At 39.2% G+C, this 288,358-nt stretch overlaps 4 protein-coding genes across 34 annotated transcripts; 1 reads left to right on the top strand and 3 right to left on the bottom strand.

The window, feature by feature from the left end:
* Nucleotides 1-92,125: 92,125 nt before the first annotated feature.
* On the bottom strand, nucleotides 92,126-168,069 carry Gipc2 (GIPC PDZ domain containing family member 2). Its single transcript, XM_070007371.1, has 6 exons — nucleotides 167,739-168,069; nucleotides 134,767-134,952; nucleotides 125,002-125,182; nucleotides 103,636-103,742; nucleotides 98,275-98,356; nucleotides 92,126-92,995 (listed from the first exon to the last, which is right to left on the bottom strand). The coding sequence occupies exons 1-6, from the start codon at nucleotides 167,979-167,981 to the stop codon at nucleotides 92,841-92,843; spliced, it is 954 nt and encodes a 317-aa protein (XP_069863472.1). The 5' UTR covers nucleotides 167,982-168,069; the 3' UTR covers nucleotides 92,126-92,840.
* A 16,513-nt stretch (nucleotides 168,070-184,582) lies between these two features.
* On the bottom strand, nucleotides 184,583-222,445 carry Dnajb4 (DnaJ heat shock protein family (Hsp40) member B4). 7 transcript variants are annotated; one of them, XM_070007367.1, is made up of 4 exons: nucleotides 222,364-222,445; nucleotides 196,976-197,217; nucleotides 187,237-187,808; nucleotides 184,583-185,857 (listed from the first exon to the last, which is right to left on the bottom strand). In XM_070007367.1, the coding sequence occupies exons 2-4, from the start codon at nucleotides 197,184-197,186 to the stop codon at nucleotides 185,624-185,626; spliced, it is 1,017 nt and encodes a 338-aa protein (XP_069863468.1). In that variant the 5' UTR covers nucleotides 197,187-197,217; nucleotides 222,364-222,445; the 3' UTR covers nucleotides 184,583-185,623. The 7 variants fall into 7 exon arrangements, with proteins under 7 accessions (XP_069863468.1, XP_069863464.1, XP_069863465.1 ...); XM_070007363.1 differs by lacking the exon at nucleotides 222,364-222,445 and adding an exon at nucleotides 221,840-222,086 and having other exon boundaries at nucleotides 196,976-197,263; XM_070007364.1 differs by lacking the exon at nucleotides 222,364-222,445 and adding an exon at nucleotides 221,840-222,086.
* An 87-nt stretch (nucleotides 222,446-222,532) lies between these two features.
* On the top strand, nucleotides 222,533-253,883 carry Fubp1 (far upstream element binding protein 1). Of its 22 annotated transcripts, XR_011368750.1 has the most exons (24): nucleotides 222,533-222,652; nucleotides 226,097-226,187; nucleotides 226,910-226,972; nucleotides 227,933-227,971; nucleotides 228,380-228,419; nucleotides 229,374-229,426; nucleotides 229,515-229,586; nucleotides 229,802-229,859; nucleotides 231,556-231,718; nucleotides 231,815-231,913; nucleotides 232,026-232,127; nucleotides 232,360-232,462; nucleotides 232,566-232,666; nucleotides 233,223-233,364; nucleotides 234,164-234,324; nucleotides 239,208-239,359; nucleotides 239,444-239,523; nucleotides 242,342-242,479; nucleotides 244,781-244,855; nucleotides 248,580-248,639; nucleotides 248,718-248,863; nucleotides 251,424-251,470; nucleotides 252,399-252,535; nucleotides 253,668-253,883. XR_011368750.1 is itself a non-coding variant. In XM_070007342.1 (23 exons), the coding sequence occupies exons 1-23, from the start codon at nucleotides 222,533-222,535 to the stop codon at nucleotides 252,427-252,429; spliced, it is 2,133 nt and encodes a 710-aa protein (XP_069863443.1). In that variant the 3' UTR covers nucleotides 252,430-253,883. The 22 variants fall into 22 exon arrangements, 21 of the variants coding, with proteins under 21 accessions (XP_069863443.1, XP_069863444.1, XP_069863442.1 ...); XM_070007342.1 differs by having other exon boundaries at nucleotides 229,377-229,426; nucleotides 252,399-253,883; XM_070007343.1 differs by having other exon boundaries at nucleotides 242,342-242,470; nucleotides 252,399-253,883.
* A 177-nt stretch (nucleotides 253,884-254,060) lies between these two features.
* Nexn (nexilin F-actin binding protein) lies at nucleotides 254,061-288,086 on the bottom strand. Of its 4 annotated transcripts, none has more exons than XM_070007337.1 (14): nucleotides 287,937-288,086; nucleotides 275,359-275,434; nucleotides 273,277-273,468; nucleotides 272,490-272,568; nucleotides 272,252-272,400; nucleotides 265,677-265,718; nucleotides 264,083-264,244; nucleotides 263,803-263,979; nucleotides 261,256-261,444; nucleotides 260,638-260,835; nucleotides 257,271-257,492; nucleotides 255,585-255,770; nucleotides 255,021-255,375; nucleotides 254,061-254,925 (listed from the first exon to the last, which is right to left on the bottom strand). In XM_070007337.1, exons 2-14 carry the CDS (start codon nucleotides 275,383-275,385, stop codon nucleotides 254,912-254,914), a joined length of 1,992 nt encoding a protein of 663 aa, XP_069863438.1. In that variant the 5' UTR covers nucleotides 275,386-275,434; nucleotides 287,937-288,086; the 3' UTR covers nucleotides 254,061-254,911. The 4 variants fall into 4 exon arrangements, with proteins under 4 accessions (XP_069863438.1, XP_069863439.1, XP_069863440.1 ...); XM_070007338.1 differs by lacking the exon at nucleotides 287,937-288,086 and adding an exon at nucleotides 284,607-284,684; XM_070007339.1 differs by lacking the exon at nucleotides 265,677-265,718.
* Between the last annotated feature and the right edge of the window lie 272 nt (nucleotides 288,087-288,358).

Below are 288,358 nucleotides of genomic sequence, written 5' to 3'. Positions count from 1 at the left end.
GCAGATTATACAGAAGGCTACATAGGGCTCTGGCAAAGAAGACCTGGATTCTGGTCCTAACTTCTACCATTGACCCAAGATGACAATTCCTCCAAGCCCTACCTAAAGAACTAAAGAACTAACTAAACTAAAGAACAACTGTAACTAAAGAACAACTGACTTGTCTTTATCAGAAAATTGAAAAAGTATACATCAATGTGTTTTTACCAACTCTGACATGCTGTGTGCAAACTATTACTGTAATTTGTTCACACACAACAAAGCCAATAAGTTTTTAGGTTATGAGTGCTCAGCAAGCTAACAGTTGGCTTGTTGTGTTTGGTTCTTTACTTCTAAAATGACCTTGATCCTGCTATACCTGAGTGCCTAAAACAGAGAGTTAGTGATTGTAACTCTCACAGGCCACTGAGTTGACCCTGTGCTTAGTAAGTTTCCATTGTGCTCCTGATCTCATAATGAGTACAAACTATGCTGTGGGCAGGATAAACAGGGCAAAGCCTTGTAACTTGTGATCTTTTGCATTCCCTCTTTCAGTAATACTGTAATGCCCCCAGCACTTGCGATCTGCATACACATGGGATCTCAGGCTACTCAGAGAGCCACACAAGCAGAACATTTCAGCCTGGCATCATGAAGCCCTCTTTTGGTTCTCAATCCTCCCTTCTTCAAGGTATATCATTCTTTTTTTGTCAGTTGTGGGTCTTGAACTCTGGGCCTGGATGTTGTCCCTGAGCTCTTCAACTCAAGGCTAGAGTTCTACCCCTTGAGCCACAGTGCCACTTCTGGTTTTCTGGTGGTTAATTGAAGATAAGAGTCTCACCAACTTTCCTGCTCGGGCTGACTTTGAACTGTGATTCTCAGATCTCATCGCAGCCTCCTGAGTAGCTAGGATTACAGGTGTGAGCTACTGGTGCCCAGCTTACATCATATTTTATAAGACATTCCCTCTGCTAATGAAAGATAGCTTTGTCTCCTCCAGGTAAAGAATTTTTATTAGGATATTTTTTCCATTTCCTTCTTCTTTAAGATAGAATGCCACTATGTTGCTAAGAATGGCCTTAAACTTCTGGCTCAAGGCATCCTCCTGTCTCAGCCTCCTGATTAGCTGAGACTACAAGCATGTACAACTGAGTTTCCTTTGAATCTTTTTAGTAAATGCCTAAATCCAAAAAAAAAAAAAAGATTATAATGGCTGGATATTATGAGAAAACCGTATAAGAGGTGTTTAAGAGGCACGCGCGCACACACACACACACACACACACACACACACACACACACCTCCTCAAGCATGTATTCAGTGCTCACAGTGGGTGATGAGGGAGTGGAATAATCAGCTAGGTACACAAACCTATATCTAGGTCAAACAACACCTGCTGCATTATGCTATCAACAACAGAGTCCAGCTGCAATAAAATAGTTCATGTTGCACTTCAAGATTAATTGGAAAGAAAAAAATAATTAATTGGAAGTTGCCGAAGATATTTTGGCCCCCAGAAGATCACCCAATTATATGAAAATACAAACAAGGCATATCAGATAAATATCAGAAACTAAAATAATTGTATCCTCTACTAAGACAAAGCAGTCAGCATGAAACACTAATCACCAACATAATAGAAACTGGAATAGCTTGTGCTTTTCAGAAGCAAGCAGCTAAGGATGTTCTTAAGCTGAAAACTAATGGCCAACTCCTACTCCTGAGTGCAAATGCTACATTTAGAACAGAGCTTTGCTGAATTTTCTTCAACAAGGCAGTAGTATATTGGCTTAGCAGTAGTTCAGTTTACAAGATCAGCTTAATTCAAATGATTGTTTTATTTTAAAAATATCCTGAAATTGTCACTTTAAGGAAGTCATTCCTACTGACACAAACAAAACAAGATACAAGCAGGTGATGCTAAGTATTACAGAGGAACCAAATAAGTAGCTAAGGTAAAAAAAAAAATTAAGGAATAGACTCATGCACTCGTGTACACCTAAGTGGGACTGGAAAATAAACTCAGACATGAAAGACACAAGTCACCTAGTAAGCAAATGGGTGAGGGTGGGAGATTAATGAAGGAGCAGTCACATCAGGCATGTAGAACAATGACTACAAACACCAAAGCATTGAAAAGTCTGTTATCGGGGAATTTAGTAAATATAATGATGGATGGCTACAATTTAAAGAGCAAGGGAGAAACAAGATCTAATCACAGGGCTTTAATTTATAAAGCATAGTAGAAAGTTTTCTTTTCCTTATAGTATTAGTTTTTTTATTTTCTATTTTATTGTCTCATGAAATACAGGACTGGTTTCTTCAGAAGCCTCTCTCTTTGGCTTACAGCAGACATCTTTTCCCTCAGTCTGTACCATCTTTCCTCTGCTCATCTGTTTTATTTTCCTCTTCTTCTCATATGGCAGCACTTACAGTGAGTTAGGCTCTGCTTAGTTTAGCTTATTACCTCTATAAAGGTCCTCTCCCCACGTATAATCTGAAGTAGTTAGATTTGGTATGAGTTAGGAGAGAAATCAGAAAGTCATTAGAGAGATTTAAGAAAAAAAATGACATATTGACATAATCTGATTTGCATTTTAGGATGACTTTGGTTACATTATGCAAAATGAAAATAAATGGAGTTCCCCAAAGGGGAATGCTACTACACTGTTGGTGGGAATGTACGTTTGTTCAATCACTCTAGAAAGCAGTATGGAGGTTCCTCAAAAGACTAAATATAAAACTATCCTCTGACACAGCAATTCTACTCTTGGACATTTATTCAATAGAACACAAACAAGACCACACTAAAGTTACCAGCACAACCATGTTCATCTCAGCATTGTTTATCATAGCCAAGATATGAATCAACCCATATGCCCCTCAGTGGATGATGGATCAAGAAAATATGGAATATATTCTACTCATCCGTCAAAAGAAAGATATTGTACCATTCATAAGGAAATGGAAAGACTTAGGAAAATGATTTTATTCAAAGTAAACCAGACCCAAAGAACCATAGGTTGCATGTAAGTAGAATGTGCCTATAAATCTACAGGTAAACACACTGGATAGGGGAAAAAACACTGAGACATGATAAATTATATAGGTCTTGAGGCATTCACACAGAGTGAGACCAAAAGAAGATATTTTAAGAGAGGATCTCAAAAGGTCAATAGCTATGTGCATATGATAACATAAACTAATATTTACCTAAATGAACTCCAAGAAATTGAAACAACAGGGCTTTTTTTTTCTTTTTTGCTGTTTTTGTTTTCTTTGCTTTTGTATTGTTTGTTTATCCAACTTTGGAAGGGTAAGGGCAAAGAGTGAACAAATGCAGAAGCAATATTCATTAGACACTATGTTGAAAATGAACTCTACAACTTGTGGGTGGGAATGGGAGGAAAAAACAGAGAGCAAGGAAAGGGGTGATACTGTTTAAAGAAATATTATCTGATTTATGTAACTGTAACCCCTCTGTATATCACCTTTACAAAAATAATAAAATTTAGTGCTTAAAATAAATAATAACAATTAAAAATGGAGCCAAAGAGAATTGGTAATAACGGGAGGGGTTTGATAACAGTGGGCACTAGTGGCTCACACATAAAATCTAGCTACTCAGGAAGTTAAGATCTGAGGATCATGGTTTGAAGGCAGCTTAAGTAGACAAAACTATAATATTGTTTTCTTCAATTAGAAAAAAATCAGAAGTAGCACTACAGCTCAGCTAGTAGAGCACTAGCTGTAGCTAAGCAAGAGGAGAAAGCCATAAGTTTAAGCCTCAGTATGGGCAAAAGAAAAACTTCAATAAGCCAGACCCCAAAACAGAAACTCTTTCTTAAATGTTTCAAATTGACATCGTAGTTGTACATATTTTTGAGATGCAGCATGACATTTCAGTACATGTTTACAATGTGTAATTTTAGATCAAGGTAATTATCATATCTATTACTTCAATCATTTATCGTTTCTTGGTGTTGGGAAAACTCAAAATCTCTCTACAAGCTATTTGGAAATAAGCATTTAGCTGCTGTCATCATAATAATTTTACAGTGCTGAAACAAGAGGATCAGGGTTCAATTTTTTAATGCAAAAAACAACAAGAGTTCAAAGCCATTCTGAGCTACATAGCAAGACTGTTTCCAAAAGGAAGGAAGGAAGGAAGGAAGGAAGGAAGGAAGGAAGGAAGGAAGGAAGGAAGGAAGGAAGGAAGGAAGGAAGGATAAGATGGAAGAAGAGAGAGAAAAAGAAAGAACAGTATGGGGAAGTGAGGGAGATATGATTGTTCAGATTAGCAAGGTCATCTAACCACTTTAAGCATCAGACTGTTCACAAATAAGTCTTCCCCCATGGGTGGTTATCCACTCTGTCCATATTGCATCCCAAAACAACCAACTATATACCACAAAAACTTCAAACAAAGCTAATAAAATGCCTCAAAGGACAATAACTTGTAAATGAAGGTATTCTGCTTTGAACATGACCCAGTGAAAGATCCTGAGTGAACTTTTAATTTAGGTCATCTAATCCAGCACTAAGTGATATTTTCATTCCAATCAAATAGACATCTAAACAGTGATTCTATCCAACCACTGACCTGTTGATTACCATTCAGAGTCACTACGGTGAGGCACAAAAGAAAATAATCACCTGTCATAGGTGAGAAGTAAAATGTGGGGGAAAAAAATGTGCTCTAATCTCACTTTCCTTTCCAGGCTAATTTCTTCACAACCTCCAAGCTCCAAATTAAAGCTAATCTCTCTTGTACCTTCACTCCAGGCTTTGACTAAAGGTGTTACCTCTTGGTCCTACAGCCTCTTGTGACTTCGTACATCATTTTACTTACCACTCTGTTATTAAGGCTATCTGTCTTGCCTAATAGATTGTGAATGTTTATGAAATAAGGATAAAACTTTTTTTAAGAAATGTACTCTTTATCTGACTTATATAACTGTAACTCCTCTGTACATTACCTTCTATTACAATTTAAAAATGGATTTAAAAAGATGTTTTTATTTTCTTTCTGAGTACCTTGAAATTCAGTTAAAAGCCTGGCTTCATATTTATGGTATCTCAACAGTAAAGGTCTGCATCCTGAAATAAAAAGATCTAAGTGATTTGCCTATTACTTAGATCCTGAGGAATATTGTAAAGAAATTAAATCAAACAGGAATTGGAGGCATCCTCGGCCTAAATTTCTGCCTGCATATTAAGTAGCTCCATGTCCTTGGAAAGCAGGAGGGATGAGCAGTAGTATAGGAAGTTGCTCCAATCTGGTGGAGAAATTAAGGAAAGAAAGCTTTGCCTACTTTTTCAGCCATTTTCAGAAACATGTTCTCATTTTACTCAACCTTTTGGAAGGGAACTTCCCAAACTGCTTCTGTCCATGTCCCATCTAAACTTTACCTCTGAGTCATTGAAAAGCCCTGTAGATTTTGAGTCATACCAGAGCCATGTAGATGTGGGCAAAACAATTGCAGCCATGTTTTTCTAAAGTATCATAAATGTTACAACATCTCACTTGGCTATTCATGATTGAGTTCCTGAATGGTAATACATCCAAGTCCAACATCTGAGGCCCATCTAGTGAAACAAGACGATTGGCCCCAGCTATGAATGCCTCTGTGTTGGTCTTCCACATTATGTTATGAATGCCCTCATCTAAAGGCATTCTGTGATCTAAGGATCACAGTTCAGAGAATGTAGACCCATGCCTTACTTGTCTGTGTATCTCTAATTTCTGTCCTAGATGTTGGTACAGAGTAGCAGTTCAACAAATTGCTGTTTGAAGTATGGATGGACAGATGAGCACACAAAGCCAGACACAGGCACAAACATAAAGCAAAGCAAGAATATGTGCAGCTGAACCCTGGTAGTTAACTGGAGATAAGATCTCACATACTTTCTTGCTCAGGCTGGATTCAAACCAAAATCCTCAGACCTAGGATACTCATATCCTCCGATCTACCTCTCAGAGTATCTACGATTATAGTCATGAGCCACTTTGCCTAACTACACTGTATTTTTTACTAAGAGCCCAATGTTCTCATTTCCTACTGCTGCTTTAACAGACTACGGCAAAATTAATGGCTTGAGGCATCACAAACATATTATCATGTAGTTCCAGATAAACAGGATTTAGAGGCCTAAAGTCAAGGTTTCAGGGGGGCTGTGATCCTGTTGCAGAACACAGTGAAGTGTCTGCCTTTGATTCCTTGGCTTTTAGAGGCTGCCCATATCCTTTGGCTCATGGCTTCATCATACAATGGCCTGGCTCCTAATTGTATTTCCATTATACAATTTTTTGTCTGACTCTCTCACTTTCTGTATGTGCGTGTGCGTGTGCGTGTGCGTGTGTGTGTGTGTGTGTGTGTGTGTGTGTGTGTGTGTGTGTGTGTGTTTGGATGTACTGATCCTGAGGTTTGAACTAAGGGTCTGGGCACTGTCTCTGAGCTTTTCTGCTCAAAACTAGAGCCCTACTATTTGAGTTGCAGCTCTACTTCCAACTTTTTTGGAAGCCCATTGAGTTAAGCGTCTCATGGACTTTCCTGCCTAGGCTGGCTTCAAACTGCCATCATCAGATCCCAGCCTCCTGAATAGCAAAGATTACAAGTGTGAGCCAACAGCACCAGTCCTGACTCTCTCACTTTTATCAATTGTCTTTAGCCTTTAAGCACCTTTATAGCTAATTTGGGCCCATTCAAATTATTCAAGATAATTTTCCCTCTAAGATCTTTTCTATTTGCTTAAATTTCACCCTAGAGATGATGTACAGAGGGGTTACATTGACATAAGTCAGGTAATGAGTACATTTCTTTCTGAACAGTGTCACCCCCCCCCATTTTCTCCCAGTTTCTCCTCTCCTGATTCCCTTCCCCCAAATTGTATGGTTCATTTCAAAATAGTGTCTAGAGAATATCACTGCTGAATTGGTTCATCCTTCCCTCACCTTTCTGTACTTCCCCTTCCCCTCCCCAAAGCAGATAAACTTACAAGCACGTTTTTTGTTTGCCATGGGGCTTGAACTCTGGGCCTGGGTGCTGTCCCTCAGCTCTTCACCTCAAGGCTAGCACTCTACCACTTGAGCCACAGTCCCACTTCCAAATCAGATAAACTTATATGCAAGACAAATAGTACAGAAATCAAAAACAGTGACAGAAGGGAATAAACCAAAAGATCAAAGAAAAATAATAACTGCAAATAGTACAATAAAAAAACTTCACACTAATCTAATCACATTAGCAAAGTACCTTTGGCCATGTAAGGCAACATATTCACAGGTTTCTGGAATAAGGTAATATATTCATGGGTTCTTTGGAGGACATTATTCTGCCTAGAATCAAGTTGTGCATGATGGTTCATGCCTGTAATCCTAGTTACTCAGGAGGCTGAGATCTAAGGATCACAGTTCAGAGACAGTCAAGGGAGGAAACAGAGACTCTTACCTCCAATTCCCCACCAAAAAAACAAGAGGTAGAGAGGTGGCTCAAGTGGTTAAAGTGTCTGCCTGGGTGAAAAAGCTAAGGAACAGTATAAGGCCCTGAGCCTCAAGCCCTAGTACTGGCACCAAAAATAAATAAATAACATAAACACCTGAGACAAGTATATTATACTAATTTGTGATCAAAATGAGAAAAGTGGCACCAAAATGTGAAAAACAAGGAGTAGGAAAAGGAGAAATTAAAATTGTATCATAATTTAGCTTTAGTTTTATTATATCGTAGTTTTAGTTTTCCTCTGTTAAAAATCCAAGTGTAAGACAGGTGCTCACACCCACAATCCTTAATTACTCAAGAGGCAAAGATCTGAGGATCACAATTCAAAGCCAGCCTGGGCAGAAAATTCCATGAGATTCTTATCAATAATTAACCCAGAAGTGGAGGCATGGTTGTTCAAATGCTAAAACATCACCCTGAAGTACAAGGTCCTGATTTCAAGCCTCAGTACTGGAAAAAAAAAAAAAGTTCAAGTACAAATGTGATATTGTCATTAGTAATAATACTATATGATAATGATAGAAAAATGCTTCCTTCATTTTCACTGGTTATATGTGTCTTCCCTCCAGTTCCCCCTTGGTAAGCAAAGACACATACATGCACATATCAAAACTGCAAGTAATAACCACTGGATTGCATCTGTTTCCAACAGAGAGATGTGAAAAACATAACATAAGGCACTCTTTTAAGAATTTTAGAAAACACTTAAAAAGCATCACTGAATTTTATTAAAATTATGAGCCATTTTTTATTTTTTTAATTAATTAATTATTTATTTTTTGTGAACATACTGTACAGAGGGGTTACAATTACATGGGCAAGATAATGAGTACATTTCTTATCAAGCATTGCAGCCTCCTCCTTTGTTTACCCTTCACATCCCTTCCCAGCTTCCCCCACCCCCCCCACCCACTCCTCCCCCCCACCACCAAAGTTTTAAAGTTCGTTTTCGACATTACAACTTGTACTTCTTATTGTTGCAACGGGTCCTCCTGTATCCTTAAACGACTTGTTTTTCCCCATCTCCTCCACAAATTATACCGACATCAAATATAGTGAAAGCAGGGGTTATACTGTGGGGGAGGGACATACAAAGCAACAAAGAAATAATCTTAAAATGCGTTAGAAACACATGCATGAAAGAAAAAAAAGCATTTAAATACATATCTAAGGGTTCATTTTCCTAACATCACATTATCTGCCCTTTTCTGCTTGACTCATACATATACTAGATATTGCAAATAAGGGAAACCATGGGACCTAAGTTTCTTTGGGCCTGGCTTACTTCACTTAATATAATTTTTTCCAAACCTTTCCATTTCCTAACAAATGGGGCAATGTCATTCTTTCTGATGGAGGCATAGAATTCCATTGTGTATATATACCACATTTTCTTGATCCATTCATCTACTGAGGGGCATCTGGGTTGGTTCCATATCTTAGCTATGGTAAATAATGCTGCAATAAGCATAGTTGTGCTGGTAGCTTTAGTGTGGTCTTGTTTGTAAACATTTGGGTAAATGCCCAAAAGTGGGATTGCTGGGTCATAGGGGAGCTCTATGTGGAGTCTTTTGAGGAACCTCCATACTGCTTTCCAAAGTGGTTGAACAAGTTTACATTCCCACCAACAATGAAGTAAGGTTCCATTCTGTCCACATCCCCTCCAGCATCTGTTGTTGTTAGAGTTCTTGATTTTTGCCATTCTAACTGGGGTGAGGTGTTATCTCAATGCTTTGATTTGCATTTTTTTATGGCTAGGGAGGTTGAGCATTTCTTCATGTGTCTATTGGCCATCCTTTCTTCTTCAGAGAAGTTTCTCTTTAAGTCTTTAGCCCACTTATTTATTGGGCAGTTGTTTCTTTGAGGATTTGTTGTTGGGGGATTTAATTTTTTGAGTTCCAGGTATATTTTAGATATGAGACCCTGTCTGTTGTATGGCTAGTGAAGATCTTCTCCCAATCTGTGGGCTTTCTATTGATCTTGCTAGCTATGTCCTTTGCCATACAGAAGCTCTGCAACTTCATTGAGCCATTTTTTTAAGAAAAAAAAACAGAAATTATTTTAAGGGCCACAGTCTTGATGAGCATCTACATATTTTCTGGCCAGCCTACACAGAGACAAGTAAGGACGTGTGAGTACACAGCAGTGGATGAGGCAGTAGAGACCATTGCAGAACAAAGCAGGATTGCAGGGGCAGGACTATCCCTGAAAGCAGCACAGTTTACCCTCTCCACCAGCCAGAGAGAGAGAAAAAAATCACAAATAGAAAACAAATCACAAAAAGAAACAAATAGCTGATAAACATTACAGCATGTTTCTTTAATTTGTCTATTTTTCTCCTTATTTACAATGGAAGGAGGGAGGGGGAAAAAAACTTCAGGTCTCTTTTCACAGCCTTGATTGAGGATCTTTTTTTTTCTTTTAAGACACCTTAGTTGGTCTCTATAAAACTGTCCCTGTGTTATTACAGGAATTTGGTTTTACTTTAAATGAGAGAGAGAGAGAGAGAGAGAGAGAGAGAGAGAGAGAGAGAGAGAGAGAGAGAGAGAGAGAGAGAGAGAGAGAAAGCACTATGTCAGCACATTTATCAGCACTAGGGAATGAGTCCATAGAAAGAGCTAAAAATATAGAACAAGAAATGATTGCTTAAATTGTAGAAGCAGTTAAAGAAAGAGTTAATGTCTCAGAAAAAATGAGAGATTGTGTCTTTCCCAAAAAGAAAGAAAACTGAAATGAGGCTATGAAACCAGTTTGGATGAGGACAGGAAGCTAAATGTTTTTATCCCTCAGCACCTAGAAGTTTCTTTCATGAAGGATAGGACAACCCTATCAGCACAAAACAAGGACAAAGAGCTTCAGGACAAATAATTAAGATTTAAAAATAGTCACTGACAACAATTAGGAGAGGGGACAATCAGGTTTTTCAACAGCTTTGAAGGCACCTCTGAGATTGAGAACCACAAACATATACATCTACACAATAGCCTAAGATTTCCCAATAGCCTGAATGTATAGTAGAGAAAGTGGATCCACATTGGAGGGTCTAGAGGACTAAAGAGTAGAAAAACAGAGAGAGGACAGGTGCACAGAGATGCAGGCTGAACAAGTACTGAAGCTACAAGAGAAGTCTGTGGTACAGGAAAGAAAATTAGACACATTTAAACCTAGAGGGGATAGAGTTAATTGGAATTCTAATGAGAACTACTCTGGATATAGAGTAGAAAATGCAAGGCAAAAAAAAAAGCCCGTTAGGAAACTTTCTCACTAATGAAATAAAGATACAAATAGCAAGGATCTCCTCTGGCAAAGATATTTTTTTTTATTTTTATGTTTTATTGTGAGAATACTGTACAGAGGGGTTACAATTACATGGACAAGATAATGAGTACATTTCTTATCAAGCATTGTAGTCTCCTCCCTTGTTTCCCCTTCCCATCCCTTCCCATCCTCCCCCCATCCCCCTCACCCAACCCTCCTCCCCCCTCCCCCCACCCCCCACCCCCTCACCCCCACCACCAAAGTTGTAGAGTTCGTTTTTCCACATAACGACTTGTACATCTCATTGTTGCAATGGATCCACCTGTATCCCTATTTAAACGATTTGTTTTTTCCCTTCCCCTCCACAAATTATACCAACATCAGATACAGTGAAAACAGGAGTTATGTCATGGGGGAGGGACATACAAAGCAACAAAGAAATCATCTTATAAATATGTTAAAAACAATCACCTGAAGGAAAAACATTTGAATACATATCTTAGGGTTCATTTCCCTAACATCAACTTATCTGACCTTTTCTGCTTGACTCAGACATATACTAGTTATTGCAAATAAGGGAAACCATGGGACCTAAGTTTCTTTGGGCCTGGCTTACTTCACTTAATATAATTTTTTCCAAGCCTTTCCATTTCCTAACAAATGGGGCAATGTCATTCTTTCTGATGGAGGCATAGAATTCCATTGTGTATATATACCACATTTTCTTGATCCATTCATCTACTGAGGGGCATCTGGGTTGGTTCCATATCTTAGCTATGGTAAATAAGGCTGCGATAGCTGGTAGCTTTAGTATGGTCTTGTTTGTGATCATTTAGGTAAATGCCCAAAAGTGGGATTGCTAGGTCATAGGGGAGCTCTAATGTGGAGTCTTTTGAGGAACCTCCATACTACTTTCCAAAGTGGTTGAACAAGTTTACACTCCCATCAACAATGCAGTCCACATCCCCTCCAGCATCTGTTGTTATTAGAGTTCTTGACTATAGCCATTCTAACTGTTATCTCAATGTTGTTTTGATTTGCATTTCTTTTATGACTAGGGAGGTTTAACATTTCTTCATGTGTCTATTGGCCATCCTTCTTTCCTCTTCAGAGAAGTTTCTTTAGCCCACTTATTTATTGGGCAGTTGTTTCTTTGAAGATTTGTTGTTGGGGGATTTAATTTTTTGAGTTCCAGGTATATTTTAGATATGAGACCCTTGTCTGTTGTATGGCTAGTGAAGATCTTCTCCCAATCCATGGGCTTTCTATTAATCTTGATATTGTAATAAGCTTCTGTGTCTGCTGTTACAAACTACCACAAATTGAGTAGCGTAAAACAAGAGAAATTCATTCTCTCACATTCTCACTTTTCTAGAAACCAGAAATCAAAACTCAAAGTAGTGGCAGGGAACTGACTGTGGATGTGGACAGGAGAATCCTTCCTTGTCCCTTCCAGTTTTTGGTGCCTGTCAACATTGCTTGACTTCCTGGCCTTGTAGCCATATCACTCTAATCTCTTCTTCTTCATCTTCACATTACTTTCTCTTTTTTAAAATTTTATTGTAAAGGTGACATACAGAGGAGTTAGAGTTACATGATTCAAGTAATGAGTACATTTCCTTTTGAACAGTGTCACCTCTTCCCCCGGATTTCCCCTCCCAACTATCCCCCCCCCCCAAAGTTGTATAGTTCATTTCCAATGTAGTATCTGCTGAATTGGTTTACCCTTTGACCCACCACTTCTGTGCTTCCGCTTCCATTCCCAAAGCAGATAAACTTATATACAAGACAACTGGTAAAGAAATCAAAAACAAGAAGGGAAGGAGAAACAAAGGAGGAGGCTACAATGCTTGATAAGAAGTGCATTCATTACCTTGCCCATGTAATTGTAACCCCTCTGTACGGTATTTTCACAATAAAAAAAAAAAGAAATCAAAACAACAGAAGGGAATAAATCAAAGAAAAAGGATAAGAAGAAAAGCAAAAAGGGGCTAGGGGGTTTTAGCCCAGTGGAAGGGCGCCCGCCCGGTGCATGCAAGGCCCTGGGTTCGGTCCTCAGCCCTGGAAAAAAAAAAAAAGAAAGAAAGAAAAAGAAAAGAACTGAAAAGAGTATAATTTTTTTTAATTCTTACTTCCATTTCTTGGAGTTCATTTCAGTATCATTTTATTTCTTTTTTTGGGGGGGGAGTGTGGTCCAGTCGTGGGGCCTGAACTCTGGGCCTGGGTGCTGTCCCTCAGCTCTTCAGCTCAAGGCGAGTACTCTACCACTTGAGCCACAGCACCACTTCTGGCTTTTTCTGCTTATGTGATGCTGAGGAATCGAACCCAGGGCCTCATGCATGCAAGGCAAATGCTCTACCACTGAGCCACCTTCCCAGCCCCTTCAGTATTCATTTTATATGATCTTATGTACATAGCTGTTGAGCCCTTGAGATCCTCTTCTAAGAATATCCTCCTTTATTCTCACTGTCTTCACATTACTTTCTTTTTTTTCAAATTCTTTATTGTGATTAAGTGGTTACTTAATTTCCCAAATGTCACAGTATTATGGGATAGTGATACTTAGTCAAAGTCACAAACACATTCTAACTTTCATGGGACAAATTGTCTATAATGGTCTATAACATTTATGAGTTCTAGGAGCTTTGCAATACAGTTATTTCTTCCACATTGGGTGATACGTACATTTCTTTTGTTTTGCATAGCATCAGCTGTTCCCTCTTTCCCACTTGTTCCCTCCCTCCCATTACTGCCATTGAGTTGCTTAGTTCATTTTGGTCAATGTCCAGTGCAGCTGATGGGTCCTGCTGTTGTATGTTTTTCCCTGCTTCCCTCTAGTTCTGTGTCATCTTCCTGGTTCCCCTCTGGTGTGCACATATATACCATAATGTGATCAACAGCATGGGTTATTTAGTAGTGATTCGACCACATGAGTGGAAGTCCTTTGCTTCTTAAGTCTTGTTAATTTTCTCATATCACCTTACATTTTGGATTTAACATCCACTTAGGGAGACCATGTGTCATTTGTCTCTTTGTTCTTGGCTTACCTTGCTCAGCATGATTTCTTCTAGCTCCATCCATTTCCCTGCAAATGCCATTATTTTGTCCTTTCTAATGGCTGCATAATATTCCATTGTGTATAGATACCACAATTTTTGGATCATTCATCTGTGGTGGGACATTTGGGTTGTTTCCATATCCTAGCTATTGTGAACAGTGCTGCAATAAACATGGAGGTGCATGTGTCCTTGCATACTGGTTCCTGTTGTTCAGGATAGATGCCTAGAAGTGGTATGACTGGGTCATAAGGGAGGTCAACATTTAGCTTTCTGAGGACCCTCCAGACTGCTATGGAAGTGAAGGGGGGAAGGAGTCAAAAATGACTCCTAGATGGTATTGCCAATTTACAGCATGGCAGATGAACCCATTTAATGATGAAGAAGATGACTTCCTTTTTAACATATCAGTTTTAAAGCGCCCATAGACATCTAGATAGATATATTAAGTTGATAACAGAATCTGCATATGAACATATAAATGGTCACTATAAAAAGGTTAACACTCCTACCTGTAATCTAACTACTTATAAGACTGAGATCTGAGGATCGTGGTTCAAAGCCCGCCCAGGCAGAAAAGTCTATGAGACTCTTTTTTCCAACTAGTCACAAAAATCAAAAATTGTTGTTCAAGTGGTAGAGCAATAACTTTGAAGAGAAAAATCTCAGAGAAATTTCAAACTCTACTACAAAGCCATAGTAATCAAAACAGCTCAGTACTGGCACAAGAACAGACCTCAGGACCAATGGAATAGAACTGAAAACCCAGAAATGAACCTACAGACCTATAGCCATCTAATCTTTGATAAGGGAGCTAAAAAAAAATAGAATAGAAGAAAGACAGCCTCTTCAGTAAGTGGGGCTGGCAAAATTGGGTAACTACTTGTAAAAAGTAAAGCTAGATCCTTATATCATCCTGCACAGAATCAACTCCAAATGGATCAAAGACCGCGGAGTCAAAGCAGACACCCTGAAAACATTACAGGATGGAATAGGAGAAACCCTAGGCCTCCTTGGCACAGGCCGAAATTTTCTTAATAGAGACCCAGAAACACAACAAATCAAAGAAAGGTTAGACAAATGGGATTGCATGAAGTTGCAGAGCTTCTGCATGGCAAAGGACATAGCTAGCAAGATCAATAGAAAGCCCACGGATTGGGAGCAGATCTTCACTAGCCATACAATGGACAAGGGTCTCATATCTAAAATATACCTGGAACTCAAAAAATTAAATCCCCCAACAACAAATCTTCAAAGAAATAACTGTCCAATAAATAAGTGGGCTAAAGATTTAAAGAGAAACTTCTCTGAAGAGGAAAGAAGGATGGCCAATAGACACATGAAGAAATGCTCAACCTCCCTAGTCATAAGATGCAAATCAAAACAACATTGAGATACCACCTCACTCCAGTTAGAATGGCTAAAATGAAGAACTCTAATAACAACAGATGCTGGAGGGGAACCTTACCACATTCTTGGTGGAAGTGTAAACTTGTTCAACCACTTTGGAAAGTAGTATGGAGGTTCCTCAAAAGACTCCACATACAGCTCCCCTATGACCCAGCCATCCACTTTCGGGCATTTACCCAAATGATCACAAACAAGACGTGCTAAAGCTACTATGTTTATTGCAGCATTATTTACCATAGCTAAGATATGGAACCAACCCAGATGCCCCTCAGTAGATGAATGGATCAAGAAAATGTGGTATATATACACATTGGAATTCTATGCCTCCATCAGAAAGAATGACATTGCCCTATTTGTTAGGAAATGGAAAGACTTGGAAAAAATTATATTAAGTGAAGTAAGCCAGGCCCAAAGAAACATGGGTCCCATGGTTTCCTTTATTTGCAATAACTAGTATATGCCTAAGACAAGCAGAAAAGGTCAGCTAAGTTGATGTTAGATGAAATGAACCCCAAGATAAGTATTCAAATGTTTTTTCTTTCATATGATTGTTTCTAACATATTTATAAGACGATTTCTTTGTTGCTTTGTATGTCCCTCCCCCATGGTATAACCCCTGCTTTCACTGTATTTGATGTTGGTATAATTTGTGGAGGGGAAGGGAAAAAACAAATCGTTTAAATAGGGATACAGATGGACCCATTGCAACAATGAGATGTACAAGTCGTTATGTCAAAAAAACGAACTTTGCAACTTTGGCTTGGGGTGGGGAGGATGGGAAGGGGAAACAAAGGAGGAATCAACAATGCTTGATAAGAAATGTACTCATTATCTTGCCCATGTAATTGTAACCCCTCTGTACAGTATTTTCACAATTAAAAAAAAAAGCTCAGAGAAAGCACCCAAGCCAGAACATCAACAAAAAAGAAAAAGCTAACACTGCTCAAGAAAATAACACATATCTAGAATTACAAAGGATGGCAAATGGACAGTCATTAAGGGAGACATAGACAGGGAGCTCATGAAAGAATGAACATTCAACAAGCTACAAATAGCTCCAAGATGATGTGTCTAAAAGCCAAGAGAATATAATCTCTAGATACAAGGAGCTATGGACAGGGTTACAGAGAGCAAAGAGAGCAGGGGAGATGAGGAAACTGTTGAAACAGATACTGGAAGCAGAGATGTATAAAGTGGGTAGCCAGAGGAAAAGCAGTCCAAGTTTAAGGAAAGCCCATGCAAAGCCATGAATCTTTCAAGCATGTTCAAAAAACAATAAGAAGATAGGCTCTTATCTGTAATCCTAGCTATGCAAAAGACAGAGTTCTGATGGTCACAGTAAAAAGTCAGCCCAGGCAGGAAAGGCCTTGAAATTCTTATCTCCAATACACTATCAAAAAAGATGAAGTAAAGCTATAGCTCAAGTGGGAGAGCACTAGCTTTGAGCAAAAGAAGCTTAGAGACAACAGCCAGGCCCTGAGTTCAAACCCCAGGACCTGTACAAAGAAATAATAATAAAGAGACTCACATGGTTAGAACGAGTAAGCAAGAGAAGAAATGAGGGCTATCAAAAGTCTTGATAGTATAGGACCGTTACATTCATTTTAAGGATGGGGCTTTTATTCAGAGTGAAATGAGAAGCTCTCTGAGAGTTTTCTTCAGTGATGGCATAATTTTTCTTTTTCTTTTTCTTTTTTTTTTTTTTTGTCCAGTTGTGGGGCCAGGGCCTGGGCACTGTCCCTCAGCTCTTCAGCTCAAGGCTAGCACTCTACCGCTTTAGCCACAGCGCCACTTCCAGCTTTTTTCATTTTGCTTATGTGGTGCTGAGGAATCAAACCCAGGGCCTCAGGCATGCAAGGCAAGCGCTCTACCACTGAGCCATTTTCCCAGCCCAATTTTTCTTCAACTTTTACAGCTTTACTGGGACAACTATGAGGCAAGAGACAGGGCTCAAGAGTATATTTAAGACAAATCAGAAGGGGGATTGACTAGATTGTGGCAACCGTCCCACTAGGAGATGATAACAGCCAGGAGCCAGGAGCTCAGACCTGTAATCCTAGCTACTCAGGAGGCTGAGATATAGGTATAAAGGTTCTGAGCCAATCTACACAATCTAGACAGAAAAGTCTAAGAGACTCTATCTCCAGATAACCAGGTAGATTGGACACAGGCTCAAGTGGTCGAGCAAAATAAAAGGCTGAGCCAGAGCTCAAGGCTGTGAATTCATGCACCGGTATCAGCATCAAAGGATGGGAGGAGTTCGGGGAGATGAAGAGATGATGACAGCTTGAATCACAGTGGAAGCTATGAAGTGAGAGAAAGAGATACGGGAGTAGTTAATAAATAAAAGCTAAACATAGTCTGAGAGGTGACTCAGTGATATTTCCAGTGATCTTGACCAAAGCTACCACAAGGTTAATGGCACCATAAACAAGCAGCTTACTTTCTGTATATAAATCATAGGCTTGGCATACAAATGGAGGTTTAGCCCTTTATTACAAATAGACTCACTACCCAATATTACTTCTATAGAATAACTTTGGTGTTTGGTGTTATATATATGATATATAAGGACATGTCAAGAACACTGAAAAACCCAAAGTGCAGAAGCAGAAAACAAAAGGCAAGTTTTCACAATAGACATTAAAGACAAATAGTAAAGACCTATAAACTATCACAGCCTTTTGACTGTACACTAGAAACTTGAAAATACAGATGCTCTTCCCATCATCTACCATGAAACCTTGTGAATCACTCCTCAAGAGGCAGCCTGGGAAACGTGAACTCAGTTGCACTCATCTGTGCTACATCATTGCCAAAATCTTCACACTTGGGGAGAAGAAACTAAGGGTGTCCTTTATGAGAAATATAAACCAGCTGCATAATCCCAATATCCTGCTCCCGCTCACACTTTGGAGAATCACTATTCATATTGTGAAAGGATTCTACTAGCAAATGGGATAGGTTTCCTTCCCAAACTCCTTGGGTATCACTTGAGACATTTAAAGAATCAGGACTTGGCAATGGCTCAGTCCTGTGTGGAAATGACTGGGGATTGTGCTCTACCTTTGGAGCCTTACAGTCAGTCAGGAAACTCCAAATTATGGGAATAAGCTATTTCACATGCAAATTGAACTCACTGTGAAATTTACTAGTGCTGTTCCAACATTTATTCAAAAGCAGCCAAAATGTTCTCCCATGGGCATAAGACTTCCACCAAACCTAAGAGGAATTATGCCAACCTGACTACAGAACAACAAATCTTTAAGAATTTGGAAACAGCCTGAATACTTCATAGCTGAAAGTAAACATGAGTATCCCGGAATCCTTCCCCCCCCCCCAAGTAGGTTGCACCTGGGGGTCTAGGCTCCCAAGTCAGTCCACAAAGCTTTGTTTCATCCACAAACGAATACATTCTATAGTCCTAAATATTCTACAAACAGTGCTCTGCTGCCTATCAACATGAAAACTTTGTTTTGTTGACTTAATATGTTCTTCGGAAGCACTGCTTGTGTGCCAGTCACTGTGGTTGTACTGAGGTTACAGAGTTACAGAACACAAGCGACATGGTCCTATGCCTCCAGGAACTCACAGGAAGGAGCACAGACAGGGAAATAATCAATTCCAGTAGAGAATAGTCAGTAAGATGTTGAGGAAGCTTTGGGTGGGGCTGGGAGAATGGGACAAGAGGCCTGACCCCTGGGGAAGAAAGCAGATGCACAGCTGCAACACAGCCTCAAGTTAGCACTCAGGTCACAGCTTTCTCTCCTGCATTACTGCTGTCACTTCCTCAAACAGCCAGTAGCCCAGCAAGATGAGGGCTCGCTAGGATAAGGCAAGACTTCTGGCAAAAAGAAGCACTAAAGAGGGTGAAGAGCCAGAGAAAATGGCAAGGTCATGGAACAAGCAGAGGAAATGGGAAAGGGAAAGTAGTATCTCCAGAAAACAGAAATAAACACTTTGGGGAAAGGGGTGTCATACATGAACCACTATCTTAGTGTAAATTCTAGGAATACAATGCTCCATAAGATACGTTCCCCAAGGGGAAAACAAAATGTTGAAGTATATGAAGGGACCAAGGTCCTATGTAAAATGGTTAATAGGAAAGCATCTACCTCAGATATTTATGATAAGGATTACAAAACATGAGATAAACATCAGTATCTTTAATCTACTAGAGATTTTGCTTTTATCCTTTATTAGTTCCCTTTCATCAAATTGAACATCCATTCTGCATTTTATAGTAATTTTAGAAAGCTAAAACAAAGACTATCCTTTCCAAGACAAGAAGCAGAGCCTACCAGAAAATAGAGCCAATTGCATGATAATGAGTAGTAAGATATCTGTCATTGTTATTCATGTTTAATTTAAAAAATAAAAAATAAGAGATAACTAATGGAAATGTAGGTATAAAATAATATTGTGCAACCGGGCACCAGTGGCTCACTCCTGTAATCCTAGCTACTCAGGAGGCAGAGATCTGAGGATTGCAGTTCAAAGCCAGCCCAGGCAGGAAAGTCTGTGAGACTCTTATCTCCAATAAAACCACTAAAAAACCAGAAGTGGCATTGTGGCTCAAGCGCTAGGGCACTTGCCTTGAGCTGAAGAGTGCAGGGACAGCATCCAAGCCCAGAGTTCAAGCCCCACAACCCACAAATAATAATAATAATAATAATAATAATAATAATAATAATAATAATAATAATAATGTGCCAAATGATTTTATATCAGAAAATCAAATCTGGTTGTTTATCTGAAAAAATTAGACCATCATAACAATCCTTTTATTCCCAATCAGAGGAAAATATAGGTAAATATTTAATGATTTTTGGAGTGAAGAGTTCTTTAAAGGCAGACATAAAGTATTTTTTAATTAGAAGAAAGTATGACTTGATATCAATGAAAAAAACTGATATTATACTGGGGGTGAGGTGAAGGTTGCCAGAAAAAAATATTTCCAGATTTCCAGATAAGCCAGGAACAATGCCACATACTACAGTTCAGCATTCAGGAAATGCAGACAAAACTCTATGGAAGAAAATGAAAGGAAAGAAAAGAGAAGAAAAGGGAGGGGAGGGGAGGGAAGGGGAGAAGCCGGGTGGGACTGGGCAAATAGAAGGGAATGGACAGGAAAAAGGAAAAAGAAGAGAAAAGAACTAAACTTTTGTCTGGACTTTTTTCTTTTTTTGAGACAGCATCTACCTATGTAGCATGGCTGATCTCAAACTAATGATCCTCATGCCTTAGTCTCCTAAGTGATTTTTTTAAAAGTCCATATTTCTAAGAAAGAAAAGTGACTAGGCACCAGTGTATCATGACTGTAATCCTAGCTATTCAGGAGGCTAGATTTGAGAATCTCGGTTCAAAGCCAGCCCAAGCGGAAAGTCCATGAGACTTATTTCCAATAAACCACCAGAAAACCAGAAGCAATGCTGTGGCTCAAACAGTAGAGCACTTGGCTTGAGCAGAAGAACTCAGGGACAGCACCCAGGCCCAGAGTTCAGGCCCCAAGACTAATCAAAAGAAAAGAGTCTTCTGAACAGTATACCATCAGAAATATGAAGGACATACACACACAAATCAAAAACAGAAAAACAATGGGAAAGATCCATATATAAAATTTAATTTCATTAGTAACTTACAAATATGAAGTCAAATATTATTCTACTTTGCCTGTCAAACAAAGGTTCAAAAAGGTAAAGGAAAATGTCTACTCCCATATACTCATGGAGAAATTTGACAATGTACCTAAGCAAATTCCATCAAATATCTTTTAAAGAACACATATTTTATGTAGTGACTCCATTTCTAGAAATCTATTCTAGGTGAATAACTTCACATATACAAAAATGTATATACAAGGACATTTATAATGATAAAAATATATACAAACACAATATTCATTAAACTATGATGCAGTCATATAATAGACACCATGCAGTCATTGAAAGTGATTTATTCAAATATTTAATGATTAGAAGATCTATACTAATGTAAATGGTATAAGTGAAGGTATAAGTTGAGAAAATACTATACACTATAAGATTAATAAGGTTGGGATTATGAACTGTTCTATTAACTTTTTTGTCTGTTCTCAAACTTTTCTCTAAGAATGTTCTACTTTTGAACAAACTATCTACTGAAAAGTTATAATCATGTGTTAAGACTTGAATAGACTAGCTCAAATCATCACTATAGTCTAACAAAGTAGCTATTATCTCCACACCTTCAGTGAGGAGGTACAAAGCAGTAGTAACTTCACCAAAGTCATTCAGACATGAAAGAGAAAAGCCAGGTTCTGACAGAAGCCAGCACTTCCTGACATCTAAATCCATCTACCTTTGAGATTACTGAATTCCTGATCAGCCAACAACCTATCTACAGCTATGATAGCTCAGACTTCTAACCATGTTTGCTGTCATAAATCTCAAACTTGCTGAAGCAAGGCAAGAAACAAAATTTTAGAAATGTTTGTATCAAAAATAAGTTTTCCATTACAGGATGGAATAGGAGAAACCCTAGGTCTTGTTGGCACAGGCCAAAATTTTCTTAATAGAGACCCAGAAACACAACAAATCAAAAAAACGTTGGACAAATGGGATTGCATGAAATTGCAGAGCTTCTACATGGCAAAGGACATAACTAGCAAGATCAATAGAAAGCCCACAGATTGGGAGAAGATCTTCACTAGTCATACAATGGACAAGGGTCGGATTGGGATTGGGGGGGAGGGGGGAGGCTGGGAAGGGATGTGAAGGGTAAACCAAAGGAGGAGGCTGCAATGCTTGGTAAGAAATGTACGCATTATCCTGCCCATGTAATTGCAACCCCTCTGTACAGTATGTTCACAAATAAAATAAAATAAAATTTAAAAAAATGGACAAGGGTCTCATATCTAAAATATACTGAGAACTCAAAAAATTAAATCCCCCAACAACAAATCTTCAAAGAAACAACTGCCCAATAAATAAGTGGGCTAAAGACTTAAAGAGAAACTTCTCTGAAGAGGAAAGAAGGATGGCCAATAGACACATGAAGAAATGCTCAACCTCTCTAGCCATAAAAGAAATGCAACTCAAAACAACATTGAGATACCACCTCACTCCAATTAGAATGGCTAAAATCAAGAATTCTAATAACAGCAGATGCTGAAGGGGATGTGGACAGAAGGGAACCTTACTGCATTGTTGGTGGGAATGTAAACTTGTTCAACCACTTTGGAAAGCAGTATGGAGGTTCCTCAAAAGACTCCACATAGAGCTCCCCTATGACCCAGCAATCCCACTTTTGGGCATTTACCCAAAGGTTTACAAACAAGACCACACTAAAGCTACCAGCACGACTATGTTTATTGCAGCACTATTTACTATAGCTAAGATATGGAACCAACCCAGATGCCCCTCAGTAGATGAATGGATCAAGAAAATGTGGTATATATACACAATGGAATTCTATGCCTCCATCAGAAAGAATGACATTGCCCCATTTGTTAGGAAATGGAAAGACTTGGAAAAAATTATAGTAAGTGAAGTAAGCCAGGCCCAAAGAAACATAGGTCCCATGGTTTCCCTTATTTGCAATATCTAGTGTATATCTGAGTCAAGCAAAAAAAGTCAGATAAGGTGATGTTAGGGAAATGAACCCTAAGATATGTATTCAAATGTTTTTTTTTCTTTCATGCGATTGTTTCTAACACATTTATAGGATTATTTCTTTGTTGCTTTGTATGTCCCTCCCCCATGGTATAACCCCTGCTTTCACTGCATTTGATGTTGGTATAATTTGTGGAGGGGAAGGGGAAAAACAAATTGTTTAACTAGGGATACAGGTGGACCCATTGCAACAATGAGATGTACAAGTCGTTATGTCGAAACAAACTTTACAACTTTGGTGTGGGGAGGGAAAGGGAGGAGGGGGTCCAGGGAGGATTGGGTGGATTGGGTGGATTGGGTGGGGGGGAGGGTGGGAAGGGATGGGAAGGGGGAAAAAATAAGTTTTCATTGAGCACTGATAGTTCACACCTATAATTCTAGTTACTTGAGAGGCTGAGATTTGAGGATTGCAATTCAAAGCCAGTCCTGACAAGTTTGTGAGACTATTATTTCCAATTAACTACCCAAAAAGCCAGAAATTGAGCTGTGGCTCAAGTGGTAGTGCATTACCCTTGAGGAAAAAAAAAAAGCTCAGTGTCCAGGCCCTGAGTTTAAGCCTTAACCTTTGGAACTTCACAAAAATCAATAAAGAAATAAGCTTTTTATCAGATAGTCTGTATATGGTATAAAACAAAGAAGCTGAAAACTGCATTAATACAATTAAGGGATGTCCAGACAAAATTCCTCCACATCTCAATATGTCAAGGTCACATTCTGTAGTTCAAAAATACTAACATAATTACTGTTCTCATTTTCTATATACACTTAGAGGCACAGGACCATTATGTGTAAGATTGCCAGCTCATATGGAAGATCATGAGTTCATGGCTAGGCTGAGCTACACAGCAAGATCTGTCCCAATAATGGAAGGAAGGAAATGAAAAAGGAAAGGAAGAGAATGGGAGAGAGGGTGGGAGAGAGGGGATAATTTTTGCTGCAAAAATATGAATTTTAGCACTAAATGAAGATATTTGCTTTTCTTCTAACTTGATGCAAAGAGAACAGAGAAATTAGAAAGATATCTACAGACTATCTTATGATTCTATATTCCGTTGAGTCAAATGTTTTAGTACTGATTATTAGGATGTTGAATTTACTTCAATTACTTTAGTGCTTAGAAAATTTTACAGCCTAAAGAGTACAATTTTCTTATTTATTGTATTTTATTCTTATTTATTACAGAATAAGGATATTAACATGGTTATCTGAGAGATGAAAAAACAAATCGGTAGACCAACTCATTTCTCTCTGTTGTAAATAAAAATGACATGTTATTATTTAAATTTCCTCCTCATTTTACCATGGCAGTACCTAATCTATAAAAGCAATGTCACCTATACTAGTGTTGTATCTAGTCTCTCTTCTTACCCCTCAGCTTATAAAAGTTAAACTGATTCTTTTCAAAGAGAAAAGGCTTTAACACTAAAACAAAATATCAAAATCCCTGCAAGCTTACACCACCATAATAAATTATAATCAAAAAATACTTGCCAAAAAACACCACGAGCAGCTGCTCAATTGCACAAGATAATGTTCTTGTGAAAAACTTGAGTGAAAGTCCAGAAGGTATCTAGAATGATTATCTTTCTGAAGTAAACATATGTGTTGATGGGAAACTAAGAAGAAGAAAAAACACAGCTGTACTCAGATGTGTTCAAACGTAATTCCCAAGTGAAACATCAGAATTTCATTGGTTTTTCTGGGGGGGAAATAGTTATCGTAAGGTTTGTAAAATTTTGGCATACCAGCAGCCAAATTCAATCACACAAAACTGGCTAACATCTACATGTTTTGGGAAAGAATTAGGAAACTTAAATTGATTATTTTGTTGTTGCTTTAAAGAAAATTGAACGTCTTCTATGGCTCCTACATCAAACTCAGCATTCTGCCATGCAAGAGACAGAAGCTGTGGCATTTGTGCTCAACGATGGGCTTTTCCCAGGCCAGTCACTGATTTTTCCATTCTACAAAGCAGACATGTATGTTGTGTTTATAGACTCTATTATAGAAACATTCCCAGACACCACAAGTAACAAGGGCTGTCACTCATGTGCCCTTAACTAGAAAAAAAAATATGTATTCCTCTTCTCATTCCTATTGTCCCCTTGGAGGATCAGTCACAGTGGAAAGATTCCTTCACTGGTTTTATAAAAATCCACTAGCATGATTACCACTTCCTAAAGGAGCCACACCCTGGTAATCAGCAAAAGAGAATACTGGTGACACACAAAAATAAAGAAAACTTGTCCTGATTTCTTTTCTAATGTCATCTCCTTAGAGCAGAAAATAGTCCTTGCTGTTTCTTACAGTTGTACAGTAGTGAGTGATCGCTTCAAGGACAGGTAAATCCACAAAAGAAACCAGTGGTGAAACCGAACAGGCTTTTCTACTCAGCTCCTCATTCACAACAGCCACTTCAAAGGCTCTTAACTCTCCAGTATACTGCTACTGACATTCCCTGTGAGTGGCTCACAAAGCCACAGAGGGGAAGTTCTGTGAGCTGGGAACAGATATTTGCCTTCAAGTCTCCTACTGGTTTTCACTTTACCTCTTTTCATCTGTGACTGAGCAAAGCCCAAGGGAAATAACAACCACAACTGAAGGTCACATCTAGGGCAAAGGACACTGAGTGTCTCACCACAAAGAGCCTAAAGATGGACTGAGATCCGCAAGAAGATAGCTCTGCTTGATGGTCAGCAACCATCAAGTAACCTCAAGATTCAGAGGATTTCACACTTCCCTGGGTTTCCCTCTCCCTTCTCTCACAGTGACAAAAATCCATCTTTCTATCTGGGACTCCTCCAGAAACTCTCAACTGGGTGTCAGTGGCTCATACCTGTAATCCTAACTACTCAGGAGGCTGAGATCTGAAGACCACAGTTCAAAGCCAGCCTGGGCAGGAAAGTCCGTGAGACTCTTATCTCAAATTAACCACCAGAAAACTGGAAGTGGTGCTGTGGCTTGAGCTGAAGAGCTCAGGGACAGCACCCAGGCCCAGAGTTCAAGCCCCATGATTAACCAAAAAAAAAAAAGCTGTCTCAGAGGGACTCATTCTAAGTTCTTCAAAATAGTTTGACAATCTTTTTTTTAGTTTGACAATCTTATAGGCAACATAATCAACACAAAAATCACTACAAGAAAATTAATCACCCCTCAGTATCTATGGAAGATTGGTTCCAAGACCTTTACCTATCATGCTACCTCTCAGATGCCAAAATCCACAGGTGCTAAAGTTCCTGAATAATGTAGTATTTGCGCATAATATAGACAGCCCTCCTTTGTGTGTGAAAGCATTTCAAGATTATGTATAATGCCTAATACAATGTCAGTGCATAGAAGTTATTCAATATTGTTTGGAAAGGGACAAAAAAGAATCTATCTATACATGTTTAGCAAGACATCTTGTCCAATTTGTAAGCATGTTTGAACTTGGGTTTCATGTTTATTAAGCCGATTTTCTAATGCTTGAACACAGAAGTGCCCTCAGGGTAGACAGGAGAATTGACAAATAGTGGGAGAGACTGAGAGGATGATGACCTGGGAAGACAAGATCCATGCACTCCTGTGACAGTCTTTCATGCAGCCATGCTGTCTTTTATCATTTCTGGCTGCTGGCTTCTTGTTCAGAAAGCATCCTACTTTCCCAAGCCTTGAATCTGCTGCTAGCATTGTAGTATAGTATAGTGGTATAGTATAAGCATAGTATACGTGGTTCATTTTGAATTATCCATGAACACTAAAATACGGATAAATCAATCAGAGGAGAGTTTGCCTTCTTTCCAAATCAGACCCTGCCTCAGTTGAGGAAGGGTATAATACAAGGAGTCTGGACATTTTTTTTCAACAAAACACTTGGGTTATATTTTTCAAAGAAATATCATTTTAACATGAACAGTCTGTAGGCTGTCATTTTATAAGTTGTTCAAGTGTACAGTAACCAGAGATGATGCCCTTGTGAAGATGAGAATTCTAAGGTGTCCTAAACTAAGTGATAAGCCTGAGAATCAAAAAGGAAAGATATAAGAAAAAGTCATTTGCCAGACTTACATCTATAATCCTAGCAACTCAGGCAGCTGGGATCTGAGGATCACAGTTCAAAGCCAGCCCAGACAGGAATGTCCATGAGACTCTTACCTTCCAATTAGCTACTAAAAAGCAAGCAGAGGAGTTGTGGCTCAAGTGGTAGAGTACTATCCTTAAGTACAAAGAGGCTCAGGGAGAGCACTCAGGCCTTGATTTCAACCCCAGGACCAGAAAAAAAATGAAAAGATAAGAAAAGTCCATTATGAACTTATAGTTGCAAGCTAAATAATAGCAAGTATAAAATTTTTAAAAAATCTCCTTATTCTTTTCCTGATAAAGCTCAAAATCAAGTTTGTGTTCCGCTTTTCAAACCAACCAACCAAAAACTAGCCAGTGTTGATGGCTCCCATTTGTAATCCTAGCTATTCAAGAGACAGATTTGAGATCATGGCTTAAAGCCAGACCAGGCAGGAAAGGCCATTAGTTCTTATTTCCAATAAACTACTTCAAAAAAGCCAAAAGAAGGGCTGTTGTTCAAATGCTAACCTTGAGCAAAAAGAAGCTCAAGAACAATGCCCAGGCCCTGGGTTCAAGCCCCAGGACTGGAAAAAAAAAACAAAACTTTGCTTTATGAACTTCCTATCCCAGGACTTTGCCAATTTCTCATCCTATTCCCCTATCTATGGTCAATACTAGGTTCCATATAAAAGACTTCTCTTTGTGCTTCCAACATTTTTACTGTAAAACACCCTTGCTAGTTAGGTTCAGTGGACATTTTTCTGGTACCTGGTCATGCTTCTGTTTTGTGGAATATGTCCCAGACTTGATCCTTCACCTTCTGGCTAGCATATGTACAGCTCTATTAACCTTATATTGCAGATAACTCTTAGTAACAAAGGTGTAATTTAACACACTTGTACTACGATAACCATAACTCTCACTCATTACACAAGTTGACATAGCTGGAATAGCTTCTATGGGTCTTCCATAAACAGGAATGTTCAAGATTTATTTTCTAAGTAGATATTCATAGTAATCTCCTCTTATCCTACCAGGTAAGCATAGCACATGCTTGAAAATTAGCTGGATAGTGTCACAGCTGCATATTTGGGACAAGGAAAGGAAAGTTGTACGAAGGCACATGAGGAAAACTGTATAGTAGAGGAAGTAGGCACATTGACTCTGAAGCTGATTGCCTGTGTTCAACGATTTAATTTTGAAATAATGAACACAAAGGACATAGCTAAGGACTCTATATATAGTTAAGTAATCTATGATTATGGTTTAACAGGACTCAACGCCATCACCAAAGAACCCACTAAGAGACAAGCCTTCTTCCTATCAAAGTGAATCATCCTCTCCACTACCAACCAGCCCATGCAGATGCTGCCCTGTCTCTCTAGATAAGCAATCCCAAGACCTTAAATACACTTTACCACTTCCCTCTCTAGACTCTTAACGTTGTCCTGCCAGTGTCTTGCTTGACCCTGTTCCTCTCACAAATGGCAGGGAAGAATCTCTTTTCATCATTTCTGTTTCTCTCATTTATCAGAAAGCTAAATACAATCTTGACCTTCCATTTTTAATATGTCTGCCATCAAAGGTAGCTTTAACCTTTCAGTTTGCTACAGGGCAGATTTCTAAATAACTTGAGAACATCTTCCCCATAGGCTAAGCCAGAAAATATGTAGCAACTCACATAGCCTGTTCAAAGATTACATCCTGATTAAAAATTAATGTTCATAGTTGCTACATCATCTTGAGCTCTACCTATAGCCCAGACTCATTATACTTTTAAGTAGATCTACCCTCATCCCAGACACACAGTACATACATATACATGCATACACACATTGACACACACACACACATATGAGTGAGAGAGAGAGAGAAAGCACCATCTAAAACACTTTACTAGAGAGTTCATCTTGAGGACTAGTCAGTAATTTCAGATTCTCTTTGGCATAGTTTCAGGGCATATATCAAGTTCTCCTTTAAAAAAATATAGAACTTTGAAGCCTGTTGAAGATAGGCTTTTGAGGCTGGTATATAAAGTAACACTTCTCTCTGGGTACATAAAAGATTTCTTTGATTTGCTTTCTCCTGATGTTTCCTTGCTCATCTTTGCTATGGTTTAGATATGGCTTATCCCGTACAGATTCCTGTGTTAGAAGTTTGATCCCCAAGGTAGCAGTGATGAGAAGTTTTGCAGGTCTAGTGAGTGGTATTTGGAATATTGGCATCTCTGTCCTCAAAAGTAATTAAGGTACTTCTCATGAGACCCTGAGTTACCAATATGATATGTGACCTTGGACTTTCAGCTCCCAAAAGTGTGAATTAAGCTAGCTTGCCTGAGATATTTCATTATAGTCACCAAAAACAACACAGTATTTCATAAAGCTCAAGAACCGTCTATATCAAAATCACTTCTTAGCCTGGCTGGTTCAGAATCTCTAGGATTAAGATGACTTTCTGAGCAGGATTATTTTTAGCTTACCATCACTCCAAAAAAATAGCTGAGATAAATGAAGAAAAAGTTTATTTTTGGCCCATGGCTGCCAAGAAATCAGTCCTTAGTAGATTAGCTCCATTGCTTTAGGACTGTGACAAGGCCTAAACTAAAGCTCCTTATCTCATGAGGCCTGGAAACAGACATACAGGAATCTGTGGGGATCCCAATAGCTTCTTCAAGGGCATACCTTCCATGACTTAGGTCCTAACTTCAACTAGGCCTTAACTTTTTTTTTTTTTTGGTTGGTCGTGGGGCTTGAACTGGGTGCTGTCCCTCAGTTCTTCAGCTCAAGGCTAGTGCTCTTCCACTTGAGCCACAGCACCATTTCCGATTTTCTGAGTGGTTTATTAGAGATAAGAATCTCACAGACTTTCCTGCTCAGGCTGGCTTTGAACCTTGATCCTCAGATCTCAGCCTCCTGAGTAGCTAGGATTACAGGCATGAGCCACCTGGCACCTGGTTAGGCCCTAACTTTAAAACATGCTATGTTTTCCCACTAGGGTAATTGGCTAGAGACCAAGTTTCCCATACATGAGATCTTAAGGGACTGTTAAGATCCATAATACTCTGTCTTTTCTGCACACTAACATTTAAAATACTGTTCTAGAGTTGCAGGCATGGCTCAAATGATGCAGTACCAGTAGAGTACCCTGAGTTTAAACCCCACTATTAAAGAACTATTGCCCTAGCTCTTTTAAAATGGACATTGTTTTGAAATACACATCACGTGTTCACAAACATTATGTGTCTATCTGACTAATTAAATTGTTGAAAGCTATCCAATAGATCTTTGACTTGTGCACGCTATCCTTTATTTTTTTAATTCATTCTTATTATCATTAAACTGTGTGATAGCCCTGAAGAAAGAATACGTACAAGTCAAGACAACTTTTGCTCTTAGGAGTCCATGAGAACAAATAGTTGTTAAATACATCAATGGATCAGTGAATAAGTGAAAGGATTATAGCTTTTAGGGAAGAGCAATGTTAGCTCCATCCACAGAGCCAAGCATTTCTATAAGAATAGCTGCTCTACATATCTGATTGCTGTACACACACACACACACACACACACACACACACACACACACACACACACACACACACACACACACACACACACACACACACACACACACACACACACACACACACCTGGCATTCTCCTATACAATTCACAGGGACTACCTCATTTAAACCCTTCAACAATAGTGCAGACTCAGGGAGAAGTCTCCCCAGTAAAGTACTATGGAAGCCTTCTTTGTTGGTAAGTATTTTCTTGTCAGTCAACAAATTCAGTCAAAATCAACCCCAAAACAATGAGTCTGATAATCATGCATGTGCTCTTCAAACCATCAGATAGGATATTTATGTCCTTCCATCCAAACACTAGAATCTTCTCAGAAAAATAATGTATTTCTTGACCTTCTAGCCCAGACTCAGAACTTTTTGATCTCTCTCCATTCATTCAATCTGGTGTTGTTCAGCATACATTATATCCAGAGCTATCTATGTGAAAACTCCTCTAGGAGTTTACAATTAAGCACAGAAGGAGGGTTAAAGCCTATAGATTGAAAGAAAGAGAATATGCTTGCTCTGGAGTACAAACAACAGAGCAAGAGGAGATTAAGAATTTCAATTTATACCTCATGGGACTACTATTGACTTCTAATATGGAGAACCCTTGGGAGAAGTGACAACCAACCAATCTCTGCACATGAGAATGGGCAGCTTTTCTCCACTAGGACTACGTGCTGCATGGGAATATGAGCTCTGGCTTCCCAAAGAAATGCCCCAATAAAAGCAGTAGGGTGAGGCACCACACAGATGATTTCCACAAAGAAGTCAGTCACAGATAAGTCTGGTGGAGCTCACATTGCTCTTCTGGATCACATTTTGAAGATTTAAGAGCTGGTAGAAAATCAGTGGTAATTGCAGAAACTCAAAGCTACCAAAAACCCAACCCATAATTAGGAAAGAGAGGATTTGCTTTACCAGGAAAAACAAATTGCTACAAAGGTAGGGTTGCAACCAGTCTGGGAACAAGCAGTGCCTATTTCATGCTTTTTCCCCCTAGGGTAGTGGTGTTTTGAAAGCAACAAAGCTTGAGCCAGAGCTTGACCAGAACAGACAAAGTAATGGGACAGGTTCTAATGACCTTGAGGACACACATAGTCCAGTTCAACTTCTCTCAGGCCTTCACAGTTGCCCCACTCCCTGCGGCCATTAGCTTATTATGGTTTTCCTCATGTTCCTTATGCTTCCACTCTCCCATCTCTATCAATAGTGTCATCATTATTGTCTGCCAATCTCCTTGCTAAATAATCATGCTAATGAAGGCCGAAGCTTTTGTATGTATTGACACCTGCTAAATTAATCAGCATATTGAATCATGGTTGTTTTATTTTGTGATCCTGAGCCCTCTTTCTCCCTGAACTCTAAACTGAAAGGAGAAAATTAGGCAAGGCCTTGAAGGGAAAAAGAGAGAATATTTGTGGTTGGCAGTGGCTCAGCAGTTTAGGCCCCATCCCATATCTCTTCTCATTAACAAGTCCCCCAGAATTGAATCTAATGACTGTCTTCTTTCCCTAGGGGAAGATTGTCATTTCCCTCATGAATTTATTCTCTTTCATTTAGCATTTATAGAGCACGTTCTGTATGTTAGGGCTCTTTTTTTTTATTTTCAACATTTTGTGGTTGATAACTTAGAAGCTGATTATGATTTTTTTAATTTTATTATTACTATAGAGCTGATGCACAAAGGGATTACAATTACATAAGTCAGATAATGAGTATATTTTTTGGACAATGTGACCCTTTATTATAATATTTAAATGAATAAGCAAGATATTAATTGCATGCAGATAAAAGATTAATAGAAATATATTGAATGATACCTCAAAAAAAAAGAAATCTTTGAGTTATAGCTGCCAACAAAAGCCAATTCAAATTGACTTAAACCTACAAATCTACAGCTTCATGGGTTCACTAGCTTTTCAAGGCCAGAGGTTGCTTCAGGCATGATTTGTCCCAGTACCTTCAGGGAGTTGCCTTTTATGAGATTGTCTGGGCTTTACCCTCTCATTGACAGCTTTCTCTTCTCAGCTTCCTTCATGGTAGCCATTATTCCAAGTCTCACTGCCTTCCTTCTTTCTTCTTCACGCAGAAGAGAAGCTCTTCAGCCAGCTCAGTCAAAAGAAGCCTCTTGCTGGGCACTGATGGCTCACACCTGTAATCCTAGCTACTCAGAAGGCTAAGATCTGAGGATCGCGGTTCAAAGCCAGCCAGGCAAGAAAGTCTGTGAGACTCTTATCTCCAATTAACTAATTAACCAGAAAACCGGAAGTGGTGCTATGGCTCAAGTGGTAGAGCACTTGCCTTGAGCCAGAGAGCTCAGGGACAGCGCCCAGGCCCAGAGTTCAAGCATATATCTGACCAAAAAAAAAAAAAGAGGAGGAGGAGGAAGAAGCTTCTTCGCAAGATCCCACCAACCCCCAACAAAGGAATTCCTCTTCTTTCAGTGGCCTGAAATATAGCAGGCCAATACTCATCCAGGAAGCAGTTGACTCTCTCAGGGAACAGGATACTGTGGTTGGTGTAAGCCAGTCAGGATCTACCTCTGGAACCAGATGTGGTATCAATTCTACACCAGCTGATGACTGAGCACAGTAGAACATAACATTAAAGACAAAAAACAGACACTTAGAGAAGAGGGGGGAGGGACATAAAAACTAGTAACCAACAAGCTTCCTTTATACACATGAAAATCATACAAAGTTTTTCTGCCTCACATGGAAAGCTATGTCATCACAGTTACATAACTTCTTTTCTCATGTTACAGCAACTAAGGCACAGAAAAGTGATTTACATCAGTGATTTACATCTATCAAATTAGTACCTTTGAAGGGGAAAAAAATTACTCAGAAGCTGTGCACCAGTGGCTCACATCTATAATGCTAGCCACTTAGGAAATTTCATAATGGGAGAATGCCACTCTCCCAGACCAGTCCAGGCAGAAAGTTCTCAAGACTCCTTATCAACCAATAGCTGAGTACCACAGCACAACTCCATTATCCTACACTACTTAGGAAGTTGGAATTAGGAGAACCATGGCTTCATGGCAGTCTGAGTGGAAAATATCTGTGATATACCATCTCAAGAGGAAGAAGCTGGGTGCATTGTCATATGTTGTTGATCCAGTAAGGATGGAAAGCCTCAAGTCAGACTCTGTTTCAAAATAACAAATGGAGATGTGGCTCAGCAAGGAGTGTCTGAATAGCCAGGACCTGAGTTTAAACCTAGAATGACATCATCCCATTTGTTAGGAAATGAAAAGACTTGGAAAAAATTATATTAAGTGAAGTAAGCCAGGTGCAAAAAAACATAGGTCCCATGGTTTCCCTTATTTGCAATAAGTAGTATATGTCTCAGACAAGCAGAAATGGTAAGATAAGTTGATGTTAGGGAAAATGAACCCCAAGATAAGTATTCAAATGTTTTTTCTTTCAAGTGACTGTTTCTAACATTTTTTTTTTGGGTCCAGTCATGGGGCCTGAACTCTGGGCCTGGGCGCTGTCCCTCAGCTCCTCAGCTCAAGGCTAGCGCTCTACCACTTGAGCCACAGCACCACTTCCGGCTTTTTTCTTTTTGCTTATGTGGTGCTGAGAAATCAAACCCAGGGCCTCGGGCATGCAAAGCAAGCGCTCTGCCACTGAGCCACCTTCCCAGCCCATCTAACATATTTATAAGATTATTTCTTTGTTGCTTTGTATGTCCCTCCCCCATGACATAACTCCTGTTTTCACTGTATCTGATGTTGGTATAATTTGTGGAGGGGAAGGGCAAAAACAAATCATTTAAATAGGGATACAGGTGGACCCATTGCAACAATGAGATGTACAAGTCGTTATGTTGAAAAATGAACTTTACAACTTTGGCAGGTGGGAGGGGGTAGGAGATGGGAAGGGAAAGGAAGGGGAAACAAAGGAGGAGGCAACAATGCTTGATAAAAAATGTACTCATTACCTTGCCCATGTAATTGTAACCCCTCTGTATGGTATTTTCACAATTAAAAGAAAACCTCAGTACTGGCAAAAGGAAGAAAAAATAAATAAATCTCTTCATTTCTGCTTTAACCCCTTTTTCTTACATGTTATTAATACACAATGATGGCCACAAAACTTGTTATTTCTGTCAGTATATAAAAAAATTATTGGCAGAGAAAGTATCTTTTCTAGTTTTGTGAAGAAGGAAATAAGCAGGAAAGAGTGAAAGGTGGAAAAAAGAGAGTAGTAGCTTTTTTGTTTTTTGTTTTTACATTGCTGAAGTTCAGGCTCAGGGCCTTGTACATACTCTACCAAGTGAGCTACAAACCCAGCCTTTAATTTTGTTTAAAGCCACAGAACTTTTACATACACACACACACACACACACACACACACACACACACACACACACACACACACACACACACACACACACACACACACACACTAAAAGTACCATTTTTTTCCCAGAAGTAACAAAATGTGACACAATGAGAAATAGTAACAGCAATCAAGCTCCTAAACCATGGTTCCAAGAACGAACATCATTTGGATGAACAGTCATTTCCTCTTCCTTGACAACCTGAGTACAACACTGTCACTCTGCTATAGAGTGCTCCTTAGACATGGCTTTGCTTTCAGACCACAATTTTCTTGAGAAAGAGCTCATTCTGCTCAGTTTTGTTATTGTTGCTGTTATCTGGTCCTGGGGCTTGAACTCTGGGCCTAGGCACTGTCTCTGCACTTCTTTTGCTCAAGGCTAACACTCTAACACTTGAGCCATAGAGCCACTTTAGCTTTTTCTGACTGGTTTATAGGAGATAAGAGTCCAATGGACTTTCCTGAATGGGCTGGCTTCAAACCATGATCCTGAATTCTCAGCCTCATGAGTATCTAGGATTACAGTTATGAGCTACCAATGCCTGGCTTCAGTTAATTATTTAAGATCACAGAACATGGTATGGTCACTGTGTATTCATGCTGTGACATATGGCAAGATTTCCTTCTCTTATAAGGCTAAATAATATTCCACCACATGTGTGGTATACATTTGTTTTCCTGGCTTTGGTTTTGTTTTGTTTAGTTCTTTGGTGCCAGTCCTGAAGCTTGAACTCGTGCCTGGGAACTTTCCCTTAGCTTTTTGCTCAAGGTTAGTTCTCTGACACTTATGCCACTGCTCTACTTACTGTCTTTTTACTGGTTAATTGAAGATAAGAGTCTCATAGACTTTCCTGCTTATGCTGGCTTTGAACCATGATCCTCAGATCTCAGCCTCCTGAATAGCTAGGATTAGAGTCATGAGCCATGAGTGCCCAGCTCCACATTTGCTTTTATCCATTTATATGTTGGTGGATATCAAGTGTTTATCACTTCATATTTTGTGAAAAATGTTGTAAGAAACATAAAAGTACAAATATGCAAATATTTCTTATAAATCCTGATTTTAATTCTTTTTGATAACACCCAGAAGTGGGATTTTTTGATCATATGATAATTCTATTTCAGGGCAAATACTATACAATTTTACTGCCCAAATGTCTAGCATAGTAAGCAGGCAATCGAATGGTGGGTTTTCAGGGGCTAGACAGAAGGGAAAGAAGGGGAGTTGGTATTCAACATAAGTTTCAGTATGAAAGATGAAGATGTCTAGAAATTTTCTGTGTAATATTATGTCTACAGTTAAAAATACTGTAGTGTGCAATTAAAGTTGTTAAGAAAGCAAATCTCATTTTAAGAGCTCTTACCACAAAAAAATCAAAATAAATTCTAATTTTTTCAATCATGGAGCAACCAGGCTCTGGGGCAAGGTCAGAATTGCATTTTATTTTCAAAGAATTTGTAGAGTTGGAGTCATTATGTCGAAAACAAACTTTACAACTTTGGTGCAGGGAGCAGGGAGGGAGCGGGGAGGATTGGGTGGGGAGGTGGGGGGAGGGATGGGAAGAGATAGGAAGGGGAAACAAAGGAGGAGGCTACAATGCTTGATAAGAAATGTACTCATTATCTTGCCCATGTAATTGTAACCCCTCTGTACAGTATTTTCACAATAAACAAAAATAAAAATAAAATAAAAAATAAAAAGAATTTGTAGAGTTGGCAACAGCCAGTTATGGGAATAGGAAAAAATGGATATTCTTCCCTCAAAGATCTAAAAGTCATAAAGACCTAAAATTCCACTGAAAATCATACTTGCTGGACACTGCTGTCTCATGACTATAATCATATCTACTCAGGAGGCTGAGATCTGAGGATTATGGTTGGAAGCCATGAGACTCTTATCTTCAATTAAATACCCAAAAAAAAAAAAGCCAGAGTGGAGCTGTGGCCCAAATGGTAGGTGCTAGCCTTGAGCAAAAAAGAAAAGCTCAAAAACAGCAGACAGCATCCAGGCCCTGAGTTCAAGTTCTAGTACTGGGAGAGAGAGAGAAAGAGAAAGAGAGAGAGAGAGACAGAGAGAGAGAGAGTTTTACAGTGATTGCTTCTCTTCTAGAATCTAACTTTCAGAAGAACAAAGTTTATCCCAATATTTTTCACCATTGTCTTGGCATATCTACCACAGTGTTAGGTACTTTACTAGAGCTCAGTATGTATGTGCAAGCTGAGTGAATAGAAATATGAGTGGAGTTCTATGCAGCATCAATTTTCTTGGGGTTGGAAGCATGACTCAGTTGATAGAGAACTAGCCAAAGAGCCAAAGCATCAGGTACCAAGTTGAAATCCCATTCTAGCATATAATAAAAAAGAAAAGTAATAACCATTTCTTTGGTAATAATCTCATGCTATGATAAAACAAATAACATGTTTGCTTCTTTGTCTCAAGAGATCTCAGTTATTGGCAAATTTGTTTCACCATATAACTTAACAACATGTGTCAGATATGACTATAGTCCTCAAGAAATAGATAATCCAAGAGGAACAATACGTGTAAATTTAAAAATTAAATAACAATAATACACAGTAAATCTCATTTCTAACAAGTTTCTCTCTCTTTTTTTCAACTTCTTTAAAGAATTAACATCTGGGATAATTCCCACTATTCTAAAACCAAAAATGTCTATACTTGTAGATCATGGACTTCTTAGTACGACCACATAGATTTTTATAACATATAATTTCAATCATGGAGAAATCTCAGACTTTTCTTTGCTGAGGAATGACTTTTTTCCAGTTTGGAAGGCCAGTAATAGAGAGTATTGTGGGAAGATGAAGGAGAAGGCAGAAGTATACACAAGATACTGCTATGAAATATTTTGCAGAAATAAGATCCAAAGTCAAAACTTACTGGAAGGTTTTCTCACTTAATAAAGCTGTATGCTATGAGAACAAATTAAGAAACAGATACACACACACACACACACACACACACACACACACACACACACATCTCAAAGTTTTTATGCATCAATGATTTCAGATTTTTAGCACCTTAAAAATAGTCTCGAATCTGCTTTTATATACAGACCTAACAACTTGATCAAACCACCAGAAGTTTCTTCTAAGTATTTTGTTTTAGTTTCAAGAGGTATTGAAGATTGAACTCAAGATCTTCTACTTGATAAGCAAACACTCTACCCCTTGAGCCACACTCTCAGCTTCTTTTGCTTTAGTTTGTTTTTCAGATAGGGTCTTAGGATTTTGCTGGAGGTGGCCTTGAACTATAGTCCTTCTATTTCCACCACCTGAGTAGCTAGGATTATAGCTAGGATTGTAGGTATGTTCTAAGCCTGGCTCTGAGAGGTATTTTTCTTTGTTGTCATGAATCTACAGTAGGAAGGGACATTATGGGACAGGGAAGCTTGGGGACAATTCTGGTCAAGAATTTAGTAAAGTCTTACCGTTTTGAAGAAGGTGATCAGGAGAAGTTAACATAATGAAAACAAACTGAAGAGTTTAATTTTTAAAAAGTCTTCCTAAGGGGCTGGGAAGCTAGCTCAGTGGTAGAGCGCTTGCCTTGCATGCCTGAGGCCCTGGGTTCAATTCCTCAGCACCACATAAGAAAAAAGCCGGAAGTGGCGCTGTGGTTCAAGTGGTAGAGTGCTAGCCTTGAGCTGAAGAGCTGAGGGAGAGCGCCCAGGCCCAGAGTTCAGGCCCCACAACCGGATCCAAAAAAGAAAAAAAGAAAGGAAGGAAGGAAGGAAGGAAGGAAGGAAGGAAGGAAGGAGGGAAGGAGGGAAGGAAGGAAGGAAGGAAGGAGGGAAGGAGGGAGGGAGGGAGGGAGGATGGGAGAGAAGGAAGGAAGGAAGGAAGGAAGAAAGGAAGGAAGGAAGGAAGAAATGTTTTCCTAAGAACAAATCAATTTGAAAAGCTTGTAATAGTTATGGCTAAAAAGATATTATAGAGTTCCTTAACCATTTCTAGTACTTCCTTTAAAGACAAATACATGATGTATAAAATTCCCATTGCCTTCCGTGTCCAACAAATAATAAGAGTAAGAATAAATAATAAATAATACTAAGAAGAAAGCTCAGTATTCCTTACCTGCTAAAAGTCAACCTTAAGCATTAACCTGGAATACATGTCATGGGATATGTGTGTGATTGATAATAGAAATTTCTCCCTCACTCCCACCTCCTCATAGCTAAGCACAAGATTACTGCTATGGTTTGGAGCTTCAGAGTTCCCCCAAAGATGCATATGGTAATGGAGCCATTAGGAGTCTGGAAAGAATATAGGTGTCCGGCAGTATGCTCTTGAAGGGAATACTGGATCCTGGATGTTTCATCTTCTTCTCTGCTTCACAGCCTCCATGAGATGAGCAGTTTTGTTCCACTGTGGGCTCACCTCCATGATTGCCTGCCTTGCCACAGGCCCAAAACACTAGACAAACCAATCATAATCTATAACCTCTGAAACCATGAGCTAAAATAAGACTTTCCCTTTTTATAAATAGATTATCTCAAATGTTTTGTCAATGATGAAAAGCTAACATGCTATCACTAAAAATAAAGACTACATTTCCTACGCTTCTTTGAAACTGGGTGTGCACATGTGATTCACCTCTACCAATGGGTATAAATAGAAGCATCACAGCTTCCAAGAAGAGTTGGTACATACTGTTATCCCCCTTATCATAGTCCCTCATAACACAAAAATGTTTCCATTTTGATGATGAGAGCCACACTTAGGATGGAGGAACCGTTGCTAGAAGAGAGCAGAGTCAGCATCTCTGGGGACTTTTAGAGCAATAGTCACTACCCTAGCATTAGCCATTTCTACCAACTGCAGGGTAGATGAGAAACACAGACATGTGTTCTTTAAGAGGGCTTATGTTAAACTACTGACGCTAAGTCTCCCTGATGCAGACAAAGTTCAATATCAAGAGAAATAAACAGTTCTCAACTTCAAGGAGGATCATAAATTTGAGGATATAAGTAACATAAACATAACTCTAAATTCATACAAAGCAGAACATTATGAGTTTCAAAAGAGAAATCTAACAAAATGTTATCTTGAGGATAGAAACAATAAAAGCAAGATAAATAACTTCTTTTAGAAGAAAATTGGGAAGGAATCATGGCTCAGCTGACATTTAACAGCCCTGAAAGAAAAACAGAATTTTGATAGATGAAAATGGAGGAAAAGATGTCAGGCCTTGGTGGTACATACCCAATCATCACAGCATTGGAGTCTGAGATCTGAGGATCACAGCTTGAAGTTTCTGAGACTCTTCTCTCCAATAAACCCTCAAAAAAAAATCTGGAAATGCAGGTGTGGCTCAAGTGACAGTGCACTAGCCTTGATTAAAAATGCTCAGGGATGGTGCCCAAGCCCTTAATGCAAGTCTCAGATAGGCAAAAAAAAAAAAAAAAAAAAGACAGGCTTAAAAAACAGCATTGCAAAAGAATGGATGTGGAAAAGCATGACTTGTGTGATGGTAGGTGATTCAGTTTAACCAGATCACAGTTATAGCCAGTTCATCTATTTCCTTATGTTGATGCGTTGTCCTACATGATCTTGTCACCACCTGGGAGTTTAGTGTAAGTGTGTGTGTGTGTGTGTGTGTGTGTGTGTGTGTGTGTGTGTGTAGTGTAGTGTTATGTTCACTCTATATTTTCTTTTTTTTGAAACATTTTTTATTGTGAAAATACTTATCAAGCATTGTAGCCTCATCCTTTGTTACCCCTTCCCATCCCTTCCCATCCTCCCCCCCACCTCCCACTCAATCCTCCTCCCTCCCTCCTCCCCACCCAATCTTCCTCCCTCCCTTCCACCCAATCCTCCTTCCCCCTCCCCCCCACCAAAGTTGTAAAGTTCAATTTCAACATAACGACTTGTACATCTCATTGTTGCAACGGGTCCACCTGTATCCCTAGTTAAACGATTTGTTTTTGCCCTTCCCCTCCACAAATTATACCAACATCAAATACAGTGAAAGCAGGGGTTATACCATGGGGGAGGTACATACAAAGCAACAAAGAAATAATTTTATAAATGTGTTAGAAACAATCACATGAAAGAAAAAAAACATTTGAATACATATCTTAGGGTTCATTTCCCTAACATCAACTTATCTGACCTTTTCTGCTTGACTCAGACATATACTATATATTGCAAATAAGGGAAACCATGGGACCTATGTTTCTTTGGGCCTGGCTTACTTCACTTAATATAATTTTTTCTGTTCATTTTCTAGAATTACTGAGTCAGAACTTCTTAAATTTTTTTGGTCTCAAGATGACTTTATATTCTCAAAAACTAGTAAGGATACCAATGTGCTCATGTTTATATAAACCATATTCATAAATAGTTACTGTAATAGGCATTTATTTTAAACTAAATCTTTATTATTTTAAGTAGTTATACAAAGGAGTTATAGGTTTGTTTATAAGTATAATGCATCTTGATCAATATTCCATCCCCCAACCCCATTTATTCTCACAATTTTCCTAGTTTTACTAAATATTATAGTTGCATTTTTCCAACCTTCCTCCATCCATTCATCTACCTCCTGACATTTCTGACATTTGTTGTTTAGTTCATGTTTAAATAAGAAAGTAAACTCACTACATATTAATGTAAATAATACGTTATTGGTCAGACTTGTGTAGAGAAACAGAACTAAAAGGAATGGGAAGTGGGATAAAAAGAATCAAGGAGAATCAGTAAAGCTAATTCTGAGTCAAAAGATCTGAGAGAAACATAATAATGCACTCCTATCACCCCAGCTACTTGGTAGGACAAAGCAGGAACCCAGGAGTCTGGGGCCACCCTGGGCAACATAGTAAGAACTCATTAATTAATTTTTAATATAATTTTGTTGTTATTATTCAAGTACAGAGGATTTGCCATTCATAAGTCAGGAAATGTGTACAATTCTGTTTGGACAATATCACTCCTTCCTTTGCTTTCTCCCAGAACTTATTAATTTTTTTTAATTTTATTTTCTTGTAAAGATGCTGTATAGAGAGGTTACAGTTACATGAGTAAGGTAATGAGTACATTTCTTGTCAACCATTGTTACCTCCTCCTTTGTTTTTATCCCATTATTCCTTCCTCCCCTCCCCCACCCCCCCCCCAGCTGTAAGATTCATATCCAACATAGTGTCTTATGAGTATCATTGTTGCAATGGGTCATCCTGTGACCTTGTTTCAGCATTTTGTTATTTTCCTTCCGTACCCCAAATTAGATAAATGTATATACACGATGCAAGGTGCCAAAATCAAATACAGTGACAAGAGGGATATACCATAGGAGGAAGAACATACAAAAGAAAGAAAAAAAATCACATAGTATATTAAAAACAACAACAAAGAAAAATATCTTCTGTCCATATCTTGGGGTTCAATTTTCTTTGCATCACCTTATATGGTCATATGTACATAGCTTTTAAGCTTTTCTGCTCATCTGATAAGATTATCCTAGAAAAATACTAATTATTGCAAATAAGAGAAAGCAAGGGACGTATATTTCCTTGGGTCTGGCTTACTTCATTTAATATGATTTTTTCTACATCTTTCCATTTCCTAACAAATGGGACAGTGTCATTCTTCCCGATGGAAGAATAGAATTCCATTTTCTTGAACCATTCATCTACTGAGGGGCATCTGGGTTGGTCCCCTATCTTAGCTACTGTGAATAATGCTGCAATAAACATAGTTGTGCTGGTAGCTTTAGTATGGCCTTGTTTGGGATCATTTGGGTAAATGCTCAAAAGTGGGATTGCTGGGTCATAAGGGAGCTTTATATGCAATCTTTTTTTTTTTTTTCTGGTCGGTCGTGGGGTTTGAACTCTGGGTCTGGATACTGTCCTTCAGCTCTTCAGCTCAAGCACTCTACCACTTGAGCTACAGTGCCACTTCTGGTTTTCTGGTGGTTTATCGGAGATAAGAGTTTCACGGACTTTCCTGCCCAGGCTGGCTTTGAACCGCGATCCTCAGATCTTAGCCTCCTGAGTAGCTAGAATAACAGGCGTGAATCACCGGCCCCCGGCTATATGTAATCTTTTGAGGAACCTCCATACTGCTTTCCAAAGTGGTAGAACAAGTTTACACTGGCACAACAGTGCAGTAGGGGGGTTGGGAAGGTGGCTCAGTGGTGGAGTGCTTTGCTTTGCATGCTTGAGGCCCTGGGCTTGATTCCTCATCTCCATGTAAGCAGAAAAAGCTGGAAGTAGCGCTATGGCTCAAGTGGCAGAGCACTAGCCTTGAGCTGAAGAGCTCAGGAACAGCACCCAGGCCCAGAGTTCAAGCCCCATGACCAACCAAAAAAAAAACAAAAAAACGTGCAGTGGGGTTCCCTTTTGGCCACCCCCCTCCCCCCGCAGCATCTTAGTAGATTTCTTGATTATATCCATTCTAACTGAGGTGAGATGGAATCGCATTTGTTTTTATTGTAAAGATGCTTTACAGAGAGGTTACAGTTATATAAGTAAGACAGTGAGTACATTGCTTGTTGATCATTGTTACCCCTTCCCTTGTTATTGTCCCACTGTCTCTTCCCTCCCCCACCTCCCACACTCCTCCTCACCCCACCCTACCCATCCACTCCCTTTCTGGAAGTTGTAAAGTTCATTTCCAATATACTGTGCTGTGGGTGTACTTGTTGCAATGGGTCATCCTGTGTCCATGTTTCAGCGTTTTGTTATTCCCCTTCCCATCCCCAGATTAGACATATGTATATACAAGCTGCAGGCTACCAAAATCAAGTACAGTGACAACAGGAGATATGCCATAGGGGAAAAAACAAACAAACGAAACAACAAAAGTAAAATAAAATCACATGGTACATTTAAAACCATAACAATAAAGACAGACCTCTTGTGTCCAAATCTTGGGGTTCATTTCACTTAGCATCATCTTATATAGTCATATATGTGTGACTTTGGAGCTTTCCAGCTCATCTGGTAAGATTATCCTATGTGTGTACTAATTATTGCAAATAAGGGAAAACATGGGACCTAAATTTCTTTGGGACTGGGTTACTTCACTTAATATGATTTTTTTTCCAGGTCTTTCCATTTCCTAACAAATGGGGTAGTGTCATTCTTTCTGATGGAAGCATAGAATTCATATATATATATATATATATATGTATATATATATATATATATATATATATATCACATTTTTTGATCCACTCATCTACTGAGGGGCATCTGGGTTGGTTCCATATCTTAGCTATGGTAGCATCAATGCTGTTTTGATTTGCATTTCTTTTATGGCCAGAGAAGTTGAGCATTTCTTCATGTGTTTTTTGACCATTCTTATTTCCTCTTCAGAAAAGTCTCTTTAAGTTTTTAGCCCACTTATTAATGGGGCAGTTGTTTCTTTGAGGATTTGTTTTTGGAGGATTTAATTTTTTTGAGTTCTAGGTATATTTTAGATATGAGGAGCCTGTTTGTTCTATGGCTAGTGAAGATCTTCTCCCAATCCATGGGCTTTCTATTGATCTTGTTAACTGTGTCTTTTGCCATGCAGAAGCCCTGCAGTTTCATACAATCCCATTTGTTGAAACTTCCTTTGATTTGTTTGTTTCTGGGTCTTTATTAAGAAAACTCCGGCCTGCCAAGGAGCCCTAGAGTTTCTCCTATTCCTTCCTATAATGTTTTCGGGGTGTCTGCTTTTACCTCGGGCTCTTTGATCCATTTGGAGTTGGTTCTGGTGCAGAGTGATATGTAAGGATCTAGCTTTAGTTTCTACAGGTGTTTAACCAGTTTTGCCAGCACCATTTACTGAAGAGTCTGTCTTTCTTCCATTCTTTTTTTTTTTTTTTTTTTTTTTTTTTTGCTCTCTCATCAAAGACTAGGTGGCCATAGGTCTGCGGATTCATTTCTGGGTCTTCAGTTCCATTCCATTGGTCCTCAGGTTTTTTCTTGTGCCAGTACCAAGTTGTTTTGATTACTATGGCTTTGTAGTAAAGTTGAAGTTTGGTATCAATATTCCTCTAGCACTGTTCTTTCTGCTAAGAATTATTTTTTGCTATTCAGGGCCCTTCCTTTATTGTTCCATATAAATTTCTGGATTGCTTCTTCTATTTCATTGAAGAATAAGGTTGGGATATTGGTGTGTATTGCATTGAATTTGTAGATAACCTTTGGCAGTATTGCCATTTTCAGGATGCTAATCCTCCCAATCCAGGAACATGGCAGAACGTCTTAATATTTTAAAGTCCTGAAAACCAGAAGCCAGTTCTAAGTCCCTAAGTCCCAAAGCCTAGTCACCTGGAGTTTTCATGCTCCAAGTATGAGATGATGGGTAATCCAGTTCCAGAAGAGAGAACGAATTCATCTTTCCTCCACTGTTTTGTTCTACATAGCTCTCAGTGAATTGGGTGACGCCTGCCTACATTAAAAGCAGGTTTCCTTATGTAATTTTCTGATTCAAAAACTAGTGTCATTGAAACACTCACAACCACTTGCAGGAATCATGCTCTTCTAGCTGTCTGGGTTGAGACAACAATTAAATTAACTATCACCCATGTTTTCTTAAGGAAACTACCTTTTAAACAAAATAATCAGAGAAGGAGCATTGCTTTTCGTCTTCACAACCCTCCTAATGTCTGGCTTCTTGGAAGACTGCTGGTTTTTCTGCTTCTACATTTAGTCTAGAAGCTTCATCGCACACATACAAAAAAATTAAGATGGCAAATAGTATTAAACTAATTTTGACTTAGCAGAAGTCTAAAACACTCTTGGAGCTTCCTGACATCACTGAACGAGAATACCCACTTCTTGAGGGCAGAGATGAGGTCCACTTCTTTGTTGTAATCCAAGCTTCAGAGACCAATAACTTTTTATAGTAGACAATAAGTACTCATTAATTAATCTACGAACCTAAGGATATTTTGTAAAGGACAATGAGTGCCAGGCTAATGACTTTGGAATGGATTGGATAGACACCAGGCTGACTATCAGTAGAGATCTCAGAGCAAGTAAATATATTATGATTAATCTGACCACAATAAGGAGGATTGGCTAGAAAGAAGAGCAACCTAGTGTTAAATGTGCTTCTTTTTATTTATTTCAGGTGAATGATATACAGCTCTAAAGTAAGAAGAGACACTAAAAAGAAAGAGAGGTGAGGCATAATTGAATACAGTGTTTTATCTGTCAAATAGGAAGTCTAGATAGATTTATGGGTTTCCAGCTGACTGTCAAGTTGATTGATAAGTTAATCAACTCCTGGAGAGTGTTAAATTTTACTATCACTTTCTTTGTAGCTAGTCAATTTCTAGATGATAAGATTGTGTCACAATATATTACTGTTATTGTCACAAATCTTCATTCTTCATTGCTATTCTTTTCTCCATTCACAGAGGTTACTATTGGCCATGAACCAGGCCAATAACATTAGAGAAATGACATTAGAGAAACAATATTCAACTTCAATGATAGCTGAATTCTTGCTCAAGAAAAGAATAATTATCACTTATTTAAAAGGGCCTTTAAACTTATTGAAATCCAAAGCAAGATGAAGTTATTTTCCACATTTACAAATTGGGAGCTGTAAAGAAATACACTCAAGGCTCATCATCTAATCAACAATAACACAATTTCAACAGATATGTCTCATTCTAAAGCCTATTACCTTCCCAGCACACAGCACTATCTCCAAGAAATTGAGATACTGTCTAAGTTTTAATATGTTGTTATCAATCTGGAAGTCTAGATCGTCCAATAATAAAAAATATGTCCCCCCACCTTAATCAGCATGGAAATATGAAAGAAGCTTTGACTCTGTAATATTCAACATGGCAATAAGTAAAATGTATAAGAGTTCGTGGGCAAGGATAAAAGAAAGAACACTTGCATAAATTTGAAGAAAGATAGCACAGATAGAAAAAATACCTCCATCATTACATCTTATTTTCAACCTGAACACAGCACTAAGGAACAAGCTGTAGTCTTCATCATCTCTTTGTTCATTATTGGATGAAGTAACTTAAGGTCCATCCTGGGAATAATTGGGCTGCATCCTGAGGTGGTTACCACATCAGCAGTGGCACAAATAGTACTGATCCCAAGCATTATTCCAATTGTTTGACTCAGAGGGCAGCTCAGATTTCAATTCCCTGGGGTTGTTTCATTGAGGTTTCATAACGACTTTCAAGAAAGCATTAAAGCTGGTGTTTCATTCCCCCCCCCAAAAAAAGATAAAATAAAAGCTACATTTGTCCTGTGCTTTGAATCAAAAATATGTTCCACTCTGTGAAGACTGCCAACGTTGCACTCACCTGCAATCTCAAGCATTGTTCCTCATTTGCATCCCTCTTCCATCCAATTTCCCAGCAATTATCCCAAGACCAACTTGGCAGCCTTTACTTAACCTAATCCTAAGGTAGTATATTCTGAAACTATGACACCAGAGCTTATTATTTTACAGTATGCTGAGATCCAGCAGTAAATACCTATGTATAAGTCATTTATCCAGTAATCTTTGTCTTAGAGCCCACTTGATGCCAGGCAGTTGTAAAGGCACTATGGATGCCAAGATAAATGAGATGCATCCTTACCATCCAAGTAGCCTTTTCTACTGGGGAGAGAGACAAACAGACAGACAGACAGAGACAGAGACAGAGACAGAGACAGAGATAAGTAGATGGATACTTCTTTGATGAGTTCATATTATCAACACATTGTTGAGCAGTGACCATATTCCAAGGGTTCATGTTAAGTGCTGGGGTTACAAACATCTACACACTGACAGATTAAGCAGAAAAAAATTGTGAAGGGAATTTTTTAAAAGTAGCTTAAGTGGCTTGGAGTGTGGCTTAGTGGTAAAGTGCTTGCCTAGCATGCATGAATCCCTGGGTTCAATTCCTCAGTACCACATAAAGAGAAAAGGCTAGAAGTGGCTCTGTGGCTCAAGTGGTAGACGCAAGCCTTGAGCAAAAGAAGTTCAGGGACAGTGCCAGGCCCTGAGTTCACAAGCCCCAGGACTGGCAAAAAAAATTTAAGTAGACTAAAAATGAAAAGACAAAGTTAGGCACCTATGGTTCATGTAGCTGAGATCTGAAGATCAAGACTCAAAGCCAACCCAGACATGAAAGTCTATGAAACTCGTATCTCCAACAAACCACAAAAAGCCAGAAGTAAAGCTGTGGCTCAAGTGGTAGAGTGCTAGCTTTGAACAAGAAAGCTCAGAGACAATACCAAGGCCCTGTGTTCAAACCCTTGGACCAGTGTCCAAAAAAAAAGAAAGAAAGAGAGAAAGAAAGAGAGAAAGAAAGAAGAAAGAAAGAAAGAAAGAAAGAAAGAAAGAAAGAAAGAAAGAAAGAAAGAAAGAAAGAAAGAAAGAAAGAAAGAAAGGAAGGAAGGAAGGAAGGAAGGAAGGAAGGAAGGAAGGAAGGAAGGAAGGAAAAGAAAAGGAAAGAAAAAGTGGAGGTGTGGTTTAAGTTGTAGAGTAACAAACGAGTAAAAAGGCCAAGGGAAAAGTCAAGGCTTTGAGTTCAAACCCCAGCACCAGCACACAAATATTCATCATATATATAAATATTCATTCTATATATTTATTATATTCGATATATTCACTGTATTCATATATGAAAGAAATTCGTATACTGAAATGACCTCTGTGGAAAAAACAGAAAGAAAGAAACTATGGAATTAACCATAGTTTTAGAAATGGGATGAAAGAATGTGAAGGAAGACAGAAAATGGAAAAGGAGAGCATATATCCTAGAAACTGCTGGTGAATTAGCAACCTGAGAATGTCCCCATCTGGCTTTGAGGAAGCCGACCAAACAAGGTTGCAATGTTTTCCTTGGAGATTTTTCCATGAGTTGCATTAATGCCACAGATTAGCAAATTGTTTACGGGACAATCAAGCCTGGGTATTGAGTGTTGGGAATGGAGAGTAATAGTGGTTAGTAGCTGAGGGTAAAGTTACCCTAAAGTAACTATCCTGATGAGAAATAGTAACTGCTTTTTGGACACTTGCTTTGCCATTTTTTTATTCCAACCCATCACCACTCTTTATATTTACTCATTTGGGAGTTTATATTGTCTTTCAATTCTTTCAGTTGAGTAATACTCTTAATTACTACAAGCACAAGGCCTTTATTGTCTCTAAAACACTGCCAACCTTTGCTCTCCCCTAAGTAAAAAGAAACTTAAAATAACATTTGTGCTAACTTCTAGAAGTGTTTCAGTTTACCCTGCTCCTTCATTTCTACCTGTTCTAAGAAGATAAAACTGCTCATACGTAAAGAATACAGTAGATGAGGCATAAAAATTAACATGTAACTAACAAGTGCTTGGAATGGTTCAGGAAATCCATATTCACCAGGTGCTGGTAGCTCATGCCTGTAATCCTAGCTACTCAAGAGGCTGAGATCTGAGGATCATGGTTCAAAGCCAGCAGGGCAGGAAAGTCCACAAAACTCTCATCTCCAATTAACCACCAGAAAACCAGAAGTGGTGCTGTGGCTCAAGTGGCTTACCAGATGAAGATGTCCTGCACTCTCAATCTTCAAGGTTCAAGAGTGGCTCTCAAGAGTGAACATCAATAAGTTTAGGGAGAGAAACTGAGACCAGTTGCCACTTCCCCTTAGCCCCAGATCTTCCCTCTCTGTTGTTGAGCAGGGCAGGGGATCAGTAGGGCTCCCATCAAGACTCACATCGGAGTCTAATAAAATGGTGGCCATACTGGATGTTTTTAATTGGCCAGTAGATATGCATTATGATGACCAAGTAAAAGATGAAACTGATTCTATTTAGTAGATAATGACTTTTTCCCATCCTTTGATTGTTTTTTTAAGGCTTTAAACCATTTTAGAATCCATATTTGCTTCCTTACAACTTGACTTTTTAACATTGTTTCTGGTATATGTTAGTTGTACAAGGGACCCTGGTGGTTTTAAGACACATTTAATAATTCAACTAGTGAGTACCTTCTGCATTACTTTGTAGGTCATTTTCAGGTTTTTACTGAACTGCTTGTATCTACAAACTATAGAAATCAGAAAAGTATTAAAGCTGAGTGTACTTCCTTACTTCTCAAGAAGTATGATACCTGAAAAATTTTGGAATGTAGTAATTCCAAAATCATAATATAAACATGAGTTCATGTTACTGCATATTTGCAAGTGAATTCTAACTAAGAAATCAACTTGACAAACCTTGGTTTCAGAGAAAGATGGTCAGTACTATTACTTGTTCAGCTGTACCTTTTCCCAGACACAGAGCTGAGTCTCCTGAGATAACATTTTAAAGAAAAGCCAAATCGAACGACATTCACCAGAACTGAACTAAGGGCTCTGTGAGGTAGGTTATAAAACCCTTTCTATATCAAGAGCTAGAACATAAATTCATACTTTAGCTGTTCAGCCACACATTGCTGGGCAAGAGAACCGAATTAATGCATTCACTATACCTCTGAGTCCCTATTTCCCCATCCAACAAAGAATCTCTGATGAGATCCCAGTTATGATTTAAAACACTTAGCCAAGTGTTTTTTTTAATGTTCTCAAATACATCTAAAGTATCTAGAATAAAAATAAAGTCAGGCTCATGCCTGACTCAAGAAGTTGAGATGTGAAGACCAAGGTTCAATGCCAGCCTGGACTCTTATCTCCAATTAACCGCAAAAAGCCAGAAGTGGAAGTATGGCTCCACAAAGAGTGTCAGCCTTGAGCACAAAAAGTAAGGGAGACCTCAATATCCTGAGTACAGGCCCCACTTGCCAGCACAAAACTAACTAAATATAAATAAATAAGTAATGTATTCATATTTCTTTCATCCAATAAGATGAGTAGAAAATGTTTTACTCCTGGAGGATTGGGATGGGGGGAGAATGAAAAGGGATGGGAAGGGGAAACAAAGGAGGAGGCTACAATGCTTGATAAGAAATGTACTCATTATCTTGCCCATGTAATTGTAACCCCTCTGTACAGTATTTTCACAATAAAAAAAATAAAAACTAAAAAAAAAAAAAAGAAAAGAAAGAAAATGTTTTACTCCTTGGCAAATCTTATTCAGATCCCAACCACACCCAGCAGAAGTTACGTAAGAAACATTTCCGGTCACCAGTACTGCATCACAGATGCTTCAAGTCGGTGAAGGCAAGGTCAGGTCTTACGTTGTGTTGGCCCAGTGGTGTCACTCTCCTCTTCAAATGTCTGGCCTGCCAGACAGCATCTCACAGGAGCTATCAGACCAGCCTCGTTGCTTTGCTTGCTTTGCCCCTTGCTCTCTTCAGAACCCAGTCTTCACCATGTGACTTGCAATTGACTTTCCTGTTGTTAGTTGTTGAGCTTTTAATTCTTGGCTCGGGTTTAGCTTTCTTGGTATCCTTTGCCTCCTATTCCACTTCCAGATTCTTGAATCCCTTAACCCTTTCTCTTCCCAGTCCCAATGTGAGAGCACTTACCACACTTCGTGTAGTCTCAGCTCCCTAGAGCACTGTGCTCCACTTTGGTGAATATACTGCTTAGTAAGTTGCTTGACACATGGAAGTTTCTCAATCAACATTTCGAAATGAATCTGCTGGTTTTTGTTTTGTTTTTGTCTCTAGTCCCAGATTGTGCTTTATAATTTAGCTTTAACCACATTTCCTTCTCCAAGGTTGGAATCTTTTGTTTAAACACTGGCACGGGTTTCCTTTTGCAGTCTAGCCAAACTGCAAGGCCTTCTGATAAAAAGTAAGGTGAAATTCTGCTGCTCCCTCTTTGCCACAAATAATCTCCTTCTACCTAGGTACCCTTTCATCTAACCCAAGTTAAGAAATAAGTGTCCTTGAACCCAGGGGACATGGTAAAAGAACAGAGAAGAATCCATGCAAGTCTGTTTCTACTATTTGAAATACAGTCCTAAGAATGCTACCTTATCTGCCAAAAGCTATGCTCACAGCAGAGCATCTACCAAGTGGAGGGTACTTGGTTTAGCTTTATATCTAGTATCTCAGTAAATCCTGCCAACACTTTGAAGAAGTGACTATTATTTTCATTTTACAGATGAAGTAACTAAGATTGTAAATGTGTGTAGATAACTAAAGAGGGCAAGGCTAAATAAGTAGTGAGATTGGAATTTATACTGAGCTCTGTCCAATTCTAATACCAATGCTCTTTCCACAATACCACTGGTCCACAGTATGGTGGTATCTAAATGGATTCTAACATGTACATGTAAGTATACAGAAATATGCCAAGCATACCCACTGTAAAGAATGAAAAATGTCTTCAAAATAAAAGTCATCAGCCAGGTACAGGTGGCTTACACCTGTAATCCTATTCAAGAGGCTGAGAATCAGAGGATTGTGGCTCAAAACTAGGAAGGGCAGAAGTCTATGGCACTTTGTTTTGAAAATAACTAAAACAACAACCAAAAACAAAAAGCAGGTCTGGAAGTGTAGCTCATGTGGATAGAGCACCAGCTAAGTAAATTGAACATGCAAAGAAGCCCTGAGTTCAAACTCTGGTACCAAGAAAAAGGAAACAAAGTAATAGAGAAAGGAGAGAGAGACAGAGACAAAGAGACAGAGAGAGAGAAGGAAACAAAGAGAGAGGGAAACAGAAAGAGAGAGGGAGAGAAGGAAGGAGGGAGGGAGAGAGAGGGAGGGAGGGAGGAAGGGAAAGCTTGGGGAAAAAGTTAATCCTCAAAGGAATTTGAAAACAGTTGAGATAGAGCAAAGCAAAATGTCATAACTCTGGCTGGGTAGTGGTATAACATTGTAACAATTCATAGAAAGATGTATAAAATAATTAGAAAAATCGTGAATAATCCAAAATATTTTTAAATGACACTATTTAAGCAAAGGGAACACTGTATGAGAACCACAGTTGATTGTAAAATTCTAACTGCTTTCTCACCTTGCTTTTTCAAGCAAAGAAACTATCCCATTAGTTGTGAATATAAAATAATCCAAGCCTGCAAATAACTGGACAAACCACACAATGTTCTCCTAAACCAGATGACTGAGCCAGATTAACCAGAAAGTACTTTCCCTCTCAGATAATCTTGTCAAGCTTACTTAGAGAAAGTATTCAACTACTTCCTTGATCGAACGGCAGATAAAAGTAAAGACAAAATTCACAGGAGCCAGGTAAGGGATGTTTAAGGAAAAGCCAGTGTTTGAGTCTACGAATCTGTGTTCCTAAATGAGTTCCAGGATAACTATCACTTGTCTATTTTCCTCCAATCAATTCTTTTCCCCAACCATCTAACTGCCTTGATTTATTGCCAGCCATTTAAAAAAAAAATGTCTGTTACTTCAAGCATTCCAGCTACATTGACCTTCTTCCGGTTCACTGACTGCACTAGCTGCTAGCTCGTTCCCATGTCAAACCTTCCCCTCCATTTCAACCTCCCCAGCTTCACCCTGGGATAGCAGCCCCCTCCTCCTCCTGCAGGGCCCAGTCTGGCAAGGTTTCTCCTCCAAGGCCTAGTACTAGAGCTTGAACTCAAAACCTAGGCACTCTCTTGTAGCTTTTCTTTTTTTTTTATTGTAAAGATGCAGTACAGAAGGGTTACAGTTACATGAGTAAGCAATGAGTCCATTTCTTGTAGAGCATTGTTACCCATTCCCTTGTTGTTCTCCCACTATCCCTTCCCTCCCGCACTTCCCTAACAACTCCCTCTCCCCCTGGCCAGAAGTGGTAAAGTTCATTTCTAATATACTGTCTTATGGGTATCATTGTTGCAATGGGTCATCCTGTGTCCTTGTTTCAGCATTTTGAGGTCCCATGGGTTCCCTCATTTGCAATAACTAGTATACATCTAGCATAATCTTATCAGATGAGCAGAAAAGCACAAAAGCTATGTACAGATGACCATGTAAGAGGATGCTAAGTGAAATGAACCCCAAGATGTGGACACAAGAGGTCTTTCTTTGTTGTTGTTGTTTTTAATGTATTATATGATTTTTTTTTTGTTTCCCTTGTATGTTCTTCTCCTTATGGTATATGCCCTGTTGTCACTGTACTTAATTTTGGTACCCTGTATCTCCTGTAGCTTTTTTTACTCACGGCTGGACCCTCTACCACTTGAGCCACAACCCCCACTTGAAACATTTTGGTGGTTCATTGGAGATAAAAGGTTCAGGGACTTTTCTGGCCTGGCTGGCTTCAAACCAGAATTCTCAGCTCTTAACCTCCTGAGTAGCTAGGATTACAGATGTGAGCCACTGGCTAATTTATTTATATCTTTGCTTTTAGTGTGTGGTACTAGAGTTTAAATTTATGGCTTTGCTGTTGCTAGAGAAGTACTCTACCAATATATGCAGCCTTTTTGTTTTAGTTATTTTTCAGATAGGACCTCAGTTTTACCCAGGATAGCCTTAGTCCATGATCCTCCTACCTTTCACCAAGCCAAGATTACAGGTCTGTACCCCTATACCAACCTTATTTTTTAAGGTAGTCTCACAAACTACCTGCCTAAGCTTGACTCAAACCACTATTCCCCCCATCATTAGTCTCCTGTTTAGCTAGGATTATAGGTATAAGCCACCACATTCAGCTAACAAAGCACTGTTGTTTGTTGCAAAGATTTATTAATATGTCAATTTATTTAGGTCTTTTATACCCTCCCCATGATGAAACTTGTTATTTTAGTCATCAGCATATATCAAGATCTAACATAAAGTCTATGAGCTAGATTTAAAATAAGTCAAAATCTATAGTGGCCTTGTATTCTTTGCCACATAACTCCTCTACCAAAAATAAATAAATAAGAACACATTATTCCCAAGCACACTTTCCCTGTTACACTTTCCCTGGGTCAGTGCCCAGGCCCAGAGTTCAGGCCCCATGACCGAACCCAAAAAATAAAAATAGTTCTACAGCCTGGGAACTGGTGGTTCATACCTGTAATCCTAGCTACTCAGGAGGCTGAGATCTGAGGATCAGGGTTCAAAGCCACCAAAGCAGAAAAGTTCTTGAGACTCTCATCTCCAATAAACTACTCAGAAAAAGCTGGAAGTAGCACTGAGACTCAAGTAGTAGAATGCCAGCCTTGAGTACAAAGAGGGTCAGGGACAGTGCCCAGGCCCTGAGTTCAAGCCCCAGGACTGGCCAAAAAAAAAAAAAATAGTTCTACAACCAAAAACATATGTATACATGTTTAAATTCACTTTTTCCAAAATTTCCTTCTTGAAAAGAAAATTTATTTTTAGTCTAGGTTTTACAGCCATGTCAGCCATTTTTGTTACATTATTCTCACAACTATTGATTACTCTCATGACTTCATGAACTATTGCTTCTTATCCCTTTTGTCCAGCCTGTTAATAAGCTTTCTAGATGTTTCCTTCCTAAGTATGTCTTGAATTCATTCACCTCTCTGTTTTCACCATGTCCACCCTACCACCATCTCCTGGCTGCAGAGGACTGCAGGAGTTCTTCATGGTCTCCCTGAAGCACCTTTGGTTCCCTCAGTCCATTCTCAAAGCCATCTATGCTCCCCAGGACAACTGAAGATGTCTGGGTGCACAAAGGCTCTCCCTGCTTTCTGACCACAGTGACCTCAGGGCCTCTGGACACTGCATGCTGCCTGTCAACACAAGTCCTTCACACAGGCTTTTTCCTGAGCTACTGAGCTCTCCACACCTCTTTTGTCTAGCCACTTCTTATCCTTCAGCTTTCATCTCAAGCTTCTCTCTTTCCAGGAAGTAGATCAACTATATCAGTCAAATCTCTCCCCATCAAGCTGAAAGACCTTGTACCCAGCACCTCCCTCTCTACTCTTTCCCTTCTGTGGCCTGCTGCCAGATCACAGGCCTCTAACTAAGATGCTTCTAAGGGGCTTCAGCACAGACATGACTGTGGAATGGGCCACGTATTCTGTATTGCCCAATCCCCTTGATTCTTCACTCTACCTGATAGGTTACTGGCTTTACTATTTGAGATTATCCAGTGGAAATTATAATGTGAGAACAAGTCTCACAGGTTGAATAAGATTGCTATAGAAATTCATCAGAAGGTAGTAAAAGATTGAGCCCCTTCACAATGTGTTTTGTTGTCACCAGATGAGGGACCACAGGGTTCCCTGGCTTTCCAATTTCCATATAAAATCAGAGATATTTGATCTGTGCACATGAACAACAAGGACAATTTCACAAGGTAGGAGTTTCAGCAAGCATTTAGTATGACAAGATAAAGTAGGAAAAAATGGAAGAAGAGAAACATTTCCTGCTCTTTGTGCAAGAAATGGGAGAAAATACTCACATGGCAGCTCTTACCTAAGGTCTTTATTATAAAAATTTTTGAGCTGGGGAAAACATCCCAGATCATGTCACTTAGCAACCCTTCATTATTAGATAATGGTTCTGGCTATCTAAGATGGATGCTGCTTATTATTCAAAACATGGAGACGTTTTCTAGACTTGCTCAAAACAAAGGGACTGTGACTTCAAAAACTTCCCTTTGCCAAATATGTATTCCAATTCCCTCTCTACCCATTAGTAGGACAGCTTCTTAACATCAAAGGAGAGCACAGGTGTTGATAGCACCTCTATGTCTCCCTATCCTTGTAACTTGAAATCTAAAAGATGTTGGGAGGAGGGCTAGCTGTTCTGGCTTTTGGAAGGAGGTTTATTTCCTCATTCGCCTTCTGTTTATTATCCTCATTGTAATGTCTAGTGTGTAATGATTTTGGTACCTTCATTACTTATTAATTCTAAGCTCCCTGTCTCTTTATCTATTTATGCTGCCTCATCTCTCCCCTATATGGCTTTGGTCCCTTTTTATCTTAAAAGAAGTGCAGGGCACCAAAATCAAATACAGTGACAACAGGGGATATGCCATAGCGGGAAAAACAGACCCAAAAAAATCACATAGTACATTAAAAAAAAAAAAAGAAAGAAAGAAAAACTTCTTGTGCCCATGTATTGGAGTTTGCTTAACATCATCTTATATGGTCATATCTACATAGCTATTGAGCTATTCTGCTCATCTGATAAGATTGTCCTATATCTCTACTAATTCCAAATAAGGGAAACCATGGGACCTATGTTTCTTTGGGTCTGGCTTACTTCACTCAATATGATTTTTTCCAAGTTCCATTTTCTTACAAATGAGGTGATGTCATTCTTTCTGATGGAAGCATAGGATTCCTCTGTGTTGTGTGAGACAGACAGACAGACAGACAGACAGAGAAACAGAGACAGAGAGAGAGAGTTTATTTGAATTAGGGAAGGAGAACAACAGAATGGTGAGACAAAGGACAAAGGGGGAACCAATGCAACAGCGATATTCACAAGACAATATGTTAGAAATAATCTGTACAACTTGAGGGGAGGCAGGAGAAAAATGAGGGAGAGGGTAACAATATGGGTTGACAAGAAATGTACTTATTACCTTACTATGTAACTGTAACCCCTCTGTATATCACCTTGACAATAAAAAAAAAAAATGCAGGGGCCAGACACTAGTGGCTCATGCCTATAATCAATCAGGAGACTGACATCTGAGGATTGAGGTTCAAAGCCAACCTAGGCAGAAAAGTCCCTAAGAATGTTATCTCCAATCAACTACCTATAAAACAGAAGTGGAGCTGTGGCTCAAGGTGGTAGAGCACTAGCCTTGAGCAAAAAGGCACCCAGGCCCTGCATTCAAGCCCCACAACCAACAAAAAAAGGAGTGCAGTGTTGAAAGGGGTGACATTGATCAAGATATATTATATTTAAAGTTTGTGAATAGTAACTCCTTTGCAAAACTACATAACAATAATAAAAACATTATTTTTTAAATGGAGTGAAGGGGATCGATAGCTCAATTTTTATGATTACTTCACGCTGAGATTGAACCTATCAAGAAAAGAAAGCAACCCAAATATCATTTCCCTATTTATTAAGAAAAGTGACAAGGGAAATTTATTTGGAAGGAAATTCAATTGACAGACTGTGAGAATCAGGAGCAGAAAACAAGTTATTTTTTCACTAAAAGAGAAAATACTGGGCTGGGAAGGTGGCTCAGTGGTAGAGTGCTTGCCTTGCATGCCTGAGGCCCTGGGTTCGATTCCTCAGCACCACATAAGCAAAAAGAAAAAAGCCAGAAGTGGCACTGTGGCTCAAGTGGTAGAGCGCTAGCCTTGAGCTGAAGAGCTGAGGGACAGCGCCCAGGCCCAGAGTTCAGGACCCATGACTCGACCCCCCAAAAAAAAAAAAAAGAGAAAATATTTAAAACCATCTTTTAAAAACAAACAGTGATTCTTGTATGTGGATAAAACACAATTCTTAAGAAAACTCATAAAAACATTAGAAAATATAAAGTTTAAATTTTTAACGTGGGCTGGGAATGTGGCTCAGTGGTAGAGTGCTTACCTAGCATGCATGAAGCCCCTGGTTTGATTCCTTAGTACCACATATACAGAAAAAAGCCTGAAGAGGTGCTGTGGCTCAAGTGGTAGAACCTTGAATGAAAGAAGCTCAGAGACAGTGCCCATGCCCTGAGTTCAAGCCCCATGACAGACAAAAAAAAAAAGTTCAACAAATTGAGATCACAAAAACAGCATAGTGTATCAATAGCTACTATAAAAATGACATCCTAGATTCATCTGCTTCCTAGTTCCGATGGTCATAATGGAATCATGGTTTTCTTTGGACAATACTTTACTGTAGTTGAATGCTGAATTCCTCCTTGATAGAAGAGACTGATTTGAAATTATTCAGAGGCTGGAGTAGCTTACACTTATAATCCTAGCTATTCAGGAGGCTGAGATCTGAGGATCACAGTTCAAAGCCAGCCTGGGCAGCAAAGTCTATGAGACTCTTTTCTCCAATTAACCACCAAAAAGCCAGAAATGAAGTAACAGAGTGCTAGTCTGGAGTAAAAAAAAAAAAAAAAAAAAAAACATAGGGACAGTGCCCAGATCCAGAGTTCAAGCCCCAATACCGGAATGAAAAAACAAAAATCAAAAGATAAAAAACACCATTTCTTTTCTCAGAAACAAGACTTAGTTCTAGAACCAGAGGGTGGGGAAAGGGGAAAAGAGATGATACTGGGGAATTAATATTATGAAAGTAAATTATATATGTATATAAAGAATAACATAATAAAACCCATCAAATATGTTTTAAAGGAGCATGGAGAATGAGAAAGGAGCTAAGAAAGATAAACATTGAGGCAATGAATTTGATTAAAATATATACATATTGTAAATATCACAATAAGGCCTTTATATAATTTATGCTAATAAAAATCCTTGTTTCCTCAGCCCAGATGCCCTACAACAGATGAGTAGATTAATAAAAAATGTATGTATAAAACAATGGAATTTTACCCTTCTATTAGAATAAAATTATGTCATTTGCAGGCAAATGGATGTATCTAGAACACATTATGCTAAGTGAGGTAAGCCAAGCTCAGAGAGTCAAACAGCACCTGTTTTTTCTCATGCATGGAAGCTAGATTTAAAATATAACTGGACACGATAATCTACATAGGACTGTAGTCATTCATACACAGTCAGACTAAAGGAAGATACCCTTAGTGGAGCAACACAAAGTTGCAACTTCTCTAAACATTTAAAATACTATGTGTTGAAAGGCCAAAAAAAGAGTTTCCTGTAGTTACAATGTGACCTGGTATTTTAACTTTTGTTGGGTGATCTGTGACTTTAGAGAGAGACCTCACATCCTTCAGAACCCAAGATATTAAGAACATCTGGTCATGCTAGAATAAACCTGGAGTTCGAAGGCTCTTAGCCCTCTTGCTAAGGTGTTTTCAGTTGTTAATCTTTTCTCTAAGGTAATAAGTTTAGAATCTGACATATTACACTGAGTTGTACAGAACAAAAAGTTCCATAGACTCCTTGGCTTTCTCAAACTGATACTAGAGATTCAATGTTGTTACCCTCTGCAAAATACTAAGATTCTAATCAATGATTGATATATTGTGATTAGATAGATTGTATAACTAAACAGGTTTATCTAACTAAATTGCCTGTGTGCAATACCCATGTATAAGAAACCATTCTTCCTACCCTCTTGGTTTTAGTTAGTTTAGGCTGGCAGAAGTTACTCAATTTTGTTAGCAGTTTTTATACAGAATCTCATATAATTCAAATTGATCTGTAACTTGCCCTGTAGCCCGGGTTGTGCTCAAACTGATGATTTGCTTTAGCCACCCAAGCACTGAGATTTCAAGTATGTGCCACAATGGATGACTACATTTTTATTCTCACAACTTTCCCCTTGTCTTTGAACAATTTCCTCTAAAAATACCTGAAAACCAATCACTCTGTGATTTTGGGCTTTTAATTGTCCCTATTTCCCAGATGATATGCCCCGGGTGGACTGATGTAGGACATGTGACTCACAGGCTGAGAGTCTGGATCCATTTTTTTTTATTATTGTGAAAATACTGTACAGAAGGGTTACAATTACATAGGCAAGATAATGAGTACATTTCTTATCAAGCATTGTAGCCTCCTCCTTTGTTTCCCCTTCCCATCCCTTCCCATCCTCCTCCCCGGGCCCCCCCCATCCTCCCCGCTCCCCCCGCCCCCCCACCAAAGTTGTAAAGTTCGTTTTCTTTTTTTTAATTATTATTTTTATTTTTTGTGAACATACTGTACAGAGGGGTTACAATTACATGGACAAAATAATGCGTACATTTCTTATCAAGCATTGCAGCTTCCTCCTTTGTTTACCCTTCACATCTCTTCCCAGCCTCCCCCCGCCCCCACCCACCCAATCCGCCCCCCCACCCAATTCTCCCCCCCCCCCCCACTCCCCGGCACCAAAGTTGTAAAGTTCGTTTTCGACATGACAACTTGTACTTCTCATAGCTGCAACGGGTCCACCTGTATCCTTAAACGACTTGTTTTCCCCATCTCCTCCACAAATTATACCATCAAATATAGTGAAAGCAGGGGTTATACTGTGGGGGAGGGACATATAAAGCAACAAAGAAATAATCTTATAAATGTGTTAGAAACAATCGCATGAAAGAAAAAAACATTTAAATACATATCTAAGGGTTCATTTCCCTAACATCACATTATCTGACCTTTTCTGCTTGACTCATACATATACTAGATATTGCAAATAAGGGAAACCATGGGACCTATGTTTCTTTGGGCCTGGCTTACTTCACTTAATAGAATTTTTTCCAAGCTTTTCCATTTCCTAACAAATGGGGAAATGTCATTCTTATAACGACTTGTATATCTCATTGTTGCAATAGGTCCACCTGTATCCCTATTTAAAAGATTTGTTTTTCCCATTTTTGACCAATTCTAAGCCACTAAGAGATTTAGAAGGAATGGTCTTTAGACTTAGCTTACTAGACATCTGTTTTTAAATTTAACTAGCTCTGTTCTGCTCTGATATCACTTTTTTAAAGTGTTGCTCTTTCAAAATCCTTAATTAATTCTTTTTCTTCAAAGTGACTTGTAAACTTCCAGCCTACATCCTTGTATTCTGGAGTCAGTTTTCAAGTTCATCTATTGAATTCAATTTTCTAGCCATTTTCTATACTATGTTTTTTGTTAATGAACTGTAAAACATATTTGTTTCTTTTTTTTAATTTTATTTTATTTTATTTGAGAACATACTGTACAGAGGGGCTACAATTACATGGGCAGGATAATGCATACATTTCTTACCAAGCACTGCAGCCTCCTCCTTTGTTTACCCTTCACCTCCCTTCCCATATTTGTTTCTTATAACACTTCCCTTAGTTTTCCTTTTCACAATTTATTGATTTTTTTTATCTAGCTTCCCAACTGAATTTCTAAACTGTTCTGGGGGTTTCTCAAAAAATACGATTGTTTACTAGAGGTAGAGCTCAGTGGTAGAGCACTTGACTAACATAGTCAAGGTACTGAGTATGTGAGTGAATCTGATGTCTAGCACCAAAAGCAAAAAAAAATTCAATTGTATTTTTTTATTTTTAATATTATTTTCAAGGTGATGTACAGAGAGGTTATAGTTACATAAGCAAGAGAGTTGATTGCATTTCTTGTCTAACTTGTTACCCACCTTATTTTTATTTTTATTATTTATTTTGGTGCTGGTCCTGGGGCTTGAATTCAGGGCCTGGATATTGTCCCTGAGCTGTTTTGCTCAAGGCTAGTTCTCTGCTACTTGAGCCACAATCCCACTTCTAGCTTTTTGGTGGCATTAGCCAGGCAGTGGTGGTTCATGCTTGTAATCCTTAGCTACTCAGGAAGCTGAGATATGAAGATTGTGGTTCAAAACCAGTCCAGGTAGGAAGTCCAATTAACAACCAAATATACCTAAAGTGGAGTTTTGGCTAGAATGGTAGAACACTGGCCTTGAGCAAAAACCTCAGGGACAATGCCCAGAGTCTGAGTGCAAGCCCAGAACCATCACCAAAAGAGAGAGAGAAGGAGGGAAGAAGGCAGAGAGAGAGAGAGAGAGAGAGAGAGAGAGAGAGAGAGAGAGAGAGAGGAAGAAGAGGGAGAGGAGGAGGAGGAGGAGGAGGAGGAGGAGGAGGAGGAGGAGGAGGAGGAGGAGGAAGAAGAAGAAGAAGAAGAAGAAGAAGAAGAAGAAGAAGAAGAAGAAGAAGAAGAAGAAGAAGAAGAAGAAGAAGAAGAAGAAGAAGAAGAAGAAGAAGAGAAGAAAAGAAGGAGGAGGAGGAGGAGGAGGGGGAGGAGGAGAAGGAGGAGGAAGGGGAGGAGGAGAAGGAGGAGGAAGGGGAGGAAAAGGTGAGGAGGAAGGAAGAGGAGGAGGGGAGGAGGAGGGAGGGAGGAAAGGAGGGAAGGAAGGAAGGAAGAAAGGAAGGAAGGAAGGATGAAAGAAAAACAGAAAGAAAGAAAGAAAGAAAGAAAGAAAGAAAGAAAGAAAGAAAGAAAGAAAGAAAGAAAGAAAGAAAGAAAGAAAGAAGATGGAGGAGGAGGCAGAGGAGAAAAGGCAATGCAAGTATAAACTAATTAAGAAATAATTAACTAATAACTAATTAACTAATAAGTGCTTGGGAATCACATAGCTTTAACGTTTTCATTACTCTAGTAAGGGAACAATGTGTAACTTTTTTTATGTGTCTTTTCTCTCTCTCAGAAAAATCACTAATACATTTCATGGAAGTTCTATTTATTCCTTAAAATATTTTTATATTTTTTAGTGTCCATGCATGAGATGTTTTATTTTGTTTTGCATTTTACCTCATGGTTAATGAATATGGCTGCCACACAACTAAAATTTTACTCTAAATTACTTATGCCTGAGTATGCACTAATGTTCTCTGATACAATAATATCACATAGGTCAGCATCTATGCCCTCATGTCTGTCACATCTTACTACATTAGCCATAATTCCAAAATTATTAAATTTTAAAATATTAATTACTATATATGCCTGTTTTGTTATTTTAATACTAATGCCAAGAATTCAGTGTTGCATAAGTATTAGTAAAATAAAGAAGTTTTACTCTGCCAGGTTTTATTTTGTTTGTTTGGCTTGATTTTTGTTTTTTATTGTTGTTGCATTGTGTTTTGAGAAAAGATCTATGCTTTGGCTCAAAGTGGTAGAGCACTAGCCTTGAGCAAGAAGATCCAGGGTCTGTGCCTGGGTCCTGAATTCAAGCCCCATGACCAACAGAGGGAAAAAATGTTTCCATTTCCTGGAGTTTGTTTCAATAAATAGCATTTTAAATGTGCAGAGATGGCTCTAACCTTCACAGCACTCATATCCTAAGTCACAGTTCTCTGCGTACTCCTGAAAATGTATTTGTTCTGAAAAGTTATAGTAGAGTTTCCTTTTTCCTAGGAGAGTAGAAGTAGAAGGATGGGAGAAAATATGTAAGCTTACACTAATTAAAAATCTGCACTAACATCAGCATAGAATTCAGAGCAGAGGATTGTGACAGGTTCAAAGAAGTTTAGTTCATAATCATAAGACAAGTTCCCTAAAAGACGCAATAGCCATCAAAGTTTATGTGCCAAATAGCAGAAAGCAAGTCATTTAAAAACTGGTAGAATGCATTTCTATTGTTTTAAGCCACCCAGTTTGTGGTAATTTGTTTCAGTAGCCTTAGGAAGTTCACAAAACCATTAGCCAATTTGTTCTAACTGGCATTTACACAACACTTCGCCCAATGACAGAAGAAAACTTTCTTTTCCAATAAAAGGTAACTAGATATCGCTTATATTCTAGACAATAAAGCACGCTTCAATAAACTTAAAAGAGTCACATAAATTATGTTCTAACCACGGAGGAATTAAATTATAACAGAATTAAATTAAAACAGAAACATAACTGGGAAGCCTGAAAAGATCTGAAAACTAAATAACACACTTGCAAGTAGCCTACATATCAAAGAAGAATCAGAGGTAACATTTGGAAATCACATAACTGATTGTCTTGCATCTGGAATAGAACTCTCAAAATGCATTAACAAGAAAATAATGTACAAAACTACAGGCAAGAAATACAGACAATAGTTTTAGTAGACACTGTGCCAAAGAAGATATGAAAATAAAATAAAAACACAAAAAAGTTGTTCAGCATTGTTAGTGATAAAAAACAATGTAAATTTAATGACAATACAATCTCATTGCAGTAGAACAGCTAAAAGAAGAAAGCCTGACCACACCAAGGAGAATAAGGATAATAAATAAGTGGAACTTGTGTATATACATGGCTTCCAGCTACCTTCATCTAGTTTGGAAAACAGTCTGGTGGCATTTGCTGTTGTTCTTCTTGTTTCAAACTTTTGTGCCAGTCCTGGGACTTGAACTCAGCGGCTTCAGTGCTGTCTCTGAGTTTTTTTGCTCAAGGCTGGGCTCCATCACTTAAGCCACAGCTCCACTTCTGCTTTTCTGGTGGCTAACTGGAGATAAGAGTCTCACAGACTTCCCTGCCCAGGCTGACTTTGAACTGTGATCCTCAGATCTCAGCTTCCTGCACAGCTACAGGCGTGAGCCACTGGCACTGGCAAATCTGACATTTTCTTATAAAATATACACCTCCTAGACAACCTAACCATCCCCCCATTCCTAGTTACTTCCTCAAAGCAGTCGGAGCCTATGGCCACATGTACAAAGACTTACACACAATACCTTTATTTGTATGCAGCCAAATATAAAAGAATCAAAATGTCCATCACCAGGTAAGCAGACAGACAAAATGTGAAATAACCATGCAATGGAATGCTACTCCGAATAACAAGATTAAAACACACACACACACACACACACACACACACACACACACACACACACACACACACATACACACACAGAGAGGAATAAATATTAAGTAATTATCCTTAGTGATGCACTTCAAAAATATATACTGCATGGCTTCATTTATATAAAAGTCTAGAAAATGAAAAACAATCTGCGGTGGCAGAAGATCAATGATCTCTGATGACAAAGACAGGGATGAAGTTCTTTTTCAAAGCACCTCCCTGGTGAGCGGCTGCATCAAGATGAAGCTATCTTCTTCCCAGCCACAGGCTGTCAGAGGCTCATTGAAGCAGATGATGAACACAAATTTCCTACTTTCTAGGAGAAGCCTACAGCCATAGAAGATGCCACAGACTCTCTGAGTGAAGAATGGAAGGGTGACATGGTCAGAATCAGGGATGGGAACCACAAACAAGATTCTCTCATGAAGTAGGATGTCTTGACTCATGGCAGAGTTTGCTTGCTACAGAGCAAGGGGCATTTCGGTTGCAGACTAAGGAGAACTGGAGAAAGAAAGTCTCTGTGGTTGCATTGCAGATGCCACTCTGAGTATCTTAACTTGGTTATTGTGAAACATACATACATACATACATACATACATACATACATACATACATACATACATACATACATACATACATACATACATAAATGGAAAAGGAGGAGGAAGATGATGAAGAGAAAAAAAGAGGAAAAGGAGGAAGGAGAGGAAGGAGGAGAAAAAAGAGGAAAGAAGAAGGAGAAGAAGAATTATTATTCCTGGACTACTGTAACCCATCTGTATATGTCTACAAGAGTACTGACAGAGAATCATAATAGCTTAATAGCTATGTACATATGACCAAATAAAATGATGCTAATTGAAATGAACTCTGAGACATGGAAACATGTTTTGGTTATTGACCTTGTTGTCACCAACGTACTGTATCTAGTTCTTTCTTCTTATTTTATTTCATTTTTCTTTTTCCATTGGTTTATTCCTGGCATTCACTGTCTTTGATTTTGGTATCCTACATCTTGTATATACTTTTATCTGATTTGGGGAAGGGAAATAACAAAATGCTGAAACAAGGACAAATGACCCATTGCAACAATGATACTCATAAAAGACTATATCAAAAATGAACTTTACAACTTTGGGGGTGGTGGAAGAGGGGAAGGATAGTGGGAGAAAAACAAAGGAGGGGGTAACAATGTTCCACAAGAAATGTACTCATTACCTCATGTAACTGTAACCCCTCTGTACAGCATCTTTACAATAAAATAATTTTTAAAAAGAAAAGGGAAACGAACTTTACAACTTTGGTGGGGGGGGAGGAGGGGAGATGGGAAGGGATGGGAAGGGGAAACAAAGGAGGAGGCTACAATGCTTCATAAGAAATGTACTCATTGATGTACAAGTCGTTATGTCAAAAAACAAACTTTACAATTTGGGTGGAGGGTGGGAGGAGAATCGGATAGGGGGAGGGAGGGTTTGGGAAGGGATGGAAAGGGGAAACAAAGAGGAGGTAACAATGCTTGATAAGAAATGTACTCATTATCTGGTCCATGTAATTGTAACCCCTCTGTACGGTATTTTCAATCTTTTTCAATCTCTCTAAAGACGACGATTTCTGCCAATAGGTTGTCCGAAAACCAATGAACAAGGTTAAAAAATAAAAATAAAACAGACCAAAGTACCCAAGATTCAGCATCTTGTTCCTGCAAGTGTCCTGCAACACAAATGGCACAGTATTGCTCTAAAGAAACAACATGAAGGCTGCAGAATATGCTATGCTTTTGGCCAAGAGAAAGAAGGAAGCCAAAGAAAAACACTGGGAACAGATTGCCAAGAGATGAAGGCTCTTCTGTCAGAGATCTTCTACTTTTGAGTCTGAGTCCAGTCAAAAAAAATAGGAATCGTTAAGAGTAACAAATAAACGATTAGACCTTAAAAAAAAAAAAAGAAAGAAAGAAAGAAAGAAAGGAGGGGGGAAGAAAACACAAGGATTACAAAGGATCATGAAGATACTTTTTTTTTTTTAGTCGGTCGTGGGAATTGAACTCTGGGCTTGGGTGCTGTCCCTTAGCTCTTCAGCTCAGGCTAGCGCACCTCCAGTTTTCTGGTGGTTAATTGAAGATAAGAGTCTCACAGACTTTCCTGCCTGGGCTGGCATTGAACCGTGACCCTCGGATCTCAGCCTCCTAAGTAGCTAGGATTACAGGCGTGAGCCACCAACGCCCAGCTTTTTCTTCTTCTTAAAAGTAAAATAAATTTAGGAAATTAAATTTAGCCCCCATTTTATTTCCATGCCAGATTTGGGAGGTCTCAAGGGAGCCCTCCATCAGAACTGTAGTGCTACCTGTGTGCAATGCCAGCCTGGAAAACTCACAGGCAAGTGACTTGTATCCTCTGAGATGTAAAGCATGAGTTGTGCCCTTCAAAGCCAAGAGAATTGGATGCTCAAGACCTTGAACCCCAACACTGTGTGTCTTGTAGAACATGAAGTCAGAAAGATTATAGTCAAGCCTTAAGATTGAATGTCACTTGAGTCTATTGGGTTTTGAAATTGCCTAAGACCTGTTACTCCTTTTCTATTTCCTTTTTGAAATGAAAATTGTTTATCCTAAATCTGTTCCACTATTGTGCTGTGGGAACTTGTTTGATTCATAGGTTCACAGCAGAATAGTTTGCCTCTATGGTCCCTAAAAGTTGCACCTACAACTGACTTAGATGGTGCTCTAGACTTCAGAATTTTGAGATGGTATTGGAGCAAGTTAAGAATTTGCCAAGGCTATTGGAATGGAATGAACAAATTTTGCATGTGACAAAAACATACGTTTTGAAGACCAAGGAAGGAAAACAATGATATAAATGTATATATTCCAACAGGTATGTTCTTCATTCTTAATCCCAAATGCAACAGTGTTGGAAGATGGGGACTAATGGGAGTGTTTAGATCATGAGGACTCTGCCTTATGAGTCAATTAATGGTGCCATTTTAAAGGGGGGGAGGGGAAGAACTAAAGCCAGGTGCTGGTGGCTCACACCTGTAATCCTAGCTACTCAGGAGGCTGATAGCTAAGGACAGTGGTTCTGCCCAGGCAGAAAAGTCCTCATGAATTTCTTATCTCCAAGTAACAACTCAAAAACAAGACATGGATCCCCAACAGTATAACCTATTTTCACTGTATTTGATGTCGGTATAATTTGGGGAGGGAAAGAGAAAAAACAAAATGTTTAAATAAGGATACAGGCTACCCCATTATAACAATGAGATGTACAAGACTTTATGTTGAAAAACGAACTTTACAATTTAGGCAGAGGGAAGTATAGTTGAGGAAGTGGGAGGGCAGGGATGGTAGGGGAAAAACAAAGGAGGAGGCAACAATGCTTGATAAGAAATGTATTCATTACCTTGCTCATATAACTGTAACCCCTGTGTACAGTATTTTCACAATTAAAAAAACTTATTTAAAAAAAAAACAAGAGGCTGGGAAGGTGGCTCAGTGGTAGAGTGTTTGCCTTGCATGCATGAGGCCCTGGGTTCAATTCCCCAGCACCACATAAGCAAAAAGAAAAAAAGCCGGAAGTGGCGCTGTGGCTCAAGTGGTAGAGCGCTAGCCTTGAGCTGAAGAGCTGAGGGACAGTGCCCATGCCCAGAGTTCAGGTCCCACAACCGGACCCAAAAAAAAAAAAAAAAAAAAAAAAAACAAGAAGTGGAGCTGTGGCTCAAAATGGTCTAGCTTTAGTCTTGATCAAAAGAGCTCAAAGACAGTGCCCAGGCCCTGAGTTCAAGCCCCACAACTGACGGGGGAAAAAGAACTGACAGAGAGTAATAAGGCACAAGAAACAAGTGAAAAAGGATTAAATTAAGGAAGAAAGAAGTCCCATTATCTTTATTTATGGATGTTACGATTCTGTATTTAAAAACTCCAAAGATTCCTCACACAAAAATACATATATCTAATAAGCACTTTTGGAAACATAGCAGGATATAAAATCAGCATATACAAATCTTTAGCTTTTCTGTATACCAAAAAGTGGAGAAAAGAAAATCAAGAAAACATTCTAATTAACAATAACCTCAACAAAATATGGAAACTTAACCAAGGAAGTGAAAGATCTCTATAGGAAAAAGTACAAAACCTTGAATAAAGAAATTGAAGATGTCACTAGATGAAGGAAGGAGCTCCTTTGTGCATGAATTGGTGTAATAAATATTGTGAAAATGGCCATACGACCAAAATCAGTCTATATATTCAATGCAATTCCCATCAAGGTTGCCATGTCATTCTTTACAGAAATAGAAAAGCTAGTACTAAAATGTATATAAAAATATAAGACCTCAAATAGTGAAGTCACCCTGAGTAAAAAGCACAATGATAGAGGTATCGCAAAATCAGACTCCAAATTTTACAACAGAGCCAGGCTAACAAAAAATAGCATGGTAACAACACACACACACAGATTCAAAGACCAATGGAACAGAAGACCTAGAAATAAAACCACCCAGCTACAGCCATTTAATTTTTGACAAAGATGTAAACATACACTTGAGAAAAAATGTTCTCTTCAACAAGTAGTGCTGGGAAAACTGTTTATCTACCTGCAGAAAACAGAAACTAGACCCCTATTTCACACTCGGTACAAAAACCAACTTCAAATGGATCAAAGATCTCAATATAAGACCTAACACTTGAAACAACTAAAGAAAAACATAGGGAATATGCTAGAAGTTGTAAGAACAAGAAATCATTTTCTCAATAGGACAAATAAGACTGTATCCAATTAAAATGTTTCTGCTCAGCAAAAGAAACAATTACCAGAACCAAAAGATAATTCATAGAGTGGGATAAAATAATCGCCAGCTGTTCAACAGATAAAAGATTAATATCTACTATATACAAGTAACTCAAAAAATAAACAGCAAATAAGTCAATAATCCAATTAGTAAATATACAAATGAATTGAATAGACAATTTTCAGACATACAATGAGGAATGGCTAATAGATGTTTTTTGACATTCTCTCTTGTTCACCAGTGTTTGCATAGAGCTCAGCACAAGGCTTGAAATGCTACAGGTGCTCAATAATTTTTTTAATAAATCAAATGAGTGGTTTTAAATGAAGGCAGCCATTTTCTGTTGGTCACTAATTTGTCTCTGCTAAGCTAGATCTACCTGGTATAAAGACTTTGAAAAAAGCAATCTCTAAATATATAACCCATATGGATAACTCCTACTTTGCACTTATTCTTTTTTGTATTATCTGAGATAGAAAAAAGTCAATTGAGTTGAACAAATCTGTAATAAAACACTAACTAGAAAATAGTCAAATAAGATGTTATAGTTAGTTGTGTGGTGGCAAGATTTTATTCCTCCTTGTTTGATACATATATAAATACATTTACTCGTCACAACTAATTCCTGTCTATGGCTGAGGAAATAGAGGCACTGAGAGAGGAAACTGAAAGACTTTGAATCAAATAACTACATCAGAGCCAAAAATGAAATCCAGGCTGGTTTGTGAGACTGGGCTCTTCAACACTACATTAGATTATCTACACTAAGGGGCAGATGTCCTGTCTGAAAGAACCACAGGTACTTTCCAATCTCCCTTTTCCCTCCATCCTAATTGACCCATCAATCATTCAGGCCAGAGACGGCAGAGAGGCAAGCCCCTGGAAGAGTATTAAAGGATACCAAGAGCCACAGGGGAATGAAAGGGAGGTTGGACTCCTACAAAGGGAAGAGGGAAGACTTGTCTCTATTGACTCTCAACTGCAGTCACCACACCGAGTGACCCTGAATGTCTAAAACAAAGGAGAGGGAAAGAAAGAAAGTTACTAAAGTAAAATGTGCTTTAAGAAACTGACAAAGTTTAATCAAGTAGAACATCCTATCCAGAGCTAGACTAACACTCTGGTTGGAAAATCGCTCAACCCCAAAGTTAGTTGCTGGCTTTTGGCCTCCTTTTCAATAATTTCTCATATACAAAAGTAGCATTGTGAAGAATCAGCTGCCATGAACCTTCTACAGAAAAGGCAAAATTCTGGGGTTTGATGAGGAAAGTAGTTCTGCAGAAACCCCTGCAAACCTGTACATCCCAGGCCCTCCTGATTCTGGCTTCCTCATTACAATTAGTAAAGAGACTCTTTGCAGTTTTGATGTGAATGTTTTGGAACAGTTCTCCTTTAACTTGCCAAGGTATATTTTTCCTGAGGGGAGAAAAATAATCTAATTTTCTTTTTTTTTTTCCTTTTTTTTTTTTTTTTTTTTTTTTTGTCTGCCAAGGCTGATCTCTCACATGAAAAGCATGTTTTTTTCAGCCAGGAGAACAAAACATAACTTCAAAAAGAGGCAAGCACCTGAAAAATCTGATTCCTCCAGTAATTAAGCCAGGCACCTTGACTTCTAACACACAGAACACAGTCTCTTGAAAAATTCAATGACTCTTTTATATCAGGCCCAGTTATATGCTCTATCAACAAGCCCATCAGGGAAAGTTAGTCACTTTGGAGTTTTCTGGCAAAGGAAGGAAGGAAGGAAAGAAGGAAGGAAGGAAGGAAGGAAGGAAAGAAGGAAGGAAAGAAGGAAGGAAGGAAGGAAGGAAGGAAGGAAGGAAGGAAGGAAGGAAGGAAGGAAGGAAGGAAGGAAGGAAGGAGGGAGGGAGGGAGGGAGGGAGGGAGGAGGGAAGGAAGGAAGGAAGGAAGGTAGGAAGGAAGGAAGGAAGGAAGGAAGAAAGGAAGGAAGGAAGGAGAAAGAAAGACTCTGCTCTTGCTAAGCTCAGGAAGGTCAAAGAGTTTCAGGCCAGCCAAGGTAACACGAGACCCACTACAAACAAAAAATAGAATTTTACCCTTCCTGATTTCAAATGCTTATGATTTTATCTCAGTGGTCTTCAATCTATGGCACACACACACACACACACAACACACACACACCTTTCTATAGCAAATATTTTTTTGTATTCCTTTCATTGTCCTAAAATGAAATTCCTTTAAAAAAAAAACTTAAACTGCCTACACATAGTATTTCTTTCTGGAACAGGAAAAAGAAAAGGATGATATTTATGTAAAACAATGTGTGTGCCTCTCCACATGGGCTCAGTAGGATTTGACATCTACAAATGCATCTTGATTTAAATGTGTTGTACTGGTGATTTGAATGCTAAAACAGCATGACTACCAAGAACAACTCTTGCTAAAGTTCCAAACAAATAAACCCTCCCATCAATTTATATGCTAGCCAGGGTAAATTCAGTCTATTGTAAAATTATGTAAAAACTATTGTGTTTATATATAAACTGCATCTAGGTTCTATATTCCAAATTATAAGCAAGTTTCCATCTACCCAAGTAAAGACTGTGAAGTATTAAAGTTATGAATATTGACCATCTACACTATTCTCACATTAGTGCTATAAGTGCACTAGTAGATAAAACTCAACAGATAGATCAGCATTATTCAGTGTAGAACACTCAAAGCCAAATGTACAAAAAAAATCAATGTCTATAAAATAGTAATGTTTACCAAATTCATTCACTAAATTTGGAAGATAATAAGGAGAAAAACACAGGCTTGACATTCAATGGGGATGAATTTAAGGTAAGTAAAAATATGCACAAGGCTTTTCTGGCCAGATGCCAGTGGCCCATACCTGTAATCCTAGCTACTTACAAGGCTAAGAGATGATTTCAGTTTGAAGCCAGCCCAAGCAGGAAAGTCCATGAGACTCATCTCTAATTCAATACCAAAAAGCTGTTGTTCAAGTGGTAGAGCACTAGCCTTGAGCAGAATAAGCTCAGGAACAGAACCTAGGCCTTAAGTTCAAACCCCAGAACCAGCACCAAAAATATCTTTTTTCTAACTTGAGTAAACTATAAACAATGTGAATTTGAAAATAAAATTTAACCTCTATAAAGTTTATTAATAGAAATGTTTGCAGAAATGCCAATGAAGTTGTTAGGTTCTAAGACCTAGCAGCCTCAGTAATTGTGAATTTTTCTACCAATATCAGAGCCAGCAAAACAGAATAAAGCTGCTTGGTGGAGAACAGATGCTCTGAGATCATCAGGAAAAAAATTATCATAATCATAGAATTCTGTATATTGATTTTGAAAGATGTGAGGACTTTGGGCAATATCTTAGTTTCTTACATAAAATCACCTTAAAATATTCCTGAATCCTTGGGTGATTTGATTGTTATTAGTCTCTATTCCAAGCTTTACATTTTTATGAATCTTTAGAGCTGGGCACTGATGTTCAATCCTAGCTACTCAAGAGGCTGAGATCTGAGGATCACAGTTCAAAGCCAGCCCAGATAGGAAAGGCTGTGAGATGCTCATCTCCAATTAATCACCTAGAAGCCAGAAGTGGAGTTGTGGCTCAAAGCAGTAGAGTATTAGCCTTGAGCAAAATAAGCTCAGGGACAGCACTCAGGCCCTGAGTTCAAGTCCCACAACTGAAAAAAGAAAAAGGAAAAAGGAATCTTTAGACTGCAAAAGTATCAGTATTTATAGAGCATGAGCCCATTCTGATGGGTGTGAAAAGGAACAGAAAGCTGTCAGCATCATCAGAGAAGGAAGGCTGAGCTGGGTCTGCGGAGGTCAGGCCTCGAGGGAATAGGATGCTGGGCCATAGAAAGGCCCAAACCAGGTGTAAGTGGTCAGAGCTTTCATCCACTCTTCTGCTTCCCTTCCCTTGCTCTACCTTACTTCAACCTCACAACAACCCTATATAGAAGTTAATGTTATTATGTCAGTGGTGAAGATGGAGAAATGTTCTGACAATCACACAACTAGTAAATCAAGACACTATGTACATTTTCAAATGAATGAATCTAAGCCAGGTGTTGTGGGTCATGTTGTAAGCCTAGCATTTGGGAGGCTGGGGGGAAAGGAAAGAGAATTCAAAGCTTAGGCTAAAGAGCAGAGCCCTGTTTCCAAACAGGAAAAGAAAAGAACCTTTCTCCAAACTCTTTTTTATCCTTTAGTAACTTTGCAATTTATATTTTACTGATCTGTAATTTATGGAAGTACTTTTCGCCATTCCCTTTGTAGCAACTAGAATATCAGTTAGATGTATCTTCTATTTTCAAATGTAATCATTGAAAGGAGATGTGGACTACAGGAAAATCTAAAATGTAGATATTATATTTAAATGTAGACTTACAATTACTAATGTCCTCAGGGAACACCTAAACTTACTGAGACATAAAAGTGACATTGGGGATTTTTCAGAGTTTAGATCCTTTCTGATAAAAATTTTACTTATGTATAAATTACTTTTCTCATTTCTGGAACAGGAAAAAGAAAAGGGGGGAAATGTGTGAGTTGAAGAAAAGAAGATGCAAAAAAACAATGTCAATTACAAAAGCAGGTAGTACCTAATGCTGGCGGGGGGTGCTTAAACCCTAGGCCCACTTTGATGTCCAGAGCTGGGGGTTAGAGCTAATGGGTCAGGGCTGGGCTTCCCTGAGAGGGGGAATTACATCTTTATGACCCTCACATGAGGTCTAATGCAAACCTAATAAGAGATGCTCAAAAAATATCTGAAGCTAAAAGATACATTTTTTTTTCCAAGATAATTTTGTGTGTGTGTGAAAATACCGTATAGAAGGGTTACAATTACATGGGCAAGATAATGAGTACATTTCTTATCAAGCATTGTTGCCTCCTCCTTTGTTTCCCCTTCCCATCCCTTCCCATCTCCCACCTCCCTCACCCCCCACCCCCCACCCCCACCCCCACCAAAGTTGTAAAGTTTGTTTTTTGACATAACAACTTGTACATCTCATTGCTGCAATGGGCCCACCTGTATAAAAGATATATTTTTAGAGAATTAATTTAATAGAGGGAACAGAAGAAAAAGGACATTTACAGGGATGCGTAATGTGACTGATTTATTGTGTCCAGAGGCTGAGAATCCAAGACCTTCTCTCTGCTAACATGAAGTTCCCAAAGCCTGAACTGCTTGCTTAGTTCAAGCAATACTTTCCTTTTTCTATGACAATAGAACATCCAAAAATTGGATATTTAAAAACATCCACCCAGCTTTTTCATGTTTCCCAGAGAGCTAGTAAGCAACTTTTTTTAAGTTAACTAGGGAGAAATAATGTTTTTCAAATTATTCTTTTCTAATATTTTCTCTATCGCCTTCAAACATCTGGACTTTGTTTATCAGCTTTGAAAATCATTCTTATATATACACACTGGGATTTATGTCTGATTAGAAACACAAAACTGGCTTTCATTTATGTATAGCGTTATGAGGATTCTGATACAGTCAGAAGTCAGGCATTCCCACACAGCCACAAAAACTTTCACACAGATATATAAATCCAGGAATTGTTTGTCTTTATATAGCACATTTTCTGGAAGAAGGTCAAACATATCTACTATCAAGCCATGTGGAACAGTGATTAATGTTTAGAACAAGACAGAACTCTGGCCTAGAATAGAGTCTACACCTCCTTTGATATCACCTAGTCATTTTTCTAACCATTCTTCCTAATGAAATGATCAAACCAAAGCATTTTAAGACTGCATGAGACATTATTAGCATATCTAGATTCTAGAGACATTATTAGCATATCTAGATTCTAGGGCAAAGCACACCATCAAATGCATGACTATCCATATTTTGTCAATTCATTCTTTGTGAATTGCTACATGAAATGTTTCTGGGAATGAGTGAAGAAAACCTGAATTTTGCTCTTTCTTAAGAGCAACTTTACACATATAAAAATGGGTTGCCAGAAAGTAACAAAGTACATAATGACAGGAAGAGAGATATTTGGGAAAGTCTGATAGTTGCTTTTTTTTTAATATATTTAAACATCTATTTTGCAACTTATATTAGACAAGTTAGAGAAAATGATAAGATTTTTTTTAAAAAGACAGAGGGCCAAAAAATGTCACAGGCACGTCTCTGTTCCAAATTTGTGCCTTGAGAGGGATATTTGTTCCACTGCTGGGAATCAGAGGCTTGCTTATTCCAGTATTGCTAGCGGCAGGTCCTGTGCTAACATTTTTCAGTAGTTTACAGCAGCTAAGTTTCCAAAGTACTGTATCTTTGAGGTCCAAGACCTTGTTTAAGTGATAAGGTTTCTGAAACTTGCTACTACTAGTCAGTCACTTGGTTCATTTATCTAAGGCTTTCAGAAACACAGTTTAGAAATGGCCCTAAGGAGATTTGTAGTGATGATGCCATAGTCCATCTGGAAGGAGCAGCTTTAAGAATTATGTCCTATGTGAACTCATAACTTTCATCTCAGGATAAAGCAAAGCCTAAAGCAAAACACAACTGGCATTTATGCAGCCTTCATTTTCAGCGAATATCAAATTTCCTGTAAGTGTCTAGTAATAGAAGTTGGGTTAAATAAATTGTATTCTGCCATATAATGGGCAACTATGCAGCCATCTCTTAAATGTAGAAAAATATGAAACAAGAAATGTCTATACTGTGTGGTTAGGCTAAAAAACAGGCTGCAAATCACAGCTGAGTAAAAATATAAATAAAATAATCATTGTTAGCTCTATTTAGATAATAAGATGATATGTGATTTTGTTTCTTGAACTTTTTGACAAAAAGTACTATTTTTATTAAATAGATTTAAAATATTTATAGAAAATAAAGTGATTCCACTATTATCCATCCAGCAAAACATACTTTGAAATAAGGTCCTGGTAGTACACACCTGCAATCCCAGTACTTTGGGGAAAGACAAAGGATTATAAGATCAAGGCCAGTCTTAGTTATAAAGAAAGAAAGGGCTGGGAAGTTGGCTCAGTGGTAGAGCACTTGCTTTGCATGCCTGAGGCCCTGGGTTCGATTCCTCAGCACCACATAAGCGAAAAGAAAAAAGCCAGAAGTGGCGCTGTGGCTCAAGTGGTAGAGCGCTAGACTTGAGCTGAAGAGCTGAGGGTCAGCGCCCAGGCCCAGAGTTCAGGCCCCACAACCAGACCCAAAAATAAATAAATAAATAGAAAGAAAGAAAGGGAGGGAGGGAGAGAGAGAGAGAGAAAGGAAGGAAGGAAAGAAAGGAAAGAAAAAGAGAGAGAAGCCGGGCGCTGGTGGCTCACGTCTGTAATCCTAGCTACTCAGGAGGCTGAGATCTGAGGATCACGGTTCAAAGCCAGCCCGGGCAGGAAAGACCGTGAGACTCCTATCTCCAATAAACCACCAGAAAACTGGAAGTGAAGAGCTGAGGGACAGCGCCCAGGCCCAGAGTTCAAGCCCCACGACCGCCAAAGAAAAGAAAAAGAGAGAGAGAGAAAGAAAGAAAGGAAGGAAGAAAGAAGAGTGGGAGAGAGGGAAGGAAGGAGGAAATGGAAGAGAGAAAGGAAAGAAGGGAGGGAGGGAAATAGGAAAGGAAAAGAAAAGAAAGGAAGGAGAGAGGGAGGAAGGGAGAAAAGAACTGAGAAGAAGAGGGAAGAAGAAAGGGAGAGAGTGAGAGAGGGGAAAAATTAAAAAAGTAGAAGCTGAAGTATTTTCTGTAATTTTTAATATAAGCTTCTTTTGCATAGTCTTTAAATTTTTCTTACTCTTCTTTGCAGTCAAATCTGTATTATCTTATATTGCCGTGTAACAGGTGACTCAAAAACTCATCTTAGCACAACACACATTTATTATCTCAGCACTACTGGAAAATGAGTCTCGGCCCATCTTCTGTAGGTCTTCTGCTTCATGATCCATTCTTCCCTCCACACGCTGACCCATAGTCTATATCGTGTAAAAGTGTCACTGGGGAAGGACACACTACTAAATTCACTCACATTGGGCACAACAGGAAGTTGCACTAAGAACCTCAGTTCTTTGCTGGTTGGTGGCCATATGTTGCTCTCATTCCCATGACCTCAGCCACACAAAATCCCAATGCAAATAAGCTGCGAAAATGAAGAGATCTGCTAGCAACCCAGAGATTACAATAACCTAACCCCAGAATAGTCCGTTAACTATGACATATTCTATTGGCTAAAACTGTGTCATTCAGTCCAGTTGACACTCAAGCCTAGAAGAGCACACAGGAGCATGGATTCAAACATAAGGATCATCAGGGATCATGTCAAAGTCTACATTAGCATATCATTCTTTTCCAATTAGCTTTTAACAGTTTCTGCTATCTACCCTAGAATCAATCTCTTCTTTGAGAGTGAAGTATATAAATTCAATATATAAAAAGTACATAAATTCAAAGTGTATAAATGTAAGCAAATAATTTTTCAATCTTCTGTGTTATACTTTACATCTTGGGTAACATAAATAATACATTCTATAACATTTTCTTGCAAACAACAAAACTCTCACCAGAGACTGTTCAGTAATATGTCATGGTAATGGTGTTTTTACTGGCATTGCTACTATGTCTTACAGACAAGAGATTTACAGCAGCATAAATTTCTCGGTGTATGAGATTTGAAAGACCACATTATCTACATTTTCAAAACAAAAGTGAAAGTATCTATTGTGACAATGCTAACCACTGCCTCCACCACCAAATTTTCAGGGATAGAATGATACTAATGAAAAGTCACTGACTAAAATAATTAAAGGACAATAAGCATTTAGTTCTTAGCATAAATAAAGGAAAGCATTACTATGGTACAGTGTAGCTTGTACAATCCAATTTGGAGTATGTATGAAGTTAACTGGAAAATGCTTTAGCATGGCAAAGAGGGAGGCAAAAATAAGCAAGCCATTTGCTCATCTAGATCAGTGAGCAGCATATTAGTTCCTTACAATGATTTATCTATATCCTTCACATTGAGATGCCCTGTAATAATGAAGTTCCCAAATACAATTCTTCCAAGTAAACCACCATTTGTATAAGAAGAAGGATTTTTTTCTTGGTTATTTAGTAAATTGCAACACTTCAATCATCCAAGAAGGCAAGTAAAATAGCACTGCAATTAAAATACAATGATGGTTGACCACTCAGACTCAGACTAAAGTAGCCCTGATACATGCCTCCTCACCCAGAGGAAGGAATATACCAGCAAATTTCTTATAACACACATCTCAACAATTATCTTTGAATGAAATCAGCTAACTTGAGGCAATGGTGGGGATCAGGAGAGATGGGAAGAATCACAGAAGGGGTGACATTAATCATGACGCATTCTACTCATAAATTGACATGTTCAAGTGAAGCCCTTTTGTACAACTACTTAAAGACCATTTTTAAAAAATACATAAAATAATAAAATAAAATAAAAACAAGTATCTTTGAAGTTTTTTTTTTTTGTTTTTGTTTTTTGCCAGTTATAGAGCCTGAACTCTGGGCCTGGGTGCGTGCTGAGCATCAGCTCTTCAGCTCAAGCCTAGTGCTCTACCACTTGAGCCACAGCACCACTTCTGGCTTTTTCTGCTTATGTGGCGCTGAGGAATCAAACCCAGGGCCTCATGCATGCAAGGCAAGAACTCTACCACTGAGCCACCTTCCCAGCCTGAAATTCACCTCTTATTTCAGGCTTCCAGAAATAAAACCTCAGACATAGATGGCTTCATCTGCAGGCACTGATGTCTGCTTAGGAGACATTGTCTTATCCTATATCCAATAGCTATTCTTTCCAACATTCACATAAGTCTCAAAAAAGATGGTAGCCATTTCTTAGTTATGAAAGTACTGATTTTATGTAAAAGTAGAAGTCCAGCAAATGAGCATAAGGGAAAAATAATGTATCAATCTGTATAATTATGTGCTGGTTACCTAGCATGTATCAGGCCAAAAAATGTTGGGTAGATGGATGGATGGAGTTTTATCATTGAAATTTGAATTGACTGAATTTATTACTCAACTTTCTGTCACAGTGACAAAAGTATCTGAGAAAACAATTTAAAACAATGAAAGATTTATTTTGGCTCAGTTTCAGTGTTTAAGCTATTTATTGTTTCTGAGTAGCATAGAACAAAATGTGATAGAGCAAAAGTTACCTGCTTCATGGCATGTGGGAAGCAGAGAGATTAGAGATAGGAAAAGGCAGAGGAAAAAGTGGATGAGGAGCCAGGCACCAGTGGTTCACGCCTTGTAATCCTAGTCAGTCAGGAGGCTAAGACTGAGGATCACGGTTGGAAGCCAGCTGGGGCAGGACAGTCCATGAGACTCTTATCTCCAATTAACCACCTGAAAACCGGAACCTGCGCTATGGCTCAAGTGGTAGAGTGCTAGCCTTGAGCTGAAGAGCTGAGAGACAGCGCCCAGGCCCAAAGTTCACAATGGGAGGGGGAAAAAAGTGGATGAGGAAGTAGAAGAGGAGCTGATAGGAGGAAGAAAAGAAGATAGTGTAAGAAGAGGAGATGGAGGAAGAAGAGAGCTTTTGAGAAGATATACCTTTCCAATGCAGGCCTCAAGAGAAAAGCACCACCTTCTAATAGCTCCTAACCAATGGATTCACCCACTGATAAGGCTAGTGCCCTCATGATCCAATCACCTCTCAATAGCACCAGCACCTGGGGACTAGGCCTTCAACATGACTTTTCTAGGGGGACACTCCATATCCAAATCATAATAGCTGCCTTTCTTATACTATCATAGTCAAAAAGTTCTTCCCCCTGTGGTATATCCCCTTTTGTCACTGTTTTTTTTTTTTTTTTTTTTTGGTACCATGCATCTTGTATATACACTTATCTAATTTGGGGAGAAGGGGAATAACAAAATGCTGAAACAAGGACACAGGATGACCTATTGTGCCAGTAATACTCACAATACATTATGTTGAAAATAAACTTTACAACTTTGGGCAGGGGGAGGAGTGGGAGAGGTGGAGGAAGGAAGAATTGGTAGGAGAAAAACAAAGGAATGGGTAACAATGTTCAACAAGAAATATACTCATTACCTTCCTCATGTAACTGTAACCCCTCTCTCTGTACAGCATCTTTACAATAAAATAATTTTTTTAAATAAAGCTAAACATTACCTTTCCCAGGTTCCCTTGCTACAGGTTCTGGATGTAACTTAAGTTCTGACCATGACAATGCATGGAAGGCCTTAGAGAGGTGGGGCTTGAGGCCCTGCTTCTGCTGGTGCAGTCCCATACATCTAGGGTTGTTACCAAGTTAGCAGAAGCAGCTTCCAAGCCATGGCAGAAATTCCTTCAGTACCTCAGGAATTCATCCTAATAGCTATATCATCTTTAGTCTTCTCTTGAGTCCTTCTAACAACTCTAGGGTCTACTCAATGATCTATATCTACTCCCAAAAAGGGAGCAGACTCTGCTCTCTATAATGGAATGACTAATACGATGAATTATACAGAATTCAGATGAGAGAAGCCCAGGTACAGTGTGAGGCCCTAGGTCTTGGACAGGACAGGTACCATCTTTCAAGAGCAATAAGACTGATGCTCAAAGTGAAGACTACCTTTGAAGAGATATTATTTTCTTTCAGATTCTTAAAAAATAGGGTATAGGGGCAGGTCCCTGACTGTCAATCAGGGACATAGTCTTTCACAAGCTACTAAAATCCTAGTCCAATATCTGGTTGGGTTATTTGGGTTGAATTAGGAGGAACATACCATGCCTCATAAAACCATGTAGACAGAGAAAACAAACAGTGCTGTAAAAATGAGCCACAAATCAGTGATGTGAATAAATCTAACAATAATCTAATGCCTGACATGTATCACCTAATTGTCCATGCTACTCCTGGACTTAATTACTAAATGCTAGAAATTATTAAATCTTTGGGGTTGAAGGCATGGCTCAGTTGGTAGAATGCTTGCCAAGTGAGCTAAGTGTCAGATACTGAGTTTGAGTGCTAATCTCATATCAAAAAAAAGAATTATGAAATTCTTATTATCAAAGTAACACAAAAAATTCATTGAAGTGAGATCAATGCTCACAATAGGGCTTTCCCATAGGTATAGTGAAAGTTTCTAGAAGTTATTTCATCTAACTCTTTTCCAGTTGTCCTTTGTTTTTGTTTCTATGCTATTCCTGTGAGGTTCTATTGCACTGAGGTCAGTTATAAAGCCCAGAGAAAATGTCTTCATTGAAGATGTTGGTTGTTAATTCGACTCTTCTCCCATGGTCAGTTCCCTTCACACAGAAGCCAGAAATCATTCAAAAAGGCCATGGACCATGCACTGGCAAGTATGGTCTAGAAGGAAGCAGTTCTATATTGTTATAATTACAGGAAACCATTACAACCTCAATGTTACTTGTTTCCAGCAAATACCAATTGACTATAGCTAATGATTCTCCCAAGTAGCATCAAGGGATAATAGAACTAATACACAAATACACAAGAGGAAAATCCTATGGTAAATGTACAATGTTATAGCTCAAACTTGTTGGTAAATTGCCTACATGTACAAAATATCCAAAAGAAGATAGTTATTTCAACAGACAGCTGTTGAGATAGTAGTATGCAACTCAATGTCCAGTTAGAATTCTACCTTAATAAATGTAAGTCTTTTTGTAAGGTAAATTATATCCATAATCCTGATAACTAAACTCAAGGAAGTTTGTTTTGTTAATTGGAGGAAAGAATGTAATTCACTACTATATGTAAATGTTATCTAAAAGTTTTAAAGTGATGACTTAAGTTTTAAAGTTTTTAATATATCTGTTTAATTTCATGCTTGGTATGAAGTCATCTCTAACTTTCACAGAATATTAACCATAATTATCTCTGTAGCACTTCAGTGCTCAGTCATTTCTTTGCCTCTGAGGTCTCTAAGAACCTTGGTTGACTTGGTAGAATTAGTCATTTGCCCTTAATACCCTCTGTGATCACATAAAACAATCTCCAAGGTTCAGAAAAGAATGTGAATATCTAAGACAGTCTTAGTTACCAAGAGATTCTCCCTAGTGGGATCACAGATAAATGCAAAACAGAGACTGGACCGATCAGAATGAATATAAAAACACAGTATCTAGTTCAGATTCATAAGAGAGGCAAATAGAAGGTAGCAGCCAGGATATAGTGCCACCTCCTGGTCAGCTAAGGTAAAAAAAAAAAAAAGAACCTTCAAGAAATAAAATCCAAAAACAATAAAAATAAAATAAACTGAGAGAATCATTTAAAGTTCTGCACTAACAGTTCTAAGGTTGTATTGTTTATTGTTGGATTAAAGCTTAGATGTGGTTCTTTAAAAAAAGAAAAAGAAAAGAAATAACCTGGTAGCATTACTGGTACTTCATTGGCTGATTTAGGGTTGTAAGAGTGGAAATTTCTTTCATTCAGTGAAATAAGTATTTGGTTCCCTAGAGAAGTAGTTTGAACTATAGTTCATTTACTTTTTTAAAGTTAGCCCTAAGTGATTGGTGATGCTTATCAAGACACAGGAAAAGGAGAGATATAGTCTATAAAAACTTAGAATGCTCATTCTAAAGCATTGCTAATCTAGTTTCCTTTTTCAGAATTTTCCCACACCTTATTTAAATTGGAATGCAATAAACATCTCCTTTAGATATGAATATTTGATCCACTGGAAAAGAATACAATTGATTACTTTTTTTCAAATCAATACAGCTCCAGTTTTATTTTGGGTTTAATATTGAGAGAAGCCTTTCAAATATTCCTTGTTCATTAACTCACGAGTTATTTTGTTAAATCATCTAATTTGTGTGAGTAGGGAATATGTTCTGAGACCTAATAACCATCACTATATATTCACTTTTTCAGCATACAAATTATAGAGTTTGAGCCCAGAAAGGGTCCTTTGAAAGCAATATAACTTCCCCTTCATTCCTTTTTTTTGTGTGAAAATACTGCACAGAGGAGTTACAATTACATGGGCAAGATAACGAGTTCATTTCTTATCAAGCATTGTTGCCTCCTCCTTTGTTTCCCCTTCCCATCCCTTCCCATATTCCCCCTATCTCCCCCCACCCAGTCCTCCCCCCCCCCACTAAATTTGTAAAGTTTGTTTTTCAACATAACGACTTGTATATCTCATTGTTGCAATGGGTCCACCTGTATCCCTAGTTAAACAATTTGTTTTTGCCCTTCCCCTCCACAAATTATACCGACATCAAATACAGTGAAAGCAGGGGTTATACCATGGGGGAGGGACATACAAAGCAACAAAGAAATCATCTTATAAATATGTTAGAAACAATTACATAAAAGAAAAAAAACATTTGAATACTTATCTTGGGGTTCATTCCCCTAACATCAACTTATCTGAACTTTTCTGCTTGACTCAGACATATACTAGTTATTGCAAATAAGGGAAACCATGGGACCTGTGTTTCTTTGGGCCTGGCTTACTTCACTTAATATAATTTTTTCCAAGTCTTTCCATTTCCTAATAAATGGGGCAATGTCATTCTTTCTGATGGAGGCATAGAATTCCATTGTGTATATATACCACATTTTCCTGATCCTTTCATCTACTGAGGGGCATCTGGGTTGGTTCCATATCTTAGCTATGGTAAATAATGCTGCAATAAACATAGTTGTGCTAGTAGCTTTAGTATGGTCTTGTTTGTGATCATTTGGGTAAATGCCCAAAAGTGGGATTGCTGGGTCATAGGGGAGCTCTATGTGGAGTCTTTTGAGGAACCTCCATACTGCTTTCCAAAGTGGTTAAACAAGTTTACACTCCCAGCAACAATGCAGTAAGATTCCCTTCAGGGAACCACTTCATTCCTTAGAACCCAAGTATCTCAATTTTAAATATGGCAAACGGTCAGATCCCATGGTCTGCTAAGCCTTCAATACCAACCCCATAGTCAAACAGTAAATAACACAAAAATCTGCTACATTTTTATTTTTCTTCACTCTTTCATTACTAACAAACACAGCCATTGTCCTTAAAGAGTTGGGGTTTTTTTTTTGAAGCATAAGCTAAAACAGTAATAAGCCCATCAAGCAAAATACCCACCATCCAAGTCAAATCAATTAAACCATGAAATTGTTTTAACCAGAAGAAGCTTTGAAAGATTTCTAAGGCCAGGCCCATCTCAAAGAAACCGTCAGGACCTTTTCCTGTCTTAATTTTTTTTAAGTTATTCTAGCAAGAATTTATTATACCAGTGACTACACTGTTGAGCAAAAATTCCAGAGTTAATTATTGCTAATGTTAATTCTTCAGCTTACATAATCACTAAAATCCTTTGGCATAGAGTTCCTATCCTAAAACAGTTCACGGAGTCATTTAATGTGTTTCTTGGCAGGCCAAGGCAATGGTGAATCGAATCCATAACCTTGTTCTCCTGCCTTTCACATTCTCCACCATTTCCTCTAGTGACTAGCACATTTTACATTGTTCTGGTGACACATTAACAAAATTAACTTGCTCAGGATTTAAACTCAAAACTGGGTTCAAATCCTCTCTTTGCCACTAACCAAATATGTGCCCTAAAGCAAGTGATTTAATTTCTCAAAACCTGTGGTTTGTTTGTTTGTTTTCCTTTGACTTTAAGGTACAGCATACTCATTACCTACGTCAAGGGGTTGCTAAGCACTAGGAAAGTGATCCATTTTCTGCAACTGGGCATACAGCAAGCAGCAAATATTTGACTTTCTTTGTCCATATATTTTTTTAATTTTTAGTTTTTAATATAGAGCAAGCTCCATGCTAAGTGTTGAAGACATGATGAGATAAAACCAAATTGTAATTCCTTTGTACAACTACTTAGTAACCATTTTTTAAAGGAAATACAACCCCATCTCCCAGAAGTAGAGAATAGGACAGATTAAGGGCACGCTGACAAAAATAATTATGAATAGTGACAAGTTAGAATGGAATGAGGTCTAAGATAAAGACTACAGGAACAAGGAGAGAAAGAAGGTCAAGGAAGGCTTCTTTAAACAAATGGCATTTCAACAGATAAGTAAAGGCTGACACAGATCTGGCCATGTGACAGGAGAGTGTTATGGCAGAGAAAATACCAAGTAAAAACTATCACAGAGTGGATGCATGGAGAAAGATGGCATGGTGGGATGTGGGAAAGCAGTGCACAGACCCCACACCCATCATTAAAGAGATTCAAAACACCCAACTGTGAATAAGAAGAGCCAAATTTGATATCAACCAGGAGAGCAAAGCATTGTGGGAAAAGCAAATATTGGGCTTAATAATGAAAAATAGGGCCTACAAAATGGGCAAAGCTAGATCAGCTCCTCATAAAAACTCTCCTGAAGTATTCATTATATCGGACACTATGTGGGAAATAGAAGAGAAGCAGCTCAAATCTCAGGATTTGGAAGTTATACTAATGAGTTGCAGGATGAGAAAAAGTTCTCTCATTCCTTTTCCTTCACTACCTTCTCCAGATTCAGCCTCAAACAGAAACAAAATAGGAAGAGTACTTGTCTCTGTCCCAAAATAACCTTCAATATTGAATTGTCTCCACTTTGCCTGAAATTCCATCATTAGAATAAAAGCCTAAATTTAAAAAAAAAACACCCCAATTCTGAGTAGGAAGAAGTTTCAGGAATATACCACCCAACTGATCAAACATAGTTTGATCCATGTATACAAAGGGGTGATTTCTATCCAGATTTGAAAGAGCTAATAAGTTTTAAATAAAAATGACAAGAATCGGGCTGGGAATGTGGCTTAGTGGTAGAGTGCTTGCCTGGCATGCATGAAGCTCTGGGTTTGATTCCTCAATATCATATAAACAGAAAAGGCCGGAAGTGGTGCTGTAGCTCAAGGAGTAGAGTGCTAGCCTTGAGCAAAAGCAGCTCAGAAACAGTGCCCAGGGCCTCATTTCAAGCCCCAGGACTGGCAAAAAGAAAAAAGAAAAAAAAGGTGGGGGGGGGGTAGAATACAAGAATTAAGCAACTTGGTAGTCCTTGGGAGAAAAAAATTCCATGGAATGAGAGTTCAGAGCTGGAGAGTATGGCATTGAGATGGAGGGATGAAATGTGATCCCATTAATGCGTAACAGGAGCAAGAACCGCTGGCAAATCCAGCTCGGCTTCCTCCTTCCCAGTATTTCACCAGTATTCAAAGACCACCTCTCCTTTCAACACTTAGACATATTATTACAAAATAAGGGCCTAGGAATGAAGTATCTACAGATATAAGCCAAAAAGACTTAGGCTGATGGACACTTCTTTCAGACAATACTGAAATGGTTTCTAACACTAAGGATAGGAATGAATAGGAGATAGAAAAGTGCTGGTTCTATGAATGCTAAGAGACTCTGGTCAGTGAGTCAAGTTCCTACTTTAGGGTTTATGACAGGTAATTTGTGTGTCTGTGTCTGTGTGCATGCATGTACATGCGCTCACACACACACACACACACACACACACACACACACACACACACACACACACTCACACACCCCAGACCTGAGGCTTGATCTCAGGGCCTGGGCACTGTTGTTGAGCTTATTTGCTGAAGGCTAGTGTTCTACCACTTGAGCCACAGCTCCACTTCCAGCTTTTTGGTTGGTTAAGAGTCTCATCAACTTTACTCCCTGGATTGACTTCAAACCATAGCCCCCAGATTTCAGCCTCCTGAGTAGCTAGGATTATAGGCATGAGCCACCAGTGCCTGGCTTGTTACAGTTAATTTTAGATCATCGATTTTATTGGTTAAGGGATGCCCAGTGGCTACTTGATATTATTTCTGGATGTATCTGAGAAGGTGTTTCCAAAAGAAATCAGCTCTTCAACTAGTGAACTGAGAAAAGCAAGTATTCCCAATGTGGATGACCGTCATCCAATCTGCTGAAGGTCTGGCTAAAAGGTGAGTCTACAATCTCTGCTTGTTGGGAGATTCATTTTTCTCCTGCTCTTGGACACTAACATTGATGCTCTTTGTTTGCTGACATTTAGAAACAGACTAGAGGGCTAGAGGTGTGGCTGGAGTGGTGAAGTTCCAGTCTAGCAAATACGAGGCCCTGAGTTCAGCTCCAAGACTTTGGACTCATAGTATCAGCTTTCCTGGCTCTCAAACTGTAAGGATTTTCAGCCTTCCTAACACATGGGCCAATTCTTATCATTTAGGCAAACACACAGACATACATGCATGTATCCATACATATTTAAGTGTTCCTATACTTATAAAGGAGTTACATCCATCATAAAGAGAAAATATTCTAGGTTGAAAATGCATTTACACTATACATACCTAATATTATTGCTTAGCAGCACAATGCACTGTGAAGGATCTGTCAATTGTTCTCAGGGTTATGTGGCTTGACTAGGAGTTGCTTTGTTGCTACTGACCAGCATCTGGAGAAAGCATCCGACCACATCGTGCCACATCGAGAAGGATCCAAATTCAAAATGCAGAGTCAAAAGCACCATTAAGTCAAACCACAGTAACATAGGCACCCTTTTGTTGTTTGTTTCTCTGAGAATCCCGAGTGATACAGTGACAAGAACACCTCCATGTGGGTCTCACTGTCTCTGACCATGCTGTGTTCCCATTACACCGAATGCTCCATTTTGCACCCAACATACCTGTGGGGAAATAAGGCACAGTCCTGTTTAGGCACCTAAAGTCACCACTCTTCTCTCTTCCCCAACATACGCACTCGCACGCATGCGCATACACACACACACACACACACACACACACACACACACACACACACACAGAGAGAGTTCTTCATAGTCTTTAGTCTACACCTGAAAACATTCTTCCTTTGGCTTTCTCTTTCCAACTGTCTCCCAGTGAACTCTGGGAGCTCTTTAGAAGTAGAACTGAGTCATCCAAAAACTTATCCCCTTTCCCACAAAGGCATAAAGCCTAACAACAAACACTTCCAGGAAAGAAAATAACAAAAAAGAGAAAGAAAAAAGAAAATAACAAGACATTTACATTTTTATTTGTTACAAAGGTATACAAGCCAGATACTGGTGGTTTACTCCTACAATCCCAACTACTCAGAAAGCTGAGATCTGAAGATTGCAAGTTGAAACCAGCCCAGGTAGGAAAGTCGGTGAGACTCTTAATCTCCAATTATGCTAGCAATGGAGGTGCAGTTTAAGTGGTAGAGCACCATCCTTGAGAAAAAAGCTAAAGAGCACTGTCAAGGCCCTGAGTTCAAGCCTCAGTACTGAGACACACACACACACACACACAGTAGTAATAATGACATAGAATGCTTAAAAAATTATTTTCCCCAGCATAACAGCAAAAGAATAGTCCACACCCACAGGGCTGCATTAAAAATAAATACTTCTCCTTTCTTTGTACTGAGTCTTGCAAAAAGGCACAAAGTTCATAAATACATGTATTTTCAAAATGACATAAGAACTAACCTGGTTATCATTTTAGCAACAGAGGTAATAGATAAGAACATTTCAAGGAAAACCCTATTAGTACATAAAGCACCTGGTATCTCTGAAGCCCAAAGCAATGTAAATGGCCTTTTGAACTCTAATCGGCAAAATCAGTTACAGCTGTACATGGATTATTGATTCCTTACACATCAAAGTTCTAGAAAGAGCACTGTGATGATGACATCTCATAAATTAGGGAAACAGCACCAAGTTTCTGTCTTCCTGCATGCTCAGGAGAGATGGGCAAAGGAGCATGCATCAATAGTCCACAATGGATCAGCTAGGCACAATGTTGTGCACCTATAGTGTCAGCTACTCTGAAGGCTGAGCCGGTGGCCAGACAACATAGCAAAACCCCATCTCAACTGATTAAAATAATTATTATTATGAAGCATTCCAAATCTAGCATCTAGTGCCAAAAAATTATATGTTGTTGCTGTTCAAATTATAAATGTTTGTATGGAACTCTTACATCATCTATTCACTTTTTTATGCTTAAAAAACATCCATTGTAGCCAGAAGCTGGTGGTTCTTGCCTATAATCCTAGCTAATCAAGAAGTTGTAATCTGAGGTTCATTTGTCAAAGCTAGCCCTAGGAAGGAAACATATTAAGACACCTATCTCTAATTAACCACCCTTCCCCCCCTCAAAAAAAAGCCAGAAATGGAGTCATGGTTCAAGTGGTAGAGTTGTAGCCTTGAGCAAAACAACTCAAGGATAGAGCCCAGGCTCAAGCCCTAGGATTGGCACACAAAAAAACTGTTTTGTTTTTAATATCTTCTTAAGTGAGGCAAAAAATACACTAACCAAGGACCAACATTACAGCCTGAGCTACCTTTGCAAATGATGGGCAAGAGCAATCAAACAAGCCATATTCTAGGTAGACTTAAGGGAGAGCTCAAATAGTTCAATTCCTTAGAAAGGCAAAGTCAGGGAAGTGGCACTGTGGCTCAAGTGGTAGAGTGCTCACCTTGAGCTGAATTGCTAAGGGACAGCGCCCAGGTCCAGAGTTCAAACCAAGCCCCACCACCGATCCAAAAAAAAAAAAAATTAGAAAGGCAAAGTCAAAGTTCAACAAAATAAACACCAGGAACAGGGTACTTGAAAGGGGTGGGCTGGGGTCAAGGGGAAAGCTGTAAATGAATAAAGAGGAGAAGAAGGGAGAATCAAGAACAGTGAGGGAGGACTGGGAAGGTGGCTCAGTGGTAGAATGCTTGCCTTGTATGCATGAGGCACTGGGTTCTATTCCTCAGCTCCACATAAGCAGAAAAAGCCAGAGGTGGCACTGTGGCTCAAGTGGTAGAGTGCTAGCTTTGAGCTGAGGAGCTCAGGGACAGCACTCAGGCCCAGAGTTCAAGACCCATGACCGACTAAATAAATAAACAAATAAGTAAAATATTAAAAATTAGTTTAAAAAAAAAAAAGAACAGTGAGGGAAGGGGTAGGAAGGGGAGGAATGGATGACAATGCTGAAAAGGGTAAGGTTGATTAAGATACGTTGTATCTTTAGTAAATGACGAATTAATTTATTAAGTTGCTTTGTTAAGTGACAACTCTTTTGTGCAACTATTTAAAGATAATAAAAAATGTTAAAAAAAAAAAAAACTTTAAAGAACAATGCGTGGGCTGGGAAGGTGTCTCCGTGGTAGAGCGCTTGCTTTGCATGCCTGAGGCCCTGGGTTCGATTCCTCAGCACCACATAAGCAAAAAGAAAAAAGCTGGAAGTGGCACTGTGGCTCAAGTGGTAGAGCGCTAGCCTTGAGCTGAAGAGCTGAGGGACAGCGCCCAGGTCCAGAGTTCAGGCCCCACGACTGGACCCCCCCCCCAAAAAAAAAGAACAATCCGTATTCTATAAGTGAATTTTGTTGTATATTAATGACTAAAATAGCTTCTGTGCAGGTTTCAAATTCATGAAAGAATATCCTCTTTGCCACATTATATAACATTTATGGCACTAGAGAGCTGGCAGTAAAAGGAAAGTTTTACCAGGAAACAAGAGCTGCCTGAGCCATACCCAGCATGAAAAGGACACCCTTTCAGATTTCCTAAAATACAACCTCCCGGTTTAGGATTTCAGAAGACTATGGCAGCTCAAAATATTTTCCATCTAAGATGGCTCAGACACAGCCTGCTCTGCCTAACTAAATAATCCACTGATCCACGTTAAAACCATTCATTTCCATGTCTCTACCATCAGCAAAAGGTGAAGCCTGAGTGATCAGACTCTCCTCTCCTTTATTTTCTCCAATTATGGTTTAGAGGGTGTGTGTTAGAACTTTAAAATATCAACTAAAAGCATTTTGTTCAAATTTGCCTTCCTCTTTCATTTCCACTGATAGAAATAGATTCTCTAAAGTTTAGCTGGCTAGAAAAGATTATTTAATTCTTTCCCCTCAAAAAAAAATAAAGGATTAAGGGGGAACCTATTCAAGAATAATACTCACAAGACAATATGTTGGAAATGATCTGTACAACTTGGGGGGGAGGTTAGGAAGAGAGGGAAAAGGGAGAAAAATGAGGGAAGCAGTGGCAAGTTAGACAAGAAATGTAATCACTACCTTACTTATGTAACTGTAACCCCTCTGTATACCACCCTGACAATAAACTTTTAAAAATAAATAAATAAGTTTTCCAACATAGTTATTTTCTGAGTAAATATCTGTCCAACAGAAAATGCTACAATGAATATTAAACCCACCTTGGAGCACTTATAAAGGGTAACATTAAAGGAGCTATGGGTAGAAAAAAATAATAATAATGGGTGAAAATAAATAATAATTTCTAAGAACTGAAAAAAAATCAAACACAACTGGTTGTACCATACTTGCCTGCTCTCATCTCCCTCTTCTTCTAAATATACACACACACACACACACACACACACACACACACACACACACACACACAAACCATGCACAAAGATTTAATGGAGTTTTAAATCACAAAGAAAAAAAAACAAAACAAAACTCAATCCCCCTAAGTCATAGAAAACAACAGGACCAAAAGAATCTTCTTCCTTTACTTAATGGATTAAAAACAATAACAACAATATTTGTAGGCCTATCATAGGCATAATTCACATTGCATTTTCTCAAACATATCTTAAAAACACACAAATCCTAATTTTCATTACACTAATAATTTTGGAGGGAAGGACATGGAAGCTACTACAATCAACTATTTAATGTGACTAGGCATGAGTGTTTATGGGAAGCAAATTAATCTGTGGAAGTGCTCCTTAAATTTTACCTTTAAAAAAACTTTGAATTAATAGGAAAGTTGATTATATTTTAGGGGATTTATTATCACCATAGTACATCAACAACTGCTCTTTAAAAATACCCAGAGGGGGCTGGGAAGGTGGCTCAGTGGTAGAGCGCTTGCCTTGCATGCCTGAGGCCCTGGGTTCAATTCCTCAGCACCACATAAGCAAAAAGAAAAAAGCCGGAAGTGATGCTGTGGCTCAGGAGGTAGAGCACTAGCCTTGAGCTGAAGAGCTGAGGGACAGTGCCCAGGCCCAGAGTTCAGGCCTCATGACCGGACCCAAAAAAAAAAAAAAAAAAAAAAAAATACCCAGAAATCAAATTATATTTCTAAGATTGTCTCCCATACACATAAAACTACACCAAAGTTCATATAGATGCTTAAAAGAGTTGTTATGGAGGTTTCTTTTTGAAGAACAATGGTTCCTTTCTTCAGAGATGGTCATCCCTTTTTGCATCACCAATGGCTTCCCAAACATCAAAGACAAATTCATCAGGGAATGCAAAGTCTCCTAGAGTCTCATCAACTGCCACCGCAAATTCATCTGGATTACTTTTGTCCTTTCCAGCTTCAAACATTGTAGTAGCTGTCAAAGAAAATGGTTGAAACATAACAATAAATGTGATAGCATCAGAGAACTGAAAAATGGCACCAATAAATTATTTTCCAAAACTAACAGGTATACCTATATTTCACTTATCAACGTAAGACATGTTCAACCATCTGCCCAGAGCATCCGATTTGTAGCTGTCACCACTGCCCTTCCCCAATCTTGAAGCCCATCAGCTGAGAATCTCCAGTGTGGTATGATTAACCTCCCCTGAAAAGAAGAACACACCACTTCATAATCTCCTCCCTTCCCACCCTTCCGTCTTCTCCTTACTTCACCAGTCCAGGACTCCCAGTTACAACAGGATCTAATCTTCCCTTCCCCAAAGGAAAAAGCAAAAGCATTACAGCTTGTGGCACAGCAATTCCAGATCTACAAGTTGATAGAAAGATATCTCTCCACCCAGTGAAACAAGTTATCTCTCCTGAGCCCCTCTCCAGTTTGGCATAGTCAGTGAAGATGGTGCTGTTGATTTGTCTTTCCAATAAGTTTTCTGAGCCTGCTCATCTACATCAGGGGACCAGAATCTTTAGAAGTATCTATCTCCTTGGCACTTGCCTCAGAACTAGATGCTCCTGGAGACCTCCTATGCTGTTGTTTTGGGTTTGTGTGTGTGCTGTTGTTTTATTTTTTTCTTACCTCCCTATAAGCACTAAAAATCTAAGAGAGACGGTGCAATGGTAATTTAGGACCTGGGTGCAGAACCTTCCAGAAAGAAAGGGAAATAACAAAGCCCAATACTAAAACTCCAACCTATTCTTGCCTCCAAGGTCAAAGATGAAGTAGTCAAATGAGCCAAGGGTCCAGATGAAAAGAGCAGCAGAAAAGAGCCATTCCTTTTTCCAGTGGTTCAAGACCAACACAAAGTAGGCTGGGAGGAAAGATGGAAAGGAGGCTCACAGAAAGGCACTCAGTCTGTGCAGAGGTGGGGCCTGGGTGGGCCATGCATTTCAGGGATCCATGCTCTGGTGAGGTTGATGGTAGCCTGATGTGGGAGAGAGAACAGGAGAGTGAAGAGAAGAGGCAAGGAATAAAGAGAGCAGATACATCCAGGGGTGTGGACCCCAGAAGCATACCTCTCTATCACAGTCAGAGAAGGACAACAGGGAGAGGAGAAAACAAGAAAGAATCTGTGGACAGGATGATAGATAACCCACAGAAATGCAGACTGAGTTTCCTTTATCCAAAATGTTTAGGACCAAAAATATTTCAGATTTCAGATTGCTCTTCAGATTTTGGAATATCTGTTATAAACAAGATAAAATTACTTTGTGATTGGAACCCACGACTAAGCACACAATTTATTAATGTTTCATATCCCCTTCATACACTTAGCCTGAAGGCAATTAATCTGGCATTTTAGTATACCTGTATTTTGATTATGCTCCATTCTGTGAGACCAGGTATGGAATTTCCCATTTGTGGAGTCATCTGAGCCCTCAAGAAGTTTCAGGTTTTGTAGTATTTAAGCCTTTGGGCTTTCAGATGAGGGATAGTCAACATGAGTGTGTGTGCGTGTGTGTGTGTGTGTGTGTGTGTGTGTGTGTGTGTGTGTGTGTGTGTGTGTGTGTGTGTGTGTGTGTGTGTGTGTGTGTATTAAGTGATGTAAATGCATATTCTCTCTTCTCTCTCTTTTTCTCTCCCTGTGTGTGTGTGTGTGTGTGTGTGTGTGTGTGAATTAAGTGATGTAAATGCATATTCTCTCTTCTCTCTCTTTTTTCTCTCCCTTCCTCCCTCCCTCCCCTGCCTTTTTCCACTCTTTCCTGAGTCCTGGAATGCTTAATACCCCAATACCAATAAACAGACAAAGCACTCAGATCTTAGTTCCTATACATCATTCTGCACTAAAACAAATTGATATTCCTCAGAGACATAGCTGATTCCAGGCTGGAGCAGGCAAGATGAAACAGGAACCAAGAGCATTTCATTCCACAAAGTTTAAAAAAAAAAAAAAAAAGTATGACAATGACAAACAAATCAGAGTAAAAGAGCTGTCACTGACCAAACCAAGGATAAAGTGAGCAGAAAAATAAGTAATAATAAAACTACACCAATGGAGATCTAGTTTTAACAGGAGAAACATGTATCCATTATAAAAATAATTGTCGATTGTTTGAAAAGGAGGAAAGGAGGGAGGGAGGGATGGAACTGATTCATGAGGAATGGCAGTTTGAATAGTTTCAAAATATCTCCCTACCTAAAGTCATCAAAGGGACCATTAGTCGAAAAACCAGTTAAAAGCCTGCTCCCCTAATAAGATGTGATGGAAAGAATACAGCATCAGAATTCACATTCCTCGTGAATTCACTGTTTTTGTGCCTCTCAACAGACATTTTACACCTTTTATGTTTCAAGATGTATTGTGGTGGAACCAGAACTTAAAGGAAAATAGGAAATCAGGGATTCTGGGACCAGGCATAATTGTATATACCTGTAATCACAGTACTTAGAAGGCTGAGAAAGAGAACTTTTAAGTTCAAGGAAGGCCAGCTTTGAGCAAATTAGAGGCCAACCTGGGCACCACAGACAGAATTCTACACCATCTATGTACACAGTGACTTCTACAAGTCAGATGAGAAGAAAAAGTATTATATACTGGACATTACATTCCATTTCAAAGGAGACTTTTTATATCCGTGATTCTTCATTTTTCTACTACAAAAAAATAATGGTACCTCAGTTCACCATACTTTACATTCACGCTACCATTGAACTCAGGCTAATTTGGAATCAGAGGTTTCTTCAAGCAGGACTCAAATATAACTCTTGTTTTGTTGCTTGAAATAATGCCAGAGATTGCATGAATAGCACTTTGCATTATACAAAGTCTAAGTGCTGATTTGGGGTTTTGTTTTGTTTTTTGTTTTGTTTGCTGGGCTTGGTGCTTAAACTCAGGGGCTAGGCACTGTACCTGAGCCTCTTTGTGCTCAAGGTTAGCGCTCTACCACTGGAGCCACAGAACTTTTTCTGAGTACTGGAAAAAAAGAGTCTCACAGACTTTCCTGCCCTGGTTGGCTTCAATCTGTGATCCTGACCTTAGCCTCCTAAGTAGCTAGGATTACAGGTATAAGCCACTGGTGCCCATCTAAATGTTGATTTTTTTTTGAGGTAGCTTTTTCCCTCAATAAGTCATGATCTTAATTGTGTTGGGTATACCACCATATACCTCAACTTGCCATAAATCTTTTTAAAACCAGCAATTTTCTATGTAAACTTTAAGAATGGAATGTATACTTGCATGTTATGAATCTTTTCTAAATCTTCAAATTATAAATACAAGTTTTAAGCATCATCACAGGAAAGATGAATAGAAAAGTTTTACACTTTTGACAAAATATTACATCTCTAATTTAAAATAAAACCCAAAGAAAAAAATAAATAAATAAAATAAAATAAAACCCAAAGAAACTTCATAAAGTTGCATCATAGTAACTTAAGGTATATATTAAAATTACTATTTGTCTGTTGACTGTAGTCGAGCTAAAATATACTTTAATAATATAAAATAACTGCAACGTGCAAGAATGTTTTTGCCACATATAGTAGCTTAGTGCTGTCCCCTTGTGGCCACTGTGAGAATAATGTCATTTTACTGTTCCATTACTACTTTTGACAAACATCTTTGGATGACACAAAACAATATATAGTTTCTATTAAGTTTTAAAATATCTGAACAGAACTTTCAGATACAAAAAAATTAACTAATAACAAATACTGTATCAAAGTCACAAAATTAAATCTTAGTTCTTGATATCCTAGCTGATTTGGAGCAAGTTATTAAACTCTGAATCTGTTTCCAATCTATAAAATGACAAATACAAGGATTTACATTAACATTAGTCACTGCTGTTGTTAATCATGAAATCTGTACCTCATTCTATAGAAAGTCCTCAATATTTCCATTCCCTAAGATTTTTTTGTAACTCACATCAGTTGAACAGCCAATGCTTGGCTGAGCTTAAGGGGCTAAAGGCAGGCCTTGCAAATGCTAGTCATATGCTCCACCACTGAACTACATTCCCAGCCCTAGTGGATAATTCTTAACAAAAATCTATTCCAGAATTCATTGGCCTTATCATCAATGGATGACTTTTATTGTTGTCAGTTTTGTTTGTTTTGAAATCAAGGGATTGAAAAAAGAATATTATATTACATCACTATTGACATCATTATCATAGGCTTTTAAAAAGAGCTTTAAAAGGTTTTATAATACTTTTGAGGGAATTTGCTACAGATGATTAATTAACCTCATGAAAGATTACTAATTAATTTACAAAGATTTTTGAGGAGGTTTAGTGACCTGCATTTCTAAGAGTAAAAGAAAATTCATTTAAAGGAACTATTTCTTAAAATCATGTATAATTATCAGCACTACTATCCAACCCTTTAACTATATCTGCATGTTTACTAATAAAAAAGAAAAAAATGTTTCATTATCTCCTATTTATATTCAAGTAACTGTCAGGCTCCAAAGCTGAAGATTATTCTAAATTCACATATTTGAAAACTGATTCTAAAGCCAAGCATGGTGATGCACTCCTGTAATTTCCAGTATTTGGGAGGCAAAGGATCATGAGATTGTTTACAGTGTATAGATTAAGAACTAACTAAAACTTTCAAGAGTTGAGTTATCACTAACGCCTCACAACTAGCGAGGCCCAGATCTTTTCATTATTCTTAGACTATCTCTTTTATTTCGTCAGTACTGAGATTCTGAAGTCAGGGCTTCCTATTTGCTAGGTGGGAGCTTCACCATTATGTCATTCCTCCAGCCCTGTTTTACACTGGTTATTTTTTAAATAGAGTCTTGATACCTCCCCAGGTTATCTGTGTTAGGCTTCCTGTCATAGCTGGATGGCAAGCACTGGTCACTGCTCCCAGCTTATTTCCCATTAAGATGGCATCTCCAACACTTTTCTGTAGAAGACTGGCTTGGAATGATGATCTTCTGATCTCAGGCTCCTATGAAGCCAGGATGACAGATGTGTGCCACCTTACCAAGCTGTGAGTTGTGAATGAATCTTGCAAACTTTTCTGCCTTGGCTGGCCTCAAAAAACAATCTTCTCATTGTTAACCTCTCAAGTAAATAAGATTACAGACATGCACTTGTAATCCTTAGTAATCTTCATGGTCATTATTCTTTTTATTATTCCACAAGTACTCATAATCTTGAAAAGTTAATTGGCTACACAAGATATGATATAGCATAATTTCTATCAACATAAAAAGGCTTTTTAAAATAGGATAAACTTACCTAAATCAAAATCTCGAATTCCCATGTACAATTCAAGAAGATCATCAACCTTTTCAATGGCCTTTGCTATGGTTTCAGAGGGCTTTAATGAAAAAGAAATAAATACAATGTCATATTTTCATAATGAAATCTCTTGATTGCCACACAAAGGTTAAAATTTTAATGTGGAGCCAGTTCACATACATAAGCAAATTTTAGTGAAAATGTATCTAGAATATTTTTGTAACAAAATATGAATCAATACAGTAAACACTTCATTTTAGTGTCAGCATTAAATGTTAGGAATTCAAAAAAGAAAAATCAGGGACACAGTTTCAAGTAGCTAACTATCCAGATCGAGAAATGTAAACAAAAATGACTACATGACAGTTTTGAAGGTAAAGAAGCACAAATTCTATATTTCTAAACAGTTGGGAAAGTCTTCAGAATAGATCACTTCAGAATTAATTGTATTTTCTTAGACAATTGGGTATCAGATAAAAGCAGGAAGCACTTCAAGTCGAAGATAACAGATAGGAAAATCTACAGTGAGGTCAGTCTATTTAAGGATCTGCTGAATGATTCATGTGGCATAAATAGATGGAAGGACCCATGAGAGGCACTAGATGGATTTTGGTCTTTATTGTGCAGGTAAGAATCTCCAAAGTCTTGATGACTCTCCATAGTAAAGTACATACAAACACCCATCCTGAATAAATTTCATTTACATGGGGTGGGGGGTGGCTCTACCACTTGAGTCACAGCTCCACTTCAGCTTTTTCAGTAGTCAACTGGAAGAGAGTCTCTTGAACTTTCCTGCCTGGGCTGGCTTTGCCATCCTCAGATATCAGCCTCCTGAGTGGCCAGGATTACGAGTGTGAGCTGCCGGTACCTGGCTCATTTAATTTTATTCTATGTATTTGTATAAACCACACACGTATTACTATGGTAACGGAGTATATATTAGGCAAGACTCCTATCAGAGAGCTATATCAACAGTCTCTTTACTTTTGTATTTACAAGAACTAAGCCTTAAAAAACAGATACAACATAGCACTCTTTCCTACAGTTACAGTGTACGGCGTATGGTGAATTCTTCTTCGTTGGTAGTGGGGCTTGAACTCTGGGCCTGGGCCTCAGCTCTTCAGCTCTTCAGCTCAAGGCTAGCACTCTACCACTTGACCACAGCGCCACTTCCTGAATTCTTCTATAAAAGGCAACAGGCCATTCCAAGCAGCTTAGGTGTTAACTTTAGTATCCAGCCAGCCATATTGGAAGTTGTGACAGCCATTTTACCCTGTGCCTTCTGTAGAGCTCTGGCTATATCACCTTTTCTCTATCCACGGTTGGCCTGGGTCCAGTCTTCACCTTGGGTTATGTGCAGAAGTTTCCAAAACTCTCTCAAAATCTAGCTTGGTCAAGGATTTTTTCTAAAACATAAAACTGACTAGCTGCCTCCCTCACAGTTTGTCAGTGGTTCCCCAGTTGTCCACAGGGCCTTTCCTGTGCTAACGCCAGACTCTCCCATCAGCCCCATCACCCTCTCACTAGGTATTTCCAGGCCTCTGATCCAGTCTCATGGCCAGCCTCCAAGCTTCCCCTACCCATCAAAGTCTCATGTCTACAGCACTCTTCGCCATCATCCTGAACTCAGTCCCTTCTTCTAGAGGGAGCTCCCACTGATCCCTGACAGCTGTGATCAGCTTCCTCTTCATGGCACTCTGTATGCTGTGCTTCATTCTATTAGCCTTATTCCATTGGCTCATAATGGCTTCTGTTCATGCCTTTTTTTTTTTTTTTTTTGCCAGTTCTGGGGCTTGAACTCTGGGCCTGGATACTGTCTCTGAGCCTCTTTGTGCTCAAGGCTAGCACTCTACTACTTGAGCCACCGTGCCACTTCTGGCTTTTTTGAGTAGTTTATTGGAGGTGAGAGTCTCATGGGGACTTTTCTGCCCAGGCTGGCTTCAAACTGCGATCCTCGGATCTCAACCTTCTGAGTAGGAGGATTACAGGCGTGAGCCACCACTACCTAACTTCAGGTCTTTTTTTTTTTTTTTAATCTTTAAGTAGTTACACAAAGAGATTTCAATTCTATATGTCAATTTATGACATGAACGAGGCATCAGTGTCCCCTATCCCTCCCAACCCCACTCATCCCCTCATTACCTGGCTGTATATTCACATATGTACACTGAGTATTTGCTTACCCTTCCCCTCACCATTTATCTTCCTCCTGGACCCGACCTTCCCTGTTCCCAATAACACATGTTCCAGCTTCCTGGTTGGTCTTCATTTTGTTCAGGTTTTTATTCATCTTTGTATCACCAGCACCTGGACTACATGGCTTTGCAGTAGTACAAAGTACACAGTATGCAAGTGGAATATCTTTCAGTTTCCTGTGTTTGTGTCAGATTAGAAGAGATGATTTGTTTCCAATGCTATAAATCCTTTAAAGCTTTCTATATTTGAAACTAGATTGTTACATCGCTGGTATCAAACTTAATATTTGCACCAAATTAGCTTCTTTCCCTTCAATTATGAGCTAATTTTAATTGACCTACTTAATTAAACAGGCTATGCAAATAGGGACGGATTTTCTTTTTTCTGTTTCTCTTTGAGTAACTCTTACACTACCCCAAAGATCTTACGCTGCCCTTTTCCATCCCAACATCTCATCCATAGCAGGTGCTAACAAACATGAACTATGTCAACTTTCAGAAGATGCTCCTCTTGAAGGGACCTGGTCATTAACCTGTTGACAATGTTCCTAAGCAAACTGGTTTTGTTTTAGATTCAGGGGCGGGAGGTTGGGGTGAGGATTGTATGTATGTGTGTGCTCCCATGTGATCTTTTATTGTTTTCTTTGTTTGCTTGGTTTATGTGCCAGTGCTAGGACTTGAACTCGGGGCCTGAGCACTCTCTTAGCTTTTTCATCCAAAGCTGGCACTCTATCATTTGTACCACCACTCCATTTCTGGCTTTTTGCTGGTTAATTGGAGATCAGATTCTCATGGATTTTCCTGCTGGGCTGACTTTGAACCACGATCCTCAGATATCAGACTCCCAAGTCACTAGGATAACAGGTGTGAGCCACCAGCACCAAGCTGCAAACTGTTTGAAGTCTGCTTAATTTCCCCTATCACCTGCAGCAGACAGCAGGGCTAGCTTTCTCCCAACCCCGTTCCCCAATGCAGGCTCTTGTCCACTGTTCCATTCTCTAATTCACGCCTTTCTCCCCCTGGGGCTTTTTTGTTCATTGAAGAAATGGTAAGGGCCTTCAGCAATGTGCCAGGTAGTAGTGGAAGGAGGGAAGTTCCCACCAACCAGACATGGCTGCCCTGTGGTTTTCCCCATGCCACAACATAGCTCATTTTCAAAATGTGTGTAGCTTTACTACATCTCAATGTCCATTTGCCTCCAAATATATGCTTTTATTACTCTGGGTCCAAGGTACCTGACTCAAAATCTTCTCTGGATTCCCCATAACACCCAACATTGGGGGTGACTAAAATATTCTCAAGGACAACCATGGCCTCATGGTTCCCTGAGTGTCTGCTCTAATAAGCCAGCCTGCGATGGCCCCTGGAAGCTCATTCCATAAGCTCTGAGATCACACTCTGTAAATAGCCTCTTAACTGGTCACCAGATGCATTGTCTCCTGTTCAAACACATGGGTATCCCAAATGCAGTAGATAAACAGAGAAACTAGAAGGGTTTTTGTGTCTGAGCCCTGCCCGAAGAGCTCCTAGCCTCTGATGTCTGCCCAACCCTCCCTAGGGAGGAAATAACTTCCTCCACGCCACTGTCTTCCCAGACTCTCTGCCTGCTTTTGCCACTCCACCACTGCTGCTTTTCCCCCTTCCTGCCTCCATTTGTCCCTCCTCCTTCTAGGATTTTTCTACTCAAATACTGAACTTCACATAGACAAAGTCAGTCAGTGAAACCTTTGGTTTTCTCAAGCCAAAATAAATACATTATTTTGTTCAATAATTCAGCCAAAAACAAAAATGAATTGCTTTAACACATCAGGTACCAGGATTAAACATGGTGATGTGAACAAGGCTTGCAAGCAAAAAGAGCAAGGCAATGGATGGAATTAAATAGATTAAGCTATGGTGAGTCCTGATCTGGAGGTGGAAGAGGATAGAGAGATAGCAACTGTTCAGGATTACCCTGCAAAGGTCTTTTAGGTAATACAGGGGCAAAAGCCTGGAAAAGACAAGGGAATATGCCATGCAGGCAGCTGGGCTAAGAATTCAGGCAGTGGTAGAAGCAATACCAAAAGCAATAGCAAGACCCTGAGGTGGAGAGACACTTGGAATGTGGGGACACTGAGGAGACCCAGGTGGCTGACACAGAAGAGCTAGAGGCAAGTAGTGGGAAATGAAGTCAGATGAGAAATGTGGAACTGAGTCACAATGGTCAGTCTGAGGATCTTAGTTTTTATCCTTAGTGACACAGGAAGTCCCTGGTGGGAAATAGAAAAGTAATGCCCTCCCACTGGGGCCTCTGAAGGAGAATCCCAGATGCTGTGCCAAGCATAGATGGATGAGGAAAAATGTAAAAATCAAGAGACAGGTCATTGCCATATCCAGGATACACAAAGATACCTAAACCAGAGACAGAGACTGTGCAGTGAGTTGTTGGATTCTGGTAAACTGTGGAGGTGGATGCACTGGGATTTACTCCTGGTGGCAGGTGTGGCATGAATAAAAAAAGGCAATAATGGGCTGGGAAGGTGGCTCAGTGATAGAGTGCTTGCCTTGCATGCATGAGGCCCTGGGTTTGATTCCTCAGCACCACATAAGCAGAAAAAAAAGCCAGAAGTGGCGCTGTGGCTCAAGTGGTAGAGTGCTAGCCTTGAGCTGAAGAGCTGAGGGACAGCACCCAAGCCCAGAGTTCAGGCCCACAACCAGACCCCAAAAAAAAAAAAAAAAAAAAAAAAAGCAATAATGACTACTAGATATTTTACCTAAGGAGTTTGGCTTCATGAATATAAGCGTCAATCATAATCGCCTAATGGATATCTAATTCTGAGATTTTTTCCCTTGGCTCTTGGAGAGCTTTGCTTCATTTGTTTAAAAATTTTGAGACAGTTCAAATTCTACAGATGCTAAAAAAAAAAAAAAAGTCATCTGGAGATAACTGAAAATTCCTATAGATGACAGTCTCTTCCTGTGTATTTAGTTTCTGTATTTCCTTCTCAAATGTCTTCAATGATCTTGATATTAAGTAGGTAATGAATGACAAGTATATGCTTTGATCAGAATGAGTGGTTTTACCTTCCTTTCCAGGGCTTATGAACATCTACCCCTGGACAAGCAGAATGAGAATCAAATGAACTCTCCCTTATATTTGTAAAGAATCATCCTGAAAACGTACCAGTTCTTCCACGGTGGCAGGGCCTCCTGATCTCAGACGAAGTGTCCCCCTTGCAGTGCCAATTTTTTCTGCTGATGACTTTCCAGCTTTGGACCGTGGCCCTATTTCTATAAATATAAGGAATTTTAAAAGGTATGTGTATTCAGAAAGAATTCAGTAAACTATTGTGAAAGCGAATTTAGTTTTCATAATGAAACTATGTACAACCATTACAGAGATGTGGTGCAAGTTACACTTCCATAGAGAATTACCTAAATAAAATAAGGTAACTTGCCACCCATTACTCTCATATGGGATTCTCCATGAGAGAGTTGTATCTACACACAGAAAGGGAACATGTGCAGGCGGCAGAGATGGGAAGTTAAAAAGAAGAACAAAGTAAATGGGTGGCTTTATTGTCAGAGTAACAAGATGTATGTGGCCAGAAAGCAGCAAAGAAAGCGCAGCTGGACTTGATCCAGGTCATAAAGAAGGGAAAGAATTGTGCCTTGACAGATGAGAGGGACAGAGCACTGATATTTGAATATGGACTCTCAGCTTGATGCATTATAAACGTACAAAATTCCATTTGAGCCAGGCGACAGTTCAAAGCCAGCCTAGGCAGGAAAATCTGTAAGGCTCTTATTGCTAATTAAGCACCAGAAAATCAGAAATGGTGCTTTAGCTCAAAGTGGTAAAGTGCTAGACTTGAGCAAAAAAGCTCAGGGACAGTGCCCAGGCCCTGAGTTCAAGCCCCATGACTGACAAAAAAAAAAAAAAAATTCGATTTGATCCTCATACCAACTACGGATCTGTTATCAATCCCATTTTACAAAGGAACTGAACTCAACAAGAAATAGTGCTGAGTTTCAAAACCAGGTCTTGTGATCTCAAAGTCTGTATGCTTTATTCCATACTCCAGTGCTATAGCTCTTTGAAGTACAAGACAAATTCAAAGGTGACCTGCTGAGAAAGGCAGGTCCCAAAGGAAAAAGGCTGGAGCAGCTCCAAGGAAGGAATTCCCCCCAGTTAGCAAAGCTAAGTCCTAAGAGCTACTCCTTTCCTTATGCTTAATTAATTGGTTTGGTTTGGTTTTTGTCAGTCGTGGGACTTGAACCCTGGGCATAGGCACTGTCCCTGAGCTCTTCAGCTCAAGGTGAGCACTCTACCACTTGAGCCACAGCACACTTTTGCTTTTCTGGTGGTTAATTGGAAATAAGAGTCTCACGGACTTTCCTGCCCAGGCTGGCTTTGAATGGTGATCCTTAGATCTCAGCCTCCTGAGTTGCTAGGATTACAGGTGTAAGCCACTGGCAGCCAGCAATTTAATTGTTTATAAATTAATTTGTTAATTGGAGATGAGTCTTTCAGATTTTCCTGTTAGAACTGTCTTTGAACTGAAATCCTTAGATTTCTTGAGTAGCTAGGTATTGAGCCACCAGCAACCAGCTTGGAAGATTGTTTTGAATCAACTATTTTAGAGAAGTCTTACGTTCATAGCAAAATTGAACAGAAAGCATAAAAATTGAGATTTGATGATGGTTGTTTGTAGTCAGCCTGGACAGAAAAGTCCATGAGACTCATCTCCAATCAACCACCCCAAAAGCCATATGTGGAGCACTAGCCTTGAGCACAAATATTCAAGAACAGTACCCAAGCCCTGAGTTCAAGTCCCAGGACTGGCACACACACCCCCCAACACACACACACACAAAAATTCCCCACATACCCCCTGAACACAATCACCTCCATCATTAACATCCCCACCATGGTGGAATGAGATTGTTACAATTGATGCACCAATACTGTCATAACACTAATAACTGAGAGTTAACACTTAATGATACAACTCACTCTTAATACTATACATTCGGTGGGTTTGGCTAAATGTATAAGGACATATATCCACCAGTGGTGATGTGTCTTACAGAGAGCTTACTGCCCTGAAAGTCCTCTACATTCTTTCTGCCTTTCATCTCCACTGGCTTTTAATCACTATGTATTTGACAAAGATCTTCTTCTTGAAAAAGGCATGTCCAAACTAACCACTTGATGGCACCAAAGCAGAAGTTTAATTTTAAGGACTAGCTTGGATCTGCCTGCATAAAGGCAGTTTTTCACCTCTAAGGAAAACAGAACCCGGGATTCTCCATAATCCTATCATTCAAGTACATAGGTCAACTTGTTTCTACAAGTAGGATGATCTGTTCACCCACAGGGAGAAGGGGCGGGGCACAGGTTACTTGTTTGGGGAATGTTTTGAAGATTTTTGAGTGTTAATAGTCTGGCCCAATTTGAAGGTATAGCCTGCCTAGGCGTGTCTGACTAACCTAGGCCAAGCCCTGAATCTGTCATTTCATATGAACTGTCATTTCATGAGGCGGCTCCTAGGCTGTTATGAGAGGCTGTGGTTCATATGTAGATGCTGGTGACCAGAGTTCAGCCTGCTGATTCACTACCTCACCAGAACTCTCCATTCCACTGTGAGGGCCTGTCATCTTTGTCCCCGAATCATGTGATACCCTTTTGAAAGACCCCCTCCCCAACCAACCAGGCCCTGAGCCTCTTTGTAGGGGAACAGAGTTTTGTATCTAACCAAGCTATTTCTGGCTTCTGTAACATGCTTTGCTTTTCTATTACCCCACACTCCCCCTTTGATAACTAACCTCACCAGTTAATCAACAAGCCCACACCCTACTAACTAATCCCACCCCGCAGTCAGCCCCCTGGTGTGAGCGAAGGACAGGCGCTGACAAAGGTCACTTCCTCATACCAAGGGCGGGAGACTCACAACTCGGGGCATGTACACCAAGGGACCCCCTTGAACAGTGATTGGCCAAAACACATGATTTGTTTTAAAAGGATTGGCTGCCTGCGTGCAGACCAGGTTGTAATACTTTAAATTTACTGGCTGAAAAAGCGCGGGCACTCCTGTAACGGACAGAGGGGTCCCATAAAAGGACCATCCCCGGGACTGCTCGGGGTTCCCAGCCACTGACCCGAACCTTGCGGATCTCGAGGTCACGTGCACCTGGGAACCTGGGCATGCCCAAATAAAACCCTCTTGCCTTTTGCATCTGGTGTCGTCTGACTGGTGCTTGGGGCAGGGAGGTCCTGATATGGGGGACACCCGAAGTCGGGGGTCTTTCACTTTAATCATGTGACTTAATTTAAAAGTCCATGAACTGAGGTACATGCTAGTGATTCATACTTGTAATCCTAGCTACTCAGAAGGCTAAGATGTGAGGATCACTGTTTTGAAGCCATCCTAGGCAAGAAAGTCCATGAGACTCTTATCTCCAATTAACCAAAAAGCTGTAAGTGGATCTGTGGCACAAGTTGTAGAGTGCCAGCCTTAAGCAAAAAAGCTTAGGGACAGTACCCAGGCTATGAGTTCAAGCGCCAATATTGACACACGAAAGAAAGAAAAAGAGAGAGAGGGGGAGAGAGAAAGAGAGAGAGAGAGAAAGAAAGGAAGGAAGGAAGGAAAGAGAGAGAGAGAGAGAAAGAAAGAAAGGAAGGAAGGAAGGAAGGAAGGAAGGAAGGAAGGAAGGAAGGAAGGAAGGTAGGAAGGAAAGAGTAAGCTCACAGATATGCACTAAGTCTGTTTAAGGAAAACATAAAATCCTAATGTCTATTCTCTGAACCTTTTACATTAAGAATGGTAAAAGGATTAATTTCTTTTAAATTTAAATAAAAAACATTCACTCATCAATTGAATTCCCTATTTTACATTTTCAATAATATGAATATAAAAACAAAATCAAAGAGTTTAACTGATTAAACCCCCTTACTACATGTTGAAGCTCAGCCAGGAAAATGGGGAAATGGAGAAGCTACTAAGGTGTGTGCCTCCAGTCCCACCCCTAGGCCTGAGCCCTAGGGAAAGCAGCACAGACAGAAGTCTGTGGAATATATACAATGTGGTCTAGTGTCTCAAAGGCAAAGAATGGCACCAGGGGAACCTGGGCAGACTCATTTCTGCATAGCCTGAGGGCAGGAACAGAGAACATGATTTCAATACCCATCTGGATCAGGTAAGCCCAGATGGACACAGCTATACCCAACTGTTGCTCAGTGAAAGAAAGGTGGCCCAGGGATGGGAGCATGTAGCTCAGAAAATCACTTGCCTAGCATGCATAGAATTGCCCTGTACTGAGTGCTTCATAAAGCAGAAGAAGAAACAGAAGAGGAAGAGAAAATGAATAAAAAGATCCCAGAAAACAGAATGGAATGCTAAAGGTCAGACTTCTCAGGACATATGAAATGCTGGGGAAATATTAGAATAATTGTAAGATGCATACTGCCATCAGCTAGAAATGTCAGAAAAGAAAGGGGAGAAAAAAAGATAAGAGGCATTTTTGATGACTGGAAGAAAACAGACTAATCCCTTTCAGTTTGAAACTGTCAAATAGAAATTGTTCTGATATCTGTCATTAGCTTTGGTTTACAGTACAGACCCCTTTTCCTGATTTTTCCACAAGTATATCATATGGCCCTTTCAAACATCTTGCAAAGACTTTACTACTGAGGTCTGATAACCTCTTCCTTCACAATGAATTTTCAAATGGAAGTTCATAGTGCCTGGGAGAAATGTTCTCAACTGCTCTCTCTCTCTCTCTCTCTCTCTCTCTCTCTCTCTCTCTCTCTCTCTCTCTCTCTCTCTCTCTCTCTCTCTCTCTCTCTCTCTCTCTCTCTCTCTCTCTCATGTTTATATGTGGGAGGAGGGTATGCACCAATCCTGGGCTTGATCTCAGAGACTAGACCCTGTCTCTTAGCTTTTTTTTGCTCAAGGCTAGGACTCTACCACTTGAGCCACAGATCTACTTCTGGATTTTGGGTAATTAATTGGAGATCAGAGTCTCAGGTTTTTCCAGCCTGGGCTGGCTTTGAGCCACAATCCTCGGATCTCAGCCTCCTGAGTAGCTAGGGTTGCAGATATGAGCTTCCAGCCCCTGGTTCCTCAATTGCTTTCTGATGGGGAAGAGCTAATGGCTCACCCTTTGAGGAAATTAGCATTTTCATCAGCTCTAAACCATTATCCACAAAGCACCTTAGTTAACAGCCAAGTCCTTCCATTTACAACTTGAGGAGTGAAGTCCTCATCTGTAAAATGAGAATAATGCCTGAGTGCAGAACTGTTTAAGTACTCAGAGGACTAAATGTATGAGAAGGTACTCAGCACAACAGCTGTTCCTATTAACAATGATTGATGATGATGATGATGATGATGACAACGATGATAACAGTAAGGATGAAGATGACAACACTGAGAACCACTCAACCTGGGGAGACAGAAATCTGCTCTTCCACTTCCTCCCTAACAAATCCATTTTTCCTTGCTTCTTCCCACTCTGAAAAATATTCAATAGTCTTTCTTCAAATATTAAGGGAAAAAGTCTCTTTTCTATTTTAATTTATTCCCCTTTATTCCTCTCTTATATGAAACAATATGCTTCCTCCCTTTGATTTAGAATGTAATAACAACAACTGATTACCCCTGCCCCAGTGTCCAACTCAGATTCCCCTATGGGAACAAGTTGAAGGTCAGCTCCTCCTGAAATACACTTTTCAATAACCATCTTGCTGCTAAGATGGTTAAGGGGGTGAAAAAAGGAGGGATCTACTGAAGAATAAGAGAATGAGTGAAACCCCAGGACTCTGTAGTGTCTTTGTCCCCTATTAAGAGTTTTATGACAAGTGACCAGACCTATCATCACTCCATCATAGAAAAGAACAAGCTCTTCCCTAACCACTTACATAGGGTGAACCCAGCTGCCACACCAAAATCAACAATTCTATAGTTTCCATCTCAAGTTTCACAGCACCAAGACAAGCATGAAAGGGTGGCCAGCTGGCAGCGCAGCAGAACATTGTGGCATGTGTCCACCTCAGCATTCCCAGTCCCCAGTCCAGAAACGTTTCCTCAGGGTTCCCAGAAATGAGCTGAATCTCACAGATCAATCCACTCTAGTGAATTCACAAGGGGAAGAAAGAGAAGTGATTTTACACAGCAATAAAGCACTCTTCCACACACCAGCCCTTTGAGTACTTAAACCAAGGAGCAAACAGGCATTACCTTACACAAGAGAACTTAGACCTCAAGATGACAGAAGAACTGGGGTTTCAACTCAGGTGCTGTGATTCTAAAGTCCATGCTCTTAACCCCTTAAGACACAGGTACCAGAGGTCTAGGTGACTCCTCAGGAGTTTGAGACTGATATCCAAGTAGAGTCCCTGTCACCCAGGGGAAAGACAGAAAGACTTAGTAGGAAATGGAAAGGGTTCAGAAGGAAAAAAAGATGTCCTAGGCCATGGGTTTGGCAAGGTCAAAGATTCCAGAAGTAAGGAGTGAAGAGTTTCAGAGTTCCTCCCAACTGGGTGAGCTCAGTTCATCAGCTCGCTAGCCCTCCGGGGAATGATTCACTTGCAATTCCCTTCCCACTGGATGCCTGAGAAGCTTGGTGTTCATGGCACTGGATCAAAGGATTGGGGCTTAAAGGACAGTTCCCTTAGGCCAGGACTATAAAAAGGGAGCTCACAGTTGGATAGAATCCATATACTTGGTAGATGTACAGTGTTTTCTGGGTTTTAAATTAGTTGCCAACTTTTTAAAATCTGGATGATTTCTTATAAAAATCCAACTTTTAATGTCTCTTTTGGAAACAGACATTACTACAAGGTACTAACAGGATCAACAGATTGATCTGGTGTTTGTTTCTTTTTTCTTTTCTTTTTTGAGTCTTAGGATTTGAACTCAAGGATTCATGCTAGAGACAGTCACATGAGCCACACAACTTCAACCTTTTTTGCTCTGGTTATTGTTGAAATGGTTTTTCCAGAACTAGTCTGTACAGCAATCCTCCTATTTACAATTCCTACTATAGCTATGATGATAGGTACATACTGCCACACCTAATGTTTTTCAGTTGAGATTGGGATCTTGTAAACTTATTGTCCAGGCTGACTTAGAACCCTGATCCTCCCAATCCCAGACTCCCATATATCTGGAATGACAGGTATGCACCACTGTGTCCAGCTACTAGTCTCATGAACTTTTTGTCTAGGGCCTTGAACTGTGATCCCAATCTCAGCCACTGGTGTTCAGATGTTTCTTATACTAGTGTTATTCTTTTAATGAAATTTTATTTCAAATAAATTACACACACACACACACACACACACACACACACACACACACACACACACAATGATTCTCCTAGGAATAATAATGTAAATTATCTGGGAAAAGCCAACTTAAATGTAATTTTTTAACTGAGCTAGGTAAGAGATAAATCCTTTATATGCTCCGGGACCAAACATACATGATACTAATGGGAGATAAATATGGTTAATTATGCTAATGTTATAATGTAAGGCATAAAGAGGCAAAGTGACTCCATTAGGGCCATTAGACATCTGGCAAGTAGGCAGAGCTGGAATGGAAAGGTAGGCAGACAGACAGGTCTACCTGGGAGCCACTATTTGGGTTTGCATTCTATTAAAAATTTAGACTTGCTAACTGGTAATATCAGTTGACAGATTTCCAGTAGCCATTGGTCATTTAATGATTATTGTTGTTCAGGTGAAGTAAACTGCTCCCAGCTTCAGGGATGGGGTGTATGAATGGGCCAAGCAGATGAACCTCATTATCACAAGTGACTGTTCAAAAAGTGAGCGTGTGACTACATTCAATTAGGTCAGAATGAATCTCCAGATTTCCGTTAGAAAGTTTCCCTAAAGATATCCTGGCAGTTGCTGGCCACCACCGTGGGCCACAGTGTGGATTCACCTTAAGATGGCACCTGAAGCCAGGCACTGGCGGCTCACACTTGTGATCCTAGCTACTCAGGAGGCTGAGATCTGAGGATGGAGGTTCAAAGCCTATCAAGGCAAAAGAGTTCATGAGACTCTTATCTCTAATTATTATCCAAAAAAAGCTGGAAATGGAGCAGTGGTTCAAAGTAGTAAAGTACTAGTACTGAGCACAAAAGCTCAGGGATACCACCCATGCCCTAGAACTGGCACACACACACACACACACACACACACACACACACACACACACACACACACACACACACACACACACACACACACACACACACACACACACACACACACACACACACACACACACACACACACAGATTGCATCAGAATGATCAAGCTGATGCATCAAGCAGCTGACCACAGAGAAAGGACTGGAAACTAGGTCCTTATTACATTGTGTGGCATCTACAGAGCCCTTTGCTAATATAAGCACCACCCATAGATTGTTGACTAGAAGATTCCCTTTTCTGCCAGGTTAATTTGGAAAGATTTTCTGATGTCTCTAACTGAAAGATGCCTTCAAGATCCAGAATTCTGTCCAAGCAGTGAAGCAATCCATCCAAAAAGATACTTTGGTGCTTGGATAGGCACCACCAGCACTGTCCATAAAAAGTTCATGTCCACCTTCCCTAAAGCCACCCCCAACATACAAATATGCTTCTCAGAATAGCTGACAAGATCTAGCTTAGTGTCCAGAAGTTAAAGTGTTACATTTACTTTCCATGTGTACCTCCTCTCCCCAACATATCTCAGACTTCTGTAGAACAACTAGTAGGGTTCTGGAGGAGATAAAAAGCAAGGAAAAGAAGACAACCCCTGATGCCGCCAGCATGAGGATGTTAATTCACTGACTGTTGGGGTAAAAGAGTGAATGAAGCTACAAAAACACAAAGCTGTCCAGGTACCAGTGGCTCATGCCTGCAATGCTAGTTACTCAGGAGGCAGAGGTCCAAAGGATCATGGCTCACTCCCCACCCAGGCTGAGTAATCTACAAAACTCCATCTCCAAAATAACCAGCAAAGACCAGGGTAGAGATGCTGTTCAAGTAAGAATGCTTGGCAACAGTGAGCTCTGAGTTTAAACCCCAATACTGGGGGGGCGGGGGAGAAAGAAAGAAAGGAAAAAGAAAAAGACACACAAACTTGGCTCTGAATTGTTCCCTCGATGAGATCAAACAGTGTCTAATGAGCATCAGAAATGGAATAACAGCGCCTGAAGTCTGTTCTTTAAGTATCGCGTCATATGAGAAAAACACAACCCTGTCCTTAAAAAAACCCCTGATGTCAGACAAAAGTTAATGTACATCTCTAGGGAGAAGAATCGTAGCTTTCGTCCAGAGGTGATTGTGGTGCAAAAAATAATGACAAACCTCAAGACTCTAGTTGGAAAGGAAAGTATAGGATCAATAGTCTTAAAAAGAATTAGAGCTAAAGTACTTTATTTTTACTTTACAATATAATTTTTGTCATGAAAATTGAAGGCATAAAAATTATTATTCACCTCTAATACTTATTGTGTGTGTGTGTGTGTATTTCCTCCCAGAATTTAAAAGCAAATCCTGCCACATAGATAACGATATTCTGCCATATTTCTAACATGGAACCTCCTTACATAAGCATTAAAGAAAATTTTTCAGTGAGGAAAATCACAGAGATGAAAGCTATAAAGCTACCTTATGTTAAATGAGTAGGTTTTTTCCATTTCCTGGAATTCTAGCCTTGTTTTATAAAATAATTGGTTTTGGTTATGAAAATTATACTTTCATTTTTTACCTGAAATTTGAAAAACAAAAAAAGAAAACGACTTTCATTCATTTCCCACCAAAAGATAATGACTTAAAATTTTGATTTACCCACCCTGAAAACTGTTTTCTTCTTTAAAGACAGCTTTTACAAAAAAAAAAAAAAAAAAAAAAAAAAAAAAAAAAGGATAGTACTCTACATTGTTTTATAATCTGACTTTTACCTAAAACATGAATAGAATTGCTTGTCTGCTTAACTTTTCTGAAACTACACACTGGCCACAGTTTTAATTATAATTTGTTAGATGCAATTTCTCTTTTTCTTTTTTTTTTTTTTTTGGGGGGGGGGGGGTCCGGTCATGGGCCTGAACTCTGGGCCTGGGCGCTGTCCCTCAGCTCTTCAGCTCACGGCTAGTACTCTGCCACTTGAGCCACAGAGCCACTTCCGGCTTTTTTTTCTGCTTATGTGGTGCTGAGGAATCAAACCCAGGGCCTCATGCATGCAAGGCAAGCGCTCTACCACTGAGCCACCTTCCCAGCCCTAGATGCAATTTCTTATAAATGAAAATTCCTTCTGTAAAAGTACTCTCCAGTAGAATACTTATTGGTATAATTGTTGTTTTTCTAGCAAGTTAATTATACTATTTAGTCACATTAATGAGCCACTTGTATTCAGTATCATTTTAAGCCTTCATTAGTCCTAATTACTAAATCGAAGAACAGCTGAAAACTAGTGGCTACTCTATTCATGATTACTAATTGCAAATGCTCCTCAAAACGCATTATAGTTCTAAGATATCAATCACTACGCATGATCAACATCTTGGAACATACAGCTCTTAGTATTAAAAAAATCATAAAAAGTTCATTTTTATCAGTTACAAAATCGATACATTTAGTAACATTTTTTTGGTTGAATTTGGGGCCTAAGGCCTGTCCCTCAACTTCTTTGCTCACGACTAACACTTTACCAATTGAGTCACAGCTCCACTTTCAAGCTTGTTGGTGGTTAATTGGAAATAAAAGTCTCAAGGACCTTCCTGCCTAGGCTGACTTCAAATTGTAATCCTCAAATCTCAGCTTCCTGAATAGCTAGGATGACAGATATGAGTCTGGTCAATAGTAATTTTCAATGCCAGTTTAAAACTACATTAGAAGAGTCATCCATGTTTTGGTCTTATATTTAAAACACATCTATCAGTTTCATTCAATATTCCTCTAATTTATCTGGGGGGGAAAAATGATTACTTCTTCAATCATCTTATCCCACCATACCTTTGTGGGAATACCAAACCGCTATCTAGCTAGATACAAGGCCAGAATAAACCCTACTATGCAAAAAGGTGATTATGCAACACAACCTGCCATCACCAAATTTGTCATTGTAAATGCTTTAAAGCTTGACTAAAACCTACTTAAAAGAGTATCCCTGTCAGATAAAACACAATGCATCTAAAAAGTGAACTTCTCTTGCTGACTTTCCCAAAGCTGGGTCACAGTCCAATTGCTCATCTCTAATGACAGTATCATTGTCCTTCCAGGCTTCTGGGGAGAGATATTGGGAATGACATTTGCTTCTGAAGTCTCCCTCCTCTTCCCTTTACTCAGTATCATCCATCTACCTCCAACCTAGTTTTACCCTTCCAAAATTTCTCAGACCCTTTCCTTTCCTTGGAATTCCCATTCTTAGTCCTGGCCCTTGTCATTTCCTCCCAAGTTGTTAGAATAATATCAAACATGATTGTTCCTTGGCCATGTAGAGCCACATGATTCTTCTGGCCTTCATTCCCAAAACTCTGTTGCATCCCATCATTTTTAAAATTCCATTATCAAAAGAAGTCCTCTTAGTCTCTCAGAACTGGCTCAGACCCCACCAAGTTTTCAGAGCTCTTCCCAATGTGGCCCTCAGTTGCTTTTGCAGCCTTGGCTGCTACAGTTCCTGCAGTTAGGCTCTTCACTGAACACTTCCCTCAGGAAACCTTCCCTCCAGGTATATAATTTCCTTTGAATCCTCCAAGGCCAAGCTCAAGTGCAATTTTCCCCTGTAATCTTTCCCACCTTGTCCAGCCTATTCATGCTTCAATCTGAACACTCATTTAAATTTCCAGAGCAGCTTCTAAATTTAACTCTACAATTATGGATATAAGAAATGTCAAGTTGAAGCTGGCACAGTTACTCAAGCTAGTAATCCTAGCCACTTGGGAGACAGAGATAGGGGCAGCATGCTTCCGGAATTGCCAGGAATACAAAGTTCAAGAGACCCCATTTCACTCAATTGCTGGCTCCAGCAGCATAAACTTGTTACCAAGCTATGGGGAAGCACAACAGTGAGACACAGTAATACATATCTGTCATCCCCAGAAGCATGGAAAGCATGAATAGGAGGAATGAAACACATGCCTGTCTGGGCATAAATAGAAGCCCTATCTGAAAAATAATCAAGGTACAAAGGGGGTTGGAGGTATGGCTCAAGTAGTAAAGCATGTATCTTACAAGCTCCAGGCCCTGAGTTCCATCCCTAGTACTTCAGGGAAGGGGGACATAAAATTCGATCTATCCTTGAAACCCCATTAACATCACTCTGAGAAATTCAGTCTTGCCTCTGTTTTGGAAATCTCTCTCTCCCTCCCAGGGTTCACAAGGCCGAAAATGCAATCCACACACCACAGTGGACCCTACCCTAAAGTTCTGTTTCCAAATCAGTGTGTCTACTGGCAGGCCAAGCCCAGGGTGAGGGAGGCCTTTCACCCCAGATACTAAGGCTACATCTCTTATGGCTCTAGCATCCCTAGATCATCCCTTCACAGACATCCTGTTACTTCTCACAATAAGACACTGACCAGACCTGTCAAAAGCCATCAGTCCCCCAGCCCTCTCTGGGAAAATTCCATTCCAATCTTACTTCCTCCTGCCCAAGCACTCTACAAGCCTCGGGACCAGTCATAGTATCACAGTCTGAATTACTTTCCGAAGAGGTAGTAACACACAACATAAAGAGCTCAATGGCTGCAGTGCTTTTGTACTTCCAGTCTACCCTGGGTGACTTTGACCTATTTAACTGCCAAGGCCTCAGTTTATTTATCTGGGAAAACCATCATTGGAACAGCATAAGGATTAAATCAAGCCATCATAGTATCAATCAAAGCAGCAATGGCTTACATTTATGTGATAGTATGTGTCTAGCACTATTATATATATATATATATATATATATATATATATATATTAATCTTCACAGTGTCTTATGGATTAGTAAAGAAGCAGAGTTAAGTAACACACAAGGTCACATAGCTAATAAGCAGCAGAGGAAAGAATCAAACCAAGCAGTTTGGATCAGTCTACACTCTTCACCATCACACTAAATAACCCTAGCAAGTGTTCAGTAAACAATAGCTGCTAATAGAATGACTTTTCTTTTTTTCCTCTTTCTTTTTCTTTTTGTGCCAATACTGGCACTTGAACTCAAGAGTCTGGGTGCTGTCCCTGAGCTTTTTCACTTAAGGATAGTGCTTTACCACTTAAGCCACACCTCCATGTCCAGCTTTTGGGGGGTTACTTGCAGATAAGGGTCTCAGACTTTCCTGCCCACGATGGCTTTGAATTATGATCTTCAGATCTCAGCCTTCTGAGTAGCTTGATTATAGGCACTAGCTATTGTTACTTGATATCTGTCTCTTTATACAAACACAAGCTCCCTAAGGATAAAAAATGTACAGACTCACCCAAATAACCTCCAGAGAGCCCTCCCTCCTTCACTTCCTAAGACCTTGAGCAAGTTGCAAAGAATGAACAATTTCCTACTTAGAATATACTTATTTTGTTAATTTGTTAATTGCCACCTTACCCACTTCATCTTCCTGCTTCATGTGAGTTTCTTTTATTTCTAGAATCATTCCTTAAAGAAAAAGGTATACCTTCATAAAGATAGTCCTCTTTGAACATTCCTATCTGAGATGCTTGGGACTAAAAATGTTTCAAGATTTAGGAACATTTACATATACACAATGATATATCTTAGGAAAGGGAACTAATTCTGCACTAAAAGATAGTTTGTTTCACATAACCTGAAGGCCATTTCATCCAATATTTGTAGTGAACCTGGGTTTTGACTGTTACCATCATATGAGATCAGATGTGGAATGTTCCGCTTACATCAGGTCCAGTGCTCAAAAGATTCAGACTTAGAAACATTTCAGATCAGAAGGTTAAAAAAGCTCAACTGTGATGATTAATAACTAACTTTTTGTGTGTATATCTGCTAGTCATGGGACTTGAACTCGGGGCCTGGGAACTGACGCTGAGCATTTGTGCTCAAAGCACTCTATCACTTAAGCCACAGGTCCTCTCCTGTTTGTTTGTTTGTTGGTTGGTTGGTTGGTTGGTAGCTAATTAGAGATAAGAGTCTCTCATGGACTTTTCTGTCTGGGATGGCTTCAAACTGCAATCCTCAGAGATCTCAGCCTGCTGAGTATTTGGGATTACAAGCATGAGCCATTGACAGCCTAATAACTAACTTTTATTGAGAATTTACTATGTTCCAGGGACTGTTCTATGGGGTTTTCCATGTGTTTGATCATTTAACCTTCACAACAGCTTGCTATGATACATTCTATTTTCCTCTTTTTTTTCTTTTTTCTTTTTTTTTTTTTTTTTTTTGTGGGTTGTGGGGCTTGAACTCTGGGCTTGGGCCCTATCCCTCAGCTCTTCAGCTCAAAGTGAGTGTTCTACCACTTGAGCCACAGTGCCACTTCCAGTTTTTTAGTGGTTTATTGGAGATAAGAGTCTCACGGACTTTCCTGCTCGGGCTGGCTTTGAACCGCGATCCTCAGATCTCAGCCTTCTGAGTAGCTAGGATTACAGGCGTGAGCCAGGCTTCCTCTTTACTTTTTGTATGAGAAAAGCTACAGAAAGATCAAGTGACGGGGCTAGGAAGGTGGCTCAGTGGTAGAGCGCTTGCCTTGCATGCATGAGGCCCTGGGTTCAATTCCTCAGCACCATATAAGCAAAAAGAAAAAAGCTGGAAGTGGCGCTGTGGTTCAAGTGGTAGAGTGCTAGCCTTGAGCTGAAGAGCTGAGGGACAGCGCCCAGGCCCAGAGTTCAGGCCCCACGACCGGACCCAAAAAAAAAAAAGATCAAGTGACTACCATGATCACACAGCTGGTATTTGACAGAACCTATACATTTCACGACTATACTTCATACTGGTTATTTGTTTCATTGTTTCAGTATATTCTATAGAAGTCAGACTATATAAAAAGGTATCAAACTTATGTGTTGATGAAATTTCACCAGAAATAGCATGAATAATTTTAAAAATTATTTTAAAGGCTTGTAATACCTGTCTTAAAAAGTCTAGTAAGCTGGGCACTGGTGGCACACACCTGTAATCCTAGCTACTCAGGAAGCTGAGATCTGAGGATCGTGGTTCAAAGCCAGCCCAGGCAGGAAAGTCTGTTATCTTCAATAAACCATCAGAAAACCAGAAGTGGCACTGTGGCTCAAGTGGTAGAGCACTTGCCTTGAGCTGAAGAGCTGAGGGACAGCACCCAGGCCCAGAGTTCAAGCCTTACGACTGACCCCCCCCCAAAAAAAAAAGTCTAGTTAGATTCAAAAGCCAAATCTTATCTCCTTCCATCAAACCGGCTCAGCCTTTGAAAGGAGTACATCCATCCCTTAAGCTGAATGGGGAGATGAGGGCTGAGATTTCCAGCTGTGAATGACTCAAAGGATTGATATGCACTCCACATACTTGGCATCTTATTCTGATGGATACACAGCCCAGAAATGAACCCTCTAAAAGGAGATATGACTGACCCATTGCAAAACTTAAGCCCCAAAACAAATATCTTAGGAAGCAGACTTTTTCTTTCAATTCCATTTCTGATTCTGTAACACAGAAATGTGTCAGGTCTCTTTCCACAAACCTTCTTTCATCCAGGGCAAATGTCACAAGTTCGACAAAGTTTCCAGGAGAAATGAAGTCAAGACTCATTTCAGCAAAACAGAAGCAAAGCTTCATTTTTCTACAGTTAACACGTCTCCTAGGAAAATTAATGAGTTGGACAGGTCTGGTCTTAAAGTCATGTAAATGGAAGAATGGATTTTCACAGGCTTGGGAAAATCTAGGTTTACAGGGCAACCTTCAGGATTGAGCTCATTGTGAAGATATGTTCCTTTTTACTGCAAATGGGAAAGGAAGTGAGCCATGCCCTAAAAAAAATACCTCTGGAGACATTCCAGCCGATACTTGATAAGGACTGGGCAGGCTGCCAGCAACGCATGGCTGGAAGAAGGAAAGTCAGGATCAGAAAGCCAGAGAAACTAAGGGAGGTGTGGGAAAGATTTTCCATTAAACTACTGATGTTCGATAGGGAAGTCATCTCAACCAGTTGTTTTCAGTTGTTTTCAGTTGACTATGAGTCATAGTAAGAACTTTACAAAATATTAAACCAATAAATTCATACAAATATAAAGATACATATTGATTTATTTATTGTTTCATACAAATGTGTATCAAATAGTGTTTCACACTGTTCTATGTCATCTTGGTGGCTTGTCAGTCATGTAGCCTGCTCTCTCCACTTAATATATTTAATATATATTTCTATATATTTAAAACATATATATTTGCTTTGTTATGCTAAATGCCTTTTTTTTCCCGCCAGTCCCAGGACTTGAACTCTGGGCCTGGTTTCTGTCCCTGAGTGTCTCTGTCTCAAGGCTAGTACTCTACCATTTGAGCTACAGCTCCACTTCCAACCTTTTCTGAGTAGTTTATTGGAGATAAGAGTCTCACAGACTTTCTTGTCAGCTCTCCCTTATCTCCTGGGAATTCAAATTCTGAATTGAGTGGCAGAAAGTAATTTGAACAAGTCCCTTATGCAAGTGTTATTAAAGGCTCTTGGTACAGATATATCTGAAGATTTCTTTCCTTCCTAAGACTTGATCAAATCCATCTTTGTTTCAGACCTGCCTGGCAGTATTCTAACAAATGCTTGTCCTATAAATCTCAAAGAATCTTGATATATACACTGGCCTCTGGGCCTGGGCCTAAAATATAAAAATGGAAGCACGCAATAAGGATACTCTACCTACTATAGAGAAGTCCTCCTTACAATTCTTGTTATGCCATTGCAAAGCAATGCACACTTGCATTTTGAGTTATAGTCCATGTGCATCCCATGGTTAAGTCTTTAAGGACCTTGGTAGGAAATTTCCAAAATACTACATAATGTAGCCATTTCTGACAGCTTAGATCCTTGAAATGACTAGTTCAGCCACAGTGGTCTACACTAATGCAGAGAAAATCTGTCTCACTTAGACTGGTCCTTTCTCCTAGTAAGAATTCAAAATAAATTCTTTGCTACACATGGTATTATAACTCTCTATTCCCAGCACCTGGGAGACTAAGACAAAAATCACAAGTTCAAGGGCAACTAAACATCAAGTTTGAAAACATCCTGGACTTCAGAGTAAGATCTGTCTCAATGGGCAGGGGCAGGACGAAGGAGGCAGGGAAGGATAGTAGGAGAGGGAGAAGTTGGAGAAGTGGAAAGGGAAGGGATAGTAGGGGAAAAACAAAGGAGAGGTAACAATGCTCAGTATGAAATGTACTCATTACCTTATTCATGCAACTGTAACCCCTCTGTACAGTATCTTTACAATAAAAAAATTTTTTTAAAAGCTAAAAAATAAAAAAATTAAAAGACCTGTCTCAAAAAATAATAATAATAAAAAGAAATAAACTGCTGGGTACCAGTGTCTCATGCCTGTAATCCTAGCTACTCAGGAGGCTGAATCTCTCAGTTCAAAGCCAGCCTAGGAAGGAATGTCTGTAAGACTCTCATATCCAATTAATTATCAAAAAGCTGAAAATGGAGTTGTAGCTTAAGTGGTAGAGTGCTAGCCTTGAGCAGAAAAGCTCAAGTTCAAGTCTGAGGACCTGCACAAAAAAGAAAGAAAGAAATTTGAATTTCTGGCTCTGAGTCATGGATAATGCTAGAAAACATAGAAAGAAAGAAAGGAGATATATGGGCTGGGAAGATGGCTCAGTGGTAGAGTGCTTGCCTTGCATGCATGAGGCCCTGGGTTCGATTCCTCAGCACCACATAAGCAAAAAAAAAAAAAAAGCCGGAAGTGGCACTGTGGCTCAAGTGGTAGAGTGCTAGCCTTGAACTGAAGAGCTGAGGGACAGCGCCCAGACCCAGAGTTCAGGCCCCACGACCGGACCCAAAAAAAAAAAAAAAAAAAGAAAAGAAAAGAAAAGAAAAAGAAAGGCGATACAGCCTAGAACTAAGAGAACTGAAGGAAGCCTAATCAGATTTGGTACCTCCAAGAAACTCCTGATGTAGCTTTCCTCCCTGACCCAGAACTAAGCACTTGGATGAGGTCAAAGTAATTTTTCTTTATCCCAGAGGCAAAAACAAAGGCAGACTTTTCTTCTCTTTTCTTTGTTTTTGTAATACCAGGGCTTGAACTCAGGATCCAGGACCTCTCACTCAGCTGGCACAGTACCACCTGAGCCACACACTTCCAAGCCTGTGTGTGTGTGTGTGTGTGTGTGTGTGTGTGTGTGTGTGTGTGTGTGTGTGCGTGTGCGTGTGTGCGTGTGTGTGTGTGTGTGTGTGTGTGTGTCCTGGGCTTGAATTAGGGGTCTAGATATTGTTCCTGAGCTTTTATGCTCAAGGCTAGGGCTCTACTACTTCAGCTATAGCTCTACTTCTGGCCTTTTGGGTGGCTAATTGGAGATAAGAGTCTCATAGTTTTCCTGCCTGAGCTGGCTTTGAAATATGATCCTCAGATCTCAGCCTCCTGAGTAGCTAGGATTACCAGTGCACCACAAGAACCTGGCTTCCAGCATGCTTTTTGTTGGTCTTTTTAGAGATAGAGATTAGCAGACATTTCTGCCTAGGCTAGTTTAGAACTACTATTCTCCAGGTGTCAGCCTCCTGAGTAGTTAATATTACAGATATGAGCCACCTGTATACACGGCTCACTTCTAAGAGAAAAACCTACATAATAGGGCCTAGAATAAAGAATCAACTCACAGAGTAGAAAATGTATATAAACCAGCAGTTTGGAAAATAAAAATAAAACCCCCAACACCAGCACAATTTGAGATACTGAAAAATTCTACTGAGGATGCTTTATAAGTATATCCAAGAAGTTCATCCAGTAAAGGAGGTCAGGTCCAATTGCCATGAGTGAAGTGTATTAACTACTATACATGTCTCTGATATAGAAGGACAAAAAATTGCTAATCATAAAACAAAACATGACAACTCTGTCACATTCAAGACAATGAGCAAATTAGCACCCAAGTTTAGGCGTATCAGAAACTTTGTACACAGATACAAGGACCAAAGGATTGAGCAGGAAAAGAATTAGAAAACAACTACTCTGAAAAATAGAATATGTGCTGGAGATAAATGTAGGAAGAACAGTACTAAGAGAATATCTTTGATTTACAAAGACTCTAAACCAAATAAGAATATTTAACTGGACACCAGTGGCTCACAGCTACTCAGGAAACTGAGATCTGAGGATAACAGGTCAAAACTAGAATGAAACTCTCATCTCCAGTTAACTGCCAAAAAGCTGGAAGTGAAGGTATGGCTCAAATGGTAGCGTGCCAGCTGTCTCGAGCACAAAAGCTAAGGGATAGTGCATAGGCCCTGAATTCAAGTCTCAGTACTGACAAACATAAGCACGCACACACATACATACATACACACACATACACACACACACATACACACACAAAACAGTATTTATCTGAAACTACTTGACCCTCACAGTGTCTTCACACCATGCTATCTAGGAATTGGACTGGCAAATAAAGTTATTTGAAAAGGAGCTAATGGAGATGACTGAGTGCCCTTTGCCTTCCTCCGTAAGAGATGAACACAGGTACCCAGTGCACTGGGAGAATGGCAGAAGCTCCAGGAATGGGGCGCAGAGTGGTCCATCCACAGCCCAGTTGTCCCTTCTGGACAACTTCTGTGGAAATGCCCACCACCACCCCTCAAACATGTAACCTGTGCTGTACTTCCTTCCATTCAATGGCAAAGAATCATGTAGGAGCAGAGAAAGGATAATGCCTCAGAGGTAGCTCAAACTTGTTCCCTATTGGCTAAAAGAGGGGGAAAAAATCAATCTCTCTCATGAACCACCTTAAGAAAAGAACATAAAAGACAAACTAGAAGAAATATTCATGTCCTGTGAGCAAAGGACAGGACATAGCGTGGGTGGGGTCATGCATGAGTCAGGGAGGGCATGGAATGATTCTGCTAAAGATATTTTAACACCGATGAACACTAGGCCTTCATTTGGCTTATTAAAATAGTGCTGGGGAGTGAAGGAGAGGCTGGCACATTCTCATGTGGATGAGATGTCCCTGGAGATTTCAACAACAGTTGGAATACAGCTGCCATGGCTAAAACCAGGCAAGTACAGATGTCACACCAAAGACAGAGTAATTTCATACTGCTCCAGGCTGCCAATTCAAAAAGCCAATAGAGGAAAAGTATAGGTGAAAGCGGTCCTTAAAATAGCCTGCATACTATTTTAAATACCAATTCTGTGGGGAACTAAAATCTTAGCTGCTGAGATCCCTAAACAGTCATTATGGTTTAAGGATCTCAATCAAAAAAATCTTTCAACTCAGCAAAATGCAAACTATACAAGCTGGTCTCAGAAACTAAAATAGCTATCTCAAGTACAGTCTTACACTTTGTAATTCCAAATATTTGTTTAGAAAATGTCAATGCCAAGGTGGGTGCTGGTGGCTCAAACCTATAATCCTAGATACTCAGGATGCTGAGATCTGAGGATCACAGCTCAAAGCCAGCTCAAGCAGGAAAGTCCACAAAACTCTTATCTCCACTTAAGCACCAAAAAAGCAAGACATAGAGCTGTGGCTCAAGTTATAGAGTGCTAGACTTGAGCAGAAAAGCTAAGTGCCAGCACCCACGCCCTGAGTTCAAGTCTCAAGACACACACACACACACACACACAGTGTAATCCTAGTTACTCAGAAGGGTAAGAGATCTAAGGATCAATGTTCAAAGCCAGCCTGGGTAGGTGGTAGACAACTAGCCTTGAGCAAATGAGCTCAGGGACAATGCCCAGACATTGAGTTCAAGCCCCAAGACAGATAGAAAAAAAGAAAATGTTAATGCCTGGAGGGGACGGGGGGGGGGGGGGGGGGGGAGGGGGGAACGGATGGGAAGGTATGGGAAGGGGAAACAAAGGAGGAGGCTACAATGCTTGATAAGAAATGTACTCATTATCTTGCCCATGTAATTGTAATCCCTCTGTACAATAATTTCACAATTTAAAAAAAGAAAATGTTAATGCCAATGTCAAGGCAATTTTCCTTTTTTCTTCCTTTAGTAGTTATTTTTCTTATAAATAATATTATCATTTTCTATATTATAAACTGATAGGTTAGATGATATACAAGGTAAACTATTCCTTTCCCTTAGACAAGCCAAGAGAACTGGGTACTAGTGGCTCATGCCTGTAATTCTAGCTACAGCAGGCTGAAATCTGAGGATCATAGTTTGAACTCAGCCTGGACTAAAAAGTCCACAAGACTCTTATCTCCTATTAACTAGTAAAAAGCTGGAAGTGGAGGTATGGCTCAAATGGTAGAGCACCAGCCTTGAGCTAAAGCTAAAGGAGAGTGCATAGGCTCTGAGTTCAAGCTCAGCACTGTCACAAAAAGAAAATGATAAACCAGGCAAAGAATCTTTCACAAACCTCATACACACCACATGCACACACATGCACACACACACACACAACTTACCAAATGCCTTCTTAGGTTCTATTAATGTCATGGTAAAGAGTTCCTCTTTTTTTAATTCCTTTAACTTCTTAGCAACTTCATAGTGACGCTGCCCAATGATATTTTCTCCGTTTATGCATTCAATATGATCTCCCACACAGATTGTTTTAACCGAGTCAATAATGCTACCATCTTTAATCCTCTGAAAGAAAGAAAATTAATTGTGATAATGTAGTATGAAATAGAACTGTGTGACATTACTTTTCTTGATCTTCATATTTATGTATATGTACATGCATATGCATATGCATATATGCACACACATATATGTACACACATATACACTGACATTTGTAATTAAATACAATGCTTAGTTAAAGATGAACCAAAAAAAACCATTCTTTTTTGGTATCATTCAGAATTCAATTCCCTCAAAGTGACTATCTCCTCTAAGAAGTTTTTCTGGATATCTCTCAACCCACTCCTCAAAGAATGAGTATGGTGATATTCTTATCTTCCTTAGTAATTTTTGCTCTATAAACTGAGCACTATGTTAGGCATTTCACATTTGCTTTTTCACTGAACTCTAACAACCTTTATGAGACTCTCACATCACAGATAGGGAAGATTGAGCCTTGGGAAAATCAACAAGAATCAACACAGCATGGTATAATTGTCCCTTTACTTCTTGCTCTCCATTAGTAATCTGTAATAACCTTGGGGTCATCGATTGTGTGTTCATCCTTATATGTCCTGTGCCTAACCCAATGCTCACACAGTGATAAACAATGTTCAATTATTTAAACATGAGGCCCACTGTAACATATAGAACTTTAGATTTTTCGACTGGCTACATTTTTCAAGCCTTCATTACAAACTTAAAGATTTGAAGATTGGTATAATCATAGATAAGAAGACTAGTATCTAACAAGAGGCAGATGTGGTTAGCAATTTTGGAAGTCTCTAGAGTAATGAATAATTGTGGTGGTTGTGACTCTGTGTGTGCATGGTGTGTGTGTGTGTGTGTGTGTGTGTATACATGTACATGCATATTACTGGGGATTATACCTAAGGCCTCACATATGCTGGGGAAAAGCTCTACTACTTGAGCCATGTTCTCATCCCTTTAGTTTGATTTTTTTGTTTGTAAGATGGTTTCACTAACCTTGCCTAGGCTGGCTTCAAATTCTCAATCCTCCTGCCACATCACAAGTAGCTGGAATTATAGTCTGCACCAGCATATCTGGATAGGTATGAGGCATACTTAAAATCCAAGGAGAAACTTCAAGCTGGCTGGGCCTTCTTTCTGTGTGTATGTGTGTATGGTGTGTACACATGCTAGTACTGGGGTTTGAACTGAGGGCCTACATAGTGTTGTCCTTTAACTTTCTCTCAAGGCTGGTGCTGCACCTCCTATATCTCTTGATCATAGCCACAGCTCTGCTTATGTATGTTTCTTTGCTTTGGGTTTTTTTGGGGGGTGTGGGGGGTTGGTGCTGGTTAACTGGAGGTAAGAGTCTCATGGGCTGCCTGGGCTCACTTTGAACCCTGATTCTCAGATCTCAGCCCTCCCAAGTAGCTAGGATTACAGGCATGAGCCAGTGGCACCCAGTGTAAGCTGGTCCTTCTTGGCAGGGGTGGGTAGAGGCTGAAACAGGATCTTACCATATAGTCCAGACTGCCCTGGCATTTACAATCCTTCTACCTTTCCTTTTTGAATGCTAAGGTTAAAGATGTGTGTTACCATGGTAGGCATCTTAAATTTTTTCTACAATGCATCTGTCATGTTGGTTCAAAACAAGGTGGAAACCATGGCATCAAGAATTTCTGAAGTTGATGGGCTGGGAAGGTAGCTCAGTGGTAGAGCGCTTGCCTTGCATGCTCAAGGCCCTGGGTTCGATTCCTCAGCACCACATAAGCAAAAAGAAAAAAGCCGGAAGTGGCGCTGTGGCTCAAGTGGTAGAGCACTAGCCTTGAGCTGAAGAGCTGAGGGACAGTGCCCAGGCCCAGAGTTCAGGCCCCACGACCAGACCCAAAAAAAAAAAAAAAAAAGAATTTCTGAAGTTGAACTTTACAACTTGTGGGGGAGGGAAGGAGGAGTTGGGGGGCAAGGGGTAGTAGGGGAAAAACAAAGGAGGAGGTAACAATGCTCGATAGGAAATGTACTCATTACCTTGCTCATGTAATTGTAACCCCTCTGTACAGTATTTTTACAATTTAAAAAAAACATATTTTAAAGAAAGAATTTCTGAATTTTAGAAACAGGAACGCCAGAAAACCTTGCCAGAATAACAGGCCTTCTAGGATGTACAAGTTTCTCCACAGCGATGAAAAGAGAAGCACAATAAAGGCCACGGTAGGCCTCAGGATGCCCAAAGCCTTCCTGGGAAGGAGGGACAGACTAGACATGCTGGAGCTCTACTGCTGTGTCATGAAAACATGCATGATCCCCAGCATTGCCAGGTGGAGGTGTCCCATCTCAATCCATGGAGCCAGGGACTGGGTGTCAAGTTTACTGGGAAGGCTGGGAAGGTGGCTCAGTGGTAGAGTGCTTGCCTTGCATGCCTGAGGCCCTGGGTTCGATTCCTCAGCACCACATAAGCAAAAAGAAAAAAGCCGGAAGTGGCACTGTGGCTCAAGTGGTAGAGCGCTAGCCTTGAGCTGAAGAGCTGAGGGACAGCACCCAGGCCCAGAGTTCAGGCTCCACAACTGGACCCCCCCCAAAAAAAATATTGTTAGCAGAACATTAGAAAACAAAAATCTAAAAAGGCTGGGCACTTTAAAATGGTAAATTATATGATTACATACCAAAACTCACAACATATTTTTCTCCACAAATTTTAAGTATATTGCTATATTTAATTACAATTCACCATTAACATGTCAATATGCATATTATATACTAATGCCTACTTCAAGAAAGATTATTTATTATTACAGCTAATTATAAGATGCCAGAAAGTTCCTAGTCTAGAAACTTTCATTAGTTAGCAAAAAATGATGTAACCATAACTTGCCACTCAATGCTGAACTGTCCCAGAAAAACAACAACAACAACAACAATAGGATTAAGGTTAGGTACCAAGGGCTCTTACCTGTTGTGATCCTAGCTACTCAGGAGGAAGAGATCTGAGTAAGAAACCACACTGAAATCTGAGTAAAAAGCCATACTGAGTACAAAAATCTAAAAGGCTCTTATCTCCAATTAACACAAGAAAAAGTCCAGGTATGGCTCAGATGGTAGAGAACCAACCTTGAGCAGAAAAAGTTAAGCAAGAGCATGAGGTACTGAGTACTGGCACATAAACCAAAAAAAGAATCAAGATGAAACAAGAGATCAAACAGAAAAGAAGAAAAAAAAAACATAATAATGCTACATAAACATTCTTAAACCATTAAAGAGTTTTCTAAATCCATAGTTGCCCTTCAACTTTTTTCTTTTTATGTTAATTCACCTCTTAATGTACCTTTAACCTATTTGATCAATTGTACCATACAAAGTTCAGTGACCCACCATGTATTTTTAGTTTTAAGATTTACCATTATAATTTTATTTTATATAAGCATTACATAAAGTAAATTACATGGAAGACTTAAAAGGCATGCAAGTTTCTTACCAACAAATTACAGGTCAGAGTAACAGCCATCTAGCATTGCCCAGGCCTATGAGCAGCTATCATGATCACAGAAAAGTGCCCAGATGGATGGAGAAAAGGCAGAAGTTAGAATAAATGGCAGGGTGAGAATCCAGTGAAACCCAGGGAAAAAAAGTGAAAGCATATACAACTAGCATCAGATAAAGATCTAGAAGGAAGAGAAAGGAAAAACAACATAAGAAACTTAAAGAACACCAGGAGGTGGACCAGACACAGAAATAAAGTAGGTGACGCTGATTATTGTATAGGTTACCTAGCCTTAGCCTCATAAGTATGTTGAATGAACAATCAATGGAGGTAAGTTTCTGAATCCAATGTATTTTCACAATCATGCAATAACTGGATAGAGATTGACAATATTGCTAAGAGTTGTGATTGAGATCTGAAGCACTAAGGCATGGAAAAGGATATTCATGCTATAATCATGTTTATTGAATCATTTACATTATTCTTCACTCAAAGACTTTCATCTGGCTTTGATACTGAGGCTACAACAGCAGGCTGCTTCCTAGATATTTCTTGGGAGTCAGGAATCCATAATTAAACATAAAGGTTCCCAATCATTTTCAATCACTATGATATAGAAGCTTCCATCAAACTCACCCTCTGCATATCTAGTACAATGGCCTCACCACAAATATAAGCACTACTCCAGGGTGGCATCCTTCCAGTCCCCAAATTCTAGGCACAGACTCCAGGTGGCCCTGCAGCCCCACGTGGAAATTTTGAGACCTGCACCCTTGAGCCTTCCAACCCTGTCCTCAACCCTGCCCACAGTAACAAACTAATATTCTCAGACCACTCTCATTCACTGCCTTGGGGAATATTTATTGTTAAGGTACCGAAATGAGTGTGTGTGGCTCAAGTGGTAGAATATCAGGCCTTGAGTTCAAAGCTTTGTACCACCAAAAAGAAAGAGAGAGATGAGAGAGAGAAAGAGAGAAAGGAAGAAGAGAAGGAAGGAAGGAAGGAAGGAAGGAAAGAAAGAAAGAAAGAAAGAAAGAAAGAAAGAAAGAAAGAAAGAAAGAAAGAAAGAAGAAAGAAAGAAAGAAAGAAAGAAAGAAAGAAAGAAAGAAAGAAAGAAAGAAAGAAAGAAGAAAGAAAGAAAGAAAGAAGAAAGAAAGAAAGAAAGAAAGAAAGAAAGAAAGAAACGGAAAGAAAAGAAGCTATTAGAAAAGTCATCATTTTGCAACCCTTATAAGAAAAATTGATTCAGGCAAGAGAGACCAGTAGATATCACCAGCTCAGTGGAGTATAAGGGAATAAAGGTTTTCTTTTTCTTTTTTTTTTTTTTTTGCCAGTCATGGAGCCTAAACTCAGGGCCTGGGCACTGTCCCTCAGCTCTTCAGCTCAAGGCTAGTGCTCTACCACTTGAGCCATAGCGCCACTTCCGGATTTTTCTGCTTATGTGGTGCTGAGGTATCGAACCCAGGGCCTCACGCATGCAAGGCAAGTGCTCTACTACTGAGCTACCTTCCCAGCCCCAAAATAAGGGTTTTCATGATCTTAAACTATCTTCCCACAATTATATATTAAAGAAAGAAGAAAACATAATAACTTTCAAGTAAAAAAGACTGGTAGAATCCAGGTGCTGATGGTTCATCCCGGAGGCTGAGATCTAAGGATCACAGTTCAAAGCCAGCTCTGGCAGGAACATCCTTGAGACTCTTATCTTTAATAAACCACCAAAAAACCAGAAGTGGTGCTGTAGCTCAAGTGGAAGAGTACTTGCCTTGAGCTGAAGAGCTCAGGGACAATGCACAGGCCCAGAGTTCCTTAGACAAGTGACGACAATTATCATCACAAATAACAAGACAGGTCAATGTCATGTCCCTTCTGATGTGGTAAACAGAGGCCAGAGAATGGCCCTTGTATCTCCCTCCCAGAATGCATACCTGCCTCTCAACATGAAGACACTTCAGAAAATCCCAGATCAAGAGATGTCCTGGAAAAGGCTGACTTATTCTAGATCTAATAAGATTAAAAAGACAGGCCAAGTAAATGAAAAGTAGGATCCTAGATCAGACCTGTAATGAAGAGGAAGTATGAACACTATTAGCTAAGATAAATGATAGAATTGCAATCTAGACTACAGGTTAGTTTCAAAGTATCAATGTTAGATTGTCTGAACTCTGCCACTGTACTATAGTTAGATGCAAGAGAACATCATATCACTACTAATTATACTCACAAATAAAAGGATGAAATAAATATAACATATATACATAAATGTGTATGAGATTAAGAATGCAAGGCAAATGTAACAAACGGTAACAATTGGACATTTAGGTAAATGATGGCTTTGTATATTATTACTGCAATCTTTCTACATGTAATCTTTCTTAAATATAGGATCATTTCAAGTAGTAAAACAATTTGGCCAGGTGCCAGTGGCTCATGCTTGTAATTTCAACAACTCAGGAGGCTGAGATGTGAGAATTGCAGTTCAAAGCCAGCTGAGGCATGAAAGTCTGTGAAATTCTTAACTCTAGCCAACAAAAGGCCAGAAGTGGAGCTGTGGCTGAAGTGGTCCAGCAGTAGCCTTGAGCAAAAAACCTAAGGGGCAGTTCTCAGGCTCTGAGTTCAATCCACAGTACCAGCAACCCCCCCCCCAAAAAAAAGAAAAAGAAAAAGGAAAAAAATTAAACTCAGCAGCATCTCTCTCCTATGCTGCTTCTTAGAACAGTAATGTAATGCTTTCAAATCAAGCATTTCTTCTAAACATGAGACAAAAGAAAATACCCATCTCTAAAAACAAAATGGTCCAAGCTAGATAAGCTTTTAAATACAGACTTATATCAAGAGGTAGAGCAGCCAGGTGCTGGTGGCTCACGCCTGTAATCCTAACTACTTAGGAGGCTGAGATCTGAGGATCATAGTTCAAAGCCAGCCGGAGCAGGAAAGTCCATGAGACTCTTATCTCCAATAAACCACTAGAAAACGGGAAGTGTTGTTGTAGCTCAGCACCCGCCTTGAGCTGAAGAGCTGAGGGACAGTGCCCAAGCCCAGAGTTCAAGACCCACGACCGACAAAAAAAAAAAGTAGAGCAAGGTAGACCCAGAAACAGCTTGCTCCTCTTTTCAAATCATGTATTTTCACTGCCATATGGAACATACTTTAAATATAGATATAAACAATATATTCTCTAAAATATTATCAACAATGACCACAGTATAATATGAATCCCTCTTTTAACATGACCTTAAGGAAAAAATAGAAAGTGTATGGGAAGGAGGTGACAAAAAGAAAGCTACTCATTACCTGCTTATAGAACTATAATCCCTCTGCACATCACCTTTACAATAACAATACAAAAATTAAAATAAAATAGAATAAAGTAACCTCTACATTGGCCCTTTCTCTTTTGCTACCAAGGTACCCTGTTTTCCCACAGCTGGTAATGAGTTCTCTGAGGCGGGCACATGTCTAACAGGGCATATTTTAAAATGTAGAAACACAATCTCTAAACATCACAGGTCAACATCTAAAAACTCCACACACGTTTGCAAACCTTCCCAAGCCTCCTCAGCTGACATTCAAAAGGCACTGCCATGTATCTCATGTCCTGAGCTTCCCTGGGATTAGCCCACATGACTTTCTCAACTCACACATTTTCCATTGGCTCACAGGCTCAACCAGAAGCACAGTCATATCTTTTGCAGAGCTAAAAATAGCTGCTATTTCTAGGGGTAAACGAGAGTACCATTTACAGTCAAGATAACTTCCCTAGGAATATTGCTTCAGTGATGACAGTGTGTCAGCAAATCAGGGTTTAGATAAAACAGAGGTGTACAGCACACTGTGTTGCCTGAAGCCATCACTGAGTCTTAGCTCAGTGCACTTAGGAACACTAGCTTTGCAGTCAGATTTCTTAGATTCAGATCATGAATTTATCCAGCTATATAATTTGGAGCAAGTGATTGAATCTTCCTGATTCTATTTTTACATCTGTAAAACAGAAATTCCTAAAATGACCTACCACAGACAAGCCCATGGACATTATGTTAAAATAAATCAGAAGCATCAGAGGACATAATGTGTGTTTATGTATACTTCAAAAACAAGCCAATGGTGGGAGAGGTCCAAATGATGATCATGTGGGGACAGGAGGTGTTGGTGGCCAAGCCTTCAGAGTGACAGAAATAAAATTTCCATGGATCCTGTGGCAGCTACACTAAACTGTACATCAAAATGTGTTACACTGCAACATAAAGCAAATAAAGAGAAAAGATATAGTGCCAACAAAATAGAAAGTTGTAGAATTAAATGAGAAAATGCATGCAAAGTGCCTACTATACAGTAAGCATTCAACGTAAGACAGCTGTTACTATTACTCTAGTCAGCCCTAAGGATTACTTGAACAAGGGAGTTCTTAGCCTGGGCAGCAGAGTAAGGTACCAAACCAAAAAGAAATGTGAAGTGTTGCATCTTTTCTGAACATACATGGACATTTTTCACATCTCCATAACACTTATAAGTAATCTACAGAAGAAGATTTAAAGTATACAGGACAAAGTGCATAGATTATCTGGCCATGCTATGATGTTTATATTAAATACTTGAGCATCTATAGCTTTCAGCATGGCAGCGGGACGTGGAAGTAATTCCACCACAGTCAGTGAGGGGCAGCTGTACTAACTACAATAGAATTACTTTTAAAGAGATGTCTACTTTTCTCTCTCTTTAGTTATAATTTCTATACCATGTCAAACATTTTTCTCTTGCCTTTGCAGCTCCATATTACTCTTTATATCTAAATAAAACAACTATATTGTTTAGATAATTTTAAATAACATTTTTAAAGAATTAAATAGGTTGGCAAAAATCTGTGCAGTTAGAAGTAACAAAATAAATCTTGAATGGCAACTCCTTTGTACAACTATTTAAAGATAATAACATTCAAAATGGGGGAGGGAAGGGATAGTAGGAAAAAAAAAAACAAAGGAGGTGGTAACAATGTTCGACAAGAAATGTAGTCATTACCTTACTCATGTAACTGAAACCCCTCTGTACAGCATCTTTAGAATAAAATAAAATTTAAGAAATAAATAAAAGCTAAGCACTAGTGGCTCACGCCTGTAATCCTAGCTACTCAGGAGACTGAGATCTGAGGATCCTAGGTTAAAGTCAGCCCAGGCAGGAAAGTTTGTGAGACTCTAATTTCCAATAAACCACCAGAAAACCAAAAGTGGTGCTTTGGCTCAAGTTGTAGAGGGCTAGCCTTGAGCTGAAGAGCTCAGGGACAGCGCCCAGACCCAGAGTTCAAGCCCCATGACTGACAAAACAAACAAATAAATCCCTCTCAAAAATAAATACATAAAAATTATTTTTTTAAAAGAAATCACAACAAGTCACTAGAGATCAGCAAGAAGTGAACTTGTGCCAGAGCTGTAGCCACCTTTTCCTTTGCTAAAGAAAGAAATTCAAAGAAAGGGTCAAGAAAAAATGATGCCTTTTGGTCACTTTTTTCCTTTCTTCTCTTTCTCCCTATCCTTTCTTTTTTGTTCTTCTTTTATTTTGATTGTTGCTGTTATGCCAGTACTGTGGCTTGAACTCAGGGACTGGGTGCTGTTCCTTATCATTTTTGCTCAAGACTATCCTTCTACTACTTCAGCAACAACTCTATTTCAGGCTTTTTGGAGACTAAGTGAAGGGATTATCGACTTTCCTACCAGGGCTGGCTTTGAACTGGGATTCTCAAATCTCACCCTCCTGAGATGATCCAGCTTACCTGGATGACCATTTTCTTGAAGTTAAACATTACCAATTTAGACATCAAGGCTGGGCTGATCCAGCTTTCACACTGAAGATCTCCTCTGATCTTCCTTTTTCTTTTTCTTTTCTTTTTTTTTTTTTTTTTTTTTTGTCTTTTCTTTGCTGGGACATAGTCTCACTGTGTAACACCCCAGGCCAACCTCAAACTTGTCTTTTTTTTGCTGGGACATAGTCTCACTGTGTAACAGCCCAGGCCAACCTCGAACTTGTGATCCTTCTGCCTCTTCTTCTCAAGTCTGGGAATTACAGGGATGGATCATTTCATCTAGTTCATTTTTAATTTACTCTGATGTGATCAATTTTCCTAAATGTTATCCTCAATTAGGGCACGATGTTGTTTTCTTTTTTAACTTACCTTGATAAAAGCATAGCCAACACCATTATCAGTAATGGTGAGTCCAAGTGAATCCTCAGATTTATAGACGTTCACTTCTTTTTTTAATCCCTTCACATGGGCAAATATGAAATCTTCAAGACCTAATTGCCCTCCTAGGAGTCTTTTCATGTCAATTTTAGGTGTGTTTAAAGTACAATATAAGATCTGAAAATGAAAAGAAATGTTTTAGGTCAGTTTCTATCAGAGAAATATCCTCCTCATTTGTCAAACCCATCCTTTAAAAAAAAAAAATCAGGTGATCAGAAAGATTGTGTCTCCAAGCCAACATAGGGGGAAAAAACTTTGTAAGAACCTCATCTCAAACAACAGGTAGGCCCAGGTGACACTCACCTGTCAGCTCTATGGGAAGTTGACAGTACAAGGATCAAGGTTCAAGGCCAGCCCAGGCAGAAAAGTTTTCGAGACTCTTATCTCAACAGAAAAAGCTGTGTGGTGTGGTGTGCTTGTTATTCAGCTATAACAGGAAATGTAAATAGGCCCAGATCCAACCTTGCAAAAAACAAGCCCGATCTCAAAAATAACCAGAGAAAAATGGCTGGAGGCAGGGCTCAAGCAGAAGAGCTCTTGCCCATAAAACACTAAGCCTTGTGTTCAAACTACAGTACTGTCAAAAAAATTTCTTACGTGTCAAACCAAAGAAGAAAATCTTAACATGCCTATTTGATACCCAGATGGCCAAATGGAATTTTGACTCTGTTTTCCATAACAATGTTGAGCACAGATATTGCTAGCCCTTCTATATTCATCAGCTAGGCTGTTACTTCAACAAAATACCTGAGGCACCAAAGACACAAAGATTAAGATGGCTTACTTGGCTCTTTTTTGCAGAGGTTCAGAGTCCAACATCAATGGCTCCATTTGTTTGACTTTTAATGAGGACAACTGGTTACAGTACACTGCTGTGAACTTGTAGGGGTGGGGAGCTTATATGACCAAACAAGAAGTCAGAGAAAGACTGGGATCCCACAGTCCCTTTCAAGTACCTGCCCCAATGACCTAAACATCTTCTACTACATCCTCACCTCCCAATAGTGCCAGCCTGGGGACCAAGACTTTAATTACAATGGAATTTGGTGAGACATTCAGACCACACCTAAATCACAGCACTTTCCCTCCTCCTTCCCAGAGGCCTACTTCAGCCCTCAATCTCCATCTCTCCACCAGAACATCCAAAAATCCTCATGAAACTCGAAATGAGTGTGTGATGACTACTTATCAAATGGTTTTCTGGGCCATGTTAAAGCATGCCTGAACTAGAAGAGAGCTTTATATAATACAACTTTCTTTACAATACAGTTTAAGGCTCAGGGTGGTTCTAAGAGCTCAAGCCAAACCCCAGAGATGTGAAAGGAGCTAGGCAGGAAGCAAGGGGAAAAGCCCACTGGGTTCTGAGCAATGAATGCCCACAGGGGAAGCCCCAACCCTTCCTCTTCTCATCCCGGTTTTTAATCTGTCTTCATTTAATTCTCGTGTTCCTGGCACTGGTAAAACATAATAAGCTTTGCTGTTTGTAACTTTTGCAAATATCCTAATGAGAAAACTATCCCTTCTAGGGAATAAAAAGACAGTTAAGCCATGAATGGCTTCTATTTCTAATTGTAAAATTAGTCCATTATGGATGGATAGAGGGAATAGAAATATACAAAGAAAACAACTTTTCTAACTTCCATTTTCAAAATCACAATGAGTAGAAGAAAAAACATAGTTTTCTCTTTGTTTTTTTCAATCATATTCATAGTATATTCAAACACCACTACCATTAAGCAACTTCAGAGTTAAATAGGAAATAAAAGATTAAAACATGGTGATTGTATAACAGAATAGGAGGAAAGTCTCCCCAAATGGAAATCTGGCACAATCTGAGCCTCCAGCTACCAAGCTGCTTCCTCCCTTTCTTTCCTTTCTAATCACCCGCTACCGTGCAAAGCAAACCCTACATTTCCTGCAGGTAGAGCTCTCCTCCCATCATGCTTCCTCCCCTGCAGACTAACACTCTGTTCCAGACAGCAGACACTGGCAGGCAAGGCAGGAAGAACCGTCCTTGGAGAGTGACAATGGAAACGTGGATATGTGATGGCTCCTGAGAGGGGGACTAAAGGCCTCTGCAGCAGGGCAGAGGGGAACCAAAGTTCTAGGATGTGAGATCAGTTCTTCCCTTAAGAATATGTACCCAGGGCTGGGAAGGTGGCTCAGTGGTAGAGCGCTTGCCTTGCATGCATGAGGCCCTGGGTTCGATTCCTCAGCACCACATAAGCAAAAAGAAAAAAAGCCAGAAGTGGAGCTGTGGCTCAAGTGGTAGAGCGCTAGCCTTGAGCTGAAGAGCTGAGGGTCAGCGCTCAGGCCCAGAGTTCAGGCTCCACGACCGACAAAAAAAAAAAAAAAAAGAATATGTACCCAGCACTCAGTAATAACACACAGCTATCAACGAATTTATCTCTCAGTGTGTCATAAAGGCCTACAAGTTCAAATTCAAATATATCCTCACAGATATTCATGTGTGTGTGTGTGTGAGAGAGAGAGAGAAAGAGAGAGAGAGAATGTGTGTGTGTGAGTGCGCGCGCGCGCGCGCTGATTGTGGAGCTTGAACTCAAGGCCTGAGCTTTATCCCTGAGTTTTTTCTGCAAGGCTGCCACTTTACCACTTGAGCCACAGCTCTACTTTCAGCTTTTTGCTGATTCCCTGGAAGGTCTAGATATCTGAGAGTTGTGTTGTAAGGAAGAGTAGACTTTTTGGGTAAGATAGAGAAAGGAAGGGGTGGGAGCATGTCACTCCAAAAGCTTCTTTTCCCAGAAGCCCCACCTGACTCATTCTTGCATTTTCCCTGGCTTAAATTGGATCAGGAATGAGATATTTAGTGATTTAAACCTAACCAAGGGGCTGGGAAGGTGGTTCAGTGGTAGAGCACTTGCCTTGCATGCCTGAGGCCCTGGGTTTGATTCCTCAGCACCACATAAGCAAAAAAGAAAAAAGCTGGAAGTGGCGCTGTAACTCAAGTGGTAGAGCGCTAGCCTTGAGCTGAAGAGCTGAGAGACAGCGCCCAGGCCCAGAGTTCAGGCCCCACGACCGGACCCAAAAAAAAAAAAAAAAAAAAAAAAAAATAAGCCTAACCAAGCTTCATCTTCTTGGAACTCAGGGTAGGACTACTCCCACTCTCTGATGTGGCTTGAGAAGGAAAGGAGGCTTTCAAAGGAATAGATAGCATCGAGATTGATATCTAGCCACAACAACAACAAGAAAGCTTTTTTGCCAGTCCTGGGGCTTGAACTTCTTAGGGCCTGGGCACTGTCCCTGAGCTTCTTTTGCTCAAGGCTAGCACTCTACCACTTGAGCCACTGTGCCACTTCTAGCCTTTTCTGTTTATGTAGTACTGAGAAATAAAACTCAGGGCTTCATGCATGTTCGGCAAGAATTCTACCACTAAGCCATATTCCTAGCACAGATCTCAGCCTCTTGAATGGTTAGGATTACAGGTGTGAGCCACTGTAGATCACACTGAAATCTTAAAAACTCCAGGAAATCCAGTTCTGACTTTCTTTTCTGTAATGTTTTCCTTAAGAAGGAATTAAGCTGGCCAATGATTCTACATTTCCCAAAAAAATACCTGAAAAATAATTATGGGTTTGTGCAGCCAGAATTGCATCATTCGTGGATGTGATTTGAAATGCAAGCAACTGGGACACTTACCTATTAAGCAAGTATGCTTAGGTAAAGTAACACTACTACTAAACATTTTTATAGGACTACACTCTTGTTACCATCTTCCCAAGAACCTTGCTTACTTTGTACACTTTGTCTTAAATAAGCATTATAGAAACATCAGCCAATGTCACAGAAAAAATTTTTAAAGAATATGCTTAATAATTAACTTAGTAATTAACTAACCCTAACTTTCATCAGGAGTTATTACACATAAGAAAACCACTTGGATTATGTTTTTGTTGTTAATGACTAGGTTTTATCTGGGCTGTTTTTGTTGTCCTAGTTTCAAAGACTTTTTCCTCAAAGGAAAAAAAAAACTTTATTTTACTTCCATCTAGATAATTGCCCTTGAAATAGCAGGAATTAAAACACCCTGAATCTAAGAACAAAATAATTACTGAGGGAAAAAGTTTACCCCCTCGGCCTGAGTGCTTAAACAAAAGAGACCAGGCCTAAGCCAAGACACAGAGATAGAATTACCTGACTCAAAATCCTTGCAAAAAGAAAGGTGGGCATGGTGGTACATGCCTATAATCCCAGCTTCTGAGAGGATACAGCAGGAGGAAATTTCAAGGCCAGCCAAGACTACACAGCAAGACCAAGACTCTCTTTCAAAGAGGTCAAGGGAGACTAGATGTGTGGCTTACGTAGTAGAGCACTTCCTTGCAAGCACTCCAAGCCAGAAATCAAACCTGGAATGGGAGTGGGGGCATTCTTTCAAAAACTCAACATTACTGAGTACCAGTGATTCATACATGTAATCCTAGCTACTCAGGAGGCTAAGATCTAAGGATCTCTAAGGATCTCAGTTCAAAGCCACTCCAGATAGGAAAATTCCATGAGACTCTTATCTTCAATGAACCAGAAAAAAGCTAGAAGTGGAGCTACCGCTCAAGTGGTAGAGAGACCACCTTGCTAGAAAAAGCTAAGGGCGGGTTGGGAAGGTGGCTCAGTGGTAGAGCACTTGCCTTGCATGCCTGAGGCCCTGGGTTCGATTACTCAGCACCACATAAGCAAAAAAGAAAAAAGCTGGAAGTGGCACTGTGGCTCAAGTAGTAGAGCGCTAGCCTTGAGCTGAAGAGCTGAGGGACAGCGCCCAGGCCCAGAGTTCAGGCCCCATGACCGGACCAAAAAAAAAAGAAAAGAAAAAGCTAAGGGCCATGAGTTCAAGCTCTAGTACCAAAAACAAAAAGACATAACCCTCAGAACATCTTATGCTATACAATCTCCCCCAGAATATTTGGTAAATACATTGGATCGAGAAGTTTTTGTAACTCACAACTATTTTTCCACTCTGTTCATAGAGGGATGTCACTGTACATTGATCTGGGTTGTAGGGTTTGGATGTGGCTCCCACATCCACTAACGTACTGGGAAAGCGAAGATGAGGGATGAAGGTGTGCAAAAATATCAAGAAAATCAGAAGGAAGGTTGACCCTGTGCTCCAGCTACTTTGCACATTACCTCATTTAATCCTTACGACAATTTCAGGTAAAAGCTACCGCTATTGGTTGAACCACAATAATCTGAAAACTTGGATTTAAAATGTTCTAAAAGCTCCAAAACATTGTTTATCACCATAATGGCACAAGTGGAATATTCCATAACGTGCAAGCTTGTTTCCTGAACAAAATTATTTAAGGATATTATATACAATTGTCTTGTGGTTATGTGTACATGGTAAACATAAAACAGAAATCCATTTCTTGCTAAGACTTGGGTCCTAGGCTCTACACACTTCATGATGCATATGTACATACTCCAAAATTTAAAGAAACAAAACCCACTGGAATCCAACACACACTTCTAAGGATTTAGAAGAAGAGATATCAACCTATGTACCTTACTTTCCTTTCTTCCTTTCTTCCTTTCTTTCTTTGTGGTGAGGATTGAGTCCAGGGTCTTAAGCATGCTAGCCAATACTCTACCCCTGAGCTATATCCTCAGCCCTGCCTATTTTTTACAGCTCAGAAAACAATGGCTTAGCAAGAAAAAAATGGTGTGTGTGGATAAGTAACACTTACTCAGGCTAACTAGGAGTCCTGCTCTAGTTGACTGACTCCAATCTTTTCCCTACAATGCTTCTCTGACATCTACCATCTGCATATGGCCATCTACATTACTAATCACTGCCTAACGACTCACCAGATCATGTGAGTTGGGCTTAAATGTAAATAAAGTATTACTGCACCCTGTGCAGATGAGAAAATCAGCTCAGACCCCATTATGTGATTTGGCTAAGGTCACAGAGTTAATGACATGAACATAACCAGAATTTAGACTCTGAGGTTATTTCTAATTCATGATACTATCGCTTTAATGTAACTACATCAAAGTGACATTGATGAAAATGCACTATACTCATAAATTGACACCTGAATTGAAACTACTTTACAACTTCTTAAAGATAATTTTTAAATTTTAACAAATGAACTCAGTTTTGAATTTAGAACTCCCACAAGAAGGAGACAATGCAGTTTTATACTCTGTATGGAGCAACAAAAAGTATGTTTATTTCATAAATCACCCACTTTCTAAAAGGACTGAGAAAGGTGGCAAAAAGGAGCTATTTATAGGTGGACGCTAAAAGCCAAACATATTTGATGATTATACAAATCTCACAATAGCAATAATGCACTATTCTTTAAGCTGAATAAATGTTAAGGATCAACGGATAGTCACATATATGCAGATTAGATAGATAGATAGATAGATAGATAGATAGATAGATAGATAGATAGATATTCCCCATTGGACACTGGTGGCTCACATCTGTAATCCTAGCTATTCAGGAGGCTTTGATATGAGGATCAAGTTCAAAGGCAGCCCAGACAGAAAATTCCCCATGAGACTCTTATCTCCAATTAAACACTCAAAGACCAGAAGTGGTGCTGTGGCTCAATGTGATAGAGTGCTAGCCATGTGCAAAAGAGATCAAGGACAGTACCCATGCCCTGAGTTCAAGATCCATGACCAACCAAAACAAATATATATATATACATATATATATATATACATATGTATCTTTCTAATAAATAATTTTAAAACTGACTAGTTACACACATTTCTTTGTACTATAAACAATCATTTAAAACCTCATGCTTCTTAATTTCCACTATGATACATGTACTAAATCCCTGAGATGGGTTTTAAAATACACATCATTTTACACATTCATGTAGAGCCTTGCCTCTACCTTGCCAATAGTCATAGTCACCTACAAGATTCACAGCTTGAAAAAGATCTAAAATTGGCATCACAACAGATATTTGGAAATATGATACTATATGCTCTATTTAGACTTTCATGCGGATATTGTACAAAGCCTTGGTCGAACTGGGTAGAACTTTCTATAAATGATTCACTTCTAAATTGGTCACCCTAGGTCAGCACTGGTAAGCCTTAAATAAAAGGTGAATCATTCTTTGTACTCCTTTCTTCTCTGGTACAACTACTTTTTTTCCCCAGTGTTTTGAATGACTAAAATAATATGACAAAAGAATTCTATCCCCACTAAAAGGAAAGATATGGTCAAACTTCCCAGAATAACCAAAAGAACTTTTTCAGGGGCGGGGGGGGGGACCAACTATGTGTCCCTGAACGTCAACATTGCATAGTTTCTCAGGAGGCTGAGATCTGTGGATCTTGGTTCAAAGCCAGTCTGGGCAGAAAAGTCTATAAGATTCTTATTTCAACTAATGAGCAAGAAGCTGGAAATGGAACTTATGGTTCAAGTGGTAGAGTATCAGCCTTGAGTGAAAAAGCTAAGGGGCAGGACTCAGGCCCTGAGTTCAAACCCCAGTACTGGCACGAGGAGGAGGAGGAAAAGGAGGAGGAGAAGGAAGAAGATGAAGAAGAGGAAGAAGACGAAGAAGACGGAGGAGACGGAGGAGGAGGAAGAGGAGGAGGAGGCGGCAGCACGATGACGAAGATGAAGAAGAAAAGGTTTTAGTCTTGCTTGGTGCGCATGCCCCAGCCACTAACTAACAAGATAAATCAGATGTTTTTGGCTCCATATATCATCCTCTTCCTTAATATTTGGGCATTCAGAGTTAGACATCTGAGATTTGCTAGCCAATAATACTACAAGGTTAGCTGGCAATTTAAAAAACATCATAAATCATTGCTCTCCTGCCTTGTCAGATGCTGTGTCAAATTTTCCAGCTTTCTGAACCACTTATCTTCTTTAAAGCCTCTTCCTATCTGACACTAACAGTAGGAGAAAGCCTAAACATACAAGGAGAGACTGGAAGGGCAGACATTTATCCACTGGAACAGGAGAATAGTTTATGAAACATTATAAATATTATAGATTATCATTATTAGTAAAGAGATTTGTGGACTAAGCTTGCCAGATTTACAAGCAGTTTGTAAACAATCAATGCCATTGGCTGATGCACAAAACTTAGAATGTCTTGTCTAAAGAGCATGTGATGGCCGGGCTGGGAAGTGGCTCAGTGGTAGAGCGCTTGCCTTGCATGCATGAGGCCCTGGGTTCGATTCCTCAGCACCACATAAACAAAAAGAAAAAAGCCGGAAGTGGTGCTGTGGCTCAAGTGGTAGAGCACTAGCCTGGAGCTGAAGAGCTGAGGGACAGCGCGCAGGCCCAGAGTTCAAGCCCCACGACTGGAGCCAAAAAATTAAAAAATTAAAAAAAAGAGCATGTGATGGTTAAAAACATGAGTCATACCAGACACCGATGGCTCACACCTGTAATCCTAACTACTCAGGAGACTGAGATCTAAGGATGGTGGTTCAAAGCCAGCCTGGGCAGAAAAGTCCATGAGACTCTTATCTCCAATAAACCACCAGAAAACCAGAAGTAGCGCTGTGGCTCAGTGGTAAAATGCTCCCCTTAAACTGAAGAGCTGAGGGACAGAGCCCAGGCCCAGAGTTCAAGTGCCATGACTGACAAAAAATAAAATAAAAAGAGTCTTGGAAAACAGGAATGCAGGCAAGGTGAGCCATTGAGGAGTTCAAGATAGAGTGATGCAGGCAGATGGCCTACTTCTTATTCTTCTGTAGCACAGAAATTCTGACAGAAAGATGAGCACTTTGTAAGGCTCTAGCTGGACACTGGTGGCTCATACTTGTAATCCTAGCTACCCAGGAGGCTGAGATCTGAGGATGGAGGTTTGAAGCCAACCCTAGGCAGGTGCCCAAGAGACTCATCTCCAATTAACTACCACAAGCCACATGGAGACCTGTGGCTCAAGTGGTAGAACATTAGCCTTGAGCAAAAAAGATCAGGGATAGCACCTAAGCCCTGAATCCAAGCCAGGGCCAGTAACAAAAGAAAAGAAAATGCTGGTGGAATTGAAAACATGGGTAGGGTTGGGAGGATGGGGAAAATGATGAAAGGGATGACATTGATCAAGATGCATAGTACTCATAAACTGACATGTTGAATGTAACCCATTTGTACAACTAAAGATAATAAAAATATAATTTTAAAATACAAAAAGAAATGCTGATGGACTAAACACACAAATCCTTACTCGGAGCTGTGTGTGATAATTCTTCTAGGCTTGAGTTTGCTCCATATTGACACCTCTCTTACCCTGGGGATAAAAGCCATGGGAGTCAAGCATGGGAAAAGGTGAAAACAAGTTGCCAGAACTATAATTCTGTCACAGACCCAGGCCTAAACGAAAGGCTCTCTCCTCAACTGGGTATTGTTTCTTATTAGCTCCCTCCTCCTCGTCCTCACCAAGCAGCTCCTTCCTGCCCTCTGCTTGCTCCTCTAGCCATGAGAGTCCTCTATTGGGGTTGGCAGAGCACTTAGAAGAGGGGGGAAGAGAGCCAAGCCCAGGGCAGAAAGCTTCCCAAAGAGGCTGGCAAGGTACTGCAGAGTTCCATCCACAACTCACAGGAATGTGTCACCCACCAAGCCAGAACCAGGACAAACAGTTCCAGTCCCCTGGCGCTAGGCTTGGTAGTGACACTGTGCCCTCACTACCTGCTTCTATTTTTATGAGCACACACTCTCCCCACACACCATCATCCACAAATCCCTATGATGTGAAACCTCCTGATTGCCCAAAAACAGGCTTAGAGAGAGGCCTGCTGTCCTTCACTGGTCAGTGTATCACACACATCCTCATCCCATCTCTTTCTTCCTTTCACTTTTACAAGAGAACTTGGTGATAAATGAGGAGAACTTTAAATCCCAACTTACATCTTGACAGAATGATTATAAATACCACACCCCTTCCATTCTCTGAAGTGTCTATGCTTATGTTGGAATATAAATTATGTGTTCATCTATTTATGCGTCACTTCCTAATAAGGTGGCCCAAACAGGCATGCTTGCATTTATACAAGATAAAAACAAATCCTGTGATTAGGATGTTGAGAAAGGCACTGAAGTAACTTCCCCCAGTTTCCCAAATCTCGAACTTTATGGGAAAAAATATGAGTGTCCAATGCCTTCAGCACAATTGCCAAGATTCTAGAGACTTTGTGACTGTGAGAAGAGATGCTCAAATGTTCACTGGGGGGAGAGAAAGTTAAATACTAGAATGATATGCTAAAACAAATTTTTGTGTTCCATATGTTTGCTTAGTTGATTATTTGGGGGGGGGCATTGGTTTTGGTTTTGGTTTTGGTTTTGCAATGTGAGAAGTTGAACCAGTGCTACATCACTTGAGCTATGCTCTCTGCCCTTTTATATATTTTTTGGTTTTTGTCGTTGTTGTTGTTGTTGTTGTTATTTGATAGTACTGGGCTTAAAGTGAGGTCTGAGCATTGTCCCTTAGCTTTTTCACTCAAGGCTGGTATTCTAACCACAGCCTTACTTCCAGCTTTTGCTGGTTAATTGGAGATAAGTGTCTCATGGATTTTCCTGCCCAGACTATTTTCAAACAATCCTCAGATCTCAGCCACCTGAGTGAGTAGCTAAGACTGTAGGCATGAGTCATGGGCACCCAGCCTGCCCATCTGTTTCTAAAATAGACACACAGGCTGGGGGTTTAGCCCAGCGGAAGGGCGCCCGCCTGGCGTGCCCAAGGCCCTGGGTTCGGTTCTCAGCCCTAGTTTAAAAAAAAAAAAAAGGCATATAAAATAGATACACACTATTAGCTTTGCTGAGACTGACATCAAACACAGTCCTGTCAGGTACCAATGGCTCAAGCCTGTAATCCCTAGCTACTCAGGAGGCTGAGATGTGAAGACTGTGGTTCAAAGCCAGCCCAGGCAGGAAAGTCTGTGAGACTCATTTCCAATTAACCACCAGAAAACAGGAAGTGGCACTATGGCTCAATGTAGTAGAGCACTAGCCTTGAGCTGAAGAGCTCAGGGACAGTGCCCAGGCCCAGAGTTCAGGCCCCATGACCAACAACAACAACACAGTCCTATGGTCTCCACCTTCCAAATAGCTGGGATTAGAAGCATGTACCATCACACCCAGCAAATGCTGAGACAAAGTCTGTCAAAAGTTCTCTATGCCTAGAAATATAATGAAAACTGATATATTACTAAAGAATAATTTTGGAATGGAGGAACAAAGCGTGAACAAATGCAGCAGCGGTACTCACTAGACACTAAGTTGAAAATGAACTATACAACTTACTTGGATAGAATGGGAGGAGAAAACGGGAGAGCGCAAGAGAATAGTGACACTGTCCAAAAAGAAATGTACTCTTTACCTGACTCGTGTAATTGGAACCCCCTCTGTAGACTGCCTTTATAATAACAATAATGTTTTTAAAGAGTTATGTGGGGCTTAAGAGAATAAACATGGACAGGGCTGGGAAGGTGGCTCAGTGGTAGAGCGCTTGCCTTGCAATGCATGAGGCCCTGGGTTCGATTCCTCAGCACCACATAAGAAAAAAGCCAGAAGTACCACTGTGGCTCAAGGGCTAGAGTGCTTGAGCTGAAGAGCTGAGGGACAGCGCCCAGGCCCAGAGTTCAGGCCCCACAACCAGACCCAAAAAATAATAATAAAACTAAACATGGACAAATGCACAAAACCGATAGCTATTTCTCAAGTTTAAACTGAGGTTCTTGTTTATACTAAATTTTGTTGAAGCCATCACCAGAAGAACCCAGATTAGTTACTGTAACAGAGAACTGCACACCAAGGTAGTTTAATCGGAGGACAGTGGGTATAAATGTAGTTTTTATGTTAAATCTGTCTTCTTTAGTTTCTGAATTTAGGAATACTATGTAATAATAAAAATTATATTAGTCAGAAGTGGCTCTGTGGCTAGCCTTGAGAAAAAGAATCTCAGGGACAGTGCCAGGCCCTATGTTTAAGCTCCAGGACTGACATTTTTTTAAAAATTGTACTGGTCTAGAATTTTTTTTTTTTGCCAGTCCTGGGGCTCGAACCAGGACGTGGGCACTGTCCCTGGGCTTCTTTTGCTCAAGGCTAACACTCTACCACTTGCGCCACAGTGCCACTTCCACCTCTTTTTGTGTATGTGGTATTAGGGAATCAAACTCAGGGCTTCATACAAGCTAGGCAAGCACTCTACCATTAAGCTACACTCCCAGCCTAGAATTTTTTAATTATAAGGAAAACTTACAAAAATAAGCATTATCCAGGATCTCTTATTTTTTAATTACCTTCAAATGGTTTTACAAAGGGTTTCAATTTAATGTGTCCATTTGTGTGTACAAGACTAGTATTTAGGAGCTGGGAAGATGGCTCAGTGGTAGAGTGCTTGCCTTGCATGCATAAGGCCCTGGTTCGATTCCTCAGCACCACGTAAGCAGAAAAAACCAGAAGTGGCTCTGTGGCTTAAATGGTAGAACACTAACCTTGAGCTGAAGAGCTGAGGGACAGCTCCCAGGCCCAGAGTTCAGGCCCCACGACTGACCAAAAGAAAACAAAGACCATATTTGTTGAACCACTGCCCCAGACACCTAGTATGCTGTTTCATTTAATATTTTTATAACAGTCCTAGAAGGAATATATTATTTGTACATTTAACAGTGAAAGAAATGAAGCCAGAAGATGGCACCTCCAGAATCAAACCCAGAATATGCCACTCTGCCCTGTGTGACCCTTCCCCTGTGACCTTATTCCCTGTGTGGTTCTGTCATCCACCCTGTGTCCCCAGACACTGAATCTCCCTGCAAACCTGCCCAAAGTTACAGGAACAGGGAACACTTTGAAATGTGACACAAGCTTAAAACACCAGAAATTTAACCCCACGCTCTATCCTACATATGACAAGCCTACAAGAGCTAAGATGTATCTCAGCGGTAGAGGGCTTGTCTAGCATGCACAAGGCACTGTGTTTAATTTTAGCACTGAAAAAACAGCGTCCTGTAAAATCGATCATAAAAATTAAAGGAAAACCAATAAGAGGTCTCTCTCTCTCTCTCTCCTGTCTTCATCAGGTAGAGCAGTTACTTCATCTAGAGTAGAGAGGTGTGGTTGTTAAGGCAGCTGTGTTGGGGCAATGCTAACCTCTAAGGAAACAGATGGAACTGTTGTGAGGGTTTCTGTGGGTGTCACATTAGGGGAAAAGAGAGAGGAAGTCAGAGATATTGAACAAATTACAATGTGTGAAAGCCAGGCCCAGGGAACAACCATCCTGCAGTCCACATGATTTTCAAATGTTCTACCACACACTGCTGCTGGGAAGACAGGGAACATTATTTAAGCCTAAATCCTAATTCTGTGATATAGGTCATTTATTTTCTTGCTGGCCCTTGGGCTTGAAGTCAGGGGCTGGGCACTGTCCCTGAGCTTCTTTTGCTCAAGGCCAGTGCTCTACAGCTTAGTCACAACTCCACTTCCAGCTTTCTTTCTCATGTTTTTCTTTTGTTTTCTTCTTGTTGCTTTTGTTGGAGATGGGGGGGGGGGGCGGTGGTGATAGTTTTATTGGAGATAAGAGTCTCAGGGACTTTCCTGCCTGGGGTTTTGACCCATGATCCTCAAGTCTCAGTCTCCAGAATAGCTAGGATTATGGGTGTGAGCCACCTGCACACAGCTAGGGTAAAGTATTATTTGTTCTAAATTTTTATGGGCTGCAATTACCATGAAAATAAAGGAAAGACTGCATCTGTTTTAGGAAGAAACTTATCAAGGGTTACTCATCATTTGAGAAACTTGAGTTGATGACATTTGTGACTGACAACACCAAATGCTGTTTATTTTATTTGATTTTTTAACTTTTTAAAATATAATTTTATTATTATTATTAAGGAATCTTCGGGAGGGGGGTTACAATTCCATGTCAGGTAATGAGTACAATTCTTGGACAATGTCATCCCTTCATTCACTTTCCCCATTTCCCCTTGCCACAAGTTGCATAGTTCATTTTCCATACACTGTATATTGAATACCACAAGTGCATTATTAGTTCACCCTTCTTCCCTCCATTTCCCTCTTGTGCCCCCAAGAATATTTTTTTTAAAGAAACAACAACAACAAGAGTATCCTTCTTGCCCATGTAATTGTAATCCCTCTGTACAGTGTGTTCACAAAAAATAAAATAAAATAAAATAAGGAGTATCCTTCTTTAGTCTGTGTGTAAATGTATAGAGTCCTGTATAAGTTATCATATCCAGTTTTATTTTAGCTCTAGCTTCCATATATGAGAGAACATTTATTTTATTATCTTTAAATAGTTGTACAAAGAGGTCTCAATTCAATATGTCAATTTGTGAGTATACTGAATCTTGAATTTTTAACATAAAACACTATATCTATCTGGCCCTATTTTTGTTGCTATGTTAAAATGTTTCTATAAATATTTACAAATAGTATCTATCCCTGTAAAGTAAAAGTGCTGGAGGCATGCCTCAGTAGTAAAGTGCCTGCCTAGCCAGTGTGAGGTCCTGAGTTCAACCCCAGTACTGAAAACAAAAGAGGCCACATATAACGAAAAGAGCTGGGCAGTGGTAGCTCAAACTTGTCATCCTAACTTGTCAGGAGGCTGATATCTGAGGATCGCAGTTCCAACCTGGGCATGAAAGTCTGTGATACTCTTACCTCCAATTAACCAACAGAAAGCTGGAAGTAGAGCTGTGGCTAAAAGGGGTAGAGCATTAGCCTCGAGCAATAAAGAGCTCAGGGACAGTGCCCAGGCTCTTGAGTTCAAGCACCATAAGCAACAAAATAAATAAATAAGTAAAGAAAAGTAAAAGAGACAATAATGCTGATTCAATTGAATGTTATCCTATTTTTACTATTTTTAATCTAAAATTTTTCACTACAAGCAGGTAGTTTAAATATTTATATATTGAAACTCATATCTGTTTCTAATACTAAGGTAAATTAATATATTATGTTTTAAATAATATGTATACATGGGTAATATTTAAATTTTTATTTCAGTGTAGTAAATGTGGTGTCTAGTTGGTATTAGGGAGAAATCAGGAGTATAAAGGTTACAAATCAGCCGAGCGCCAGTGGCTCACGCCTGTAATCCTAGCTACTCAGGAGGCTGAGATCTGAGAATCGCAGTTCAAAGCCAGCCCGGGCAGGAAAGTCCATGAGACTCATCTCCAATAAACCACCAGAAAACTGGAAGTGATGCTGTGGCTCAAAATGGTAGAGCGCTAGCCTTGAGCTGAAGAGCCCAGGGACAGCGCCCAGGCCCAGAGTGCAAGCCCCAGGACCGACAAAAATAAAAATAAAAAAAAGATGCACTTCCTTTTCCCCCCTCACTTTTACAGAGTGAGAGAAATAGCTAGGAAGGGAGTACAAGAACACAGAAGGCACAGGAAAAGTGACAAGGGAGGGTCATGAGCATTATTGTTAGGCAGCTATCCAATATGAGAAAAGCTACAGGAGGCTGAATTAAGGTTCTGGCCCTGGATGGCAAAGGACATTTTATGGACACCACTCACAACTGCTACTGCAATAACATGGTGTGCCCAGCATGGTAAGGGTGGAAACAGAGTAGCCATTCCCCCACTTTGCTATTGTATAGCCCTCGAGGCCACGTTTAACACTGTAATTGAGGAACCTGTGACTTTTATAGACTGAGCTGTAGATCCTGGATGTTAGCCATGAAACAACCAAACAAAAAAGTTGGAACAGACTCTCTCCCTGTGCTTTGATTTATCTCCAGGGAGATTTTCATGCACAGCAAACATGCTTTCTGAACGCTTGAGTTCTTAACTCCGTAAAGCCACTAACAGAGGGTCAGAGGTGTTTTTAAAAACAAACATTCCATTACTGACAAGATCTAAAGTTCCTTCCTGCCTTTCACTCATATCCAAGCCTCAACTCCCTAACCTCAGACCCTGGCCACAACTCAAACAGCACAACTAGAGTTTCTAAGACTGGTAATGAATGCCTGCTTCTTCTATGTGAATGTAGAGTAGTGATCAAGCCATCCACCTTCCTGGCTTCTTCTTCATTTGGACTCTTTCAGGAAACATGTTGCCAAAGTATTTGCTAACCAGTCACTTCTCTTTGAATGATCAGTATACCCCCAGTTAATGGGGGTTTTCCTCAGGAGACACAGGGAAGCAAACATAGTGGTACAAGAAACCCTCTCCAGAGATACAAAGACTTCTCAGAAATTATTAAAATTTGCCTCATCACCATTAAAGATACAGTAGCACCAAGAACACTCTGCTGGCCCTCAGAGTACTACAAGGCTACCAGCAACTACCATTTCCAGACCGTGTCTTTTTTCTTGATCCATTCTTCTGCCATTGCCAACATGCACAGAACAGTTGAACATTATGCTCCTAACTGGGTTAAAAAATAATATAACACATTGACACACAGACATAGAAAATCATAAGGGAATTTTCAGGAAGGACAGTCAAGGACAGGCCACAGCTGATGCTTCTGGAGAAAAGGATGAGGGGACTGTGGTTTTATGAGATCCACACTATGTAAATTTTATCTTGTACATACATTGTTTTTTGATTAAAATAATGTCATTTCTGTGTAGCTCCCCTGTAGGTTTCTGTTTTCTAGAACATGATTTCTGATGCACTAAGTAAATTAACTAGAATCAGCCAGATCATTTTCTTTAGAGGTCCCTGGCCAGAGATTACAGATACCCCAGCTGAGAACCACCAGATAGAAGAAGATCTGTTAGGCAGATTGCAATAAATACTAACAGGAACTCAAAGATGAGACAAGTTAGATTAGGTGTTGACTTTAGGAAACTGGTTACAGATCTCCTAACTATATCCAAAAAGCTTTGAAGCAACTATTAAAGAGCTTGTGTGGTGCTGAGCACCAGGAACTCATTCATGTCTGTAATCCTAGCTACTCAGGAGGCTGAGATCTGAGAATTGCAGTTCAAAGCCAGTCTAGGCAGGAAAAGTCCGTGGGACTCTTATCTCCAAGAAACCACCAGAAAATTGGAAGTGGCACTGTGGCTCAAGTGGTAGAGCACTAGCCTTGACAGCTTTCAGGCCCAGAGTTCAAGCCTACAACTGACCAAAAACAAAAACAAAAAAAACCAACATGGTGGTTGGTTGTTTCTGTGGTAACACCATGCCATATTCCCAAGCATTGCATCCAATATCAAAAAAGCAGAAAATACGCCTTGGATTCTAAAACATCTTCAAGTTTATATTACTATGTCTTCCTGAATTGTATGCACGGGATTCTATTTTCCAAAAATATTTCTTCCCCGGGCACAGGTAGTACACACTATAATCCTAGCTTTTCAGGAGGCTGAGATTTGAGGATCGCTGTTCAAAGGCAGCCCCAGCAGGAAAGACCATAGAGTTTTATCTCCAATTAACCACCAGAAAACTGGAAGGGGTGCTGTGGCACAAAGCAGTAGAGTGCTAGCCTTGAGCAAAAGGAGCTCAGGGACAATACCCAGGTCCCAAGTTCAAGCCCCAAAACTAACAAAGAAAATTTTTTTCTTAGAATTCAAAACCTCCAAAAGATGGAAAGATATATTAGCACTTCAGTTCGAAGGGTAATTGCTAATTTGTTTGTTAACAGTACTAGGGTTTGAACTCAGGGCCTCAGAGTTGAAAGGCAGATGCCTTATCACTTGATCCCTGGCCCCAAGCAGGATCAAGACTTCAATATGAAGCCCTCCATCCCAAACTTCCCTAACAAGAAAGAAGTTATCTCTCTCTTACTGTCAGTTTAAATTCTTCAGGGTCTCTGTCATCTCAAGAATTCCAATGGTCTATTCACTTGCAAAGCATGATTTATAACCTTCATAAATCCATCAATACTATCAACATAAAGATGACAGTGGAGCATTTTAGTTGAATGCATAAGCTATAGAGGAGCATTAAGGCTGAGAAGGACCTTGGAACTTCATTTTATCTAGTTCCTATGGCAGTCAGGGAAACTTTTTAAAGTCTTCAGTCTCTAACCCAAATATAAATGGGTAAAGCCCAGAAATTTTGGTTCTTTAAAAGGCAACCAGGCAATTCTGTGATTAAACTTCTTTCAGAAATACTTGTCTAGTCTACTTGTTCCATATTATATATGAAGAAACTAAAATATAATAAATAAAATACTTAGCTAAAATTGGCCAGTGAAGTGAACAGAAGAGCCAAAAGATCAGCCAAGGACAAGCATAAAATGGAAACTGGGCTGGGGGTATGGCACAAGTGGCAGTGTGCCTACCTGGCAAACACAAGGTCCTGAAAAAAGGAAAGGACAGTAAAGAAAGGGAGAAAGAGAGGAAGGAAGAGAGGAAAGAAGGAAGAAAGGAAAAGGAACTACCTGTTAGAGTTCTTCAGAATGATAAAAAAAAAAAAGTAAGCCTTAACTAACTAGAATATTAGTATTTGTCATAAAGAACCATTTTATCAAAGAATAAAACAATGGATGAATAGCATTTAAAACTATATCTTTTTAAAGTATATTTATTGGAAGACTAGTCCAAGGAGTGTTATACAGGGGTTAAAATGAGAGTTTCATAGTCAAATGAGTGTAGGAAATGATAAACACCAAGATTCCTGGTTTTACTTTTTTTTTTACATATTAAGGGCATCTGGAGTCTTTATTGTCACTAGGAATCCTTGTGCATTTGATCAAGATTCTTAGTTTCTTTTTTTTTTTTTTTTTTTACATTTAAAGGACTTCTCAGAGCCTTCATTGCTATTATATTTATGATTTATTTTTCAAAGTTACTCAACAACTGAAGGTATTTTTCTGTAACATTTCAAGAGACCAGTGCCTTGAGACACATTTTAGAAAAGTTTGCACCAGTTTGCCAAGTTGCTTGCCTTTGAATCAAACTCACCTGGAGAAAGGGGCATGTCGTTTCCACCTTCCTATTTCAGCTCACATCAGAATGCTAGACTCATAGTCAGCACTCAGATGACTAGATTCCTTCAGAAAAGTACCTAAAAGTGACATGGGAGGCCCAGACAGACAAAAAGTAGATAAATGACTAGCTGAGCCTCAGATTGCAGGAAGATTGTGGGAAAGACAGGACAGATGTAAAGAGGCTGGTTATAGTGGGGGGGGAGGGGGGGAGGGGTTTCCCCATGGATGATGAAAATGCTCTAAAATTGACTGTGGTGATGTTTACAATCCTGTAACCACACCAAAAGCCACTGGACTGTACACTTCAAAAGGTAAATTCTATGGGGCTGGAAATGTGTCCCAGTGGTAGAGTGCTTGCCTAGCATTCATGAAGCCCTAGGTTCGATCCTCAGTACCACATAAACAGAAAATGCCGGAAGTAGCTCTGTGGCTCAAGTAGTAGAGTGCTAGTCTTGAGCAAATGAAGCTCAGGGACAGTACCCAGGCCTTGAGTTCCAGCCCTAGGACTGGCAAAACAAAAAACAGTAAATTGTATGATACGTGAATCATATGTCAATAAAGCTGTTCACAAAAGTTAAAAAGATTAAGACATAGGTGGTTTATTTAGTAGCAAACAAGTTAAAAAGTTAAAATACAGGGCTGGGAAGGTGGCTCAGTGGTAGAGCGCTTGCCTTGCATGCATGAGGCCCTGGGTTCGATTCCTCAGCACCACATAAGCAGAAAAAGCCAGAAGTGGAGCTGTGGATCAAGTGGTAGAGCACTAGCCTTGAGCTGAAGAGCTGAGGGACAGCACCCAGGCCCAGAGTTCAGGCCCCATAACTGGCAAAAAAAAAAAAAAAAAAAAAAAAGTTAAAATACAATAAGACACTTTTGGGTCTAGAGTTATCACCAAGACTTCATAAGTACCTACTATGTGCCAGGTACTAATCTAACGATCATGCTCCCCTCCCAATAATCTTTATAATGAATGTTGTCATCCACCCTACTTTACCAAGGAAGGACAGAATAAAAGACAGTAACAAATAGCATTTCTAATCACTAAGCTCTACTGATTCATGCTTCCTGACAGAGAAGTTCCCTGCTGGTGGGAGGTTTGTCCATTTTGCTCACATGTATTTTATGAGATCTGGACCATTGGCTAGCACAAAGTCAGTAATCAAAATAATTTTTAGGAAATGTAATACATGTACCTCCTTTTTAAAAACTGGATCCTAGGCTGCACATCAGTATGGTTTACACTTAAATTCCTAACTACCCAGATTTGAGAAACTAAGTTTGAAACCAGCCCAAGCAGACACATCTGATAAACCCAAGCAGACAAATCTGAGACTCTTAATTAACTCTAAAATTAACTAGCAAAAAGTTAGAAGTGAAGATATGACTCAAGTGATAAAGACCCAGTCATAAGCAGAAAAAGCCACGCAATAGGACAAGGCCTTGAGTTCTAATCCCAGTTCCAGCACACAGACACATACAGAGAGACCCACAAGAATGTTATCCATTAAATGGTACATTTGGTTTATATATTTTTCCTGCTTGTGGGATATTTAAGCATAAAAACTTCTTCAGTGGAAGATGAAATAGAAAATGTTGAAAGCAGTTGAAGCTGTAGTCAATGATACTACAGTATTCTTATGGTTTTGCACATAAAATTTCCATAATAAAAAGTTAAAAATTAAAATTAAAAGCTTTACTGCATATAAACTCCTGGTTCCTACCCAGAGCAGCTGTCAATCTTGTCGCAAAAAAAGACAATAAATTAATAACCATTCAGTCTGACAAGCATTGCAGAACCAAAAAGGAGAGGCATGGAAACCAAGTCCCAAGGCAGAGAGAAGGCTACTGACCCTTGGGTCCTGCAATATCCACACAAGTAAGTAGGAAAAGAGCAGACAAAGGATTTACAGATAAAGGGAACAACAATTCAGGAAAGCCATAGAGAACTATGTATAGGTTCATGGATCAGCCAGGCCATGGAATTTCTGTGGTTTAACTTTATGTCATTCAAGAAGTTTTAGAATACCTATCACAGCCCCTGCAAACTGGACCAGAGCTGAACTCCTCAGCCCCAGGCCTGAAGGTCCTTTCCCACCAGTACTGCACCTTCGCATAAAAGAGACTCTCACTTTTAAATTTTTATTTTATTTTATTGTTATTGTAAAGGTGATGCACAGAGGGGTTGCAGTTAGATAAGCCAGGTAATGAGTACATTTCTTTTTGAACAGTGTCAATCTCCCCCCCCCCACGCCATTTTCTCCCAGTTTTTCCCTCCTGACCCACCTCCCCCACACATTGTATAGTTCATTTTCAACATAGTATCTAGTGAGAATCACTGGTGCATTTGTTCACCCTTTGTTCCACAATTTCTGTGCTCCACTTTTCCCTCCCCCAAAACAGATACAAGACAAAAGGTACAGAAATCTTGGACATGATAAACTAAATAAGACTCTAGACATTCACACAGTGGAACCAAAGTAGGATATTCTTAAGAGAGGATCACAAAGGCTCAATTGAAATGAACTCCAAGAAAAGGTAACAAGAAGTTTTATGCAATTTTGCTTCTTGTTTTATTTTTTCACCTTTGTCGCTGAGATTCTTTCTTAGAGACTTGAGATAAATTAGAGCACAGTATTAGAGAGGCAAAAATCCACTCAGAAGGGTTGGAGGTGTGGCTCAGGTTGTAGATCATCAGCCAATGGGCAAAAGAATCAGATAAAGAGTTCAAATCCAAGACTTAGACAAACACACAGGGGGATGGGGGGGCAATAAGGGCCTTGGAGGAGCAAGTCAAGAGGATGAGCGAGGGTAGCATCCATCAGGAGTAGAAGCATCAGCAGAGAGAAGAGGACTGAGATGAAGAGCCCTTAGTTCCCCAGCATGCAGATTCTGCTTTAACCAAGACAGGATGAACCATGTTATAGTTGTCCAGGGGACCTGACTGTCACTGCATAAGCTATCCTAAGCAACCTTACGTATGCTAATAATACTGATACATAGCTCTACGGACTGAATGTTTGTGTTCTCCCCCCAAAAAAAATCCATGTGCTGAAACCCTAACCCCATGGTGATGGTATTTGGCAGAGAGATCTCTGGGAGGTGATTAGGTCATAAAAATGACGTCCTTATAAATGGAAGTTGTGCCTTATAGAAGAAGCTCTAGAGAGCTCCCTTTCCCTTCTGCCATGTGAGAACACAGTCATCTATGAACCAACAAGGGGACCCTCACGCTACCTTCCAGCCCTCCTGCCTAGGACTTCCTAGTGTCCAGGACTGTGAGAAATAAATTTCTATGGCTTATTCACTACTCAGTCTAGGAAAACTTGTTATAACAGCCCAAATAGAAACACAGAAGCAAACATACAAACTGCCCAAGGGGACCTGAGAATCACCATCTCTTGTAATCTGCTAAAGCCTCTACTCCAGGGTTTGCTAGAGAATTGAGTGATGTGAATTAGAAAAGTGCTGCAGGTGAGGGGAAGTGATGAGCCAGTCAATAATAATAGGGATTTAAAGAGGCGTCCTAAGGGTGTAAACATTACTCTAGGGTTGTTCCAACAGTTCTTTCAGGAGAGAAACAGTCTTGTCCATTTCTTACCTTCCTAAAGACAATGAAATCTAAAAGGTAGCTGGTTAGATTCTCCTCATACTCTTCAAAATGAGTCATGTTTCCCTTGTTTTTGTTTTTATATAAAAATGAAGCTGACAGCCAGGCACCAGTGGCTCACACCTGTAATCCTACCTACTCAGGAGATGAGATCTGTGGGCCCTGGTTTGAAGCCAGCCTGGGTAGAAAAGTCCATGAAACTCATATCTCCAATTAATCACCCAAAAAGCCAAAAGTGGAGCTGTGACTCAAGTGAGAAACACTGACAAGGCACTGAGGACTCACCTATAATCAATCCTAGCTATTCAGGAGGCTGAGATCTAAGGATCATGGTTTATAGCCAGCCAAAGTCAGGAAAATCTGGGAGACTCTTATCTCCAATTAACTGTCAGAAAACTGGAAGTGGAACCGTGGCTCAAAGTGGTAGAGTGCTAGCCTTGAGCAAAAGAATTCAGGGACAACACCCAGGCTGAGTTCAAGCCCCACAGCCAACAAAATAAAAGCTCAGGGACTGTGCCCAGACCCTATGTTCAAGTCCCAGGACTAGCAAAATAAGTAAGTAAATAAATAAATCTTATGTGCAGAGGTATAATAACCATAATATATTTATAACTTCTCAGGTGGTACTGTGCAATTCCACTATATTCAGTTTAAGCCAAACATTATACAGAAAACATAGAACATGAATTGTTGATTATGTTCTAGTTTACATAACATGACTGATACATCATTCATTCCCTCTTCTGAGAAATAATATCTGGGTTATTTTCATTGTCTGCAGAATGAAATTCATACATCTTCGGAGGCATCTATGAACACACTAGCATCTACATTGTCAGCTTCCTCTCATATTAGTCATCTACATTGATTGATTGATTGATAGAATGATTGATTCCCAGTCCTGAGGCTTGAACTCAGGGTCTACCACTGCCCCTGAGCCTCTTTGTGCTCAAGTATAGCACTCTACCATTTGAGCCACAGTGCCACTTCCAGCTTTTTCTGAATAGTTTGTTGGAGATGACAGCCTCTTGGACTTTCCTGCCTGGACTAGCTTTGAACTGTACTCCTCAAATCTCAGCCTCCTAAGTAGCTAGAATTACAGGCCTGAGCCACCTGCACCTGGCTGCATTTTAGTAATTCTTTTTTTTAATAAGTCTTTATTGTGAAAATACTGTACAGAGGGGTTACAATCACATGAGCAAGGTAATGAGTACATTTCTTATCAAGCATTGTTGCCTCCTCCTTTGTTTTTCCTCTACCATCCCTTCCCTTCCACCTCCACAACTACATTCCCTCTTCCCCCTTCCTCCCTCCCCCCCCACCTAAATTGTGAAGTTCGTTTAGTAATTAAGTAACTACTTTCCCCAGCCAAGACTACCAGAATCTACCACTCCAGGTTTCTTGTTCCTTTTAAGAAACTACACATAAGCCGGGTGCTGGTGGCTCATGCCTGTAATCCTAGCTACTCAGGAGGCTGAGATCTGAGGATTGCCGTTCAAAGCCAGCCCAGGCAGGAGAGACCATGAGACTCCTATCTCCAATAAACCACCAGAAAACCGGAAGTGGCGCTGTAGCTCAAGTGGTAGAGCGCTCGCCTTGAGCTGAAGAGCTGAGGGACAGCGCCCAGGCCCAGAGTTCAAGCCCCACGACTGACAAAAAAAAAAAAAAAAAAGGAAAAGAAAAAGAAACTACACATAGAACTTTACAGGGACAATGGATTCCAAGCAGAATCTGGAGTCTCGGTAAGAAGGTACTAGAATGAGGGACTTAGGATGTTTCTTGGAATAGAAGCATGCTTGTCATATACAATGGCATGGGTTCAATCCCCAGGACCACCATCCCCTAATAAAAAGAAAGATGTATAAGGATGAACTTTGGCTTAGTTTGGTGGTTTGAAGGTAAGCACTAGCAAGCATGGGTTTGCTCTAGACAGGGTGCTGGCAGGAAGCAGGGCCTGTTCTATAACCAAGCAACTTAATAACTCCATCGATAAGGTACAAGTTGAACACAGGCACAGAAGGGTTTTCCTGAGGTCCATGTTCTGTGGACTTGTTTAACGCAGCAAGAGAACATCAAGGCCTCCCTTGGAGTGTCCAGCCAGCTCCCAGGTGTCAAGGCTGTTTTTGTCTCTCTCATACTTTTTCTGCTCCATTCTGTTAGGCTTATTTCATTTTCCTCAGTGCTCAGTTGTAACAGTCACATCAAATTTCCAATTCCCTTATTTGCAGGGGATGGGGGAAGTTACTTGTTGAATAGGAGAGAGAGTTACAAGCAAATCAGTGAACTTCATTTTCCTCTCTTCTTTCTGAAGTTCCCATTTATGAACTAGGAAGACAACAGTTCCATTTTCCAGTTACCAGCTTTGCTGGGAAATGGTGAAGTCTGAAGAATGTAAAATGCTCTTCAGCAGAGCCACATAAATATACAATATTGATTTCCATAGGAGCTCTGTGCTGGTGCCAGAAGCTGAAAGGGAAGCAACTTCAGCAGCAGCCCATATGCCAAGACTCTTCAGGAAGTGACTGCTTGCAAACAGATCCTCAAACTTCCTAACGTCTAAGCTGGATATGGTAATTAACTGTAATTACCATCTCACTCCACATAGAGAAAACATTGTGTTGTACACTTTAAATACATACTTTTTTAATTTTTTTTTTTTTTTTTGTCAGTAGTGAGGCTTGAACTCTAGGCTTGGGTGCTGTCCCTCAGCTCTTCAGCTCAAGGTGAGCGTTCTACCACTTGAGCCACAGAGCCACTTCCGGTTTTCCAGTGCCCAGCCCTTTTTTTAAATTCTTAAAGGTCTGAGTGATAGCCAGGTATCAGTGGCTCACACTCGTAATCCTAGCTACTCAGGAGGCTGAGATCTGAGGGTTGGGGTTCAAAGCAACCCAGGCAAGCAAGTCCATAAGACTCTTATTTCCAAAAAGCCAGACATGGTACTGTAGCTCAAAGTGGTAGAGCAGTAACCTTGAGAAAAAACAAGCACAGTGACAGAACCCAGGCCTTGAGTTCAAGCTCCAAGATGGTAAACACACACACACATACACACACACACACACACACACACACACAAACACACAAAGATATGAGTGATGTTCCTAACGTCTCCAATCAAGGCAAGTCTCTTTCCCCCATAATATGAAAAATGTTAATATGTACATCAGATATCATTATTGTGAACAGTAGTAAAGCTTTATATTAAAGATACAGGATTTTAACTACTAAAATTGTGTTGACTCTTTTGTTCTCCTAGTATTTTTTGCACTCCAGGAATGTTCTAGGGTGCAACTCTAGGCCCTTAGGCTTAGATCAGTACATAAATCAAAAAGACAAATATTCTTTATGGGTTTATATTCTAGAAGGAGAGGGCAGACAAGAAAATCAATAATTTGCATTGCAGATTAGCATGTGATAGAAAGAAGGGAATGCAATAATGGTGCTGTACTAACTGGGATGATGTGTGCCAGCCTCACCAGAAGAGCTCATTGGATGGAACAAATTTATTTATTTATTTTTTATTTTTTTTTTTATTTTTTTTTGTCGGTCGTGGGGCTTGAACTCTGGGCCTGAGTGTTGTCCCTCAGCTCTCCAGCTCAAGGCGAGTGCTCTATCACTTGAGCTACCGCACCACTTTCGGTTTTCTGGTGGTTTATTGGAGATAGGAGTCTCACGGTCTTTCCTGCCCGGGCTGGCTTTGAACCGCGATCCTCAGATCTCAGCCTCCTGAGTAGCTAGGATTACAGGCATGAGCCACCAGCGCCCGGCTTGGATGGAACAAATTTAAAGAGGAACATTCTATAGAAGAAGGGTCTGGCAAAGACCAGTGCAAAAGCCCTCAGCCTCCTGCAGTCAAGGAATAGCCAGGAGCCAGACAGGCTGGCACAGAAGAAATAGGATATTGGAGAAATACCAAGGCCTGTAGCTCAGCAAAGGAATTTGGTTTCTGTTCCAAATGAGGTAGGAAGTCCTGAAGGGTTTAGAGTATAGAATGAGAAACAAACTGCATCTCACTAAAGAAAGCAACTTTGAGGAGTTTTGCTATAAAGAAGAAATGGGAGTAGGAAGCACAAAGTATCTCATATTAGCACAAACTGATACAGATTGAATATCCCTAATCTAAAACGTTCCAATATCTGCAATGTTGGAGTGCTGAAATGATGCCACAAGTGGGAAATTCCACACCTGACCTCATGTGATGGGTTGCTGACAAATGCAGGTGTGCACCAAGTATTTTGTATAAGTCATGAGCAGGAATTCATGTTAGGTTCACATTTGAGTTTCACCTGCAAGACAGTTAATTATTACAGAATCAGAAAAAAAAATCTACAATCCAAAACACTTCTAGTCCCAAAGCATTTCAAGTAAAGAATATTTACCTTGCATAATCAAATCAAAAGAAATAATTTCTGAACTTTACAAAAAAACTGAGTTTCCAATTTCGGCACATGTCAACCTTCTTAATAAAAAACTGATTTAATTCATTATTTTTTTTTCCCAATACTTCCTTATGATAAATATTTAAGTTAAGAGAGCATGTCATAGGGCTGGGAAGGTGGCTCAGTGGTAAAGCACTTGCCGTGCATGCATGAGGCCCTGAGTTCGATTCCTCAGCACCACATAAGCAAAAAAGAAAAAAGCCGGAAGTGGTGCTGTGGCTCAAGTGGTAGAGCGTTAGCCTTGAGCTGAAGAGCTGAGGGACAGCGCCCAGGCCCAGAGTTCGGGCCCCACGACTGGACCCAAAAAAAAAAAAAAAAAAAAAAGAAAGCATGTCATGGGCTGGAAAATTGGCTCAGTGGTAGAGTGTTTGCCTCCCATGCATGAGGCCCTGGGTTCAATTCCTCAGCACCACATAAGCAAAAAAAAAGCCAGAAGTGGTACTGTGGCTCAAGTGGTAAGGTGCTGGCCTTGAGCTAAAGAGCTGAGGGACAGTGCCCAGGCCCAGAGTTCAGAACCCAGGACCAACAACAACAACAACAAAAGCATGTCATGGTGCAAACAACTTGCCTAACTATTACAGTAAATATTCAAAAAGCCTCTTCAACAAAATTCATGTGTGTGTGTATGTCTGTGTGTCTGTGTGTCTGTGTATCTGTGTGTCTGTGTGTGTATAAGTCTGTATGTGTGTCTGTATGTCTGTGTGTCTGCATGTCTGTGTGTGTTCCCATATGGGACTTGAACTCTTACTTGGCTCTTATAGTTAAGGCTGGAGCTATACCACTTGAGCCACAACCCCATGTCCAGCAATATTTTTTGGTATTAAAATAGAGATAAGGAGTCTTACTGACTTTTCTGCCTTAGCTGGCTTCAAACCAGGATCCTCAGATCTCAGCCTCCTTGAGTAGCTAGGAGCACTCAGAAACAAAATTCTTAGCAATGCTCAAGAGCTCAAGAACTATAGTCATAAACAATGACTCAATTCTTATGTAACCTGAATATTTTAGAAGGTGATATTAAACGTTTTGAAAAAGTGTCTCTGTGTTTATAACTGTTTTAGATGAGATTATTTTCTTTTTTACTAAATTGCTCAATTGGTAGCTTTGTAAAAAAAAAAAAAAAAAGACATCAGCTATAAGAGTTTTTTGCATAATTGACCATCTGTTTCAATGTAATGATCACAATAGACTGCAGGCAACCAGCACTTGTACCAAATCCTCCATGATTCACTCGCTTCATCAGCATTTCCTTCAGGGAATTCTTGCGATCCACAACTGTCAGTTTCACATTCAATATTTTTGTGGTTGAATTGGGGGAGGGGACCTATTTTGATTAAAAAGAATTTTACCCAGTTTGATATTTGGAATTTGAATGCAGTTACTAAGAATCTCCCAGCTGGGAGATTGGAGTCAGACTGGAGTCAAGAAACCCCAAACCAAATCCTGTGTCACAAATGAGTGTGGAGATTCTGGGTAAACTGCTAACTTCTCAGATCCTCATTCAGCCCCACTATAACACAGAATTCTGGAGAGGATGGAGTGCCTTCACCTGAGAGATTACATTATCTGGCACAGCTGGGAGTTATAGACCCCAGTAAGTTTGCTTGAATCTGTCAAATGTTTTCCTTTGTCCTCAATAAAGGGTGTAAAGCTCTTTACATAATGCTATTTTTGTCCTAACAAACATCTAGCTGGAAGAGAAGAAAGATGTCTGAGAAATCTGCTCAATCATCTTAAATGGGGAATTTTTTGTTTTGTTTTGTACACACTGGATCTCAAGAAAGATTTCATAGCCAGGCACTGGTAGCTCAGACCTATAATCCTAGCTACTCAAGAGGTTGATATCTAAGGATCTCAGTTTGAAGCCAGGCAAGAAAGTCTGTGAGACTCTGCTCCAATAAACTACTCAGAAAAGGTAGATAGTGGTGTGTGGCTTAAGTGGTAGAACCCTGAGTTCAAGCCCTGGGGGAGCAGGGGGAAGGAAATAAAACAACTAATTTCCTCATTATCCCCCTTGTATAAAGAATGAGATAAAGAATGGAATTCTCTACAATGAATTTTTGGGGGTTTTGTTTTGTTTTTCTGAGGAAGGGTCTCACTATGTAGCCTGGTTAGCAAACTCATCATCATCTTGCCTCAGACTTCTGAGTGTTAGGTATAGATATGCATCACTATGCCTGGCTTCCTGGTGTGCATTTGATGTTAATAAATAACTTCTGGGGCTGGGAAGGTGGCTCAGTGGTAGAGCACTTGCCTTGCATGCTCGAGGCCCTGGGTTCGATTCCTCAGCACCACATAAAAAAAAAAAAGCCGGAAGTGGCGCTGTGGCTCAAGTGGTAGAGTGCTAGCCTTGAGCTGAAGAGCTGAGGGACAGTGCCCAGGCCCAGAGTTCAGGCCCCACGACCGGACCCAAAAAAAAAAAAAAACAAAACAAAAATAAATAACTTCTGCTTCAAAACTAACTACTGAGATAGTTATACTACACAATGATGGCCAATACTTTATCCTGCATGTACTTAGTTAACTCTTCCTAATCCAGATGGAAAACTCGAAGTAATATTATATTAACAAGCAGCAAATATACATATATCAGGGCTATAAGGGTTTGTTTGCAAACTCTAATAATGCACACTAAAACACTTTTATTTCACTATCTTGGAATCTTATTTTGCAAGTCAGTGTACTGGAAACTGAAAACATTGAATATGACTGCCAAACTATTACTAAGTCACTCTGAAAAAGCTTGAAAACAATAGCTCCATGGAATTTGGAGTCCAGGGAGAAAAACTGGGCTTAAATCCAGGCTGTGCCATTTGCTATATGTAATTTGGAAGAAAAAAAAATTGGAGTCCAAAACAGTTTTCTCTCTGTGGAGCAGAGATATTAATAATAAATAAAACTTGGGCCAAGTGCCAGTGGTTCATGGCTATAATCCTAGCTACTCAGGAAGCTGAGATCTGAGGACTGAATTTGAAGCCAGGCCAGGCAAGGAATCCTGAGAGCTTACCTCCAATTAACTAGCAAAAAGCCAGAAATAGAGTTATGTCTCAAATGATAGAGTACCAGCCTTGAGCAAACATAGGGCCAGCACTGAGGCCTTGAGTTCAAGCCCCAGAAATGGTACAATAATAACAATAACAATAACAACAACAATAGTTGCAGTTGGGTGCCAGTGGCTCACACCTGTAATCCTAGCTACTCAGGAGGCTGAGATCTGAGGATCACAGTTCAAAGCCAGTGGGGCAGAAAAGTCTGTGAGACTCTTATCTCCAATAAACCACCAGAAAACTGGAAGTGGGGCTGTGGTTTAAATGGTAGAGCACTTGCCTTGAGCTGAAGAGCTCAGGGACAGCACCCAGGCCCAGAATTCAAACCCCATGACCAACAAAATAATAATAATAATAATAATAGCTACTGAGGATTCAGTGACCTAATAAAATCATACCTTGAGCTCAAATTAATGCCATAATGATGAGGGAAACTGTTAATGTAGTTTTTAATAATGAGCTAAAACTGGAGTCCCTGGTGACCTGAGAGCCAATCAAAGTTCTTAAGTCTTCTATCAAGCTCACAAGCTTAGATATCTGAAGATCTAAGTTTAAATGTCATCCCTGAGCAGGGAGTCAGAGACTCACACCAGTCAGTAATCAGAGCTATTCAGGAGTCTGAAATTTGAGGATCTCTGAAGTCAGCTTGGGCATAAAAGTCTGAAAGACACTTATCTCCAAATTAATCATCAAAAAGCCAAAAGTAGAGCTGAGACTCAGGTGTTAGAAAAAAAGCTTGAAGACAGTGCCTGGTCTTGAGTTTAAGTCACATGACCAGCACTAAATAAATAAGTAAATAAACAAACAAATAGATATCAGCCCTGATTTTTTCTTACAACCTTGGTACAGGCACAATCTCTGCAACTCAGTCCCTAGATTAACTCATACAAATCAATATTCTCAATTGCAATTTGTAAAGTACAGATAATCCGCTATCTAATCTGTTAGGTTTGTATGTATAAACTCTGTCTTTATAATACCCTTTGAAGTAGATACCCTTGTCCCTGCATAACAAGGGGCTGAAACTGAGAAAGTTAAACGTGCTCAAGATCTGTCTACTATGTAAATTGTAGGTCCCAGCTCCACATTCAAGTTTATCACTTTAACCACTCATTTACCTCACCTAGAGAAGATCAATGATAATTATTCCTTCAAAAGTGCTTTTTAAGTGGCAGAGTGGCTCTTGCCTGTAATTTCAGGTACTCAGGAGTTTGAGATCTGAGGATCATGGTCCAAAGCCTGCTTTGGCAGGCAAGTCCAGAAGACTCTTATCTACAATCAACCATAAAAAAAAAAACACGATGTGGATCTGAGGCTCAAGTGGGAGAATGCTATGCTAGTCTTGAGTGAAAAAGCTCGAATGACAGTTACCAGGCCCTGAGTTCAAGCCCCAGGACCAGCACACACACACAAAAGTGTTTTTTTAATTGAAACCTAAAATACAGTTATAACGATCTTGAGCTAATATAAATAATTCACAGAATGGATTTACAACTTGCCCCTTAGATCCTGAAGCACAGAAAGAACAAAGAGTTACACTTTGAGCTCTCTTTTGTCTCTTCTTGGAATTTTGCCTTGACCTTAATTTCACTTGAACAGATCCGATAAACAATGAATTTAAAAACAAAACATAACAAAACACTAAAGAACAGATTGATCCCCAATGCCATTTTTTGCCACTCAAAAGTCCACTCTGCATGCCTGGGAATCCAGCACAATAAATTCCTGTGCTTTTCCTAAAAAGCGTGAACAAACACAGCCACTTCTGGCTTTTTCTGCTTCTGTGGTGCTGAGGAATTAAACCCATGGCCTTCAAGCACTCTACCAACTGAGCCACCTTCCCAGCACACAAACTACTTTCTTGAGCTAACCTCTTACATGTGTATTTAAAGTTAAGATCTCTTGAGTAAATATAAAATAGCCACAAAAGTCCTCATAAACTTCAGCTTTTAAGGTCACACCTGTATCAAACTCCAGTTCCAGGCATACGCATAACTAAATTCCTCAGTCCCTTTTTGAAAATATGATGACCTTTCTCATGAAAACTGTGATAACTACTCTCAAGTAGCTAGGTATGATTCCCAGAGATAAATCCCCTTGGAATAAGAACCCAGCTGTTTAAACTTCTTGGAAATAATCCCAAAGAGTTTCCAGTTCTATTGAAAATGTCTGACCAGGGGCAAAGGGAGGCACCTTCTGGTAGCACCTGGAAGCCATTTCCATTTCCCCCCTTAATCTAGACGTCATAGGTTGGCACTTCAAGTATTTGTTTTCCCTTGAGTCAGGCTGTGAGAACTCGTGTCTTTAATCCTAGTTATTCTAGAGGCTGAGATCTGAGGATTGCAGTTTGAAGCTAGCCTAAGCAGACAAGTCTGACTCTTATCCCCTGTTAACTAGCAAAAAGCCGGAACTGGAGGTGTGGCTCAAGTGGCACAGCACCAGACTTGATTAGAAAAAGCTAAAGAACAGTACCCACGCCCTGAGTTCGAGTCCCAGAACCAACACAACTATCTATACATACATATACATATACACATATACATACATATACATACACATATACATAGAAATGTGCAGAAGCATATATAGAAATGAATAGATTATACATTATCTATTTGACATATTTAAACGCCTGCCGAGGAAATGGAGAGTCTGGAGTAAAGTCCAGGTAGGGTGGACAACGTGAATCCGCCCCACCAGCTCTGGACTGTGCGCAGGTGCTCACCCACACCTGGAAGGTCTGAATCTGGGACCTTAACAGGGAGAAGTCATCACGTCCCCCAAAGTCCCCCCACAGACCAGATCCGCGAGCACGGCTGACTTTGCTCTTGCCTACCCCTCTTCCCTCCCCGGAACACCTCCCGGATGGACTCCACCCTGCGTGCGCCCCGGGGCTGCGCGAACGCGGGGCCCCAGCAGCCAGGGCCCGCGGGCGCCGACGCGGCGGGAGGAGGCCGGGCACCTGGCCTTACCTCGGCGGGCGAGATGTCGAACACGCCAGCGATCTTGGCGTAGAGCTCCTGGATGCTGGCGAAGTTCTCCACGCGGCCCGTGGGGCTGCCGTGCGCCAGCTGCGCGTGGAAGACCAGCTTGCGTGCGGGGACCGGGGGCCCCGGGAGGCTCTGCCCGCTGGCGCCCGCCGCCTTCTCGCCTTCCACCAGCGGGGCATTCTCCCTGGACTTGGCCTTCTTCTTTCCCCGCAGCCCCAGGGGCATCTTCCCTGGCCGAGGGCGCGGCTCACACGCGCTACCAGCCGCCCGACTCCTGGGCCCCAGGGCCGTGGACTTTGCGCTTGGGGCCCCGGGGGTTCCGCGCAGGTAAAAGCCGCCGCCGCCGGGCCAATGGCAGCGGCGCTTCCGCCGGGCGGCGTCGGGCTGGGGCCCCCTCCTCCCCCGGGAGGACCACGCACCTGCCTCGGAGCACACTGGAGCCTTCCCTCCCAGGCCACGGATCCGTTGAGAAGGAAAGCTCGCCCGGAGACTCCGCGTGTGAAAGAGCCTCGGTGTCCGTGAAAGCTTCGGGATGTCCCAGGATCCACCCGTCTTGGCCCTTCTCAGTCTTTCCAAAATTCGTTCAGCCCCAAGCCTGGTGTCCCTGTGACGACGGGGCAGTGGGCGAAAGTCAACCTACTTCGGCCTCCTCCAGGCCTTACTTAGGGCAGGGAAGAAAGGATGCCCTCAGCTCCAGCTTTTGTTTATAATGTCTGTCGTGGGGCTTGAACTCAAGTTTTCTATCCCTGCGTTTTTGTTGTTTTGCTCGAGGCTGGTGCTGTACCACTTTGAGCCACAACGTCCCTTCTGGTTTTCTGGTGGTTAATTGGAGATGAGTCTCCTGGATTTCCTGCCTGGGCTGGCTTTAAACCGCCATTCTCAAGTCTAGCCTCCTGAGTAGCTAGGATTACAGGTGTCAGCCACCAGCGCCTGGCTTAAGGATCTCTATTTTTTAAGTCACCTATTCACATTTCTTCCTCCCACTCGTTGTCTTAGATGGTCATTACCATGTTATCTTCAGGTTCCTCATCTGGCTTTTCCCTCTGGTTGCATTTTCACAAGAAAGCAAAACAGTTTTGAATTGTTGGCTGCATTAACTCCCTTCCTGGCTCTTAGACAGGTGACCAGACTTTGCTCTCACACTCCACCGAAGTTGTGCTTACTGCTTAACCACCACATACCATTAACTCTTTTCAGTCTTCCTCTAGCTTGAATTCTAAATACGTTTGTGTTGATCTTGTCATTCTTCTTGAATTTTGCCTCTGTTTTTAGTTCCTTATTCCCATTCATCCCAACCCCAACCTTTGCTAACTGCCACTCTCCAGGAAAAATGTTCACCACCACTTTTCTTTATCCACATTCTCAGTCCATTTGCTCTCTCCAATGGCATACTGACTACTAAATTGCTATCTCCAGCTAAGGAAGGGAATGTGCTCCAGGATATTTGGAATTTCACATTAATCTCACCCACCTTTAAGTCTCCTATGCTTTCTCTGGTAGGGTTTTGAGTTTTTGCCCAGGGCTGGCCTTGGGACTTCAGTTCTCCTACCTATGTTTCCCTCAAAGCTGGGATTACAGGTGCAATCCACTGTGCCCACTCCTGAACTTATTTTCTTATGTTTTTACCACTGGTTGAAGTAGAGAGAGCTACCATGTGCTCAGTGGCTCAGGTCTGACATCCATGAGTCATCATGTCCAGCTTTTCATATTCCCTCATTCCTCACATAAATTCAGCCCTGAAAAAATCCATGTTTCCCTAAAATGAGCAGATGCACTGAGGAGGAAGGAAGGTTCTAAAGATTCTCTAAGATGACTTTAATTTTTTTTTGTATTTTATACTTCTGTAACGTAAAAAATAATGTAAACATGTCTGGCTTATCCGAATAATTCTTTGAGTCTCAGGGCTCAAATTTGTCTTTGTGGTTATGATTTATATAGCACCAGATTGTATTATTTGGTCTAAAAAGAGAACAGGGCTAGATGGTAAGATGTACTTGTAATACCAGTACTACTCAGGAGGCTGAGGCAAGACAGTTTAGAATTCAAGACCAACCTGGATTATACAGTCTCAAAAAAAAAAAAAAAGTGAGTAGTTTAAGGCTGCAATCCTAGCTACTCCAGAAATGAAGACCAAGATCAAAGTTTGAGGCCAGCCAGGGCAAAAAGTCCATGAGACTATTATGACTATTATCTCCAAATAACCACCAGAAGAAAAAAGCCAGAACTGGAGCTGTGGTTCATGTGGTTCAAGTGGTACAGTACCAGCCTTGAGTGAAAAAGCTAAAGATTACACCCAGGCCCTGAGTTGAAGCTCCAGTACTAATACACACACACACACACACACACACACACACACACACACACAATCACACAATCACAGCAAAAACTGAGCTAGGGGCATGGCTCAAGCAGTAGAGTGCTAGCTGAGCAAGTGAGAGGCTCTGAATTCAATATTAGAAGGGAAAAAAAAACTAGGAAAAATCTAAATATATTAAGCCTCCCAATCAGGTGAAAGTCAAATAATTTTACAGTGTGTTGTGTGAACAAAGAGTTCATAGTTTGATCAAGAAAGGAAAGAGACATGAGTCATCATAAGGTATCTGATAGGCACATTATAACTATCTGGGAACATATGTGGGAATACAGGAGGATGTAAAACTAAAAAATCAGCAAAGAGAAGAATGCTTTTTTTGAGGGGGAGAACAAAGTCTTAGATTGCCAACTGAATTCTTAGTTCTCCTGCCTCAGCCTCCCTAATACTGAGGATTACAGATGTGTGCCACCATGCCCCGCTAAAAATGCTTAAGAGCTAGGTCCAATAAAATGTCAAAAGAAGAGGGCAAAAGTTTTGGCATAAGGTAGAAAGATTGGCTTCTATATTATTCCAGTGTCCTTTCATTTCTAACTCCTATTTTTCTTTACCTAGAAATTGGAAGTTTTCCTGAAAGCCTACATCAAGTTCATATTTACTGTAATATCTCACTTACACAACCAAATGTACTGGGCATGCTGACAACCAAGAACAGATAGTACACTCAGAGTAAGATACTTGATGCTGAAACCACTCTCAAGTAAAAGGACTAGGTAGGTGGTGGTCATCTTAGTTATAATATATAGTTCCCACCAGGACTCTTTCTACACTCAAGTTCCAAGAGATGAGGAACTACAAAGTTCCAGGCAGAGAATTGCCTTAAGAAAGGCTAAGCATTATAAGAAGGGAACATCCATGGAGAAGCAATCTGGAAAGCCCAACACCTAACCCCAGACTAAAGGGGTTCCTGTTCTGGTCCTCTGTCATTTGCATACCACCTAGCAGGAGATCAGGCCCCAAACCAACAAAAAAAATTCTAGAATTAATATAACCATATATGTCTGCCAAAAACAGTATTACCTTGTTTATAAGAAAGCATTCAGCTAGCAAATGAATCATAAGATAAATTTACTAATGAAAACATACTCATTTTCTATTTCCCCAACCCCATTATATGTGTATTCAGTAAGGGAATACTTGGGGGAAAAAATAGAAGATTTAAAGTCTTCCCTGGGACTAAAGATAGCATGTTTTATAGTTGCGTGGCAACAACGAGCAACTGAAGATGACAAATGGGGGAGGAAAGAACTCTTAGCTGAAGTTCAAATAAATGAGAAACAATTGAAAAATGGAAAGAGGGAAAAGAGATGAAGTACTAGAATGTGAAGAATACAGTGACTAATCAAGAATAATTAGGTACTTAATTAGCTTATTGAGCACCTACTAGGTGTCACCCTTAGTGCTCAGTATTTAAATGCATCTTTTCATCCATGTATACTTGGAGGAAGTGAGGTGACATGGAGTCCAAATTATTATGCATCTCCAAAGTTATATAAGTAAAATATAAGAGCCAAGAACACATGTGAAGCCAAGTGCTGGTGGCTCACATCTGTAATCCTAGCTGTTCAGAAGGCTGAAATCTGAGGGTTGAGGTCTGACACCAGCCAGGGCAAGAAAGACCATGAGATTCGTCTCCAAACAAACACCAAAAAAGCCAGAAGTAGAGCTGTGGCTCAAGTAGTAAGATGCTAGCCTTGAGCACAAAAGCTCAGCAACAGCACCCAGGCCCTGAGTTCAAGCCCTAGGTAGCATACACACACACACACACACACACACACACACACACACACACACACACACACGAACAGTAAGCTGATTTAACCTAGATTTTTCTGCTTTGGTTTAAATATGGAAACGTTGTCAATGACCTTGAAAGTAGACACATTCAAACACTCAAAAGAACATGTTTTAATTATTCTAGATAATATGTATGATTATACATATGATATATAAACTTTTGATGACTTTCAGAGTTGAACATTAATTTCTTCTTTTTAAATAGTATGTGTTTGAACTCAGAACTCTGTGCTTTCTAAGGAGGTATTCCACCTCTAAGCCACACTTCAAGAAAGTAATTTTCGGGGCTGGGAAGGTGGCTCAGTGGTAGAGCACTTACCTTGCATGCCTGAGGCCCTGGGTTTGATTCCTCAGCACCACATAAGCAAAAAGAAAAAAGCCGGAAGTGGCGCTGTGGCTCAAGTGGTAGAGCGCTAGCATTGAGCTGAAGAGCTGAGGGACAGCGCCCAGGCCCAGAGTTCCAGCCCCACAACTGGACCCAAAAAAAAAAAAAAAAAAGAAAAGAAAAGAAAGTAATTTTCTAATATAGGCCCACAATAATAATTCAAGCAAAAAACTACTTTTGATGAAAAGACTAACCTAGAGCTCCAGAAAATCATCAGAAAATCATCAAGGTCAAAGTGTAGCAATGACAAAAAAAAGGTACAATTTCTTCAAGAAAATGATGGAGAACTCGGCCGGGAATGTGGCTAAGTGGTAGAGTGCTTGCCTAGCATGCATGAAGCCCTGGGTTCGATTCCTCATATCGCATAAACAGAAAAAGCTGGAAGTGGTGCTGTAGCTTGAGTGGTAAAGTGCTAGCCTCAAGTAAAAAGCAGCTCAGGGACAGTGCCCAGGGAAGAAGAGGGAGAAGAAGAAGTAATAGTGGTACTCATGGTAGAGTAGAATTTTTTTCATAGCTGTATTATAGTCCGAAATTAGGAAATCTGGGGTTAATCTACTTTTCATTTGCTAGGGAAAAGTACAACGTTTTCAGCATCAGAGAGTTGTTGGTGATAAAATGAATTTCTTCAAGTGTTCCGTTTAACTTTGAAATTAATGAAACAGATTCTCAAACATGGTCAAATATTTTAAATTTTGTTCCACAGAGAGGTGTGTATGTTTTGACTTTTTAAAAATTAGAATTTGACCTCAAAACATATCTTTATAACCATAGCAATTGAAGATGAAGATTTAGGTTTTCTGTCATTTTAGCAGAAGGAGAACTAAGTTTATCTCGACTACAAATGAACAATGAGGAGAATGTTCATTTATGTAAGCTAAGAGATAATATGAACATTCAAATGAATGTGTTTCTTTTCAGTATTAGGGTTCAAAAATCAGGGCCTTACACTTGCTAGGCAGGTCCTCTACTACTGAGCCACACTTCCATCTAATGTTTTCACTGCTTATTTTTGTGATAGGGTCTCACTTTCTGCCCAAGCACATTTCCTCTCATTGTAGCCAGGATGGCAGGTGTACATGCATCAAGCCTTTTTTACCACTGAGATGTTACCTTGGCCTATAACTGCACCCTACCCACCTACAGCCTCCCAGGAAACTGGGATGACAAATATGAACCACCACACCCAGGTAGCAAGTGAGTAGACATCTCTCACAGGGATGCCTGGACTGACCTGAAACTATGATCCTCCTAATCTCAACCTCTCAAGTAACTAGGATTACAGGCATGTACCACAACACTAGGCTCTACACCAAATTTTGACTGGTCATCCTTCTATTTTCTTTTCAAAAGCCAAATAAGTAAAAAAAATTGAGATGGTGAGCTTAGGTGTTTTTAAAGGAAAAGAAATTAGTGATAAGAAGATGTTATAGCATCAATGTAGAGATGTGTAATTTTCCATAAAAGCCACAATATTATAGTTGAAGGAAGATGCTCAGCATATGAAATAAGAATATGAATTTTTGCAGGTGTGTTAGTCCACACTGTAATACAGGCATTCAAGAAGCCAAGAGGATCTGAAGTTTGAGGCCAGTCAGGGCTACTAATAGCTACCTAGCAAGGCCCCAGAGAGAGAGGGTAGGGAGGGGGGGAATAAAAAGAAAAGAGAGGGTAGAAGGAAAAAAAGAAGGGAAGGAGGGAAGAAAGGAAGGAAGGAAGGAAGGAAGAGAAGAAGGAAAGAAGGGAAGGGAGGCAGAGAGCTCTTCCTCAGGTTACTATGCTGCTATATAGAAGTTGACTAATTTGGGGTAATTCTTTAATTGCTCTTGGCTAATATTTCCTATTTAAATATATTTACTTTACATGGATAATATAAAGGTTTTACAGATCAGGTGGCATGTACCCTAGCACATAGTAAAATATTTTAAAAATTAGTATTGCATAATAAATGTTCATAAGAAAATTAATGACATTCTCTAAGATCCTGTAGTAGCAATAGAATCAAGTATACACCCTGTGCTGGATAATACTTTTTTTATAGGTGGGGGGGTCTGGTCCTGGGGCCTGAACTCTGGGCCTGGGCACTGTCCCTCAGCTCTTCAGCTCAAGGCTAGCACTCTACCACTTGAGCCACAGCGCCACTTCCGACTTTTTTTTTCTGCTTATGTGGTGTTGTGGAATTGAACCCAGGGCCTCATGCATGCAAGACAAGCACTCTACCACTGAGCCACCTTCCCAGCCCCTGGATAATACTTCTCATATGGTATATTTTACTGTAATCTTAAACTTCACAAACAAGCTGTATGAACATGGTATGTATTTAAGTTATTCAAGAGTGAACTAGAACATTTTTATTCCAAGCATTGGGATTAATAAAGTTGGTTTCAGCCTGGCACTGGTGGCTCACGCCTGTAATCCTAACTCCTCAAGAAGCTGAGATCTGAGGATCTCGCAGAAAAGTCTGTGAGACCCTTATCTCTAATAAACTAAGAAAAAGCCAGAAGTGGTACTGTGATTCAAGTGGTAGAGCACTAGCCTTGAACACAATAAAGCTCAGGGACAGTGCCCAAGCCCTGTGTTCAAGCTCCAGGACCTGAAAGAAAAAAAAAAGTTGTTTTCAATGATGAATATTAGTTACAAGAGAAACATTAAGACCATCTGCAATCATTTTAACAGTCATACTTTTGTAAATTATTGAGATAATGAATGTACACTAAATTTTGGAAACTAGTGGTCTATAAGATAAAATGCAAATATCATGGGGTGGAGTCATGGCTTAATGGTAGAGCACTTGCCTTGCAAGCACAAAACCCTAACCTTAAACCCAGAGTGTCAAAACAAGAGAGGGGAGGGGGGGATAAGTAAGGAAGGAAGGAAGGAAAGAAAGAAGGAAGGAAGGAAGGAAGGAAGAGGAGAGAAAGAGAAAATAAATGCCTTACGCCAGATGTCAATGGCTCACGTCTGTAATCCTAGCCATTCAGGAGGATGAGATCTGAGAATCATGGCTCAAAGCCAGCCTGGACTGGAAAGTCCCTGAGACTCTTATGTCCAATAAACCACCAGAAAACCGGAAGTGGCGCTGTGGCTCCAGTGGTAGAGCACTTGCCTTGGGCTGAAGAGCTGAGGGACAGCGCCCAGGCCCAGAGTTCAAGACCCACAACCGACCAAAAAAAAAAAAAAAAAAAAGCAAAAACAAACAAAAAAACCCTCAGGGTAGTCCACATCTATCACCGGCTCCCTACTATTCTTCTACCTCTCTTCCAAATCAAATTGTAGCCCTGAAGAATGCCGGCAGTTTCTCAAACACCACCATGTATGTCCTCCATTCATAACTCTCCTGGAAATCACTTTCTCAGTGAGACAACTGATACCCTATTGCACTCAAAGGTACCTTAAGTGTTGGGACAGACATAACTATATGGAGCCTCTGACAACCTCTCAATAGGAAACAGAGTGAGCGGTATTGGAATTTTGGAGTAAAGGAGTCTGCCCCTCTGCCACGCCATTTTCTCTTTGAAAGCAGCTTCTGAGTTATGAGCTCTCGTAGAGACGGAGCACTTTTACCATGCAGCACCAAGCATGGGGCTTGAACTCTGGGCCTGGGTACTGTCCCTCAGCCCTTCAGTTCGAGGAGAAGGGTCTACCACTTGAGCCACAGGGCGACTTCCGGTTTTCTGGTAGTTAATTGAAGAGTCTCTCCGCCTTTCCTGCCCAGGCTGGCTTTGAACCACGATCCTCAGATCTCAGCCTCCTGAGTAGCTACGATTACAGGCTTGAGCCACCAGCACCCAGCTGGCTATGGGTATGTATGTCTGTAAGCACTTGGAAAGCAGAAGCAGAAGCTTGTTAGATTGGTCTATATAGCAAGTTTTAGGCCACTTTGGGCTACATTGACTGTCAAAAAAAAGAAAAAAGGCAAAAATCAGTTTTATATTAAAGAGCTGGTAAAGTTTTAAATTTTCAGAATACAAAGTTAAGATCTTAATCTTATTAAAATAATTAATGATTGTTTAAAATTCAAAAATAAGGAAAGTAAATTCCTCATAGCCAACACCTGATGATTCTAACTGTAAATAAACATCAAATATCTGAATCCCATTCTGAAATGTTCAATATATTACATATCACAGTATCGTGGCTTGACCTTGGTACAAGAATAGTTTGTATTATGTAAATCTTGTAGGCTATAAACAACAGTTTATATTAAATAAATTTTGGTTTTGTATGACAAGATATTAAAATTTTCTTCAAATTTCATGAAAGTAAGCTTGTATAAGCTGCAAGTACTTTTTAAATAATACTAAGGCTTCCTTATTAGCCTGGTTTCCAATTTTAACTTCTAAATAATTTTCTCCAAAATTTATATACCAGATATTCCAGGAGATAAAAAAGCACTAAATATGTTAACTATTCCTGTTACATAATTATAGTTCTGAATTTGGCTATGAAAATTTTCAAGGTTGCCTTCCTAAGTTAGAAAGTATAATTTATAAAAGTCACAGTAAAATATCATTTTCTCATCTGAGAGTTATGTTTCTAATAGTGCTGTGGTAGGAAAATGATCAGGAATTAAAGTTGTTCTGGGAAAAAATGCTTTAGGTAGAATTCTAATAAGTCAATGAATACTTATGGTTTACCATTCTTTATTCAAAAGAAACATCTCGAATCATCCATTCTAACAGTTTCAATAAGACTTGCAAATTTATTTTTTTTCTGTTGGCCATAACAGGTATATATTTTAAAAAAACTTTTCAAAAGCTTACCTTCATTCCAAATACTTATTTTTCAGATTTTGAGTCTCAGTTAATCCCAGAGCTTGAACTCCTTCATTTCCAGAGCCTCACCTCAGAGACATGTGCATACTTATGATTTTTAAAAAACATAAAAATAAACTTTTACTTCTGCAGAAAAATTTATTCAGTAAATATTTTCAAGCGTTTTCAATACTGGGCCTCCATAACTTCATATCATTAGAGTACCTCTGATCCAGACATTTTGCATTTCATTTTTAAAATCTTTTAAGTAGTTGTTCAAAAGAGTTTCAATTCAGGGGCTGGGAAGGTGGCTCAGTGGTAGAGCCCTTGCCTTGCATGCATGAGACCCTGGGTTCGATTCCTCAGCACTACATAAGCAAAAAGAAAAAAGCTGGAAGTGGCGCTGTGGCTCAAGGGGTAGAGCGCTAGCCTTGAGCTGAAGAGCTGAGGGACAGCGCCCAGGCCCAGAGTTCAGGCCCCACGACTAGACCCCCCCCCCAAAAAAAAAGGATTTCAATTCAGCAAGTCAGAACAATGGATCTTCATCAGTTCTCCCTGCATCCCCCCCCCTTTTTTTTTGTCAGCTGTGGGGCTTGAAATAAGGGCCTGGGCACTGTTCCTGAGTCTCTTTGTGCTCAAGGCTAGTGCTCACCACTTGGGCCACAGCACCACTTCCAGCATTTTCTGTGATTTAACTGGGAATAAGAGTCTCACAGACTTTCCTTCCCTGGCTGGCTTGAAGTGCAATTCTCAGATCTCGGCCTTCTGAGCAGTAGGATTACAGGCATGAGCCACCAGCACCTGGCTCCTTGTATTCATCTCCTTAACACAAATAGTAAAACCTTTCTTTATCTCTGGCTTTATTTCTTACATTTAAGTCTGCTTCCAATTTTTTTTTCTTCCTACTATTTATGTGACTATCGTTTTCTTTATTCAACCCCCAGTTTCCTCTTTTAAAAATTATTTCAGGAATGACTTGAGACCTACATTCATACAAACCAAAATCCTAGCAGCCATAGAGGTTAACCAACAAATTTTTAATTTAGAACAGATCCTGTATTTGTGAATGAATATAAAGCTTCTGTAAGTTGCTACTTATAACAAACTTCTCAACAAAATCTAAAAGCATTTTTTTCTTCTCTTATCTTTCTCTCTTTTTTGCAAATACAATTTTACATAATTTAGGTATCTTTAACTTTCAAAATTAATTTTGAACAATTATTATAATTAAAATAATTATTATTTATGCAAAATATTTTTGTTAATGAAAGATAAATCTTAATTATGGATTATTATTGATATTAGTTTCCTTTCTAAGAAATAAACTATCTTTGAAACTGTTTCAAAAGTTGTAAGTTTTATATATATATATATCTTTATAAATGATAATATTTCAAAAAAATACTAAATTAAATAGACTATAAAAAGACGCAGGCAAACAAACTTAAAAAGAATGTGACTCAGTCAAAATTTAGCAACATGGGACATGAATTACATACTGGGGAAAATGTCACTGAGACAAGAACTCTCAGAATTCCTTTATGCATTTGTACTTTACAGACAACTGAGCCTCTAATTTTATTTAACTTTCAGAATTCTTGAAAATACTTTTCAAAAGCTTTATGCGTTTTATGGGCATAAAGTATCATAGGAAAAAAACATTTAAAAGGATGAAACACTTAATGTATAAAACTTATTTACTCACTCAAAATTTAACTTTTATTTGAAAGTAACAAGCCACATTTTTCTAATTTCTAAGGGAAATTATACATATATAGTTATATATATACTATATTATATATTACATATACATAAAGACAGAAATATAGGCAGTATACTACATTAAACATTATTGTGTGAAATTTTTTTAGATTAAATGAGGTTTATTCAACTTCAACTATGAGATAGTCCTTGGAATGCAAAATTAGTCTCATCAAGGCTATTACTGGGTCCAATCACATATATTAACATCATTTCATCCATCATAACTATTCAAATGTCAGTTTCCTAAAAATGAGCAGGAATATTTTCAATTCCTTGCTTCCAACAGAGGTTTATAAATATGTAAGGGGTGATGAGCTGAAGTCAGGTCAAAAGCTCAGATGTTTTCAGAAGCCAGATACAAGTGTCCGCAGATTGCTTGCCTTATTTAGACATAATCTAATTAAAAAAACATTTTTTTAAACTAATGAGCTGGTCAATCCAAAGGATTCCCTTCTAGCAATAAACACAATCTATAGTAACCCTTTTTAACATAAGCAACTTGTGGGGTTCTTAAAATTTTTTATTTTTGGGCTGGGAAGGTGGCTCAGTGGTAGAGCGCATGCCTTGCATGCCAGAGGCCCTGGGTTCGATTCCTCAGCACCACATAAGCAAAAAGAAAAAAAAGCCGGAAATGGTGCTATGGCTCAAGTGGTAGAGCGCTAGCCTTGAGCTGAAGAGCTGAGGGACAGTGCCCAGGCCCAGAGTTCAGGCCCCATAACCGGACCCAAAAAAAATTTTTTTTTTTATTTTTTATTGTAAAGATACTATACAGAGGGTTACAGTTACATGAGTAAGGTAATGAGTACATTTCCTATTGAGCATTGTTACCCCCTCCATTGTTTTCCCCCTACCATCCCTTCCCTCCCTACCTTCCCCGAGGTTTTTTTTTTTAATTGTGATTAAGTGATTACATAATTTCCTGAATTTCACAGTATTGTGGAATAATGATGCTCATTTAAAGTCAAAAGTTCATTCTAACTTTCCTGGAGCAAATTGTCTATCATAGTCTATAACATATAACGCTGTACACTTATACACCATACATGTGATCAGCAGTATGGGGATATTTAGTAGTGGTTCGACCAGATGAGTGGGAGTTCTTTGTTTCTTAAGTCCTGTTAGTTTTGTCATATCACCTAACATTTTGGATTTAGCATCCACTTATCAGGGAGACCATGTACCATTTGTCTCTTTGCTCTTGGCTTACCTGGCTCAACATGATTCCTTCTAGCTCCATCCATTTCCCTGCAAATGCCATTATTTTGTCATTTCTAATGGCTGCATAATATTCCATTGTGTATAGATACCACAATTTTTGGATCCATTCATCTGTGGTGGGGCATCTGGATTGTTTCCATATCCTAGCTATTGTGAACAGTGCTGCAATAAACATGGAGGTGCATGTGTCCTTGTATATTGGTTCCTGATGTTCAGGGTAGATGCCTAGAAGTGGTATGACTGGGTCATAAGGGAGGTCAATCTTTAGCTTTCTAAGGACCCTCCAGACTGCTTTCCAAAGTGGCTGTATAAGTGTACATTCCCACCAGCAGTGTAATAGGGTTCCTCTTTCTCCACATCCCCTCCAGCATTTGTCATTGGCTGATTTGTGGATGTGGGCCATTCTGACTGGGGTAAGGTGGTATCTCAGGGTTGTCTTTATTTGCATTTCCTTCACCACCAGGGATGAACATTTCCTCATGTGTTTCTTTACCATTTTTATTTCTTCATTTGAGAAGTCCCTCTTTAGTTCCCTTGCCCATTTAGTAATTCATTTGTTAGGTTTGGGAGGGATTAGTTTCTTGAGTTCCCTGTATATACAGGATGTTAACCCCTTGTCTGATATATTGCTGGTAAATATTTTTTCCCAATTAGTTGGTTGTCTTTCTAGCTTGGTTGCAATAGATTTAGCTGTGCAGAAGCTTTTTATTTTAAGGTAGTCCCATTTGTCAAGTCTCTCTCCTATTTGTTGTGACCCTGGGACTCTGTTCAGGAAGTTCCTTCCTGTGCCTGTGAGTTCAAGTGTCTCTCCTACTCTGTCCTGCAGTAGTTTCAGAGATTCAGGTTTAATGTTAAGGTCTTTAATCCATTTTGAGTTGATGTTGGTGCATGGTGATAGGCTGGGGTCCACTTTTAGTTTTCTGCATGTGGCCGCCCAGTTTTCCCAGCACCAGTGGTTGAAGAGGCTGTGTTTCTTCCATTGTATGTCTTTGGCTCCTTTGTCGAATATCAGCTGGCTGTAGGCCTGTGGATTTATTTCTGGATCTTCTATTCTGTTCCACTGGTCTTCGGGTCTGTTTTTGTGCCAGTACCATGCTGTCTTTGTTATTATAGCTCTGTAGTAGAGTTTGAAGTTCGGCATGGATAGCCCTCCCATATTGTCTTTATCCCCTAGAATTGTTTTGGCTATTCTAGGTCTTTTGTTATTCCATATGAATTTTTGGACTGTTTTCTGTATTTCAGTGATGTATGTCATTGGGAACTTGTGGTTTTTCTCACAGAAAAAATAGGTAAACATCTTCATCAATGAGTTTACTAATAGTACTTTTATCTGTATTACTCCAAAACTATTCAAGCTATGTAAGAACTGGTTAAAGAACTTTTAAAAACTGAAAGTACATTCATAATTCAAATAAATTAAAAAACTTTTCTCTATTAATGCTAGTCCAACATTCAATAAATAAAATTGGGCACTAGGTATGTGCAAAGGCCATTATCAGTTTTCTCTAGGAGATTTGTATTCATTTTTTGTATAGTTATGTAAATTTCTCTTTTTTTTTTTTGTCAGTCCTGGGGCTTGAACTCTGGGCCTGGGCTCTTCAGCCTAAGGCTAGCACTCTACCACTTGAGCTACTGTGTCACTTTCAGTTTTCTGGTGGTTAATTGGAATAACAGTCTCACAGGCTTTCCTGCTGGGCTGGTTTTGAACTGCGATCCTCGGGTCTCAGCTTCCTGAGTAGCTAGGATTACAGGCTTGAGCCACCAGCGACTGCTAAAATTATCATTTAACTAGAAATTCTCTACTTAAAACACATTTAACCAAAGATTATCCATATATCTAATCTACAAATCCTCCATTTTAGCCAGGAGAAAATATTCAATCAAGAAAATTGCAATAAGTAATTGTGGGTTTAAAATAGAAACTACACCTACCACTTTGATGTTTTTCAGCTCTAGCTCTTCAAACTTGTGAGGAAATTATCATGATGTTCATATTTCTCTCTTTTCCCCTATGGTGCTGGAGGAAAATCCTAGTGCACTGTAAGTGTTATTAGTAAAACACAGTTATGAAGAAACAATTTTTATGATTTAAATACAAGGATTAGCTCAATTCTCTGGCATTTTCTCATTTCCCATTTGCTACTGATGTATATGATTACTTCTAGCAATTCCATTGTTAGATATATGCCCATGCAAATTGAAAAGTTATATCTACTCCAGAACTTACACAGTTTTTCATTTCAATAATTGTATTATCAGATACACATAGGCATTGCACTTTGTGTTCTTCTCCTCCTTTGGTCTCACTGTGTTAAATAGATTTTCATAGTAGTATGACTTATAAGAACTAGTAAGTGGAAATAACCCAAATGTCAAAAGAAAAAAAAAACAGTGAGCAGATAGGGCATATTCAATCAAGTCATAAAAAGTAATGAAGTACTACTGATAGTCAATGTAACTTGAGTGGACTTTGAAAAACATGCTAAGTGTAAGAAGATAATCAAAACAAAAAAGCAAGTCACATGTTGGTACACACCTGAAACCCCAGCTGCTCCGAACACAAGGATTTCTAATTCCAGTAGAGCCTGGGCAAAGTTAGTAAGACCCAATCTTTTTGTTTTCCTCTTTATTATTGTGAAAATACTGTACAGAGGGGTTATGATTACATGAGCAAGGTAATGAGGACATTTCTTAGCAAGCATTGTTGCCTTCTCCTGTTTCCCCTTACCATCCTTTCAGTAGATGAGTGGATCAAGAAAATGTGGTATATATACACAATGGAATTCTATGCCTCTATCAGAAAGAATGACATTGCCCCATTTGTTAGGAAATGAAAAGACTTGGAAAAAATATTAAGTGAAGTAAGCCAGGCCAAAGAAACATAGGTCTCATGGTTTCCCTTATTTGCAATAACTAGTATATGTCTGAGACAAGCAGAAACGGTCAGATAAGTTGATGTTGGGCAAAATGAACCCCAAGATAAGAATGAAAACAAATCAGCACAAAAGCTATATACTTATGACCAGATAAGATGAAGTCAAGTGAAGTGAACCCCAAGATAGGGGCACAAGTGGTTTTTTTTTTCTTTCTTGCTATTGTTTCTAACATATTTATCAGGTACCATGTGATTTTTTTGTTGCTTTGTATGTCCCTCCCCCACGGTATAACTCCTGTTTTCACTGTATTTGATGTTGATATAATTTGGGGAGGGGAAGGGAAAAAAAAACAAAATGTTTAAGTAGGGATACAGGTTGACCCATTGCAACAATGAGATGTAGAAGACACTATGTTGAAAAATGAACTTTACAATTGCTGGGGGTGGGGGTGGAGAATGGGGCAGAACAGAACAGGGGGGGGTGGAGGAGGGGTGTATTTGTGGAGGTGGGAGGGAAGGGATGGTAGGGAAACACAAAGGAGGAGCAACAATGCTTGATAAGAAACGTACTCATTACCTTGCTCATGTAACTGTAACCCCTCTGTACAGTATTTTCACAATAAAAAACTTATTAAAAATAAAAAATGAATAAAAAAACATATCAGAAGAAAGAGCACAAGTCATAGAACATCTACCTAGCAAGCCCAAGGCCCTGAGTTCATTCCCTTGTTACACACAACCACATGTTGTTTTATTCCTTTCATGGGAAATAGCAAGTGTGAACAAATGCTTTATATAAATAGATTAATTTTGCAGATACTAGAAGAAGGAATGAGTAGGGAGTGATTGCTAACAGACATAGGTCTTCTTTTTGGAGTGATAAAAATACTCTGGAATTAGGCAGTGGAGGTGATTGCATAATTCTGTGTATACCCTAATGCTACTGAATTGTATAGTTAAAAATGGTAAAGTGCTTGGGGCTGGGAAGGTGGCTCAGTGGTAGAGTGCTTGCCTTGCATGCCTGAGGCCCTGGGTTTGATTCCTCAGCACCACATATGCAAAAAGAAAAAAAGCTGGAAGTGGCGCTGTGGCTCAAGTGGTAGAGCGCTAGCCTTGAGCTAAAGAACTGAGGGACAGCGTCTAGGCCCAGAGTTCAGGCCCTACGACTGGACCCTCCCCACCCCCAAAAAGGTAAAGTGCTGGGTGCCAGTGACTCACCCCTGTAATCCTAGCTACTCAGGAGGCTGAGATCTGAAATCACAGTCCAAAATCTGAGACTCTTATTTCCAATTAACCACCAAAAAGCCAAAAGTGGAGCTGTGGTTCAAGTGGTAGAGCACTAGCATTGAACACAAAAGCTCAGAGATGGAGCCCAAAAGAAGATGAAACTCTATAAATGGATTATATGCCAATATAATATAATTATATGCCTATAAATGTATGTTATCTATAAACTGTTGAGCTTCTAAGATTTCATACTCTACTGAAAATGTTGTAGGACCCAGTAAACCAGTATACCCTATACTCTGTATACCCAATATATAATATGGTGTATGTGAAAATAAGAGATGGGGGTGGAGGAGGGGAATTATTCTGGAAATGGTTTTTTAACCAAAAACTGTTTCAAAACATCATTTCTAATAGTTATAAAACAGAAGACAAAACCATTTTTAAGTGTAAATATATTTAAAAAATTAAAACACCTAAGAAATGCGATCTATACATATGAAAAAGTAAAGTATTTATATGCACAACAAGTAGTAGCAATATTATCCATAAGCAGCAGTTAGTGTTTTCCCCTATATTTTGGTTTAACACCATAGCGGTGGTTCATTCATTTTAGGGAAATTCTATAAGATACATATGCATATTATGAGTAACTTACAGAAGAATGTGTAATTGGAAATTAATTCCAAATAACAGTACTTTTCTAAAACCACATTTATTATTAAACAATTTACTTTAAACTAGAGGACAATAAAATGAGCCTATAATTTATTAAGTCCAAGATATATATAATCAACTTGCATAAAATTACATATGGCATTTTAAAAAGTCTATTTCTAAAATATCAGTAATTCAGGCTATTGGGATTTCCACAGGAGATAATTTGCCATATTTATTTTTATGAAGAAAAGGTCTACCTTTAAGAAAATTACAGCTATGTTATTAAGAAATGCTACAGCATACTTTAAAAATCAAAATGGTGAAACATATGTGTCAGTATATTCTTTATCAGTACCAGCCAGATAACAGCATTTCACAAGATGATTTCAGTCTAATAACTACATTTCCAAATTTACTTGGGCCTTTATTATTTATACATGTATACTTTAGTGAAGAATTTTAATATCCATTATGGGAACCTATGATTATGATCATCTAATGAAATAAGAAATAAAGTATTTGGGTAAAATAGTACTTTACTAGAAATATATCTACCAACTCCACAAAACCAACTTTTACATATAACTAAAATACTAAAAATTTCTGATTTAGGGAAAAAGAAAATATAGTGAATTGTTTTCACTCTAACTGTAAAAATCCCTTTTGCCTATATATTTGACCCGTCTTTATTCATGCAATTTATCAACTCTCAAAAGAATTTACACATCTTTATACAGAATTCACATCTGTATCAGTAAACTGCCAGTCTTTTTATATTTTCAGTGTCTTATCAAAATATGGATAACAAAGTTCTTCACTCTATGAGGCAGGAAGATGTTTCCTAAGAATTTCTTTGGATGAAGAAGATATAGTATCTGGGAAGGACACATCAAAGTCTATTAAAAGATCACCACGTTGGTCAGGATTTTTTGGAAATGGCAGCCCATATCCAATAATTCTTCTCCTCATTCCAGGTTTCACAATATCACTTATTGACATAGGTATGTTTCTTCCATCCATTGTTGGCACATTAACTGAGCAACCACACAATGCCTAAAATGAATCAAATAAAAAAGTCAAATTCCAAAGTTTAAAAAGCTAAGTAAAAATACTACAAGGTGGTAAAGGATAATACTATTAAGGTTAAATATTAACCAACAATAACTTACAATAGTTATTTTTCCCTTTTAGAAAAGTCCCCTCAGGAGAAACATGAGATACCACAAAAGACAAGAAAAAAAAGAAAGAAAAAGAAGAAAAAGAGAAGTAATGGGAGAACTTCCACAATGTCTTGGAATGAAATGGGTAGTTTAAGGTGCTACTACAATACTCAAGACCTAGGAATTGCTGTAAGAGAAATTTAGAATTGGAAACTTCACAGTAAGAGCACTACTACTTATCCGGAAAACTATAAAATACATTTGTTTTAGTCAACAAATGTTTACTAAATGCCACACAATTCTTGATGAACCACAGAGAGACCATGTACCAAGACCTCAAAACAAGAAATGCATAAGGAACTTACAGAAACATACACAAACTCTCAATTATAATACAGTACAGTACAGTGTGGGGACAGAGGTATGACAGAGATCTTTTGTGAAAGAAAAGATACCTGTATTTTCCTTTTACCTTCTGGGAAAAGAGAATGCTTTAGTTAAGCATTGGACTAGTAGCAGGTATTGGGGCAAGTTAAAGAATAATAGTGCTGGGGCTGGGAAGGTGGCTCAGTGGTAGAGCGCTTGCCTTGCATGCTTGAGGCCCTGGGTTCAATTCCTCAGCACCACATAAGCAAATAGAAAAAAGCCGGAAGTGGTGCTGTGGCTCAAGTGGTAGAGCGCTAGCCTTGAGCTGAAGAGCTGAGGGACAGCGCCCAGGCCCAGAGTTCAGGCCCCACGACCGGACCCAAAAAAAAAAAAAAAAAAAAAAAAAAAAGAACTCAGACAAAGACACAGAATTATCTAAGATGATACTAGCACAAGTTCAGGGAAAAGAAAAAGTAGAAATCAAAATTTTCCATTTTATTTTTTTCTCTATTTCATTTTAAATGTAACTTTTTACTTTACAAAAGTGGCTAGATAGAACTTTTACTGTCACTAAAGATATTTAATTTCTATAAATTGAATTTTATAAATACTGTAAAACTAAGAATTTTAAGTGAGGTACTGATATGGTCACATTTCATGGGTTACAACTGAATTTAAGAAATAATACAGTTCACTCTATTTAACATTAACATGTAAATGGTTAATAAAAAGAAGTAAACCTAGAGTGTATAAAGTGGCAACCATGAAAGAAATAGTACTTCCTCAGAGAGTTGATATGAAGATTAAAATAATGTGGCTCTTAGGTGCTTATTCAGATAACTCCCTAAGATTAATCAGCTGCATAAATCTGTTTGCTCTCAAGACTCCTAGTTCTTGCTAACTTACCTCCCGTAAACTAATTTTGGCAGTATAAATTATATTTGATCCATCTCTTTTAAATTTGGGGTGATCTTTGTCTTTGATAACAAAAACAATGTCTGCTGGAATATTATTTGGTGTTTCATCTCCTTCCCTAGGAAAAGTAATTTTGGTGCCTTCTTTCCACCCTTTTTTAATCTCAATGGTGAGAATTTTGTCCTCAGATCTGTAACTCCTCCCATCAGGATTTAATCTTTTTCGAGAAATCTTCATCCGTTTGGTACAACCACTGTATATTTCTTCAAGTGACACTCTAAGTTCATGAATAACTGGAGGATCTTGTTTGATACGGGATGGCCCCACAGAATTCCTGTCTCTTGGATATCCATTCATGCTGAATCCAAAGGCACCAAAAGGATCTCCATCTATTTCCATCTCTTCATTATCTCTACCACCACCAGCCATTCGTCTTCCAAAGAAAATTTCAAATGGGTTGGAACCTCCAAAAAATGCTGCAAAGGTGGCATGAGGATCTCCATGGAAAGTATACCGAAAGGTACCTCCTTGTCCATCAGCACCTCCTGCTCCGCCTTTTAACCCTAAGTGAAGATATAATCATTATTAGAAAAGAAAAAGAAAAGAAGGTTGCAAGACTTGACAAGCTACCAACAATGATAAACTTTACTAATTAACTTTGGCCAAGTTAGATTGCAATTTACTAATAATGAAGAAAGGTCATTGTAACTAAATCCAAAAGAGTTATATAGGTTCACACAATCTACTGATAGATTAAATGTTATTTCAAATTTTTCCTCTAGCCATTTGCCAGTGGCTCAGGCCTGTAATCCTCCAATTAACCACCAAAAGAAAGTGGAGCTGTGGCTCAAGCAAAAAAGCTCAGGGACATCATCTAGGCCCTGAGTTCAAGTCCCAGGGTGGGTGAGCGCGCGTGCACACACACACACACACACACCACACACAGAGCAAAAACAAAAAAAAGTTCCTCCTAATCCTTAGCCTTAATCATTTATTTCTAAATCTTTGGTTTATAGTAATTAAAGAAAATAAAATTGAGAAGCCCTTATATACTGATTGGCATACTGAAATATATAAAGTTTTTAAAAGAAGTCAAGCATCAGTAGCCCATGCCTATAATCCCAGCTATTCAGCAGGCTGATATCTAAGGATCAAGGTTCAAAGTCAGCCAGCCCAGCCATGAAAAAAATCTCTAAGATTCTTATCTCCAATTAACCACCAAAAAACCAAAAGTGAAGCTGTGGCTTAAGTGGTATAATGCCAGCCTTGAGTGAGAAAGTGAAGTGATGGTGTTCCAGCTCTGAATTCAATCCTCAACACTGGCAAAAAAAAAAAAAAGAGGAAGATGTCAGTTGAAAAACTTCAATAATGTGGGGCTGGGAATGTGGCTCAGTGGTATAGTGCTTGCCTTGCATGCATGAGGCCCTAGGTTTGATTCCTCAGCACCACATAAGCAGAAAAAGCTGGACATGGCACTGTGGCTCAAGTGGTAGACCACCACTAGCCTTGAGCTGAACTGCTGAGGGACAGTGCTACCGATTAAAAAGAAAAACTTCAATAATCAATGTAAAATACAGAATCTAATTTTTAAATTTAATATTTTAAAATTATTATATATTATTAGTATGAGGGGTTTCACTGGAATAAACACATAAATATAAACAGTGTGCTGTAAACAAGTTCATCCCTTCTATTACATGTAATCTAAATCTTTCGAGTACCATTATTATTATTTTTTGTCGAGGGTCCTGAACTCTGGGCCTGAGGCGCGCTGTCCCTCAGCAATTCAGCTCAAGGCTAGGCTCCACCACTTGAGCTACAGTACCACTTCCGGTTTTCTGGCGGTTTATTGGAGATAAGAGTCTCACCGACTTTCCTGCCCGCGCTGGCACGATCCTCAGCCCGCTTAGTAGCTAAGATTACAGGCGTGAGCCACCGGCGCCTGGCTTCTAGTACCATTATAATCAATAAGCCATATTCATACTACATAAATATTCAGGCCATCTTTTACTGTTTAAGAATTAAAACTATGTCAGAAAAGGAAAAATTTAGACACTAAAACAGCTATTCTCAATATAGATATAAATCTTTCTAAGTATACAATTCATCAGAGCTAGGTCTGATAGCTCACATCTATAATCCCAGCTACTCTGGAGGTAAATAATAAGGAGAATCTGGTTTGAGGCCAATGTAGGCAAAAACGTTAACGATGTTTTTGTCATCACTGTTGGAACTGACTTCATTTTTATCATACAATTAACAAAATTTCTTTGAGCCTTATGTGAATTCCTTTTCAAGGAAACAGGAAGAAAGCCTCTAATTATAAAACGGAACATTTTAGGTGGGCCGGGCGGGGAGGATTGGGTGGGAGGGGCGGGGGGGGGGGGAGGATGGGAAAGGATGGGAAGGGGAAACAAAGGAGGAGGCTACAATGCTTGGTAAGAAATGTACTCATTATCTTGACCATGTAATTGTAACACCTCTGTACAGTATTTTCACAATTAAAAAAAAACCCTGAACATTTTAAAGAGTTTAAACTAGAAGATTCATATATACCTAAACTAAGTAATTTAAGGGCAATAAATACTTATTTTATTTTATTTTATTTTTTGTGAGGCATAGGGCTTGAACTCTGGGCCTGGGTGCTGTCCCTCAGCTCTTTAGTTCAAGGCAAGTGATCTATCACTTGAGCCACAGCTCCACTTCTGGTTTTCTGGTGGTTAAATGGAGATAAGAGCCTCATTGGGGGGGGGGGGGGGAGGGGAAGAGCCTCATGGACTTTCCTGCTCAGGCTGGCTTTGAACCTCAATCCTCAGATCTCAGCCTCCTGAGTAGCTAGGATTAAAGCCTCAGAGCCACTGGCACCCAACAATGCATGCATTTTTGCATTGCTCATGAATTTACAGCTGAAAAGGCTAATGAGCAATCATGCTTATTGAATAAACAGAATTCTTAAAGTCTTAAATCTAAACTAAAAAAAAAAGTGTCATGTATCCATAAAAAAAGAACAAAATCAACCCTTTATACATACACAATAAGTTTAAAATTAAAATGTGCTTTGTATGTTTTTAATACTTAGTTTTGCATATTTCTTACTATATATTTAGCTTCTTCCATTAAAAGTACGTATGTATTATGTAACATCTAACCACATCAAATTATGCCTAAATTTTTATTTTTTCTATTAATATCTAAAGAGAACGAGACCTAAAAATCTGAAACTTGTCAAAATACAGATACTGAATGATATATACTCCCATGAGAGTTAGGTAAATTCCTTACAAAAATGAATGACAGCTGGGCACTTGGTGGCTCACCCCCATCCTAGCTATTCAGGAGACTGATAGATCTAAGGATCACAGTTCAAAGCCAGCCAGAGCAGGAAAGTCACTGAGACTCTTATCTCCAATTAGCTAACAGGAAATTGTGGTGCTGTGGCTCAAAGTGGTAAAGAGCTCAGAGACAGTGACCAGGCCCAGAGTTCCAGCCCCATGACCACCACCAACAACAACAAAAAGAACAACAAATATAAACAGGATAAAAACTTTTGAAATATAACTCATCCAAATCTCTAATAAACTTTAGTAGTATAACCATAACTTCAAATGTTAAAGAGCTAATGACAGCCAGGCACAGTGATGTATGTCTATAATCCCAGCTACTTAGGAGCTGAAATTGGGAGTATCTTGTTTTGAGGCCAGCCTGGGCAAAAAGGTATGGATATTTCATCTCAACTAATAAGCAAGGCATGGTGGTGTGCACCTATGATCCCACAGGTGAAACTAGGAGTTTCACCATTCAACTCAGCTCTGGAGAAAATTCAAAACCCTACCTAAAGTTATTTCATCATGGGTTTGGACTTTGTAAAATCTCTTCCCCTCTCTCCCCAAAATGGTAACTTTATCAAAGAATACAAAGTTTCCAATGCAAGCTGGGTGCCAGTGGCTCTCACAGCTATAATCCTAGCTAGTCAGAAGGATGAGATCTGAGGACCTCAGTTCAATGCCAGACAGAGAATGTCTGTGAGACTTTTATCTCTAGTCACCAAGAAGCCAGAAGTGAAGCTGTGGCAAGTGGTAGAGCACTAGCCTTAAAAAAAAAAAAAAAAAAGATCAATAGCACCCACAAAGAGTTCAATCCCCAGTTCAAGCCCCTTCCCCAAAAGAATGAAGTTTCAATAATGACCGAGACAATCTTATCAAAATTCATGACATTGTAATATGATAAGAATTATTATTAAAGCAGTTATCACTTGTACTGCCTAACATTTGAAATATAATAAGCATGCCATCAACTACGTGGCTAATTGTAGGTAAGAGTCTCATAGACTCTCCTGCCCCAGTTAGCTGGCTTCAAACCACAGTCCTCAGATCTCAGCCTCCTGAGTAGCTAGGATCACAGGCTTGAGTCACTGAAGCTTGCTAATTTTTAATTATGTATAATTAGTATAAGGAAGTTTTTCATATTTAACTACATTCCTTCTAACCAAAATTTTTCCTAGTCACCATCATCACTTTGTGTGATCAGGGAATACAGTCTAGAATCAAAATTATTTTATCAATATTGTTTATTTTAAAAATATTAAGTAAGCCGGAAGCTGGTGGCTCACATCTGTAATCCTAGCTACTCAAGGAGGCTAAGATCTGAGGATCGAGGTTCAAAGCAGTCTGGCAATTAACCACAAGAAAACCAGAAATGGCGCTGTGGCTCAAAACAAAACAACAACAAAAAGGCAATATTAAATTGTTAAAAATTATTTTAAAACTTATTGGAAACAATTATGTTATTTTGTCGGTCATGGGGCCTGAACTCTGGGCCTGGGGACTGCCCCTTCAGCTCAAGGTTATCACGCTACCATTTGAGCCACAGCACCACTTCTGACATTTTCTGCTCAGGTGATGCTGAGGAATGGAACGAACCCATGGCCTCATGCATGCAAGACAAGCACTCTACCTCTGAGCCACATTCCCAGCCCATGAAAACAATTATCTTAAAATGTTTAAATTATGTAAAAAAAATACAAACCCACCCACTAATTTGTGGAAAAAAATGTATTTGTTGTCCATAGGAATGACTTCCACTAATAACTAGTTAACTTGACTACAAGTCTACCAAAAGAAAAGAGCACTGGAAAAGAACTAGGTTTTCAAAGAAAAAATTAATAACGGCACGTTAGTAACTCTAAAGAAATCTAATGTAAAATCCAGATTTATGGCAAGATCTCAGAGAGTTAATAGAATGGAATTCTTTAAATAGATTTAATTCACAAAATTCCAAATGACTTTCATATTTTTAGAACACATAATACAGAGATTTCACTGATAAAATATATAAACTAGCCGGCCGCCAGTGGCTCACACCTGTAATCCTTGCTACTCAGAGACTGAGATCTGAGGATCACAGTTCAAAGCCAGCCTGGGCAGGAAACACTTCGAGACTATTATCTCCAATAAACCAATAGAAAACTGGAAGTGGTGCTGTAGCTCAAGTGACAGAGTGCTTGCCTTGAGCTGAAGAGCTGAAGGATAGCATCCAGCCCCAGAGTTTAAGCCCCAAAACCAACCAAAAAAAACCATATATATATATGGATATATATGTATATAGATGGATATATATGGATATATATATATATATACTAAGAGAAGCAAATTCATAGAAACTATTATAGTGAATAAAATTTGATCATTTAAACACTACCTTTCAGTATCTGAAAATTACTGACTAATTAAACAATAAGCAATATAATAAGGACAGCACAAAGAAAAGGACATTAGGAAGCTAGAATAAATGAGGATGTATATGAAAAAATTAATCCTTTAATACAAATTTCTATTCACATCCACTGACTGAACCACTCAGAACTATACATGAAACTTTTGGAGGAGGCAAAATCCAACTTTAAATGTCTGTAGTTCGTGGTTTTGTTTTGAAGTGATTCAACTATGGAGAAAATTTGTTTACTTAAAAAGATTATTATATGCCATAAAATTAACCCATTGTCAACATGCAATTCAATTATAGGAAATTTACAGAGTTGTGCAACCATCACTGCAATCCATTTATGGAATATTTCCATCATTCCAGAGTTCTCTAAGTTTTCATTTGTAGCTAATTCTTTTTTTTGGGGGGGGTGTGTCCGGACGTGGGGCCTGAACTCTGGGCCTGGGCACTGTCCCTCAGCTCTTCAGCTCAAGGCTAGCGCTCTACCACTTGAGCCACAGCACTACTTCCGGCTTTTTTCTTTTTGCTTATGTGGTGCTGAGGAATCAAACCCAGGGCCTCATGCATACAAGGCAAGCACTCTACCACTGAGCCACCTTCCCAGCCCCATTTGTAGCTAATTCTTATCCCTACCTCCAGCCTTTGACAAGTTCTTTTTTTCTTAAATTTGCTGTGTCTAGACATTTCATATAAACAGAATTATATAATATGTACTCTTTATATCTGAGTTCTTTCATTGAGCATACTTTTTGAGGTTTATCCATGTTATAGCATATTTCATTAAATTGGTCCCATTAATTTATTTTATTCTACTTTATCCATACTAATTGGCAGTAGCTTTTAAATTGCTTTTAAGATTGGAGCCATTACAAATAACGCTGCTATGAACATTCAAGTTTAAGTTATTGTGTGGGCATGTTTCTCTTTTATACATTTCTAGGAGAGGAATTGCTGTATCATCTAGTAAGTTTAAAAGTTGCCAAACTTTAAGAAAAAAATTAATTTTAGCCAGGTGCCAGTGGCTCATGCCTGTAATCAATCAATCCTAGCTCCTTGGGAGGGTGAGATCTGAGGACATGGGTGTGAAGCCAGTCAGCAGTAAAGTCCATCAGACTTTTTTTTTTCTGCTGGTCCTGGGGCTTGAACTCAGGACTTGGGCACTGTACCTGAGCTATTTCGCTTAAGGCTATTCTCTCACTTGAGCCACAGCTCCGCTCCACTACGAGTGTGTGTGTGTGTGTGTGTGTGTGTGTGTGTGTGTGTTCGTGCGCGTGCATGTGTGTGGTGTGTGTGTGTGTGTGTGCGTGCGCGTGCGTGCACTGGTGTAGTAATTGAAGGTAAAAGTTTCTTGAACTCTTACCTGTGATTCTCATATCACGTGATCTGAGGCTTCTGTGATCCTCAGATCTCAGCCTCATGAGTAATTAGAATTATAGGCATGGGCCACGACATGCCCAGCTGAGACTCTTAGTTCCAATTAACCACCAAAACACCCAAAGTAGAGCTTTGGCTCAATTGGTAGAGTGCCAAACTTGAGTGAAAAAGCTAAGGAACAATGGCCAGTCCCTGAATTCAAGCCCAAGTACTAACTCACACACACCAAATTAAACCTAGAAATTTTCATAACATGAATAAACTGAATCACTAGTTTTCTTAATTCATAAATATATAAATTTAGTATTAACTCATACATTTGATAGGTCATGGGTCCTGCAAATTATCATTCCTCATTTCAAGTAAATTATTAGTGTCAGTGTTTTATTGCTATTGGAGAAACTTCAGGAACTAACATTGAATAGGCAGGCACAGAACAAACAATAAAAAGCTAAGAGAAAAAAAAAGGTTTTCCCATACTCTCATAGTAAATCTACAAGTTTTTTGAGTTGTTTTGGGGGGGTGTTTTGTTTTTGTGTGTATGTGTGCCACTCCTCTGGCTTGAACTCAGGGCCTGAGCCCTGTCCTTGAGCTTCTGCTCAAGGCTAGCACTGTAACAGAGTCCCATTTCTGGCTCTTTTCTTTCTTTCTTTCTTTCTTTTTTTTTTTGGTACTTTATTCAAGAGAGGAGTCTCAGACTTTCCGGCCCCAACTGGCTTCAAACCTCAATCATCAGATCTGTTTCCTGAACAGGATTATAGGAGTTAGCCACTATTGTACTCTGTCTGTCTGTCTGTCTGTCTGTCTGTCTGTCTGTCTGTCTGTCTGTCTGTCTGTCTGTCTGTCTGTCTGTCTGTGTGTGTGTGTGTGTGTGTGTGTAATTACAGGACATACAAGTGATTGAATAAAGGGCAACAAAAGAATTCTGGGTATACAGGTAACACTGAACTTTTTTTTTTTAATTCACTCACTGGTAGTGACCCATGAGCAAAAAATCATTTAAGAAAAGCATTTTAAAAATGTAATGTTAAACCAAGAAACGTATAAAATTGAAGACAATTATCCTTAATAAGCCTGAATCTTATGGCTTAGTCACAGCAAATATATACTTGAAAAACCAAAGAGATAGGGCCAAATACCTTACATTTAAAACAGTGGATATCTGTTTTTTTTTATGGGAATTTACATTATCACTCCATAACAAACTAAACCTTTTAACCTGAGTAGAGATTACTAGCACATTTCAAAATTCTACTTAGGTTTTGAGATGAACCAAATGATTACATTTTGAGTAGTTTAGTCATGGGGAACATACAAAATTTAACTACTTATCATTTGCCTTCCTCAGTATTTACTTTGTAAGAATCTGACATTGCAGATTCTCACTATAATATAAACTTAACTCCTCGCAGATTAAAAAGGGGGCAAAGGGAAGGGAATAACCAAACTCTCCATATACAGTCACCCTGCCTGTCTCCGTCTAATATGTTTCATCAAAATGAGTAGTCACTGCTTGACTCAATTTTAAGAATACACTTCTAATTAGGAAATTTTGGTTTTTAAATGCATTGAACAAAGAAAAGAGATAACAAATGTTTTCACACCTACAGTAACTTAAGAAAGATTTTGGAGAAAAATAAAAAGTATCTTAGTCATGATTTTAAAATTGGAAAATCCTAAAGCCTGTAGGAATTTATTGTTGCTAATTAGTAATTTAAAATAGCCTTACTCTAAGGCTACATGCATATGGAGATGGTAAACAAATTTGACTTAAATTTAGACTGATAAAAGAAAATTCTTAAATTACCCCCACTACATTAGTTTCTGATCTCACAATGCAAGAAAGCAAAGTATGCCTGGGAGAAAAAAAGAGAAGTTGTCTTACTTTCCTCTTCAAGGGTAGACAGTAAATTTTCAAAAGGAATAGTTACCTTTAGAATAAAATCAGCAATTGTTCTAACTAGGTGGCCATTTTAGGTCAAAAACTGTATTTCTAAGATCTCATTTTCTTGGCACACAATTACTGTTTACAATTAAGTTAAAAACTTGTTCTGGTATTTTATGACATCAGGAAAATTCTTTCCTCTCCAGGCAGACTGCCAAAAACAACTGGAAGCTAAATGCCTGTGCCTTCTGCTTCTAAGATAGACGACTCTGTCTTGTTCAGAAAACTAGCCTTGCTCTAAAAAGGAAAAAAATTTTTTTTTGCTTTTGTGAATAAAGAATAAGCTACCCAGAATTTGAAGTAAAGACTGAAGATTATCAATTCGGCAGAAAATTCTTTAGGAAACAGGTTGCATAAGACTTTTGACATTATTCATTCATGGTTATAAAAATTTAAGGTGTTTTTTTAAAATACAAAATGTTAACAAGTAAATCTCATGGTAGAATATAAATAATGCAAAACGGTTAAAATTCCCTCAAAGATAAACAAGAACATTTTATTCATAGCTATACTCCAACAATCATAGATGAGAGCTTATTTTTATCTTGTATTTGCTTTCTTTCTTTTCTGATATGTCTTAAAACCTTTTCTAATGAGAATGAAAAGGTTGAGAGGAGGAAAAAAAAAACAAAACAAAACAGAAAAAGAAACAGAGCCCAAGGGACAGAAAGAAATACGTAGAATACTTACCTTCCTCCCCAAACTGATCATATATTTCTCTCTTTTTAGGATCACTCAATACTTCATAAGCTTCAGCGACCTCTTTAAATTTTTCCTCTGCCTGAGGAGATTTGTTCTTGTCGGGATGAAATCTGAGGGCTTGTTTTCGGTAAGCCTTTTTAATATCTTCATCTGAAGCTCCTTTTTCAATTCCCAAAATGCCATAATAGTCTTTCCCCATTTCGAACGCCTTGAAGTAAACTTAGATTTCCCTTTGTAAAAGAAAACAGCGTCCCCAGTCTTAGCAAGACAATGATTCTGAGAAAAATAAAGCAAGCTTAGTATTTTAAAAGTTAAAGCAAATTAGCAAGTCAGCCTAGCTGCCTTTAAGGCAGCGAGTAGCAAGCAGACAGCTTCTCCGTCTCCGTGTTTAATTCCTTTCCAACAGCTCACTCACAGATAAATATATACTACACCAGAGACGGCCTCCTTCCAGATCCTCCCATTTTCACTACGTGTCTCCGTACTTTCTAGAACAGCAAATGCTACAGGACGTCACTTTCCCAGCTGCCTCTAGTCAAAGTACTAAGCTGTTTTCCCCTCCTCCTCAATTAACCATTCATTTTCCTTCTCCTCTACCAATCTTATTTCCTATTTGAAAAACCAAGTGGATTTAACAAACCAGAATGTCAGCACATAATGTAGTAATTACATATTTATTCCACTGTAAGTAAAAAAGGAACAAAAATAATTAAAGTCATTAAGCATCTTAAGGTTAAAATGTTACCAATTTATTGTACAAATAAAAATGCCCTGAATTTATTTTAGATATTTTAACTTCAATTTCAACTTATTTAATTATAAAATATACAATTCTGAAATATGAACTGTTTAAATTAGAAATTTCAAGTAGTCATTTTCAAAAGTCCTGAAGGGAGGAAGGTCTATTAGAAGTGTGACAAAGTCAGACCAAATTTCACTTTTTAAAAAAAAATTGTTATTATAAAGGCCATATACAGAGAGGTTACCATTTCATAAATCAGATAATGGATACATTTTTTTTAAAACAATGTTACCCCTTCCCTTGTTCTGTTTTTCCCCCTTTTCCCCACCCATAAAGTGTAGAGTTCATTTTCAACATCATTGCTGCATTTGTTCCTCCTTTGTCCTTCCATTTCTGTCATACAATTAAAAAGTCATACTTTAAAATAAATAAAAGATATAAATACAATTTAGCTAGTAGTTTTAACTGTTTTTTTAAAAAAAATTTGGTGACATTAATGAATCTAGCAAACTAGTGTTCATTTATAAAAGCTTACTGTCCAAATTTCAACTTATTGAAATTTCAAGTTACCTCCACTCCAACAGAATGAGACCACCACTCCTCTGGTTACTATTTACAGAATTTTTGTACGCAGGACAACAAGGGGAAAAGCACTAAATTACAACATACTCTTGTTCTTGTAAGACATTTAAGTGAGTGAACTTTAAATCTAGATATACTATTTAAAGGGGGTAGTAATAGTAATATTTCTTTTAAGGCACATTTTGCTAATTATAAGTATATAATCATTGACAAGTATTCTGGAAAGTACGGTGAAATAAAAGAATAAAATAAAAATTATCCTATCAGATTTTGGTAATCCTTGTTAGATGCTAGTACATCTCCTAGTCCTTTTTCTATGGTTTTTAAGATTATATGTTGCATCTTTTTTTAAAAATTAAGTTTAAATGACAGCATTTATATTTATATACTTTCAGATGCCTACATTTCCCCATGCAACGTATTTTGAATATATATGAGAAATACTTTTGCTGTATTCTTACTTCCTATATGGTTTTCTCACATTTTCAAATAATATTCTCACGTCTATATATTTTTTTTTCCTTCAGTGCTGGAGGCAACACTGAATCCAGGACCTCACATTTATCTAATCAAGTGCTCTACCATTGAGCTACACCCTCTTCACCTGTTTCCAATGTAATACTGAGAAGATGGGATAAAGAGAATGTCAAAAGTATTATACTAAGTCCATATTGTAAATATCTCAATGTCTGTAAACATGAAAAAAACTTCACAAGGAAATGAACATGTTTGAAATATAATGAAAAGCTAATGGTCACATGTTATCTTTAACAAAAAGAAAACATCTATTTCATATGCCAGCAATGATGATTCAGCACTTTCTGAATGGTACATCTTTGCATGTTTTGTCAGCTATGACTTCCTGTTTCGCAAAATTCGACTTTATGAACACCTTGGTATTTGAAATTTATAACATTTATTTAGGCTTCTATATGTACAGGGATTTATAAGTTCGCATGTCTTTTAGCCTCATAAAGAATATTCAACAAGACACTATGTTGAAAACGAACTTTACAACTTGGGGCAAGGAGTTGGGGAGGTGAGGAGGAAAGGGATGGTAGGGGAAAAACAAAGGAGGTAACAATACTCCATAGGAAATGTACTTATTACTTTATTCATGTAATTGTATCCCCTCTGTACAGTATTTTTACAATAAAAATTTTTTTAAAAAGAATATTCAATGTCAAAAGATTCTTTCCAAATCCAAAACCTTCGGGAAAATGTCAACATCAAAAGTCACTGAAAGACTACTTTTAAAAAGTAGGAGGAAAAGGGCTGGGAAGGTGGTAGAATGCTTGCCTTGCATGCATGAGGCCCTGGGTTCGATTCCTCAGCACCACATAAGCAGAAGAAGCCGGAAGTGGTGCTGTGGCTCAAGTGGTAGAGCGCTAGCCTTGAGCTGAAGAGCTGAGGGACAGTGCCCAGGCCCAGAGTTCAGGCCCCCAACTGGCAAAAATAACAAACAAAAATAAAAGTAGTAGGAGGGCACAGAATCAGAGGGAAACGGGGGCCATCAACTGTACTGGACATTGATGAAAACGAACTAAGCAACTCAAGGTCAGTGATGAGAAAGGGAAAGAGGGAACAGCTTACACTAAGCAAAAGGCAAAAAATGTACGTTATCACCCAAAGTGGAAGTTGTGCTGTCAAAATTCACAAACATAGACCATGATAAAGACAATTTGCCTTGTGAAGGTTAAAATGTGTTTGTGCCTTTAAGTATTACTATCTCGCAATACTGTGAAATTTATGTAATCAGTCTCAATAAAAAAATTTTTTTAAAAAGCATACTGTTAGCTGCGTATTACTGAGCTTACTACTATAATCCTAGCTACTCAGGAGGCTGAGATCTGAGGATCACAAAAGCCAGCCAGGCAGGAAAGTCCTTGAGACTCTTAAAAAACAAAACAAAACAAAACAAAAACCAGTAGAGCACATGTGGTAGAGCAATAATCTTGAGGAAAAAAAAATCTTAGGGACAACAGCTAGGCCCCGAGTTCAAGTCCCAGAATTGGCATGCTCCTCCCCACCCCTCAAATACACTGGAGACTTTTACTCTTGCATTCTCTTTTCCATATTGAGCTGTCCCCTCTAGTATGTTGAAAATCCATTACACAATACTTTTACATTAAAGTTTGGTCATCCTAAATTGAGTGAGATATGAGATTTTTTTTGTTGTTGCTGCCTCTCTTGTGAGGGGAACTGTCATCTCTACAAATACCTATGACAAAAACAGAAAGTCTGTAAAGGAAACAGTACAGGCATATTGTATACAAAACTTAGTTAATAAATATTTTTAAATGTAACAATAAAAACAGTGTTAGGGGTATTTTGAATTGGCATGGTATCTGCCTAGCATGTGCTGGGGGGGGGGGGGGGCGTCTATTCCTAATACCACTTTGAGCCACAGCTCCACTACTGGTTTTCTGATGATTTTAATTGGAGATAAGAGTCTCATGGACTTTCCTGCCTGGGTTGGCTTTGAACCTCAAAACACACAAAAACAAAATTAATTTTAAAAATAAAAACAAAGCTATAAGCTGCTTAAAACAGTTGAGAAACTATATAATGCCTATCTTTTATTTGAGACTAGGTCTAGCTGTATTACTCGGACTGGTCTCAAATTCTGGGGCTCAAGTGATCTCTTTTCTCAGATTCCTAAGAAGGGCCTGACTATAGATGCATGCCAACATAATCAGCTATATTCCTACATATTTGCTATTACAGATGTATGTGTGGCAGAAAGCATGAATAAACGAAATAATATCTAGGATTAGAAAGTGATAGAATTTTTTTCTTAAAGGCTGCTATATTTTTTAAACAAAATATAAAATTGTTTGCATTAAAAAAAATAGGCTATTAGCTGAGGATTGGTAGCTCAAGCTAGTAATTTTATCTACTACAGAGGCTGAGATCTGACAAGTCTGAAAGACCTTGATCTCCAGTTAATCAGCAAAAAGCAAGGACTAAAGGAGTATGGCTCAAGTGGTAGAACATCATCCTTGAGTGAAAAAGCCAAGTGAGACCACATAGCTCTATATTCAAGCTCTAATATTGACATAAGGAAATAAAATTAAGCTGGGAGCTGGTGGCTGAAGCCTGTAATTTTAGCTACTCAAGTCCAAGATCTGAGGCTTGAGGTTCAAAGCCAACCTGGGCAGGAAAGCCCGTGAGACTCTTATCTCTAATTAACCATCAGAAAACTACAAGTGGAGCTGTGGCTCAAAGTGGTAGAGTGTTAGCCTTGAGGGAAAGAACTCAGGGAAAGGGCCCAGCCCTGAGTTCAAGCCTCACAACCAACAAAAATAATAATTAAGTTTATTTATTAAAAAAAAAAAAAAAAAGAGCCAGGTGCTGGTGGCTCAAGCTTGTAATCCTATTACTCAGAAGGCTGAGATCTGATTATCACAATTCCAAACAATTCCTGTAGGCAGGAAGGGCCTTGAAACTTATCTCCAATTAATGATCAAGAAACTGAAAATGGAACTATGGCTCAATGTTGTACAACTATAGCCTGAAATAAAAGGAGCTCAGGAACAGCACCCAGATGCTGAGTTCAAGCCCCACAACTGACAGAAAAAAGAAAAATTTACAGCAAGTATGGTAATATACATAATGCCAGTACTCTGCTGATTAATGCAAAAGAACTGAATTTGAGGCCAGTTCAAACTACATTTGCAAGACCTGGTCAAACAAAAAGAGAAGAGGTAGGTTTAAAAAGAAAAAAAAAAAAAAAACAGGAAAAAAAATATGAGGGAATAGAGGTAAAATAAGGCACAGGCAAGGTGGGTGCCGGTGGCTCACACCTGTAATACTAGCTACTCAGAAGGCTGAGATATGAGGATCAAGGTTCAAAGCCAGCCTGGCAGGAAAGTCCATTGAGACTCTTATCTCCAATAAACCACCAGAGAACTGGAAGTGACACTGTGTCCCAAGTGGTAGAGTACCTGCCTTGAGCTGAAGAGCTCAGGGACAGGGTCCCAGGACCAAAAAAAAAAAGGCGGAGGCACATCCCCTTACTCCCTTTAAATGTTTACAAAGTACATGGTTCAAGTCCTTTTACTGAGGTAAACTTATTTATATCTTTGATTAAAACAATTTTAAAGAAATGACTTTAACCTTTTTAACTACATCAGAAAAGTTGAAAATTAATTAAAATTAATCACAATGAAGCTTTGTCAATAATGCTAGAGGGAAATGTGTCATTATTTTCGTAAGACATGGACCAGAATTAAGTAAAAATCTTAATGACATTTACACCATTTTCAACACTTTAATAAAGCTTTCTAACTTGGAAAATTATTTTTTGAAAAACATAAATTATTTTTACAGAAGTACAAATCCTTTTTTCAACAATTAGTTTAGGAAAATACATTTAGATAATTACAGGTACTAAAGATAGCATTTAAACCACACCAAAAAAAAAACAACTAGTTTTGTTACTTTTGATTTTTGTTCATACATAGCGAAGATAGGATTACTTTTACTTTCTCTTTTTTTTTTTTTTGGCAGAACCAGGGGTTGCACTCAGGGTCTCACAATTGCTAGGATGGCCTGTCACTTGAGCCATGGCTTTAGTTTAGCTTTAAGAAAAGTCTTGTGGACTTTTCTACCCAGGCTAGCTTTGAAATTTGGTCTTGCAGATCTCCTTTTCCTGAAGTAGCTGGGATTACAGATATGAAGCATACATGCCCATACAATTGTAGTGTTTTTTTTTTCAATTCTCAAATCATTTTAGTTTCTTATAAATAATTAAAGACATATTAAGATGGATACCTTTGAAAACCTAAGGCAAAATTATTAAAATTTAAGTCATGAGTCAGGTGTGGTACCTGTAATCCCAATATTTAGGCAGCTAAGGCAGGAAGATCACAAATTTGAGGTCAGCTGGGGGAATACAGCAATGCTCTATCTCAAATAAAATAAAATTCAGGCTATCATTAAAATACTTGAGAGAAAAAAGGCCTTATCTTTTACTGCCAATACTTAATTCATTGTCTGCCAATACTTAATTCTTAAATGGGAGATATTCAGGCCTGAATTTTATGATTCATATTACTTCCTTATCCAAGTACAGGCTTATCCAAGTAAACATAAACAGGCTCTTTTACACCTCTTGTATTTGAGTATATAACCTTTAAACACAAATATGTTCAGTGGTTATTACTTTTGCCAAGTTGGCACCAGGTAAATTGTTTAGTAGTTAAAAACACAGTTTTTAGAGCTGGACTCTTAATTACTGTGTGGCTTGGGACTTTAAAAAAAAAAATCTGTACCTGTTTCTCCACATGTTGAATGAAGTTAACACTAATTATCAGCTTTGTCAGATTGTTATGATTGAGGTAAATAAGTAATATAGCATATATGATAAAACTGCTTTAAGACGTTTATACAAACTTTTAAATAAGTTGATAAAAATTTTCTATGCTCATGTAGAGCTATCTGAAAATATTTGGAGTTCAGAAATATTTTATGCTTAAATTTTTTGGGGGGGGAGTACAGAATGGATTTACTCTCTGCTATTAAATGCTTGTTACTCATTGAATGTTTACATACTAATATTTAAAGATTAAACTTTATTAAATAATGTCTCTTAAATAAAACTTCCTAATAACAACTCACTTAATATTGTCTTTTACAAAAAATTACTGGAAAGCTTAGTATAAAATATAAGCATACAGTCAGCTAATATACTTTTCTAGCATTCTGGAATCATTTCAAATATTCTTTGTGTATTGTGTATGTGTTGAACTGGAACTGTGTATGTGTTGGAACTCAGCGCCTCACACTTTTGGTTGGCTTTTTCCACTCAAAGCTAGTGCTCTACCACTTGAGCCACATCTATACCTCTATCATCTTATTCTGGTTAATTAGAAATAAGTTCCTAAGACTTGCCTGTCCTGGTTGGCTTCAAATCACAACCCTCAGATCTTAGCCTCCTGTAAGTAGCTAGGATTACAGGCATGAGCCACTATCCCTAGCTTTAAAATATTCTTTATACTGATTTTTTTTTTTGGGGGGGGTCAGTCATGGGGCCTGAATTCTGGCCCTGGGCACAGCTCAAGGCTAGTGCTCTTCCCTTGAGCCACAGCGCCACTTCTGCTTATGTGGTGCTGAAGAATCAAACCAAGGGCCTCACACATATGAAGCAAGCGCTCTACCACTGAGCCACCTTCCCAGCCCCTTTATATTGATTTTCAACATTAAATAGATATCCAAAGAAAACTACAGAATTACTAGCTATCTTAGGTCTTGATATACTGATATTTGATCATGTAACTTCATGTTCAAAGATCACATAGTCTAGGACAGTACTATGTAACAGAAATATAAAACAAGCCACAAGTGCAAGCCATGAATATCAGTTAAATACTTGTAGAATACAGATTTTATTAAAAAGTAAAAAACATAAACCCATGTGAAATTACTTTTAATTTTATTACTTTTAATTTTTTTATTTAACCCATTAAGTACAAGGCATGATTATTATAGCATGTAATCAACATACAAATGATCAACCAGATTCTCTACTTCTTGTTTTTTAGTACTGAGGATTAAACTTGGGGCCTCTATCAAGGTTCTAATTCATAAGCCATGTATCCTCCTACTCCTTTTACTTTATTTTAAAAGCATTCGTAAATGCTTTTTTAAAAAGTATTCATAAAAGCATGTATTTATTGTATACAGTGATTTCATTGTGACATTTAACACATGTATACAATGTATTCCAATCAACCTCATTCCTTCTATCACTTTTCAACTATCACATTCCTCTTCCTTAAAATTAATTAAAATTAACAGATTTTTACTGTTTTATTTTCACACAAATAAACGAAATTGATTATATTCATTTCCATTCACCTTCTTCATCCCTTCTCTCAAACCCGTGCCTCCACTCCCACTTCTACTCTCACCAGAGCCTGTTCTACTCATCCCTTTGCTTTTTTTCTCTCTCTCATTCTCTCTCCTTCCTTCCTTCTTTTTTTTTTTTTGCCAGTCCTAGGGCTTGAACTCAGGTCTTTAACACCATCCCTGAGCTTCTTTTTGCTCACTCTTTTTGCTAGCACTCTACCATTTGAGCCACAGTGCCACTTCCAGCTTTTTCTGTTTAGGTGGTACTGGAAATTGAACCCCGGGCTTCATGCGTACTAGGCAAACACTCTAGAATTAAGGCACATTCCCAGTCCCTTTTGCTTTTTCCAAGTTTTGTTTTTCCAGATATGGTCTCATACTAACTTTGCCATGATCCTATGTCCGCCTCCTGAGCAGCTGGGAACACAAATGTAAACCATCATCATGCCTAGGTTGTTTTTTGAAATAGGGCCTCATTAATTTTTAGCCTAAGCTGGCCTCAAACTATGTCTCCTGTTTCCACTTTTGAAACGCTAGGATTAAAGGCAGGTAACAAGGTATTTGGCTCTTTAAATTCTTTTGGAAGAACTAAACCTTTGCAATCCAGTGTGTATTTTATACTTACACAATTTATCAATTCCGGGGCTGGGAAGGTGGCTCAGTGGTAGAGCGCTTGCCTTGCATGCTTGAGGCCCTGGGTTCGATTCCTCAGCACCACATAAGCAAAAAACAAAAAAGCCGGAAGTGGTGCTGTGGCTCAAGTGGTAGAATGCTAGCCTTGAACTGAAGAGCTGAGGGACAGCGCCCAGGCTCAGAGTTCATTCAGGCCCCACGACCGGAGCCAAAAAAAAAAAAAAAAATTATCAATTACAATAGCCACATTTCAGGGCTTAACAGCCTCATGCAAGCAGCACTGATTATCAGACCCAATTCAGCTTATGAACTTAAGTATATCAAACATACCTCTCACATGCACATTTAAGGGAAATAGTCTTAGATGAAGTATAAAGGGAAGTTCATTTTTATTTGTAAAACAATTCTATTTTTCTTCTATAAAAATAGATTAAAGGATTTCTTAAAACAATATTTTAAAGTTGTGGGAATAGTGCTATTCACATGTGTTCAGTTCACATATACTTTCAAAGTAAAGCAATGTTCAGAGAAAAGCAACACTGGGAAATGAGAAATTTTCCATTTTCATTATGCTCTTTTAAAGTTTTTTTTTCCTCATACATTTAAAAAGAAAATATCTTAAATGGTCAGTCAGAAAGAAAGGAGTATTTGGCCTAAGTGAAAACATGAAGCTCCTAAGACAAGTATTACAAAGAAAAAAAAAATAGTACAAGAGGTAAGGGAGAAGGAGAAGATACACTACTATTTAGCATATTTGTTTAGCTCTCCTATTGTTTGTAACTATAAACATTTCTTTCCATTTAAGTCAGTATCATATTTTAACTACAAATTATCTTTAGATTATATCTACGAAGACACAAATTGTTGCTTCTGGGCTCGGAATGTGGCTTAGTGGTACAATGTTTGCCTTGAATGCATGAAGCCCTGGGATCAATTCCTCAGTACCACATACACAGAAAAGACTAGAAGTGGCTTTGTGGCTCAAGTGGTAGAGTGCTAGCCTTGGGCAAAAGCAGCTCAGGGACAGTGCCCAGGCACAAAGTTCAAGCTCCAGGAGTGGGAAAAAATAAATAAATTGCTGCAGCCAAGAAGGTTTAAACAGGATTCAAACATTTAATTGGCAGCTACCAAAAATAAGTAGTTTATAAAAATTAGCCAACATATTCCATAGTATTCATTAATTACTATAAAACTAGGCCACTGACTGCCTCATTTCAAATAAACAGAGCCAAGATTACTGACTACCTAAAACATTCATAGATTAGACTATATAATGAATAGATAGATAGATATATAGGCGTGAAGTTTAATTTTAAGTGGATGAGTTATGAGTTTTTAATATTTTTTTTCCTGAGATTTGAACTCAAGAGGCCTTGGCACTGTCCCCGAGCTCTTTTTGCTCAAGGCTAGAGCTCTACCACTTGAGCCACAGTGCCATTTCCGGCTTTTTCTCTTTATGTGGTACTGAGGAATCAAACCCAGGGCTTCATGCATGTTAGGTAAGCACTCTATCACTAAACCACATTCCCAGCCTGAGTTTTTAATATTTTTAAAATATAACTTTTTATTAGCTACATTAAGTTAATACATCAAGGTAAAATTTATGGAGACTTACATGTCATACTACTGCTTGAGTCATGAAGAATAAGAATGTAAAGACACAGTCCCTGCCCCCAAGAGGTTTACATGAAAAATAATATAAAATAATACCTATTGCCTATGGTTGCTTTCACCAGATAGGGATAGATTTGAGTAGTTCCAACAGGCACTGCATGTCCTACAAAGTATTAAATATTTACAGTCTTGTTCCTTAACAGGAAATATTTAGTGCCTCCTGCTTTATACAAAGTATATTTGATGGCGGGAAAGGGCAACTAAAAAAAGTATTAATACAATTTTATTACATCTGACAAAATTTTTTTTTGGGGGGGGGGGGTCTGAACTCTGGGCCTGGGCGCTGTCCCTCAGCTCTTCAGCTCAAGGCTAGCACTCTACCACTTGAGCCACAGCACCACTTCCGGCTTTTTTCTTTTTGCTTATGTGGTGCTGAGGAATCAAACCCAGGGCCTCATGCATGCAAGGCAAGAACTCTACCACTGAGCCACCTTTCCAGCCCTGACAAAAATTTTTAAAACTCTAGTTTTTATTTTAATTTTACCCAGAAAATAAAATGTGTAGACTGATCCTCAACTTGGGTAAAGGGGGATATATTATTTGGGTGATAAGGTGAGATATTTATCAAAAAGTAGTAAATGGATTATAAAAAAACAAAGAAAGACTATTTTGCTCATTCATTAGTCCTGGTCATAAATTATGTTGGCCATTTCCCCAAATCAAATAAGGCCTGATGGTAGTCAATTCTCATTATTGCCCTTCTTGTTATTTATATTCCATTAAATTGCTGTGGATGCTGAATTAGCAAATTCTGAATCACTATCTCTAAGAAAAATGCAAAGTTAAGTTCCTGCCAGCTTCTGATCATATTTTTTAATAAACCAATCAATACTTAACCTTTTATGTATTTCCATTTAAAGATATATTATTGATTTACTGATATTAACTTATGGCTAACAGTATTACAACTCATACCTAAACATGAATATCTGACGTACAGCATTTTTACAAGTCACACTACAACCTGCTTATATGTAGGCATAACTAGATAATGCCCTGCACTTTGCTACGAGCCCTTTAAAACAGTGAAATCACCCAGAAAAGCACACACACACACACACACACAAAATAATGTGTCACTAAATAAACCATGAAAAAGAAATCTGTTTACCATAAAAAAGCTGATACAAGAATGCTAACTCCTACCTTATTCATCCTCAGTGGGTTTGTAAGATTCAAATTGCTACTATAAACATGTATATCTGCAAATGACCCCAGATCACCTTCAGTATCAATTTGGAGGCAAAAATAAATCTTCATGAGTAGGCAAATTCACAAATATAGAACTGACAAGAAACAAAGATCTATTATATAGCTATGTGCCATTACTGTAAATTAACTATGTAAATTAACTTTTAAATTAACTATGATCAGTTAAACTTTTGTTTCAGGGCAATAGTAATATTAAGAATTCAGAAGGTCTGGGGGGCATCTGCTTAGCAAACACAAGACCATGTGTTCATCAATCCTCTACAAACAATTCTCACCAAATCCTCTACTACAAACAAAACAATAACAAAAATCAGGTACTAAATGTCTTGTCTTTGAAGTAACATTTGTTACTGTTAAAGCAACAAGGTTATATTTATATAAGCACTTTATCCTCTTCTCTATTCTAGGAATCCTTCATCTAGCTTACTTCTGCTTTGAAACACACTCTCTAGCTGTGCTGTTTCCCATACTTTTCTCCATCATTTTATTTTATCTATCATTTATTATTCTACATAGTTGTCGATGCCCCACCCACTGAGCTGTGACCTTCAGAAGAGTTCCTATTTTATCCCCCCTTTTTCCTTTCCTAGATCCAATGGAACCTGATCTTTATAGTAAACACACTGCTACTCAATGACTGTTACTGACTAAATGAACCAAAGATAGAGTAAGATGGCTATGATACAAAGAAATAAATAGGAAAATTTTAGTAAATAACAATCTGTAAAACTGCCAACTGACTGGATATACACATTAGGATTTCAGATTTCTTAATTAACAAAGGTATGCACAGCTGTGTTACAAATCAAAGTAATAAATATAGGAATAACATGTTTGGGAGGAATCTTAAGCATTATGAATATACCTATGGGTCTATTAATACCCCTTCACCTACTTCTATTAGGAAAGAGTATTGCAAGGTAATTTGGTGATGGCTCATGCCTGTAATCCTAGTCCTCAGGAGGCTAAGATCTGAGGATCACAATTCAAAGCCAGCCCGGGCAAACAAATGCAAGAGACTCTTACCTCTAACCACCAAAAAGCCTGAAGCAAATCTATGTCTCAAGTGGTAGAGCACTGGTCTTGAGCCTAAAAAGTTAAAGGGCAACACTCTGGCCCTGCATTCATGCCCAAGTACTTGCATGTGTGGTACACACACGCATGCACATGTACACACACGCACGCATGTGCACACACACGCACATACCATATATATACATACACACATGTCCATTTTGTTTCAGAAGTATATATGTGTATGTAACATATAATAATTATATATATAATATAATAAATATATGTATATATAGTTTGTCTGCATGTCTCAGTATTACCTGTTTCTCTGGCTAAGTCTCCCAATTAAATTTGTGACCATATTTTTACATTTTAACCCCCCCCAAAAAAATACTAGCATAATATTCAATTAAATACAGATGAAGAAGTCTATGGTACAAAAATTCTAAAGTGGAACTTAGAAATCTCAGCTGGAGATAAAAGGATTAGAAAGGATCATAATACAAGTGGTATTTTAAAGCAAAGAAATGATTTTTGAAAAGAATTAATGGAGAACTTTGAGATGATCAGCATTTAAGAAACCTATCAATCAAGAGAAGATAATAAAAGAGAGTAAGTCATTAGAGACCAACTAGGAAAACCAATCATTCCTATTTTCTTTCTAGCTATCAGTTATCTTAAATTTCTTTCAGGAATAGTGGAATGAACTCTAGAAATAAGTAAATATATTACATATACCTACATAAAATAATTGCTGAAGTGATATCATAAAGACAAACCTTGATGCCAAGAGTAGGAGTTGAGAAGAGCAAAAGGAAATCAAGATATATATTTATAACATTGAAGGCAAGAGGATGATAAATTCCAAGTATATAGACACTGTCAATTTTGTCTTACCAAAAACAAAAAAAGTGAACATAGGGTGTTTGATAAGAATGGTGACGGTGTGACAAAGCAATTATAGGAAGTACAAAAGAAATTGAGTAGAAGTAAAGAATTATTAACTTTCATGTGGACGCAGCTGAAATAACATGATTCTTATTTATTTCTTCATGAATATCTTAATTATTTTATTATACTATATATCAGGTACACCTTTCTAGGTTCTTCTAGTTGTTCTTGTGCCAATACTGGGTCTTGAACTAAGGACCTCTCACTCTCACTTTGCTTTTTAGCTCAAGGCAATACTCTACCACTTGAGCTACACTTCAACTTCCTGCTTCTTTTTGTTTTGTTTTGTTTTTGGGTCCGGTCGTGGGGCCTGAACTCTGGGCCTGGGCACTGTCCCTCAGCTCTTAAGCTCAAGGCTAGCGCTCTACCACTTGAGCCACAGCGCCACTTCCTGCTTTTTTCTTTTTGCTTATGTGGTGCTGAGGAATCGAACCCAGGGCTTCAAGCATGCAAGGCAAGCGCTCTACACTGAGCCACCTTCCCAGCCCCCAACTTCCTGCTTCTTGATGGTTAACTGGAGGTAAGTATTTCACAGATTTTTCTGCCTGGGCTGACTTTGAATGCGATCCTCAGGTCTCAGCTTCCAGAGTACCTAAGATTATACTTTTGAGGCACCAGCACCTCACTCCTTTCTAGATTCTGGGATATAGTATAAATATAAATCCATGCCTCACGCTTGTTGTATTCTAGAGTAAGGCAAATAAAATTTAAATTTTTCTCTTAGTTAACTGTGTTGGATGGTGACAGAATCTAAGAAAAATAAGACAAGGGAATAGGATTTACATGGGGTAGTCAGAAATACCTTCACAGAGAAAATAAAGTGGGGAAAACCATGCATGTATGTGATAGATCAAATAGAAAAAAAAGTCAAATTTTCAAAAGCCCGGAAATGAGTGATTTCCACTCTCCCTTGATAACTGCAAGATGGCTAGTACAGCTAGATCAGAATGCTAGACAATGTACACCCCTCTAGGGTCACTAAACACTTTTTAACTTGCATTCTGAGGGGAAATAAAGCCACTGGAGAATTTTATGCAGAAGAATTTTATGGAGTTTGGCTTCAATATTAAGAATAATGTGGGGAAGGTTGGTGGGAAAGGTGGTTTGGACCATAATGTAGCAATGGAGGAAATGAGAAATGGTCAATTGCTAGCTTTATGTTTGAAAGCTACAGATAGTTGTCAGAATTTCCTGAAGATTCAGATGTGGTACATTGCAGAAATCAATAATGACACCAAGGTCACTCAGTTTCAGCAAACAGACAATATAATTGCAATTTACTAAAATAGAGAACCAATAGGGAGGAAGATGGGGGATTCAACACTGAAAATAGAAAGCTTAAGATGCATGGGACCTTGCCCATATAATTGTAACCCTCTGCATGGTATTTTCACAATTAAAACAAAAAGATGCATGGGTATTTTCTTATTATGTAATGGTTTTCAATTCTAGTGGTTAAACACATGGATAGAGTAATCTCATTTAATTTGTATAACAATGCTTAAGTTGTCAAGAGCAAACAGACCCCAAAAAGGAAAAACAACTTGACAAGGTCTTTAAAATAATGATGAATTAAAATTCACCAATCTCTAGTCTATCTGAACCAATAGATAGCTGTGAATTAAGAGTAGACACAATTGAAATGCAGAAAGGAGCAGGAGTTAAGAACTAGTGAAGTGGGCTGGGTATGTAGCTTAGTGGGAGAGTGCTTGCCTTGCATGCATGAAGCCCTGGGTTTGATTCCTCAGTACCACATACACAGAAAAAGCCAGAAGTGGCACTGTGGTTCAAGTGGTAAAGTGCTAGCTTTGAGCAAAAGAAGCTCGAAGACAGTGCCCAGGCCTAGAGTTCAAGTCTCAGGACTGGCCAAAAACAAAAAACAAAACAAGTGAACTGACAAAGAGTTAAGATTAGAAGTAACAAGACTTTTATAAAAATGAAAAATCCACGATAGTACTTGGTAAACAAGCTAAATAGGTAAGAGGTCTTCTTGGGTGGATAAAGCTAGCTAAATGCAGGCTGTGGTCTTACCGACATTGTATTTTGACTGGTCAAGGATTAATGCACTAAATCCTTAATAACATATACTATGTGGCTTGGGATAAGTGATGACTAAAATAGACATGATGTCCTAAGGAGTTCATATTCAAGAGTGAAGGGCAATAAACAAACAACCATGATGTAGTTTGGGGCCAGCACTATCAGAGGCACTCAGTGCTATAGGAGCTAAAATGGAAGTCCCTCTTTGTGACTTACTCAGCAACCTGAAGCCTTTACTCCAGGTTCGTAACAGAACACAAGTATTAGAATGACAACCAGGATGACAATGGCCATCATTCATCAAGTTATTTCAAATAATTTAACTTAAACTAGGAAATAGTTAATAAATGATCTATTTGATCATTAAGCTTTTCCCATTCCTCTTTTTTAATCTATTGTCTAATAAACTAATGTTTGTTAGTTTGTATGCAATAACTCCTGATTTCATTCAGCATTCACAGAGTAGAACATAATGCTCCATGAAGATCAGATATTTATTGTTTACTAATGTATCTTCAGCACCTAGCACAATGCTCAACATTTTAATGAGATTGAATAAATGAAAAGTAGTATTATATGCCAGACATATTAATCCCAAAGTGAGAGAGAGGGAGTGCATCATTTAGCCAATGCTGGTGGCTCACACCGGTAATCCTAGCTACTCAGGAGACTGAGATCTGAGGATTGCCCCTGGTAGCCAGCCAGGGCAGTAAAGTCAAGGTGAGACTCTTACCTCCAATTAACCACTCAAAAACAAGAAGTGGCTCAAGTGGTAGAGCTCTATCCTTAAGTACAAAGTGGTTCAACAGCAGCACCCAGGCCCTGAGTTCAAGCCCCACAACTGAAAAAAAAAAAGGTGTATCATTTAAGCTTCAATGAAAATCTTTTTTTTTTTTTTTTTTTTTTTTTAGTGCTGAGGACCAAATTCAGAGACTTGCACCTGCTAGGCAAGTGTTTTTTCCACTGAGCTAAATCTGCAATCCCCAATGAAAATCGTTTGATCTTTATATAGAAGTACATAGTTAAGGAGCAAACAAAGTTTTAAAGGATCAAAGTACAAGTTAAGCCGGGCTCAGCCTGTAACCTTAGTTCAACGGGAGGTTGAGATCTGAGGATCCTGGTTCAAAGGCAGCCCAAGCAGAAAAGTTTGTGAGACACAACCCTCCCCATCTCCTCCTCTCCCCACCCTTATCTCCAATTATCCACCAGAAAACCGGAAGTGTCTCAAAGTGGTAGAGCCCAAGCCTTGAGCAAAAGAGCTCAGGGTCCCCTCCAAGGTTCATATTCCACCAGCTGTCTGAAATAAAAGGAATTCATGTTGAGCTCTACATTTTTTTTGGGGGGGGGGGAGGGTATCAGTCTGGGGCTTTAGGAGCCTGGGCAGTGTTCTGAGATAAAAATAAAAACAGGGCTGGGAAGTTGGCTCAGTGGTAGAGCACTTGCCTTGTATGCATGAGGCCCTGGGTTCGATTCCTCAGCACCACATAAACAGAAAAAAAATTAAAAAGCTGGAAGTGGCGCTGTGGCTCAAGTGGTAGAGTGCTAGCCTTGAGCTGAAGAGCTGAGGGACAGTGCCCAGGCCCAGAGTTCAGGCCCCACGACCAGATCCAAAAAAATAAAATAAAATAAAATAAAAACAAACACTACCATCATGAAAAGTTATTTCTTTAGTTGCTACAATTAGACAATGTAGCATAAATTACTGATAAATCATAGAAAATCCAGATGTTTTGTCTAAAAGATTTAACTCATTTTTCCTCTCAAGTACATGTCCCTTCAAATGTATTTTAAAACTGAAACAAGACTATCAGCTTACATGAAGCAACATAAAAGAAGGGACCAATGCTGGTGGTTCATGCCTGTAATCCTAGCTACTTAAGAGGATGAAATCTGAGGATCATGGTTTTAAAGCCAGACTGGGCATATAAATCTGTGAGACTCTAAAATAATCAGCGAAATGCAGAGATAGAGACATCACTCCTGAGCAAGTAGGCCCAAATGCAAGGCTCTGAGTTCAAACCCCATACCACCAAAAATAAAAAAGCTTGAAATAGTTGATATCAAGCTTTGACCCTTTAGATGTCAACCTCCAAAGTATCTTAAATTACAGGCCTAAGCCACCCCACCAACATGAAGCTTAATTAAGCATATTTTAAAACAAATTTTTTCTCAATCAACTGGAAGTTCTTTAGTTTTGTGGTGGTAAGGATCAAACCCAGGACTTCATGCATGCTGGGCAAACATTCTACTACTGAGCTACATTCTCAGCTCCCATATTAAGCTTTTACTAACATAAAAATATTAAACAATACTGGGAAACAGTCATAAAGCAGCCCTCTTTTATTTATTCATTTGCTTAATTGCTATTTTTTATTTATATTTTTGGAATTATTAGGGTTGGAACTCAGGGCCTTTTGCCTGGAGCAGTCCTCTTTTAACAGAAGAGCGGGGAAAGATGAGGACAAGATCTATGTGTTCAGAAGACTTACTATAATCTAGACAGTAAGCAACACTTAGAGCTTTTTGTACAAAAGAAGCTTTTTCAAACTTTGAAAACATAAAACTATATAGTTCATTTTCTTTTTTTTTTAAAGGGGGTAGATTCCTCAAAATACTCTTCAGTAGAGCTCAAATATCTATATATTGACAGTTCTTGAAGAAACAACCACTGTCACAGCCTTGGTTATAAACAATTGAAAGGGTCTTGTTAAAATAAAAAATTTAACATATTTGGGCATGTAGCTCAGTGGCAGGACTCTTGCTTAGTGTGTAGGAGGACTTGGATTTTGATCCCCAACACTGGAGGGAAAAAAAAATACAAAAGAGCTTTGGCGACTTAAAATTTTAGTTGTGGTTGCCAGTGGCTCACACTTGTAAGCTTCCCTACTCAGGAGGGACAGGAATTAGGAGGTTCCTGATTTGTGACCAGACCAGGCAAAAAGTTCCAAGAACACACTCTCCCCATCTCTACCATATATGGAATGTATCTGTCAATCTAGGAAGCTAAGACTGGGAGGACTGTAGCTCCAAGTCACCCTGGACATATACTCAAGAACCCATCTCAATCAACAGCTGGATGTAGTGGTGTGCATTTATCATCCTAGCTACTCCGGAACAATAAATAGGTGGATCCTGTGCCAGGGTAACTGGGGCATATTCAAAAAGTAAGAAAGTCAGGTGCCAGAGGCTCATGCCTATAAACCTAGCTACTCAGGATACTGAGATCTGAGGATGATGGTTCAGAGCCAGCCAGAGCAGACAAAAATCAGTGAGACTCATCTCCATTTAATAAGCAAAAAGCTGGAAGCAGAGGTGTAGCACAAAGGGTAGAGGGCCAGCATTGGATGAAAAAGCCAAACAAAAGCACAAGTCCTAGAGTTTAAGCTCCAGTACCAAATTGAAAAAGAAAAAGAACAAAGGCATACTAGGGGCAGCTCTCCAGTGGTAGAGGGTCTGCCTAAGCAAATTCCAAGTTCAACCTCCTATACCACCAAAATGATAATACATATACATATATACATATACACACACAGAGAGAATGTGTGTTATTTGAGCAGTGATTCATAAATTCATTAAATGAATTACTTCTAAATTGAAAGAGTTGAGAGTGGCTTCCACAGGATTAACACAGAAGGAAAGAAAAGAAAATAGTTGACTGGTTAAGGAGGAACAGAAGCCATATTAGTATCGTTTCATGGAAATTCCTCCTAGAGGTTAGTTTGTAGTTTCTGATACAAGAACCAAGGCTGCAAAAGCCACAGAATGTAATGTCTTCACATTTACTGTGTACATATACAAATATGTATGCATTATCAGAAGTGCTACAAACTGAACCTACAGCCTCAAACATACTTGCCAAGTGCTCTACCACTGAGCTATATCTCCAGCCTCCATTTAATATTGTTAATTCTTGAATTATCTTTAAGTAGTTGTACAAAAGGGTTTCAATTCAACATGTCAATCTGGATCAGTGTTAGTCTTTTCATCACTCTCCCCACATCTATCCTCTCATTTAATTAAGCAAAAATCTGACAGTTTTCTAGAGCAGTTATATCTCCAGTTTTGTTGGGTATTTTTGTTACTGTTGTTTGGTTTGTAAAAGAAGCTCACTACAAAAGAATTTGGTCTCAAACCTGTGATTCTCATGCTTCTACTTCTAAAATGATAGTATAACAAAAGTGTACACCTAGGCTCTGAATGGTGGTCTGTATTTCAGGATTAACCTAGGAAGCCTTCATTAAAGATTCTAATACAGGGGCTGGAAAGATGGCTCAGTGGTAGAGCACTTGCTTGCCTTGCATGCCTGAGGCCCTGGGTTTGATTCCTCAGCACCACATAAGCAAAAAGAAAAAAGCCGGAGTGGCGCTGTGGCTCAAGTAGTAGAGCGCTAACTTTGAGCTGAAGAGCTGAGGGACAGCGCCCAGGCCCAGAGTTCAGGCCCCAGGTCAGGACCCCCCCACCCCCCAAAAAAGGATTCTAATACAGGGGCTGGGAAGGTGGCTCAGTGGTAGAGTTCTTACCTTGAATGAATGAGGCCCTGGGTTCGATTCCTCAGTACCTCATAAGCAGAAAAGCTGGAAGTGGTGCTGCGGCTCAAGTGGTAGAGTGCTAGCCTTGAGCTGAAGAGCTCAGGGGCAGCATCCAGGCGGAGTTCAGCCCCCATAACCAAAAAAAAAAAAAAGATTCTAATACAGACCAATAGAGAGAATAGAGCTTGTGACTAACCCTTCTTCTTTTTTTTTTTTTTTTCCTTCCAGTGCTAGGGATTAAACTCAGGGTCTTGTACAGACACTCTACTACAGAAATACACTTCTAGCACCTTCCTGCATTTTTAATTCTTTGGGGGGGGGCGTGTTATTACGGTTTAAACTCAGGGCATCACACTAGTTGGCCTGCTTGAAAAGCTGGCAATCTACCACTAGAGCTACAGCTCCAGCCCTATTTTCTTGCTGCCGGGGGATGGAGTAGCGTGAACTTTGCCCAGGTTAGGCTTGAATTGCTATCCCTCAGGATCTCAGGCTAAGTAGCGAGGATTACAACATGAGCCCTGGAGCCTAGGTCCTACCTTCAAAGCTTTTTTTGAAAAAAAAAAAAAAAAAAAGCTCTCTGTTGCTAAGGTAGACAATGCAGACAACCACTAAGATCACTGGAATAGATTAGGTTTTACACACATGTGTACACACACATACACACAATTACACATGTAGTACCAGAGAGACAACATAGGTCCTTGTACCATGTTAGACAAAATGCTCTTCCACCGAGTTCTATTTCTTATCCTAAAAAAATGACTTAAGGAGTTATAAGATAAATGTGATAAAAGAACTGATAATATTCAAGTAGGAAAAACTTTTTTATATTAAAAAATGAAGTAATCATAACAGGAAGATAGCTATAAAAATTTACCCTGTTATTTTTTATTTTCTTACTCAAAATTATATGCAGTGCTAGGGATTGAACTCAGGACATTGTGCATACTAGGCAAGTGTATTACCAATGTCTTCAATTCCTAAAAGTTTTTTTTTTTTTTTTTTGGTCCGGTCGTGGGGCCTGAACTCTGGGCCTGGGTGCTGTCCCTCAGCTCTTCAGCTCAAGGCTAGCGCTCTACCACTTGAGCCACAGCGCCACTTCCAGCTTTTTTCTTTTTGCTTATGTGGTGCTGAGGAATTGAACCCAGGGCCTCGAGCATGCAAGGCAAGCACTCTACCACTGAGCCACCTTCCCAGCCCCTTTTTTTTTTTTTTTTTTTTAATGAAGAAGCAACTTTATTGAGAAGGTTCCTATACTGACCGGCCAGGGCCACAGCTCAGGCTCGGGAGCTGATACTGCGACCCCGAAAAGTTCTTTAATAGGTGTAACTATAAAAAAAATATCAGGGGCCGGGAAGGTGGCTCAGTGGTAGAGTGCTTGCCTTGAATGCATGAGGCCCTGGGTTCAATTCCTCAGCACCACATAAGAAAAAAGCCAGAAGTGGTGCTATGGCTCAAGTGGTAGAGCGCTAGCCTTGAGCTAAGAGCTAAGGGGCAGCACCCAGGCCCAGAGTTCAGGCCCCACAACCGACCGAAAAAAAAAAAAAAATCAGCTGGCTAGTTAGCTAATCTCTCAGAGCATAATGTATCAATTCTAGATTATCAGCTATGATATGCCTTTTAAGAGATTTATATTGAAAATAATAGTCAAGAAAAAATCTGATATCATCAGATTTAATAAATTTAGAAGAATCAGCAGAGTACAAATGTGTGAATTCAGAAAACATATTTAGCTTAAGAAAGTCATCATTAGTTTTCCATAACTGATGCTAAAAGATTCTGAATTGTACTAAAACTATTTGAATATAGCTGTTGAGAATGTATTACACAGATTATCCTTTCTTGTGCATAGAAATGCCCACTTGAACAGCACTTTATGATTTCTGAAGAGCTCAAATCATTAGATCCCAAGGCAGGTAATGATCTCTACATGGATGAGAAATCTAAGACAAGGCCCAAGCCCAAAGTTAAATCCAACTAAATACACACACACACACACACTTTTTTTTTTTTGGTGGGTTGGTCACGGGGCTTGAACTCTGGGCCTGAACACTTTCCCTGTGCTCTTCAGCTCCAGGTGAGTGCTCTACCACTTGAGCCACAGCGCCACTTCCGGCTTTTTTCTTTTTGCTTATGTGGTGCTGAGGAATCAAACCCAGGGCCTCAGGCATGCAAGGCAAGCGCTCTACCACTGAGCCACCTTCCCAGTCCGTTTTGGGTTTTTCTTAAACATTAATTCTTTCACAACATAGTTACAAGACTATGTAGGCTAGAATAAATACCCAGAGTTCTAGGTATACTGATATGGTAGAGACAAAGTCTCTGCTCTCCAGCCTATACTCTTAATGGAAGAGGGACATAAAAATGGAAACATGGAGAACACAAAACAATTTCATGTGAATGCTATAAAGCAAAAATGGTAATCAGATAGTCATTGGAAAGTAGCAAGAGGCCTAAGGAGATAGTATTTGAATATGACACATCATACTTAAGAACACCTATAAAAGCATTACAGGCCAAGGAATAAGCAAGTATAAAAAGTATCAGAGGCAAGACCTTGGATAGAAAGTTGACCAAAACAGCTGGGGACAAATCTTGAAAGACAATGGTGTGATTATGTGGAGCTGTTAGGCCATTTGAAAAGTAGGATTTATAGTGTAATTGGAAATACATGAGAGAACTGATTTGTTTTCAAAAAATTATTAAGCTTCTGTATGGGGAATGGATTACTGTAATACAATAAAAAAGCAGGCACTCAAGCTTCTTTTCCTTAGAAAATACTCCTATACAGTGGGTACATGGGGGCTTGTTACTTATGAAACTTTATATATTACATACATTTAGATACAAATTTTCTTGAAAGGTAAACTGTAGAAAACAGAAACTAGGAGATGTAACAATCCCAGAGTGAAATGACAGTAAATTGGGTCAGGATGGGAGCAGTGTGGTTTAAAAGTAATGGAATTTAAGATTATTAGCCAGATGACAGTGGCTCATGCCCCTAATTCTAGCTACTCAGAAGGCTGAGATCTGAGGATCTCAGTCTGAAGCAGTCTTCCAATTAACCAACAAAAACACTAGACTGGAAGTATGGCTAGTCTTGAACAAGCAAGTCAAACACACTAAGACCCTTGAGTTCAAGCTGTAGTTCAGGCACAAGATGCATATTAGCAGGCCTGGAGGCTTGGATCAATTGGCTGATTGCTTGATGTGGAAATGCAAAGTTTTCAAAACCCATAACCACCAAAACAAAACACAAACAAACAAAAAACAACGGATACATTGTTGTCTGACTGAAGAGAGAGAAATCAAGGATAACTAGTGAATCTCAATGAGAAGTTACTAGGTGCGTATGTTTGAAGTCATTTTTTGGTTTTCACAACTACCTGGTAGAGGATAAAAAGGATGCTACTAGCACTTGTGGATAGATCCCAAAGATGCTGCCAAGCATGCTAGAATGCACAGTTGCATAACAAAATAACAATACTGTTGAGGCTGAGAAATCCTAGTCTAGAATTATTTCAATGGTTTCTATTCTATAATGTTCCTATTTCCAGGAAAATATACCAAAAAAAAGGAAAAAGAAAGAGGTTCTATCTGTATTTAGGAAAAAACCATAGCATATTATTTAAGGGCAGATTATATCATTCTGTAGTAAATCATGCTGGTTATCAGACGAGTGTTATCAATTTAATAAAAGGCAAAAGTTCAACTGCTGATCATAAATTGTTAGGCACATTTTATCCAAATACCGTTTAAAGGTCAGTTTAGCAATACACTCAAACTTTTAAGCTTTTGTAAATATCGCTATGATTACGTGTCGTCCAACAAATTACTTTTCTACGAAAATGTAAAGGGATTGCTACAAACACTGGAAGTGATGGCGAGAGCTGGAAATAGTGTAAGTTGATTACAAGACAAATCATGGGCCATTTTGTACGTACAAGCTTATGCCATTTACACAGCTGCGTTACATAGGGCCCCATACACGGGCACATGAAAGGTTACGAAGAACACTGAAGTTCACTCTACGACTAGCAATAGGTAAACTGCCTTTTTAGACTCATTCACAGGAGACAAAAATCCTCCAAGGTGAGCAAGGCTCATGTTTACCTCTGTTAACTAAATATAAAGCATTTGTGGGAAAGGAAGGGGAAATCACTACGATCTACTTAAATTATGAACCGAATAACAAATCTAAGTATCCTAATTCCTCCCTAGAACTGCTATGATTAAGATTATATTACAAAGGCCCCGGGAGGACATGTCTGAAATCACTTGGCAAATACAGTACATAACAGAAATGGCCACCCAGGAGGGGGAAAAAAAAATCCTTCCGTCCATTTGGGTATCCAGCCACCAGGTCACTGCTGGCCAAGCAAACGATTGCTGCTTTGAACCCCGCGGACGGCGACGTCCTGCGGCCCGGTCCGACCGACACCGATTTCAGGCCACCGCGTTCAACGCACAGCAAGCGCGGGCCTGCGCTTCCTCCGGTCGGCTCGCCCACCTTCGCTCAAACAAAAACTACACACGCAGCTCCAGACCCGACAGCGGCCCAGGCTGGCGACAAATCCACACAGCCGACCGTCTACAAGTAGAACACAGGGGCAACTTTACTACCCTGGAAATCATGCTGGGCTCCCACTAGGCCAGGCAGACGTTTCCCGGAGCATCACGCGGCGCCCGGGCGCGCTTCCCTCAGGCCGGGCCGCGGCGCCCTCGAGACTCTGTTGCGTGGCCGTCACGCCCGCCGGCGTCAAGCCCTGCCCTACGGGTACACAAAAGGACCCTGCCGGAAAAGCCTTCCGCACTCTCTCCCCGAGGCGGCGACCGGTAAGGAACAACGATGCCTGTTCCCTGCCAGCTTTCCGCCACCCAAGCCCGGACGCCGTATCCGCGCCAGCCTCACCCGCCAACTCAAAAGACACCATTAGCCAACCTCACCAACCCGCCCCCCCCAACCCCACCCCGACAACACGCGGAGAGGAGGCGCCCGGGGAAACCCTCCTCTCGCGAGATCTTAAACCAACCCTCGCGATATTCGGCCTCGCCTCTCCCCCCCCCGCCCCTTTTTTTTTTCCCCCTTCTTCCCTCCCTTTTATTCAATTCCACTCCCGTCTCCACCTCCACCCCAGCGCGGTTACCTCAGAAACCTCGCGGGATTTCCGTGTTCCATTCCCCGCCCCTTTACGGCACGATGGTCGCGCAAGAATGTGATAGATCCTCGACGGCCGCCATTTTCTTTCTTTCTTAGCAGTTAGCAGAAAGGCGATCTCCGCGAAGGGGGCGGCGGGCGGCTACGGGCGTGTGACCATGGCAGACTACTCGACGGTGCCTCCACCCTCCTCCGGCTCGGCTGGCGGCGGCGGGGGCGGCGGCGGCGGCGGCGGCGTGAACGATGCTTTCAAAGATGCGTTGCAGCGAGCCCGGCAGGTGAGTGCGGACCGCGCGGCGGGCTCCCGCGGGCTCCCGGCGATCGGGCGCCGGCGGGGCAGGCCACCGCCGCCCCTTCGCGCGTGAGGAGCCGGGACACAGAGATCCCCCTGCGGGCCGGGCTGTCCACACGCCCCTCCGCGCCGCGGGGACGACCGGAGGCCCGGGAGCAGATCCGCGGGACCCGACGCCCGCCACCGAGACGCGGCCTGACGTGTCCCGCCCGCTCCCGCGGCGCCGCCGCTCCGCCGGGAAGTTAGCCTTCCCCCCATCCCGGGCAGAAAGCGCGCCCACTTGCACACAATAGTGTGGAAGGAAGGTTCGGGTAATTACTTAGTTGGGGGGGGGGTAGTAACTAGGGTCTGCTCGGCCGGAGCCTTTTTAAAGCACTCTTGGAACCACTTCCGGCTCCTTGGGACTGGATTTTTCTTTTCCTCCCTAAATCAAAGCCGCTTTCGGGAAGGATCGCGTTCACGTGCTCGGGGAAGGGACTTCACCCTTCCTCTGGGCGGGATTTTGGGTGTCAGCCTGCGAGTCCGGCCGCCTCGCTCCTCAAAATGGCCTCGGGCTCTTGGTACTCGTGGTTTCCATTTGAATCTGCCTCCGGGTTCACAATCGTGAAGTGCTCGGCCCTCTCTGTGCTCTGGAGGCGCTGACTTCGCGTCCCGGAGGTTCTTAGCGGGACCCCCACCCCCACCCCGGACGGACTACTGTAAGGGGTGGGGGTGCACGGACTCCAGGAAACTCAAGTTTGAACTTTTGTCTTTTTACGTAGTCAGTAGATGTGCTCGTAATTTTGAAATGATAGGGACCTGTTTGTAAATTAAACATTTCCCTTATGACACTGCATATTATGCTAGGCATTTTAAACTAGTATTAAGCAAATGGTACTAAGAAACCATTTTTATTATATTAGAAGTCTTCTTAACTTTTCCCTTCAGTTAATTGAAGCATTACTGAGTCAAAATTCATTTTCTAAAATCTGCAGTGATGTAACATCACCCTTTTCTAATGGGTAACACATTAGAGAAATGTACCTGTGCTTGACTAGTCAGTCACAGGAAACTACATGTATGAGTTAATTTATTTGTAGGATTCTATGACACTGTGAAGGAACCAAATACAAATGAACAAAAGTACTAGATTACTTTATTAGAAAGTAAAGAAAATACAAACATTGATTCATCCTCTTACACTGTAAACATTTGTGATGTTTTGGGTCAGGCACTGTACTAGGTACCAGGGAAGTAAGAGTGTCAACTTGCTATGGTAGTGACAGTTGTGCAAGCAGAATGAGAGAGATTGGCTAAAAGAGAAAATAATGTACAAACACTTGAGGATTGTTGGAATGACCAGAACCCTTGAGTGGAGTTACTGGAGCAAAGCGGTGAATGGGGAAGAGGAGAAAGGGAAATGAAGTGAGAAAAGGTACAGCTGGGTCTAAATACTAAAAACTTGAGTTGCTAGAAAGGCTCGATTGTGATAATAGACAACCCATTTATATTTGTAGTGTTTATCTACAGTAACCACCTTAAAGGTACTCATCATTGGTCAAATTGAATTGTAAGTGAAAGATTCACATATACAGATAGAATTAAATATTCTTGGAAGATATTTGCTAAAGTTTTACATTGGAAATAACTGTGGAAACCAGGCACTGGTGGCTCACTCCTGTAATCCTAGTAGCTACTCAACAGGCTGAAATCCAAGGATTGCCGTTCAAAGCCTGCCCGGGAAGGAAAGTCTGTGAGACTCTTCCCCCCAGTAAACCACCAGAAAACCGGAAGTGGCTCTGTGACTCAAGTGGTTGAACCTTGAGCTGAAGAGCTGAGGGCCAGCACTGAGGCCCAGAGTTCAAGCAGAGTGACCGACTTAAAAAAGAAGGAAAGTTAACTATGGAATTTGACTCTGGTTTTTTGGTACTATGGCCTTAAGTACTTTTCCATTCAAAAACATCAGTGCTGCTTAATTCTGGGCAGGGCATTTAAGTTCATTTTGGACTACCATTTAAGTGGTCCAATAGATATTTGAGACCTAAGGGTAGAAAAGCAGTGTTTTGGGGTATTAGTACACCTCTCAGAAAAGAAGGTCGAAATAGGCACTCAAGGATATAAATAGACGTTTAATTGAGAAAGCCCTTGAATATATGCTTACCCTGCCCAGTTTCCTTGTTAATAGTAAAACACGAGGCAATTGGGTTAGTTCACATCAGGATCCCCTAGAGGGAATTTCAGTAACCAAAGGTTTGATTTTTTTTTTTTTAATTTGGGTAACTTTCCACTAATTGTACTCTACTTAAAGCTGGGATTGGTTTGTTTGCTTCTTTTTGCTTGGAGGAACCTAGGGGGTTTAACTGAGGGCTTTGGCACTGTACACTTACTTAAGCCACACCCCCAACCCTGGGGTTTTGTTCTCCAGTGCAAGGGATTACTTTCTGGTTGCCCAGATTCCTGCTAATATCTTCAGGACATTACTTACAGAATTGCAACTAAGCCTTTTTGTGTGTGGGGGGGGTCAGTTGTGGAGCTTGAACTGTGGGCCTGGGCACTGTCCCTCAGCTCTTCAGCTCAAGGCTAGCACTCTACCACTTGAGCCACAGTACCATTTTTGGTTTTCTGAGTGTTTTATTAGAGATGAGACTCAGGGACTTTCTTGCCTGGGCCAGCTTTGAACTGCCATCCTCAGATCTTAGCATCTGAGTAGCCAAAATTACAGGCAAGACCCACCAGTGCCCAGCTTAAGCTGTATCTTAACATTTTAAAAAATAAATAATTTGTTTTGAAGTAATTTTAGTATACATTTTCTTTTTGTTTGTCTTGGCTTTAACTCAAGACCTGGGGGCTGTCTCTGAGTTTGTATTTCCAATAAACCACTCAGAAAACTGGATGTGGCACTGTGGCTCAAGTGGTAGACTGTTAGCCTTAAGCTGAAGAGCTGAGGGACAGCCCTCAGGCCCAGAGTACAAGCCCATGACTGACAAAAAAATGCAAATTTGAACTGACCTCATTTCAAGTATTCTAACTACATATGAGTAGAATGTTGGAAAATTTCACTCTCCTCATCTATCTTTTGAAGAGTCATGGGAGAAGACAGTGGAGAAGATAGGATTAGGATTTAGTTAACTCAAAACTAGCTGCTCTTCTAAAGATTCTTAGCAGGTTCCTTCCCTCTCCCCTCCCCGCCCCCTTTGCCTGGAATTCATTTTGATAAGTATTATTTTATATGATCAGAGGCACTACACCCTTGTGTGTTTTTTGATGAGGAATTTAATTCCCAGTCACAGTAATTAACTACTTAAAGTATTAGTGGTCATAAAAATTAAGTTGTAGTTTCAGTGAGCGTTATTTAGCATATGTACATATTAGGTAAAAAATGAGAATTTTGTATCAACAAGTATATAGAAGTTTGATTTATTTTTAATGATACTATACTTTTTTCCCCAAGATTGCTGCAAAAATTGGGGGTGATGCTGGTACATCATTAAATTCAAATGACTATGGCTATGGTGGACAAAAAAGACCTTTAGAAGATGGAGGTAAGTTATAGACATATTTAGTTGAAATATTTTTAGTATATTCAGTTGGGCATTACTTTTACTATAAGATTCCTAAAATTGTAAGGTTTATATTAACCTCAAAAAGAAAAGAGAAAACTGGGAGACCTAGACAAGGTAGGTACAATTTAATTTGAGTGAACAATCAAGTTTTATCTAAATAGCCATTAATTTTACCTCTCTTGGGATTGTAACAGTTTGACAGGTTGCACAGACTGATTATTCAATACTACTGACAACAAATTTTAAGTGGTTTAGGAAACACTTCACTGGTTTTGCACATACCTGAATGGATATGTGTTATGCTTTCATTATCTTGCCATTTCAGATTTCAGTTAATATAGAAAGGACAAAGTGCTAGTCTGCTAGTGTATGTTATTTCTTTGTTTTGTTTCTTTTAGGGCTTTGTTTTGTTTTCAGGTGTAACTTGATGTGGACTAAAACATTGGATTTATAGTGCTTTATATTTGAAAAAGCATTGGTTAAAGTTTCTCAAGTTACAAATATGCATTTTTTTTATTTTAGGTGGGTTTTTTTTGGTAAGGATTTTGACCAAGCTTACAGAATGTATTTGTAGCTTCTGAGTTAGGTGTACTTGATTTCCTTTTAAAGTGTCTTTCATATTTATAGTGAGGTTTTTAATAAAATGAGCTAATGATGCTTCAGATGTTGTATGTAATGTATTCTTTTTATTTTATGTGTAGATGGCTCTTGGACAAGTCCGAGCAGTACAACACACTGGGAGGGAATGCCCTCTCCTTTTAAAGGCAGGAATTTTTATTTATTACCTGTGTTTAATATGTAAACATGAAATAAACCAGTGAATTCTTAAAAGGACACAATGATCTTTTTGGATTATGTGTCTGAATTTTTACTGCATAACAATTGTGTATTTGCCATTTAAGTTTGTGGTGGGGAGGAGAATAATAGTACTTTCCAGGTATAGTCTATTGAAAGTGGCGCGTGGTAGTCATCTGTAGTGGATTTATATATGAAGGTAGGTCATACAGTTTGCCTTTGAATTCTTCTAAAGTTTAATGTAGTGAAATGTAATAGAACAGTTTCGATTCAGACTTCTTTATAATTTTTTTTTGTTTTTGGGGGGGTAGCTTTATATTCATAGTCACATGTAATCAACTTTTTTGGGGCCAGGGGGGCTTTGAACTCTGGGCCTGGGCACTGTCCCTGAGTTCTTCAGCTCGAGGTGAACACTCTACTACTTGATGCAGAGTTTCACGGACCTTCCTGCCCAGCTTTGAACCAAAATCCTATGATCTCAGCTTCCTGAGTAGCTAGGATTACAGGTGTGAGCTACCACTGCCCAGATTGTAATCAACTTGTAACGTATGAGATTTACACAATTTGGTCATCTTCTCCCCCACCCCAATCTTCGGTACCTACAATAGAAGCATCATTAGCCTTTAGCAAGTGATATTTTGCTAGTAATGGAGCTAAATACTTTGTCTTGTATCATTCTAAAGTGCTTAACAAACATGGTCAATAATTTAACAAAAATCAAAACTTAAATGTCTGTGCTTCTCTTAACTTGGATAGAATGAAAAATGACTTCTTTAGATTGAGTCTGGGTTGAATTTTGGCAATTTTTTTTAGTTCAAGTAATAAACCATTCTGTTGCATATTTTAATGTTTATAATGATATTTTTGCTTGAGGGAGGAAGCCTTATAGTTAACTGCAAAAGAAAATTAAAAGTTGCTTAATTTTGCAGATCAACCAGATGCTAAGAAAGTTGCTCCTCAAAATGACTGTAAGTATTATTTTAAACTGTTGTTGTATTCCTATTTTTGGTGGACAGTTTAGTTGATAGATATTATAAATTTATACCTTTCATAATAAATAATGCATTCATCTCTTTAAAAAATTATTTATGTCTACATATACGTTGTAAACCTTGATTCCTGAGTTACTATACATTTTATTTAGGTACTCTTAATTTTTAGTCTATGCTTGTACCCCCTAAAGAAAGCGTTTTATACCATTGCAATACATTTGCCCTTTCACTGACTTTCTTGTTATTGTCAGTGATGATTTGAATAGTCTGTATTAAATTTCATTCTCTCTGATTGTGTTATATGAATTAGGGAAAGATATTTAGACAGTTTGATGTGGTTGTGTTTAATTAATATTTTGGATTCTTGTTTTAATTTTTTGGTAGCTTTTGGAACACAGATGCCACCAATGCATCAACAGCAAAGGTACAGTCAAGTGGTTTTTTTTTAATGTTTTGTGGGGGGGTTTTTTGCAAGCCTTAATTGAACTGTATATATTAACTAAGTGTGTAGTGATTATAGGCATGTCTGCATGTTTTTATATATGGGATTTCACCTAAAAAAATAAGGACATTTGCCACGTGCCAGTGGTTCACGTTTGTAATCTAGCTGTTCAGGAGGCTAAGATCTGAGGGTTGTAGTTCAAAGCCAGCCCAACCAGGAGAGTACTTGAGACTACTTAACCATCAAAAAACCAGAAGTGAAGCTATGTCTCAAGTGGTAAAGTGCTAACCTTGAGCACAAAAGCTCAGGAACAGCACCCAGGCCAAGTTCAAGCCCCAGAACTGGCACCAAAAAAAAGGAAATTTAAGATACTCTTAAATTTGGAAAAATAAGTAGATTAGCCATGTTTTAGAGGAAATAAGGTGAATTATAATAACTTGAAGTGGCATATTTTGAACTCTTAACTCCTTTGCTTCATGTCTTCAAACTGTTCCGTTTTTCTATTCAGTTAATATGTGTTGTATCTTATTTACAAATTTTTTTGGTGTTTGTCCTGGGGCCTTTAACTCAGGGCCCTGGGTGCTGTCTTGAGCTTTTCTGCTCAAGGCTAGCACTACCACTTGAGCCATAGCTCTACTTCCTGCTTTTTGTTAATTATTTGGATATGAGTCTCATGGACTTTGCTACTCAGGCTGACTTCAAACCACAATCCTCAGATCTCAACTTCCTGAGTAGCTAGGTATAAGCTACCAACCAGTGCCTTGCTCTTTATTTATAATTCTTAGCTTAACTAGGTATGAGGACATACTTTGGTCATGAGTATGTGCCTAGAGCCTTGGTTTACTCTATTAGGACATTAAACTTCCATATATTTATAAAAACATACACATATGTACCATATCTTTTTAAGAAAAAGATGTTTCTGTAATTTCTTAGCAGATCTGTAATGACAGAAGAATACAAAGTTCCAGATGGAATGGTTGGATTTAGTAAGTGACCTAATTTTAAATTTTAAAAGACATAAACAAAGCATACTTGTTAACCTTTCAGTAAATAATTTTCTTCTTTTTTAACTAGTAATTGGCAGAGGAGGTGAACAGATCTCACGCATACAGCAAGAATCTGGATGCAAAATACAGATAGCTCCTGGTAACACTTCTTGGGGGTTCTCCCTTCCTTTGTTTTGTTTTGTAGTGTTAAGAGCTCAAACCCAGTCTTGTGTATAAAGGCATACTCTGCTAAGATACACCCTTATACTTCTCTTGATGTTTTCAGTGATTAGAAAACTTGCTTGCTTTTATTCCTACTGATGATATACTGTGGGTTAATTTTTTCTTGGCCTGAAATTTTCTTTTTAATTGCAGACAGTGGTGGCCTACCAGAAAGGTCTTGTATGTTAACTGGAACACCTGAATCTGTCCAGTAAGTATGAAAATGTTAGAAGTTTAAAAGTTAAATTTTATAAGTATAAAAACAATATAAAACTTTTGAACATTGTCCTGTGTGTTCTTATTATTGATACATTGCCTCCTTTTATTCAAGACCAGCTCTTTACTATTTGAATAGAATAATATCCTGTAATTAAGCTAACTTTATCCTGCATTGCTAGTTTTCTTTTTTTGGGGGGTGGGGGGGTTCCGGTCATAAGGCCTGAACTCCGGCCTGGGTGCTGTCCCTCCGCTCTTCAGCTCAAGGCTAGCACTCTACCACATGAGCCACAGCGCCACTTCTGGCTTTTTTTTTTCTGCTTATGTGGTGCTGAGGAATTGAACCCAGGGCCTTAAGCATGCAAGGCGAGCTCTCTACCACTGAGCCAACTTCCCAGCCCTGCATTGCTAGTTTTCTTAAGTAATTTCTAGTAGCAAAACAAAAAATCATCTTGAATTCTAAAATCTATTTGCCAAAAAAAAACAATTCTTGAGAGGTTTGTATTAACCAAACCATCTGCCTGTTTTTGTTTTTTTGTTTTTGTTTTTTGTCTTAAACTCTCACCAATCAAGTGTTTATTCTAACCTTTCATTTACTATCAGCATTGACCCTCAGGACAGGCCATTCTTAATAATTGGATAAGGGGCACCTACGTTTTGGCTGCTCTTAGCTGCCATTTAGTACGCAGATTTATATACTATAAGTTTTGCTTTTATTTTACTTTTTATTTATGTTCTGCTGGTCCTGGGGCTTAAACTCAGGGCCTAAGTACTAACTTAAACCTCTTTGTGCTCAAGGATTTCACTGTACTACTCGAGTCCGCAGCTCCCAGTCTGGCTTTTTCTACTTTTTTTTTTTTTTTTTTTTTACAGACTTTTCTGTCCCAGCTGGTTTCAAACCATAGTCCTCAGATCTTAGCCTCCTGAGTAGCTAGGTTTAGGTTTATTGGCATGAGCCTCAGGTACCTGCCTGTTTCCTCTTAAATTTTTTATCTTGAATTTTTTCCATAAATTACAAACTTACATGTTTGGTGATTGCCTAGTGTCACCAAACTATATTTTTAATGTGTGGGGAAGGAGGTATTTTGTTGAGGATCAACAAGAGTGCATTCTACCACTGAGTTCTAGTCCCAGTCTCGGATAACATTAAAAACAGAATTGTTGCCAGATACCAGTGGCTCATAATCTATAGTCCTAGCTACTCAGGAGGCTGAGATTTGAGGATTGTGGTTCAAAATCAACTTGGACAAGAAAGCCTGTGAGACTCTAAACTACCAAAAACCTGGAAGTATAGCAGTGGCTCAAGTGGCAAAGCACTAGCCTGGAGCAGAGGAAGCTCAGGGACAGCACTCAGGCTGAGTTCAAGTCCCAGGACGAAATAACTTTCTACCTCATCTCCAACTTTTATTCATGTTGTCTTATAACCTTTATTTTGCCTTGAATTTTTTTCTATAACTTATGGAATGATACATTGTTTTTAGAAATATGCTACTGTTACTTGTTTAATAAAGTTAAGCCAAAACATTAAACAAAATTGTAGTTTAAAACATAAATAAATAGTCCTTGGTGGGGAGGTAATTCTATGTCCCTTGCACGCTTTTAGACATGTCAAAAATTGTATTCCTAGAAAAACTCATCTCAAAGAATGAATGTGGTATACTTTTATTCTTGAAATTTTAACTTATTACTAGGTCAGCAAAACGATTATTGGACCAGATTGTTGAGAAAGGAAGACCAGCCCCTGGCTTTCATCATGGTGATGGACCTGGAAATGCAGTTCAAGAAATTATGATTCCAGCTAGCAAGGCAGGATTAGTTATTGGAAAAGGGGGAGAGACTATTAAACAACTTCAGGTATTGCTATATTGTGAGGTGATTTATTTTTCTATATTTTGAAGTCAGTTTTCATCTTTCTTCTCGGTAATACTCGTGATTTTTATGATTTTTAAGGAACGGGCTGGAGTTAAAATGGTTATGATTCAGGATGGACCTCAGAACACTGGTGCTGACAAACCGCTTAGGATTACAGGCGACCCATATAAAGTTCAAGTAAACTTCACTTTGTCCTTTATAAAGAGATTGGGAGGGTTTGGGCAAAATGTGAACAAAAATGGAATGTTTTCATACTTTTTTTTTAACTGGGTAACTCTTTGTAATTTAGCAAGCCAAGGAAATGGTGTTAGAGTTAATTCGTGATCAAGGTGGTTTCAGAGAAGTTCGGAATGAGTACGGGTCAAGAATTGGAGGGAATGAAGGGATAGATGTAAGTAAAAAACCTACCTGCAATCCTTTTATGTTATTCTAAATAAAACAGTGTTTTCTTGATTTGAATAGATGGCCCCTCTCAAATTGTATCCCTTTTTCTTCCTACTGTAATAGGTTTTGTCTCTTACTGACACATGGCATGCATAAAGCTGTTTATACTTTTATGACTTAATGTACGTTAAATTTTCAGGAAAGGGCTTTCGTAATACTTTCACTCGAATTTTCATCAGGTCCCCATTCCAAGGTTTGCTGTTGGCATTGTAATTGGAAGAAATGGAGAGATGATCAAAAAAATACAAAATGATGCTGGTGTTCGAATTCAGTTTAAACCAGGTTAGCATATATAGTTAGTTAATCTTCTAAGTTTTGATAGCCATTAGTTTTGATACTCATATACTTCTATTCAATTAAATCAATTTATGTCCTTGTTTTAAAGATGATGGAACAACACCTGATAGAATAGCACAAATAACAGGACCTCCAGACCGTTGTCAGCATGCTGCAGAAATTATTACAGACCTTCTTCGAAGTGTTCAGGTTTGATTTTTTTTTTTGTTTTTCCTATTGGTATTTTTAATCAAATCTGAAAGTACAGCTTTCCTTATTTTTATATTGAAGTATGCCTGATAAGTGCTTTATTATTCCTAGAAAGTTTAAATTTCTATATAAGTACTTTCACTTCAGAAATTTTTATAAATGAAACTATTGTTGGGCATTGGTACCTGTACTTAGTAGACTGAGATCTGAGGACCACAGTTCAAGCCATCCCAGGCAGAAAAGTCTATGTGACTGTTCTCTGCAATTAACCAGCAAAAGCCAGAAGTGGAGGTATTGGTCAAGTGCTTGAACAAAAGTGCTAGCTTTTACAAAAACTCTAGAGAATAGTACAAAGCCCCAAATTTAAGACCCGTGTAAGCACAAAACAAAATGGAAATCTTCACATGATTATTTTGGTCAAGGAATTTGTATCTAAATTTCTGACTCAGGAATATGAGGATTAGTGGTGGGGACCTAAATTATTATTATGAAAATAATACTTTATACTGTTTGGTGGTCTTGTTTTTTTTTTTTTCTTCCCCTTTTCCTTCCTAAGGCTGGTAATCCTGGTGGACCTGGACCTGGTGGTCGAGGAAGAGGTAGAGGTCAAGGCAACTGGAACATGGGACCACCTGGTGGACTACAGGAATTTAATTTTATCGTGCCAACTGGAAAAACTGGATTAATAATAGGAAAAGGCAATGTATCTTAAATTCTTAGTTATTTATGTTTCTAAACACTTTCTGTTGCTATTATAATTCTTTGGAAAGTATTTTTACATTGATATGTAGCAGCTAAATTAAATGAAGTTTCTGGCTTCTAGAGAAAGGAATCAAGAGTCAGTAGTGTAAGGAACTTTTGACTCAATCATGATTTGTGTAGGCTTCAGTGGCTCACACCTATAATTGTAGCTTCTTAGGAGAAATGAGGTCTGGAGGATCACAATTAGAAGCCATCCTGGATAGAAAAATCAATAACACAGCTCAATCAATCAGCTAAGCAAATAAGCCTATTGAGTTCAAGGTCCTGAATTCAAACCCAGTAACTACTCACTACCTTCTTCACCCTATTGAACAAAAACGACTTGAAGTTTAATGTATTTAGGAGAATGAGATGTTGAATATAAACAAAATGGAAAATCCTAATAGATGGGAGGATGGCAAAACTTGATTTAATGGCTCATTCATTTAATTGTGACTGTAGGAGGGGCCAGATGTTAGGACTTGAACTCAAGGCCTGGGCTTTGTCCTGAATTTTTTTTTTGCTCAAGGCTAACACTCTACTACTTGAACTAGAGCTCCACTTCCAGCTCTTTGGTTGTTAGTGGGAGATAGAGTCTTATGGACTCCTATCTCCACTAACTTCAAACCAAAATTCTCAGGTCTCAGCTTCCTGAGTAGCTAGAACTTTAGTGTGAGCTGCTGGTTCCCGACAACTATTTTCTTTGGAATAGTTCATATTTAAAACTTCAGGCAAGTTATTGTTTTCTGATTTCAGGTGGTGAAACCATAAAAAGTATAAGTCAACAGTCTGGTGCAAGAATAGAACTTCAGAGAAATCCTCCACCTAATGCAGATCCTAATATGAAATTATTCACAATTCGTGGCACTCCACAACAAATAGACTATGCTCGTCAACTCATAGAGGAAAAGATTGGTGTGAGTATGCCTAAAACTCCTGGTTCTTAATGTCCCTGTTCCATAAATAAGGCGTTAATTGAAATTGTACTACATTGCCATGTAAAAATTTGTTTTTTAGTTTTCAGCCAGATTTTATTTATTTGGGGGGGGAGAGGTTCTGGTGACAGGGCCTGAACTCTAGGCCTAGGTGCTGTCCCTCAGCTCTTCAGCTCAAGGCTAGCGCTGTACCACTTGAGCCACAGCGCCACTTCCAGCTTTTTTACTTTTTTTGGGGGGGGGGGTCCGGTCGTGGGGCCTGAACTCTGGGCCTGGGCGCTGTCCCTCAGCTCTTCAGCTCAAGGCTAGCACTCTACCACTTGAGCCACAGTGCCACTTCCGGCTTTTTTCTTTTTGCTTATGTAGTGCTGAGAAATCGAACCCAGGGCCTCATGCATGCAAGGCAAGCGCTCTCCCACTGAGCCACCCTCCCAGCCCATCAGCCAGATTTTATATTAGCATGGTAGGGGAATATGGAAGAGAGAACCATTTCATTTTATCAGTGTAAGAAATGTGAGTTAAAGGCTTAGACTTGCCAAAAATTAGGTGTGTGCATGTGGAGATCTCATGGGGCTTGAACTTGGCCTGGGCGGTGTCCTTGAGCTCCACTTGCACCACAGTGCCACTCCCAGTTTTGAGTAGTTAATTGGAGTTAAGAGTCTAATGGGAACTTTTCTGCCCAGGATGGCTTCGAACTGTGATCCTCAGAACTCAGCCTTCGGAGTAGCTAGGATTACAGCACCCAGCTAAAAAGTAGCCTTTATATTTTAAGCTAAGTGAGTACACTTAGCAACTTCTCTTTTTTTAGACTGTGGCATCAGGTGGGTAAGATGAATGAGGCCCACTCAAAACACTAGTAGCTGGTAAGACTTCGTTTTTCCTGCTGCCTTTACCCATTCATAAGAGTTCCCAGTTTTTTTTTTAATATTTAAGGATAAGGCAGATTTAGATGGCTTCTATATATTTATGGGGGGGGGTCCGGTCCATGGGGCCTGAACTCTGGGCCCGGGCGCTGTCCCACACCTCTTCAGCTCAAGGCTAGCGCTCTACCACTTGAGTCACAGCGCCACTTCCAGCTTTTTTCTTTTTTGCTTAAGGGGTGCTGAGGAATCGAACCCAGGGCCTCATGCATGCAAGGCAAGCACTCTACCACTGAGCCACCTTCCCAGCCCTGGCCTCTATATTTTAAAAAGAAAAGATTGGTTTGTAGATAGTTCTTCTTGTATTTTAATCCTGTAACAATAAAAAGGCTCTGTGCTGGGAAGAAGAGCTTATTGTGCTTTTTACTTCCTGAGTTTAACTTTTCAGTCTGGCCCTTTTACTTTGCTTGAAAATAATACTTTTTGACTGTCCAACTAACCTATCCTGTTTTATCCTCTGGACTTTGTTCTACGTTAATCTTTGTTTTCCCCCCAATTTTATTTGTGCGTGTGTGCACGCACGTGCACGCTGATTCTAGGGCTTTGAATATCCTGGGTGCTATCCTTTAGCTTTTTTAACTCAAGGCTGGCATACTTCACTTGAGCCACACCTTCCACTTGTAGCTTTTTGGTGGTAATTGGCTAACTTTTCCTGCCTGGGCTGGCTCTCAACTGCCACTCTTGGATCTCAGCCTCCAGCAGATGTAAGCTCTGGGACACTTCATCTTCTACAGTTGCTTACAGTTCTTCTGCAGTTCCTTGCTGCTGAGAGTGGACTGTTATACATATCTGGAAAAAAATCTTTCCAGATCCTATAACAAAGCCTAAGACAGAGCCATTTCCATATAAGTTTTGAGCTCTTTATTTGTTTGAGGTGACCTTATTTTTTTAAAGCTTTTCCTTTTCAAGAATCCACATTTCTTCCCCTACATTAAACTGCACTCTAAATAATTTTACCTATTTGGGGGTGCTGTGAAGAGATCTTTTGTGAAGAGATCCAGTATTCTGCCTACCAGAAGGAATGAAGGAAATTATTTTCATACTGGAATAAAGCTACATTATTTACAAAGTTATTAAGAACCTTAATTCCATTGTTAGGTTGTTTTAGTTTGTAATAAGCTTAATATCTAATATACTACATTGCAACAGAGACAAGTTATTAGACTCCTTAGCTATTTTTTTAACATTAGATTATGGACCAAGATTATAATTGCTGAAAAACAAATACTTGTTCAAGTTGTTTACCAAGATTTAGATCATAAATGCCTTAAAAAGGTAAAGACTTTCAAAAACTTTTTCTTGTCCACAAGCATTTTTCTCTAACTTTTTCCAGAAACATAGGGAAATACCTAGCAATAACAGTAATCTAATTAGAAGCTGGGAAGGTGGTAAAGTGGTAGAGTGCTTGCCTTGCATGCATGAGGCCTTGGGTTCAATTCCTCAGCACCACATAAGCAGAAAAACCCAGAAGTGGGGCTGATGCTCAAGTGGTATAGTGCTAGCCTTCAGCTGAAGAGCTGAGGGACAGTGCCCAGGCCCACAGTTCCGGCCCCATGACCGACCAAAAAAAAAAAAAAAAAGTAATCTAATTAAGTACACAGTTAATGGGTGTTTAGAGCCACCTTAATTTGAGTGTATAGATGAGATGTTAGTATTACATACACATGTGCTAGAGTTGATAGAGGGAATTGTCAATTTATTAAGGTCTTTATACCAGTCTTTGGACTATCAAAAACCAAATCCAATAATGCAGTTACCTTTACAATAGGAATTTAGACTTTTGGAAATAACTTCAACTTTTTGTGTGTCTGTGTATCCTGGAGTTTGAACTTGGGGCCTGTGTGCTGTCCCTGAGCTTTTTTGCTCAAGGATAGTACTCTACCACTTGAGCCACAGCTCTATTTCTGAGGTACTTTGGGGTTTTTTTGTTTGTTTTTGTCTGTCATGGGTCTTGAATTCAGGAACTTGGCACTGTCATTCAATGCTTTGGTTTTAGCAGGTTTGGAGGTTTAATGGGCTTTATGTTTTTTGCCTGCTATTAAGGTTTTAACTTAGGACATTAGGCTTCCTTGGCTGCCACTTTTCTGTCCCCATCTCACTTTAACCACAATCCTTCAGATCTTAGCCTCCTAATTACCTAGTTGTGAGCCATCAGGACCAAGCTAGATTTTGGTTATTAAATGTTATTCAACGTATACTATTAGATGTTATTAAATGTTCCTTTACATTCTACATTAGTTTTTCGATTATAAAAGAATCCAGTAAAACGCTATTTGTAGCCCAGTGTTGGTAGCCCACACCTATAATCCTAGCTACTCAGAAGGCTGAGATGTGAGGATTGCAGTTCAAAGCCCGCCTGGGCAGAAAATTCAGAGACTCCACTAAAAAAAATAGTGCCAAGGCAAGGTGCCATTGGCTCAGGACTTTAATCCTAGCTACTCAGTAGACAGAGATTTTAGGATTATAAACCAGCTCAGACAAAAAAATATCCCCAAAATTACCTCTCCAATTAACCAGAAGAATACTGGCCAAAAAAAAAAGTGCCTGGCACATATGGCCTTAAAAAGTATTTTAACTTTCTTTTGTTTTTTGTTTGGTAAAGATAGGTCATGAATGTTAGAAATAATTAATTGGAGCCTTTTCTTATTTTGGTCTATTGTGTTCTTGAACTCTGGGCTTGCTTGGGCGCTGTCCCTGCGCTCTTTAGCTCAAGGCAAGCGCTCTACCACTTGAGCCACAGCACCGCTTCTGGTTTTCTAGTGGTTTATTGGAAATAAGAGTCTCATGGACTTTCCTGCCTGGGCTGGCTTTGGACTGTGATCCTCAGATCTCAACCTCGTGAGTAGCTAGGATTACAGGCGTGAGCCACCAGCACCCAGCATGTCTTAATTTTGAAGGGGCCAGCTATTAGTTGGAGCCTTTAAGAGACAAGTAATTGAAAGTGATTTCAATGGTCATGGAGTTTAATTTCATAGTGAAAAGGTTAACAACTAAATATAGTTTAAATATCTCCCAAAATTTTTCATGCTGTTTAGAAAGTTCTGATTGATACAAGGAAAAATGGGATAGTGCCTATTGATCTAAATAAGGTTCAAAAATAGAAAAGTTCTGAAGTAATTTTATGTAATGATTATTATATTGCAGATGACATGCTCTATAGACAATTTACAATATAGAAATTAAACATTTTGAGGAATATCACATTGGCCAAATTGCTGTCTGGGAGAGTAGAAATGTAGTTAACAGATAAGGACTTAGTATCTGATAAGTTTTCCCTTACTAACAATATAAAGCTGGGATTTGTGGCATGAGCCTGTAATCCTATCTCTAGAAACAGATGTCAGATCTCTATTGAAAGTTGGCCCAACAAAAAGCAGTCCAGCCAAAGGCCCAGGTAAAAAGTCAAGTCTATTCAAAATTAATGTAAACTAAAGGGGTTAGGTATGTGACTGTAGTAGTGGAACACCAGCTTAGCAATCACTAGGCTCTGAGTTCAAACTCAGTTGCTACAAAAGAATTGTAAAAGGACAAAAAGAATAGAAAAAGAGGTTAAAGATCCAGTCCCTCTTGGCTCACATCTGTAATCCTAACTAGTCATCAGGCTGAGATCTGAGCCAGCTCCCACCAGAAAAGTCTTAGCTCTTGTAAACCAGCAAAAAGGCCAGAAGTAGAGGTGTGGTTCAAGTGGTAGAGCACCAGCCTTGAAAGGAAAAAAAGTCAATGCAAGGGCCTGAGTTCAAGCCTCAATATTAGCACAAAAAAGGAAAAGCTTTTTGCATTTAGTTACGAATGCAACTGGTTTTTATGAATTTTTAAGGTCTCAATGTAACACATTTTTAATGGATTTTACAATAGTATAAGGAACTCTAAAACTTGTCACTTGATCTTTAAATAACTTGGCCACACCTTTTCTGACTGTTTTTAATGTCTTTCGGTGTTTGACAGGGCCCAGTAAATCCTTTAGGGCCACCTGTACCCCACGGGCCCCATGGTGTCCCAGGCCCCCATGGGCCTCCTGGGCCACCAGGGCCTGGAGCTCCAATGGGACCATACAACCCTGCACCTTATAATCCAGGACCACCTGGCCCAGCTCCTCAGTAAGTACCGAATTGATTCTAGGCTTTTCCCTAAAGATCCTAGATTTTGGCAAATGGTTATTTATATACATATTTTCTTTACAGTGGTCCTCCAGCCCCGTATGCTCCCCAGGGATGGGGAAATGCATATCCACATTGGCAACAACAGGCTCCTCCTGATCCAGGTAAAGTATTACTTACATTAGTGCGTTGTCTGTATTTACCCATCATTCCTTGTTGCCATCATAAATTTCCTAATGTTGATCCTATTTTTATACAAATTACCTTCACTCTTTAGTTAGTGAAGATTGTTAGCAGAGTGTTAGGCATTACTTTTACCAAGGTATTAAAGACTATGGCCTATGTAGAGCCATTTTTCTGGCTTTTTACTTCTAAATGAACACAATAGTGCTGAAAGTTACAGGAATAACAGTGTTTTAGGTACCAGTGCTTTTAGATATGTATAGTGTGACTTTCCATGAAAGATTATTGTATGTTTATAAAATTGCATTTATAAAATATTTATAAAATTAAGTAGTTGAGCATTAAGCTCTTAAAGCAGCTGATCTTATTATCTATACTATAAACTGTCCATTGTAGTCAATTTTAGTAAAAAGCAGGTCCAAATTTAATAACTGTACTGGCTACATTTAATAAAATATTTTCTGCATTCATATTTAGATTTTATGTGTTCTGTGCTTGCATCTCTTCATGACAGTTTTTATTTCCATCTTGGTCAACAAAGAGGCCTTCTTTGAAACCAGTTAATACAAATTGTTTCAAAATAGGTACCCTAAATTGTGAATTACTTTGTACATTTAGTATGTTAATTTCTGTGTTCTTTTGTGTCAGTCCTGGGACTTGAATTTCAGGGTCTGGGTGCTAAGTTTTTCTGCTTAAGGCTAGCACTCTTACCATTTGAGCCACAGCTCCACTTCTGGCATTTTTGGTGGTTAATTAGAAAGTCTCAGACTCTACTGGCTTGGGCTGACTTTGAACTGTAATCCTCAGATCTCAGCCACCTAAGTAGCTAGGATTAACAGGCAAACTGGCTTAGTATATTTACTTTTAAGAACCAAAGTAATTGATTTAAATGAAGCTGTTCTACTAAGTGTACTTTTGTATTGTTTTTAAATAAGTCACATATCAGCTTTAACTGGAATTTTGTTCTTCAGTAATTCATGTTATGAAATAACATGACAATCACTAAATGACCGCAACTTCTACTTACTCATTGTGCTAGGACATGGGTTTACACACATGACTTTATGTCCAATAGCAAGTTTTACACTCCTGTTACATAAATAGTAGTGTAACTGAATAGGTTATAAGGTAAAGTGAAATATGATGTATAACAATCTGAAAATCAATCTTACTAAGAATGGGAAGGATTTTCCTTTTGTAAGATAAGCAAAGGAATGAGAGTCAATAAGTTGAGCAGATTTATATTGGGCAACCTGAATGTCACTATTTGAATGGGTAGCAATTGAAGAAAATATGTATTGTAATGTTTTCCAGTTGGTGTGGTAATACAGTCATTACTGTAAGACCTGGCCAATGAGTATGGATTCTTCAAGCTTTGCCTTTGGCAGCTAGGCAATTTAACTCAGGTTTATCAAAGTGTTACTGAGTTTTTGGTGTCAGGTGTTGCTAAGAATAGAATTGTATATTTTATTGTCAGTAGTATTCACCTGAATCCCAGCACTCCAAGAGGATGGACAGGAGGGTTTTGAGCTCCAGGTCAGCCTCAGCAACATATCAAGACTTTTGCCTTGGAATACAAAATAGCAAAAAGAAAATAATTTGTACATATTTATATAGTGATCAAGAATTTAGTTCTTGAATCAAGTAGTTTAGATTAAGTGTTGAGGAAGTATTTGAACTCCCCTCACTTTGTTTTCTTAGCTACAAAATTAAGTAAATTGATAATGTTGTTAGAAAGTTTTCAGTATATACTAGATAAATGTAGCTATCGGACTGTCTTATGATTTACACATGGATGAGTAATTGCTCTTAATATTTCTTGCTAATGTTTATTCTATTCATGTTGACATACATCTGTCTGTAGTCTCAGCTACTCGTGGGAGGCGCAAGAGGGACGATCATTTGAGCCTAGGAGTTTGAGACCAGCAACAGTGAGATCCCCATCTGAAGGAAATCCTAAATGTTTATTAATATACAGATAATGACACCACTGACACATGAATGTAGAAAGTAGTAGTATATTGAGCAGTTGAGAAAGGGTTGGAGACTAACTTTAATTTCTTGCTGCCTTAAATTTTCTTTTCCTCAAAATACTTGTCCTTTTCCCAAACTTCAGTAGCCTTCATTAAGCTTCTGAAAATTGCTGCTTGTTCAGAATGAGCAGAAAGCTGTTTCCACATAGACACTAGCTGTGGAAAATACATTCTTTGGAGGAGTACAGACTAATAAAGATATGTACGTAGTATTATATAACATTCTTTGTTTATTATAAAGGACAAAAATCAATAAAAAGACTTGTGGTTTCTCACTAAGAGGTCTCAGATCGTAATAAATAACATCAATTGCTCTATGAGGAGTGAATGAAGATGAACCAAGCACAGAAGAAACTGGTTGGACATACCAAAAGCCCCGACATGAGCATGGTGTTTTCGGAAAAGTACACCAATTTGTTCCAGCCCCAACCTGAGTGTTGGAGAGATACCAGCTTAAATGGAAAGGATAAACAAGGGAATTCAGTTTATTAACACTGAACATCAGTTACAAATGTTAAGATTTTGTATCTTCAGGGAATACAACATAGGAAAAACGTTGGTTCTAATTATTTCTACTTTGTTAATCTCTTCCTTCAGCTACCTGCCACAAAGAACTTACTGTACATAGCGAGCTTAGATATTGAGTTAGATGTTCTATAAACAATGTTTCCTTTTAGTGGGCCTGTGTATTTGAGCTTTGGCAGGGCAGGTTAATTTTTACTACAGATAAGAATATAAACCTTGAGCTTGTGTTTATTAATTCTAGCTAAAACAGGAACGGATCCAAATTCAGCAGCTTGGGCTGCTTATTATGCTCACTATTACCAACAACAAGCACAGCCACCACCTGCAGCTCCTGCGGGTGCACCAACAACAACCCAAACTAATGGACAAGGTAACTATGGTAACTAGAGATTTATTTACTTTAAATAATATGAATTACATAACTAATGCATGAAATTTTTTGTGTGAGTTTCTGACTTCAGTAAGTTTATAATAGCAATAACCTCTGAATACCCAGATAGCCTAGCTGTTAGTTTTATTCCTCATTTGTCCTATTACATTATCTCATATATGTCCAAAACTAGATATGATTGCTCATTACCTTTGGATACTCTGTATGTTCTTCTCCAATTAAATAACAATCATGAGTCCTCCAAATCAGTTCAGCTTAACCATATCAAATGTCCAAATACACAGCTCTACAATTTCACCAGTTGTCCCAATATCCCCTTCCTCTGATTCAGGATTCCATCTGGTCACATAGTCATTTACATTCATGCTTTAAAATACAGAGTACAGGCATATTAGTTCCTTTCTTTTTTTTTTTTTTTTTTTTTGTCGGTCGTGGGGCTTGAACTCTGGGCCTGGGCGCTGTCCCTCAGCTCTTCAGCTCAAGGCAAGCGCTCTACCACTTGAGCTACAGCGCCACTTCCGGTTTTCTGGTGGTTTATTGGAGATAGGAGTCTCACGGTCTCTCCTGCCCGGGCTGGCTTTGAACCGTGATCCTCAGATCTCAGCCTCCTGAGTAGCTAGGATTACAGGCGTAGCTAGGATTACACCAGCGCCCGGCTCCTTTCTATTTTTTTTTATGGAGACAGAGTCCCAGCTAAGTTGTCCAGGCTGCTTTCAATTATCTGGGCTTGAAAGATCCCTTGCCTCAACTTGAGTAGCTAGAATTACAGCTGTATACCATTGTATTTTCCTATTGAGCTTTTTCATAATGACCATGAACGAAGTGATGGCAAGAAAATCTCAAAAATGTACAGAACACTAAGGTGTATTGTATGTGAAGTTTTTCATTCCTGGAATCATTTCTATGACCATGATCATTGGTCATGTTGGTTCTTTTCAGGTTTCTGTACCATTTTTCTCTGAAAGTAGTATTGGGGGAAAATTATACTAAGATTAGGCCACTGTCTTTTCATCAAACTTCTACCTATCAGTCTTTCATAGTACCCTCTGCGTTATTAACTATACTATTTCTATTACAGTGATAATCAGTTGGTATTTTATCCTGTTCTTACATCATTATGGATTCCTGTTTTATTTAGTAGGTTATATTTTAACTTCGTTATTTTTCATTAGATTGGCCTAGATTGGAGCAGTTGAATGTTTTCAGGGTGATTCCTGTATAAATGCCTGTTATCTGGCTTGATAAGATTTATTTTGTGCCTTCTGGCCTTCCACCTGTGAATCAGCTATTTCTTCAAGGATGCCTCATTTTCTTTTTCAAGAGGATACCACAAAAGTTAAAGCAATAACAAAAAGGACAGGAAGATCTGAAGGCATGGCTTAATTGGTAGACTGCCTCGCATGCGTAAGGCGCTACATTCAGTCTCTAATGCTGAGAGTGAGAAACATAGCATTTAGACGCCAAACACCCCACACACATTATTTAAACCACATAAACATCCAGATCTGAAAGTCTCATGAAACCTTATATTTATGCAATTCCATTTTAACATTTCAAAGTTCTTTTTAGCCTTTTAACTTTTCATATTTATAAATAGTGAAAGCCCTGGTATCCTTTACTTACTGCTCAATGAACCCAATATTGTTTTCCCAGCAAATTTGTGCCTCCACCATTTTGTCTTTGGTATCAGCAGGGTTACGACCACCACATAAAACTTCCTCAATGCACCATGGTAGGCCACTGCTCACTCCTATACTCCAAGCAAAGTCCAAATTGCTTTTTAAACATTAAAGTGCCAAGTGTCGGTTCCCATACCTATAAAAGATCTGAGAATCAGGGTTCAAATCCAGCCTGAGCAGACATTCTGACTCCTATCTTCAATTTAACTAGCAAAAAGCAAAATGTGGGGGTCTGGCTCAAGTGGTAGAGTGCCAACCATGAGAGAAAAAGCTGAAAATGCAAGGCCTTGAGTCACAGCTCTAGTATCAGAAAATAATTTTTATTTTATTTTTTTTTTTGGCGGCCATGGTGCTTGAGCTCTGGGCCTGGGCGCTATCCCTCAGCTCTTCAGCTCAACGTGAGCACTCTACCGCTTGAGCCACAGCACCACTTCCCATTTTCTAGTTGTTTATTGGAGGTAAGAATCTCATAGATGTTCCTGCCCAGGCTGGCTTTGAACTACAATCCTCAGATCTCAGCCTCCTGAGTAGCTAGGATTACAGGCATGAGCCATTGGCGCCTGGCAGGAAAAAAAATTTTTTAATCTTAATGTTTTATTTTGTTAAAAAGGAGATCAGCAGAATCCAGCTCCAGCTGGACAGGTTGATTACACCAAGGCTTGGGAAGAATACTACAAGAAAATGGGTATGTTATAATTTATACGTAATTAAAGTAATCTCTTAGAATCTCTTGGCAAATATACACTAGCAGTTTTGATAGTAAAAGTTTTATTTTACTATCAAAGATGATTTCAGTCCATTTAGAAACTAAATAATACTAAGTAACTGGACAAAACATTTGTGCATACGATATGCTCTGTGTATGTGTGTTTGTGTGTAGCATTGGACACAATACTTTTTTTTAAATTTTTTTTTGTAGTAGTGGGAATTGAACTCAGGGCCTTGCACTTGCCAGGCAGGGACTCTACCAGTCAAGCCACACCTCCAGCCCCAGGACACAATACTTGATGTAAAAACATATTTACCTGATGGCTTCAGGGTCAATTTTAGTGTTGAACAAAAATTGGCTATGTGGTAGCATATTTGCTGCAACATAAATGAGGTAAGTGACAACAGGAAGTCCATAGCTTACAAATTTTCAAGATAGCTAAATGACCACATCAGTGAATCCTTTTCAAAATAAAGTAGTGGGCTATGAATGTGGTTTACTGGTAGAGTGCATGAAGTCCTGCATTCAATTCCTCAGTACCTTATTAAACAGAAAAGGTTGGTAGTGGTGCTGTGGCTCAAGTGGTAGAGTGCTACCCTTGAGCAAAAGGAGCTCAGGGGCAGTGCCCAGACCCTGAGTTTAGGCCCCTGGACTGGCAAAAAAAAAAAAGGAAAAAGTCTCTCAGACTTTTCTGTGCAGGCTATCTTCCGACCATCATCCTCAGATCTCAGCCTTCTGAGTAGCTAGGATTATTAGCTAGGCGATTAGCCACAGGCACTTGGTTTAAAAAACTTAATTCAGTGACTAATGCACATAATACATTGGTCACAGTATTAGATGCAGATACTGGTAGGAGCCCTGCCCAGTGGAAGATACAGTTGTAAATGTTTTGCAAATATGTAACTATAAACTGCTATGTGTAGGAAAGAGACCCAATTTCACTGGTTTTTTGGGGTAAGGGGGGAAGCAGTCCTCTGAACTCAACGCCTGAGAACTGTCCCTGAGATTTTGCTCAAGACCAACACTATCTACTACTTGAGCCATGGCCCTACTTCCTGCTTTTTCTGTAATACTATGGTATTGAGGAATCAAATCTAGGGCTTCATGCATGCTAGGCAAGCACTCCTAACACTAAGCCACATTCCTTGCCTCCTACAAAATGGTTAGAACAGAATTTTACTTGTCCGAGGGTTTAGGTCCCAAGCCTGTCTCCCAAAATTGTTTTTTTGTTTGTTTGTTTGCCGGTCGGGGGGCTTGGACTCTGGGCCTGGATGCTGTCCCTCAGCTCTTCAGCTCAAGGCAAGCACTCTACCACTTGAGCCACAGTGTCACTCTGGTTTTCTGGTGATTTATTGGAGATTAGAGTCTCATGGACATTCCTGGCCTGGGCTGGCTTTGAACCATGATTCTCAGATCTCAGCTTCCTGAGACACTAGGATTACAGGCATGAGACACCAGCATCAGGCCAAATTTATGTTTCTTAAGAACTATTTGGAACTTTACGTTTATGGTCAAATACTTTTTTGATGCTTTTACTTTTACTTTGAAATAACACTTATACTATAGCTGGTTGTCATAAGAAAGCTAACCAAATCCTTCACAGGTATAGAAAATGGAGGATTTTGTCAAACTGTAATGTGCCAGGTTTTCTTACATTACTATTGAATGAGCTTTACCTTAGGGCCTGGGCACTCTCCCTAACATTTTCCCTCAAAGCTCATTTTCTACCACTTGAGCCACACACTTCCATGTCAGGATTTTTTCTGGTTAATTGGGTATGAGAATTTCAATGATTTTCCTGCCCGGGCTGTCTTTGAACCACGGGTACTTAGCTTCCACTGGGCCATTTGGAATTAAAGGTTTGTTTTTCTTAGGGAAAAACATGTCTAACATTTTATATTGATATTTGCCTCTAAAAATGAGTATGTCTTGCAGTGATACTTAGTTTCTTCTGTAAACTTGAAGTAGAATTATTTTTCTCTTAAAAAGTTTTGTTTTAGGTAGAGTTCATAAGAAACATTGTTTGCTTTTATTGTCCTTACTAGGTTCTTGAGAATTTTCTAATTATTGAAATTTATGTTCAGCTTTTGCTCAATTTTTGTCTCCTTATAAGATCAAAAATGTTAAGCCAGGGGCTGGGAAGGTGGCTCAGTGGTAGAGCGCTTGCCTTGCATGCATGAGGCCCTGGGTTAGATTCCTCAGCACCACATAAGCAAAAAGAAAAAAGCCAGAAGTGGTGCTGTGGCTCAAATGGTAGAGCGCTAGCCTTGAGCTGAATAGCTGAGGGACAGCTCCCAGGCCCAGAGTTCAGGCCCCAAAACCAGACCCCCCCCCCCAAAAAAATGTTAAGCCACTGTTTGAGGAGAGTTATTCACAAGAAAGCAGAATTTTGGTTGTACATTAAACTATCCCAAATAAAGGGTTTTCATGCATTTTTAAGGTTAATAGTCATAAGTCTTAGTGTTTATTTGTACAGTTGCCTTTATTCTGTGACTAGTTTTTAAATGCATTAGGTTACTTTTGGGAATACAGCAATAAGCTACTTTCTGAAACTATAGTTATTCCACACAGATAAATCTGAGACTATCTCCCAATTAGCCAACAAAAATTGAGGCTGCAGGTGTGACTGAAGTGGTAGAGTGCCACTTGTGAACAAGTAGGAAGTCCTGAGTTCAAGCCCCAGCCCAAAATATTCCAAAACACCCAACATTTCAAAATTTGGCTTCCATAAAAATGTCCTGTATTTATCATTGAGTTATTTAGCTCCATGCCCATTAAGTGCTCCTATTCAGTAGGTAGTTTTATCTCTTAAACTCACAATTCAGAAAAATCACTTAGATAAAAGATCTGTTCATTTATTTTGTTTTGTTTTTATGCTGGTTCTAGGGCTTGAACTTGGGGTTTGGGCGTTTCCCTTGAACTTTTGTACTAGGCTAGGGTCTACCACTTGAGCCACAGCTCTTTTAGTGGCTAATTGTGGAGATAAGAGTTTCCTGGACTTTCATGCCAGGACTGGCTTTGAAGCTCAATCTTCAGAGATCTCAGACTCCTGAAATGCTAGGATTTACGGGTATGGGCCACTGGTGCCCAGAGAAAGTGTTTTGTGTTTCAGTGATACTGTTGTCATTTTAGCAAAACTGTATTGTGATGTGAACTCATCAAGCCTATCATAGCTATTAGATGTTTTTGCTTTATATTTTTATTGAAGACTTAAAGTTTAAAAAGAACACATCAGTCCAAATGGAAGAAGCAAAAATAAAAAATAAGTCATTTCCTCTCTTTTCATACTATCTTTTACTGTCACGTTTATCCTCTGACTTTACCTGTTGAAGGTTTATATATACTACTTAAAGCAATTTTGAAAGTCATTCAACATAATTTGTTTGACTCTGGAGTTAAAGCAAGGAATCCTGAATTTTTACCTCTGCTTTAAGCTTGTGTTTGAAAATTTTTATAATTAGCATAACAAAAGGCATATTAATTTTCCTTTCTTTCCCTTCTCTCTAGTTGCAAAGTAGCTTCTAACACTAATAAGTATGTACAGTAAACAAGAACACTGAATGTGGTGGTGCCAGCTCTGAAAATACAGAGACAGGAAGATCATGAGTTTGAGGGTAGCTAGTTCTGACCTTCTGCATATCATTATAACCTGTACTTACAGTGAATATCGTTATATTAAAATTTAGGGGGTTTTTTTTAGGTCAACAAGGGCAGACACAAGATTATTCAAAGGCTTGGGAGGAATATTACAAGAAGCAAGGTATTGTTTTTATTAGAAATGAGATTCTTTTAGGCTTTTAATGGTAGTTACAGCAACAGAGTTCTTTTTTTCTTAAAGGTCAAGCAGTTCCTGCTCCTACTGGTGCTCCACCAGGTGGTCAGCCAGATTATAGTGCAGCCTGGGCAGAGTATTATAGACAGCAAGCAGCCTACTATGCCCAGACAAGTCCCCAGGGAATGCCACAGCATCCTCCAGCACCTCAGGTATAATAAATTTGCTAATTTAATTACTTCATGCTAATCATGTTTTCTGCATGTTTATTGTTTGTCTCTTTGGAAATGCATATGTTTAACTTTTTAGTTTTTATCTGATGAAATATAACTAAAGGAAGCAATTGTGTATATTTGGGTTTTTTGTTGGCTTTTGTTTTTGTTTTTAAATAATGCTTTCTGGCATCTGAATGCTGAATATTTCTACCATGCCTTTGATTTTAAAAATAAATTTTCTTCCCTCCAGGGATTTGCAAATCTTGCAAGAAGCCACCACCATTTATATTAACCAGTTTTTCTTTCTTAAAGGATTCACTCCTAAATTAGCTCCATTTAAAGGATTTTCTTTAACTTTTTGTGTATTTCTTATGTATCTCTTCTGCACAGGGCCAATAATAAGAAGTGGACAATACAGTATTTGCTTCATTGTGTGGGGGAAAAAAACCTTTGTTAAATATATGGATGCAGACGACTTGATGAAGATCTTAAATTTTGTTTTTGGTTTAAAGTAGTGTTTTTTTTTTTTGAAAATGTACAAAATATCTATCACTACTGATAGGAGGTTAATATTTCTGTGTAGAAATGAAAAATTGGTTTGTTTTTAGTATTTAGTGTAGATGTACACATTCCAGCAAATGTATTTGCAACTATTATGTGGTCAATGCTTTGTGATATAAATGTACTTTTTCAATGTATACTTTCACTTTTAAATGCCTGTTTTGTGCTTTACAATAAATGATATGAAACCTCCTGTGTCGGTAAGTTGGATATATGGGTAAAGATTTGTAATTGCTTAGCAATGGTAAATTAAGCTACATATACACAAATATATAAGCTTTCCCCATGAATTGCTGAACTTTTAAACACTGGCATGTTTTTCCCCCTTGCAGTATAGTGGTAGATTGGAGAATCTTTTTCCACTTACTTGTATTTGGCTATTTCAGCACAAGTAATCTTGATATCTTCATTTTTTTCCTTTTGTTTAAAAACTGCATGTGTGTACAATGATCTTTTAGCATACTTCCATTGCATTAACAGTGAAATTTCCTTTTATACATGACCACTGTTTCAGACCTGTACTGCTGCTATAACAGTTAACCTTTCTGTTCTTAATTTGGTAATTACTTATTTCCAAGACGGTTTCAGATAACTAATTTTAAAGAGTTTTCAGATAGTGAATTTGAGTAGTCTACTAAGAACAACTTTTTCCATGTAAACCAACTTTTTGATGTATATAATAGTGTGTTTCTTTCTAAATTTAGGTTAGAAAAGTGAATAGTATGCAAAAAAAAGATAGCTATATTGCATCTGCCATTGAAACCATTGGGGTATGGAAACGTTCAAGCTTTTTTTTTTTTCCTTTTTCTTTTTGCAGTATAGATAAGCTTTGTTTTATAAATGCACAAGTCCAGTCATTGAATCAAATGATTTTTTTTGTGTACTTGAAATCATTTTATTAATCCTTAACACTCATGCTGAAGTTCTGATATTTTGTTGAAATCCATTGTTTTACTCTGCATATTTGTTGGCTCTTTGCAAATTAATATGTTAGACTACATGCAAATACAGTCTGTCTTGCCATTGTCTGTTGAAGTGCAGGTTTGATCCAGCCAGTATAGAACTAGCTCTGTAGGGGTGAGGAGGACTGTGCTGTGTATCATCCTTGATTGTGTTCCTTCAAGGAGCATTGCACTGTAAGTACATCAGAATGACAAATTGATGAACTGCAACAGTATCTTTTTGTCAATGTTCCACATAATGCAAATGCCATATTTTGTGTGAATATTATGTTGGAATACAGTGCTGATATCTCGGAAAACCATAACTGTTTCTTAACAGAATAATACATAGTTCTGTATTTTTTTTAAGTGAGCTTAATGGGTAAGTATTTTTTTATATGCTTTAGCTATTGCTAAAGAAAACTGATCATTAACAAAGTTGAATAGTATTATGGTGCTCCTAAAATGCTGTTTTTCAATGTAAAATATGCATATCTTAATATGAAAAACTTGAAATGTATAAGACAGAAGTGGTTTTCTGTTTGCAAATAATAAGCAATGTAGCACTTTTAACACCATTTCATAAATATATTGTTACTGGTGGGGAGCACCATTTGTTGTTTTGAGTATACTTTAAAGAAAGAATGTACCAAGACATAAATGTTGAGATTACATATAGGGTGGAAAATAGCAGTACAGTTCATTGTAGATGTTTTGAAATGTTTTTTGACTGTTTTATGTAATGTAGAGTGACTTCCCTTACCCTTACTTAGATCTGGATATGTAGTCCTAGTTTTGAAGTTTAATAGTTAAGGAATTTAGTTAGTTATCTGTTATCTTTAAGAGTAGGGTATTGACATGAACAAATTCAGAATTTTGCATGATACTGTTATATAGATGACCTTTTAGGAAAGTGGTGCATTTATTAAGTGAACTGAACAAATAATTCAGTTGGATTCAGTATCATAACACAAATTGGAGGCTGTTGATTTTGATTCATTTAAGGTTTAAAATCTTTATTAATTGCAAACAGTGCAATTATTTATACTTCACAGTGCCTTCCCAGACCTTCCACCTTAGGTTCTGCTGCAAAAAGCAACAGGTAAGCACAACCTAAGGACATATATAAATTAATATTTCAGTACATTAATGTTGTCCCTGTGAGGTTTTTGTGGTTGTGTACTCAAAAGCAATCTGCTACTGCTTCCCTAAAATGTATTTTGTTATTTATGCTACCATCTTAGTGGAAAGTCTGTTAAGTTGTTCAAACAACTGTTTACATTTCTGGGTAATGGTTTTTTGCTGAAAATTTTTTTTTATTAAACCAAGAAAATGAGTAGATTGCTACTGTAACTGAACGCTCAATACCCAAATCTTTTTATATTTCTCCCAAAATAAAGAAATGTTAACAGTTGAGAAAGGAAATTTACATAGTTTTCAAGATCTAGGAAATCATTGTTAGAAACGTCAACAGCCTTCACAGTCTGTATGATTGATAGGACATTTTCTTTGCCCTCCAAACCTATGGTTTCTTTTTCCTTTTCTTTCTCTTTTTTCTTTGTTCTTTTTTTTTTTTTCTTTTTTTTTTGAATTAGTTGATTCAGTAAGAGTATTTTGGGTCAGTTTGGTTATGATTTTTTTTCTTAAAACAATTGTTTTCATAAAATTTATACATGCTGAAAAGGAAAAATAAAAGGAATATTGGCAGTATGTTTTGATAAGGCATGTGTATCAGTGAAATGTTAACTGTATAGCAAATAATCTTTCATAATCTGTAGCAACCAGTGTTTTTCTGATTTATATTTTAATAACTGATGCTGCACTTATTTTATGCCAGTTTAAAATGTGTGTGTGTTCTTGTAGATGACTTTAACTGGTACATATTTTGAGTTAAGATGAATGTATTAAAGCAGCGTCATATCAGTTTTGTTTGTTCAGTTTCTAAAATGTGCTGATCCTTTTTAAAAATCCTGCTTATCTTTACAACAAAGAAAAATATTCAAAAATACTGCCTTCATTTTCACACACAGTGCTGAAGATGCTGCAAGCACCAAATCATAGCTCATAAAATCAGGTCCTGAGATAGTTACCCATAAAGAGGAATCCTTTGAGTGTATGCCATTGGTGAGCCGATGAGCATGGACCATAGAAGGGCTCAATGTAGAAGGTAAAATTGGCAAATCATAATTGAGAAATATGAAATGTATTCCCATACATGATATGGTATAGGGTGTATTGTACCTGCTTTTGATCACTTCATTTTAAATTGCTTTTCAGTTGATCCTTAAATGTTCCATGAACTGTTAAATTTCATAAGTTATGCACCACATTTATGTCTGATGTGTTTTGATAGCTTAGGTATGTTGTAGTTGATAATATAAAAGCGCTCTTAAGAGCCTGTCAAGGTTTAGTTGTAGTTTGCATTTTTTATAAAAGAAAATATAGACAAATACTAATAGATATTGGGGCATTGTTTCTATCTCATGAGAATTTTTATTTCATTACCATAAGCCTTTGCTGATTTTATAAGCATTTTTTATAACATTAATCTTAACCTTGAAAGAAATGAAAAGCAGAAAAGGTGAGCCAGCTGTTGATTTGAATGCAGTGGATGTTAGGAATGGTAGAAAAGATGGTTAGATTGAAATTGAACTAATTTAGCACGTAAGCAAAAATTAGGTGAGCTTTTTAAAACAAAAAATCTTAGTATGGTGGTACTTAGAATTCTGTGGTTTGGTGTTCCGTAAGTGAGTATAGTTTTTTAATTGATAAAAATTGTTTTAATACGAAAGCTGGTTATTTTTTTATTGATCATTTATTAGCATTTTTAAATGTTCTTAATATCTTGATAGTTAATGCATAAAAATGAGTTAATGAGTTTGGATAGGAGTTACAGTACCTTCAAAAAGCAAGAGAATATTAAAAGGTTTTAACATTTCATTTGCTTGAATATTCTGCCAACAGAACCAGTTATACATAAAAGTTAAGCTGTTTAAAATAATGACGTTGAGTTTAGTAAGCAATGAGGATGTCTTATTTTTGTTTCCTGCAATTTTGCCTCATTTTAAAATGCATTTCAGTAATACTTAAGGATAATTTTTACTTTATAATCTTTTCTTACACAATATGAAGTTTTGAGGGACTTTTAAATTGGTTCTTGAAACAGGCAAGTGAATCCCAAGGTTTTATTTTCTTCAGTAATACCCCTAAAGCAGCCTTTAAATGTATTTGCGAATATATATATTTTTTTCTTATGCATGCTTGATGCATTTTCGTCCTGAGAAAAGTGTTCTCTACAGAAACTACCCGTGTGTAAAAAGAAGATTGGCTTAAAATGGCTACTGTGATGGGAACAGTGTCTTAGGGAGATGCAGCTTGGACTTGAGGTAAATTGAATACTTTACAAAATGTGGTTTAGAGTTTGCTTTTATGACATTGTAAATGGGCACATGATTGCTGTAATTGTGTATTCATTATGGTCTTCTTAATAAAATAAATAAATGTACGTTAATGAATATTATAAGGAGTGAGTGCTTTGTGTCTTTGTAAATGTATACAGTGGAAAGAACCTTTTATTTTACATTTGACTGTCACTTAAAAGTTTACTGTGAGAAAATGGGGTATTTTTTTAAACTAATTGATAAAAGAATCATTTGATTGCACAAGTCTTTTAACATAAAAGATTTTTCTTTAATACACAATTAGCTTTATATGGGTTTACATTGTAAAATAGTCTTCCAGAAAATTAAAATACAAAACAACTTGATATAATAAAACATGAAAGCTAATTATTTACAAAGTTATTTGAAACTTACAGTTCTAAATTGAAAGCTGTGCCACTTTTTCCTAATCCTCATAAATCTTGAAACCTCTACTACTACAGAATATTTTTTCCTTCATAAACTTGATACAAAGTTTTCTCACTAAAATACAACTTATTCAGGCAGGTCACAACATAAATTTTCTTATAAGTTAAATATTCAGAACACAATGATTTCTATAAGGTTTTGTTTAGCAAAACTACATGAATTTTTTTGGTTTTCTTCATGCTTCTCCTTTCTCATGAATCAAGAATGATATTCCTTGGTTCAAAAACTTTGAAACTACACCAGTCAAATTTATGTAGTACTAAGGGAAAAAGGTCCTACTTACTGATCGCTTTCAGCTTCTGTGCCAGCTAACTGCAGACTAATTTAGATGTAAAAGCTCGTAAATGACCGTTGTGTCATGCAAAATAATGATGTACAGCTATGAGCTTATGGGAAGTACATATACAGCTTCTTCATGTTCTAAAAAATTCTGAATACATTTCCCAATTCTATTAGGAACATTTAATTGTCTGCTGCTGCATACCGTGGTAATAGCTATGATGACTCATTCAGAAAAGAGATTCTTTGGATGAGTTTTGTGTTTTGAAGACTTTAGGGAAAGGAATTATGAAGTCAACATAGTGGCACTTCTGTTTTCCTTTTTTGGCCCCGCCACAGAAAAGATGGATGTAGTAAGAAAGTTGGAGAGAGAATTTCCAAGGGGAGAAGGAAGCCTAGTAGTCGTCAGCTAAAAAAGAGAAGAAGAAGAATGATTTTTTTTCCCTCTCTAAGGATAAAAAAATTTCAGTACAATAAAAAGTTAAAAGCTGGATTAATTCTTACTTTCAATGGTAAGAATACAGGTACTAGCTGCTGAGCCTTTACTGTTGACTGCTTTACACATATACTCCCCTCCATCTTCTGGGAAAGTTTCTGGTAAGTAAAGGCAGTAAGTTTCTCCTCTTTCAATGTATTGATAATCTTCTCCATCTTGAAGTATTTCTCCTTCAAACCACCATGTAATTTCTGGCTTGGGTTCTCCAGTTACTTTAACAGTAAATCTGACTGGCTCGCTGTCTACAACTGACGTGTTTTTGAGTGACTTTTTAAACCATGGAGCTCCCGATCTTGTTTGCTCTTCATCTTCAGTAGTGGAACCATTCAGGATGCTGCTTTCTTCTTCTTCATCCTCTCTGTTCTGTATTAAAATAAGTGCGTTCAGTTTTACATTTGTAAATTTGCAATGATTCCACAACAGTACTTGGTAGTAATGGAATTTTTAGGGTAAAGGTACAGAACATACACTTATTACAGAGTACTTTATGAAACATACTAATGATTAAGGACCTATTAAAATATCCCTCATAAATTTGGGTTTTAAGAGCATCCTTAGTAAGCCTGGTATACCTTTTGTAGTGCTGCATCAATTTCTTTTTGTTCAAACTGCATTCGTAATAATTTTTGTTGTTCTATTCTTCTTTGCTCTTCCTCTTCTCTTGCCTTAGCCATTTGTTCAAATCTAGCTTTCATATTCACTTTATGAGTAAATGGAGCCTCACTTCTTTTTGCAGGCTTTACATCAACATCTTCTTCCTTCAGGAAAGTGGGCCAAGAAAGTAACAGTTGCTTGCTTTCTAAAAACCAAGACCTAAATAAGGTTTTAATAGTCATGTGGTTTATAGAAGCAAAGTATATTTGGTATGCACATTCATACCATAACATAGTGAAAGCATCATGTCATTGGCAGAAAAACTGAAGATAACTATATGGAGACTAAACATGAAGTTGTTGGGAGTTTAAATTGAAGCCACAGTGTGAGTGTAAGAACAGGCCAATTATGGTGGCAACAGATGAGGTGAATAATAAGACTTCTAAAGTACTGTGATTTCTAAACCACTTAAATAAGGGTTAGTCTGTGGAAAAAAAAAACTTGAAAGCACTGTAAGGAAATTGCTTCAGGGTAGCATCTCCAATTAAATATGAGAAGTTGATAATCGATTTATGGAATAAAACAGTGAGGTGCTGCACCTTCTAATGAAGTAGAAGGTAAAAGTTGGAAAACTTCGGGGTGGTTTACCAAATTAAATATTTAGGAAAATCCTAAAAGCACAAAAATTAAGGTAAAATGGAGTAGACTAACCTATCACCTGAAAGTAATTGACATATACAACAAAGGTTTTTCTGATATATAAGAACTAGCTTTGGTATCAAACTAATTCAACCTCTGAATCTAATAACTTGTAGATTTTAGCATAAACATTTAAGTAAAAATTTACCACTGTCCATTTAGCTTTCAAACTTGCTTTTAGGAAATGGGAATCTTGAATAGGTATCAAAAAAATCTCAACGCCCAGTGTTTTCTTTACCATCTTTCTGAGCCCCTGAAAGCCAGTCAGAAAACTACCAGAGGAGTTGTGTTGAGTGAGTATTGTTTGGTACATTAAAAGGCACTGGAATACTAATGATGGTAGACAGTGTATCTTCCTTGAAATGTGAAAATTTTCATTTTTAATTCTGAACACAAAGCTTGTCTAGCCTATATTTCAGACATCCAAAACAATTTGTGGTAGCATCTGCTTTCCCTAGTAATGTTGGTGTACTATTCAGTGCCTAAGTTATCACCTGCTCAAAAGCAACCTTTTTACCCATTGAGTTGAAGTTAGGTCTGCTATTTTACTCTCTCAGCTCCTGCTTGGTGGCTGTTTAGTAGTTTATCCAAGTTAAACCAATAGTCATTGAAACACTGAAGTAGGAAGGACCTAAGTCTTATTTGTCTCCTGCATTTGTCTGCTGCTCAAAGATCATGACATCAGAATTCCAGTGATTCTTACACTGATTTGTTGCTGTGACCTTCAGCAGATCATATGGGCTTTATAAGCGCCATCTTATATAAAGGAATAGTGGAACATGCCTTTTGTACTAAAGTCATTTTGAAACTGGGAAGTCTCAAAAGCTCTTAAAACCTTCATGTTCTGTGTAGTTTCCATATCATATACACCAAGGGCTAGTTTTAAGTACTGAAAGTTCAGTCAATGTTTTTCCAGTTGAATTGTTACTATGCCATAGTTGGTTAAGTGTAAAAAAATAATATACCTCGTGGAAGTTTTCTGCTTCTCGCTCCTTAATTTCAAGGTCAATTGCTCTCCTCCTTGCTCTTTCTTCTTCTATCTTTCTCTGTATTTCTTTTTCCGATAGCTGTCCAATTTTTTCAAACTTGCTCTTTAGATTTTTAGCTTGAATAGAACCACTCCTTTTTAATTTAATTAGTTCTTCATACTCTTTGCTTAGTCCGAAAGTTTCATTTTCCTCCTCTTCCTTCAAAATTAAATTTTTTAAAATGTTGAATGTCAACAAATTACAGTAAACCTGCTTATTCATGAATGAAATGTTTCAAAACACCCAAAGACATTTGTAAGTCATGTAGTAGAAGTTCCTCCCTACCCCACCACCCACCCCCATATTTTTTCAGTATTGCTGTGGGGAAGTGAAAGTCCATGAGACATCTCCAATTGACCACCAAAAAATTGGAAGTGGTAGAATACTATAGTTGAGTTTAAAAAAAAAAAAATCTTGAGCTGAAGAGCACAGGGACAGCGCCCAAGCCGAGTTCAAGCTCCACGACCGACCAAAAAACAATCTCAGAGACAGTGCCCAGGGCCTGTGCTTCTCCCCCGCCCCCCAATTATTTTATTTTTTTTACTTAAAGCTCATTACAGTTTCTTTGGCATATCCAAATGGTCAGCATCACTACTATGGTTCATTGGGCCCATTAGTAAATAAAAATTGCATTGCTTGACAATCACCAGTCTCGTTACACTTCAATAACAGAATAAGTACTAAGTGACTAATGAGCAGATAGTGTAAAGAGATGGCTGCTTTCAAATGATAAAACTGGAAATATCAGACCTTCATTTAATACTGATATTTTCTCAAGTATAGCTAAACTTTCCTATTCCATAAGACTTAATAAAACTAAATTTGACATGGCAAGATTAATTTTTACTAGGGTATTCTGCAGGAAATTGTTGACATGGAAAAGTAAAGCAAATTGGGCAACAAAAAAAAATTGGGCATTGGTGCTGTGTAGTCTGCCTAGTTGTTTAGATGTGATTTTCTTCTTTCTTAAATAGAGCCCAATTATCTCCAAAATTTATCCTAACTTTGATTTTATAGTGGTTATAAGGTTAGATACCATTCATTGCTCTAGTAAATATATATTTCATCAGTGATGAAAGGGAGCCAGTCAAAATTGAACTTTTTTTTGCAGTAAGGGGGGAAGGGGGGCAGTGTTGGTCATGGGGCTTGAACTCTGGGCCTGAGTACTGTCCCACAACTCAAGGCTAGTACTCTACCACTTGAGCCATAGCATCACTTCTGGGTTTGGGGTGGTTTATTGGAGATTAGAGTCTCACAGACTTTACTGCCTGGGTTGGCTTTGAGCCATGATCCTCAGATCTCAGCTAGGATTAGACACCAGCACCTGGCTCCAATTCTTTATTTCTCATTCAGATTTGTTTCCCCAGACTTTACATCACCTCTTTCCCCAGCACCTACCAGGCAGGCAGGGCTTAAGCTGTTCTTCCAAGGCCTACTTATTAGGCTTTTATATACTATAATAAACCCTAATCCTGTAATATAAGGTGATACATATCTCAGGCAGGGTGCTGCATTGCTTGGAAAACTCCAGACATCGTAGGGTATTTCCTAGCATGAAATGTCTTAACAGTTAAACACTATTATATATTCACTATACAGCTCAACAATATGAACATTGAACTTTATAAGTGGGTGGGGCCTGGAAGAAGAGGCTAGACCTTGTAATCATTTCCTCTAGTATATTCATCCTATGTATTCATTCATATATTTGTATTCTCATAACCAGCTAGACAATTTGCTTAGCCACAACCAAGACAAAGAAGTAAAACACCCTACAGCCTACTGCCCCAACATATGACAGCTTCCAAGAGACTACAACTCCTATGTAGAGATTAGGTTCATGGGTCAAGATTCATACATAGTCGGCCCAGAAAGTCATCTGCCAAACATGCCATGGTACTGCCAGTTTAAGGCTGGAACAGTTATTTCCCCATGTTATGAAGCTAGGTGCAGGACCCTGACCCTATTCCTGTGTACAGTCTGGAACTAGCCAAGATGCCAATCAGTAATCAAGTGTTTCCCCTTCGTTGCTACCCCTGAAATTGGGCCACCCACACAAGAAAGATGCTACATGGGACCTTTAGTAGAGTCTTAGGAAAGAATGCTGAGATCCCATTCCATTCTGGAGAAGATGTGGCTCAGCTAAGGATCCGTTGCCCTAGCCTTCCATCATACATCCAGCTTCTACTGAGGACATAACGGGTAGGATGAAGATGTTCACCTAAGAGCATCAGAATGCATCTTGCAGGATCCTTTTGATCACAGGGTCCAGTGAGTGACCAAATTGCTTGCTTTATGTAGTCAGAGCATGTATATTTGTTTTAACTAAGATACTTTAATATCAAAATTCCATCTTAGAATCAGTAAAATAAAATTCAATTTTTGCTCATGAGGCTAGCAGGTATGGCTCAGTAGGTTAGTATGTGCTTAGTATGCATGAGGCCCAGTGCCAAAATAAAGCCCCAAAGAACCAATTAAGCACCTTTCCAACCTTACAATATATTTTCATCCATGGTATTCCTGCAGTTACATTTTGATTATCAGTGTGGATGTGGTAGTTAATGCCTGAATCAGAGCTACTTGGGAGGCAGAGAGGAGGATCCAGAGTTTGAGGCCAGCTTAGCATAAGTAATGAATGCCTGTCTCAATAAAAACCAAAAGACGGGGCTGGGAAGGTGGCTCAGTGGTACAGTGCTTGCCTTGCATGCATGAGGCCCTGGGTTCGATTCCTCAGTACCCCATAAGCAAAAAGAAAAAAGCCGGAAGTGGCGCTGGGGCTCAAGTGGTAGAGCGCTCGCCTTGAGCTGAAGAGCTGAGGGACAGCGCCCAGGCCCAGAGTTGAGGTCCCACGACCGGACCCAAAAACAAACAAAAAGGCTAGGGGTGGTGTTCAAGTTGTAGAGCATTCATTTTGTTCAATATCCTAGTCCAACCCCCAGTTCTGGAAAATAATATAAATGGGCAAATTAGGTACAGTACTCAGAACAAGAGTTTACAATCATTCTTGTTAATTGTTAATAAATCCAGAGAAATTTGAGGTGTCTAGGAAAACACTTTGAGAATTAAACTAATATGCCAGTCACTTGCAACTCTATGTACAATTTTGAAACTAACAAGGAAGGAGTAAAGTTTGGTATGAAGTGCACATATCTGTGCAGAGGTCTGCACTAAGTAGTTGTCTCTCACAAAAGTAGGTTGAGAAGCTTTTATGTGAGTAGTACTACTTATGAAGTTACTCTAAAGAAATGTAAGTAAAATACTTAAGTATTTATGGTTAATAAATAGGTATGTCTTCAAATCTTACCTCTCCCATTTCTTGTCTCAGCTGTTCAAATTCCTGTTTCTCTATTTCTAGTTTATGCTTCCGTTCCTCCTCTGTTCGTCGTCTTTCTTCTTCCATTTTTTGTTTTAATAATTCTTCAAAATTAATTTCCAGTTTCCCCGGTGTAAGTGATTCTTGAGAAATGGTTTGATACAACTCTGGGAAGTCATCATCTACTACCTATTAAGTGATAACAGTCCTATCATCGTTTTTGGCCAGGATTATATGAATTAAAAAGGGAATCTTTCGTGTAATAACTGAGAATACATGAATAGAAAGGTTTCAGGCCACTTTAGAGTAAGATAATTGTGATTAAATGACTCATTTAATACACACTGGATAGGATTTAAATTTAAAGAATAACAGACTGAAGGATAAGCGTCTTAGAAAGGAGAGAAGAGAAAGGAGGGGGGGAAAGTGGGGAAAGAATTACCTGCCTTCCCACAGAAGACAATTCTAAGGTTGTATGCCAGACATGCCAATTCACTCAGAACCTCCTCTACATGAAACATGGTTTCAACTGACTGGTGTTACCTATTTGCAGCTGGGCTGGGGTGGCTCACACCTGTAATCCTTGCTACTCAGGAAGCTGAGTCTTACCATGCTTCTCCGTGCTTCAGCAAATGCCTTCTTTTCTTCCTCTATCCTCCTCCTGGCTTCTTCTTCTGCTTTTCTTTTTTCATCTTCTCTCCTTTGCCTTTCTAGTTCCTCAAAACTAAGTTTGAGTTTACCAGGGCGGTACTCTTTAAAAATATTTCCTGTGTCTTGGTTTTCCTCCTCTTCATTTACCTTATTGGTCAAAAAAACAATTGAGTAGTAAAACTTGGGATTCATTAAAATAGGCACAGACTTAGCTAGCCACCTCATAAAATCCAAATCCTCTTCCTTTTATATGTCTCATGTTATAAATACCTCAATTGGGGTAAGTTCCAAATAAAGATGTACTCAAATAAAACTTCTCAGTACAGTTTTCAAATAAATAAGGTAGCATATTTTTAAAATGCTATTTGCCATACTGAACAATAAGTCTTCCAATACAAACTGTGTGTACTTAAATTAGGCTTAAGTATATTAAGTATATTTAGAGTCCTTTCATGGATTTTTTAAGCTATAAGCTGTGGTACTTTCTCTTAACTAAATAAAAGATCGTCTACAACTATTTTATATAAAATTCAAGCTTCATGATTCATTGTTAATTCAAATATTAATTGAAATGTATTATTTAATTAACAATATTAAGCTGACCACACATAATATATAAAATACATAGTATTCATTTATTTACCAAAAGTAATATTTTAAATAGATGTTTAGAAATTAAAATTTTGTGATATATAATCTTTTTTTTTTTTTTTGGGTCCGGTTGTGGGGCCTGAACTCTGGGCCTGGGCGCTGTCCCTCAGCTCTTCAGCTCAAGGCTAGCACTCTACCACTTGAGCCACAGTGCCACTTCCGGCTTTTTTCTTTTTGCTTATGTGGTGCTAAGGGGTTGAACCCAGAGCCTCGTGCATGCAAGGCAAGCACTCTACCACTGAGCCACCTTCCCAGCCGATATATAATCTTTATAATATCATGAATGAGATCTAACCAATAAAATTGTGATGATTTATAAAAGACATGTCCCATTTTCTAAATTCATTTTAAACTCAAGGCCTTGTGTTTGCTCAGTTGGCTGGCACTCCTTTATCACTTGACCTATATCTCCAACTTTGCATTTTGCTCATTATTTTGGAAATGCAGTCTTGCAGATTTTCTGCCAGGCTTGCTTTGATCCTTGATTCTCCATATCTCAGCCCTCCTGAGTGGTTAGGATTACAAGTACAAACCACCAACTCGTGATTTTCATTTTAAAAAATATTTTTAATGTGCCAGCCCTTGGGGCTTGACCTCAGGGGTTGGACACTGCCTTTGGGCTTTTTTTGCTCTCAAGATTAGCTACCACTTAAGCCACAGTTCCACTTCCAGCTTTTTGGTGGTTAATTGGAGATAAGAGTCTCATGGACTGCTCAGGCTGGCTTTAAACCACAGTCCTCAGATCTGAGTCTCCTAAGTAGCTAGGATTATAGGTGTGAGCCATCAGCACCTAGCTTTATTGATAATTTTTAATACTATAATAATAACACTCATAGAGCATTCACCCACACATACATACACCAAATGATATTTTAACTGCTTTAATATTTTCAAATTGCTCAGTGCCAATGGCTCACACACACCTGTAATCCTTAGTTACTCAGGAGGCAGAGATGGAGGTTTGAAGCTCATGCAGGGAAGTCTAAGGCACTCTTTCCTTCAATTAACCACTAGAAAAAGCCAGAAATGGAGTTGGCAAAAAAGCTAAAGGATGGTGCCCAGACTGTGAGTTCAAATCCTAGTATCAGCATACATACACTAATAATAATAAGCTCAAATATTTGAAAAACTGCACTGATGTCAATGTATACCAAAAAGACTTTAAAATGCCCTTTAAGGGGCTGGGAATGTGGCTTAGTGGTACAGTGCTTGCTTAGTATGCATGAAGCCCTGGGTTCGATTCCTCAGTATCACATAAGCAGAAAAAGCCAGAAGTGGCAGTGTGGCTCAAGTGGCAGAGTGCTAGCCTTCAGCAAAAGAAGTTCAGGGATAGTTTCTAGGCCCTGAGTTCAAGCCCCAGGACTGGCAAAAAAAAAAAAAAATTTTTCAGTGATGCCATTAAGTGCATTGTTGTCATTGCTGAACTAATAGATGAAGAGAAAAATAGGTTTGTTGCATAACTATTTTTGCATCTATCCATATTAATGACAAAAATGTAAACCTTATTCTATAAAAACATTCTACATAAGAAATTTAAATTTTTTTGGGGGGGGGCATGGGTCATAGGGCTTGAACTCAGGGACTGACACTGTCTCTGAGGCACTTTTGCTCAAAGCTAACACTACCACTTAGAGCCACAGCTCCACTACAAGTTTTTGAGTAGGACATAAAAGAGTCTCACAGACTTTTCTGCCTGGGCTGGCTTCAAACTGCAATCCTCAAATCTCAGCCTCCTGAGTAGTTAGGATTACAGGCATTATCCACAGGCTCCTGGCCTTTATTTTAATAAACCATATCCACAACTAGCTATCATTCTTACTATAAAATACAATGTTTAAAGCCAGACATATATACCATTTGCCTCCTTGCTTCTTCAAAAGCACGCCTCTCGGCTTCTAAACGTTGTCTTGCTTCCTCTTCAGCTTGCTTCTTTCGGTTTTCTTGTCTTTGTCGCTCCAATTCTTCAAAAGTTAGTTTCAGTTTTCCAGGAAAATGTGTTTCCTTTTTGGCTTCATTTTCCAGTTCATCATCCTAAGCAAAAATGATGAAAGCAAACCTCTTCGTTTTAAAGGAAATCGCTTAACATGCTACTAAATTAGTTAGGTTGATTCTTTAAAACCAAAAAAATGATTACCATGACCAATGAAAGACACTTTGCCTCCTTGAGAGTTCGCTGTTGCTGTTCACATTTTATTCCTTGTTCTTTCTCTACATCCTCAAAATTCTTCTTTATTTTTCCAGATGTTTTATATGATTTGACAGGCACTACTGTTATAAGCAGTGAATCATCTCCTTCCTATTTATAAGACAGATAATTAGTCTACATCTTCTTGGCTGTGCTCTGATGGTTCTCACTTGTCATCCTATCTATTCAGGAGGCAAGATGTGAGAATCACAGTTCAAAGCCACACTGGGTAGGAAAGTCCATGAAACACTTATCTCTAATTAACCACCAAAATGACAGAAATAGGGGCTTAACTCAAGTAATAAATAGCATAAGCTTTGAGCCAAAAATCTCAGACAGTACCCAGCTCCTGAGCTCGAGCACCAGGTCTAGCACACACACACACACCACCACCACCACCACCACCACTACCAACAACAACAACAAAAGAAAAAGAAGGAAAAAAACCCAGTATATATCTTCTTAATAAAAATTTTAGGTCTTAAAGAACTTTACCTCCATAATTGGTGAGTTTCATTACATTGCTGTCAATGATTTTATGAAAAACAAAACATTATTACTAATTACATATCTCTAAACTTTGCTGTTAATTTAATAAATTCAATAAAAGTAGTTAATTTCACTGAAGTCCAATGTTGACAAAGTTCAAGAAGCATTCTGTTTCTGGGATGATGAAATCTTTATATCCCTGCTCAGATAAAAAAAAACTGTGGCAACCATTGTGTGAATTTAGCTCTCTATGCACAATAGGTAATGTATATGTGAGTGTACTCCAAATCAATCTGATGGTGGATTCTTAAACATAAAATCAATGTTTCTTCTTATGATCTTTTTTCCCCCACAGAAGTTTATAAACAATACAACTAGCATTTAATAAGAAAAACCAAATAATATCCAAGCAATTAATTCAACATTTATAGTACAGATAAAATATTTAAGATGTATGTTGATTAATTTCATGAGTTATACAATATAATCTTTTGTCGCTTCTTAACTTTTTTTTTCAAAATAAAAATTATAAAGCATAACCCATTCCTCCCCTTCAAAAATTCCAGTTTATGTGGCTATATAAGTTTTAAGCACACCATCAAATTGTTTGATTTTTAAATTGGTTAGATAAGATGGGTTGAGTAGCATTTCCTCATGTTAATACACACTGCATTCAACACTGGTGTGTGAAAACACAAACTCTCAGGAACTCTGAAGAAAGAAGACAGATGACAATACAGAAGCTGCCACTTACAAATGTTAGTTTTCAATGGTCTCAATTATTAGTTCAAGAAATAAGAGGTTGTCTTGGAAGAGTATCTCAAACTGAGAACTAATGATACTTGTATGGAAGCAAAAACATACTTTTCCTTAAAACACTAAGCCATAGTGTTTGAAAGTGCAGAAGTATGATTTTGCTTTTGCAAAAGAGTTTTTGCTATCTTTATAATAAGACAGTGAAATAAAATCCCTTTTAATTTTTCTCAGAATAGAAGATGATTTGTGAATCAGATCATTTTAGGTGAATATTTCATTAAAGGAAATATCAGTTTACCTCTGGTGCTGATTCAGTTTCCGTATTGTTTATGTCCTCAATCTATTGAATGAGAATTTCATGTCATTACATTACATTGGATTTCTGCTTGTTCCTTTTAAACATACAACTGAAAGAAACTGAGTGTGACTTCTAGTAAATTTTCAAATATATGTTTTGAAATATTTTCTATTGTTCCAAATTAGCTAAATGTCCTCACAAATGGAGATTTAGCCTTACTGGTTTTTGCATTTTGATACCAACATCAATATCCACTGGACAGCATTTTCAGAAAAAAATTTCCTTTGTAAATTTGCATATTGAATAATGGATCAAATACTTTTGACTTGGCTATTTGTTTACAATAAGCAACTATTTTAATTAGCCACTTGAATTAAAATACATAGAAATATTTCTCTATTCTGTGTCCCACCCAAGAAAAGGAAAACATCATTACCAGTCAAATAATTTTCATGATTTCATTTTACAACATGAGTATATGATAAAAAGAACATAAATCTGGTAAAACACATAGGCTAATTTAGAAGGAAAATTTATTTTGGAAACCTTGGTTTTCTTCATATTTTGACCAACTCTGTGTTGAAAAGGTCCTATAATCCCAACTACTCAGGAGACAGAGATTGGGAAGATTGATGACTAAGGACAACTCCGGAAAAAATTGGCAAGACCTCATCTCAACCAATGAGCTGAATTTGGTGTTCCCAGCTATGCAGAAAGCATAGGTAAGAGGATTACAGTTCCAGGCATGCCCCTGCATAAAAACGAAACCTTATCTAAAAATTAACTTAAAAAGCCGGGCGCTGGTGGCTCACGCCTGTAATCCTAGCTACTCAGGAGGCTGAGATCTGAGGATCGCGGTTCAAAGCCAGCCCGGGCAGGAGAGACCGTGAGACTCCTATCTCCAATAAACCACCAGAAAACCGGAAGTGGCGCTGTAGCTCAAGTGGTAGAGCGCTCGCCTTGAGCTGAAGAGCTGAGGGACAGCGCCCAGGCCCAGAGTTCAAGCCCCACGACTGACAAAAAAAAAAAAAAAATTAACTTAAAAAAGAAAAAAGGGCTGGAGGCCAGGCTCAGAATGCTTGCCCTAACAAGGGCAAGTCTGAAAGTTACTGGGGCAATACCAAAACAAAACAAAAATAGCCAGAGCTCAATTTGGCCATTATTGTTACTAGATTTGCATAAAGAATACTTAGCAGCCGGGCGCTGGTGGCTCACGCTTGTAATCCTAGCTACTCAGGAGGCTGAGATCTGAGGATCGCGGTTCAAAGCCAGGCCGGGCAGGAGAGACCGTGAGACTCCTATCTCCAATAAAACCACCAGAAAACCAGAAGTGGCACTGTAGCTCAAGTGGTAGAGCGCTCACCTTGAGCTGAAGAGCTGAGGGACAGCACCCGGGCCCAGAGTTCAAGCCCCAGGACCGACAAAAAAAAAAAAATACTTAGCAAATTGAAAATGGACAAAAGACTGGTGATTTGAATAATGAAACATATCTGAGGAAAGTAACAGCCATTAGAAAGTAAAAATTCAGAGCTGTAATTCTAGCTACTGAGGAGGATGAGATACAAAGAATCATGATTTGAAGCTAGCTAAGCAAAGAAAGAAAAAATCCTTGAGATTTGATCTCAAAATAACCAGGAAAAAAAAATGAGTCAAACTGAGCTGGAGATGTAGCAGTGTTAGCTCTCAAGACAATTGATCCCATAGGCTCTGAGTTCAAACCTTGAGTGGGGGTTGGGGGGGAGTAAAACTTCAGGACTGGTGTAACTGGGTGATAAAGCAATGACCTTGCCCAACACTACTAGAAAGAAAAAAAAAATCGGGGGGTGGGGGAGGGGGAGATGGGAGGAAGGGATGGTAAGGGGAAACAAAGGAGGAGGCAACAGTGCTTGATGAGAACTGTACCATTACCTTGCTCATGTGATTGTAACCCCTCTGTACGGTATTTTCACAATAAAAAACATTAATAATAAAAATTCAGGTAATTGTTTTAATTTTATTTGTTAAATCAGCGCAAGTTTGCAAGTAGTTAACAAACTACTCATGCAACTAAACAGAACTTGGATGCACTCTGGCTCATATTAGAAACTGTGTAAGCATCTCACCTAACTTTTTTTCTCTATTTGACAATAAAGAAATAATACATTTTTACTCAGACACCCAATTGCCTGAAAATTAAAATTATTCTAAAAAATAGTTTATGATTAAAAGTCTACTTGGATATTAGAACATTTAGTTTTAGTAATTCCAATTATTTTAAAATAATTATATTCAGAATAATTTGTACACTAGAAAATTATTCAGAATACTTCATCGCAGAAGTTCTTGTTACACTGATTTGCTATGTAAATTGTAAAGGCTTTGTTGAATTATGCCTCATGAGGCATAATTTTAACAGATCTATAATAAAACAATTAGAAAATAATTTATCTTCAAAAGAATACTGGCAACCTCTTAATTTACATTAATTTCTTAACAAGAAGTTCCAGAAAATATGGTGAGAAACAAGATAACAGGAGTATAGGAAAGAGAAACACTAATCTTCATTCCAGTTTTCTTTATCGTGTTATTACAACCGTTCCAGATTTTTGCAGTTTCGGGTAAAATGATAAAATATATTTGGAGGTGCTTTGGGTTTGGAATTTTGTTTTTCTGTTCTTGTTTTCTGTTTTTTGCCTTGCTCATTGTAAATTATTGCCAAAATAGCCAGGCCACTGTCTCACACCTATAATTCTAAGTACCTGAGAGGCTGAAACACAAAGTATCTCAATTCAAAGTCAGCCTAGGCAGAAAAATCTGAGAGACTCCAGTTCTAATTAATCAGCAACAAAGCTAAGCTGGAGCAGCCCAGTGGTAGAGTGCCACCTTGAACAAGAAAACTGCATGAGAACACAAGACCCCAGTACTGGCAAAAAATTAAATTAAATTAAAATCAATAAATAAAACCATTACCAAAATAACAAAAGATAGAATTGTATTTTGTTTTTCAACAAATGCTGAGAAAGAATAATTTGTGGGCTGGGAAGGTGGCTCAGCGGTAGAGTGCATGCCTTGCAAGCATGAGGCCCTGGGTTCGATTCCTCAGCACCACATAAACAGAAAAAGCCAGAAGTGGCACTTGTGGCTCCAGTGGTAGAGCACTAGCCTTGAGCTGAAGAGCTGAGGGACAGCGCCCAGACCCAGAGTTCAGGCCCCATGACCAGCAACAAAAAACAAAAAACAAAAAAAGAATAATTTGTGCAAAGGATCCTGAGACCCTTTGGATCAATATATTCATAGAGAAACAGGTGATCAGATGTTCAAGTATAGTATAGACTTTCAGAATCTCCTACTATGGAGTTGCTTCCCAACTATTTTTTTTCCTTTATAGAAAACCAACTTCCTTTTTTTCCCCTTCAAAATCTCCTCCTTACAATAGCTTCTCTTTTTAAATGGATGATGGATGATTTTTAATTTTGCTTGTCAGAGTATCCTTAAACATAGCCAGATAATATAGCACATCAATCTTTTTTCTCAAAATTTTGTTGATCTTTAATTTTAATATCTAATACACCAAATATACCCACTTGTAATTCATGGTAACAGCTTAGAATTTTATTTTATTTTTTTCCAGGACTGAGGACCAAACCCAGGGCCTGGCACGTGCCAGGCGGGCGCCCTTCTGCTGAGCTAAACCCCCAGCCCCACAACTTAGAATTTTAGAACTGGTAATTATCTTGGTGGTCACTGCCCTCACTCCAACTGAGGAAATCTTTGCCTATCATTCTTATAGGTGAGTTTGTATAAGTGGACTTTGCAAACATTAAGACTCTTCTTGAGGGGCTGGGAAGGTGGCTCAGTGGTAGAGCGCTTGCCTTGCATGCGTGAGGCCCTGGGTTCAATTCCTCAGCACCACATAAGCAAAAAGAAAAAAGCTGGAAGTGGTGCTGTGGCTCAGGTGGTAGAGCACTAGCCTTGAGCTGAAGAGCTGAGGGACAGTGCCAAGGCCCAGAGTTCAGGCCCCCAGAAAAAAAAAAAAAAAAGACTCTTCTTGACTAGTTATGCCATCCTTCCCTCCTGCTACTCCAAGATACATTAGATCATATTAAATTTAAGTAGAAATGTACCTCAATTTTAAAATTAGACTTTAGACTTTACAAGCCAGGTCCAGTGGCTCATGCCTGTAATCCCAGCTATTTGGGAGGTAGAGTTGAGAAGGAAGCATTTGAGGCCAGCCTGGGCAAAGAGTGAGAAGCTATCTGAATCAATAAACCAGATGTGTGTCAAATGCTACATTGGAGGCTATAGGTAGGAGGATCACCATTTAAGATCCTACCTGAAATAAATGACTAAAGCAAAAAAAAAAAAAAAAGTCTGGGATATGACTATAATGTAAAAGCACCTGCCTAGCAAACATGAGGCCCCGAGTTCAAACCCCAGTACCAACAAAAAGAAATTCAATTTTACATATTTACAAAATTAAATTGCTATTAATACTTGGTTCTATTTACATTTCCTTAATAGGGCAAAAGCTGATTAACCAAGATTTGGTGGCACTTTTATATGCAGAAAGTATTTGGAGTTATTAAAACGGCTCTTTTTCATACTGTTTTATTTTCATCTATCTCTGAGAAGCCTATGACTTCATGTTCAAACTCATTTCTTCAACACACACAGCTTTTTCTTTCAGAAATCACTGCCTTTAGACTGTATTCTTAGGGTCTAAAAGTCTAGAAAATAATCAGTGCCGTGAAATAGGGTAGAAGACTGTATATACACTTTGTATTTATTTTATCCTCTTATTTGATAATTTTTAATATATCATGAATATATATGTTAATATGATGTAATAGCTATATAATAGCTAATGTATAGTAAACATCACAATACTATGCGTTTCACAGCAAAATGAATGGTCATCTTTTTTTTGGGGGGGGGGTCTGGTCATGGGGCCTGAACTCTGGAGCTAAGCGCTGTCCCTAACCTCTTCAGCTCAAGGCTAGCACTCTACCACTTGAGCCACAGGGCCACTTCCAGCTTTTTTCTTTTTGCTTATGTGGTGCTGAGGAATCTAACCCAGGGTCTCATGCATGCAAGGCAAGCACTCTACCACTGAGCCACCTTTCCAGCCCCTGAATGGTCATCTTTACACACTATAAGGGCAGTAGCAGAGCATGTGAGCTCCTCCCTCTAGCTACCATTAAGGCATACCAGACACGCATGTATCAGCACTTCCTTCACACAAGTGTCTATTTTGCAAAGCCAGAGTTAACAAATTTCCTTGGCATGTAAATATGGCTTATACATTGTTTTCATGATTACTTTTCTGTTTAGAAGGTAGTAGACACTGAAGGGAGCCTAGAAATTGATGTAAGGCACTTAAAGTATTGTTTTAAAAGAACAGTATTAGAAAGTAGTACAGCCAATCTACATTAGTATAAATCACATATATAAAAATAAATATAAAATGTCTAATAATTTCTTGCTCAAAAAATTAGGGTTTAATAGTGAAATTTTGCCTATCATTTGTGGCACACTTTTATTTGGTATGAGACTTAAAATGCATAAAAATATCAGCACATACCTAACACATAATATACTCCTTATTGTACAGGATAAACATATTATTCAACTGACTAGTATATGTTTGACACTGATTGCATTTATTTCACCTAATATTGTAGATATTAAAGTGTGCTGGGACATATGTACCTTTAAATGAACGTAATAAAGAGCATTCACCAATGCTCAAACAACCACGTGTAATGATGTCCTTAAGAATTAAAAGCCTACGGGCTGGGAAGGTGGCTCAGTGGTAGAGTGCTTGCCTTGCATGCATGAGGCCCTGGGTTCGATTCCTCAGCACCCCATAAGCAAAAAGAAAAAAGCCGGGAGTGGCGCTGTGGCTCAAGTGGTAGAGTGTTAGCCTTGAGCTGAAGAGCTGAGGGACAGCGCCCAGGCCCAGAGTTCAGGCCCCACAACTGGACCAAAAAAAAAAAAAAAAAAAAAGAATTAAAAGCCTAGCCGGGCGCCAGTGGCTCACATCTGTAATCCTAGCTACTCAGGAGGCTTAGAGCTGAGAGTCATGGTTCAAAGCAGGAAAATCCATGGGACTCTTATCTCCAATTAACCCCCAGAAAACCAGAAGTGATGTTGTAGCTCAAGTGGTAGAGTGCTCTCCTTGAGCTGAAGAGCTGAGGGACAGTGCCCAGGCCCAGAGTTCAAGCCCCATGAACAACAACAACAACAAAGTATTACAGTTAAAAATGCCAGCATTTTTTTTAGCACTTACACATAGTTATTGTGTAACATATTTGTAAAATCCTCAAATAGGTTAAGAAAATAATAAATGTGGACAGAATAAGAATGATGTAACGAAAGTCACCTCAGTATTTTGTTCTAAAATAAGTACATTCTGCCTGATGCTTCTGGATATCTGATACTTCATATTTTCTCTTAGGAGTTGAGATTGTTTTCAGGTTAGCTATAATTGATATATCTGTGTTAAATTAGAATATTTTAATTAGACAACATACTGATTAGTTTTCGTTTGTACAATTAGTTTCAGAAGCACTACCGACTTCATATTCAGTGGTTACCTGCTCAGCCCTTTTTGCTAATTCACGCTGTATTTTCCTCTTTTCTAACATATCCTGCTCGATTCTGCGTTTTCGCTCCTCCTCCGTTCTCTTCCTTTCTTCCTCTTGTCTTTGCTTCTCCATTTCAGCAAATTTACCTTTAACAGTGCCTAAGAATACATTTAAGAAAAAATTTGATACTTTACAATGTTCTTTTCTTTTACAATTTCATCTATAATTTGCCCCTCCTGTTTCTTACCTGTTAGCTTTGGGACATAAGCCTTTTCTGATTTAGAAGAAACCTCCTCCTCATCATCAGAAGCAAGCAATTCTTTAATCTAGACAGTTAAATAATTTGATGTGAATGCATGTCCCAAAATTGAACTCAGTTATATTTCATAGGTCCCCTTAATCTACAGACCACAAAAGGACCCTCTGTTTAATACTTTTCCTATGTGAACTATAGGAAGGAATCACAGTTCATAGATTGCTTAGCTATGATAAAGTTTTTTTGGGTGGTTGCTTTTTTTTTGTCAGTTGTGGGGCTTGAACTCAGGGCCTAGGTTCTGTAGCTGAGCTTTTAGGCCCAAGACTAGTGCTCTGCCACTTTAAGACACAGCTCTACTTCTGGTTTTCTGGTGGCTAATTGGAGATAAGAGTTTCAGGGACTTTCCTGCCTGAGCTGGCTTTGAACCACAATTCTCAGATCTCAGCCTTCTGAGTAGCTAGGATTATAAGCGTGAGCCACTGGTACCTGGCCCTATGATAAAGTTTAAGTTAGAAGTTAGGCAAAGACAAAAGACCAACAACAATAATTATAAAATGAGGCAAAACAATTCAACTTAATACTTCTAAACCTACAGGTAATGAAACAGTGGACAGTAAAACTGAAAAGAGAAGACTCTTGTCTATGCAGCATTCAAATTAGCTTAACAATACAAAAAGGTATTTAGGTATAGTTTACATAAAATGTTACTGTGAATAGCAAATTAAATGACAAAGATGAAAACAAACATATACAAAAGAATAAAATAAAATATAATAACCTCCTGCTTTCTCCTGTTCCATTCTCTCTCTCTAATATACTGTTCTTTTCTTCTTTGCTTTTCGTCTCTAGATCGCCTTTGATTTCTTTCTTCCCTGGCTCTCTGCATGGCTTCAAACTTATCCTTTACATCACCCTTGCCAAGTTTGGGCACATACGATTTGGGGACAGGTTTAGATGAAGAAAGCAGAATCTTCAGTAGAAGAAAACAAAGAGAAGAAAGTGAAAAAAGAAAAAAAGACAGGTAGAAATTAGGCAAAGATAAGAAAGATTAAGCAATACTAGAAATAGTGATTGAAACAGAAAATAGAAATGAATTTGAAATTTTTGACTATCACAAACCAGCTAGATACTCTGTAAAATCTACATTGAAAAATGAAATTCTAGAAACCATGAGCAGAAATGAGAGCAGAAATGTTACTGACATGAAATTCTTCTTTAGAAATCTCCTTTTGTGTCTAGCAGGCCACTGAAGCTGAACATCAATAAAAGATGAGCACCAAATCCTGAAACCTAAAAAGAGCCTATGTTTTTTTTTTTTTTCTTTTTTGGTCGGTCATGGGGCTTGAACTCTGGGCCTGGGCGCTGTTCCTCAGCTCTTCAGCTCAAGGCGAGCGCTCTACCACTTGAGCTACAGTGCCACTTCCGGTTTTCTGGTGGTTTATTGGAGATAGGAGTCTCACGGTCTCTCCTGCCCGGGCTGGCTTTGAACCACGATCCTTAGATCTCAGCCTCCTGAGTAGCTAGGATTACAGGCGTGGGCCACCAGCGCCCGGCAAGAGCCTATGTTTTATTGTCCTGTTTCATCATTAAAGATTCAGATTTTACATCACTGCTTAAAAGTTATTCAGATTAAGCTCAGTCAATCAGATGAAGCTGAAGAAAAAATCCAAATGTTTAGACTTTGTAGTGTATAACCAAAATCACAGATTGCATTTTTTCTGTTTTTGTTATATCTAGTACAAGCAAGACTGAAGGCCAGTGCTTTATATTCCCATTTGTGGCTGAGGTGTGCCAGTGTCCGCAGGTGGACACTAAAAGAAAGTGTTTTAGAACACAAAACTCTTAATCATAATGATAATGACAAATTATGTAGTCAATCTGTGGCACACCAGGTTGCATTTTTAAATCTGTGTCATTGACTAAGGGGTATGTGTGTGTCTGTGTTGGTGTCTGTGTCTGTGTCTGTGTGTCTGTGTATGTGCATATGTGCTGGTCCTGGGGCTTGAAGTCAGGACATGGACACTCTTCTTTTGCTCAAGGTTAGCACTTTACCACTTGAGCCACAGCTCTACTTCTAGCATTTGTGGGGTTGAATTGGAGATGAGAGCCTCACAGACTTCCCTGCCCAGGCTGGCTTCAAACAACAATCTTCAGATCTCAGCCTTCTGAGTAGCCAGGATTATGGTAAGCCACTGGCACACAGTGCGTAAGTTTTGTTTAGTTTAAAAATAAAGTTTGTGATTCTAGAGTATCAGCAACTGAGCTCTTACAATTCTCAGTACCCACTGCTAAGAACTCTTTCTGGAAGGAGTTAAGAAGGATCCTTGCCTATGTGAATTATTGCATTAATTCATTGTACAGGTAAAACTTTTTGAAAAAATGCAGAAGACTAATTTTTTTTTGGTAGGTCTTGGGACCTGGGTGCTTTCCCTTGGCTCTTTAGCTTAAGGATATAGCTCTCTACCACTTGAGCCACAGCGCCACTTCCAGCTTTTTTCTGCTTATGTGGTGCTGAGGAATCAAACCCAGAGCCTCATGCATGCAAGGCAAGCACTTTACCACTGAGCCATCTTTCTAGCACTAATTTCTAAAACTTATAAACATATTTAAAATTCTCAAGATGCTACCATCATATCACATCCATTATTCACAAACTTAGTAATGTTCTCCAGTAATGATCCAAATGAAATACTGACCAAGACCAGCCATTATTTATACCTCTCCTTATTTTATCTTTCAATGTTATGTTATTACCAAATCCTTAAATATGAAGCTCTGCCAAATGACTGTTAACTTTATACTTCTCTTTCTCCCTCTCCCTCTACTCCTCCCTCCTCATCTCTTAACCTTTGACACTTACCTCAGCCTTTTGGGAAATATCATTCATGTTTGCTCTGTATGCGTCTGAGCTGATGAAGCGTTGGATGTTTTCAAACCTGCAAAAAATTTAATATTGTAAAATAATTTAAAGACTTTGTCTTTAATGTGTTATATATTTCTACAAGTAGAAATATGTTAATATGCTCTCAAATTCTTAAATTTTTTGTTATAATAATCTTAAATTCTTTTCTCAAGATTCAAGTTGTAGAAAATATAAGGTACAAGATATTAAAAGATCCTAGGCTGCCTGTAATTCTAGCAGTGGTTTGAGGGTGATGATTCAAAGCCAGCTTGGGCAGAATAGCCCATGAGACTCTCATCTTCAATTAACCATCAAAAAGCCAGAAGTGAGGCTGGGAAGGTGGCTCAGTGGTAGAGTGTTTGCCTTGCATGCATGAGGCCCTGGGATCAATTCCTTAGCACCACATAAGCAGAAAAGGCCGGAAGTAATGCTGTGGCTCAAGTGGTAGAACACTAGCCTTAAGCTGAAGAGAGCTGAAGAACAGCACCCAGGCCCAGAATTCAGGCCCACAACCATCACCACCACCACCAAAAAAAAGTCAGAAGTGGAGCTGTGGCTCAAGTGGTAGAGTGCTAGCTTAAAGCCAAAAAAGCTCAGGGACAGTGCCCGGGCTCTGAGTTCAAGCCCCAGAGCTATCACACACACACACACACACACACACACACACACATACACACACACACACACACACACACACACACACACACACACACAGATCCCAGAAAATGTATGGCCTAATGTAGTTTGGTGACCATATCAAATGCACCTTAAAAGAGTATTTATTCCATAATTATTCAATGTATTATTCTATAAATTCCAAATAGTTAAGATATTAAAACGGTTGGTCATGTTTTAGATTTTGTGTGCGTGTCTGGGCAAGTATTAGGGCTTGGAATTAGGGCCTGAATGCTGTCCCATGGCTTTTTCACTCAAGGCTAGCATTCTATCATTTGAATCTCAGTTCTACTTCTGGATTTTTGCTAGTTAATTAGAGATGAGGCTCACAGACTTTCTTTGCCCAGGCTGGCTCTGAACTGCAATTCTCAATCTCAGCCTTCTGAGTAGCTAACATACATGATTAGAGAAGCTGTGAGTAGAGCTAGGCAGTAGAGTGCTTAGCATCCAGATCTACGTTTAATTCATAGTACAAAAGAAAAAAACAAAGGAGTAAAGATAAAACCCAGAGCAAAAGGCAAGACTGAGTATTGGTTGATCAATGAGAGTTTGGCTGCAATAACGGGACAGCAAATGAATAATCAGTGTTATTCACATTAAATGAAGATGTCAGAGTGGCTATCACAGTTTCAGAGGGAATATTGCAACACTGCTATAGTCTGCATACAATTCATCAGAACAGGTGAACTGCAGTCTATATTTACAGTGTAGAATTTTTTGGAAAAGGTCTCTTGCTGTATGCCAACCATTATGTCCTTTTGAATACAAATGAAACAGAAATTGTGCAAGGCTGAGATCTGAGGATTGAGATTTAAAGGCAGCTTAGACAGAAAAGTCTACTTTACTCTATCTCCAATTCACCAGCAAAAAGCCAGGTTGAAAATGTGGCTTCAAAATAAAAATCTGAGGGCTAGGAAGGTGGCTCAGTGGTAGAGCGCTTGCCTTGCATGCATGAGGCCCTGGGTTTGATTCCCCCGCACCACATAAGCAAAAAAGAAAAAAGCTGGAAGTGGGGCTGTGGCTCAAGTGGTAGAGCACTAGCCTTGAGCTGAAGAGCTGAGGGACAGCGCCCAGGCCCAGAGTTCAGGCCCAAGACCGGACCCCCCCAAAAAATAAAAAAAATTTAAAAATAAAATAAAAAGCTGAGTAAAAGTGCAAGATCCAATACCTTCACATACACAAGAAAGAACATGTAATACAGATTGGAGGCATGACTCTGGTGCTTTGGCCAATAAGCAAAAGCAAGCAACAGATACTAAGTTTAAGTCCTAGTCTCAGACAAAAGGAAGGAAAGAAGGAAGGAAGGAAGGAAAGAAGGAAGGAAGGAAGGAAGGAAGGAAGGAAGGAAGGAAGGAAGGAAGGAAGGAAGGAAGGAAGGGAGGGAGGGAGGGAGGGAGGGAGGGAGGAAGGGAGGGAAGGTGGGAGGGAGGGAAGAAGGGAGAAAGGAAGGAAAGAAAGAAGGAAGGAAAGAAAGAAAGAAGGAAAGGAAGAAAGAAAAGAAAGAAAGGAAGAAAGAAAAAAGGAAGGAAGGAAAAAGAGAGAAAGAAAAAGAAAGGAAGGAAAAAGGAAAATATATAACAGCATTTGAGAAATAAACTATCATTGGTGGGAGAAAAAGACAGGGATGCAGTTAATGAAAATATAAAATAGTCATTTGTAGCCAAAGAACTGGAGCAAACATGAGGAGCCAAGGCGTGGCTGGGTTAGAGAAGCTTTCACAGATACCAGGACAGATGAAGAAGAAATGTGCGAAGTAGGGCTGGGAAGGTGGCTCAGTGGTAGAGCGCTTGCCTTGTATGCATGAGGCCCTAGGTTTGATTCCTCAGCACCACATAAGCAGAAAAAGCCAGAAGTGGCACTGTGGCTCAAGTGGTAGAGCGCTAGCCTTGAGCTGAAGAGCTGAGGGACAGCGCCCAGGCCCAGTTCAGGCCCCACTACCGGACCAAAAAAAAAAAAAAAAAAAAAAGAAATGTGCAAAGTAGAAAAGTTATATTTCTATTTAAATTTTGTATTTTATTGATGTAGCCGGGTGCTGGTGGCTCATGCCTGTAATTCTAGCTACTCTGGAGGCTGAAATCTGAGAATCCTAGTTTGAAGCCAGCCTAGGCAGGAAACTCCATGAGACTCTTATCTCCAATTTAATCATGAAAAAGTCAGAAGTAGGGCTGTGGCTCAAGTGGTAGAGTACTGGACTTGAGTAGAAGCAACTAAGGGACAGTACCTAAGCCCTGACTGAATTTAAGTCCCAGTATAGATACACACAGAAAAAAAAATTTAAAAAACCCCATACACTGTTAAATAATTAGGATTCTAGAGCATTGATTATAAAATAGTTTCAATAAAAGAAAATCAGGGGCTGGGTGCTGGTGACCCATGCCTGTAATCCTAGCTACTCAAGAGGCTGAGTTCTGAGGATCGCAGTTCAAAGCCAGCCCGGGCAGGAAAGTCCGTGAGACTCTTATCCAATAAACCACCAGAAAACCAGAAGTGGCAGAGCACTAGCCTTGAGCTGATGAGTTGAAGGACAGTGCCCAGGCCCAGACTTCAAGCCCCATGACCAATGGAAAAAAAAAAAAAAAAAGAAGAAGAAGAAAAGGAAAGAAAAGAAAAAAAGGAAAGAAAATCAGGCTGGGAATGTGGATTAGTGGTAAAGTGCCTGCCTAGCATGCATGAAGCCCTGGGTTTGATTCCTGAGTACCACATAAGCAGAAAAAGAAGTGTCACTGTGGCTCAAGTGGTAGAGCACTAGCCTTAAGCACAGAGAGGCTCAAGGACAGAGCCCAAGCCCTGAGTTCAAGGCCCAGGACCATCCAAAAGAAAAAAAAAAAGGAAGGAAGGAAGGAAGGAAGGAAGGAAGGAAGGAAGGAAGGAAGGAAGGAAGAAAGAAAGAAAGAAAGAAAGAAAGAAAAGAAAGAAAGAAAGAAAGAAAGAGAAAGAAAGAAAGAAAGAAAGAAAGAAAGAAAGAGAAAGAAAGGAAAGAAAGAAAGGAAAGAAGAAAGAGAAATCAGGTAAGGGCGTGCAGGCAAAAGAACCAAGAACAGAAACATTAATATCCAATGATCCACTGCAAATATGTGAAGCTATGAATTGTCCAGTGAACACATGGCAAAACTAGAAAGACATTTGGGGCATAGATAAGAAAGATTCCTGAATGCCATGGCAAGAAAAAAACTTGGGCATGATACTATACTGCCAGAACAAAAAGACTTTCAGCAAGAACATAACTCACTCAGACATGTATTCTAGAAAAGAAAGAATTCTAGAAATATGCCATGTTCAGCAGTGGAGAAAATAGTGAAAAGTAGAGAAAGGCTAGCAAGGAAGACAAGTACAAACTTAAAAAGAGAAGACACAAAGCTGGGCGCCGGTGGCTCACGCCTGTAATCCTAGCTACTCAGGAGGCTGAGATCTGAGGATTGCAGTTCAAAATCAGCACGGGCAGGAAAGGCCCTGAGACTCTCATCTCGAATAAACCACTAGAAAACCAGAAGTGGTAGTGTGGCTCAAGTGGTAGAGTGCTCGCCTTGAGCTGAAGAGCTGAGGGACAGCGCCCAGGCCCAGAGTTCAAGCCTCATGACCAACAAAAACAAAACAAAACAAAACAAAACAAAAACCAGAGAAGAAATAGAAGACACAGGGCTGAATTACAGCTGTAGCATTAGGGTTAAGAAGAAAAGAATTGACAGGACATAGTGATTCATTATTAATAAATGTTTATCAAGCTCATACTATGTGCTAAGTACTATCTTCAGTGATGAGGAGATTACAGTTAACAAATAAAAAGTCCCTAAACCCAGGTGCCAGTGGCTCATGCCTGTAGTCCTACTCAAGAGGCTGAGATCTGAGGATCGCAGTTCAAAGCCAGCCCAGGCAGGAAAGTCCATGAGACTCTTATCTCCAATAAACCATTCAGAAAACCAGAAGTAGCTCTGTGGCTCAAGTGGTAGAGCCTTGAGCTGAAGAGCTGAGGGACAGCACCCAGGCCTGGAGTTCAAGCCCCACGACCAGCAAAAAAAAAAAAAAAAAAGTCCCTGAGTCCTTGAAACTTCCATTGCAGTGGACCTTCAACCAATTTGATTGGGAGGAGTAGAGGGAAAGATGAAAATTCTGTCAAGAACAAAGCCAAACTGGGTGGTAGAACAGTCCTGTCATCATAAACTACACAGAAGTCTGAGAATCGGAGCATAGTGGTTCGAGGCCAGCACTGGCAGAAAGGTTCAGGAGAGTCCTTTTCAATCAATAGTTAATTATAGTGATGAGTGCCTGTCATCCTAGATTGATGATCCCAGTCCAAGGATGTGCCCAGGCAAAAGCAGGAGCTTGTATCACAAATACCCAGCACAAAAAGGGATTGAAGGCATGGCTCAGCAGCAGAGCACCTGACTAGCAAGTACTGGGCCCTGAGTTTTGAACTGAGCTCATTTTACTGTGTCAAAATCACATGAATTAAGTTATATACGGATTAAGATTCATAGAATGCCGGGCGCTCGTGGCTCACGCCTGTAATCCTAGCTACTCAGGAGGCTGAGATCTGAGGATCACGGTTCAAAGCCAGCCCAGGCAGGAGAGACCGTGAGACTCCTATCTCCAATAAACCACCAGAAAACTGGAAGTGGCGCTGTAGCTCAAGCAGTAGAGCGCTCGCCTGAGCTGAAGAGCTGAGGGACAGCACCCAGGCCCAGAGTTCAAGCCTCGTGGCTGACCAAAAAAAAAAAAAAAAAAAAAGATTCATGGAATTCTACTGAAGGTGAGATCAGGAGGATATGGTTAGAAGCCAGCCAAGGCCAAAGGTTAGCAGGACTCCATCTCAAGTAATAAGCTGGATGAGGTGGTGTGTTTCTGCAACCCTAGTTATGTGGGAAGCCGTTTACAGAAACATCACAATGTGAGGTCAGTCTCAGGCCAAAGTGTGGGACTCTGTTCCCAAATTACTTAATTAGTGGAAGGAAAGGAGGAAGGAAGGGTAGAAGGGATAAAAGAAAGACAAAAAGAAAGGGAGGGAAAGGAGAAAGGAAGGAAGGAAATAAGTGGGAAATGGAGAGAGGGAGGGAGGAAGGAGAGAAGGAAAAAGGGAAGAAGAAAGGAAGAAGAAGAAAAGGATGGAAGGAAGAAAGGAAAGCAGAGAAGGAGGAGAAGGAAGGAAGGAAGAAGGGAAGGAAAGAGGAAAGGAGGGTAAGAGAGAAAGGGGAAGGAGGGAAGAAAGGAAAGAAGAAGGGAGGAAAAAAGAGGGAAGGAAGGAAGAAAAAAGGGAAAGAGAGAAGGGGAGGAGGGGAAGAGGAGGAGGAGGGAAAAGGGATAGAGAAGGAAGGAAGAAGGGAAGGAAAGAAGGAAGGAAAGGCCTGGTGGTGTGGTTCAAGTGTCATGGTGCCTGAGTTGCAAGAATCAGATTCTGAATTCCAACCCCAGTACTGCCCCCTGCAAAAAAGCATGGAATTTGAGAGCTTGCTTTCTAAGAACCTTACAAATCATGCAGCCCACCAATGCAACCTCTTTATTACAATAAGAAGCAAGGAGAAGCCGGGGCATTGGTGGCTCATGCCTGTAATCCTAGCTACTCAGGGGGAGGCCGAGGTGAGGATAGGGGTTTGAAGCCATCCCAGCCAAGAAAGTATATGAGATCTCCAAGAAACTGCTCAGGAAAAAAAAAAAAGCAGAAGTGATGCTGTGGCTCAAGGGATACCCTGAGTTCAAGCCTAGGAAGAAGGAGGAGGAGGAGGAGGAGGAGGAGGAGGAGGAGGAGGAGGAGGAGGAGGAGGAGGAGGAGGAGGAGGAGGAGGAGGGAGGGAGGGAGGGAGGGAGGAGGAAGGAAGAAGGAGGAAGGAGAAAGGAGGAAGGAGGAAGGAGGAGGGAGGTGGAAGCAAGGGAGGAGGGGGAGGAGGAGGAGAGGAGCAGGGGGAGCAGGACGAGGAGGAAGAGCAGAGGCAGGAAGAGTCACATGGTAGGCCACTTACCCAAACTTAGAAGCACCTGAGTAGCCCAGTAAGGAACTTGTCTTTCAGTCTGTTGCTCATTCCACTCTATCATCCACCATTTTCCCAACTGCTTCAAGTCCATGCAATATTACACGTATTTGTATCACATTCAAGATTATGGTAAATCCAACGGTAATACTGTCAATGCCAACTGGCATAGTCATTACAAAATAGGCTTCTAGAAAAGGACTTACTGACCTGATCCAATCTTTCCAGTTGGATATTAAGTGAGGAAGCGCAAGTTCCACCATGGCTCAGTAAGGTACAATACATGCTATAGCAGATGGGACTTCGCTGGTGTTGCTCTGGGTATTGAGTTCAGAGCCTCACGCATACTGAGCACGTACTCCGGTCATGCTGGTGCTGCACCCAGCCCCGCCCAAAACAAAGCTCCCTTAAAATATGTGTGTCAATGTTTCTAGAATTCCACTACGCCTACATTTAGCCTCTAATGTTTCTTTCATTAACTGTTCTTCACTTTTTAGGTGTGCAATTAAATATTTCAAGAATAGCAAATGATGCAGCAATCAAGAAGAGAATATGCAATCATACTTCTCTATCCTTTAAATAACTATTTCCTTGCGTTCGTGCATTATCTTCTTTCCCAAGGAGAACAGAATTGTTAAGTCAGTGACAGCTTTAAATCTGCATCTTACTGAATGCAAGCAAATCCTTTATCTCATTTTCTTTCTTTCTTTGGTGTTGAACCAGTGTACTTCAATATATTCCTTGCTGGCCTCTAACTCTCAATCCTCCTGCCTCAGCCTCACAAGTGCTAGGATTACAGGTATATGCCATCATGCTCTTTGTGTCAATTTTTAAGAAAGATTTAATTGAAAGACTGAACTATATACTACTAACAAATGTTAAAAACTTAACTCTTACAGTCTTTGGCAAAACACACACACACACACACACACCAAAACTGTTTTGTGTTTCCTAAAATGTGAGCCTACATTCTCATCATTGTTTTTTCCACTTGTATAAGATATATAAACTTAGAGCCAGGCACAGTGGGTCATGCCTGGAATTCTAATTATCCAGAGGCAGTGATCAGGAGGATAAGGTCAGCCAGGACAAAACTTTAAGAGCCCCCTCCCAAACAAGCAGAGGGTATGACAGTGCATATTTGTAATCCCAGCTACAAATGAGGTAGAGGTAGGGAGATTTCTGTCCAATGTCTACCCCAAGGGAAAAACATCTGAAAAGTAAATGTGACCAAGTGGTATAGTGAGCATGCCTAGGATGAGGTCTCAAGTTCAAAAGTGAATATTACCAATATATACAGGCTTAAATATAACTTTATTGTGTTTTATTCATGAAGGTTTCAAAATTATGCTAGCCAGGTACAGGTGGCTCATGCCTGTAATCCTAGCCACTCAAGAGGCGGAGGATAACAGTTCAAAGCCAGCATAGGCAAGAAAGATCCTAGGACTCTTACCTCTGGCAAACTACCAAAAATCAGGAAGTAGAGCTGTGGTTCAAGTGGAAGAGAGATAGCCTTGAGAAATAAAGCTCAGGGACAGCTCTTGGTCTTTGAGTTCAAGCCCAGGACCAGCACAAAATAAAATACTATAAAACCTTTCAGAAACCTGATCATAACTCTAAAATGTGAAATTTTATCCTGCCTATTTGAAACACAATTTATCACTGAAAACCAGGAATCTTAATTTCAAGTTGCTTTGGCATTCTTCTGTAATAATTATATTAATACTTTGCCTTTATATGACAGATTTTTTTCAATTTTGTCCCCGACACTCTGGTCCTGAATGGTGAGACCTATTATTTCCCTCAGCATCCTGAGTATTTCCCATAATATCCAGGACACAGTGCAAACACCATTCAGATTCTTATGTGGATGAATTACAAAGAGACAACACTGTGAGACCCAAACCCAGCCCAAATAAATGAAGCACAGCTGCAAAAGAAGAGCTGATGATAATCAACTCAAGTAATAATAGAAAAGAAAATGGGGGGGGGGCTGGTGGCTCATGCCTGTAATCCTAGCTACTCAGGAGGCTGCGATCTGAGGATCACAGTTCAAAGCCAGACCAGGCAGGAAAGTCTGTGAGACTCTTATCTCCAATAAACCACTAGAAAACTGGAAATGGCGCTGTGGCTCAAACGGTAGAGTGCTCACCTTGAGTTGAAGAGAGCAGGAACAGCACCCAAGCCCAGAGTTCAGGCCCCACGACCAACCACAAAAAAGAAAAAAAAGAAAGAGAAAGAAAAGAAAAGAAAATAGGGTTTGTTTACGCTAAACTAAACATCATGGCCACTCAGACACCTAGGGCACAGGAAGTAAGTGGATGTGGTGATGGTGGTGGGGGTCTGGGCCCACTCCCCTTCTACATGGGGAATCTGGATGCCACTGAGGAGTCCTGCTGGGGGGGTGGAGGGACCTGGGTTTTGGCTGCAGACTCCTGGTGAGGTAAAGAGGCAGAAGAATAGTAAAAGATGAACTCTACTTTATGGCCCAGCTCTAGGAATCACAAAACACTCCTAAATTAATTAGGATTAAGCAGAATTAATAAGAGAACCTAGAGAAGCCTTTCTTACCTGCAATATCTTCCCTCTGCATTCTATCGTCCTCACTTCCAATGAATCGGCAGCTTGTCTTGGTTACCAAACTATGGTCCTGCCATGCTGTACTTGACAAGCTGACAGTAACAATTGGTGTGAATGAATGCTCAGGTCTTCTTCACACTCTCAGCACCACAGGATCTAAGAAGGACTAACCCAAATCGACCTACTACACGTGAAGGAAGGCAATGCTAAGCCAGAAGACCTCCCAGTATATCATGCTCCAGACTTAGATCAGATAACTCAGAGAACTCAGTCACATGTCTAGAAATATAAATGAGTGTGACAAGTCGTGACAAGTGGAGAGTGTGTGCCCTGTCTGGAGCAGCCCTTCCTCCATTTCAACTATGGTTGCTGTGTAGAAATGTGGACCTCATTTTGTCTAGATCTCCTAAGTTTCTCAAGAGAGGACATAAATACATATTTTATTGCAAAATGTACCTACTTTAGACATAGCTATTTCATTGTCAGTTTGTGGCCCCTGATCTGAATGGACCATACTGATAATACCTGAGAGAGCCCAAGAGAAGGCTTATTTCAGCCAGAAAGAAGGAGGCAGAGTAAAAGTGAGAGAACAGGGAAGAGTCACAACAAAAGGAAAATGCTGCAAATTTTACAAACCTCAAAAACAGGCTGTGAGAGTACCAAAACGTTTGTCTTTTCACCTGAGAGTCCAGAATGGGGGGAAAAGGGGGCAGAGGAGAAACACTTCCTGGGCACTGCCTAAAAGCACAGGGTGGCAGACGCATTCACCTGTGTTGCTTTATTGAGACACTCGGTTCCAGGAAAATCCTTTAGAGACAGAAAAGAACAGATAAAGTAGCCCTAGCTACTCAGGAGGCTGAGACCTGAGGATTGTGGCTCAAAATCAGTCCAGGCAGGAACTTTCATGAGATTCTTACCTTCAATTAACCACCAAAAAGCTGGAAGTGAAGGTGTGACTCAAGTAGTAGCGCTTTAGCTTTGAGTGAAAAAGATCAGGGACAATGCCCAGGCCTTGAGATCAAGGCACAGAACTGTCACAATAACTAAATAGAGGATTTGTTTTGGTCACCAATCCACAGTTCCACCCAGTTGTAATTGACAAACTGACACTGATAGTGATTAGAGTGAATGAATGCTCACCTCTTCTTCCACTCCCAGGCGCACAGTATCTATTAAAGACTAACCCAACTCTACTACATATAAAATTGAGTTATGGAATGCTAAGCCAGCAGACGGCCCATCGTATGCATCCAACTCCAATAAATTACCAAAACCCACAAGTGGATCTGTGATTCAGGTGGTAGAGCACTAGCCTTGAGGGACAGCTTCCAGGCTCTGAGTTCAAGCTCCAGTACCAACACACACACACACACACACACACACACACACACACACACACACACACACACACACACACACACACACACACACACACACACACACCAGACAACAAAAGGGGCTGGAGGTGTGGCTCAAAATGGTAGAATGCTAGTAAGCAAAAGCTTGAGTTTAAACCCAGTATCACCAAATAATCATCATCATAAAAAATAATTATTTGTATTTGTTAGAGGTTTTCAAAGAAACAGGTAGTGGGGGTTTTTGGGGTTTTTTTGCCTCATAAATGAAGTCTATCCTACTAGGCCACTTGTGTTCTAAGCATTGTGAATCCCAATTAATGTCTTCAGAATATCCATACTTAAGACACCATTTTGTTCACAAATGAAACTCTAGCCTCAATACTTCAAGTTATATTTCAGAAGAAAAATACTGTTCAAAATCCCAGATAAGGCACTCCTTTGTTGATGCTAAATATAGTCACTTCTACATGACATACATTTTGACAAGGATCAGCTTTGTATGTCAAATTTTCAAAAATAGCACAGATTCCATTTTAAGGTGAGCAAGAAAAATTGTCATTTACTGCATTTCAATTGAGAATGGATTTAAACGTGCAAATCTATTAAAATTGGATTATACTAGTAATGGTAATGAGAAAAGTTTGTTGTGGTTTTTGCTTAGGGCACTTTCGAGTTGTTGCAGGTAAAATACATAATCTTACCCATTGTTCTTTAAATCATGCCTCAGACACGTTTGCCAAATATAAAATGTCTTCAGTTAGGTATTAAATAGCTGTGTGGAAGGAGGACTCTTTGCCAGCTACACTGGATAACCAAAGTTCACTTATACTAAATATAACTTCCCTAAAAGCTCTTTCCTTGTTTTGATTAAGTTCCTTTTCTAACAGTACCCCCAGACTTAAAAGACTTTCAGAGATGTGGTATTTTGAGTTTTCTTATGGCCGCGATTTAACCCATAAAAGTACAACATTGGGAAACTTACGTGGCCCACTCAATAATGTGTGACTAAGACTGTATAAATATATCAGCTTATTAATCACACTGCCCAAGACATAGTTATGTGGTGACATGCCCTTGTTTGATGAACTCATTAACAAACTTTGGCTGATGTGAATGATATTCCTGAGGCTTTAGAGAGAAGAACTGATTTCTTATCACGGTGTCCCTTCGCTACCTGCCCTTTTCTCCCCCAAGGACAGACATTTTGTTAGGACGTATTCTTTATGCTATTTTTACCTGCTTATCTCTCTCTCTCCCTCTCTCCCAACTGTTCACAGTGGGGCCTTTTCGTACGGATCACATGAATATCTCAAAGCCATTGCTATAAGCAACCCACTTTCCAACTTGGTTATTTTTCTTACAAATCCCAGTGACTGGGGTTTTAGGGTTTCCAAAATGCACCCAGCCAGGAGGCGGGCGCCTTCTTGGCCCCTCCAGCCCCCAGCTCCCCGCGGCCTCGGGCGCTGGCCGCCGGTCGGTCGATCCCCATCCCCTACATCTTTCGCAGAGAATTAGTTTGGAGACCTGGCAGCCGCCCTGCTGGTAAATCCGAATCCTCCCTCCCGGGGCCTCCCGGGAGACCGATCCGGACTTAAGTCTTCGACGTAGTGGAGCCCGGGATGGCGGTGGGGACATCTTCAGAGGGACCCCGCTGGCTTTTACTAGCTCAGACCCCCAAAGGGACAGACACCCCTCCCCCCAACTCCTGCAGGAGTAGAGAAAGCACCCCGCGCCCAGCCGACCCGGCGCCGTGGAGCAGACGCCAGGGAGCGGGAAAGGAATCAGGCAGCAGCCGCCGGAGAGCCCCGCGGGGCCGACCCGGGTGCGCATCCGCGGAGGTCTGCCCCGCGCCCCGCCGCCCTCGGTCACGCAGCGCTCCGGACCGGGAGCCCTACAGTCCTCCCCCTCCGACCCCCGTGGCGCTCCCCCCAAAGCCCGATCGCACCCGCCCAGCCCGTCTTACCCGCCGGGAGCCGGTAAGGCGTCTTGCGCCTGGCCGTGGGGAGGGGTCCCTGCGCTCTAGCACCGCCGCCTGGGGCCCCCGAGCCCCGTGGCTGCCTCCTGCCGCCGCCTCCAGCAGCAAGTTTCCATAAAAGTCCTGGTGCGCAGCCGGGCCCCGCATTCCACACGGGCCCGGCGGCGCGGCGGCTGCAGCTGTTCCACACCCCGGGCCAGCCCCCGCCCCCCTCCGCCCGGCCACCCGGGGAGGCCGGTCAGGGGGCGCCGGCCAACTTTCCACCGCCCCGCGCCCGCGGGGCCGGAGCGGACACCCCCTAACCTGGGGCCTGCGTCCGCCTCCGCAGGCCGGCGTGGGGAGGGAGGCCGCGCACGCTGGAAAGGAGGATGCCGCGGTGGTCCTCGGTGCCGGACGGCCCCCGCCGCCCC

The sequence above is a fragment of the Dipodomys merriami genome, unplaced genomic scaffold (genome assembly GCF_024711535.1).
Source record: "Dipodomys merriami isolate MVZ:Mamm:240054 unplaced genomic scaffold, mDipMer1.0.p SCAF_7, whole genome shotgun sequence".
Classification (NCBI taxonomy): Eukaryota; Metazoa; Chordata; class Mammalia; order Rodentia; family Heteromyidae; genus Dipodomys; species Dipodomys merriami.
Note: the sequence above shows the minus strand (reverse complement) of the source record. Positions and strands in the feature narration are given on the sequence as shown.

Coding starts and splice junctions, on each gene's coding strand:
- Gipc2 (XM_070007371.1), bottom strand. CDS start 167,981: ATGCCCCTGGGGCTGCGGGGAAAGAAGAAGGCCAAGTCCAGGGAGAAT. Junction 134,953..167,738: donor TCGACATCTCGCCCGCCGAG/GTAAGGCCAGGT, acceptor TTTCATTTTCAG/ATCTTATATTGTACTTTAAA. Junction 103,743..125,001: donor AGAACCTAAGAAGGCATTTG/GTAAGTTGTGTG, acceptor TTATATTTATAG/AAATAGGGCCACGGTCCAAA.
- Nexn (XM_070007337.1), bottom strand. CDS start 275,385: ATGAATGATATTTCCCAAAAGGCTGAG. Junction 264,245..265,676: donor AAACTGAATCAGCACCAGAG/GTAAACTGATAT, acceptor TCTTATAAATAG/GAAGGAGATGATTCACTGCT. Junction 260,836..261,255: donor CTGAAGCACGGAGAAGCATG/GTAAGACTCAGC, acceptor ATCACTTAATAG/GTAGTAGATGATGACTTCCC.
- Fubp1 (XM_070007341.1), top strand. CDS start 222,533: ATGGCAGACTACTCGACGGTGCCTCCACCCTCCTCCGGCTCGGCTGGC. Junction 222,653..226,096: donor CGTTGCAGCGAGCCCGGCAG/GTGAGTGCGGAC, acceptor TTTTTCCCCAAG/ATTGCTGCAAAAATTGGGGG. Junction 229,427..229,514: donor AGATGGAATGGTTGGATTTA/GTAAGTGACCTA, acceptor TTTTTTAACTAG/TAATTGGCAGAGGAGGTGAA.
- Dnajb4 (XM_070007367.1), bottom strand. CDS start 197,186: ATGGGGAAAGACTATTATGGCATTTTGGGAATTGAAAAAGGAGCTTCA. Junction 187,809..196,975: donor TGATCAGTTTGGGGAGGAAG/GTAAGTATTCTA, acceptor ATCTTCACTTAG/GGTTAAAAGGCGGAGCAGGA. Junction 185,858..187,236: donor CCAAAATTAGTTTACGGGAG/GTAAGTTAGCAA, acceptor GATTCATTTTAG/GCATTGTGTGGTTGCTCAGT.